The 288,358-nt window shown below is 34.9% G+C and overlaps 1 protein-coding gene, 2 long non-coding RNA genes and 1 pseudogene across 3 annotated transcripts; 2 read left to right on the top strand and 2 right to left on the bottom strand.

The window, feature by feature from the left end:
• Window positions 1-44,069: 44,069 nt before the first annotated feature.
• Window positions 44,070-44,811, top strand: LOC100922333 (annotated as a pseudogene).
• Window positions 44,812-93,256: 48,445 nt separating this feature from the next.
• On the bottom strand, window positions 93,257-104,578 carry LOC116419678. Its single transcript, XR_004229954.1, has 3 exons — window positions 104,298-104,578; window positions 99,285-99,330; window positions 93,257-96,247 (listed from the first exon to the last, which is right to left on the bottom strand). It is a non-coding gene; the product is annotated as an uncharacterized LOC116419678 (long non-coding RNA).
• Window positions 104,579-143,340: 38,762 nt separating this feature from the next.
• Window positions 143,341-268,307, top strand: FOXK1 (forkhead box K1). Its single transcript, XM_031941038.1, has 9 exons — window positions 143,341-144,026; window positions 233,591-233,776; window positions 252,047-252,203; window positions 253,001-253,147; window positions 254,355-254,548; window positions 256,070-256,236; window positions 256,414-256,695; window positions 257,924-258,148; window positions 258,434-268,307. The coding sequence occupies exons 1-9, from the start codon at window positions 143,422-143,424 to the stop codon at window positions 258,649-258,651; spliced, it is 2,181 nt and encodes a 726-aa protein (XP_031796898.1). The 5' UTR covers window positions 143,341-143,421; the 3' UTR covers window positions 258,652-268,307.
• LOC116419676 lies at window positions 150,540-155,081 on the bottom strand. The gene is made up of 2 exons (XR_004229953.1): window positions 154,884-155,081; window positions 150,540-150,752 (listed from the first exon to the last, which is right to left on the bottom strand). It is a non-coding gene; the product is annotated as an uncharacterized LOC116419676 (long non-coding RNA).
• Window positions 268,308-288,358: the final 20,051 nt, after the last annotated feature.

The raw sequence follows: 288,358 nt of genomic DNA, 5'->3' as shown, positions 1-288,358 counted from the left end.
AAATAGAATTAAGTGAAATGGAAGAATATTTACAAAAATATAAACTTCCCAGATTATCAGGAGAGGAAATAAAATATGTAAATAGGCCTATTTTAGAAAAAAGTAATTAAACAGACCATAAATGAGCTTCCTAAGAAAAAATCACAAGAACCAAATGGATTACAAGTCAATTTTTTTTTTTTTTTTTTTTTTTTTTTTGCTGAGGCAATTAGGGTTAAGTGACTTGCCCAGGGTCACACAGCTGGAAGTGTTATGTGTCTGAGACCAGATTTGAACTCAGGTCTTCCTGACTTCAGGGCTGGTGCTCTATCCACTGTGCCGCCTAGCTACCCCTTTGCAAGTCAATTTTATCAAATGTTTAAAAAAAATCAATTAATGCTGATATTAAGTAAATTATTTTGAATAAAAGGCAAAGAATGGATCCCACCAAATTCCTTTTAAGAAATAAATATGATACTGATATCTAAACCAGGAAGAGTAAAAATAGGGAAAGAAAATAATGGACCAGTTTCATTAATGAATATATAAGCAAAACTGCTAAATAAAATAGTAGCTTAAAAAATACAACAACACATTATAAATATTATACATTATGACCAAGTAGAATTTGTACCAGGAATGCAGGGATGGTTAAACTTAAGTAAAACTATTGACATAACTGATTATATCAATAACAAAAATTTTTAAATTATATGATTATATCAATAGATGCAGAAATAATAGAAAATAAAATTTGACACTCCTGTTTAAAAAAAAAAACTGAAAGTATAGTCATAAACTTTTTTAAAAAAGCATTTATTTAAACTATCAAAAAGCTTTATTTGTAGTAGAGATAAGCTAATCTTCTCAGTAAAGTCAAATGTGAAGTAAAGATGCTCACTGTAATTAACATTATTAAATATTATATTGAAAATCCTAGCAATAGCAATAAGAGAAGATAAAGAAATGGAAGGAATCAGAATAGGGAATAAAATAATAAAACTATCTCTTTTTTTTCAGATGACATGGTGATATACTTGAAAAATTCCAAAGATTCAATAAAAAAGTTAATTAAAAAAATTAATAATTATAGTAGAGTAGCAAGATATAAAGTAAATCCACATAAATCATCAACATTCCTACTTATCACAGACCAAATCCTGAAAGAAGAGAGAATAAATACCCCATTTAAAATAACACTAGCAAGTATAAAGTATCTGGGAGTACACTTGCCAAAAGAAACCTGGGAACTACATAAACAAAATTGTTTTTTAAAAAAAGTTTATACAAATAAAATCAGATTTAAATGATTAGAGAAATATTAATTGTTCATGGGTAGGTGGGGTCAATGTAATAAAATGACAGTTTTGCCTGAACTAATTTATATATTCAATGCTATCCCAATTAAATAAATATTTTTTTACTAATTTTTTTTAAAAAACCAATAATTTATCTAGAAGAACAAAAAGTCAAGAATATCAAAGAAATTAATGGGGGAAATGTAAAGATAGGAGGTTTTGCAACACAAGATCTTAAATCATATGGCAGTAATTATCAAAAGTATCTGGTATATGCAAAAAAATAGAAAATCAAATTACTGGAATGGAGTAGAAATGCAATTAACATCAACAAATAAATCTACTAACCTTGTATTTGATAAGGATAAAAACTTAACATTTGGGGATAAGAATTCATTACTTGGTAAAAATTGTTGGGAAAACTGGAAACCGTATGGCAGAAATTGAGCATAGACCAATATCTTATATCATTTACCAAGATAGAGTCAAAATGGATACATGCCCTGGACATAAAGACAGAGATTACTAGAAAATTTGAAGAACATGGAACATATTTATCAGACTTATGGATGTGAACAATTTATGAATAACCAAAGTGTTTGTTTATTCATAACAAGAACAAAATGAGCTATAAAATAGATAAGTTCAATTATAATAAATTAAAGGGGTTTTATAACAAATAAAACAAATATAACCAAGACCAAAAGGGAAGCAGAAAATTGATCAGATCAATAGGAATACAAATCATTCCCCAATCAATAAATGGTCAAAGAATATAAGAGGCAATTTTCTGATGAAGAAATTAAAACAATTTGGGGGCATCTGAAAAAAAAGTGTTCCAAATCATTATTGATTAGAGAAATGCTAATTAAACTATCCTTGAAATATTATTTTATACCTATCAAATTGGCTAAAATGATTGAAGGAGAAAGCAACAAATGTTGGAAAGGATATGGAGAAAATGGGCAAAATTCATTGTTGATGGAATTATGAACCAATCCAATCATTTTGAAATCCAACTTGGAATTATGCCCAAAGAATCATTAAATTATCTATACTTTTTGAACCAACAATATCTCTACTAGTCCTATTTCCAAAGATGATTAGGGGAAAAGGAGAAAAACCTATACATTCTAAAATGCTTCTAGCAATTTTCTTTATGGTGGAAAAGAACTGGAAATTATCAAGATGCCCGTCAACTAGGGAATGGTTAAAAAAGTTTTGGAATATTACTGTGCTATAAGAAATGATGAGCTCAATGATCTTAGAAAAACATGGACAGACTTGCACAAATATTCTGCAGTCATCTGGAGTGCCTTAATAAAGGTATTGGTACTTGAGTCTGGCATTAATCAATGAATGAGCAATTGCTGCAGTCAAACCGAGACCTGTTGAATATTTTAGTTGAAAAAAGCCAAGGTCTCCCACTGCATCCAGGGCCATCTTCAGTCATCCTGATCTATCTCTGACCACTGGATCTAGATGGCTCTGGAGAGGAAAATGAGGCTAGTGACCTTGCCCAGACCTCCCTCACTTAGATACAACTCACTTATATATCTTAGCATCACCCTGATGTCTTGGTCCTCTTTGAGAATGAAAGACAAACAACAATAACAAGAGCAAAATAAGCAGAACCAAAAGATGGTGGTATACAGTGACAGCAATATTTGTTCAAAGAATAATTGGGACTAACCATCCACTAACCAGAAAAAAAGAAACAAAGAAATTTACACAATAACTTTAATATACATCTAAAAGGAAGAGCAAGTTTCATGTAACAGACTTGCAATTTTATGTGCAGTCATCATTTTTATGTTATGTTGTGGAAATGCTTGTTTTATTCCACAAATTAAAAAAGAAAGAAAGAAAAAAAGATGTTTAACAAAAAAAAAAAAAAAAGAAAGAAAAGAAAAGAAAAGAAAAGAAAAGAAAGAAAGAAAGAAAGAAAAAACTTTTCTTTATCTGTCATTGAGAGAGATGAGTTCAAGGGGAGAAAGAAAATGAAAAATCACCCCCTTAGGGTATGCAGTCTGATAGGGTTTAAACCACATAGCTTTGTTCCTCCCCAGCTTCTTGCCTAACCTAATCATATAATCCCAGGCCTAGAGTCCAGTGTTGACAATCTCAAGGTGCTACTTCCTTTCCTCCACTTCCTCTCCTCCAGCTATCAAGTCTCTCCAGTTTCCACTTCTCATAACCCCTAAGACAGGAAAGGCTAGATTGTCAAAGTGGAGTCCTGCCAATCACAGGATCATAGCAAACTCCCCAAGAATCAAGGGAAGGAATATCAGGGAGATTTTTGCTAGGCCTGTTGATACTGTTCTTAAGACTCTTGAATCCTTTGGCAAAATCAAGTTAATCCTGTATTCACATGATTCACTACCACCTATCCCCCAAAATGGAGAGAGGAAAGTGATTACATGGAATTACACATAAACACATATATACATACATATATATATATATATATATACATACATACATGCACAGGGGTGTGCTGGTGAATATTTACCACCTCTTCAAAAGAAAATGTTCTCATGACATACTTTAAAGTTTAATTTACAATATTCACATTTTCTCCATTACTTCCTTAAATCTAAACAATCAACAAAACAAATCAAGATTGTTGAATTTATTTCCACTGTATAAATGCTGCATTGAAAATTTTAAAATCAGCTCTTTTGAACAAATTTAAGCTAGATCTAGCACAGCCATAGATATAGCGCTAGAAGGGATTCAGAGACTATTCCAAAATGCTGATTTTTCAATTAAGAAAACTGAATCCCAATTCAGTTAAATGACTTGTCCAAGATCAGTCAGGTAATAAGTATCAAAGGCAGAATCTGAATCCAAAGAAAGTGTTCTTTCCATTATTCTACATACTCTCCCATCATACATTAAGAGAAAGGCTCTGAAAACTTAAGATGGTCGCAAAAGATATTTAAGCATCCTTTGTCAGCACAAAGGATTCAAATAAATCTATTCACACACCTTTATCAGCTCTCACAAACTTTAGGGGACTGATGCCAACAGCCAAAATTATCCAAGAGGATAATGTAGTCAATTAAAAAGTCTTATTCTTTTGCATAAGAGATTAAAGTAGAATATAAATAGTAGTCGAAGGAAATTACATAAATAAATCTGACCATTTTGATTTGAAATCCTTGGCTTTATTGCAAAATTTTCAGTTTTGGCAGAAAGTCCTGTAGCTGAATTTACTTCAAAAGTTTCCAGACCATCAGATCCTATATCCCTCAGATCCTATTTCAAAGAAACTGCTGGTAGGGACTGAAAACTTGCATAGAACCTTTTGGTCTCTAAGGAAGAACAGCTCACTGGGGGATAAATCAACATGCATGGATGGTTTGAAGGCTCTCTTTGCATCTGTAGGTCAGAATAATCAGGTTGCTGGGTGAGTCACCACAGAAATTTGACTGTGCAATGGAAATATTTATTGAAATATTCACCCTCAAGTATTGCCATATTTTTAAAAATATGTCACATCAAAGTTCACAAAGCCCTAAAAGAAGCATTTTAAAATGAGACATTAGCAGTTGTAGTCTTAGTAGTACAGCAACAAGTGAAGAGTAGTTGTTATTGTAGTTGTAGTAATAGTAGTTTTAGTTGTTGTAGTAGTGGTGCTAATAGTAGTAGAAAAAGAAGAACAAATATAGAAAAGGAACAAGTGGTGATACTAATAGTTGTTGTTATGGTCATCATGGTAACAATAGTAAAAGAAGAAGAGGAAGAAAGAAGAGGAGGAAGAAGAACAAGAAGAAAGAAAGAAGAAATAGAAAGAAAAAAGTAATAGTTGTAGTGATGATGGTGGTGGTGGTGGTAGTAGTAGTAGAAGTATAGTAGAAGGAGAACGAGGAGGAGAATGAGGAGCATACAGTCTAATAGGAAAGACAACATGCCAACAAACGTGTACAGAGATTTTTATATACACTACAGGCATGAAATAATTAACATAGAGAAGTCATTAGAATTGAGAAGGTCTGAAAAAGGCTTCTTGAAAAGCATGAGATTTTAGTTGGGATCTAATAAAAGCCAGGGAAATCAGTAGGCAAAGCTGAGGAGGAAGAACATTTCAGGCATGGGGAAGTGCTGAGAAAATGCCCCAAAATGAAAAATGGAAGAGATACAATATCTTATTCCTGGAACATCCAAGAGTTCAGCATCAATGGATCAAATATATAGAGAGATTAAAGAATAAAGTGTAAGATTACTGAAAAGGTCAGTGAGAACTAAGTTATGAAACATTTTGAATAAGAAATGGAACATGTTATAGGGGAAAACTCCAGGAACAAAAGCTATTCCTATGACTATCTGTTCAGTCAATTCTCATCTTTGTGCTTGCCACTTTTCATCTATCTGATTATTTCTCTTTGGAAGAATTCTCAACCCACTCCAAGATGCCCTCAATTTCCAGGCTCTCCTAGGAGAGGATGAGCATCACCTTTTCACTGTTGAAAAGAGGAGTCAATGTTCACCAATTTGAGACAAGCTGAAAGAGGTCATTCTCAAGTGTTTTTATTCTCTTATCCTCAGTGGATCCAGGCAGTTCATGTATTTTCACAATAAATCCACCATGTCTGAACAGTTAAACAAAAAAAAAAAAAAAAGTAGTAGTAGTAGTAGTACTATTTTCTTAAAATATAAAGGAAATATAAGTAGTAGTATTTACTATCTTTATTCTTACATTATTTTACCCTAAGCCTAAAATTACCACTTCCTCAACTTGTCTATACCTGTTGACATCCTACCTGACCTTCCAAGGTCCAAATGAAATGCCATCTCCTCCAGGAAGCTTGCCATGATCTCTACTGATAAAAATAGCTGTCACTCACTTAATTGGTACAGCCGGAATAGTTCTGGTTTGAGAGTTAAGAAGACTAGAAAGAGCTCAAATCCTACCTGAAACATTTATTAACTGTGTAATCTTGCCATAGTAATCTATTCACTCCAAATCCCATTTTTCTTATCTGTAAAATAGGAATGATAATAACATCTGTCTAATAAGATTCTTATAAGGATCAAAGAACATACACATGTGCAAAGTGTTTTGTAAAACTTGAAGAATCACACAACCATTGTTATCATCATGTGATCTCAGTATATACAGTATATAATACAAAGAATTCTTGGTACTTCAATGTGCTCACTGAGTCATTTTACACATCTGTAATACTATTTGGGGTTTTCTTAGCAAGATACTGAAGTGGGAGCAGCTAGGTGGAGCAGTGGATAGAGTACCAGCCTTGAAGTCAGGAGGACTAGAGTTCAAATTTAGCCTCAGACACTTAACACTTCCTAGTTGTGTGACTCTGGGCAAGTTACTTAAACCCAATTGCCTCAGCATAAAAAAAAAAAAAAAAAAAAAAAAAAAAAAAAAAAAAAAAAAAAAAGCAAGATAACGAAGTGGTTTGTCATTTCCTTCTCCAGTTCATTTTTCAGATGAGGAAACTGAGGCAAACAGGGTAAAGTACTTGCTCAGGGTCTCACAGCTAATAAGGCTGGATTTTAACTCAGGTATTCCTGAAGTCTAATACTCTATCCACTGTGTCATCTATCTGCCTTCTGATAGTACTCATCATATTCCAATTTTGTATATAATTTTTATCTACACATATAACAAATCCCTGATAATCTTATTTATCTTCATACCTCCTTAAGACCTTTGAATATAGTTTGCTTCTCTTAAGGATTTGGACTGAACGTGGGAGAGAATATTCTCAGATAAGGAAACTTCTCTTCCCAACAAAGGTCAGCACTTTGTTTATAACTCATATTCTTAGCAAGTTGCTTAGAGCAACAAGATCACATAGTATGTATCATACCTACATCATCTTCTTTGTTTCAAGGCCAGTTTTCTACACACAGATCATAACACAGTCTCTATACATAACATGTATACATAAAGCAATTAATAAGCCTGTTTAAATGAATTACACCAATCAATAGGGAAAACAGGATTGCAATGAAGAGGTTATTAGATTTGGGATTCTGTGGACGTGAGTTTGAATAATAGCTTTGCCATGTCACTTACTATTCTGTACAAGTAGTTTAACATCTCTGAGACTAATTTTCCTCATCTGTAAAATGATGGAGTTGACCCTCATTTGAGTGACCTAACCTCAAAGGTCCTTCCTACCTCTAAAGTCATAATTCAATGATCCTCTGCACTTTGAGAATTCTCTGGGTTTCTTGGGCCAGCTGCAAGGGTAGTAGTCAGCAGCTGTTCAATCCAGCAAATTTAATTCAACAAAGTAATCCTACCTTAATGCAGATCCTCCCTTGCCCCTCCCCCTACAATTTTCCCTGAGTAAGCAGTTAAGTATTTAGAAACAAGTAGCAACCAGTCAAGTTAAAAGAAATTCTCATTTGTTCCTGAGTTAAAGTAACAACTTTAAATTTTCTTTCTTCCTGTTATTATGTCTTCTACTCACTCTTTCCCAGCTCTACTTCAGTGCCTTGCAAACCAGCAACCACTTGTCCAGTGTTTATTTTAAAATGTAAATTGACTGAGAACAATTTTCTCCTTTAAGAAAAACAGAAGTTCTAAAATAGTGAGGGATTGCAAAATTAGAAACATTCTCAATGATCAATTCTCAAATCAATCTTCAGAGAATCCTCTGAATCTATCCTAAGTAGTAAAACTACTTAATCCTGGGGTCCAAAGGAGCACACTAAAAACAGAAGTGTCCAGGATACAGAAGGCCCAGTGCACAGTGTCTGGTGAGAGAAATAATTATTTATCTCATTAATAATTAATTATTGAATTAGAACCAAGATTATTTTCATAAACCTGAAAGCGATTAAGGACATTGTTGATGGATGAGATTGTCCAAATCCCCTTGCATGCTTTTGGATCCTGAGTGAGAGACTCCACCCACTTAGAGAAGCTTCTGGCCTTTTGTGCTCTACTCAGGCTTGGGTAGTGGTAGATCCTTTGTCTACATCAAAGCTTTTTAAACTGTAGGTCACAACTTCATATGAAAGCTGTGAAATTAGGATTTATTATCAGTAAATGTTTAATTTACATATTTATTTTATACCTCTATACTCAGAATCCCATAAAAATTTCCTGGGGAAAAATTTCAGATATGGTAGAAGTTTAAGAAGTCTTGGTCTAACTTGTTCAAAGTTGGGAGCAAGAATTATCAAAGTCAAATCCTTCAGCCCCTAATTAGAATGTGCCCACTTCTCATTATAATATTCATTATTCCTAATGTTAACCAATCAGAGTTGATGTCACCCATTCTTCCAAGGGTTCCAAGTATTGAGTGGGTTGATGAAAGGCCTCTGTATTTCAGAGTCCCATTAACCCCCCTTTATTAGTCAGCTGATAGAAATGATTAACAAAATAATTACCCCAAAACTATGTCTCTCAAAAAAAAAAAAATGGCTTTGGGGTCTAAGTACTCTGTGATCTATACTAGCTGTGTAACTTGGGTAAATCACTTAACCTTAACTTAAGGAAGAAAAGAAGGAAGGAAGGAAAGAAGAAAGGGGCATTAGAAGAGAATGAAGAAGAAAGGGAAGGAGGAAAGAGAGAAAGAAAGAAGGAAAGAAGGAATGAAAGAAGAGAGGGAGGAAGGAAGGAAGGTCTTCAACTTCAAAGGCAGTGTCATTATATTAGGTAAACAGATTTTAATAACCTAGAAGTCAGACCAATTTTTCAAAGAATTCAGTTCTAATCTAACTTGTCAAATAATGAATCAGTTTGCTTTCTGGGAATTTGAAGTAATAGCTCATATACAATTTATGGAAAACAACAACAACAACAAAATCCTAAGTTAATATAAAAGAAGAAAGATAAATCTTATAAACATCCTGCCTGCTTTCCTAGCTTGCTACTATTATAATTTTACTAGTTTACAAGAAACTCATAATTTAAAGAAGGACAGAGCTACTAAGTGTCAAAGGGAATGTCTGAATACAGTTCTTCACAATTCCACATTTAGCATTCTCTACACTGGTGCATTATATAACTATTTTCAGTTACAAAATACATTTTATATTCATCATTTCATTTGGTCTTTTGCAATATTTTTATGTAAATGAACGCATATTATTATCCTTCATTTTGCAGATTAGGAATTCAAGGCTTATAGAAATTAAGCCATCATGATGCTAGCAAGCACTAGAGCAAGGAGGAGGTCTTTAACTCTAAGTCCAGGCTCTGTACACTAGATCACACTAAATCTTATTAAGAAACATCTGTGTTGGTTCCTCCCAGGCATCAATAACTGGAAACAAATATACATGTTATTAGGGCATCAGAATTCACTAGGGAATTCTCATCAATAGGCTAATCCTTCACAAAAGATCGATGATTCTGACCACAAACACACATACAAGCAGAATTTAGTGCAAAATATTCAGTCCTTAACATTTGCTAATGATGTCCCTCTCTCTATAAAAGAAGGTCCTACAGCAAATGTACAAATGTACATTGCAAATGTAGGGTATATGCAGCCTACAATACTTAACAATCCTGCCTGAATCAGATTCAGATATAATGGTAAATATTTATTAAAGTAAAAAGACAATAAAATATAGAAACATATTTTAAAACTAAGTCAATACAAACCCATGGGGATCTTTATGTATAAATTAGTGACCCTGAATCTATTTGAATTTAATGCCACTGGTATATGTAAATAAAGGGGAACAGGGTTGTAGTCTAGCCTTTGAAAGTGTGAGATATTAGGAGTGAGATTAAAAAGAAATTTGGGGAAACAACAGGTTTCTATTGAGAGAGTAAATATGACTTTTCCCCCCAGGAAGGGTAAAAGAGAAATCTAATTTACTCTGTAGTAAGCTAAAATAGTTCCAAAGAAAGGCACAAGTGTAGATCTAATCCCCAAATTCTTAAAGAACCTGGGTGAACATTCTATATCTATAATCAAAAGAAAAAATGTAAATGTTAAAAGTTGTGACAAATACACTAATATTTTTGTTCATCTCAATTTTAATAATTAGTTCCTAAGCAATAAAAGCAGCCTACAAATAAGATTTAGCACTAAACAACTAAGTTTAGGCTTCCAAGTCATCAAGGTACAGAGCCATAACAAGGAATTTTCTACTTGAGAAAAGTAGCACAAAATTGTTCAAAGGTAAGCAGCACAAAATATGCCCTCAAGTCATTGCTGGGGAGATTTTTTTTTGAAGTAGAAAGAGTTCGAGATAAGCAGAAGCTCTTTTGGAATGTGGTCACTGCAGGGAAGAGAGGAACACAGTGACTTCCTATTTTACCTAATTTTTCCTGCCAAAGAAGTGGTGAGTGCTATTGTTTCTATAGTGATCAAGGACTATTAATGCTGTCAATATTTCCTAAATATCAGCACCTTCGGGCAAAGTCTTGGTCACTCTAAACAAACAAATTTTAAAAAAAGGAAAGGAGGGGGAAGCACATAAAGGCATTTCAAAATCAGTCATTCAGATTAGAAAAGGGAAAGGACTAGAAAAGGAAGAGCAGCATTAGCAATAAACACTGAAAATAATAATAATTAATATTAAGCTTCAAGGTTTGCAAGATGTTCCTCACAACAACCTTATAAAGTGAGTGCCATTATTATCCGTTTTACAGATGAGAAAACTGAGACCCAGAAAGATTTAATAATTAGTCCAGTCACAGCACTTATAAGTGGTATATGTAATTCAGGATTAAGGCCCAGGTTTCCTGTCTCTTAAATTCAGTCCTACACCCTAAATTCTAATGCCACTATTCCCCATTGTCTACAAACACTACTACAGCCCAGATACTAAGGCTAAAGCATCTGGAAGAGAAATCACCAAAAAAAAAAAAAAAAAAAAAATCAATAAATTAGCTTCACTGGCTCAAAAAACAATGCTAATCATGACACAAGGCAAATTCAATTAGATAATAAGTGTTTGGAAGAAAATGAAGACAAGTATGATGTCTATAAACAAAAGTTTGACACTGTGTGACCCTACACAAGTCACTTAACCACTCAGTGCCTCCAGTGCCCCTTGGTTCTGAGAGCTTAAACTCCTGCAGTCAGTCCTTTGCCTTTTCTCCAAATGTCTCTTAATCTCCCTGGCTGAGGCTTTTAGCTTATATGCTCCACACTGAGTACAAACCAATCATTATATCATTAGGAAACCATTATTTGTTGTAGGATTAAATCAATGCTAAACTAGATTTTACCATCCTCTCCTCAATTCCACTTAGTACCTTGTTTCAAGTTCTGACCCATAACATCTCCTCGTAGGATTAAATCAATCATACTGAACCATGATAAATTAGATAACTATTGTCTCTATCAATTCCATTGACTTAATACCTCGTAAGAATCCTTTGTTTCAAGTTCAGAGTTCTGGCCCATAACAGGTAAGGAATGATGTGATCTATCCATAATGACAATCTTGCATTAATAATAAAAGAACATGAAAAAATCAATAGCAAAAGTCAATATTTTTAATATGTGGAAAATCTGAATAAGGAAATATAAGCAATGAGAAATAAAGTGCTGTATGATACGTATTCAGAAATAGCAGAAAATGTTACAAAACAAAATAAAAAGAAAATTCATCCAAAAAGAGATGTGGAACTTATACAAACTACAACAGCAAAATTAGAAGAGCTTGGAGAAATCATTTAAGAATTACTAAATTACCTGAAGATTTAAATAAAAATTCTAATCATTTTTAAAGGAAACTATTAAAGAAAACTAAATAGAAATACTGAGACCAAGGGGCAGCCTATAAATTGATACAATTCATCAAACACTTTTAAAAATAAATATTAAAATTGACTCATTTAGTATAATGTCATCAACTCCAAAACTTCATTTTAAAAAGAGAGGGTTTTATAATTAAGAAAAAAAAGTAACATACCAAAGCTTTTTAAGGATTAAGGCAGATAGAAAAAGTTAGAATGTTATTTATAAAAAATCAGAATTTACCCCATATAAACCAACAAGCACTTATTAAGCATCTATTATGTGACAGGCATTGTACTAAGTGCTAATGATACAAAAATGAAACATTCCTTTCCCCAAAGGAAACAAATTGTATACAAATACACAGACTATGTTACAAGGTAAGTTAGAGAGGGAATATTAACAGCAGAAAGTATCAGTAAATGCTGCATATAGAAGAATTTAAATTAAGAATGAACATCAGGTAAAATCCTTGCTAATTAAATTAACAGAAGAAAATTTTCAATAAAAATTATACAAGTAAAGCAACAATGGAAGTGGAGAGTTGACCTGAAATTTCCTCAAAGAGTTGAAGAAGGGAGGAAAGGGAGAAAGAAATAGAATGTTAGTCAAGATAAACAAAATTCCAGAATGGATTTATGAATCAATAATTCAAGAATTTATTTAACAATTACTATATGCCAAGCACTGTGCTAAACACTGTGGAAACAAAGACAGACAAAAAAAAAAAAAAAAGCCTGTCTTCAAGAAGGTTCCAATATAAAACAGAAAACAAAATGCAAATAAGTGTCCCATAGCAAGATCAATTTGGCAGGCACCTGTAAGTTACAAATGGAGCTAGAAAGAAATGGGAAGCAAATAAATGAATTAACAAATATATACTTATATTTGTTATATACAGACATCTATACTTAGTTTTTCAAAAGGAAAAAAAAAACAAGGAAGGATCAAGAAGAGATTTTTTTTGATGGTTTTAAGTCAGGAAAAATTGGTTTCAAATATTATTTAGTAGCTATGTAACTCTGGGCAAGTCACTTTTCTGATTCTCAGGCTCCTCATCTGTAAAGTAAAGCAGACTTGATGACTTTTAAATTCCTTCCAACTCTGATCCATGATATTATGATTGTAGATACTACAAATATTGAATAAACATGGCCAAAGGCAGAGAGTAAAAAATGAATCATCTTCAAAGAAATGATCTTTAGAGAAAGAGGGACAAATGAATCAAATTAGAAACCAGAGTCAGTGCCATAAGTATGTGTGGGAGTAGTATTTTGTAAAGAAAAGGATTATAAGAGGGACAGGCAAGGCCATCTGACTCTGCCCAAGGGAAGTCACAAAATGACCTTATGGTAGCTTTAACAGGATGATCCCATACCATTGACATACAGTCTGTAACTTTTCTTTCCTGTAACCCAGGGAGAGCTGTGACATGGCTTTGCCAGCAATTTAATGGGACCTTTCAGTACCCAAGTAAGTGAAAAGGGCTCTCTTTGGTCTTGCCTAAACTTGGTCTCAGGCATTATGATAAATAGTGTTTGTGAAGCTTCACTCCTGACTGAATTTGAGTCCCTGGCAGAACCAGCATATCAAGTTTCACAAGGTGAATATTTGGGTATATTTATAATAGTTAATATATGAATTATCTCCAGGGTTTTGAGTGGTTGTCATTATGTGTTTGTAAACAAGACTAGAATTGAGGGAAATAAGATAAAATTTACTTTTACTGATAAGAATGATACTAACAACATGACAGAGGGAAAAATGTAAAAATTAAAACATTGAACAAAGATGGATTGAATTGTATATACAAAGGAAGTAGGTTATTAAATGTATTAAAACACACACAATATAGCAGTAGGGTGCCTATGGGATATATATTTAATAAAAATACACTATTGAATTAAAATGAGAGGTTAGAAAGAAAAATTACAATGCATCAACTTCTTTCCAATAAATCAAAATTTTCATCAAAGTTGATTTTGAATTAGACACCTTTAAGAGAAGTGATCATGACAACTACATCATAACTAAGGAAATCATTAACAGTTTAAAAATATCAAACATACATCTACATAATGTTACATCAATTAAATTTTTAAGGGAAAAGTTAAATTTTTAATTCTAAAAAAGACATAGATAAAGGACTCTCATGGTGGGAAATTTAAACATTCCTCTTTCTATGGAATAGGTCAAAAAGAAAGATAAATAACAAAATTTACAGAATTGAAAAGGATGCTTTTAAAAATAGATTTGATAGATACACAGCTAGTTAGTATGTTTTAGAAGCATATCTCAGATCCAATTCTTCTCAACTCCAAAGCTTATATTCTCTCTATTACACTTGCACTGATACTTGGAAAAACAATGAAAGAGAAAATGAAAATCTGAATAAATAAAATAAAAGTCAATGTTTTCAGAATTAGAAAAAAAGACATAAATTTAACACAATCTAGGGAAAAAAATTATGAAGTTGAGTAACAATGATGGATTAGACATTTCTCTGATTTCCATAACATCTCATTTTTCCAAAATGGAAATTATGCACCAAAGATACAGCAACTTTAGCTGTATCCAAGACCTGAAGCTGTGTCCAAGACAAAATCTAAAAGAAACATATATATATATATATATATATATATATATATATAATCAGAAACTCATCACTGATCCTGAGTTCACTCAGCACCTATCCCCTAATTCCCACATTGCTGGCATCAAAATTGCACTAGCAGATCTAAGAACATGATACAAGTTTACATTAAAACCCACTCCTGTATCTTAATCCCACCTCCCTCTTTCCAGTGCCATAAAGATGGTAGGTCATTACTCTGGCTCCAGTACCTACATTAACCATGTTCCTTTGGATGCAAAAAGCTACTGTGGCTGTTGCCTAGAAGCAGCTGCTCTGAAAAGTTCTGAAGTGCTAGTGTCTGTGAAAATAGTCTCTGAACTGTCTATTTCAGGCCAGAGACCTGAGGAACAGAGGGAATAGGATGGGTCGTCAGAGTAGGACACTATCCAGGTAGTATACTATGTAGTACCCACCAATCCTGAAGAAAAAAGAATAGCACCCAGCTAGGAACCACTCAAATCATTTGAAGCAAACTTCTAGTCCAGAAACTCATGGATTGCTTGATGTGTTAGAATAAAACTGCCTGGAATTTCTGAACATAGAAAAAAACATTCCAGCTGAAAGAATTCACAATTTGCCTCCATTAAATAAATAAATAAAGCCTTCAAGCCTAGAAACTCAAAGACATATACTGGTTAAATTTAACAATTCAATTCAAAAACAAATTCTACTACGCCCAAAGGGTTACAAAACTGTGCATAATCTTTATCCAGCAGTGTCACTACTGAGTCTGAATTCCAAAGAGATCATAGAAGAAGGTAAAGAACACATTTGCAAAAAGGCTTATAACAGCCCTTTTTATGGTGACAAGGAACTGGAAATTGAGTGGGTACCCATCAATTGGGAAATGACTGAATAAGTTATAGTATATGATCCAATATGATATTATTGTTCTATAAGAAATGATGATCAGGCTGATTTCAGAAAATCCTGGAAAGACTTACATGAACTGATGCTGAGCAAAGTGAGCAGAACCAGGAAAATATTGCATACAATGATAGCAAGATTATGTGATCATCAACTATGTTAGATTTGGCTCTTCTTAGCAATATATTAATCCAAGTTAATTACAATAGACTTAGAATGCATGCAGAGCAAAGCATACTATTTTTACCTTTGTTGTTGATGTTTTTGTTGTTTGCTTTTTCTTTCTCAGTCTTTTTTCTGAATTTTCTTCCAAAGCACGACTAATATGAAAATATGTTTTAAATGATTATACATGTATAACCTATATAAGATTGCTTGTTGTCTTTGGGAAGGGGTGGGAGAGGGAGAAAGAAAAAAAACTGAAACTCAAAATCTTACATAGATAATAATTGAAAGCTATCTTTACATGTATTGGAAAAAATAAAATACTGTTGCATTCAAAAACAAAAATTCTCTATAAACTATCAAGAGAAAGACTTCCAAACACAAAGAAAAGGACATTTGAATAAGACTATTCTACAACTTTTACAAAAAGGAGAAGCAAATAGAACATGTTTGGAAGAGCAATAGAGCTTAGACTGTCCTATACTGCAAATCTTAGCTTAACCATACAAAATAAAAAAGTGGAGTTTCAATAATAAAGAAGGATTTGAAATATTTTTTAGAAAGAAAACTGGAAAAGAAAAAAATTTTCCTCCTGAATACCTAAATAAAAGAAATGTAAGAAGAGTAAATAAATGCCACAGATAAGAACAATAACAGCTACAGAGTGACAACAGAGAGATCAATAAGAGACTTCTTTCTAAATACATACAAAGAGACAGAGACCCAAGTAGAAATATGGTAGAGGTAACAGTGAAGAGGTATTCAGGACAATATGGACAGAATCTGGTGCTACTGATAGTATTAAGGGCCCTTCTCCACTCCACTCCCCAGAGTGATCCTGAGTATATCTCATTTGTGGGGATTGCTAACAAGATCAATATAGCCCAAGTCCCTCTGTTTGCTAACTCCTCTCATCTCAGATAAGATTAAAACTCAAATTCTGCATCACCTTTAGAAATAGGGGAAGCAGTCATGAGGATCCCATACAATCTTGCTCAAACATCTCCCAACCCAGCTTGGGGGAATGGGGATGGAGTGGGGATCAGGTTCCATAGTCAGCATTCCCTGAGCCCTGGTACCTGAAACTACCATCAAAGGGATATCCGGGCACCAGTCACTCCAGTCTTCAAAAGGTTCTGTGCAGGAACTGCCTGGAAAGAATTTGGGTACCCCTGGAAGTACCCAGCATAGGAGTGTAAGGTGAGAAAGCCAGTCAGCCTCTGCATTTGATAAGACCACCATTCTCTGTTTCAGTTGTGGATGTGTATTATCTATGTAATTTATGGCAAATTATTTTCTCTTTGCTTAGTTTTCTGATTTGTAAAGAGAAATAATAGTTTTTATGAAGATCACATGATTGTAGGTGCTTAGCAAAAAACATGTTATATGAATGTTAACTGCTTTATTGGATATAATGTCTTCATATTTGATAACTCAATGTGTTTTTTAGATGTGACCAACAGATAAATGATTTCTATATGTGTGTAAAGTAATTTGGAAATTTGTCTGAGATATGACAGTAAAATCAGTTTTAAAGGATCTCTAATTAAAGATCACTAAAGGAAAATGTAAATTGTAATCTATTTGCACTGAGAGTGTTAACAGAAGAGTTTGGGAACTTCAAAAACACAGAAAAGCATTTTGCTACTACTTTAAAAACTCTGGCTACCCAAACAACCTGCTTGTAAGTTATCTAAAGTCATTCTAGATGATGATAATTGATAATTCAGTTTATCTGGAACATTTCATCAGAATTTAGGGAATCTCATTGACTAAATTAAGTCAATTTAAAAATCTGTCCTATCTCAGTTTTAAGAATTGTTTTGTTTTCTCCCTAAAACAATAGGGAAATATTTAAGGGAATAGAAATTATAGCTAAAACTATTTGACTATTACATAGGAAAATTCTAAAATTATTAACTAAGTTACTTGGAGTTATTGTCATTATGTTAAGCCTTATCAGTATAGCTCCAATATGAGGTGTGCAATCCTTTTCCCCCTTCACAGAGTGGGAAGGAGGTATCAAACAGTACCACCCACAAAAACACTAAAATTATTTAGGGTGGGCAAAAGCAAGCTCAGCCCCTTCTCTGGAGTCTCTGTCAACTCCTCTTAATTTGTAAACTTGCAAGTTTTCTTGAAACCATCAGGGTAAGCAAGGTCATCAGCTCTGAGAAATGAGCCTGATTAGGATTTATATTTCCAAAAAAGGAATGTTTTTACTAAGAATCTATAAGCTTGCTTAATGATTGATCTTTTGCATTGAGAGGTTTAAACATATAAAACATGTTAAACAAAATCTCCTATGGGTTTAGTAACTGGTAAACTTTTAAAATAATGTATCTAGCGCTAAGCTGTGACTAATAGAATTTGCTATTAGAGATAAAAATCTCTTGGGACTGTAACTGATAATTTTTTAAGTTTTGAATTTGATTTGAAGGCAGACTTCCAGAGCCTGATCATTAAGTCAGTAACCCACCATTCAAGAGAAATGTCATAAGTTACTCAGAGGAATGTCTTCCCAGACATCTTATCTGGATAAAAGTTGGGAGGACAACCTTGACTTCTGCTTAAGGTGGAAACATTCTGACTCAGTTTCCCAATTCTGTTTCTTTGTTTTCCACCTAATTATTCCTGAGTCTGACTATGAGGTGGAATTGTTACTGCATGATCAGTTGTCAAACAGACCTAAGGATTATTTATCCTGTCATGTATGGACTCTCAGACTGATGCCTGAAGGACCTATTTTGATGCTATTATAATCATGTCCCTGCTTTTTTCTCTTATAGCAAATTTCTATAATTAGAGCAAATGGTGAGTAGAAGCCATGAGTCCAAGTATCCCAGGGGACAAAATGGTTTTCTACCTTAAATCTTAAAGATGCTTTCTTAGCATACCATTGTATAAAGATTCACAATTTCTTTTTGCCCTTGAAGGGGCAAATGCAGGGGAACATAACCCCCCACCAATGAACATGGACAGTCAAGTCCATAACATGGAGGTAGTTCGGGGCTTCCATGACAGCCCTCACATACTTGGACAGGCCCTGGCTATCCAGTATACAGATGATATCTTGATCTGCAGGTCCACTCAAGAGGCTTCTCTGGCTGCAGCTATACAAACTCCTAACTTCCACTATCCCTTTTGTGTTGCAGGGCTATGAAGTGTCTTTGTCTAAAGGCCCATCATTGACTATCAGTTTGTTAATCATTCCTTGAACCTTTGTGGGAAAAAAAGGCAGATTATTCTGTGATGACCTTCAATAGCACCTTGGAGGCTAAACCACTCCTCCCCTTCCTCCCCCCCCCCAAGAAAAATTCTCCTATTAAATATATAAGGGAAATTCTACAACTATTGCAAGCTGTCCACATACCTAGAGAGGTTTTTGTTATGTTTTGTAAACACCAGAAGGGAAATTCACATCAAGCCAAGGGGAACAGGCTTACAGATTTAGCTGCCTATGCTGCTGCCCATTTGCCCCTGACCATGAACTCTTAATTCCCCAGTTCCCTGACTCTTCTACCCCTTCATATAGTTCTTTTTGGAAGGAAGGGGACATGGCCATTCTCTTTCTGGGTAGTTTCAAACACCCTCAGGCCAGTTTCTAATCCCAGAGGCAAGTCAGTGGAAACTTCTTTTTGGCCTATATCAAGCTATCAGCTTGGGAAAAAATGTTCTCCAATCCCTTGTGAAACCTATCTTCACTGTTCACAAGCTAGAAGAAACAATTTAAATAGATCTGTCAGGTCTGCCCAGTTTGTGCCCAAGTAAATTGTAAAAGGGCTATAAACCCCACCCCTCTCTCCTGAAGCCTATCTGAAGGAAGGATACAATTTTGGGAAGGACTGGAAGATAGATTTTATACATATACCCCCTTTCAAGGGACTTCAAACTGCTTTTGGTTTTTGTTGACATCTTTATTAATTGGGTAAAAGCCTTCCCTTGCAAAACGGAGAAGGCTCAGGAGATACCAAAGTGTTTGCTAAAAGAAATCATATCTGGCTTTGGCCTGCCCAGCTCTTTGCCTAGCGACAATGTCACCAGCCTTCACTTCTCAAATAACTCAAAAAGTAGCTGAGGAATTTAAGATTATTTATCATCTCCACCCTGCCTGTGGTCTCAGTCTTCTGGGAAGGGGGAAAAAATGAATCACATCCTCAAGCAAGTCCTTACTAAACTGGGTCTGGAGACTCAAGAGAATTGGTGCAAACTCAAAATTGAGTTTCTAGAATTAAAAGTGCTACTCTTGGTACTTCTTCTCCCTCAGACATTTGTGAATATTCCTGTGAATTCATAGAGGAACTGAAACTACTGGAAACACTGGAAACATACTGGATAGAGAGGGGTGAAATTGCCTGTGTCCCTCTCTCCCTCACTCTAGTTTTCTTTATTTCTTGTTATTTTATTCTTTTTCCAGGTGTGATTTTAACAACACTCCAAGGATGTGATCTTTGCTCCTAGTATTTTCTCTTCATTTCTTTTGGTGTCACTCTGTGGGCCCCTACCAGTGGGGAGATAACTCTTTTGTCTTCAGTTAGGCTTCATGGACAGTGGGGGGGGGGCATTCAGGATTGTTGGGTGTGCCATCAGCATCCTCAAGGTAACCCACATACGCAACCTAATGCATTATTTGCAAAGCCCCATTCCCAAATGTCACCATCTCACCCTGGATGCCACCCCATTTATACTAGCTACCCACCCACCTCCTCCCCACTTCCTTCCCTCCTCCCCCCAACAGGGTAATAACTTTAAACTAACTATCCCATTTTCTTGCCAGAAAGGATAATTGTAGGATATCCATTCCAAAACTATTCTGATAAACTCACTCATAATGCTTCTACACCGCCTTCCTTGAAGTTTCTTCATAACTCCTGAGAACTAATATTTCTGTTGGTATATTTGTTTCCTCAGACTCCAAGCTATGAACTTCCAACTATTTTTTGTTCACCCTGAATACCCTTGGCTAATTGATTCTGACACTCAGCATCCCTCTGAATACTGCTGCCACCATATTGAAGTCATGTGCCTCCCCTCCTCAGTCTGGATCCCACTAGACAGGGACAGCTCTAAACCCTTTATCAGCATAAACCAGCTCCAGAAGATGAAATTTACATCTTTTTGTCCCAAATGAATTTGGGGTAGAACTGCTTAAGAGGGGAAATGATATAATATAGCTTCTAGGGGAGATAGCAATAATTTTAAGATCCCCTGACCGTAACGGGCTTCTATTCTAACATTGTCAGTGATTCTATTGATAAATGCTCCTAGGGATGAAGAGAGCTAATTAGTGAGAAGAAATAAAGATCTGACAGTCATTTATAACTAATCAAGGGAGCAACATAAGATCATTAAAAATAATATAAAAATAACAGTTCCTGACATTTAAATCATATTTTGTACTAAGATACTTTCACATAATTATTTTAGCTGTATAGCCTGGAAGATTGGAACTGCTATTATCTTTGCTTTATTGGAAAGCATAGGTTTTTGGGAAAAAATGTATTTTGAAAAGGGAGAAGGGAAGAATTTACTGCTCTCACTTACAGAAAAATGAATGCCAGGAAGATAATCATCAGAGTCCAAGTTCTAGCACCAAAGTTTGGAATACTGTTCATGATCATTCTCTCATCAGCTCCTTTACTTTCTCTCTGCTCTCCTCTCCTCTCTTCTATGCCTCGGATTGCTCCTAATCTGTTCCTTGTATTTTATCATATATGTTCTAGACCTTCTTTTATGACTCGTATCTTCAGTACTGAAGACTTTGTACCACAAGTGGAATTAAAAAGATAGCAAATACAGAATATTGTGATCATCAAAATCTTGATCTCTGAAATCTCAAAGTTTCTTTCTGTCCAAAAAAAAATCCCAATATATGGAGTTCCTTTGGAGTCAACTAAATTCAGGTAGGAGGGATAGGAATGGGGAGGTGGGGGTAGGAGAGCTAAGTAAAGACATTAATCCTAGCTGATCTTTAATATTTATTATAAAAAGTGGAGATACCTGTTTATAGTTAGTAGGTTTATTCCTTTGTAGGTCTTTAAGCATTCATGCTTCAAGTTACTATTAGAATTCACCTTTTTCTATTTGTACTGAGAATGTCAGCAAGTATATCATTAATTTTATCCATCAGTGTTTCTACTTCATTGACCATTATTTCATATTGAAAATATTAAATGTCCTTTTCAGAGAAGAGGAAATATGAGTGTGGATCATGGAGTAAACTGTCAGATTCAGTTGATATATTAGTTAGTTTTGCCAAATTGTTAATTCTCTCTTTTTTTTCTTATAAGAAATGGCTCACTGGAAAGGAGATGAAGAGGGATGTATTTGGAAATTAAAGTGATATAAAAACAATATATTAATAAAAACATAATGTTACTGATGCGGGAAAGATTCCAATCTTTGATTCCCAACCCCCCCCCTAGTTAATGTAAATTAAATTATGCTTTGACTCACAAATCCTGGTCCCTTTGAATTCCAATAGAAGATCCGGACCTGTCCCAGCCCCACCCGGATCTGAGTCAACTTTGGAGCTACACCCAAAAGCCCCTCAAGCTAAGTCTCCTATTACAAAAGGGCCACGCTGGGAACCCCTCTTTGCAGAGATTTCCAAACATGCCAGCCATGTGAGGACCCTCTGTCCCCTGGACCCTCTGTCCGGTGTCCTCCTTATCTCTACCTTCACCTATCTCCTACTTCTAAACTCAATAATAAACCTCTTTTATCAATCTAGCTCTTGGGCTAATAAATGCTTTTATTGGGGCCTCGCGCTGCTACTAGACCTCATATACCGCCATATCCTTGTGCCAAATCCAAGGGGATTGCAGGGGAACGCTGTTTGACTCCCTGTACTCCAAACCTGCCACTAGGCCTAACTAAACCCTGATTTCATTTAAATATCCCAAATCTAGACCTCAACACTACAATATTATTTTAAAATTATATTAAATGAGGACACCTATATGAACTGCTCTGTTTGACATTTAAAGCTCTCTGCTACTTAGTGCCATCCTAACTTTCCATTATGAAATTTTAAATATTCTTTGCAGTTTTCATTTTGGGGTCTCTTTCAGGAAATGATCAGTTAATTTTTTCAATGGTTATTTTATCCTCTGATTGTAGAACATCAATGTAGTTTTCCTTGATGATTTCCTGAAAGATGATATCTAGGCTCTTTTTTTTGTCATGATTTTCAGGAAGTCCAATAATTCTTAGATTGTCTCTCCTAGATCTATTTCTAGGTCAGTTGTTTTTCCCATGAGGTATTTAACATTTTCTTCTATTTTTTCATTTTTTTTTAAATTTTGTTTGACTGATTCTTGATGTCTCATTAAATCATTCACTTCCACTTGTTCAATTCTAATTTTTAGTGAATTGTTTTCTTCAGTTAGCTTTTTTTGTTCCTTTTGTATTTGGCCAATTGAATTTTTAAATGAGTCATTTTGTTCAATGGATTTTTTTTTCCATTTTACAAATTCTGTTTTTCAATGAGTTGTTTTCTTCTTCTATTTTGTCAGATCTATTTTGTGAGGAGTTATATGCTTTTTCCATTTCACCGAATCTTTTGTGATGGGGTAAATGGAACCAGCAAATAAATTATCACCCAGTGTTGATGTAGAAGCAAACTGACTGTGCTGATCTCCACTATCGTGTACTAGTAAGCAACTTTGTACCTCTATGGTATCACCAACTTTTAGCTTGCGTTTCTCTAGGTAATACTTCCTCCTCACAGGCCACTGTATTTCACTTCCAGTTATAGAGTAAGTATATCTGGATTTGACCCCTAAAAACTTGTTTTACTTTCTTAGATTCCCTCCTGTTTAGGGAGCACCCCCACCTACTTTTTGAAAGATTTCTTTAACAATGGAGTTAGGGATGAAACTTTTAATCAAATTATATTCTTTGAGACAGTCTTGATTACCACATCTTTACACAATTCTGGGACCTTCAGCCACACCTAACTCTTCCTTAATCCCTCCCAGACTGTTTCCCACCCCTCCCTGGTTCCTCCCTTTGCTCCTTAGATCCTGCAATCATCCCCCAGAGACTTCAGAGTCATGTCCCCCTAAACTAAATAAGTGCAGTCTCATTTGTATGAAACCATGTGCTATTCAAGTAATAAATAACAAAATCTCTATTATCTGTGAAGGTTGTTTCATGTCACAAACTAAATCTCTATTACACTATTTTTATAATATTCTTTTACAATTATGCTCTCCCAAATCTATTTAATATTTCTACTCTATATTACTATTCCTGGTACCTTTATTACCACTTCACTTGGATTCCTTCAAAACTCAGATCAAATAACACCTTCAACAGGAAATCCACCCTGATCTCTTTAGTTGCTAGTATCTTCCCATCTAATGTTAAACTGGATCTGCTTTATACATGTTTTATATATGCTTCTAGCTGTACATATCGTCACCATCATTGAAATATATGCTTTTGAAAGGCAGGAATTGTTTCGCTTTTGTCTTAGCTTTTAGCATAGTATCTGGCATATAGAGAGTGCTTATAAATTCTTCTAATTTAACTGGTACAGAGCAAAGTAAAGATATCTATGAAAATAGCCACTATTATAGCAATGATGCAAATGAAAGCAACACCAAATTGTAATAGGATGCTGCATTAATTATTACAATTAAATATGGGTCTCTGAAAACTTATAACAAAATTGTCCCTAGGATTCTCAATTAAAAAAAAAAAAGTGGAGTATTATATAGATGTGGAATATAATATATGTTATCAGCTGGGTCATAGAATTGGATGATTTTGCTTAGCATTTTTCTTTGTTATGTAATTCTGGAGAAACTGAGGCAAGATAGAGATTAGAGAGTTTTTAATATTTTATTTGAAAGGGAAAGAATGTGCTGGGACCATGCCAGGGCTGATGTCCAAAATATCCAGTAGCTAATGAGATCTCAATGACATATATAGGCAAGGGCGGAGCCAGAGCACTGAGAGTCAGAACAGACTATCAATCCGGTTCTGACAGGGTGGGGGGAGGCACCAGACATTCTGATAAATTGGGATCAAGAAGAACAATGACAGAATGGGGGTGGGGAGGAGGCACTGGACATTTTGATAAGTAGAGAGGGTCTGGGTCATGATGTGTAAGATTAAAGATCTTTCTACTTATCAAACATCCTGATGATTAAGAGGGAAAGGATTGGGGCAGAATAACTGAGGTAGGACAATTCAAGGAGACTGTGGGATAACAAGTATAAGTGAGAATTGATCAGCAAATAGGAAAGGAAGATGAAGGCATGATATAATATTAAAACAAAAGGCAACAGTAAAACTTTTTAAAGTCTACTGATGTATAATCTCTATATTCCTAAACTAGAAAAAGCCAACTTCACCTGAAGACTTAAAAAGGAAATAGTATTAGCTGTCCTTTATCTTCCCACTAGCTAGATTCTCTGTTTCTATCATCCTTTACTTCCGTCTACTTTCAATAAAAACTACCTCATATTTTCATTCCTCTTCAGGTTATCTATTGTCAAGGATGCCACAACATTTTATATAAATGTTATTAGAGCCATTCCCCATTAGATAAATGGTCAAAGGATATAAATAAGATCATCATATTGATCATCATATAAAAACCCAACTCTGCAATTCCATTTCACATGTATCAGACTGGTAAAAATGATTTTTGTTGGAAGGGATGATGGAAGGATAACCACTTGATGGTTCAATAATTCTAGAATACAATTTAGAATTATGCTCCTAAAAATCACTAAATAAATGATATTATTAAAACCACCAGATGTTTCTGTAAGGTAAAGATTGGCTATGCGAAATCTCTCTCTTTCACTTCATAGTTTATGACATATTTACCAAATCAATTGCTCCTTTGGTAATATCCAATAGCCTCCCAATTGTCATTTCTGAATTGTTATGCCATAGTTCTCTTTAACTGTTCTGACTTGGTTTCCCTGAACTAGTTTCCTTTGTCTCAGTTTCCTTAACTGTTCTGTCAAATCCCCTTAGTCATAAAAACCCACTCTGGTCCATTAAGATTGGGAACCGTTTACTCTAAGGTTATAAATTGCTAGCAAGATAAACAAGAAGAGCAGACCTCCTGTCCTCAAGAATTTACAATATCCCTCTAAAATATTCCAAGATACGACTTCCGGCCAAGATGGCTGCGAGGAGGCACACAGCTGTGTAAGATCTGCATTTTCTCTCAGAATCCATCTCATTACAAGCCTCTGAATTAATGCCTGACTGAAAAAAAAACCCACAATCAGTTACCAAGAGAAGACATCCTTGAGATTCACCAGGAAAGGTCTGTTTTTGCTCAAGGGTGAGACGGTTTTAGATCGGGCACAGGCTGAGGGCAGGCAGCGGCAGCGGGAGCTCGGCAGACAGCTCACAGCCGAGCAGACCAGAGGGGGTTGGGGTGTGATCTCAGCCGTCTCTGCGGGGAGAGCTTCACTACAGGATTGGATACTTTGCCCTGGCAGCAAGTCACTAGCCCAGCAGAGAAGCTAAAAACACCGGGGGTGAAGAATACAACCCCAAACAGCTGGAGTTCCTTGGGACCGGCCACCCTTCCCCCACAGCGTCTCAGCACGCTCTCAGAGTCTCAGAGCACAGGCGCAGCACAATCCTGCTAGTGCCTCACTGCTGCCCCCTCAGTCTGTAGAGGAAGCTCAGTAACACCACCCAGCCCCTCCCCCCAAAAAAGGCAGATTCCATTTGGGATTTTTTTCCTTTTTTTTCTTTGCTAGTTTGTCTCTGATTCTTCTCTGACAAAATGAGCAAAAAATTGAAAAGGACCTTAACGATTGACAGCTTTTATACAGACAGAGAACAGACTCTAAACCCTGAGGAGACTAAAAACAGATTATCCTCAGGTGAATCCCCACAGGAGGAGATCATCTGTTCCTCAGCACAGATGAATCTCATAGAAGAAATTAAAAAGGCTCTCACAAGAGAGCTAGAAGAAAAATGGGAAAAGGAGAGGGAGCCTTGGCAAGAGAGTCTGGAGAAGTGATCTCACTCATTTAAAGACAGAGTGGATAAAGAAATAAAATCCTTGAAAAACAGGATTAGTGAACTGGAAACAGAAAATAGCTCACTAAAGAATAAAATGGGAGAAATGGAAAAACATTCCATAGAACAAATTGGACAATTAGAAAAAGATATAAAAAAAGTGAGTGAAGAAAACACTTCACTGAAAATCAGAATAGAACAAATGGAATTGAATGACTCGAGGAGACAAGAAGAATCAGTCAAGCAAAACCAAAAAAACCAAACAATGGAGAAAAATGTGAAATACCTTCTGGGGAAAACAACAGACCTGGAAAACAGGTCTAGGAGAGACAATCTGAGAATTATTGGACTCCCAGAAAAATACGATGAAAAAAAGAGCCTGGACACTATTTTCCAGGAAATTATCAAAGAGAACTGCCCAGAAGTCATAGAAACAGAGGGTAAAATAGACATTGAAAGGATTCATCGATCACCCACTGAAAGGGATCCTAAAATCAAAACACCAAGAAATATAGTGGCCAAATGCCAGAACCCTCAAACAAAGGAAAAAATACTCCAAGTGGCTAGAAAAACCCAATTCAAATATAGAGGAGCCACAATAAGGATCACCCAAGATCTAGCAGCATCAACATTAAAAGATCGAAGGGCCTGGAATATAATATTCCAAAAAGCTAAGGAACTCGGTATGCAACCAAAAATAACTTACCCAGCCAGAATGAGCATCTTTTTCCAGGGAAGAAGATGGTCATTCAATGAAATAAGTGAATTTCACCTATTTTTGGTGAAAAAACCAGAACTTAATAAGAAGTTTGATCTACAAATATAGAACTCAAGAAAAACCTAAAAAGGTAAAAAGAAATCTTGGGAACTATATTTCTGCTGTAAAGATGTATAAAAAATACATGTATACCTTGTTCTAGAAATTACAGGTGGAAAGGACATTGTATCAGAAAAAGGGTAAAGTGGGGGTACTATATCTCACAAAGAGGCAAAGGAAACCTATTATATCTGAAAGAAAGAATGGACGGGGATGAATATAGTGGGTATTTTGCTGCCATAAGAATTGACTTTAAGAGAAAAAATTTTAGACATATTCAATGTATGGTGAAACTTCTCCCATCTCATTGAAAAGTGAGAAGGGAAAAGTGAAAAGGGAAGGAATAAGATAAGCAGAAGGGAATACGGAAACTGTGAGGGAAAGGAGTAAGGTAGGGGGAGGAACTCTAAGGTGGGGAGGAGGGATACTAAAAAGGGAGGGCTGTGAGAAGCAAGAGGTGCTCACAAGTTTAATACTAGGAAGGGAGGTAAGGGGAAAAGAAGGGAGAAAAGCATAAATAGGGGTTAACAAGATGGCAAGTCATATAGAATTGGTAATTTTAACCATAAATGTGAACGGGGTAAACTCCCCCATAAAGAGGAAGCGATGAGCAGAATGGATTAAATATTCCAAGATACCTCACTGACATCTTTATCTCTGGGTATTCAGACATCCTGTCTCTGGGCTTTTAGGATTTATGGTCTCCCCCCATCCTCTTGGTTCTTTGTTTCTAAAGAGTATTTAAGAAATTGGGTCACTCCCATTCATTGCTGGATTACAGCCCTAGAACCAACATGGTTTCCTTGATCCCAGTACATTTTTATCTCTATCTGACTGGATCATTTGAGACGAGAATCCTGTCCAGTCAGTTATACTCTCCAATTAATAAACTATTGAAAACTCTCTAATCTCTCTCCTGCCTCAGTTTCTCCGGCATTACAGAATCAAGTCTTTCCCTACTTCAATTCATTTTTTACATAGTCATCAAAGAGCTTTTTCTAAAGCACACACCTGTCTATGTCACTAACCCTTCCTCATCTGAAAAGCTCTAATGGTTTACTGTTAACTCTAGGAATAAAAATAAACTCATCCATATGGTATAAAAAACTTAATCTTATCTCTTTCCACCTTATTATATATTGCTTATTACCTTTTTCTTACACATTACACATTTCTCTGATTCACACACAGTACAATCCATCCATACTGACTTACCTATTGTTAGACTAAATCTCATTTTCTATAGTGGTACAATTGCATTGACTTTCCTGCCTCACTTACTTTAGAATCTCTGATTTCTTTCAAGATTTAGTTCAAGTGCCTCCTTCTGCATGAGACCTTTCTTGGTCGCATTCCCAGCCCTAGTCCCACATGACACCACCAGTTCTTTTTATATCTTCATTTTCAAGATTATCTTTTATCTTCTTTATGGGGCAATTCATTGGCACAATGGAGAGAGTGGCAAGTCCAGAGTCAGAAAGACTCTTCTGAGTTCAAATCAAACCTTAGACACTTACTACCTGGGCAAGTCACTTAACCTTGTTTGCCTCGGTTGACTCATCTATAAAATGAGATAGAAAAGGAAATGGCAAAGAAAATGCCAAGAAAACTGCAAATGGGGTCACAAAGAGTCAGACAGAACTGAAAAACAACAAATATGTTTGCATATACATATATACACATGTGAAATTTATCTGTAATCAGTGGATAAACATTTATTAAGCACCTACTATGTGCTAGGTATGATGCTAAGTATAGATTATGTGTTCTAAACTGGTATCAAAATTAAATACTGCTAGAATCAAATGTAAGCCCCTGTATTGGGTTTTTCAAGCCCTTTATAACCTAATCCCATCCTATCTTTCCAGACTCTATATACACTATCCCCTTCCTGAATTTTGAGATCAAGCCTAACTGACCTTCGTTGTCCCACATTTTATCTCCCATCTCTATGCTTTTGTATTATCTGTCCTCCAAGAACTCCTTTATCACCTCCACCTTGCAGAATTACAGCTCAACTAAACCATCAGACAGGCTTCAAGCCTCATTCAATGCAGGTGGCACAGTGATAGAGTGTTGAACCTCAAGAAAGGCTTGAATATTACCTCAAATATTTCCCAGCTGTATGATCCTGGGTAAATTATTTAAATTCTTTCTGCCTCCATTTCTTCATCTATGAAATGGGAATAAAAACAGCATCCAACTATTGTGAAAACAAAACAAGACAAAATTATAACATACTTTACAGACCTTAAAATATCAAATAAATACTAGCTATTATCATTGTTGTACATGAAACTTTTACTAACTATACACACACACACACACACACACACACACACACAATTAGTGCCCTTTCTTCCTCAAATATTGTATTTCTTTTAAATTTATTCTATATATAATACTATTCACTTATGTCTACTTCAGTAGACTGAAAGGCTCTTTGGAAACGTGGGCTTTTTTTTCATTTTTGTCTTTGTACACCCAATACCTAGCACATAGTAGGCACTTAATAAATGCTTGACTGATTGGTTATTGAGCACTTCCATCCTTGAAATCAACTTTACTAAAATTTATGATTGAACAGTGAAATAGTTTATTTCTTAACTTCCTCTTAGACATCTCTTTGCATTTTTGTGTGTGTTGTCAGTACTTAACACAGTGCAGGTTGATTGGTTGGTTCAGGGTGTGAGTGAATTATTATGATTTGGGGAATAAGGCAGAGTAGATGACAAATTTTCAGACTTTCCAGATTTTCCGCACAAACAGACAGAAAATCACCACAAAATGAACATACAGCAGCAAAAATAAAGGAGTAAAGCAGTTGCCCTCCTAAGACATCTTGAGAAGATTCAGGGAAGTCTCCTAGGGTGAGATTTCCAGAATAAAGTAGAGAAACCCCTCTTGCTGAACTACTGAATCAACAAACAGGAGACCCTGAGGGAAACAAACTAAGCCTTGAGAAATTTCACTTCATTCACAGCCTCAAGAAATTTTATCTCAGGAAGTCCTACTTCCCAGCCTTGAACTTTCTTTAACTTCATGGACTTTTTTCTTACAAATGTTCCTCTAGGAAGCAACAGAGGGCTGAGTGTTTCCAGAATCCAGGCTTAGTAGAGCTACTCAGACATGATCCCTGGCTATGGCTATGGACAAGGGTGAGTGAGCACAAATCTTGTGAGAGTAATATCTATACCGCAGAAAGCAAGAACATTTGGGGGATAACTTGACTAGGGGTTAGGGAAGGAAGAAAGTCCCTGAAGCTGAGCCCTCCCCCCTTCCCCCCCCAGCCCGCCCCAATAGATTTCAGAAAATAACAGTAAGGATGACCTGAGGCCCAGAGCAACATTACACACAATTTGGGATTAAAACTATTATTGTTATGCCACAGTTCTCTTTTATTGTCCTGACTCAGTTTCCCTAATTATCCTAACTCAGTTTCCCTAAATTGTTCTGCCTCAGTTTATAATTGTTCTGCTCAATCCTGCAAAACCACCCCTCCCTCTTAATCAGAATATTTGATAAGGATAAAAGATCTTATATTTTAAAATATCAGAATGCCTCTCCCCATCCCAAGCTATTAGAATATCAGATACTGTCTTATCAAGATGCATTTCCTCATATCCAGGGTGCCTTCTGCCATCTCCAATGGCTCACCCCACCTTGTCAGAGTCCTGTTCCCACTCTCAGCACCCTGACTCTGCCCCTGCCTCAGTCTACCTCCTGTGTCTGAGCCACGTGTATATATGTCATTGAGAATTCAGATTATTTGCTGGATTCTTGGAGATGATAGTCTCATTCAGCCCTGGGACCAAACCATGGATCCATTTGGCCCCGGAAAATCTTTCCCTTTCAAATAAATTATTAAATACGCTCTAATCTCTATCTTGCCTAAGTTTCTCTGGCATTGCATTATAATATTAAACTAATAAAAATAAAATAATACAAATTAAAACTAAAAATTAGTAAGTAAAGGAAAAAGAACGCAAACATTGATAGCTCCTTTGGTGTAAAAGAAGATAATAAAAGTTCTAAAACCATGTCATTAAATCAATAGATACAGAAAAAAGTTTTGATAAAGTTCAACACCCATTTTTATTTTAAAAATAAAAATAATTGAAAGTTTTGGAATTTAAATGGATTTTTCCTTAAATTGATAAAAAGCATTTATCTAAAACCATCAGTAAGCATTATTCGTAATGACAAACTAGGATGTCCATTGTTCTGATATTATTCAGTATTGTAATGGAAATCCTAGTAATACCAAAGAAAAGAAAAAGAAATAAAAGAATCAGAATAGAGAATGAAATAATAAAACTACAGTGATACGTCAGCATTCATCTGCTTTGAAATTTGTTGAATTCAATATTCAATATATTTTGAGGAGGAAAAAAAATGCTTCAACACTTGATGTTTGCTGAATATTCATTGCACTGGTTGTTATTTTAGTTAAGCAGTAAGGATGAGAGGTTGGCCAGGCATACTGCCCAGCCCCTGGCACTGCTGCTATTGCCCTCACCTGGACAGCTTCTTCTCAGCTAAGGTGGTAGGGCATAGGACTGTCAGGGTGGAGCCCATGATACTGAGATTATACACATCAGTGGTAGGCTGCAAGGCAGTTCCAGTAGTATGATGATATGGTGGCAGCATACAATTCCCAACTTCTAAATAGTAGTACTGAAAGGGAGACAGAATGGCTGTTGTACTCGTCAACGGAAAAGCAAAAGGAACAGGAGTACTAGTGGTAATTCAAGCAGCAGCAGCAGGAGCCCAGATAGAGGTGGCAGTGATGACAGTGGAGAACCCAGGATTCCTGGCCACCCCAACCCTCAGGCTGCAGATGGAGCTCTAGGCAACTGAGAAATTCATAGCTTTCACCTCCACATCCAGACTCCACCCCCAAGGAAGCTTGGCCATGGAAGAAGAATGTAAAAGTTAAGGTTCCTCCTAGAAAGAATGTTGAATAAAGAAGGAAGAAGCTGAGCTCAGCTGGATTGTTTCTCTACAATTGAAAGCCTCACTTGCCCTTTTGTGGAATTAAATAAGGAGGGATAGTTAGACTGAGGACTAGAGATGTTCTCCTTATGGGAAAAAGTTGTTCCTTACTCAAAATCTTTTCCACTCGTCTTGCCTTCTGAAACCAATAATAAAGAATACCAAGGTACTATTCTATCTCTTGTTACAGGTGATATGATGATACACTTGGAAAACCTAAAAGGCTCGATTAGAAAATTAGTTGAAACAATTTTAGCAAAGTAGCCATTTAAAGGAAATCCATATGGATCATCATCATTGCCATATGTCACAAACTAAATTCTGCAAGAAGAGATAGTAGAAATATAAATAAACACACCATTTAAAATAACTCTAGACAATATAAAGTCCTGGGAGTACATCTAACCAAACAAACCCAAAAATTATATTTTTAAAAATTATTTTTTAAAATTTATGTAAATATAATTAGGTTTAAATAATTGAAGAAATATTGCTTGTGGGTAGGCAATGCCCATATGATAAAAATAATAATTTTAGCTAAACTAATTTATATATTCAATGCTCCCCCAATTAAATTGCCTAAAATAATTTACTGAATTGGAAAAAAAATTTTTAAATTCATCTAAAAGAACAAAAAGTCTAGAATATCAAAAAGAAATAATGGAGGAAAGGTAAGAGGTTTAGCAGTACCAGAATTTATATTATAAAGCAGAAATTACCAAAGCTCTCAAGTACTGGCTAAGAAATTGAAAGCTAGCTCAATAGAGTAGACATACAATTTACAGCATAATAGCCTTATATTTGCAAAGTGCAAAGACTTAAAATTTGGGGATAAGAATTCATTATTTGATTGCAAAAATTATTGGGAAAACTGGAAAGTAGTATGGAAAGCAGACCAATATCTTATATCATTTACCATAATTAGGGCAAAATGGATACATGATTTAGACATAAAGAGAGGTTTTACAGGAAAATTAAAATAGGGAACATATTCCTTCTCAGACTTTGGATAGATGAACAATTTATAATGAATTATCAATAGATAATGTTAGATATAAAATGGATAATTTTGATTACATAAAATTTAAAGGTTTTGTGAAATAAAGCAAATGTAACCAAGATCATAAGAAAAACAGAAAATTGGCAAGGGTGGGAAAATTTTTATAGAAAGTTTATCAGAAAAAGGTCTCACATCTAAAATACATGAAAAACGTTGTCGAATCTATAAGAATATGAGTCATTACCCAAAGGGAAGTGGATATGAACATGGAATGGAATGGAGTAAATAAATCGAAACAATTTAGGGTCACGAAAAAATACTCTAAAGCATTATTGATTACAGAAATGCAAATTAAAACAATCTTGAGATATCATTTTATACTTCCCAGATTGGCTAAAATGATAAAAAGTAAAGGAGAAAAATGTTGAGGGGGATGTGGAAAAATTGGGACACTTATTTATTAATGTTGGTGGAACTGTGAACTGATTTTGGAGAGCAATCTGGAATTGTATTCAAAAAATTGTTAAACTACCTATATTGATCCAGCAATATCACTACTTGATCTATTTTTGAAGATAATTATGAAAAAAAGGGAAAGAAATTATATGTTTATTCTAAAATGTTTATATCAATTCTCTTTGTGTTGGCAAAGAACTAGAAATTGCAGGGATGCCCATCAACTGGGGAATGGCCAAACAAATTTTGGTATATGATTGTAGTGATATACTACTATGCTGTAAGAAATAATAAGCTTAATGATTTTAGAAAAATATGGAAAGACCTGCAAGAAATAATGAAGAGCAAAATGAGAACCATGAGAACACTGTATATACCGTAAGCAATATTATTCTAAGAATGACTTGGAATGGAGAGGTTATTTTGACTATTATAAATACTCAAATTAACTGTAAAGGTATAAGAAGAATAATGCTATCTGCCTCCAGAGAAAGAACTGGTAAATAGAAGTATATATAGAATAATTTTACATTTATGCGTGTATGTCTAATGGTAGTTATTTCTAGTGCAGGGTGTGGGCAGAAAGAAATTTACCTAACAATTTTGTTACATATTTGAAAGCAATAGCAAGTTGTGCACAACAGATTTGCAGTGTTATGCACAAATCATCTTTTTATTGTATTCTGTTATGAAAATAATAGTTTTTCTTATAAATTAAAAATATACATTTTTAATTTTTGAAAGAAATGTTATGAATCACTTCCATAGACTGAGAAGAGAGATTAGAGAATGAGAGAACAAAGAGAAAATAAACCAAGAAAGGTGAATGTATCTCCAGGAGGAAAGATAACTAGTTCTATTGAGTGCTTCAGAATATATTAAAACCCTATCATGATGTTTTAAAAAAAAAATGAAAAGGACAGTTTTAGAGAAACCTGGAGAGACTTCCATGAATTTATGTAGAGTGAAGTGAACAGATGGGGAGAATAATTCATTCAATAACATTATTGTAAAGACAAACAACTCTAATCAATGCAATGATGAATCAAGATTCCAAAGTACTCATAAAAAAGCATGCTATCACCTCCTGACAGACTTGCTGGAATTTGGGTGCAGAGTGAGAAAAATGGGGCATAGCTAATGTGAAAATTGGTTTTACTTGACTGTATATTTGTCATAAGAATTTTAACATGTAGGGTCAGGGAAGGAAAGAGAGAGAAAAAAATAATCTTAATTGGAAAAATAAAATTACATTTGAAAAGAGAAGTCACTGATATGCCATCTACTCTGGATCTAGCTGACACATATGTAGTTTTTGATATGTCATCTTTTCTTTTAGATTGTAATCTATTTGAACAGTGTTATGTTTACTTTTCTTTGTATCCCAAGGATTTGATACACAATAAACACTTAAATATATTTCTTTGACTATTTGATTGAACAAAGAAGTCAAAATAAATTTTCTGGATTATCAATAAATGAAATCCAATCTTCAGTTAATCAGGATGTCAAGAGGAGTAATCATACCTAAAAATAAGAAAACAATAACCAAGTAAAAATTAAAGAAAATATTCTTTAGGGGGAGGTAATTTACATGAATAGTGAAACCACAGAATCCCCTTTAGAAGCAATTCTCGAAAAAAAATATCTTCCTGGAAAATCAAATTGTCTGGCTTTTAAGCTTTGAGACTAAGGCAGGTTTGTATAAACTGCAAAGAAAAATAAAGGGAAAGTTTAAAAATACTGACTTATCTGCTCCTTTGACTTTGAAGAAAAGAACAGTTTGGAGAAAGATCTAGTATAAACTAAAATTGAAAATGGAACTATCACTCCAAGTATCAAATGCAGGCCAAGACAACTTTTCTCTTTGAAGGGAAAAGGAAAACATTTCAAAAGCTTGAGGTTCTGAAACAATTTGTCAACCAAATCCCAAAGCTGAAATGATCACTTTAAAGAGCCAAAAAGATCTGAAAAGAGATGAACAAAGGGATAAAGAATGGCCAGAGGAGAGAAGGAAAAGAAATAATACAGAGATGTTAAAGAGATGAGACGATATGAAAGTTAATAAAGAACAATGTTAATTAAATTGTGGTTAATAACCCCTAACATCCATGCAAAGATTTACAATTTGTAAAGTTTTTTATTGGGTATTTTTTTCCCTGTGAGGTAGAGCAGGGAAACTTCAGATCAACTTAATGAGTTCATCTAATTAGCCTGATAAGTTTATAGGGCAGAAATTTTTGTACAGAGGAATCTGAGGGATATTGTGCCATAGAGGTACATTCCATTTCCCATGGAATGTGGGCATGTACTCTAAAGCTCCCTGTTGATGGGACTCAAACAATTCCAGGACAGTGATATGATTAAGAAGAATCAATTCTTAAAGAAAGAACTGTTCCCTGCCTCATAGTCTATGGAGGCTAATAGATTTATTCTTTCCTGAACTTTGAAAAAATAGACCAGAACACAGCTAGGGATACCTGTGCCCATGTACAATTTATATACATACTCTTTCCCAGTAGTATCTTGTGACTTGTGACTAAAAATCATGGCATAGGTAGGAATATATGTGCATGTCATTTGAGATTCTTCATTAATCCCAATTTTTGTGTGGAGAGGAAATTTTGGATATCTTAGGGTAATCCTAGATTTTATCATTCTAAGCAAAGAATGGAGATTTCCTAAACAGAACTGGCTTTGGGAATTGGCTCAGGGGTTTGGAAAAATTTCCCAATTTCTAGGGTTCAAAAATTAAGTATTCTCAAGTTTGGACCTTCTAGATAGAGAAGTGAATTTCTTAAATCTGTGTGCTACTTAGAGAAAGAAAAACATTGTGTGCATAGTTTCTGCATAATTTCCTACTTGAAAAACAAAGCAAATGAATTATGTGAACAATAAAGAACCAATAAGAAAAAGATTGCTAAACCAAAGGGTGTTTTTACAAGTTCAAAGGAGATGATATGAGATGCTGTGAGAGAGATATGGGCTCCCTGGAATGTCAAAGGATTGTTCTACTAGCAATTCCCAAGTTCATTTCCCTTCTGGGGGAGTTTATACACTTAAATAAAAATGCTTTGTAAAATATATAGTATTACATATGTAAAAGATTTTGTGATTTCAAGCCTAGTTGAATGAAAGTATCTGATGCTAGAAGCGAAGAGGAAAATTGTGAGGAAATGCTACTATAGGAGGAAAGATAGGTTTGATTCTGAAGTATTATAATTGAGGTCTTAGGGAGACAACAAGATGGAGGTGGCCAGCAAGGAGGTAGAGATGAGAGCCAGGAAGTCAGAGATGAGAGCCAGGAAGTCAGAGATGAGAGCCAGGAAGTCAGAGATGAGAGCAAGAAGATAGAGATGAGAGCCAGGAGGGCTAGATATAGACTTGGAAGTCATTTTCACAGAGATAATAATTGAATCTACAAAAATAGATGAGATCATCAAGGGAAAGAATTTAAGGAGAGATGAATAAGGGACTATTCATTTAAAATTAGTGAATAGAACAAAGGAACAAATCAGCAAAGAAAACTGAGAAAGAGCTGTAAGAAAAAAAAAAAAGATCCAAGGTAAAGCAGACTCACTTAAGCCAAGGGGAAAGAAATTATCTAGAAAATGGTCAACAGTGCCAAAAATTTAAAAAAAATCAAAAAGAATCAGAACTGAGAAAAAAAGCAGCACATGTAGCAGTCAATGTCTCTAATACCACAATAAATAAGTGGACAAAGGAAATGAACCAACAATTCTCAAAAGAATAGCAAGCCACTGATAACCACATGAAAGAATGCTCCAAATAACTAATAATGAGACAGATGCAAGTGAAAATAACACTGAGCTTTCACCTCACAGCCAGAAAACAGGAAAATCTAACAAAAGGCTGGAATAGCCAATGTTGAAGTAGTTATAAAAAGATTGGCACACTAATGTATTGGTGTTTGTGAAGCTGTAAATTAGTTTGATAATTCTGGAAAACAATTAGGACTTATGCAAGTAAAGTGATAAATACCCATACCCTTTGACCCAGAAACTGCATTACTAACCCCCGAGGTGATCACTTATAAAATGAAACATCCTATATACACTGAAATGTGTATAGTCACACATTTGTAGTAGCAAAAGAATTGAAAACAAAGCAATACCTCTCTGTTGGACAATGATCAAAGTGTAGTTCAGGAATGTAACAGAATATTACTGAATAATAGACAACAAATAAGCAGAGATACATAGAAAGGTTTATAAGAATTATTTTGAAGTGAATTAAGCAGAATCAAGGGGAAAATATATGATATATATACATATATATCCTACGGGTGTGTGCATACATACAATGATTAAAACAATGTAACTGAACAGTCCAAAAAGATAATAAAAATTGGATATTATAAAATTACAAAGGTGGAACCAAAGAAGAGATACGAAAGGATATCTCTCCCCATTTCTTTCTGAATTGGGAGAGGTCCACAAATGTGGAATAGTGCATATGTTGTACGATTTTTTTTTTAGGTTTTGCTGATTTCTTTTTCTCTTCTTTCTCTTTTTCTCTTTTTTTCTTTTAAAAAAGACTCTGAGAGAACAAAGGAAAAACATGGTGAGAAATCTGAGCAATGTCAAAACAAAAAAAAAGTCAATAAAATATACTTTAAAATAAATGAAATTACCATTTTAAAAAAAAGTAGAAAACATCACTAGTGACTTTTAAAAGCATAGTTTCAGTAGGATGCTGGGGTTGGAAGTCAAATCATATGGGGCTATAATAGGTAATGAGAAAATGAAAACACCAGGTATAGTTTAAGTAAGAGTTTAGCAGTGAAAGAAACAAGAGATATAAGATAATAGCTTCAGAGAGTAACAGGAAAGGTCAAAAAGAAGTTGGGTTTGTTTCTTTGTTTTTTAAGATAGTGAAAATAATGAGCAGTCTTGTGGGTGGCTGGTGTCTTTAATTCCTGTAAAGGATCAGAATGACATCACTATGTTAGAGTCAAGTAACATCATATTGGATTGTGACTCATCAGACTAATAAGACTTCTCAATACTCTAGCACAGAATGGGCACAAATAGTCCATGGGAACATTTGAGGTAGATTCTCCAAATTTGCACATCTTGTGCTTCTTTTTAGCTAATGAGGCATCCTATGCCAGTGTCTCCCATGTCACAAAATCAATTCTAAAGTTGTTTAAGAGAGACTCTGAGATTCCCTTTGTATTACTTTTTCTGTCTATCATCTGGACACTTGCCCTGTGTGAGTTCTCCATAAAATAGTGTTTTAAAGAAGCACACATTTAGCATTGTGTGCCAGCCCAGCAGAGTTGAGTACTCTGCAATTGAGTCTGAATGCTTGGCAGTTTATTTTGAGAAAGAAGCTCAGTGTCTGATACCTCATCCTTCCAGGTGATCTTCAAAATCTTCCTAAGACAATTCAAATGGAAGCTATTCATTTTCTTGCTATGGTGCTAGTATACTATCCAGGTTTCACAGCCATACAACAATAAAGTCAGTACATGGCTCTGTAGCCCATCAGTTTGGAAGTCTAATACCTTTTCTTTCCTACACTTTCCTTTGGAGCCTCCCAGACACTGAGCTATCACTGGCAATGTGTGTGTCAACCTCATTATTGACATGTACATCCGTGGAAAATATATGGCCAAAATAGTGAACTAAGCAACAGCATTCAAAACTTCTTTATTTGCTATAATTTGCTATAATTAATGGTTTCACTATGGTGTCATACTGACTGGTGGAGCATCCGTGTTTTCTTGGTGGTTCATTGTTAGGCCAAAATTAGCACAAGCAGCAGAGAATCAATCCTTGCTCAGTTGCATCTCATCTTTAGGTATTGCATTGAGTGCACAATTATCTGCAAACAAAAAATCATGCACCAACACTCCCTCAACTTTAGTCTTGGCTTGTAGCTTTTTCAAATTGGGTAATTTATTATTAATATGGTAGTTGACCTTAAAGGTGTATTCAACCTCATTGAAGATATTTGATAACATGTCTAAAAACATCATGCTAAAAACCATCAAAGCAAGTACAGACCTTTGTTTCACTCCATTGATGACTGGGAAAGCACAAGAGCATCATCCGTTTTCTAAGAACCCAAGGAAACATGCCATCCTAAAATTGACATACAATACTGACAAACATCTCTGGGAAACCAAATTTTGATATAATTTCCATCAAAGGCTTGGTCCAATGAACAAACACTATGTACAAACCTCTGTTTGGTCCTGGCATTTCTCCTGGAGGTGTCAGGCAGCAAAAACCATATCAACTATTCCTCAGCCCTTTCTGAAACTACACTGGCTCTCAGGTAGATTACTATATTCCAGGTGAAAGACCAGCTAATTAAGGAGAATTCTGATAAGAATTTTGCCAGCAATAACTAAGAGAGAGACTCCCCTGTGATTAGCACAGGATAATCTATTTCCTTTGCCTTTATAGGGATGGACAATGAAGATGCCCTTAAATTCCTGAGAGATAACCAACTCTGGCCATATAATCTGGAAATTTTTAGTTAGCTTTGTATGAATAATGAGCAGCTAAAATAGAATCAGAACTAAGTACTTTGCCACAGAAGAGGAGCCTAATGGTATTCAAAACCTCTGCTTTAGTTGGAAATTTGTCTAGAGAGGGATTGACTTCAATCTGAGGTAAATGGTCAATGGTATCAGCATTGATTCGATGACAGTCTATTGGGAATACTATGGAAGTGTTCAACCCATCTGTCCAGGATCATGTCCTTATTACTAATCAATATGGTTTCATCAGCACTGAGTAGTTAAGATACACCATATGTCTTTGACCCATAAACAACCTTCTGGGCATCAAAAATAAAGGCAATAATTAAGTAGACAATAGAGAAGAATCAAAAAAAAAAAGGAAAAAAATAAAAAATGAAATGCATACAATTTATATCCTGAAGGATATAGAAAAGGATGGGATTAAAGACACAGAACCTTCAAAAGAAAAACCATCTTCTGAACATGGAACAAAAGGAGGAAATGGATGAAAATATAGATTTTCATCCATTTCATTTCATGAAAATGTAGTTTTGAGTCATGGAATAGGGGAGAAAAGAGAACTCAGTATGGATGACCTCAAATTTTCAGTAAATTAAAGGCAAGATCATCTGAAAGGGAAAGGGTTGGAGGTATAACTGGGTACTTGAAGACAGAAAATTTGGACCAAGTACTGTAGGGTATAAGATAGGAAATCAATTGAAATTAATGAAAGTACAGTGCAGTGGTGAAGATTCAGTTAAAGTTAAGTAGTATAGATTTGTAATATGTACTTCTTCCAGCAGGATAAGCAACTTGAGAACAAGGGTGCAAAAGGCTAATATATGAATGGCACAAGATTGAAAATTATCAAGGTGTAAAAAAAAGACAATCACTGTCTTTGGTAAAAAGTCTCTCTTTATCTTCCTGGCTGTTAGTGTTTTCCCCTTCAAAATAAGGCTGCCCAGTATTTGATTTGTACATTTCTTTTATATACCAGTATTATTATGTATGTGTTGTCTCTTTTGTTCAAATGTAAACTCCTTAAAGGCCAGAACTCTTTCACTTTTATCTTTATAGTCTAGATACTTAACTCAGTGATTAGCATATAACACACTTTTAATAAATGTTTACAACTAATTGAAACATCAGACTTGATGTGGAGAAAATTTTCCAAAATTGAAATGGGCTGCCTCAAAAAGTACTATGTTCAAGACCATGCCTAGGTGAAGGGGTAGGTCAATTATCCTAGACCCTCCACAGCTGTGAATCATAACAGTCAAAGAAGTTGCAAAGCAGCCTTTGACGCAGATGTTCCTTGTCAATTGGGAATGAAATAAATTAGGGGAGGAGGCGGGAGAGGAGAGAGGTTAGGAAACGCAACTGCCTCTCAGTCTCCTTGTATCATCATCATCATCATCATCATCATCATCATCATCATCATCATCATCATCATCATCATCATCATCATCATCATCATCATCATCATCATCATCATCATCATCATCATCATCAATCATCCTCTCACATGAAGAGATCCATTGTAGAGGTCTGAGTTAGACCTCCAGCAACCACTGGCAGGTGGCTCCCATATCACAACAGTACTGAATCTCCCTCTTACTAGAGATCTCCAGGTGGAAGATGGATGATTGTCAAATATATATATTGAAGATTCCTTTTAGATGTGTTTCTTTTTCAGATGAGATGACTGCTGAAGTCACTTTCAACTTTCAAATTATATAATAGTTCACATTTCCATCAGATATGTTTTGCAAAGCTCCTTATACATGTTATCTAATTTAATCTTCCTATCAATACTGTGAGGTAGATACTATTGTTATCTTCATTTTATAGAATTAGGAAACTAACAAATGTATTAAGTGACTTGTCCAGGGCCATACAGCTAATAAGTATTAGAGGCAGAATTTGGACCTAGGTCATCCTGCCTCCCAATATAACATTTTATCTACTACACCACACTCAGGACATTTAGAGTATGGTACAATGCTTTATTAATTAACCAAAGGATCAAGACTGTGAAGGGGATATAGAAAATGGACAGACTAGGACAATAGGGAAATATTGAAAAGCCCTTAATAAAAGTTAGGATGAAAAGGAAGTTTAGAAAGAATGGGGCAATGGGAGAGGAAGAACAACAGGAAGCCAATAAGAGAAATTTCAGAGGTCAAGATCTTGGAGGAAAAAAACTATTTTTGGTGATGACAAAATCTAAAATATGAGCATCCCTCTGTGAAGTCAAAATAAACTGGAAACAGAGATAATGAGAGGTTGAAGAAGTTAAAAAAAATGGGAGATCAGGGGTTTGAAAGGTCAATATTGTTACTATGGAAGTCATCAAAGAAGGCAGAGGTTGAGGAGACATGATGGAGTGATAGACTCAGTCAGGTACTGAACTTATTTAAGAGGGAAAGAAAAGGACCTAGAGATCAGTAAATGCCAGTAGTATGAATCTGCTGCTGTTAAATTAGATAAAGTGTTCTTCAGAAGACAAGTTTCTGAGTGATTGTGGCTAAGAGAAGACTTAGAAAATGTTTTGAGAGCAAGAAGTTTCTGACTCTTCAATCTGGCCCTTTGTGTTTTTGAAAGTAAGGTGAGGTAAGGGGATAAAACCAGAAATTCCCTGCTGTATCTTCTTTTCTCTGACCCAAAAAACAAGGGAGGAGGCTTTCCCTAAAAGAGAACAAGCTGTCCTGGCACCTGATTTGCCTGGGATGTCCTAATGCAACTTCCTGATCAACTAAAAGCATTCAAAGTCCCAAGTCCCTCAAACTTGAAAAATTTCTGAACCCACAGGAGTCACCTTAAACTGCTCTACTGACCATACACATTTTCACATGGAAATGAATGTAACTTTGACCAGAAAAGCCAAGAATCACTAAATCCTCATTGTCTATATTTTCTGTGTTAGGGGCAAAGACAATGTCCTTGTGTTAAATGTTCAATGGCTTTCAAATATCTCCTTTCATCCCTACATTAACCCTGAACTAAGATAGTCCTGGCAATAGATCTACCATCTGGAAGGCAGATCTGTTATGAGAGAAGGAAGCTTTAGAGACAGTGGCAAGGGATGGGATATCTTCGAGAAAAAGTCAAGTTTTAGAAAGCAACAAAAGATGGAGTAAAGAAAAAGATATAGAACAAATTAGAATTTGTGAGCAAGAAAAGGAATTCAGAAGGTACAATAGAATAAGAACTCAAAGGAGAATATGTACTAAATAGGGCAGACTGCTGAAGAGATATTAGAAAAAGGAATTATTTTTCTGTCTCATTTTGTTTTATTTTGGCTAGGCAATCCCAAAACATTAAATAACTCCAAAGCACTGGCTTGAATCCAGGTTGTTCCCTACTTTCTTCTGGCATTGATAATGTCTCAGTTACAAAGGGTAAAAGTTTTCCTTGTCATCCACATGTTTTTAAGACATTTGTTCTGGCCTTGATAAATATTCTCCTGAAGAAGAATAAAAGTCAAAAAGTTGTATTAGACTGGTGTCTCCAGTTGGTCAATATAAATCCTGAAGTTCTGGGACGTCAATGGCATCTTGAGATATAGGAATTTTCTAGTCATAGAACATGGGAAGCAACAAATAGGTGAAAATTTATGGGATAAACCATGTCATGGTTCTAATTAAAATGCTCTTGTGAACCATGCCACCGAATGAAGATATAAAATGACACCAAAAATAGTATGGCTATCACTTGGATTACCATGAGGAAAAGAGAAAGAAGGAAATCTAAGAGATTCATGAACATTCAAAGAAAGCAAAGAAAATGATTGATCTAAAATCCAAACTACCATAAACATAGAGAAGATTCAGATGAAAAGGATGATAAAGATGCATGAAAACAGAAATATAAATGATGAAAAAAACTTCCCAGGGAGCAATACCTGAATTTCTACTGGACAGAACAAGACAGTCCCAAGCCAAAATCTTTTTCAAAATGATTAAATGGAAACAAAAAAGAAAAACCTGGTAAATAGGAAGTTCCCAGGGAAAAATAGAAGTGTTAAAGGTTCTTCATCCATTGAAGAGAAAAAAGCTTGGAAGAGAATGGTTACTGAAGTCTGCTTTGTTGAGTATGACTTTACTCAAAAACATCTAAAATGTGAAAGATTTATTACGTCAATAGGTTTTGTTTTAAGAAGGCTCATTCTGAACTTAAAGCAACTTTTTATTTACCCATACTTGCTGTAAAAAAAGAATCCCTCATCCCCACAATATATAGATTTGGATGTTATTACCAAAGGGCCTGTCATCATAGTGAATCTAAGTGAGATGGGCTTGTGACACAAGGAGGCAAAGTTATCTGGGAAAAATATACACAGATTACCAAAAATCTAGAAAATTTTGGATGCATAAATGTTGTCTTAATTTGTTTGAGTGACTGATTGAATAAAATTCTACATCCTTAATAATGATTAAAAATTCTATAATGTCAAGAAAACCACAATAGTTACTATGTTAAACAGTCACAAAACAAAATAAAAGATCCAGTTCAACATGTTGATTGCTTTAATTTGAGATAAACTTGGAAAAGAGATGAGATCCTATTTTTGATGAGACTATTTTCCATTTTGGGGTGGTGACTTTTAAAAAGTTTGTAGATACTCTGAGGGAAAAAAAAGATGCTGATGTGAAAATATCTCTGAGGAGCTCATCTCCCTCATAATCCAACATTTATTAGGAGCCTATTTAAGAAAGTGTGCTATGCCCTGGGGTTATAAGGACAAAAAAAAAGTCGCTGCTCTTAAAATTTTTACATCATAGTGGGGGGAAAAAACACTGTATTTTAAGGTTTTCAAAGCATTTTATATGCATAATCTTATAAAAATAATATTTTATTTAGCATTTATGTAGATCTTTAAGGTTTGTAAAGATTTGTACATATGTTGCCTCATTTGACCTTGCAATAATTCTGCCACTGATTTGCCATCTTACAGATGGAAAAATGGAGGCAAATAATGGTGAAATGACTTGCCTAGATAGTTAGCACATGAAGAAGTATTTTAACTCAGGTATTTCTGACTCTTTTAGTCCCATACTGCAGCCACCTACTTGTACCACCTAACTGCCTCCCGGTTTTTACTCTTATTTGGTATTTATAATTATGTAATGTAGGCAGCTAGGTGGGGCAGAGGATAAAGCACTGGGTTTGAAATCAGGAAGATTCATCTTCATGAGTTAAAATCAAGATTCAAACACTTCCCAACTACATGACTCTGGGCAAGTCATTTAACCCTGTTTGCCGCCATTCCTCATCTATAAAGTAAGCTGGAGAAAAAAATGGCAATTCAACTCTAGTATCTTGTCCAGGAAAACCCCAAAATGGGGGTCACAGTCAGATGCAACTGAAAAATGACTGAATAAACTGAATAACAAGCAACAGTATTTATAATACACTGAAGAAAGATCTTTTTTTGGAGGGAGGGGGTGCTTATTTGAATCCCCTATGATTTCATTTGTGTAAAGTGATACCAGTTAAGGAAAAATTCCCTCTACTAATGGATTAACCACCATTCTACAACTGATATATTTTTTAAAAACACCCTGAGGAGCAGTATGTGTCAGAGGTAATACTGAAATCAAGGTTCATCCTGATACTGCTTTGTTTAGTAATGCTGAGAGTCTTCTACCCCCAGATTCATTCATTCACTTATTTATTTATTTAGATTTTTCAGACTAAACTAAAGTGGAGATTTTTGCTTCAATTGTTACCTAGCTTAATCACTGAATGGGTGCAGCCTCGGTCAAACTAAGTCCTGCTGAAGACTTTAGTTTACAAAGACCCAGGTCTGCCACTGCAACCAGGGCCATCTTCAGTATCCTGATCTATATCTGGCCACTGGACCCAAATGGCTCTGGAGGGGAAAGTGAGGCAGATTACAGCCCTCTCTCACTTAAATCCACTTATATGTCATGGCTTCCCCTCCCTGATGTTATGGTCCTCTTCAAGAGCAAAGGACAAACAGCTACTTCAAAGTATTAGTACCCCCATTTCACAAGTAAGTACAAGATAGAATGACAGTAATCCTTAACCATCTGATAAAGCAGTTGACAACAGAAAGTATCCAATAGAATGAACAACTGTCCCAAGGCCAATCGCTATAGTGATTGAGTTTGAGCTCGAGTGTGAAAAGTGAAATATATGATCAGCCTCAGGTAGAATCAACAGGACGTGTCATTGCAACTTTCTGATCCTTCTTCCATGCCCCAACCCCCCAAGCACAGTCCAGTCATGCATTACACAGATGTCCAGACATGGTGCATAAATTCCTAACTGCCTTTTCTAAAAAGTATGGCAATAAAAGCTATACAGAGGAAGGGAAGGGAAATATTGCTATATATGAAAGGGAAATGCTCAAATTGCTACAGCTAATTTACTGCCAGCTTCTCTAAGCCTTCACTTCCCTACCTCTTATATACGACATTACTCTAAGTCCAGATTTCTTACCTGTGGTATGTGAATTTGTTGGAGATTTTCTACATATGTACATATGTATTGATAATGTTTGTTGTGGTTGCAGTTCAGTCATGTCCAACTCTTCGTGACTCCATTTGAGTTTTCTTGAAGAAGTGGTTTGCCTTTCTCTAGCTCATTTTATAGATAAGGAACTGAAGAAAGCTAGATGAAGTGATTTGCCCAGGATTACACAGCTAGTAAGTGTCTGAGGTTGGATTTTAACTCAGGAAGATGGTTTTCCTAATTCCAGGCCTAGTACTCTCTATCCACTCTGCCACCTTGCTGTACTTGTTGATAAAACATAAATTCATAAATATAAGTTCATAAAATATAAATTGATAAAATATAGTTCAAAATAATCTGATCTTATAAAGAGTCTAAGAAGGGATGTGCTGGTAAATGTTTAACAACCAGCCCTCTGGAGGAAAAATGCACTCCCAATAAATTTTTTAATTTAATCAGAATTACTAATATTCTCTCCAACATTTTATTACATCTAGATAATCAACAAAATAATAAATCAAGCTCTGTTTTCTAGCATTTGACAATTTCTAAAGTGTAACTATTCACAATGAAAACTTAATGGTTTTCCCCAAATAATTATAAGCTGGCACCTCACATGCCATGAATTCTGGTGGTAACAATGTCATTTTACAAGAATAGATGAAGATGAGGAAATCATTATGCAGACAATGAGTGACTACTGGATTGTTGGGTGGAATTTACTCCATAGAAACAAGATGTTGTTTTGAATTTTACATTTATTCATATATACACACATGTAGAAATATGTGCCTATGTAAAGTATTCAAAATAACATTTTCCGTATGCATATATGCAATATGTTATATGTTCCATATATTGTTCCTATATATGCATATATATGTATAAAACTGGATCTGATTTTTTTATACATATGTAGAGACATTTACCATATGTATGAAGGCTCTAAAAATAATTTTAATTATGTCTGGGTTAAGGAAGATATCCACAACATAATTTTTTATGATCAATTAAAAAATAAATATAGCATCTCAACATATCAATGTCAGGTATTACCAAAGCAGTATTTAGCAGAAATTATTTCTCTAAATGACAAAGAGGAAAAGATGATCCATTAAATCTTGATTTAAAGAATTTTAAAAAGGAAAAAAGATATAAGCTAAAAGTAAGTCCAAAGGGAAAAATATTAAATGGTTAGATATTAAAAAATTAGGGAATACACAAGTGTGAAACATTTCATAAAATGTCATATTTTTTTCAAAGTACATTAATGATTGGTTTTGCTGATTTTTTTCCTCTACCTTTTTCTTTTTTTTTTTTTTAATTAGTTTTTATTATAAGGGATAGTTTTCCTGGAGGGAAGATAGAAATACCAGGGAAATAAATCTAGGCAACGTCAAAACAAAAGATATCAATAAAAGCCTGGTTTTAAAAAGAAACAAAAGAGAAAAACAAGAGAATTAAGCAATAAAACCTACCATTGCTTCTTTGAAAAATTTACAAAATAGATTAACCATTATTGGCTCAATTAACCGCAAAAAGAAAAAATACAAATTAATACAATTGAGAATGATTTGAGAGGTTAATATGGACTAAATGAGGCCCTAGGCACCACAAGGAGATTTTTTTAAGACAGTAGACACAAATGAAACAGGGCATTTTATTGGATTTTGAGTATTGTTCCTTTTCTTCAATAGTGAAGTTCCTGAGATTTTATAATATTTCTCAAACTTGCCATCATGACCCTTTTCTGTCCATATAAGAGGAGAGACAGACAGACAGACAGACAGAGAGACAGAGACAGAGAGAGAAATAGAGAGAAAGAGCCAGAAGCAGAAACAGAGAGGGAGAGAGACAGAGAGACAGAGACAGAGAGAGACAGAGAGAAAGAGAAAGAGACAGAGAGAGAGAGAAACAGAGGAAGGGAGGGAGGGGGGAGAGAGGGAGGAAGAAAAGGAAAGAGAGAGGAAGAGAGAGAAGAAAAGGGAGAGGGAGAAAAAAAGGAGAGGGAGAAAAAATGGAGAGGGAGAGAAAAAGAGAGAGGAAGAGGGAGAAGGAGAGGGAGAGAGAGAGGAGAAGGGAGAGGGAGAGAGAGGGATGATGGATGATAGATGATGGAAGATGGATGATGGATACATAGATACATTGACAAATAAAGTTTAAGATTATGAAAATTAAAATAAAGAATAAAGATAGCCATCAATGTAAGGAATACTTCAATCTATGGGAAGCATAAAATACTCTAATTCTTAGAAATTGGAGCATGCAGTGATAATTTTGAAAGATAAGGAAGTTCTACAGATGGTCCAAAAAGACAAAATAGATGCATATATATGGATGTGTGTATTATTGAAAGATTGCTCTGAATCTTTAGGCAAGTCACTATACCTAGTCTCAGAGTCCTTATCCATAATAGGGCTAATAATACTGATGTTATTTCGGGCTGATTTGGATCAAATTAGGTATGTAAATAAAAAGTCCTTTGGAAACAGATAAACTCTCATATAAACGAAGGATAATGCACTGTCTCAACCAAGAGGTTTCTTGGATCTTATTTTAATTCAGCTGAGTATTGACAATTATAGCTACATCTCTGGCACCTTCCATTCCTTCCTAGAATTCACCTACTCTGTATAACAAGAAATAACCTATCTGTCATTCTCTCTTCATCAAGGTCAGGCTTCCCAACCACTACATTTTATCACACTCAAGCAATCAGCCTACCTCCTAAGGTCCCAAAGTAGCCCCTGATCAGCAGCTGCTTTCTCAAAAGCAAAAGCTATACAAGGAACTTTCCTGGCCTCTCTTAATGTCAGCCACAAAATATCCTAATTACCTGGCACTCAAAGAGGGGGGAATAGAGCAGCATTTATTTAGAAAAATAGAGATGGGAAAGAAATCATTGGGTTAGCATATTTGAATGTTGCTATCATATCCTTCAAAATCTTTACTTTCTCTAACTAAGCATCTCTAGCTCCTCCACCTGATTCCTATATGGCATGGTCCCTAGGTCTATTAACTCAAATGTTCAAAATCAAAAATTCTAAATCCTCAAATCCAGAGGGTTTCTTGTACTCCAGAGAAAGCAGCTCTATAAAGAGCAACCATGGTAACAACTCCTTGAGAAAGATTAATTTAATTATGTTTTCAATAACTTCTGTTTTACAGCAGATGTCAGAACTAAGTTAGGAATCCCATCAGTCCTTTGTCAGTGTTCCACTTTAATTAATCCTTTACCCATCTACTTTGCTCTTTAGATCAATATCTTTATATTTTTAATTAATCTATTTCTTAATTAGTTTGGTTTTTAAAAATGTACATGCTACCTTTTTGTAAAGTCTCTAAGTGCAGAAATAAATACAAGTATCCAGTTAATAATATAGAGTTATCCATAGCAACCATCCTCTCTATGCTGCTATCTATCCAAGGAAATCATGGATGAAAAAATAGATTTTGATATATAATCCAATAAAATTTAACACAGTTAACTCATCTCAATTCAATTCAACAAGCAATGATACATGCATAGCAGTGGTATTAGTTACTGGAGAAGTCACAATATTTACATTATATATATTTCCCTTTACTCGTGGAGCTTTTATACTCTTGAAAGAACAAAAACAAATAAGCATGTACCATCAATGTGCTAAGCATTTTACAGGTATTATTCATTTGATTCTCACAATAACCATGCTGTTATTATTCTCATTTTACAATTGAGGAAACTAAGCAAACACGATCAAATGACCTGCCCAATATCACAGAACTAGTAAGTGTCTGAGGCCAGATTTAAAATCAAGCCCCTCTATTCACTATACTACCTAGCTTCCTAAGTAATGGACTAAAACATACACTGACAAATATAATACTAAATGATATATGATAAGTGGGTACAACTAATGAAAAGTGAAGTGCTATGTGAGAACCAATAAAGAAAATATAATTTATTAGCAATCTCAAGAACTAAAGAAGGTTTCATGGAGGAGGTAGCATCTGAACTGATTTTTAGAGGATAAGTAGAGATTTAATGAGTGAAGACAGGGAGGGAGGACCTTGCAGGCTAACAGAATAGAGTGCAACATATTTGGCCTGTATCAGATTACTTGCTGTTCTTGGAAGAGGAGAGAAAGAAAAGGGAGGGAAAGGAATTTGGAGCACAAGGTTTTACAGGGATGAATATGTCTGCATATATTTGGAGAAATAGAATACTACTGAAAAAAAGAGAAAGAATGGAGTACAATTAAGGCACTGAAGGTAAGAAAATATAGGATATGTTCATCAAGCAATCAGTAGTTTCATTTGGCTGAAGAATAGAGTATGGACACTAATGCATTGTTGGTGGAGTTGTGAAACGATCCAACCATTCTGGAGAGCAATCTGGAACTATGCCCAAAAAGCTATAAAATTGCATATCCTTTGACCCAGCTGTGCCATTACTGAGTCTGTATCCCATGGAAATCATAAAGGAGGGGAAAAGACCCACATGTGGAAAAATGTTTATAGCAACTGTTTTTGTGGTAGCAAAGAATTGGAAAAGAAGAAAATGTCCATCAATTGGGGAATGGCTGAACAAGTTGTGGTTCATGAAGGTAATGGAGTATTATTGTTCTATAAAAAATGATGAGCAAGCTGATTATAGAAAGGCCTGGAAAGATTTACATGAACTGATGCTGAGAGAAACAAGCAAAACCAGGAATATATTGTACACAATGACAGCAAGAATGTGCAATGATTAACTATGAAAGGCTTGGTTCTTCTCAGTAGTTCAGTGATCCAAAGGAATCCCAATAGATTTTGGGCAGAAAATGCCAACTGCAACCAGAGAAAGAACTAAGAAGACTGAATGTAAATCAACAAATGATATGCTCGCTTCTTTTTTCTGGGGTTTTTTTTATCTCTCCCATACTTTTTCCTGTTTGCTCTGATTTTTCCCTCCTAACAGAATTCATAAAATAACATGTATTAAAAATAAGTAAACTAAAAAAAAGAATAAGAGTATGAAGAGGGAAGAATGATTGGAACAATAAATTAGGGCCACATTATAGAAAATCTTGAATGCCTAACAATTTTATTCAGTTGACAATAGAAAACCAAAGAACTTTTTGAGCAGAGAAATCACATGGTCAGACAAAACCTTAGTAAATAGTCTCTGGCTTCAGTGTCCCAGAACAAAGTCAGCTACATCTTCCCTCAAGGTCTTAGGAGTATTCCAGAGGAATTAGAGGGTCTCTTCTGTAATACCATTCACTGCAGCCTCTATATCAGGCCATGTACACTAGCTATTGTGTCACCTAACTGCACTAGTTATTTTTAGTTATGATAAATCAATTCTTCCTAAAATATTGATGCAGAAGTGTGACTTTATTATCTCTTTGGATAAGATATTAACATTCTGACATAGACTTAAAGATATAATTCTTGGAACTAAAGGAATGGCTATTTAAGAATTTATGGTGGTAGGAGGCTAATAAGGAAGAGGGTTTAGTCAAAGAAATCTGGTATTTCCTCCAATTACATGACATAAACCTATTTGCTTCTTGCCCCAGAGATCCTGCTGCTGACTATATGCCTCAAAGAAAGCAAAGACAGAAAGAAAAGTTCCATGTACACAAAATGTTTACAGCAGCCCTTTTTGTAGCAAAGAGCTAAAAAACAAAGTAAATGCACATTGATTGGAGAATAGCTAAACAAATTATAGCACAAGAATGTAATGAAATATTGCTGTGTTTTATGAATTAATGAATATGAAGAATTCAAAGAAATATGGGAAGATGCAAAATAAAACTAGCAGAACAAAATGAGCAAAATATATTTGGAAGTATAGGTGATATTAAAAATATTCACTAAAAAAATTAAAAATAAATGTAAAATAAAATGTAAGCCTACCTAGCTATACAAAGGTTCATTCTTGCTATACAAAATATTTATCCCCAACCAACTCTATTGTAGCACTTACAGTTTATATTGCACAATCAATGAGTATTCAAGGATCTTACAATCTAATGGGGGGAGACAACAAGCAAATAAATATATTCAAAAAAGTTATCTATAAGATAAATAGAAAATAGTTAATAGAGAGAGCACTAAAATTAGTAGTAGTAAAGCCTGTAGAAAGTCTGTAGAAGATGGAATTTTAATTGAGACTTGAATGACGCAAGGAGGCAGAAATGAAGAGGGAGATAATTCTAGTTAGCAATTAGCTATTTTAGAAAGTTTTTTTTTTAATTTTCTCAATTAACAAGTATTTTTTCCTCCCTCTTGCATCCTCCCAAATGAAAAAATAAAATAAAAATCCATATAACAAATATGCATAATTAAACAAAGCAAATTCCCACATTGACCACATCTAAAAATGTCTCTTTCATTTTTCATCCTGAATCCATATCCCTCTTTTCAAGAGATGGGTAATATCAAATGTATCAATGCATCATTGGTATTTTGAAATCACAGAGTTGCATTCATCAGAGTTCTCAAGTCTTTCAAAGTCATCTTTGCAACTAAGTTATTATTATATAAATTGCCCCGCTTCTTTTCACATTGTTCTCTATTCTTAAAAATCTTCCCAGCTTTCTCTGAAAAACATCTTTTTAATCATTTCTTACAGTCTGATGGTATCCCATTATAGTCATATACCATAATGTGTTCAGCCATTCCCCAACTGATGGGCCCTTCCTTTGGTTCCCAATTCATTGTCACTACAAAAAAGAGCTGCTATAAATATTTTTGTACATATAGGACTTTTTCTCCTTTCTTTAAACTCTTTAGAACATAAGCCTAGTAATAGTCTAAGTCAAAGGATAATGACTTTGGGGACTTAGATCCAAATTTGCTTTTTGGAATGGTTATACTAATTCCCAACCCCACCAACAATGCAATCATATTGCCCCTACAATTTTTGTCTTCTTCATCAATCTGATGAGTGTGAGGTAAAATCCCAAAGCTGCTTTAATTTTCATTTCTCTAAGTATTAGTGAATTGAAGCATTTTTTCCCGTGGCTATTAATAGTTTGGATTTTTTCCTTTGAGAACTGCCTGTGTGTTCTTTGACCATTTAGTGACTGGGAATTAGCTTTTTAAATTATTATATAAAGATTTGTTTAGTCTCCCTATCTAGACTACAATCTCTCCTTCCCACAAACGAGTAAAAATTCCAGATAGGGATTTTTGTGAATCAGTATGGATCAAGAAAAGATTTTTTTATTAAAGCTTTTTATTTTCAAAACATATACATAATTAATTTTCAACATTCCACCTTTGCAAAACCTTGTGTTCCAAATTTTTTTCTCTTCATTCCTCCCTAACTCCTTCCCTAGATGGCAAGTAATCCAATATATATTAAACATGTACAATTCTTCTATATTTATTTCCACAATATTAATGCTGCACAAGAAAAATCAGATCAAAAAGGGAAAAAAATGAGAAAGAAAACAAAATACAAACAAGTTGTGGGGGAAAAAAGTGAAAATAATATGTTGTTATCCATACTCAGTTTCCACAGTCCTCTCTCTGGGTGTAGATGGCTCTCTTCATCACAAGACCATTGGAACTGGCCTGAATCATCTCGTTTCATAAGATCATAATTAATCATCATATAATCTTGCTGTTACTGTGTATAATGTTGCCCCTGTATTGTTTTTGGAAGGTCTGAGACGAAAACCCCTTTGTGGGTAGGTTTCCATTCATCCCTGGCTCTTAATAGCTCCCAGAGATAAGACAAAATGTCTCAACCTTCTTGCCAAAAGATTGGGGAGTTTTTTGGCCTCTTGTTTCCCCCAAGGGGTCTTGTACAAGACTAAACAAGGACAAAGATCCTATGAGCATTAATAATGAATTCCCATCCATTCCTCTTTGGGATATAAAGCCCCTGTCCCTTCTCAAGTAAGTTCAGTGATGAAAGGAAAAGTAAGAGAACATGCACTTATGCAGTAGTAATTATAGTAGTAATAATAGCAGCAGCACTGGAGATATAAAGAAAGAAAAAAATATACACTCACGAAACTTACAATCTAGGACCCACATGTGCAAAAAATGTTCATTGCAGCTCTTTTTGTAGTGGCAAAGAACTAGAAATTGAAGGGATGTCCATCAATTGGGGAATGACTGAATAAATTATGATATATGAATATAATTTCATAATTTCAGAAAAACCTGTTAAGACTTACATGAACTGATGCTGAGTGAAGTGAGCAGAACCAGGAGAACTTTGTACATAGTAACAAGATTATATAATGTTCAACAATAATGCATTTGGATTTTCTCAACACATGAGGTTATTCAAAGCAATTCCAATAGACTTGAAATGGAAAGAACAATCCACTTCAAGAGAGAACTATGGAGATTGAATGTTGATTGAAGCATAATATTTTCATCTTTTTGTTTGTGTGTTTGTTTATTTCTCATGGTTTTTGTCTCCCTTTTAGTTTGATTTTTCTTGTACAACATGACAAATACGTTTTAAAGGATTGTATCTATTTAACCTATATCAGATTGCTTGCTGTCTTTAGATGGGGGAAGTAAGGGAGGAGGAAGGGAGAAAAATCTAGAATACAAAGTTTTGCAAAAATGAATGTTGAAAACCATCTTTACATGTATTTGGAAAAATAAAATACTTTTGAAAAAGAAAAAAACTTAAAATCTAAGTATGAAGACAATGAGTAAATAACTAGGTACATTCAAGATAACATATAGAGTATATAGAAGAAAATCTCAGAGAAGGCGCTAGAATAGGAAAAGCCTCCTGAAGAAGGTAGAATTGGAGTTGATTTTTGAAGGAAGCCAGGAAAGTTTAGAGTCGGAAGTAAAGAAAAGGACATTCCAGACCAAAAAGTCAGTCAGTACAAAGACATCAAGATGAGAAAAGGAGTATTATCCAAGGAATGACAAGTAGACTAGTGTCAGAGGATTCTACGGTAGAAGGGAGTAAAAGTATAAGAAATGAAAAGTAGACAGAGATTAGTTTACCAAAATCTTTAATTGAGAAACTGATGAGTTTATATTTGATATTGGGTGTAATAGACATCCTCTACCTCTCTGTCTTTCTTCCCTATACTCTCTTTTGGGGGTTCCCTACAAGGACACACAATTCCCTCAGTGACTATAAGGACGCTTCATTCCTTTTCTCCTGAAGGAAGAGAGACTTGGTTCCCTAGAGGGACCAAGTGGATGTCTAGGCCCTCATCTAAGGAATCAAGTGTACATGTTTCTATGTTTAACCTCTGTTTTCTCTATTTAATCATTCTCCTTCCAGCTCTGTAGACTCTGGAGTTCATAAATAGCTCTTCTCAAAAACAAGACCAAGGGTATAGCTTAGATGTAAGTATTTACTAGCCATGGACTTCCATTAGTAAGTGAGATCTATGGTATTAATAGACCCACAAATAACCAAGGCAAATTCACATCTATGACAGCTTCATGTCTTGTCAGAGAATCTACTTGTGGTCAAAGAAGTATCCTTAATGCCAAACAATGGGGCTCATCAGCTAAATAATAAATAGGATAATGCCTCGGTATAATGTAGTAACTGCACTTAAATGAGTAAGATCTGGAAATGCCCATGGTACATTATTATAAGTCTACAGAACAGGTTATTTCATTATATTGTTAATCTCATTAATTCTATGCAAGTATTTATTTGAAGTCCATTTCAATGGCCTGTCTTTTCTAACCTTATCCTCAGGTTCTGGGGATACACTCAATTTAGCCCCTTTTATTTTGGATGAATTTTACTAGCAAAATTTCTCTAATTTTCAAGCATAGCACTAGAACCTTGATCTCCAAGTGCTTAATTGAAATTTTTGGTCCTGGCACTTGTTAAATGCCATCAACTTTAAGTGACAATGATGATAAAAAGAAGACCAGACTCTACATCGTAGTTTAACTTTTATAACCTCTCATTTAAGAGCTAACAAATCCATCTGTCTTATATGATCCTATGTTAGCTCAGGATACTGCATCAGATTGCTTCAATTTATTAAATGTTCTTGTTTCTAGATTTCAAAATGTTGCAATAATACAAAAGCCCAACACTCCATTCACATAACAAAGATTCATTGAAGGTCTATTGCATGTGGGGGCATAGCTATAGTGGGTCACATGGAATCTAAAGAAGGTAAGTTATTGTCCCTGCCATGAAAAAGCTTTCCTCTGCAGAGCTAATAGAACATCCACATAAAATAAAAATTCCAATCCAAGGCAAGATAAATGTCAGAGAAATGATATGGCTGGAAAATGGCATAATGCTGAATGTGCTTTTCATTGTTCCATGCTGCCTCAAGAAAAAGGGGCAGGAATGATTATTGCCTTAACATGTACAAAGGGATGAGTGTTAAGTGTTCCAGCTTACTTTTCTTTGCCAAATGTATTTCTAGGAAACACCTTTTATTTTTATTCAACAACTCCTACCAGCTTTAGCAAGTAATAACTTGATAAACCAAACAAAATTAACTCAGTAGACTTCTCTATCCCATTATATAAGGATAAGCTAGTAAGAGATTAAATTTATGCTCAAAAGAGGAATTAGGGGTAGGAGGTAGTTCTTGAAAGTTCCATGTTCGCTCACCAGGAAAAGAAATTAGTTTATTGTATAGTTGAAACAATACTAGATTTGAAGCCTCAGCATTTTGAATCTCCTATGCCACCCCTCAGTTTGGACAAATCATTTATCTTCCTTGAGCTTCAGTTTTTTCATTTGGAAATTGGGAATTATAACCACACTCCCTAGCTCAAAAGTTTTTGTTGGAAAAACTACTTTGTAAACTTAAGTTTTAGCAATGTAAGTTATTCTTATTATTATGCCTATGGTATCCTTATGGATAGAGGGGTTCCAAATGCCCTGCAGGAAAAGAGACAAGCATTATTTCTGTTTTAAAATATGCAAAACAAAAGCATAATTGGATTGAGTCCACCTTGAAAAGTCAAATGCCTTCTTGCACTGCTGGGCAAAGCCATTTTTGTTCCTATATGGTCAGAGTATACTGTCATCTTTCATATTATTTAAGCAGTTCCCACTTCCTGATCCTTTCTCTGGAGTTATGACATCATTTATGTTTCCAGAAGAAGTCAAGTCCAGTGTGATAACAAGAGCACTAGATTTGGAGATGGAAGACTTAGGTTTTATTTCCTATTATACCTTTTATTCTTCTTGTGATCTTGGGCAAATTATTTAACTCCTTTTTTGCCTCAGTTTCTTCATTCAACTAAAATAAGATGAGGATGAATAGGGCAGAGAGATCGTACTTGATCACAAAGGTGTTTCAGGTTTAGTCCTATGATCTTATTTTTCCTCTTCTTCCTTCTCCTTCTCCTCCTTCGACTCCTCCTTTATTATTATTATTATTATTATTATTTGTTCGCCTTCATCTTCCTCTCCTTTCTCTCTTTCTTTTTCTCTTTTTCTTCTTCCTCCTCCTCCTTCTTCTCCTTCTTTTTTTTTATTATTCTTTTTGTTTTTCTCCTCTTCTTTCTTTCTTCTTCTTCTGTCTTCTTTTTTTCCTTTCTTTTGTACAAATCTGTCACCTAATATATGTAAAACCAATAGTGAGGAAACTCTCTTCAGCAATACTAAGTGGCAATTTATAGTCATTGACTTTTCTGGAGCACTGATAAGTTAAGAAATTTGCCCAGATTCACATGGTTAATATATATCAGAGTCGGGACAGGAACCCAGGTCCAGCTGACTCCATTCATTATGCAAGGCTGCTATGTATAGAGCAATAGAAAGAACTATGAACTTAAAGTGATTAGAGTTGTAATCCTACCTCTGACACTTGACTGTTTGTGTGAACTCAGAAATCACTTAACCTCTTTCAGTTCAATTTCCTGATCTCCACAATGGGGGAGTTATCCCAAATGACCTCTAAGATAGCTTCCAGATCTAGAGTTATGATCCTATCTCTATTCCTCACCTATTAAAATGCAAATATTCCTGTAGGTACTACCTTACTTGAGTCATAATTAGCCATCAGCACCTTCTGCAAGATTAGTTTTCTCCTTGACAGATAGTAGAGAATAAAGTCCTTCAAGAATGGGGTATAGAACAGGTAAATTCTAATAAGAGGAGGGAAAGGGAAATGATCTGAAGATAAGGAAAGCATTCAGCAGCAGAAGTATGGGAAAACTTAAAGGACAGAGAAGAGAGAAAAGAGCCCCCAGAGATATGGAAGAAAGTGCAGGAATCAAACAAACCTCACTATTCCACAGCTTTGCCAGAATCAGAACCTCTTGCTAGGTCAGAACCTTTTGATGTGTCAATATTGCCTCCTTGTGGCCACTGAGGCCACATGATTCCAGACTTGTGCAGATTCTCATCTGTGTTGTTCTTGCCATATTCAGAGGCCACTGGCCATCCTGCTGACATCTGTCTGCTAGTACCCAGCACTATCAGGTCTGGAAGTTAGAGACAATAAGTGATTGAAGGGAAGTTCTTCACTAATTGTCTTCATCTGTGTTAAACGAGTCAGCATAAATAAATGATAGCCATCTAGGTAGCAGTGGAAAGAATGCTGGAATCAGGAAGACCTGACTTCAAATATGACTTCTGATACTTAACTAGCTATGTAATTCTTGGAAAATCACTACCATATTTGCCTCAGTTTCCTCATCTGCAAAATGGAGGAAAAAAATAACGAACCACTCCATAAAAGCACAGTATTTTTCACTGTTTTATTGTTGTTGTTGTTGTTTGTTTGTTTATTTTTTTTCTTTTTCTTATTTTTTTCACATTTGATCTGACTTTTCTTGCACAGCATAGCAAAAATAGAAATATGTTTAGAAGAATTGCACATGTTTATCCTACATAAGATTCTTTGCTATCTTGAGGAGGGGAGAGAAGGAAATAAAAGGAGAAAAATTTGGAACACAAGGTTTTACAAAAGTGAATGTTATAAACTATCTTTGCATGTATTTGGAAAAATAAAATTCCATTAAAAAAAAAAGTGGAGTCACAAAGAGTTGGACTGAACTAATTGATTAAACAGCAAAAAAATAAATGGAGGCGACATAGTTTTATGGAAAATCAATCAATAAGCATTTATTAAATAAATTCTTATTTCCAAATGCTCTTCAGGATTCTGGGGATATAAAATGAAGCAATCCCTCCTCTGTAGGAGCTTTCTTTAGCATAGGAATTAAGACATGGATTCTGGTTCTGCCCCTTCTACTAACTTACTATATGGCTGAATCATTTTGCACTCTTTACATCCCAAGTTCCTTCTTTCTAAACATCAAAGGTTTGGACTAGATGATCTTTGGTAACTTTTCAGCTCTGACACTCTAAATTCATAACAAATATCTTCAGGTCCCTCTCAGATCTATTACTCTTTTTAATATCCTAAGATCCCTTCAATTCTAATATGATTTGCATCAGAGCTCTACATCCCAGTTCCCTAAACTGGGGTATATAACTCTATATGGGGTCTTATAACTGTATGTGGAAGTCATGAAATTATCATTTACTATCAGTAAATATTTGATTTGTATGCCTATTTTATATACCTATATGTTCAAAGTCATATAAAAATTTGGGGGGCAAAAACAGGTTGTGAGTGGAAAAAGCTTAAACGCTTTTCTAGAATACGGTTGCCATCAAGACTAAAAATCTAAACTTCCTGTGTGATTTTGGGAGTTCCCTAAGGCTCTATTTTCTCATCTGCAAAATAAGAAGGGTTAGATGCAGTGGCTTCTGAGGTGCCCCTCAGCTCTCAGATCCCTTCAATTCTTACATGTTATAGCACTTTTTGTGGTAGCAAAGAATTGGAAAATGAGTAGATGCCCATCAATTGGGGAATAGCTGAACAAGTGGTATATGAAGATAATGGAATATTACTGTTCTATAAAAATGATGAACAAGCTGATTTTAGAAAGGCCTGGAAAGATTTACATGAACTGATGCTGAGCAAAACAAGCAGAACCAGGAATACATTGTATACAATAATAGCAAGAATGTTCGATGATCAACTATGAAAGACTTGGTTCTTCTCAGTGGTTCAGTGATCCAAGGCAATCTCAATAAACTTTGGATAGAAAATGCCATTTGCATCCAGAAAAAGAACTATGGAGATTGACTGTAAATCAACACATGCTATGTTCACTTCTTTAGTCTCTTTTTTTTATCTCTTCCAAGGTTTTTCCCTTTGAAAGCTTTAGGGAACCTGCTTGTGACCTTGCTACAAACCACAACCCCTAAATACTTACAAAGACAGTATAGACAACATGATAAGCATGAGTTAAATTTGCAATTACTCTATTCTCTTGCCACCTGCGAAAAGTCTGTACCTCTTTCTTCTAGATAACCCTTGAACTCACTAATTCCCATACAGCTGATCTAAAGGCAAAGTTATCTGTTGATTACAAGGTCCAACCCTTTCATCTGACACAAGAGGAATTGATGATGGATGAATTGATGTCCCTCAATGTAACAACTTCCTAACAAATCCACGACCCCAAATCCTAGGAGGCAGCATGGTACTGTGGAGATCTAGAATCAGAAATGCTTCAAACTCTGGCTTATCCACTTTGCACTTAGGTAATGTTGGGCAAATTATTCCAGCTCTTCAGGTCTCCTTTTCCTTATCTGTAAATCAGAGGATTGGGTTTGAAGATAAAACTAGCTAATGAGCTGGGCACAAGTATTTATTATGTGCTAGGCATTGGAGTACAGAGTACAAATAAGAAACCTCTACTTTCAAGGAGTTTACATTTTAATGGAGGAGATGACAAACACAAATCAGATATATTACAGCATAAATATAAATTTAATAAATGTCAATATATTCAAGGTGATATTAGTGCACAAAAGCACAAGTTTAGGAAATTAAGGAATTAAGGCAGGGAAGAATTTTATATCCTCATTTTTCCTGGTCAACCCGAGGGCCACCAAGGAAAAGGAGTTAATAGAACTTCTCTTTCCCTAAGTACAAGCTGACAGCTAGAATTAACTCTGGAATCTTAGGGATCCAGTTCTGAGATTTAACTTTTAAGAGTTCTTGTGGTAATGGGCAACTTTGTTATTTCAGCAAAGTCTGAATTTATTCACCTTCTGAGTAAGGTTCAGGGTCTTTCTGTTTATTGAAAGTTTAGTCTAAAATGCTAACTAAACACTACCCATGAGAAGTTGGATCAATCAAGAAGACTGGTTCTAGTGAAAACAGTTTTTCTGCCTTCCCTCTCAAGGCTAATTTTTTTTTTCTGTTTCATTCTTTTTTAGTTTTTCCTTCAGCATCCTTTCTGTTTTCGTCATATTGTATTCCACACTTTTTTCAAGCTAATTTTCTATTTTTTCCCTTTTCTCTGTTTGGTTCCTGCTCTCTGGAGCAAATGAAGTTTGTATTTGCACCTCTTACATAGCTCTGCCCTTATCTCCCTTCACAGGACTCCTCCCCCTTGAAGTGCTCAGGTACCTCTGCTGCTGACTGCTTCCCTCATAGTTAAGACTTTTCATCTCTCCTTCCCCCTATCAGAACTCAATATGGCAATATTAGCTCTAAAATCTTTGAAGGGAGAAACTGAGAGCATGCAACAATTAGATTTAATGAAGGATAAGTGAGAAGGCTTCCATGGGTCTAATCTCATTCAGGGGAAAAAAAAAAAAAAAGACTCATTTTCTAGAGATCGCAATCCTCCAAAATAAATAGGATATATTTATTATTGTTGTTCAGTGATTTTTCCGTCAGATCTGACTCTTTGAATCCCACTTGGATTTTTCTTACCAGATACTGAAGTAATTTGCCATTTCTTTCTCCAGTTCATCTTACAAATGAGAAAACAGAGGCAAATAAAGTAAAGTGACTTGCCCAGGGACACAACTAATAAGTATCTGAGTCTGAATTTGAATTGAAAATAAGTCTTCCTGACTCCAGATCCAGTGCTGTATCTGCTACAGTCTCTGATATATTCATACAGAATCAGATGGAGAATATCCTACATATATGATCATAGATCTAGAGCTAAAAAACACCTTGAAGATCACTTCATCAACCTTCTATTTTTATAGATAAGGAAACTGAGCCCCAAAATGTGACCTACAGGTATTAAGCAGAATTTGAATGCACTTACTCCTTGTTCTCAGGGATCATTAGCACCAGCCGGTGGCAGATTAGTATAAGTACAATAATTATTGGACTTGAGGCTAGAAAAGCAAAGTTCAAATTCTGACTCTGCCATTTGTTTGATAGTTATGGAAATTTAATCTTTCAACACTAAATAAAATAGAAAGAGGTAGAGGGGAAACAAACCTTAAAAAATCAGAAGATTATAGATTGAAAACTATAGGATACCTTAGAAATCACTTGGTCTAATTCACCCATTTTACAGATGAGAAAATCGAGAAGAAGAAACGAATCCACTTAGCCAAGGTTAGATAGCAAGTGGGGGGAATGGGTTTCAAATTCATGACTGACTTCTGAGTTTTTTCGGACTCATAACGCAAGTCTAAGGTTTTTTTAACTATCTACCCTCCACCCCAGCTCTGTAGCCAAAAAAAAAAAAAAAAAAATTAATGTACATTCCTGCCTTTTTGCTTTTATATTATTTATTCTCTGTGCCTAGAATGCTGCCATCACTTATTTCAATTTGATCTGTCCTTCAAGGACCTGATTTTTACCCATCAGCACATGGGTAACTAGGTAGTACAGTTCACAAAGTGCCAGGCTTGGACTCAGGAAGACCTGAATTCAAATATAGCCTCAGACACTTACTAGCTGTTTGACCCTGGGCAAAATAACTTCTCCCTGTTTGCCTGGAATTGGAGAAGAAAATTGCAAATCACTCCCATATCTTTGCCAAGAAAGCCCCAAATGGAGTCACAAAGAGTTTGAAATGACAGAACATCAATCAGCATCAGCCCAGAGTGAATTTTCTTTCCTTTGCCTATTCGAACATTTTTCTGTACTACCTCCACATAGTGCCTGATATTCTTAGATCCCTTTTTATGTTTGTGTTTTATGTTTGTGCTGTGATCAACATTTAACACAGTGTCTCACCTAGAGAAAGTGTTTAATAAATGCTTATTGACTTGACTTATGTTCTGTTTCTCTGAGAAGACCATTAAGTGTCTTGGGGTCAAGGATCTTGTCTTGTTCCTCTCTGTATCATCCTACTGCCAACCACAAAGCCTTGAAAGAGATGTTCTCTAGTGCTGTCCCTGATGACTCAACCCTATACCATGCTTTGGATATATAGCCTTGTGTCAGTTCCTCTAAGACATAGCATATTGTAGAAATGAACTTGGAATCAAAAGGTCATGGGCTTGAATGTCACCAAAGTTATTTTGGAGGTGTGTGATTCAGTGCAAGTCACTCAAACCTTTCTGAAACTCAGTTTCCTCATCTATAAAATAGAAATAATAATAATACCTACTCTCATTACTGTTACAAGGTCCAAACAAGATAACGTGTACAAAACTACTTCACAAACTTTAAATCATTAGGTATTTGATCTCTTATTATTGTAACTGCAAGGCAACTCTAGGAAATGCTATTATTGCCTGGCAAGAAACATGAGAAGCAGCAGATCAGTCACATAATACTCTGCCAATATTGCTCCTTGGCCTGGGTCCTGTTTGAATGAAAAATAAGTGGTATTAGCAGCCAGAGACTAGGGACACCAGCTGCCAAGCCTGTAGCATATAACCTCACCTATTATCAACAAATATAAATTCTCTTTTCAATGAACTGAGCTCCCTGAGAGGCCACAGCAACCCAAGGAAATCCAGGAGTATTCACTGTGGGGAAACTCAAAAGCAAAAATTTCTCAGCATTTTATAGCCTTCCTCACATCCTTGGGCTACAGGTGAGGAGAAAATGATCCATTCAGCCAGAGAAAAACCATCTGGGTCATGGGTTCCACTGGGCAGCCTTTTATAGTGGAAAGGTTTATTTTCTCCAGACTTCATAAAGACAGCACAAAGCACTTCAAATGTTTGTGTCTGTTGTTGTTGCTACTGATGCTGTTGCTGCTATTGTAATTTACTGGGGAGAAAGCCATCAAATTGAAATATAACTACAATGTGACCCAACCCATCAAAAGCACAATATGGATATAAAATAATAATAAAAATTCAACAAATATTGTATTCTACAAATTTCTTTATCCTCACAATGATACTCAGAGATAGGCAAATCAGGGATTATTATTTCCCCCTTTCCTTTTTACAGATGAGGACATTAAATCTTAGAACTTAAATGGTTTGCCCACCAACATTAATTTTGGTGCCCAAAAGAACAACAAAGAGCAAGTAGTTTTGTCTTTGTCAGCATAATCCTTTACAAATAGTAGACACTTAATAAAGGGTGAATGATTGCCTGAGTGAATTGACCAGAAGAGTGTTTTTAACTTAAGGAGGCAATCCAAGGGCCTTCAATACCAGAGGGTTTTCTATAGTAGCCCAAGAAAAGACACAGGAGCCAGAACATACTGTATGTGACTTGGAATTATAGGTCTGCTACTTGTGCCAGCTCACCAAGCTATGACATCAGGGTCTAAGGAGGTCCATGGGAGCAGGAAAGACATATAAGTTATTATAAAATTTTAGAACTGGAAGGGACCATAGAAATAATGAAGTCTAATTTGATGAGTGATACACAGAGAATTTAGGTAACTTGTTCAACTTCACCCAGTAATAAAGGATTCAAAGCCAGATTCTTTTATAACAAATCCAGAGTTCTTGCTACAATACCACATAATCAATATGTGTATGTGACTCAAGGTGTGATAGCTTTGCCTAAGTCCAAAGAAGGCAAAACAGATCCCACTCCTGGTAATACAAGCTCACAAGAGTAGAACAGGGACTTCCAACAGTCTCTAAAAGAACTAAAACTTTGGAGAGATTGGTCAACTCAGTCAGTTCTCTAGTACTCTCTGAAGTTTGCTGCCTAATTTTTAATGTAAGTTAGATCCAGAGACCAGTTTTTAAAACTGTTAAATCCAGGATAGCTCCCTGGAGGCCTCAGGATCAGCCAGAGTCAGGATAAGTAAAAGTCCTTGGTCTTTAGGGGGAGAATCAGGCAAACTGCCAGGAGTTTTGCTAAAGATCTCTTCTTGATTCTGGAGTCCAGAATCTCCACCTTTCTCCTCTTGATCCTGCTGCCAAGTGAAGTCTCGCCTCTCTCACCCCACCCTCTAATCCTTGCCTACGATTATCTTAACATCAAACATTGAGCCAGCACCAATGGTAAGAAGGGTCATTTTTCCAAACATATGCTAATAGAGTCATTGTCGAATAGGTAATTAAGACTTAAATGCTTGGTTGTCTGATTCAAGCATACCTTTTTGGAGTTTCTAGCCCTTTACATAAAACCATTTTACTTATGCCTTTAGATCCTTGCAGTCTGCATGTACTCTAATATTAAGCAGACCCAGCTTTCTTGCTTATGCTTACTGATTTTCTAATTTGGACTCTGCCTCTCTCTCTGGGTAAAAAATTGTCTTTCCTCCAACAATGGATTTGCCTAATTACCCATAGGGTCAACTCTGCCTCAGATAAGACATAATGGCAAAATTCATTAGATTTTATATAAAGTTACATTAAGCAGTTTTGTTTTATTTTAGTCTATATGAGTTAGAATTCATGCCTGACATTTACCACTCTCTACTATATCACTCATTATCAAATCCACTGTCCTATCCTTAGACTTACAAAATCTCAGAATTGGAAGGGACTCAGACACCATCTAGTTCTATACACATTGGTAAAAGAATCCCCTAAAAATCTAAGTGTGAATCCAGTCTCTTTCTGAAAACCTCAAGGAAAAGACAATCCATTATCATCTGATGAAGCTCATTCCACTTTTAGACAGATAATTGCTTTCCTTTCCTCTTTCATTTTAACTTAATTTTTTCCCAATTAACAACAATCTATTTTCTCTCCCTCCTGTCACCTCTACTGGAAAAAAAGAAAAAAACAAAACCCTTGTAACAAATATGCACAGTCAAGCAAAACAAATTCTCCTTTTAGCCATAAACAGCCCTAATCATTTAAGCTGAATGAAAGTGTCCAATCACAGGTCTATTCAGGGTAAATCATTTGCTAATAAAATATGCCATTGTAAATTTAAAGAAACTGAAAGGAGGTGCCTTTAACAATTTATTGGTAAAAGCAAAGTTCTCAATCAAACATGAGGCAGAAGAGATTATTTTTTAAATAAACAATTTCAATTCTGTATGATTTTTTTTAAGTTTTTTTTTTTTTTTTTTTTTTGCAAGAACAAAATCAATGCACCCAGAATAAGGAGAGAAACAATCGAGGGGAAAAAATCTTTTCAAATACAACTAATACCGAAGACTTATAAGAAATCAACACTATAAGACAAAGAGGCTTCTGTGAAGATCGTGTATTTTAAAATCAGTCCGGAGTTCAGGTTAGGGGAAAATCGTCAGTCTTTATTCTCAGTGAAGAAGGATGGGAGGTGGAAGAGAATCGGCGATAGCAATGTGTGCAGCTGAGTCAAGAAGCTAGCTAGACCCACAGCCACACGACCAGCAGCCAGGAGAATGGACTCCAGGCCCAATCTCTCCCAGCTTCTCTTCCTGTTCCTTTCTCTGCCTCCACCCACCAAAATCGTCATTTCCTGTACAACACATCAGGACTTGCACAGAGAGTGGGCAGGGACCATTCTTTATCCAATCATGTATATTAATAGAGTATAGTCCAATTACTATTTAGCCTCATGTACTTGGGACCTCAGTGCATCAACTCAAACTTCAGCCCATTACAGGCTTCACTCTTCAGTTGGCCAAAAAAATATGAATAGTTTCAAACTATCAATAAACATAAAAATGTTCTAAATCACAAAGTAACAGACGTGCAAATTAAAACAACTCTGAGTTTTCACTTTATACTTAAAAAACTGGCAAAGATGACATGAAATCCAAATAATCAATTTTGGAAGGATAACAAGAAGAAAAGCACACTAATACTTTGCCTTAGTTTTATTTCCTTTATTATGAATTTTAAAAACAACAAATATGAACAGTGTCATATCAGCAGAAAAACAAAAGAATTGTATATAGAATCATGAATCTCTGTTACATAGTTTATTTAAGTATATGCTAAATTTATTTTTGCTTTCTTTAGATGTATACCTTAGTGATACTTTACTAATGCTTTACTATCTGGTATTATAAAAATTGATGCTCTAAATATGTTGTTATATGGGTACTTGTGACTAAGTGTACTTAACTTAGCATATAGTTATACATAGTATTTCTAACACTGCCTTCTTGTCTGTGTTCTCTTCTAAACTTCCTTCTGTTCTCTTCTGAGTATTTTATTAACTTTTCATAAAATGGCTTTGTATCTTTTCTTTATAAAACTATAATTATCCTCTTCAAAAAATAAGTTATTCCTTGTTAAAAATAAGAATCAAAAAGAATAAATCTGCACATTGACTATATAAAAAATCTATGTCATTCTATATTTCCAGTCTATCACTCAAAATGTCGTTTTGTGTTTGGTAGGAAACACAAAATCATTCATTGTCAATATTCTAGAAAAGTGATTGATTATGACAATTAGCATAGTCCTTAAGGCACATACATTTTTTTTACTTTCCCCATGTTATAACTCATGTATACATTATTCTCCTGGCTCTGTTCACTTCACTCTGTACTCCTTAATACAAATCTTCCCAGGTTTCTCTGTATACATTCTTTTCATAGTTTCTAAGGGCACAATAGTGTTGCATTGTATTTCTATGTCATAGTTTGTTCAGTGATTCTCCAGTTGGTGGACAAAAAGAATTGCTAAAGATATATTTTTTTCTTCTTTCTTTAATCTCTTTGGGTTATATGCCTAACAGTGGTATGACTAAGGCAAGCAATAGGCAGTGACCTTCTAGATATGATTCCAAATTGCTTTCCAATATGGTTGAATCAATTCAAAACTCTACCAACAGTGCATTAGTGTACCTATCCTCTACTAGGTCCTCCAACATTTATCATTTTCTTTTTTGTTGTTGTTACCTTTACCAATCTATGGGAAGGAGGGAAGGAAGGAAGAAAGGAAGGAAGGAAGGAAGGAAGGAAGGAAGGAAGGAAGGAAGGAAGGAAGGAAGGAAGGAAGGAAGGAAGGAAGGGAGGGAGGGAGGGAGGGAGGGAGGGAAGGGAAGAAAGGAAGGAGGGAAGGGAGAAGTAGGGATGGTTATGGAGAAAAGGAGTTAGGAAGGGAGGGATGGAAGGAAAGAAGAAGGAAAGACAGAAAGGAGGAAAAAATTCTTGCTTTCAAGAGTTCACAATCTAATGGGGAAAACAATATGCAAACAGCTATAGACCAAAGGAATAGACCAAAAGAGGGGTTTTGATATCAGAGAATGGCTTCAGTATCAGATGTATCTAAAATTGCAAAGATTGCTTAAAATATCCAAACTTAATACTACAGGTTTGCAAAAGAGTTTTCCGTTAAGAAGGCAATCAAGGTGATTTTGACAAATCTTTTTTTCCTTTTTAAAAATTCTTTATTTGTTGGGCAGAAAACTAGAGGAGAATATATTCAGAAATGAAAGTGATAGAAAAGTAAAAGCTATCATTTTAGTTTAATTTTAAGAAAGAAACAAGAGATAATTAAGGGAAAAAGACACAGACTTACTAAATGTTCATCTGGGCAGGGTTTCTTAACTTGGATCCATGAGTTTTTTAATATTTTAATAACTGTATTTCAATAATATTGGTTTACTTTGTGAATTTTTTTTGTATTTTTTTTTTGTATTTAAAAATATTATGTGGTAAGTGGCATAAATATAGAATACTATACTTGGATCAGGAAAATCTGGGTTCAATCTGTAGTCACTTACTAGCTGTGTGACTATGGCCAAGTCATTTAACTTCTTTCAACTTCACTTTGTTCCTTTATAAAATGAGTTAACCTGTCTCCCAGGGTTGTTGTAAAAATCAAATGAGAAAGTATATGGAAAATACTTTGTATACTTTGAGGTACTATATAAATTCTAGCTAGCTATTATTATGAAAAGAGGTCCATAGACTTTATGCCAAAGGGATCCATGAGACAAAAAAAGATAAAAGCACCCTGATCCAGAACCTCATCAGATGTTTGCATCAAAAGGTCATAGAATTATAATAGAAAATTTTCTTGAAATATAGTTTCATAGATCTATGGTGATTTGATGTAATGTTCAACTTTACTTTGGGAATGTTTTTGTCCAAATAATAGTGAACGAGATGAGGTGAGATCTTTCAAGACAGTTGTGAAAATCGAGTAAGGCTTCATCTATTTCAAAGTTTAAGTAGGCCTGAAGGACTTTAAGCATCAAGTCAAGGGCATATTTAAATTCCCTCCCTGCTATCCCCTAAAGGCATACTTAAGTCCCCTTGTTATCCTCCTATGACATCAGTGTCTTTCTGTTTAGGTCAAATATGGGCAACTATGTACTTATTGGTCAAGTTCAATTTCTTGGGTAGTTCCCTCGTTTAGAATGTAAGATCCTCAGCCAATAAGGATGAGGGTCAGTGGTGGGAGGGGGTATTTGCATTAGGGATAAAAAGTGTTGACCCTGCCCCCTACGGTGCTTCCTCCCTTCGATTGTCTGCTGGATGGGAGGGTCGCCCATTCTAGCAAGAACGTATAATAAACTTTGCTTTGCTTCTAGATATCTCTCCAGCTTTTTTTTTTTATTAAATGCTGTCTGAACCACACAGAACTATGCTCAAAAAGTTATCAAACTGTGCATACCCTTTGATCCAGCAGTGTTTCTACTGGGTTTATACCCCAAAGAGATACTAAAGAAGGGAAAGGGACCTGTATGTGCCAAAATGTTTGTGGCAGCCCTGTTTGCAGTGGCTAGAAGCTGGAAAATGAATGGATGCCCATCAGTTGGAGAATGGTTGAGTAAATTGTGGTATGTGAATGTTATAGAATATTATTGTTCCGTAAGAAATGACCAGCAGGATGATTTCAGAAAGGCCTGGAGAGACTTACATGAACTGATGCTGAGTGAAATGAGCAGAACCAAGAGATTATTATATACCTCAACAACGACACTGTATGAGGATGTATTCTGATGGAAGTGGATTTCTTCGACAAAGAGAAGATCTAACAGTTTCAACTGATCAAGGATGGACAGAAGCAGCTACACCCAAAGAAAGAACACTGGGAATTGAATGTAAACTGCTTGCATTTTTGTTTTTCTTCCCAGGTTATTTATACCTTCTGAATCCAATTCTCCTTGTGCAACAAGAGAACTGTTCGGTTCTGCACACATATATTGTATCTAAGATCTACTCGTAACCTATTTAACCTGTATAAAACTGCTTGTCAGCTGGGGGAGGGGGTGGAGGGAGGGAAGGGAAAAATCGGAACAGAAGTGAGTGCAAAGGATAATATTGTAAAAAAATTACCCTGGCATGGGTTCTGTCAATAAAAAGTTATTTTAAAAAAGAAAAGAAAAGAAAAATTACCCATGCATATGGAAATATGTAAATAAAAAATTTAATTTAAAAATAATCTGTCACACACACACACACACACACACACCTGGAATGTGTTATCTTCTCTCATTAGAATGTAAGCTCCGTAAGGGCAAGGACTGCCTTTCTTCTACTTGTATTTGTATTCCCATTTCTTAGTACATAGTAAATTGTTGCTGTCACCCAACTGGATCACTGCCTTATCCTGGCATAGAGGCTTATGAGAAGGAAAGGATAAACCACTTCAATATCTTTGCCAAGAAAATTCCATGCTCAGTGCTGAGAGATGACATTGTTAGATGAGCCCCTCAGGTTGGGAGGTATCCACTACGGTTGAGATTGGGAAAGGACCCCAAAAGGTTGGGAGTCACAGACTGATGTCACAAGGTTCTCAAAAGAATTTGTCGACTTGAACCCAAATCAAGGGGCAAAGTTTATTGTATTTGTTATATCAACTAAAGCAAGCTAAGTTCCAAAAGGATTTAGCAAAGAACCAGGAGCAAGGAGACAAATTTATCCAGTTTTTTATGTCATTGATATGCTAATTTCATGGCCTAAAGGTAGAACTGAGGAGTGGTCTCAGGAATTTGGTTTTTCACTGACTTGCAGATCTAGGACTATCTTAAGACCAAAAGACTTTAGAATCTTTGACAGACATGGTCAGAATAATAACACTCTAAATTTAGAGAGTATTGGAATCATTAATATATCTTCCCTAAAGTCTTAGAGAAGAAATATTATATTCCTAAACCAGAAGACTTTTACAATCCTTGACAGACAGATTATTAAAACAGTAGCACTCTAAGGTCAGGGGGACCTCCCTAGAAGCTTTATTCCATCAATACCATACCCGGGAAGACAAGTAGCCCCAGTACTAATGAAGCAACTGAGCCAAAGCCAAAAAGAAGCTCAGTCATGGATGCATTTAGTGATAAAAGAAAATGATCTGTGTCATATAGGAACCTGGATCTATAATATAAAGCAAGTGGAATGTGGTCAAACAGGAGATGGAAAGATTAAAAATCAGTATCTTGGATGTCAGTGAACTTAAGTGGACAGGAATGAGTGAATTTAATTATATTATCACTACATATACTACTGGGGTAAGAATCCCTTAGAAGAAATGAAGTAGCCCTCAGTCAATAGAAGAATAAGAAATGCAAAGAACATTCAAATTATCAAACAATTGCACTCATTTCACATGTAGTTATGCTTCAGATCTGTAAGCTAGGCTTCAGCATTATATGAAACAAAAATTACTAGAAGAGCAGATTGATTTTCAAAGAGGCAGAGGAGCTAGAGACCAAATTGCCAACATTCATGGAATTATAAAGAAAGCAAAGGAGTTCCAGGGGGAAAAAAAAGTCTACTTCATTGATTTGAATAAAGCCTTTGTGGATCACAAATAGAGTGTCTGGCTAGGAAGATTCACCTCCATGAGTTCAAATCTGCTTTCAATCACTTCCTAGCTATAGGATCCTGGGCAAGTCACTTCACCTTGTTTGCCTCAGTTTCCCCATCTGTAAAGTGAGTTGGAGAAGGAAATGGCAAGCCATTCCAGTATCTCTGCCAAGACAATTCCAAGTACAGTCATGAAGATTTGGATACAACTAAAATGACAAAGCAACAAAGCTATATGCCAAGCAGCAGTACTATCCAGGCAGACTTTGACTTAAAGTTGTAGTTTAAAATCAATGTCAGTGAATGAATATAGCTATGCCATGATGCCCTGTTTTTTTTTTCAATCAAATTTGCAGCATTTGTTCCCCTAGATTATTTGTTGCTCTAAAGATGTTGTTTATAAACTTTAAAGTGCACTTTGATGATTGGCAAAGAACAAATGAGACCTAAGGATCTAGTTGTTTCCTGAAGTTCATTCATTAGAATAAGAATTCTTTGAGAATAGGAATTGTATAATTCTTTATATTTCTGTTCCTGACATCTAGCCTAGTACCTGGATCCTAATGGGTGTTTAATAAATGCTTGTTAGTTGATTAATTTGTTGTAGAGAATTAATCAGTTGTAGGGTATAGGGGAAAATGGTTTTGGAAACTGTGGTCTGATTTAGCCTAAGCTTTCTACTTATTTCACTATCTGACTCCCAATAAAGTCAGTATCTTGGAATGATTCCCAAGCCTTGAACTCAAAGAGGCTGCATCATCTTTTATAGGGATCCCTCTAGCACACTGTGAGTCTTTCTTGTATTAGATACTCATTTGTTCTGTACCTGAGCTGTCTCTCAATTTTAGCATATTAATTTCCATAATACTTCAAAGCTTCATTTCCCCAGCAGATTCCAAACTAACACCTAATGTTGAGCTTCTCACTTCCTTCCTTCCTTTCTTTCATTCTTTTTATTTTTTTTGTTCCCTCAATACCATAAAAGAAAAACACACTAATCTTCCAGAATTGGGAATGCTCCTGACAGCTGAAAGGAGTGATAGATGTGCTGGGCTATCAATTCATCAGACCATCTAGGGATGAGGTTGGCTACTGCCACTCAATCTTGTCACTTGAATCCTCCTGATGTATACAATCACACTAAGATCCTATAATAGAAAAGTACTACGTGTTTCTTTTGTCAAAGATAAATGCAAAGGTTCATCCATCCAGGCCTCATATGTAAGGAAATGGAGAAGGAATAGTTAATTAGACAGTTTCCTCAAGGTGAAGTTAGGAGTTATAGAGGAGGAGGATTGCAGGAGCTGGAATTCAAAAGCACAATACCCATTATTTCAGTACTGTTGGTGTATTGAGAAAATGCCTGAAACAAAAGTGAATTTTTTGGATGATATCAAAATCACAGTTCATTTTCATCATATCTTTAGGACTTCCTAATATCTTCTTTCATTTCCCATGTCCCTGAGTTCATCACTGACTGCATTTATTAGTCACAAAAATATTTATATATATATATATAATATATATGATATATATATTATATATATATATATATATCAGACTGGATTCTTAATCTTTTTTTATATCATGAATCCCTTTGGCAATCTGATGAGGCCTATAGTGACCTTCCCAGAGTACTTTTAATGGCAAAAAATAAAATATTATACATAGAATTGCAAAGGAAACCAAAGGTTTCCTTCCAAAAAAAATAGCGTATTTTTCTAATTCATGTTTATGAATTTCCTAAAATCTATGAATAGAGTCTTTCATGAAGCTTTGGTTTAAGAATCCTTTAAATGTGTGGGTGGGTAGTTAGGTGTGGATGTGTAACAAAAAGAAGACTTTCTATCTAGATAACAGATACAAATATATAAAATGGGAGGTTGGATATATATATGCATAAAATTATAGTATAGAGCAAAACATTATTGCCATATCAAAGGATATGAACAGACAATTTCAAATGATGAAATTATATGAAAAAATGCTCTAAATCACTATTGATTAGAGAAATGAAAACTAAAACAACTCTGAGGTACCAGCTCATATCTCTCAGATTGACTAAGATGACAGGAAAAGATAATGAGAAATGTTTGTAGGGGATGTGGGAAAACTGAGACACTAATGCATTGTTGGTGGAATTGTGAATTCATCCAACCATTCTAGAGAACAATTTAGAACTATGTCCAAAGGTCTATAAAACTATGCATATCCTTTGACCCAGCAGTGCCATTATTGGATCAATATCCCAAGGCAGTCATAAAGGAGAGAAAAGGACTCATATGTGCAAAAATGTTTGTAGCAACTCTTTTTGTAGTAGCAGAGAATTAGAAAATGAGTAGAAGTCCATCAATTGGGGAATGGCTGAATAAATTGTGGCATATGAAGATAATGAAATATTATTCTATAAAAAATGATGAACAAGCTGATTTTAGAAAGGCCTGCAAAGATTTAAAGAACTTATGCTGAGCAAAACAAACAGAACCAGGAATACATTGCACACAATAACAACAAGAATGTGAGATGATTAACTATGAAACAGTTGGTTTTTCCTAGTGGTTCAGTGTTCCAAAGCAATCCCAATAGACTTTGGACAGAAAATACCAATTACATCCAGAAAAAGAACTAAGGAAACTGAATGTAAATCTAATGCTATGTTCACTTCTTTTTTTTTTGTTTGTTTGTTTTTTTGTTTTTTAATCTCTCCCATGGTTTTTCCTTTTTTCTCTGATTTTTTTCTCTTCCAACATGATTCATAAAATAATGTGTATTAAAAAATAAATTTACTAGAAAAAAAAAGAAAATAATCATATGAAATAAAGATCAAAATAGTAATGCCTGGTGTACGAAGATTCACAGACCCCCTTAGAAGAACTTTATTGCCTCTTAGTATATTTGCTCCCTGCAGCTCCACCTCAGGTTTTTTGAATGATATCCTGAACATAGTAGGTATCTAATAAATGCTGAATTTTATAGATAAGGAAACTTTACAGATGAGGTACAGAAAGGCTTTTGTCAAGACCAAGACACTGGTTGATCCCTTCTAACTCTAAATTCTATGAACTTGTTTTTCAAAATCCTGTGTTTTTATTCCTTGATATTTTTAGTTTAAAAAAAGAAAGAAAGAAAGTATGATCTGCTCCTGGACCCAACTTCCCCAAGAACTCCTTAACAAATGATAAGGAAAGGCATTTATGCCTTTGGTTAATTATACATGGGATTCATGTGCAAATAAATGAAAAATTATAATATTGCAGTACTATCTTCCAAATATTTATATAGTGTTAATTCCCAAAGCATGTTTTAAAATAGCTAACTAATCTTCACAATTTTCTATTGAAAAGAATTTCGTCTGCGGGGAAGAAGGTAAAAAGAAGAGTTTCTTTTTTAAAAAAAAATCAAGAGTAAATTACTTTTTTAAAAAATATACAGTCTCCCCCAAGCAGTGGACATTTGCAATTTCAAGCTGAAATTCTCCTTACTTCTATCATATTCCCAAAATTTCTAACCTAAAATAGTAATTATGAACATAAATATATTTTTCCTGCTTCATTTGTCACTTTCTATTCCTCAATTTCCTTTTCACTCCCTCCCTATGGAATTGCCCCTCAATTTAGTCTTCTTTGATAATTCTTTTATTTTTGTTCTAAAATATACACTCACTGCATTCATATAATGCCTTAATTCTCAATGCACTGATCATCATTTTTAGAACAGTACTGTATTAATAATCTCTTCCATTTCAGCAGAGCCTTTTTGTCTGAGAAACACAAGATCCTTTATAGACATTTTCTATTCCCACTGAGGTACTCTGGAAAGGAATAAGGACGTATGCCATTTAAAGCCTCTCACAATCTGGCTCCAATCTCCCTTTCCAGGCTTATTCAGCATTACTTCCTTCCATACACTGTGCCGACCTGCTTACTATTCCTCACACGTGATGCTCTATCTCTCTCCTCCATCCCTTTGCCTTGGCTGTCCCTCTGACTGAAATGCATTTCCTCCTCACTTCCAATTCCTTGGCTTTATTGTGCCTAAAACCTTTTCTGATTCTTCTCCTAGTAGCTAATCTTCTTGCATCTCCCCCCAAAAAAACTTTGAATTTATCTTTGTATACTTTTTTTTAATATTATACATATATATATATTACTTATTTGTACACTACCATTGTAGTATACAGTGGAGAGGAACCCTCCTGTAATCAAAACCACTGAATTCAGAATCACAAAACTTGAAAGTTGGTGGACACTTTAATGGCCATAAATTCTCACATGCCCACAAAAGGAATCTCCATATAACAAATTAATGGGTGATAATACATCCTTTTCATTAAAACCTCCAAGGAAAAGGAGGGAATCCACCTCCTTTTAAGTTCTACTTTTTTAAAGCTCCAGTTCTACTTTTGGACAACTCCAATAATCAGGTTGATTTTTTTTTTCTGATATCAAACTAAAATTGTTCTTTCTGCAATTTCTACCTATTGTTCCTGGCAGCTAAATGGCGCTATAATGTACAGTGTGCTGGGCCTAGAGTCAGACTCGTCTCCCTGAGTTCAAATCTGTCCTCAGACACATACAAGTTGTATGACCCTGAGCAAGTCCTTAATCCTATTTGCCTCAGTTTCCTCATCTGTAAAAATGAGTTGAAGAAGGAATGACAAACCACTCCAATATCTTTACCAAAAAAACCCCAAAAGGGATCACAAAGAGTCAGACACAACTGAACAACTTGTTCCTAGCTCTGACTTGTGGAATCAAATAGAACAAATTTAATCTTCTTTCTATGGAACAATTCTTCCCATATTTGAATATAGATATTTTGCCCTGTCTTGAATCCTGTCCTCTTTCCTCCAGACTAAATATAGCTGATCATCAAATGGCTTGGGTTCAAGGCCTTTCAACATTTTATTTACCCTTCATTGGATATTCTTAAATTTGTCATTATCCTTTCCCAGAATAGAACACAATATACTAAATGAGATATGACAAGGGCAGAGTACTATGGGCTTAGTACCACTTCCCTATTCATAGAAGCTATTCTTCTCAATATTGCCCAAAATCATTTTATCTTTTTGGCTGCCACCCCACAGAGCTGACTCATATTGGTTTACTTTTTTGCAGACCATCTGCTATCTAATCATCTTATACTTGTGGGCTTGATTTTTTTGTACCCAACTATGAAACTTTACATTTATCCCTAATAGAGTAATCAAATCTCTTTCTCAGATATTTACTATTTGACTTGGACAAGTGTCTTAATAAGAACCTCAATTTTCTCATATTCAAAATAAGGACATTGGACCATGTTGTTTCTCCCCCTCAAAAAAAAAAAAAAATGTTAAGTTTCCTGAGGTTAACAAGTGCATCATTTTTGTCTCTGTACCCCCATTGTCTATTAAGTGACTGGTACTTAACAATTGCTTGATAATGTTTGTTGAATGATTCATTACTACACATAGTCATATTAAGGCACAAGATCATTGATTACCTGACTTGCTCACAGTCCCAAATTAACACAGGGAAATTTTTGAGTTTCTAGTCTAGGCTAGAATTGGGATCGATATCCTAAACCATGTGTGCCAAAGATGATTTTTCACTGGACTGTTTGCTATATCCAGCCCCCTCTTTGTGGCACTCCTTATCCCCTCCCACTCTGTTTTTGAGAATTATTACAATTTGATGGGAGATAGACCCAATCTCCCTGACACATGTATTTCTCAAGTCACTCTTCAAGAAGTTAATCTCCATAACAATTCTGGTACTGTAACAATGACTAAGTGCCTGTGAGCCCTTTCCACCTGATTTAAGATTCAGCTAAGGCTCCTAGAAAGAGTTACCATGCATTGCTAATGCTCTAGACTGCCAGTCTTTCCTTGCACTTATCTTTAAAAATATCCCATTATTTATTATTACTCCCAAAGGTCTGTCCATCTTCAAGTGTTGTCCAATACCCACATTGTGACATGTTGCTGCTCAGACACGTACTGAAATTTATCACCTTTACAATCATCTTAATTTTGCTCTTCAGAGGAAATTTTCCAAATTTCAGAGACAGTTACTCTCATATAATGCAAACATGTTCCTTTCATAGGCTAAGAAATGTTTTCATTCCTTCTAATAAATTAAAAATATATATTTTAAAATGGATTTGATTAGAAAGAAAAAATACCAGGTAGTTAATCTTTTAATCTTTTCTCCAGATCATATCAGTTCCAGAATTTAAACTCGGATGTTATTCTTTGCCCTTTTTTTTCCTGAGACAGTTGGAGTTAAGTGACTTGCCCAAGGTCACACAACTAGGAAGTGTTAAGTGTCTGAGGCCAAATTTGAACTGAGATCCTTCTGACTTCAGGGTGAATCCTTCCTTTTCCTATTTCTTGCTTTCCACATCACTCAATTAAGTGTCTTACATTTTTCAAAACATTTTCATGAACTGAGTGGATGCCCATCAGTTGGAGAATGGCTGAGTGAGTTATGATATGTGGGTTATGGTATGTGGGTATTATAGAATATTATTGTCCTGCAAGAAATGATCAACAAGATGATTTCAGAGAGGCCTGGAGAGACTTACATGAATTGATGCGCAGTGAAATGAGCAGAACCAGATCAGTATACACGACAACAGCAATATTATATGATGATCATTTCTAATGAACATGGCTCTCGTCAGCAATGAGATATTCAGGACAGTTCTAATGGTCTTTTGATGAAGAAAGTTATCTTCCCCCAGAGAGAGGATTGTGAGAACTGAATATAGACCACAACATAGTATTTTCACTCTTTTTGTTGTTGTTTGCTTGCATTTTGTTTTCTTTTTCTACCTAACCATCCCATTGTTAGAATTCTACTTTAACATTCCAGAGAATTCGCAATTTTAAAGATCTGGATACTCTGTCCAAAACATAGATGCTTTCTCATCTTGTGCAAATTTTTGTTCTCCCCATCAATCCTCCATAAAACAACTGTCCATCATACATGTCTTCCTCTGATTTATTTTTAATATTTTTATTAGCCTTCCTCTAGATTGTTTTAATGTTCCATGAATAAAAGAATCAAAGAAAGGAGAGAATCCATATGTACAAAAATATTTATAGGAAGACTTTTTATTGAAAAAGAATTAAAAAATAAGGGAGTACCCATCACTTAGGGAATAGCTAAATAAATTATAATATATAAATATATTCAGTATATAATATATATTATCCAATAATATGTTAATAAATATATTAATATAGTAATAATTATATATAATAATAATAACATGCTATTAGAAATTATGAAGAAGGGGGCAGTTGCAGAGACCTGAAACACTTATATAAACTAATGCAGCATGAGATAAGCAGAACCAATAAAAAGAGTTATGCAATAACAATATTGTAAAGACAAACAACTTTGAAAGACTGAAAAACTTGGATCAATTCAATGACAAATCATGATTCCAGGGTCCAGTTATGGGACATGGTACCCTACTCCAGAAAAAGAGATGATATTCATGGTGTAGAATAAGACATACATTTTCTGACATGGACATTTATTTTGTTTTGCTATACATATTTATACAAAGGTTTTTTTTTTCTTTTTTTCCTTTCTTAGTGCAAATGTGGAAAAGGGAGATGGAAAGGGAAGAAAACATGAATAACGGAAAATTGAACAAAATAGAGAAGAGCCTAAGCCCATATTATATAAGAACCAGCTGAAGGAACAAATAGCTATTTTAAACTACTGAAGGGCGGTCACATGGAAGAGAGATTAGATTTGTTCTATTTGATCCCAGAGGACAGAACCAAGAGAAGTTGCAAGGAGTTAAATCTAGACCTGATTTGATATGAATAGGATATGAACAGATGATGAAATTGAAACTATTTCTACTCATATGAAAAGGTGTTCTAAATCATTATTGATCAGAGAAATGTAAATTAAGGCAATTCTGAGACACCACCACACCTGTCAAATTAGCTAAGATGACAGGAAAAGATAATGACGAATATTGGAGGGGATGTGGGAAAACTGGGACACTGATGCATTGTTGGTGGAGTTGTGAATACATCCAGCCATTCTGGAGAGCAATCTGGAATTATACTCAAAAAGTTATCAAACTGTGCATACCCTTTGATCCAGCAGTGTTACTACTGGGCTTATACCCCAAAGAGATATTAAAGAAGGGAAAGGGACCTATATGTGCAAAAATGTTTGTGGCTGCCCTTTTCATAATGGCTAGAAACTGGAAACTGAATGGATGTCCCTCAGTTGGAGAATGGCTGAGTAAATTATAGTATATGAATGTTATGGAATATTATCGTTGTAAGAAATGACCAGCAGGATGAATAGAGAGAGGCTTGGAGAGACTTACATGAACTGATGCTGAGTGAAATGAGCAGAATCAGGAAATCATTATGTACTTCAACAACAATACTATATGAGCACTTTAACATATTTAACATGTATTGGTCTACCTGCCATCGAGGGGAGGGGGTGGGGGGAAGGAGGGGAAAAATTGGAACAAAAGGTTTTGTAGTTGAAAATGCTGAAAAATTACCCATGCATATATCTTGTAAATAAAAAGCTATAATAATAAAAAATAACAATACTATATGAGGATCAGTTCTGATGGAAGTGGCTACCTTTGGTAATGAGAGGATCCAAATCAGTTCCAACTGATCAGTGATGAACAGAACCAGCAAAACACCCAGCCAGCAAAAGAACACTGGGAAATGAATGTGGACCACAACATAGCATTTGTTATGTTGTTCTTTCTGTTCTTTGCTTTCATTTTTGTTTTTTCTTCCCAGGTTATTCTTACCTTCTTTCTAAATCCTACTTTTCTTGTGCAACAAGATAACTGTATAAATATGCATACATATATTGTATTTAACATATACTTTAACATGTTTAACATGTATGGGACTGCCTGCCATCTAGGGGAGAGAGTGGGGAAGGGGGAGGAGGGAAAAAGTTGGAACAGAAGTATTTGCAAGGGTCAATACTGAAAAATTACCCAGGCATATGGTTTGTCAATAAAAAGCTATAATTAAAAAAAAAAAAAGGAAAGAAAAAGAAAATAGGAAGACCTGAGTTCAAATCTTACCTTAAACCTTACTAACTACATGACATTGGATGAGTTATTTGACCTCTGTTTGCCTTAATTAATTCACCTCCCAGGATTGTTGTAAGAATAAAATAAGATAACATCTGTAAAGTGCTTAACAAAGGGCCCAGCACATTGTAGGTATTTCCTTTCCCCTTCTAACTCTAATAAATAGCACAATATATACTTTGAATAAAAGCACATTTTTAAATAAGACAAAATATTTTATTAATATGATAAAGGATCTAGAAGGAAACACAAAGCAAATGCATAATGGTAATAACAAGGTTTGAAAAGTGCTATACATATATTATCTCACTGATACAACAAACCTATAAGAAGGTGCTATTATTGCACTCATCTTACAAATAAAAAAACTGAGGTAGACAGAAGTAAAGAAACTTGCAGAGTCACATAGCTAACAAGTATATTTAAGACTGGATATGAACTCAAGTCTCCCTAATTCTAATTCCAGTGCTCTTAATTATTATACCACATCTAGCTATTTTCATTTTTAATTTTATATTGTCATATGTTAAATTATATATCCTATTGTCTCACAGTAAATTATTAATTTTTTCTAAAACAAAACATTAGTTTAAATTTAGGATTTTATTAATACATTTATTTCATATTTATTCACTGGTATTTGTTATAAATGCTAAGCAGTTTTTTTTGTTTTGTTTTGTTTTTTAGCTGAGGCAACTGGGGTTAAATGACTTGCCCTGGGTCATACAGTTAGGAAGTGTTAAGTGTCTGAGAACAAGCAGTTTATAATACTGAAAAAAAAAAAAAAAAAAAGAAAAGCAGAATTTTTATTCCATTTTTATTGCAAAGGATATTCATTTGTTGGCTTAGTGTGGGATTTACACCTTAATTTCAAGTGTTAGTATATGAAAGTGTTGACTGATACTAGGATCTTGTCTTCAAATGGGAAAGTCATGAAGTAGGGGGTTTTTTTGTTGTTTTTCAATTGTTTCAGTCATGTTCAACTCTTTGTGACCCCATTTAGGATTTTTTTGATGGAGATACTGACATCATTTCCTTCTTCAATTCATTTTATAGATGAAGAAATTGAGGCAAACAGGGTTGAATGACTTGCCCAGGGTCACACAGCTAATAAGTGTTTGAGGCCAGATTTGAACCCTGAAAGATGAGTTTTCTTAACTCCAGCACTATGAACACTATGGCACCACCTAGCTATCCTAAAGTGGAATTCTAGATAGATAGATGGATAGACAGACAGATAGATAGATAGATAGATAGATAGATATCACATAAATTTATAATCACGGGCTTAATTAGGATCACTTAATTAGTAGAGGTCATCCAGCCCAAGGAATTCTTATGCAAGTTTAAATACATTTTAATTTTACCAAGAGTCACCAGTGACTTTAATTAAGGTAGAGTACCAAACTTTAACAATATAAATCTAAAGAATATCCTAATTCATGAATTTCTAATTATGTTCTGCACCTACTATTAGTTGAAGCCTGGTCTTTTCTTCTGACATCTACCATAACAGTGAAAAAGAACATTGAAAAATGGTTGATCTTGTGTTTTTAGTCATATTGACAAGTGAAACTAAACCATTTCTACAGTTTATCCAATATACACTGCAAAAATCAGTCATTAAAAGAGCAAAAAAAAAATTTAATTGACAGAAAATGGCACATGTGACCTTTGTCACAAGAAATAGAGCGTGTCAAAAATGCCATAGCTCCCTATATTTCACTCCAGTTTTGGTACATTGAGAAAAAGGAGTGGATTTCATCAGTGTTGGCAAAAGTAATTTTCTTTCAAGATATAATGGAAAGAACATTGAACCTTAGAGTCAAATTTTGAGTTAAAATTTTGATTCTGACATGTACAAGCTATATGACCCCAGGTAAGTCAGTCAACTTCTGTGAGTCTGTTTCCTCATCTATGAAGTGAGGATAATAATAAAATGAGTTAGTATTGTTATTATTAATGACATGAAATATAGAATGTTATCCCAACAAAAAAAAAAATCTCTCAGGATCATATTCCAGTAGACCAGTCTTTCATTGATAAAATTTATTTCTTTAAAATGCTTGAGATTCATGTTAAGATAAATCAAGAACTGGGGGGGGGGGGGGGGGGGAATACAGATTAGGAAAAAGCCAGTCAAAAATATGACTTGTGGCCAATAAAGGTATATTTATTTCTTGACACTTAGGGGAATAATTTGGGATTCTGGTACCCAGGATCAACTCTTTTACAGGGGTGGGATCCCTCAATGATAAACTAAACAACTATCAGGAGAAGGCAGAAGATGGGCCCCAAGAGCAAGGAAGGATCATCATGGTGCCTAGTCATTAACAATGAAAAACTTGTAAAAAAAAAAATTACACAATGCATTTTAAAATTTAATATATGTTATTTAACATGTTTTCCATTTCTTAAGTCTCATCAATCAACAAAATAATAAATCAAGTCCTGGCTTGCAACATCTGCTGATTTGTTAATAAAAATTAACTGAAAATTTAACAATGAACATGCATCAGTATGGTGGATGTTCTTACCAACCTATCTATGCAACTATCTCGTATAATTCTTACCCATGTTCTTCCATAAATTCACCAGAGGAGCTTCATTCAACAGTCTGGAGATCTCTCTCTAGGTCTTCTGACATTCTGAAAATAGCAGTGGAGCTCACAAGCTATCCTCCAGTTATCTCACACACTTCCCACATAACTGGCCTATATTCCTTTTCTGATAAACATTTCTTTGACAATCTTTTATATTAAATTCTCCTTTGAAGTTCCTAGTTTGTTAGATGTTGTAGCCTGTTCCCACCCACCACAAGCTTTTCTGTTGCCCTCTGTGTGACATTTATTTTTAATTCTTCAGAGATTGTATTTCAACAGACTGAGTGAAGAAATGACGACCTGAAGTAAGGTGATGGCAGTGGGAATTGAAAAGAAAAACCAGAATCAATGAAAATTTCTAAGAAAGAAGAAATAGGGCTTAGCAACTGATCAAGTTTATGGGTTAACAAAGTGAAAGTGTGTATGGGGGAGGGGGAGGTGTCTATTAGCCTAAATTAGTTAATATATGTAAAAAGAAAGAGGGAGAGCTGGGTTCAGTTTAGGTCAATCCAGTGAAAACTACCCAGAGAATAAGGGATCTTTTCTTTTTAAGACTGTAACTTTGGCACCAAAACATGATGATGGACTAAAAAGAACCTTAAAATTTTCAGGCCCAACTTTTCCATTTACTTAGACAAATAATCTCATTTCTTGAGTTTCAAATCCCTCAACTGTAAAATGAAAAGAGAACAAGAAAAATCTCTAAGGTCCCCTTGAGTGATAACAATTGGCTATTCAATCTAATTTCCTTTGTCCTAACTTGTGTCCTTCCTCCTTGGTGAGTTATTCTAGTCCTATTTTCCATTTAGAATGCCAAATCTACTTTGCTACTTATAGGGGGGAAGAAATTTATGGATACAAATTTTTAGATCTTTCTCCAAAATTAGAATTCCCTGTCTTTTTAGAATTATTCAGATATTCAAAAGAGATTAGAGTGATTTAGTCATCTACACAGGGAAAAACAAGTGGATGAAGAATGATAATTGCATAGATTATGATATGCAGTTGGATGAAAACCAGTGCTACAGATGGACAACTAGCTGAATAGGAAGAAGAGAAAAGACTTAATCATATTTGGGAAATTAGGCAATATTTTCAATGATGCCAAACTGTTCCTGGCTTATCAGGAGTTGCAGCCTATTCCCCATTACAAAAGCTCATCTTTTCAACACCAATATTCTTCGAATGATGCTATATGGCTCCAAATAATCAAACAATAATAACAGCTACTTTTTCTACAACACGTTCAAATTTATAAAGAGTTTATATGTTGTCTCATTTGATTTCCACAACCATCCTGGAAGGTAGGTGCTATTATTGTCCCCATTTTACAGCTGGAAAAATTGAGACAGACAAAGTTGAGAATTTATCCAAGATTACACAGAGTTAAGTATCCTGATTGAGGATGCATATGATTGCCAAAAATTCAGAAAATGAGGTGGATTAGCCATGTGGGAAAAATCAAAGGTAACAGCTCAAGAGCCTGAGTGTTCCACTAATATTCAATCATAAGCCACTGAAAGTCTCAGAAGTTCTGCAGGCTGATTTCAGAAAAGCTTGGATTTACATGAACACTTACTGAATAAAGTGAGCAAAAGCAAGAGAACATTGTACCCAGTAACCACAAGATTATGTTACGATCGATTATGATGGACTTGGCTTTTTTCAACAATGAGGTGATTCAGGCCAATTTCAATTGACTTGGAATGGAAAAAGCCATCCACACCTAGAGAGAGAACTATGGAGACTGAATGTGGATCAAAGAATAGTATTTTCACCTTATTGTTGCTGTTGTTATTTGTTTGTTTGCTGGGGTTTTCTTTTTCCCTTTCTCATGCTTTTGATCTTATTTTTCTTGCACAGCATGACGAATATGGAAATATGTTTTGAAGAATTGTATGTTCAACTGACTGGATTGCTTGAGGAGGGAGAAGAAAGGGAGAAACTTTTGGAATACAAGGTTTTGCAAAGATGAATGCTAAAAATTATCTATGTTTTGAAAATAAAGAGCTTTAATTTTTTTCCCTCTCCTGAGGCAATTGGGGTTAAGTGACTTGTTAAATGTCTAAAGCCAGATTTGAACTCAAGTTCTCCTGACTTCAGGGCTGGTGCTCTATCCACTATACCACCTAGCTGCCCCTAAAAAGCTTTAATTTTAAAAACAACAACAAATCTACTACACATCTGCTGCCTCTGCTTACCAAAGTGATCTAGGAGAATAGAGTTGCTATTTTAGTTGGTTTCATTTCCATACTAAAATGTTTTGTGTATTTGTATAGCTGCAAATTGCTTTCTACAGGGGACCCAGAGACATCCTGTTCTCTCTTGTATGAGGCTTGGTTAGCCCTTTCCAAGGCTGCTCCTTCACCTTTGGTGTCCACCTGTCACCTAACTCCCACTCGTGGCTCCAAGCTGGTAAAACTGGCTTAGTAAATTGTTGAGGGTAACCAAAGAATCTTCAATCCATAAGTGAGTTAGGAGGGTATCTACCCCAGCATGATTGGAGAATGAGAATAATTTGTTCCAAAGTTCCATGAAGCAGGTAAAGCAGACTCTGTGGAGTGCTTAGAGCTTGGACAGACATCGAAGACACCAAGGTCCTCCACGCCATCCTGGGCTATTGCCAGTCATGCTGACTTTTATATTACCCCTGGACTCTGATGATTATGGAAGATAATGAGGCTGACAACTTTGCTGCCTTACTTAAACCCAATTCATGAGCAAGTCAAGATACCACTCCATGATATCATTGATCTCTTAGAAAATAAAGGAGGAACAACAGCTATGTTCCTGGCACTGTACTAAGTACTTTACAAATATTATAAAATTTGATCTACACAACTCTGTAGTAGTTGTCATTATCCTCATTTTATAGCTGAGGAAACTGAGACAAATAGTGGCTAAGTGACTTTGATTTCTTGACCTTTCTAACCTTCCATTGTCTCACCTGTAAAATGAGGGATTTGGACTAGTTGTCCTTGAGAATCTCTGCTTACTCTCAAAAAGTTTGGGGTCACAGAATGAAGGGGAAGTCAGACCACAGGAGACTGTAGTAGTGCTTTTCTCCTGATGGCTCTGAGACCTCCAACAAATACATGTTCCTCATGGAGCATATAAGAGGGGAAAAAATGAGTGGAGAGAAACAATATGGACAAGCTTGACAAAGGAAAACAGGCATGTTATGTGAGTAAAACATTAATTATTACATGGCTATCACTACAAGCATCCAGCCTTAAAATTTTAACCTGCATTTTTTCTTAGAGGATGGCTGATTTCATTTTAGCAGTGGCTGCATGAGTTATAAATATTTTCATATGGAAAACAGTTCAATTCAATTCAACTTCACAAGTATTTATTAAGTCCCACCTATGTGTCTAGCACTATTCTACATCCTGGGGATACAAACAAAAATTCCTGTCCTCAAGGAATTATATTCTATTAGAAAAGATAAATAGGATCAGCTAGGTAGCTCAGTGGATAGAGCACCACCCCAGAATCTGAAAGACCTGAATTCAAATTCAGATTCAGGCACTTACTAGCTATGAGACCCCAAGCAAGTCACTTAACCCCATTGCCTCCCCCCACCCAAGAATTTTTTTTTAATAAAAAGAAAAGAAATAGCTAACATATATATAGTACTTTTAAGATTTACAACACACTTGCCATGCATTATCTCATTTAATCTTCACAACAAATCTATAAAATAGGTGTTCTTATCCTCTTCCCATTCCCTAATAGAAGACTGTAGTTTTCTGTAGTACTAATATATATATATATATATATATATATATATATATTTTTTTTTTTTTAAATGGGTCTCATCCAGAAGAATCCTCCCTCCACTGGTGCCAAAGGCAAATCATCCATGCTTCCTCAACCTATGCAATTCTTGTCCATATGCTCCCATAAATCCTCCACAAAAAGGAATGTTGTTAGGCTCTTGTCTTTTCCTGAAACTGAATATGTTAAAAGCTATCAGCAGATCATTCTACAATTTATCACCATGCTAGAGGCTGACAGGTGAGATTTGTGGTTTCAGCAAGATGGGACAACCGCTTCTACTATAAATTCAATAGTGAGGATGCTCAACAAGTTCTTTGGGAAACTTACAAGAAGCAAAAACATTCTCACATAACAGTCTGGAGTTTTGCTGTCATTTGACTGTTTCCTGTCAAGGCATCTCAGAGAAAGAATAGTATCCAACATCTAAGAGATTTGGAAACACTGAAACAAAACACAGTCTGGATTGCTAGAGCAATTCTTGCTCTCATTAAGTCTTTTGACAAACAAGGGCAAATGTTTTGTAACAAGTTTACAAGGAGGTAGTCATCCCCAATATTTGTTATTCAGAATTGTCATTGTGTTTCCTGGATATACAATGCGTTCCTAATGCATAGAGTTGATTTCTAAGAACTTGTTTATAATTCAGTTCAGACTAGCATGCATTTATTAAGAACCTTAAGGATGCCACACTGTGTACTTTGTACTGGGGGATCCTTCAAGAGTTGATATTCTACTGGGAAAATGTGGGAAGATTGGTAGGTAAGAAAATACAAAATGATTTGAGGAGAAAATATAAAGAATTGGGGGTAAGGAGGAGCAGTCAAGAAAGATTTCCTATAGAAGAAAACACCTGAGTTCAAGGACACAAGTGGAGGAGTTAATCTTGGCAAACACCATTAAAAGATTATGGAATAATGTGGAAGGGTTTAGGGTGTTGAATAGGGGAAAAGTAGGAGCTCATAGCCTTTATTTTCTGAGTAATTTCTTAGCACAGTACCATGCAGAGGCAAGATCTCTGATCATAGGAAAAGGAAAAGTGACAGTGTATGACATCTCAAGGAGAGAAATGCTTTGGAACAGCCACACAGGAGAATGTGACCAAGGAAAGAATAAAATGATAGCCCTAGCCCATGAAGATCCATTAAGATAAGATAAATTTTAATGAACCCATTTAGCACTATTGCACGACTTTTTCTAGTAGCATTTATCAGCAAAGGAACAGAAACAAAAGAAATGAACCCAAAGGGGATTTGACAAAATGTCTCTATTGAATATAACAGATTTAATAATATTTACCTAGTTGAACCAGACATTCATAGGGTCAAGACTATAAAGGAAAGAGGGGCCAGCAAAAGATAAACTGGGAAGACAAAAATGGGAGCAGAAGTCAGAAGTTACAGTGAGGATAAAGAACAGACTTAGGAAGAATGAGGCAGAAGGGATGGAAGAATAAGGGACTCTGATAAAAGAAATAAATTTTAGAACTCCATATGATGGAGGTCTTAGCATCATGTTTTCTAAGTGTTGAACAGAACAAATTTTCCTCTAGAAAACTTGTTATAAATGGTGGCTTCATTCATAAGTCAATACAAAAGAAAAGTTTATTTAACCCATAATATAATCAATTATGGCACTGATACTTTGGTGAATTTAAGAACTCTTTTCATACAGTTGCCTGTGTCAGTGAATCAAATGACTGACTTATTTAGAAATTTTTCCTGGCAATATCTCCTCTAGTCTGCCAAATCTCATGCAGCACTTTGTTTTATAACTCTTTAATGTACTTAGTATGCAATATTGTGTTTTTTAATTCACATATCCCAGAAATTGACAAATGCTACCAAAAAATCAGAAATTGAGAGCTAGAAAGAACCCTAGAAATCATTGAGTCTACTTCATTTTATAGATAAAATAACTGAAAATTGGAAACTTTAATTCACCTTCCCAAAATCACAAAGTAAGCTTCAGAATTGAGATATGAACACGATCTTCCTGAATACAATCAATACTAGATTATAATTCTCTCTCTCTCTCTCTCTCTCTCTCTCTCTCTCTCTCTCTCTCTCTCTCTCCTATCCCCTAAAAGATTGTAAATTCCTAATGAGAAAAAAAAATTTTTAATTAAATCCATGTGTTTTCTAGGTTTTTTATTTTCTAATTACCCAGTATGGTACTCAGCCAATGTTAAACACTCAATAAATATGCATTATATTACACATATGATTGAAATAGAGCAGGTTTAGAAAACAGGATAGCTGGGTTCTTGTCTCAACTCTGACATACAATAGCTTAAAGGCCCTTCCAACTCTTTGTTGTCCTTGTTTAGTCATATCCAACTCCCAATTTGGTTGGGTTTGGGGTTTTTTTAATGTGTGTTTTTTTAAGATACTTGAATGGTTTGTCATTTCTTTCTTCAGCTCATTTTACAAATGAGGAAAGTGAGGGAAATAGGGCTAAGTGATTCACCCAAGGTCATACAGCAAGTAAATGTCTGAAGCTGGAGCTGAACTTAGAAGAAAAGTCTCTGATTTAAGGCCTGCCATTTTATCCACTGCAAACTCTTAAGTCTCTTCACTCTGGCCTGAGTTCTAGATTTCAAGAGGAGTGAGAGAAGAGTAGAGAAGGGTAGAAAAGGGAGATAGCATTAGCATGATGGAAACCACACTAGCTTCAAAGTACAAGGACTTACTTTCATATCCCACTTCTGACACTTAACAGTTCCTGTGTGACTGAGCAAGTTATATTATTTCTCTGAACTTCAATTTCTTCATCTCTGAAATGAGGGGTTTGGACTTAACTGCTCTTGATCTAGATCTGACTCAGTGAAAGAGAGTTTCTTCCCAGTTCAATAAATATAATCTAGAGACACAGTTTTGAAAAAATCTAAGTTTATCTTTGATCTTTTCCCTTTTCCCTCTCTTCCATCCTCCTTTCTTCCAGTATCTAAATTAAAATAATCCCCAAAATCACCAAAATAAGAATTTACAAAGAGTCTAACATTTCTTTCTCTAAAGAACCATCCTTTCTAACCTTAGAGATGGATCTAATGATTTTTACAGCATTAAATTTGTATAATTACACCCATATTTAATAGGTAAATTAATTAAATAATGAGATAGCTATATGAGGGACAATAACAGTTTCTGGCTAGACTCAGCTACATCTTGACAACTGGATATCCTAATCCTTCCTTTTCTCCCTAAGTCACATATTACTGCAATTTTCATCCTACAGTGCCATCTACAGTACAATGAAAAATGGAACATGATAATTAAAGGTCTTCAAAATGAAGAGAAATACAAAATTACCCTAATAACTATTTTTGACCTGGGAAAGGTCAAAGTACCTTTTAAATATTTATTAATTATTATTCTACCTTTCCTTTAAATGGTTAAATAAACCTAGGAAGTTAAAGGACAATTCAGTTCAACAAACAATCATTAGTCATCCATTATAACAAAGCTCAAAAGCTTGGAATCAGGAAGATTCATCTTCCTAAGAGCAAATTCAGCCTCAGACACTTAGTAGCTTGGTGACCTTGGATAAGTCACCTAATTCTATTTGCCTCAATTTCATCATCTGTAAAAATAACTGGAAAAGGAAGTGGCAAACCACTCCAGTATCTTTGCCAAGAAAATCTCAATGGGGTGATGTCCAGTCACTCATGGCTGAAACTGAACAACAGCAACAAAATCCCCATGAATGATAGAATGGTAGAGTTGGCCTCATTGTAAATAGGATTAAGTCCAGCCAGTGATACATATTGGCTGTTAGACCATGGGCAGGTTAATTAATCTCCCAGTGTCCTAGGCAACTGTCTAAGTCTATAAATTGCAAAACAAAGTGCCAATTGGAATTGGTAGAATGAGTCTCCTCATAGAGTATTCCCTATGACAGTGAAATCATAGGTTCAGATGGTTTTCTTTTTTTTTCCTCCTTTCCTTTCTTCCTTTCTCTTTCTTCCTATCTTTCTTTTTCTTTTTCTCATACATAAAACATGATGGTAGAGACTAAGGAAATGAATATACTTTTCAAAAGCTTAGTTCCTGCCTCAATGAATTTATAATTTAGTAAATCTGATAGAATTGGAACAAGATATGAATTTCCAACTCTTCTTTTTTTAGACCATAGAGGGCTAAAAGAACCAAAAAAAAAAAAATCTACAGATGTCCTTAACCTGGGGTCCATAAACTTTTTTGAAAGTTTAATAACTGCATTTCAATGTAATCTGTTTCCTTTGTAATCTTATTGTTTTATTTTAAAACATTATGTTGAGAAAGGGTCCATAGACTACACTGGACTGCTGAAGGATTCAAAAAAGCCTATCAACTAGACTGAACTAGCTTCTAAATTGTGGATGGCTACAGCCAAATAGAACAGGCTAGAAACAGAAGAGTTAGGAATCAAACAGAAATTTAATTTCAAAGTGAGGAAAACAGCTTGCAAGCAAGGACACATTCCAGGCTTGTCTTCATGGTGGGGGGAGGTTGAGACTGTGGGAAGATTATACTAATGGCTATACAGTGAGTTGTAGCCCTCACAGAGCTACACAAGGGGTAACAGCAACAACGAGATGAGTTTGATTCTTAGCAGGGGTTCATGACTGGAACTTGGTTTCTTGTCTGGTGCTTGTCCGAGCCCAGAGGACACCTGCTGCTGGTCAAAGCAATACAATAATTATGTGAGATTTTGCCAGAGGATGAGATCATTTTCAGAGCGAATACAAGATTGTTGCTATGCTGAGCTCATGCCTCAGCCCGCAAGGCAGAGTACACTCTGGAAGAAAAAAAATAAGGGCAAGAGAGAGGGGACACGCAGAAGAATGGAGACAAGACAAAACCATCTGATCAAGCCTCATTTTAATGGGTGCAATAGTACAGATATATATATATAGCTGTAGGAAAGGAGGCAGGATTGTGCAAACACAGTACAGGGTGGGGGTCCTAGACAAAGGGTTGGCATCCCGCCCAAGGATGAGCTGCTCACTATGATGTGATTAGGGGATGCCTAGATATCTGCCTATTCAAAGTTAGGGCAGTGCTTGGTCATGTAGGATGTGATTAGGAGATTCCTCCATGATGTGATTAGGAGATTTCTATTCAAGGTTAGGGCAGTCTTTTGGAATGTGGCCTTATGTGGCCATAGATTAATGCCGGCTCCCCACAAGCTCAGGAGACGGTTTGCAAGCTGGACCTCAGCTCTGGAAAACAGGGGTATCTCCTAATAGCTTGGCATTTTCCCCTTTTGGCCAAAGGGAGGGAGTCTGAAAGAATCCCTATCCTTCTGGTCAATAAAAGAGAGGCATGGATAAGCCAAACCAGGATGAGCATTTTCATCTCAGGCAGTCAATTCTTTAAGATGACCTACTGGGAAAGTATGGCCCAGGTATCATTGCTAGCCACTATTTGCTTACAAGCAGAAAAGAAAAGAATGCAAAAGGAGAAAATGCTAACACGTTTGGATTATGGCCTTGATGGCTGGGCACATAACAAAAAGAAAAGGGAAAGAAAAAAACAAGGATAATATGCTCAACTCTCATCCAAAATCTTGGAACAGCTGTTTCATCTGGATATCAGTTGCTTCTGGGTCCATATTAGATAAACCGTGAAGTCCCTGAAGGGTTCTGCCATTCACTCAGAAGCAGGGACTTTCTTCAGATAAACCCAGGCGTATACACTCACAAGTTTAACAGCTGTGGGAGTAGTCAGAAGGACTTGATAGGGACCCTCAGACAACATATGAGTTGCTTGAGATGTTCAATTGTGAGAAAACTTCTTACCTCAATCTTTGGATCTGAGATAACCCAGCTTCCCAGCCATACAGAGTTATTGTCGTTTCAAACAGCACAAAAAGTTTTTCTCACAATTCCCACAACTGTATAATTACATTAAGCCAAGTACAAATCAAACTACTTAGAGGGATCACAAAGGACTAGTTCTGTAAAAGGAGATTTACATTCACCAAGGTAACCAAGAAAATTTAAATATAAACATATTAAAATAAAAGACGAAAGAATACAATAGGTATCACCAATATTAACTGATATAAAGTCTTCTTGTATTCTAGTAACCCATTCTCAATATCTATTTAGTTATTATATTTCAGTCCCAAATGCCTCATATAGTTTTCTGGACCCTGGATCTTTTCTTGGACAATAGGTTTTATTCTCAAAGAAGCTCTACAAAGATTCCTAGATTATTCTGAAACTTCAGAGAATTTCAGTTCAGTTCAGTTGCATTTGTTTTTTTTTTTATCCTTCCCTAAATCCTGTACCTGATATAAGAATCTCTTGAAAATTTATGAAGATCCAACTGCAAAATGAACACTTCTGCCCTTTATCAGACAGATGTCTTAAAAACAGAAAAATAATTTCACTTTCTTTATCATCAATTATGTGTATCTTCCTTAATCCTTAATTTAAAAATTCCTTAGCAATTTTGAGAACTGATTACTAAGACATATTCAAAGCCTAAATTTCCATGATAAATAAATTTAGAGATCAATCATATATGCTAAGTATATAGCTGTTAGAGAAAATAGTCTAATCGTGTTGCTTTCTCAAAATTTACTATTCCATTTATTTAGAAAAACCTTTTACATCTTTGTCTTATTCTTATGTAATCATTTTACTCTCAGGAAGATATAATTCGACCACAAACACAGGTTATATAATATGCAATATATAATGTATAGTAATAAAAAATATAATAGATTTAGTATTGTATTTACAAAACTTCTTGATTACAAAAATTTGCCATAAAAGGAAAAAAAGAAAAAAATGTGATTTCTTATAACACAGGGGGAACCTCCCTTAATTGTGTTTGATTCTGGACATTAGTCATGACAGTCAATCATGAATCACAGAGTATTAAAAACAAAGTTCAGCATTGACCAGTTGGGAATTTTTCTTTTCAGAAAGGAAACAGTACAATAGTTAGGAGGATCATCTCTAGGCCATACCAAGGTTGTCCCCAAAACTTTTCCCAGGCATAGATATCCACCTTTAGCAGTTAGTCTGTAGAAATGCCATTTTCTAATATTGGCTTCATGACAATTCAGACAACTATCCCAATAATCAAAGCTGTAAAATAATAATAAATTACAGGCCAGGAATTTTTATCTTAAATAGCAAAATTTCACTAATCACAATTAAGGTTTAAATATCTTTCCTGATATTTTCCTAACAGTTAACATTTTGTTACTCTTTTACTTATAAATTAAAACTAAACATATTCTGGAGCTTCAGACACACAACAAATAACCTGATAACTGACTCATCATAGATATGTCAAAGATACATCATTGAATACTCTATACATTTTCATAATAGCCAATAATTTCAAATGAAAATTTGCTATCATATATTATTTGGTTTATAACAAAATATACCTCATTAAATATTTAAGTTTTCAAATACCTATATGATAAAATCACATCCTTTTAAAAGCCCAATTCATGTATAACAGCATCCCGATTAACTCATCTTGCCTAATAGCATTTCTGTTACAATGGTATCTCAAATTCTACAGTATAAGAGAAATTAGAAATACAATAATAAAACAAATAATAAACTAACATTAATTGGATTTCCTAGTTATCACATATAAAAATCACCGATCTTTGACATTTTAAAATTACTTTAGAATTATCAACTATGGAACAATCACATTCAATTAAGGAATTAATAAAATAGTGCTTAGCATAATGCAGTCATTTATTAAGCACTCTATAATAATTTTATCATTTTGATCTTCACAACAACCACGGGAGGTGGTTAACATTATTATTTTTCTCTTTACAGATCAGGAAACTGAGGCAAACAGAGATAAGATAATTTGCCTAATAAATTTCTGCAACCACAATTTCAACTGGAATGGAATTCATGCTTTCTTACATTTTTCCAGCTGTTTTTTCCAGCTCCTTTATTTCAGTACCTGTAACTGAGATGATAGGAATTAATGGAATAAGAGGGAAAATGTCTTTGATCAAAAAAGAATTAACCAGATTTGGTTATAAAGTGCAAACCTTTTATGTAATTTTTTCCTTTCTTCATTGTCTTCCTTCATTGCCCTAGAACAATAAGGCTATTAATAGTGCCATTTACTTTTAAAACTTTTAGAATTTAGTGCTTCTTTTTCCTTAAAACAAATTCTATAGAGTGGTACCCCAAAAGTTATTAAGATATTTCAGAAGGGAGTGAGTTCCAGGAATTACAGGAGTAATCTGAGGAGTTCTCCCCTGCAATCTTAAAAGAATTAATCTTCAAACTCCTTAATTTGCTAAAATGTTCTTATTAGTTCCACAAATTAATTCACAAATTCATTATCTGGCTTTATTTCTATACTTCGGATACAGCCAAAGTTGAAATAAATGTCTTGTGGGTTTTTTCTTTTTCTCTTTTTTTATAATTTAATTTCCCACAGAAAGTCTACACTGGGAGTTAATCCCTCTTACAGGGACAATTACTTCAAGCATGAAACTTTATTAATCTTTCCCAATGTCCTAAATTCTTTGGATATAACCCTTAGACATTTTTCTAGCTGGCTGCATTTTAAATCTTTCAAGGTAATAGAATCTACCTCACAACACAAATATAACAGACATTTAACATTTTACAAAGACACAGACATAGACAAAGGAACAAGACAGATGCAAACAGACACAAACAGGTTTTTTAACAAAGTGCACAATCACAGTCCATAAAGAAGCACATGGTTTCCAAGGAATGCAATTTCATCTTTAGAAAGTAGTGCAGTTCAAAAAACAACATAGGTACACAGAGGAACAAGTGGCATGAAGTTACAATTTACAGAGGTGTGCAATAAAAATTTTTAAAAAGCAGCAGAGGCACATAGAAAGGCCAGTTAACAGAAGTGCAATTTAAGAAGGATATCCTAATATAGAGTGATCCAAGATAAAGTGGATCACCAGAAAGCCCTTGGAGTTTTCCTCACAAAGAATGGTGAACTCAACAAAGATTAGAGCTTAGTGGATTGCAGCAGAGACTGGGGCAGAGAATTCATCTGATGAGGGGAAATTGAAGATAAATTTCCATTGCTACCTAGTCTATTCCCACTGGTACAGGATAGTTCAATTGCCCCGTTCTGTGTCCAATCCCATTTCTGAAACCAATGTCAACTGGACCAAACTAGCCTCAAAGTTGTGGATGGCCAGAGTCAAAAAGAAGGTCAGGAATCAAAAAGAAGTTTAATTTGAAAGTGAGGAAAATAGCTTGCAAACAAGGACATATATGCCAAAGCCTCCCCCCTCACAGGGAAACTACAGAAATAGTATGGGGAGATCTCAATACTTATACCAATGGCTATGCAGTAAACTGTAACTGTGACAGAGAGAGATAACAGTAATATTGAGACAACTTTGATTCATAGCCTTGTGAGTGGAACTTAGTTTCTTGTCCAGAGCTTTCCAACTTAAAAGAACACCTGGTGGTGGTCAAAGCAAAACAAAAGTTTCTATTCAAAGTTTCTAGTGATCTCTTAAACATCAAATCTGATGGATTTTTCTCATTTTTTTTATCTTCGTTGACCTCTCTGCTGAATCATACACTGATGAGCACCTTCTCTTGGATGTGGCTTTATGTTACTCTCTTCTAGTTTTCTTACATGTCTTTCCATCTTTTTCAGGGTCCTTTGCTTGCTCTTCATCCTTATTACATGCTTAAACAAGAGTTCTCCAAAGTTCTATTCTTCTCTCTCTGTCTCTCTCTCTCTCTCTGTCTCTCCCCCCCCCACCCCAAGGAATATAATTATTATTTCTATTCAGATGTCTCACAAATCTATAAATCTACCCCCAATCTTTCCTTTAGACTTCACTCCTCATTATTAACTACCTGTTGGATACTGAATAGGATGTTCTAAAGCAGCAAGGTATAATGAAAAAGCACTAGACTTGGAGTCAGAAAGATCTGAGTTCAAAACTCATCTCAGAAGCTTACTTACTATGTGATCCTGGGCAAATCACTTAACTTCTAGTAAAAGTTACTACTTAGGTACTCATCTAGGAGGTGGTAGTTGATGACCTCTCTCAGGTCCTTTATACCCCCAAATCTATGATCCTACAACAGTTGCAGACTCTGGGACTCCATCTCCCAATCCTCATTTCACTTGCCACAGCCAGTCAGGTCCCTAGAGTTCATCTACATTTCTCCCTTGGAGATGTAGGGGTAACCCTGAGGGGTTGGGGTCTTCCTGTGCTATCACCTTGAGACCCTGGTCTTCTCTTCCAAAATTATTACCAGTGATTAATGTCCCAATCATTTGTCAGTGACAATCAGTATCTCCCCATTACCAATTATCAGTTATTATTTCCTTAAAACATCAAGAAACAATATCAATAAACTGTTGTTGTTGTTGCTATTAAGTTATTTCAATTGTGTCCAAGTCTCCATTTGGAGACTTTCTTGACAATGGTACTAAAGTAGTTTGACATTTATTTCCTCAGCTTATTTTATAGATGAGGAAACTGAAGCAAACAGGGGTAAGTGTCACTTGCCCAAGATCACACAGCTAGCAAGTGTGTGATGCCAGATTTGAACTCAGGAGGTCATTTACTGAAAAGATATAGTAAGAACAGAAATACCAAAAAAACAAAAAACAAAAAACAAAAACCACTACACCCTTTTCACCCATCATGTCCAAACGGGAACACACTCTCCCTTTTATCTCTTGGTCCATGAAGAAAGTGACTCAGACTTTAAGTAGATGTTACAAATATTGCTCCCACCAAGTTCACTTGACTTCCTTGCTTATAGGACACGGAATCTCAGCTGCTGAAAAAAATCACTTCTGTTCTGGGTCCCACATAGGGCCAACATGTTATTCCTCTGGACTATACTGGCTCCTTCATCTGGCTCAGGCCTTATGGCTATGGTGGTTATTACCACGGACTTCCATTATTGTATTTTTAGATGCTATTCAAATATTTCAGAGCTCACAAGGTCACTCTATCTTCAATACCCCTTCACCTGGGATCAGGAAAGAATAAGCACAACAGGAACAGAAGAACAGCAAGACTGTGCATTCACATAGAGAACCAGATGGGGAAAGAAGGCAGTCTCAGCAGCATCTGCCACTCATGCTAGTGCTACCTCTTTTCATGAATATCCACAGCATTTCTTCCTTTTCACTTGATAACTGTAAGAAAAAGAGAAACTGAGTTCTTCCTCTTATATTCACAGTCAATTCTGGCTCAGAAGCCAATTAAAAGACTTCTTCACCAATCAATCAATGAACAATCACAGAATATTTTTGTGCATTCTGAATTGGGGACAAGGCCCCTCCACTTCTGTGTCATCACACATTTCCAGAAGCAAACTACACAGTTATCCACAAAGGATGGCACTAAGCAAAACATATTATACATGTTCAAAGAACTGGGTCCCTATTGGCCGTTCCTCCTTTGTAATCCTATGGGAGACCTGCATAGATATATATACATATACAGAGAGAGAGATTTGGGAGTCATCTGCTTGAGTTTATAATTGAACACATGGGATCTGATGAGATGATAGAGAGAGAAAGAGAAAGAGAGAGAAAGAGAGTAGAAAAGAGACTAGAAGGGGAAAAGAAAGAAAAGAAAAGAGGGCAGTAGCAACCTCTGGAGTAAAATAATAATTTTAAGTGATGCAGCATGGATTGTGATATAGCAAAGGAGACAGAGAAAATAGGAAGAGAAACTGAAGAGAGAGAACATTAGGAGTAACAGTGAGAAAAGTCCCTAACAGAACAAAAAGAATGACTGAGAATTATTATAGTAATGAAAATTAAAAGAATACTAAAAGGAGGGGCAGCTAGGTGGCGCAGTGGCTAAAACCAGCCCTGAAGTCAGGTGGACCTGAGTTCAAATGTGATCTCACTTAATACTTCCTGGCTGTGTGACCTTGGTCAAGTCATTTAAGCCCAATTGCCTCAGCCAAAAAAAAAAAAGGTCACAAATTATTAGGGGCAGCTAGTTGGGAAGTCAGGAGGATCTGAGTTCAAATCCAGCCTCAGACACTTAACACTTCCTATCTGTGTGACCCTGGGCAAGTCACTTAATTCCAATTGCCTGAGGTGGGGGGGGAGGGGGAATACTAATACTAAAAGGAAACTGAATTCTGAGTAATTAAAATAACCAGTCTTGATCCTAAAGAATAGAAACATAACTCTCTTCAGTAGAGATAGGAGACTTCTATTGCCTTCTATGAGACTTGATTACTATTTTCAAGTAAGACAATATTTATAAAAAGTGTTAGCTCCCAGTCTGGTACATAGTAGGCACTATATAATTGCTTACTCCTTTCCTTTCCATATATTACTCTTTAAAAATCTATTTTTCTTTTTTACAAGAACGGGTTCAGTTCTTGCTGGGGAGAAGAAACTGGGGGAAAAAAGGAGGAGTTATATACAAAACAAAGAATTTGTTATACAAAAACAAAGAATATCACTTTTTTATGCTTTCCAGAACAAGGTCTCATACAGCACTGTGCCTAGTTTCTTAACCTTCAAAAAATACTTTTACCATGCCCAGAATTCTACATGTCTTGGAGACAGAAGTGGAAAATGTCTTCAAAAATATTGGTACAGGAACCTTCTGAATTTCTAAATAGTACAGTAAACTTACAAAAGGAACAATGATAGCATCTAGCTCATAAATTTAAAAAGGACTTGGGGAAAGGTTCTGCTTGCAGCTTGAGCCATCATTGCCACTGAAAATCTAACTGACAGGAATGTTAGCTAATCTAGGAGTGCTGGCCAGCAAACCTTGTTTTGAAATTTGGTTGCCATTGGTGCCATAAGTCACACCTATTGCTGGACGTTTTACACCTGGTACCTTTACTACTCAGATACAGGCAGCCTTCCAAGAGCCTCACCTTTTGGTGGTTACTGACTCACAAATGATAAATTGCTATGTATTTGAGCCAAAGTTGGTGAAAAGTGCTTTATGTCATAATGTGAAAGGAATGAGATTATAAATACATATTAAGCATTCTAATTACGCAAATATCCATATGTGTGGCAAAAATTGGAGAACATTACTGTTGTTTGAAGTAAATAGAGAAATTTCAATTTACAATTCATGCTGCCAATTTTTGTGGGATTTTTTTTTTTTTTTTAATAAAAGGGGCCTTTAAAATACAGAAATCTGTACTTTTTCATGGTGAATAATTATAAATGGCTGCATGGATCTTCTCCAAACTTAAAAATGGAAGAAAGAAAAAATCAGAAGAAGAGCTTTGGAATTTTCAGAGAAATTATAGGTTTTCTAGGGGAATTGTTAGGTTTTTTTTAATAGATCAATTAAAATGTCTTTTCTTAATATTAATTGTGGTGTCAGGAGTGACTACAATGCTTTAATTATTATTGTTTCAGCTTATCTGTAACTCCACAGAAAATTGTCTTGAATTGTTAAGACTAACATATTCTAATTATACACTGGATCAATCCTTGTCTTCTGTGATCTTTGCTAATATACTCAAAACAGCAAGCTTCAGCAGACATTACAATGCAACAGGAGTGACTTTTGAGAGCTGTCTGAGATCTTCTACCAGAAGTCAGGACCAGTGGGACAGACAAGGCTGAATTCATCTGGCGTCTTTTTCTGTTTCAAAATTTTTGTAGTATGATCCAAGAATCCTTTAGTCACATATTTTCCCAATTACTTCTTTTGTATCCAGGAAATGAGAAAAGGTTGGTAGTGTAGTGGATCAACTTTTATCAAGAAGCCTGAGTTCAAATACTGTCTCTAGCAGTTATTAGATGTGTGGTTTTTGGTTACTTAACTTCTGCCTGGGTTTCCTCACCTGGAAGGAAACAAGCATTTTTATTAAGTACCCACTATGTGCCAGGAATTGTACTAAGCACTTTAGTTAGTCATTCAAAAAATATTAAGTGTCTGCTATATGCCAGGCACTCTGCTAAGCACTGGGGAAATACAACAAAGAAGGGAAAAGACACTTTGTTCCTAAATTCCTCACAATCTAATGGGGGAGACTAGCAAAAAAGGAAAAAAGCATAAACAAATTATCTGCAGGATAAATAGGAAATGGCAGAGGGAAGGCACAAGAGGAATTAAGAAAGGCCTGCTATAAAAAAAGGGATTTTACATGGGCCTTAAAAGAAGTTAAAGAAGCCAGTAGGTAGAAATGAAAAGAGCAAAGAAAATGCCAGGAGCAGAGAGATGGAGTGTCTTGTTTGTAAAACAGCAAGACCAAGATGTAGAAAGACTGCGCTGGAGAAAAGAGGGATAGGGAAGGAATGAAGAGTATTTTGAAAACCCCACAGATCCTGAAGGCAATTGAGTGGGGAGAGGGGGGAAGGGGATGAAATGATGAGACCTATGCTTTAGGAAAATCACTTTAATGGTTGAAGAAGGATTGGAGTGGGATTGGAGGGTCACTTGGGGCAGGCAGAGGCACCAACAAACTACTGCAATAACCCAGGATTAGAGTGATGATAAGAAGAAAGGACTTATTGGAGAGATGTGGCAAAAGGGAAATCGACAGGCCTTGACAGTAGATTGGCTATGGGAGGTGAGAGATAATTAGGAATTAAGGATGACCCCTACATTACAATCCTGAAGGACTGGAAGAAAAGCGTTGCCCTCTATAGTAATGGAGATAGAAGGAGATTGTGGATACTATTATTATTCCCATTTTACAGCAGAGGAAACTGAGGCAAAAGTAAAATGACATCCAGAATCACACAGTTAATAATATATGTCTGAAGTCACATTCTAATTCAGATTTTCTTGACTCTAAATCCTGAATTTAACATACTGGATCATTTAAAATAGGAATAGTAACAGCACCAACCTCCAAAGATTGTTGTAAAGATCAAGTGAGAGATTTGTAATGCTTTTTGCAAACCTTAAAGCTATATAAATGCTATTTATCAGCAACAGCAGCCATGGGGGAGTAGCTGACCAAAAGCACTTTAGGTTCAGTCAAAAGACTTAGTGGAGAGAGGAGGGGAAATGTAAAGTGAATTGCTCTGCTGCTAAACATTTCTCTTCCTTCTCTACTCCAGCAAAATTGGACTTCTTGTTCCTTTCCCGTCACAGCCCAGCTCCCACCTCCCTACCTTTGCCCGCCCTGTCCTGTCTCCACCCACCTCCCCCCTCCCCGCCCCCCAAGTCTTAACTGCACTCCCTCCCCACTCCAGCTCTTGGAATCCCAAGCTTCTTCCAAAGCCCAACTCAAACATCGCCTATTATGCAAGACATTTCCTTCTCGTGCACACCCCTTCTCCCCTCCCCACCAACGTAAACCACCCCCAAATGTGCTTTTATTTTGCAATGGTTTGCATACACTTCTTTTGTGCAACTTAGATTATGCATAATAGACATTAAAATTCCACAAGGGATATGACCGATTCATTACTTGTCTTCTTGTCCCCAGGAAATGGCATTTTGCAGATGTTTCAATAAATGCTTTTTTTTTAATGTTTTAATATGTTTTTGTTAATTTGCTAGTGTTTAAAATGTTTTAATAAATGACTTTGAAATAGACAAGTTTTCTTTGTTAACGTAGGGGGTAAATGATCTTCAAGGCCCCTTCCAATTCTAACAGTCTGCTATTTTGTGTAATGGAGGAGCAGCATTTATTTGAACAAGGGAACAAAACCCTCTCTTCCACCTTGAGTCTAACCGCTTCCTAGTTTGCAGCGGGAAAGACTGCAAACTCATTTGATTTGGGTGAAGGGGACCTTTGCTCTCACCCCGGAACGGGCGTTTTCCTAACCAGCCCAGCCCTCCTGGAGCTTTCCTTCGGAGGCTTTCCCAGCATCCGCCCCGTTTCCCTTGCAACTAGTCTCCGCCTGTGCGGAGCGCCAGGCCTAACACTAGAGGAGGCTGGAGAGCGCCGAAGACACGCCCCACTCTCCTGGGAGCTCAACCTCAGCGCGCGCTCCCCCAGCTCGGATGGGCGGGGAGGTGGGGGCTAGGAAGAGAGTCATACGCATGCGCGCCTGGAGGCTCCAGATCCCGCCCGGAGAATCCACCTTTCCGGGGTTTTGCCCGCGCCATCTTCTCTGTTTATAAACACAAGGCGCAGCTAGAAAAGCGGCGACCTTAAAGGTGTAGTGGGTCGGAGGTCGCCCGAAAGGAGAAGCGTCCTCCTCACCCTTTACTGGTACCTCCTTCCAGCCCCGGGTGGGCCGACCCCGGGCGTGACTGAACTTGCTACTCTCTGTCTCCCGCTCGCCTTGCCGCAGCACCCGGCAGGCCCCTGCGCCACCTCCCGGGGCCGGGTCTGCACCAACGCCACGTGGTTCGCACGTGGTCCGGATTCCTAGAACTGCTTCCCCCACGGCCCACTCCCTCGCTCTGTGGTGCCACAACAGCGCCCCCTAGGCGCCTTCCGGAGCAAGTGATGAAGGAAGATGTGCTGCCTTTGGTGACTTGCAGGGGGAAGAGAAAGAAGCCTGAATTACAAACCAGTCATAGGAGATTGCAGAATATCCAAGCGCAAGGGGGACCTGGGAGTCAGCCATCCAAACCCTTACCCCCACCACCCTCTCAGCCCCCTCACAAATTTTCCTGGCACAGCCTCCACACCTACCCGAACGTCTCTCTCTCTCTCTCTCAGTTCGGAAGCATCTCGGGCTTTTCTTGGACTGCTTTAAATTCTAGAAAGTTCTTTATCACAATGCGTGAAAATGTGCACGGTTTCATTTCTGTCTATTAGTCCTCGGGGCGAAGGATGAGCCTCAACCAAAGTTGTTTTAAATTTCATTAACATGTTTTGTTTTTACAAACTGTTCAAGACTACTACCACCATGAGAACAGGAACAAAAGACAATTAAGTAAAACTAGCCAGTGGTCTCATCCGAAAGTGCACTGCTTCTCACACCTCTCTGTTTCTAAAGTTTTTCTTAATTAACAGAAACCTATTTTCTTTCTCCTACTCCATTAAAAATGAAAGAAAAGCTGTAACAAATATAAAAGGTCAAGTAAAACAAATTCCCTCATTGTACAATATATAACATACACGTGTATATATACTTATATGTATAGATGTACATGTGTGTCCATCTCTAGACATGGATAGAAATATATACTCATATACATGAAAATTATGTGTATATATATATGCATATATATATGCATATGTAAATATATACATCTATATAGATTTATAACATGTATGTATATATGTGTGTATATCTAGATCTACCATAGATCTACCATAGATCTACCCATCTACATAGATATACCTGTACGTGTATAAGTATAGATAGTTGTATATTTTTTGCCGTTATTGAGTTGTTTCAGTAATGTCCAACTCTTTGTGGCCCTCCCTCCCCTTTGGGGATATTCTTTGCAAAGATACTGAAGTGGTTTGCCATTTTCTTCTCTATTTAGTGTGTGTGGGTGTGTGTATGTAGTATGTAGTATGTTTTGTGACTGTTATTAAGTCTTTTTTTTATTCATTCCTGATTCTCTGTAACTCCATCTGGGATTTTCTTGGCAGGGACACTGGAGCTGTCTGCCATTTTCTTCTCTATTATGTGTGTGTATGTATGTATGTAAGTACTACGTATGTATTTTTGTTGTTGTTAAGTCATTTTTTCAGTCATGTCTGATTATCTGTAACTGCATCTGGGATTTTCTTGGTAGAGACACTGGAGTGGTCTGCCATTTCCTTCTCTATTATATGTGTGTGTGTGTGTGTGTGTGTGTGTGTACTATAATATATGTTTGTTGTTGTTAAGTCATTTTTTTCAGTCATGTCTGATTCTCTGTAACTCCATCTGGGATTTTCTTGACAGATACTGAAATAATTTGTCATTTCCTTCACCAACTCATTTTATAGATAAGGAAACTGAGGCAAATGGGATTAAGTGATTTGCCCAGGGTCACATAGCTAGTAAGTATCTGAGAGCAGATTTGAATTCAGGAAGATAAATCTGTCTTCATTGTGCCATCTAGCTGCCTGTGTGTATGTGTGTATATATATATATATATATATATATATATATATATATATATATATATATAAAACCTGTGAACAAATATAGATAGCATAAATATAGCTATATACACATCTATAGAGAAATATCCATACACACGTATGTATACTTAGTGTATATGCGTATAGACATGTATAAATATATGTACCTATATATAAATCTATAGAGATACACATATATATGTATATATGAATATATAAATATATGTAACTATAGTTATACATATATCATTCCATATTTGCGATCCATCCCCTCTGTCAGGAGGATGGATTCGATCTTTTACTATTGGTCCTCTGCTTTCATGGGATTATCATTGCACTGATCACAGTTCTTAGCTTTCAAAGTAGTTTGTCTTTACAATATTGCTTTTATTGCACACGTTGTTCTCCTTGTTCTGCTCCTTTCACTTTTCATTAACTTGTGCCTTCAAAATGATTCATTTTTATGATATTAATGTTATAGAGTAAAATGTTCAGGTTTTCACTTTACTCAGTATTAGTTCATATATCTTTCTATATCTCTTTAAAATCATCTTTTTTTCACAGCAAAATAGTATTGTATTATATTCATATACCCCAATTTATTCATCTTTTTCTCAATTAATGAGCATCCCTTTGGTTTCCATTGTTTTGCTACCATAAAAGAGTTATTATACATATTTTTGTTCATCTTGAGCCTTTTCCTGTTTCTTTGATTTCTTTTGGGTATATCTATGTCAAAAGGCATGCATTATTTATTAACCTTTCATACTTAATTTGAAATTGCTTCCCAGGCCAACTATGCATCAATGAGTCTGTTTTTCAATAGCTTCTCCAATATTTGTCATTTTCCTTTCCTGTCATCCTTGCTAATCTGATTACATATAAAGTAAAATCTCAGAACTGCTTTAATTTGCATTTTTCTGTTTATTAGTGACTTAGAACATTTTCGGAGGTGAGGGATTAGCTATAGGTAGTCACGTTTAAGAACTGTTTATATTACTAGACCACTTATCAATTGAGAAACAGCTCTTATTCTTATACATGTGAATCATTTCTTTATATGTTTTGTAAATGAGACCTTTTATCAGAGAAACTTGCTAAAGAGATTTTCCCCCCCTTCCCAGCTAATTGTTTCTCTTTTAATCTTAGCTTTGTTGGATTTGTTTCTGCAAAAACAACTTAATTTTATGTAATCAAAATTATCCATTCAATTTATTAATCAAAAATATCCATTATATATATCTATCCTTTAGTAATGAACTTTTCTTCTATAAATATAAAAGGTGATTTTTTCAATGTTCCTCTAATCTGTTTATGATGTGATTTTTTATATCTAAATCACATATTCATTTGGAACTTATCTTGGTATAAATGTGAGGTCTTGATCTAAATCTAATTTCCCATGATTTCCAGAAGTTTGAGGTTTGGGGGTTTTTTTTCCCCTTTTTTTTTTTAATCAAATTATGAGTTTTTATCTCAGAGCTGAGTTCTTTTTATTTATCAAGTATTAGGATACTAGATACTTTTTCTTCTACATGTTGTATACCTAAGCTGTTCCACTGATCAATACGGACTCAACCTCTTTTGTGTCATGGGCCCCTAAAGCCTTTGGATTTTTTAATATGTTTTTAAATGCATTATTACAAAATACATATGGGCAGCTAAGTGACATGGAGAATCAAGTTTAGAGCTTCAAATCAGGAGGATTCATCTTCCTGAGTTCAAATCTGACCTCAGACACTTACTAGCTGTATGACCTTGGGCAAATCACTTCACCCTGTTTGTCTCTTTCTTCATCTGTAAAATGAGTTGGAAAAGGAAATAAAACTACTCCACTATCTTTGTCAAGAAAACTACAAATGAGGTCACAGAGTCAGACTCAACTAATTAAACAACTGCAAAAATATGTTGTTTGTCCTTCTTCCTGAACAAGACTGTGACTTCAGGAAGTTGATGCCATGACATTCAAGTGAATTGGATCTAAGTGAGGGAGGGCTGTGCAAAATTACCTGCCTCGTTTTCTCTTCCAGTAGCAAGATATAGATCAGGACTACTGGAGATGGCCCAGAAAGCAGTGCGAGACTTTGGCCTTTTTAAACTAAGGTCTTTAACAGAGATAATCTGGGAGGGGAAGACCCTCAGGGTTTCTGGTGAAAACAGAAACAATTGCTATTTACTTTCACTCTGAGCCAATTAGGGCCCAAACAAAGATCAAGTGGGGCTTGGCCTAAAACCTTTTTCAGGCCAACCAATGAAAGTCAGAGTGTTTTGGGTTTAGGGTCCTGTGTTTAAGAAAGAAATCTAACCAGTAAATCCCAAGATTTCAGTCATCAAAATTTACATTCCTTTACACCCCAGGGTCAGGGTGTGATACCTAGGGAAAGAAGAAAAGCAAAGCAAAGTTCTATTTTCAGTTACATCTCCAATGGGGTAGTTCTTACTACTACAAAAATATAAAATATATATAAATATGATGTGATATAAAATGATAATATGTAATTAAATAAATAGGATATGTTTTATCCTATCCTGACCATAATATAAAATAGAATTGTAAAGAAAACCTATTGAAATATTGTAATAGTTATAAATATATTATTTAAAAATTAAAAATAAAACAAAGTTCACAGATTCCAGGTTAAGAACCCCTGTTCTGAAACCTGTTTTTACTTCTAACTTCCTTTGTACAAGGAGGGAAAACAAAAGGACTTGTGCTCTCCCTTCAAAAAGCATAAACCTGCATTGGCCCAGGCATAAAACACTGAAATAGTGCAATGGAAGATCAGTGGGAACAGAAGACTCAGGTTCAAATCTTGATATTACCATTTAATCTGTTGGAAGATAGGGAAGAACATTAGGTCAGTCTACACATTAGCCCCTCAACACAGGATCAAACAATCTCTTACATAACCCCTCTAAATTTCTCTTCCTTCAACCTATCCTCATATAGCATGGCCTCTTCTCTCATCCTGGTCTCCTTCTTCTAGGTTAATTTCAATTTAGCAATTTCTTTCTTCAAATATGATGTCCAGAACTGAACACAATGTCCCAGGTGTGGGACAAGGAAGAGTAGAGTGGAATTATTACCTCCCATACTCTAGACTTTAAGCTTCCATAAAGACTAATATCTCATTGGTTATCTTGGCAGTCTTGCTCCCCTGTTAACTTATATTGAATTTGTGATCCACTAAACCTTCCTTCCTCCCCTTGTATCTTTTTCCAGTGAATTGTTTTCTAGTCATACTTTCTCTATACTAAGTTTGTGCAGCTGATTTTTTTTGGCCCAATTGTAGAAATGTACATGAACTCCTATTAAATTTCATTCTAAAATGTGACACTTCCCAGTTCCTAACATGCTCATTTTCCTAGCCTTTGCCTCTTGGAACCCCTAAAGGTTTCCCCCCCAAAAAAAAAAAATGAAAGAGCAAGAGAAACAAGAAAGAGAGAAGAAGGGAGGGAGGGATTGAGGGAGGGAAGGAGGAAGGGAGGGAAGGAGGGAGAAAGGAAAAGAGGGAGGGAGGGAGGAAAGGAAAAGAAAAGAGGGAAAAAACAGTCCCTGCCCTCAAGAAGCTAAAAGTCTAAAGGACAGAAAACACACAAGCCACTATGCACACAAAGGCTATGTGAATATGACATAAATGGGAGGTAATCTCAAAGGAAAGGAATTAGTTTGCAGAAGGTGGAATTTGAAGTGAATCTTGAAAGAAACCAGGAAAAACAAGAGGTAGAGAAGAGAAGGGAGTTGGGAAGAAGAGTGAGAGAGGAAATAAGCATTTATATTATACCTAACTATATGTCAAGTCTGATTAAATAATTTTACAAATGTTAATTCTTTTTATCCTCACAACAAACTTTTGAAGTAAAAGCTATTATTATCCCTTTTTTATAGTTGAGGAAGCTCAGGCACACAGTTGTGTCTTCCCCAGAGTTATATAGTTTATTGTTTTTAAATTGTTTCAGTATTATCTGATTCTTTGTACTTCATTTAGGATTTTCTTGGCAAAGATACTGGAGTAGTTTGCCATTTCCTTCTCCAGTTAAGTGTATAAGGACAGATTTAAACTCAGTTTTTCCTAATTCTACCCTTAGCACTCTATCTGTTGTACCACCTAGTTGTCTCTGAGGAAGGGACCTTATATGTTATCTGGTCCAAAGCTTCTTTTTTTTTAGCTGAAGTATCCTGCCAAAGACAACACAGCTGGTAAGTTGCTGAAACAAGATTTGAACTTACATTCTCTGTCTCCAAATTCAGTGTTCTTTCTATGATACCAGATATTTACAAGTAAACTAGCGCAGAATTGTTAAGCATGCAGAACACTGGCAAATTGGGAAATATTTAACAAAATAAATAAAAATACAATAAACCATAGATAATGTTAGTATGTGATTTTCTAAGTAGATATGTGGCCCTTAGAGATCCCTATATAAAGTTTGCTGGCCCCTATTTCTATTTGAGTTTGACACCACTGATCTGGTCCAAGTCCCTCATTTTATTGTTAAGGATAGTGAGATCCAGAGCATAACTGAAAGATTCGTAGCTCACTAATACCAGAACTAATTTTTGTATTTGTTTGTTTAGTCATTTCAGTCATATCTGATTCTTTGTGACCCCATTAGCAAAGATACTGGAATGGTGTGTCATTTTCTTTTCCAGCTCATTTTATAGATGAGAAAACTGAGGCAAACAGGATTAAGTGATTTATCTAGGGTCACACAGCTAAGATGTATCTGAGACTAGATTTGAACTCACAAAAATGAATCTTCCTGAATCCAGGCCAATAGTAGAAGAAAGAGAGGGGGTACAAGAGGGAGGGAGAGAGAAATAAAGAGATGGAGAGACAGACAGACAGACAGAGACAGAGAAATATACATTTTCCCCCAATTCAGTCCAGTGCCCTTTCCAAACAGCATATTATCTCCCCAGCTCTGCTCATGTATGGCATATAATAGTTGGGTTTGTGCTCTTATGCCAGATGGTTCCATAGTTATGTAAACTGGAGTTTGTTCTAAGGCTCCCACTCCTGAAGCACTAGAAAATAGAGCTAACAGGAAACCCTGTGGATCTGTAGCTGTGGTAACGCAGACAGAGATGGCATTTCCACATCAAACCATCCTACACACCACTGTCAGATTAATCTTTTTAAAGTATCTTTTATCATGTTACCCAAGATCAAGGGTCTCTTGGGCTCCCATGACTTTCAGGATAAAATCCAAATTCCTTAGCCTGGAATCTAAGCCCCTCCACAAACTGATCCAATTCAATAAAACCTTATTAACTGCCTTCTCTATGTAGGGCACTGATAGACAAAACAGATAAAAACACAGAGGAGAGATCATGCTTTCAAGAAGAAAGCATGGCTAAGAGAACAGGAATAGTATTTAATTTGTAGGGTATAGAATGGGCAAAGGGAAACCACAAGAATGAGTAAGCAATGTTTTTGGGGAGGAAGTTTAGTAAATGAATGAATGAAAAAGCATTTATTAAGTGCTTACTATGTGTTGAGCATTGCAATTACAAAGAGAAAGACAGTCATAGGTTCTCTTTTTCAATGATCTCAAAAGGGGGAAGATGAGGTTTCGACCATAAGTGAGATGGAAAAGTTCCATTGAACTTCTCATGCGGTGGAAAAGCAGATAGCAATGAATCTTTTAAAATGTCATTTTTACTGACAAAACCATAACACATTTCTGATATTGAGTCATTTGATGATACAAAAACTTTGTGAGCAAAAATTTCTTTTCTGGGTCTTCAGTATTTTTGGTTGCTGAGAAAGCAGGAGCTGCAGCATCTGTAGAAGCATTTGTCTGGTTATATCTCCATTTGTTTCCCAGGATAATAGATGCTGGAGCTTGCCTACTAGAAGGCCAGTGGTCTGAAAAGTTGCTGTCACTCAGTAAATTTACCTGCTTGATGATAACAATTTACTTAAAACAAATAGTACCACACACACACAAAAAAAGTACCAAAACAATGGTACCCTGTTATGGATCAAATGCAATCCAAATTTCCTTGTCTTTTACCAACCAAGTTCCCTGCCCCCATCTTCTCTCTTATTTGCCAATGTGGACCAACCAGCCCAAAGCCTTAGAGCTGAAAGTAACCTCAAAAATCATTTAATCCAATCTGGTCATAACAGAAATGGAAAGAAGGAAATGTAATGCACATGTCTAAGGTTACATGATATGTTAATGGCAGAGCCAGGACTCCAACCTATGTTTCCTGAGCCCCATTTCAAAGATCATTCCCCCTGCTCCATATTGTCTTCTCTAGAGACTGAATCTGGGGTGCAGTCCCACCTCTGATATTTATTACCTTATGACTTTGGAGTCCAGTCCCACCTCTGATATTTATTACCTTATGACTTTGGAGTCCAGTCCCACCTCTGATATTTATTACCTTATGACCTTGGGCAAATGATTCTATGACCCTCTGATATCATCTGTTCATTTCTGCTCCTTACTTTCACAAATACTATAGCATTAATCATTTATTCTGGCAACAGAAGTCTTCTACCCCCTTTGAATATTTAAATCCCAACTTACTTACCCCACAATGCCTCTAAAACAAGTTTTCTTTTTTCCTTTTGTTTTTACATCACAGTCTTTTCCAGATATGATACTGTTCCTCCCCTTCTTCCCCCAAATGAACTCTTTCTTTTAACAATGGAAAACAGTAAAGCACTATCCAAATAATACAGTGACATTCTCTAACAGTATATTTGACATGGGACAACTAAGTGGTTCAGTGGTAGGAAGACAGGAAGATCTGAGTTCAAACCTTTTTTGCTGTGTGACCCTGGGCAAATCACTTAACTCTATTTGTCTCAGTTTCCTCATTTGTATAACAAACTGAAGAAGAAAATGGCAAACCAGTGCAGTATCTTTGTTAAGAAAACCCCAAATGGGTCTTGAAGATTTGGGATACAAAAAAACAACAACAAATATTTGATATTAATTTCATTCAAACATACATTCATACTTATAGTTTTCTGCCTTCATCACTCAAGACCTTTATAAACAACTGCATTTAATCATTCATTCTCCTTATTCTGCATTCTCTCAGCACTTCTGTACTTAGCTTGTATTATATTAATGATCAACACTCTTTCTACTACCCTTCTCCTACATAAAGCCTTCCTAGCATACTGCCTATTGGATGGGGTTTTCCCATCATTTAAATTTATGGCACTTTGTGGTCTTTGCTGCACTTACCTAACTCTAATTTCTATCTGTCTGTGCTGTGTTAGACTCTTGATATAGTGGATAGAAAGCCAATATTAAAATTAGGAATACCTGTGTAGCAGGTCTCCCTTTGACACATCCTGGATGCATGATCCTATGCAAGTCATTTAACCTAAGCATCCCAGACAACTCTCTAAAACACTAAATTGCAGAGAAACACTAATCTGCATCAGGATGGAGAGCTTCCTTCTTTCGGATTTCCCTATATTAATAAAATTACAGATTACTTCTCTATTTCTATCCCTTGCAATTAACAACAGTTAGATAGTGCTTTAATGTCTACAAAATACAAAAATATAACAATCCTAGTAAGTAAATCAGTCCTGACCATAATTTATATTCTTTCAGACTTGGCTGGGGCACCAAGAGATTAAATGATTAATATATTCCAAGCTTTCCAAGATTTAAGGTCTACTACATCAGATTTCTTTTAGTATCATTCAGAAGTAAATGACTTTTGAACCTACAAAGGATGATCCCTTCCTACCAGAAGCAGAATTTTCAGAAGTTCCACACACACACACCCCTCCCCCCATACCTCCACCCCCATTTAATTTTATCTTAAGCATTACAGGAATAATCCTCTGGTTTCCTAATTCAACTTCATGGCATATAAATGCTGCCAAAGTTAAACATCAAATAAATGTGGGAACTGTATTATAGAGAAAGAACTCCATAGACTTGTTTTGAAAGCACAGTGGAGGTAGCTTCCAGGGCCTGAACATGCTGACTGTCCCTTTCATTAGTACTTCAACTCCACTGTCTTGTCACCTCTACTGTGGCTTGCAAACTTTGCCCTCGTCTCCAGGCAGCAATAGAGTGCCTGCTGAGTCTACCCAGAAGCTAATGAAAGTCTAGCAGAGAGTAGAGTGTATCTGTTCACCTCAATATATTATTCTACTTGTCTTCCTTCTGAAATCTGTTAGCTGTACTGCCTTTGGAAATACAACAGATTAAGCCTTTCACCCCAAAGTTGAAAAATCACCAGCTTTGTCCCTCTCACCTTTGCTCGCATTTGCAGACACCATGGAGAGTTGTACAAAAGAATGAAAAGGCCTCTATGAATGAACCTCAGCACAATAGCACAGCCATGTCATAGTTTTCTAATGCACACTCCAGTGGGCGTGATTGCCTGAGAGTGGACCCACTTGTACTCTCAAGAAAAAAGAGAAACATAATAAGCATGTCGTCAATTTGCAGAAGTGAACTAACTGATAAAGAAATCATTAGACAGTTGCTAGTTGCTAGTGTGATATGACATGCATATGAAATATGCAACCTTAGCCAATCAATATATAGTAACTTGAATGCAGATTGTGGATATAAAAAGAATATTTAAAATGTAAATTTGTAAATAGAAAGAGAGAAATACAAATCCTATTTCTGACATGATCTAGCTATGTTATCCTGGACAAGTCCCATGAATGAATAAAGGAATGAAAGCATTTATAAAGTACTTACTATGTATCAAGTACTAGACAAGACTAGATAGTTGGATAGATGATAGATAATAAATGAATGAAAAAGTTTTTATTAAGTGGGATACTATGTACCAGAGACTGTGCTAAACTCTGAGAATACAAATACAAGCATACTTCTTAGTGCCTGTGTGAAGGCCTATTCTAGCCCTGGACATTGCCTGCTGCCCCATCTCATAAAGGTAAGCCATCATAATATATGAAACATTGAACTAAAGCCCCTGAGTAAACATTAGTTAAGAATAGCTAGGTGGCTCAACAGATTAAAGCACTGCACCTTTAGTGAAGAAGACTCATTTTCCTGAGTTCAAATCTGGCCTCACACACTTACTAGCGGTATGATCCTGGGCAAGGCACTTATCCCTACTTGCTTCAGTTTCCCCATCCATAAAATGAACTGGAGAATAAAATGATAAACCACTTCAGTATCTTTATTGGGTGTGTGTGTGTGTGTGTGTGTGTGTACTCCAGATGGGGTCACAAAGAGTCAGACATGACTGAAAAACAGGTAAATGTAACTTGCTAATGGTACCTATAGAATCTTTAGAATCTAGAGACTACCACCTGGTAATTGAATTAAATTAGATATTCATATTATGAACAAACTTCAGAATTAATCTCTTCTTTGTATGAAGTTGTGACCATTTCTACAGGCAATACTCTCTATAAAGATAGTACCAAAGATAACATTAGGATTATTCAAATTTTACCCCATTCCCTTTCTCCTTTCTTTGCCTCTTCAGCAACTATAATGCTCAAAAATAATAAAGCATAGCTCTAAGAATGGAAATAATGAATATTATTTTGCTATCTAACCAGTTACCATCATAGTTCCCCGCCAAAATACATATATATATATATATATATATATATATATATATATATATATATATAAGATTACCCTAACATATGTCAGAATTAGGGCTTTTCCTATTTAAAAAGGGGAAAGTTGGCAAATCACTTTAGAAGGAGACACTTATCCAATATCTATACAGACCTGAAAGGTCATAACATCTTTCCTATTTCTAGCACTCCTAAGTCCTATCTCAATTGTATAGAATACCCTTTAATAAATCTTTCTTGCATTTGAAAGTCTTATATGTGGGTTTTCTCCTTCCCCTTAAGTGTAAACACTGATTTACTTCATAATCACTCATTTGGAAAGTCCTGTGCCATAATTTTCAGGAACTAAAATGGACAGGAGAATCTGATTGAATCTCATTTTTTAAATACTTGTAGAACTCCCAGAAATAAGATTCATTCAAAGTGCAGCAGTTAAGTGGCCTGATTTAGCACACCAGGCAACTAAGATTTTAATGTAGAGATAAGTTACAGGATTTGTATAAGATAGGGAATTTCCATACCCCAATCCAATTAAGAAAGGAGGAGGGGAGGAAAAAAAGGGAAAGAGAGAGAGGGAGGAAGGGGGGAGGAAGGGAAGAAGAGAAAAGAAGAGAGACAGAAGGAAAATGCAAAATAGAACCATAGATTCTCAAAGGACATAAATGAGGACTGAATTTTTGCATACTTGTGTTCTGTTTAACTTTGAAGTCAAAGGAAGGGAGTACTACTGTTTCACTGAAATCTTTGATTCGATCTCTATTAATCACTCAAGGGGTTGGTATGTTTTGTTTTGTTTTGTTGATTCAGAGGCAAAAAAAAATACTAATACAAAGACTGCAAAAAAAAAAAAAGAATAACTGTTAAAGAGTTTGTCTTCAACTCCCACTCCCCCATTCCTGCCAAAAAAAAAAAAAAATCCTAGCAAAACATCTTTGTAATTTAGACTCATCCAAACAGGTAATAATAACCATCTGAACAGAAGTATTAAAGAATTGAAGTCTAAGTTGACCAAATATATATATACTATATAAAAGATTATAACAATACCTCTGTTTTGTTTTAAAGCAAATTAAATGAGAGGGTGAGTTTCTTTCACTGAAACCATGTCTTCCTTGTTTTCTTGAGCAATCTTTACTGGAAAATGATTTTGCAAAGTAAAGTTCACCCTGATCCTTTGCATCTTTAATTCTGGATGCAATTTTTTTTCACATTTGCCAATGGCTAATTCTACATTATACATTTATTTATAAACATAAAGTTCTGTTGCCTAAAAAAAAAAAAATTTGAACAAAAGCAGCATGTAATCATTTCCTCCAGACAAGTCCAATATCATCAAAGGGACAAACACTGTTATCTTTATGCATTTGTTTTCAATGTTTTGTTGCAGAGATGAATGATTGTCCTTCTTGAATGCTGTAGAATATCACAGTTTCAGGAATTGCAATCATGGATTTCTCTGTTTTTAAACAAAAATGTATTACTTTTCACCTCTAGAAAAATAAAAAAAATATTTTCCTTTCAGGAGAGATTTTAATCTAGACCAATGGCATAGGGATTATTCTAGAGAAATACATTCTAGAGAATGAATGAGTATGTAGCCATGAGGGAAAGAGGCACTGTCCTCCACAGAACTGGGTAAGTAATACCATGTGAAATATAGCATTAATAAGAGATTGATTAGAGGATTTGAAATCTAAGACAGCTATCATACCAATGGAAAAAAAGAATACATTTGGGAAGGGTCAAATAACAGTGAAAGTTTGTAACTGAATCCATGGATTCTGACCTAATTGCAAAATGATACTTTTTTAGTTACAGTAAAGTAGAACACAAGTACTGGTGTTACAGTGAAACTTTATTAGTTTGGCTCATACTAATTTGGAATTATGGACAGCTAGGTGACATAATAATAGCCCAGCTTGGAGTTAAGAAGACTTGGACTCAAAAGCTTGAGCAAGTCACTTAACTGTCTCAGTTTCCTTATCTGTAAAATGAGCTGGGAAAAAAAAATAGCAAATCACTCCAGTATCTTTGCCAAGAAAATCCCAAATGGGATCATAAAGAGTGAAATATGATTAAGTCAGTTGTACAACAGGAAACATTTGAAAATGGAAATTCATGGTATAAGTTAAGTATAGCATCTATATTTCTTAATGAGTACGTTTTTAAAATAATTTCTTCTTTTCTCCTTCTCTAACATACATGCATATTTAAGGAGTAATTAAAATTTTTTTGATGTGTCATTTTTTTAATTTTCAGTTTTGTTATTCTTTTTTCTGGTTATACATGAACATTAATTTTTTAATTCACATTTCTTTATGAATCATTTTGGGAGAGAAAAATCAGAACAAAAGGGAAAAGCCATAATTGGAAAAAAAAAACAGAAGAAAAAGAAAAAAAATAGCCATGGCATGTGATGATAACATTCATTCTCCACAGTTCTCTCTTGGCATGTAGATAGCATTTTCTATCCAAAATTTATTGGGATTGCCTTGGATCACTAAACTCTGAGAATAATCAAGTCTTTCAGAGTTGAACATCACACAACCTTGCTATTATGGTATACACTGTATTCCTGGTTCTACTTATTTTTCTCAGCATCAGCTCATGTAAATCTTTCCAGGCCTTTCTAAAGTGAGCTTATTTATCATTTTTAATAGAACAATAATATTCCATTACTTTCATATACCTTTTCATGTATACTTATTCAATCATTTCCAAGTTGATGGACATCTACTTAATGAGTGATGTATAAAATAACTTCTTCAATGAATTTTCAGAGTTGTAGTCATATATAAAGTCAAAAGACCTATGTTCAAATTCTGACTCTACCAATTAATGGCTGTGTTACCCTAAACAAGTCACTTAATCAGAGGCCCAGTTTAACATTCCTGACTTTTTTTTCAGTACTCTTCTGTAATTACTTTCTTACCCTGGAGAAAACTTATCTCTAAGGCCTTGTCTCCTAAGTGCTGACTTCCTTTGGGATTGCTATTTCAGAAGAAAAGCCAATGCCAATTCATCTCACTCACACTTTGACTCGCTCTCCAAGTTGCATCTCCTCTCCTCTCTTCCCAGCTACTCTTCTTGGATTTACTTCCCCAGCTAGGACCTGAGATCTTTGAAGGTGGTTCACACCAATCTTTCAGAATAATAATCAATCTTTCAGAAACTGTAAGATACAAAAAGAAAACTTCAGTGTTTACCCATTGGTTTCCAGGAAAGTACCTAAATACTTTTTGCCCATTTTTTTCAGAACAAATTATTAAGATTAATTTTATTTAAACAAAATTATCCATTTTTAATCTCCTGTGATCCTATCCTTTGTTTGAACATGATCTTTTCTCTGATTTATTTATATAAAAGTCACATATGCATTTGGAACTTATCTTGGTATAAATGTGAAGTCTTGATCTAAATCTAACTCCTCCCATTATTTATTTTTATCAAAATTCCTGAAAATAATGGGATAATGGATAATGGATAATTTTATTTAAATAAAATTAAATTGTTTTTATATAAACAAATCCAATAAAGCTAAGATTAAAAGGAGAACAATTAACTGGGTGGGGGGCATCTCTTTAGCATATTCCTCTGTTATAGGTCTCATTTACAAAATATATAAAGAAATGATTCAGATGTATAAGAATAAGAGTCATTCCTCAACTGAAAAATGGCCTAAGGATATCAATGCAGTTCATCAGGGAAGAAAACTACCTGTCTGTTTATAGCTATATGACTCCCCCAAAAGTGTTCCGAATTACTAGTAAACAGAGAAAATAAAATTAGAACAATTCTGAGATTCTACCTCATACTAATCAGCTTGTAAGCCATTCAGCTTTGTATGTGTTGAGGCCAGATTTGAACTCATGAAGATGAGCTTGACTTCAAGCTCAGAATTCTATCAACTTTAATTGCCCTATGCTCAAAATGAGTGAACAAATAAAAGAGTTGATTTACTGATTGATTAAGTTGTAGTTCTGGCTCTACTTCTTTCTACTGTGTGACTTCAGACAAGTCATTTAAACCTTTCTTCACTTCAGTCTCTTCATCAGTAAAATAAAGAATTTCTACAAAATACTCTCTAAGGATTCTTCCTTTGAGAAGAAATTTTAGATTCTATTACCTGATAACACATAAGGTAAGATAATAAAACCTAACATTTTACCCCAGTAGACTAATGGTTTTTTTTTTTTTTTAAGAAGAAAGAAAACAACCCAGGGAAACAAATTTTAAAATTGGATTACTTAACATAGTCCTTCCATCAGTTGTCATTCATGAGAAAATTCATTGAATTAAATTGAATTAATTCATGCTGTGTGTCTTTCTGGAATATCTGGCATAGATTAATGTTCAATGAATGTAATAGAACAGTAGCAAATACTACACACACACACAGACACACACACGCATGCATGAACACATGCTCCAGAAGACGTTGGACCTTTGCCATTTTTTTTTTTTTTATCGTTAGTTTAAAAAGTATCTTTATATCTGATCATAATGAATATAAGACACTTCCTGGGACTTAATCAGCAGGCTCCATAAGAGGCTCAAGTTGGTTATTAATCCACAGGAAGTACTCATCAAATCAATTGCTGGTGTTAAAATAATTCTACTAATGATCTGAAAGGTCAGGGTTTTGCTTTATGGTGGGAAACTCCAATCCCTGAATTTGTTCTCCCTATAAAAATTCAGAGTTCTGATGTGGAAATGTATCACCAAGATAGATGATAGATCAACTAGCTCAGAAGAATCTAAACCTTTTGTTCAAACTTAAACTTGAAGTGAGAGAAGCTGCATATGTAGATTTATACTAAACATATATATTTTTTCAGATGAACTTTTGATCTTACTTTCAAAACTGTAAAGAAGCAAATCTCTTTTTTTTCTTTTTTTTTTTAAATTATAATTTTTTATTGACAGAACATATACAAGGGTAATTTTTTTTTACATTATCCCTTACACTCATTTCTATTCTGATTTTTCCCTTCCTTCCCTCCACTCCCTCACCTAGATGGCAGGCAGTCTCATACATGTTAAATATGTCACAGTATTAGTTCATGTAAGTCTTTCCAAGCCTCTCTGTATTCATCCTGCTGGTCATTTCTTACAGAACAATAATATTCCATAACATTCAGATACCCCAGTTTACCCAGCCATTCTCCAATTGATGGGCATCCACTCAGTTTCCAGTTTCTAGCCACTACAAAAAGGGCTGCCACAAACATTTTGGCACATACAGATCCCTTTCCCTTCTATACTATCTCTTTGGGATATAGGCCCAATAGGAATTGGGTGGATAGCTGGATCAAAGGGTATGCACAGTTTGATAACTTTTGGGGCATAATTCCAGAATAGTTGGATTCGTTCACAACTCCACCAACAATGCATCAGTGTCCCGGTTTTCTTTGCATCCCCTCCAACATTCAGCATTATTTTTTCCTGTCATCTTAGCCAATCTGACAGGTGTGTAGTGGTATCTCAGAGTTGTCTTAATTTGCATTTCTCTGATCAATAGTGATTTAGAGAACCTCATATGATTAGAAATGGTTTTAATTTCTTCATCTGAAAATTGTCTGTTCATATCCTTTGACCATTTATCAATTGGAAAATGGCTTAATTTCTTATACATTAGAGTCAATTTTCTATATATTTTGGAAATGAGGTCTTTATCAGAACCTTTGACTGTAAAAATGTTTTCCCAGCTTGTTGCTTCCCTTCTAATCTTGTTTGCATTAGTTTTGTTTGTACAAATGCTTTTTAATTTGACATAATTAAAATTTTCTATTTTATGATCAATAATGATCTCTGGTTCTTCTTTGGTCACAAATTCCTTCCTCCTCCACATGTCTGAGAGATAAACTATCCTATGTTCCTCTATTTATTTATAATCTGGAAGAAGCAAATTTCTAATATATTTTCCTGCCAGATCATTTCTTCTGCTTCTTTACCTGAACTTCCTGATTATGATATATTTGTTCATTTTAATTCTTTTCGCTTCTTACTAGCTTCCTGGTTGCTTGATGACATTTTTTTTTTTAAATGGGAACTTTAAAAATTTAACAATATGTAAAAAATATGCGTGTATTTTTGTGTATGTGTATATATATATATGTATACATATATTACTAATACTGCATTGGGGAACAATATAGGGTAAAACAATTTCAGCTCAAGGGTTGGAAACTCTTTTATTTGTTCACTCATTTTGAGCATAGGGCAATTAAAGTTGATAGAATTCTGAGCTTGGAGTCAAGCTCATCTTCATGAGTTCAATGTACAATAATACATTGTTAACACATATATTACTGTGTGAGAGAAGGCACCCTTAACTTAGAGTCTAGATCTCATCAATAAAGACAATACCATTATTAAGAATCACAGTCCTTTTTCTCTACCTTCATATCCAGTCATAGAATAGAGAAGATAAAAAGATTTATTACATGTCCGGGCCAGTAGATTTCCTTTTCTTCCTTATACACAACAAAAATTGTGTATAATTCTAAATATATTGTTTAACCCAAGACTATTTAGATTCAGTAACTTGCAGTCAGTGTTTATTATTGAATATTACTCATCTTTATTTTCCCATATATGTCAATTATTGATTTATCTAATTGTTTAATATGGTTCTTTGTGGCATAGGTTGCCATATGGGCCATTTCATATAACATCTTAGTAACAAATAACTAGACAGAATACTCAGATGGACAGGGAAAACTGATCCATCCTTGGTTTAGGACAGAACTGACAGAAAAAATTAAATTCTAATTCATTGTGGGAGCAGCTATTAGAAACGTGACCTTCACTCTTGCCCTCTCTTCACCAAATTTCCTTTCCCTGTTTCCTGATTGACTATGCTGGCAGCCAGGGATTATCTTGGCAGGGGCTGGGGGCTGGGAAGAGGTTGATTGGTTTCTAATATCCTTTTAGCTTTTGAGAGCTCTGCCTCTACAGAGGAAATTTGGATGTAAGTGGGAGTACAGATTTTCAACTCTTTACTGCTGAGAGGCAACATGCCATTAGAAAAAGTGAACAAATAAAACTTAGGAGCACATAGTAAATACCTAAAAAATATTTGCTGCTTGATTGATTGATTTAGATTTTAAACCTAACTCTGTCTTTGGCTACCAGTGTAACTATGGACAATTCTCTGCCTCTCTGGGTCTATGTTATTCTATAAAATTAGGAGATTTAATTCAATGATCGCTGAAATCCTTTTTCAAATCAGTTTCCTAGTTTCCTATAATCTATGGCCTACAGTCCCTCAAGGACCCTGGGCTCACCACAACCAATTTTTATATTGGGATCTTGATCCTAAAAGATTAGTTTCTTTCTTTGGTTCACTGCCCTCACCTGGAAGTAAAAAACCTGGAATAGTTCTAAATAAAGCTTAGTTAGAGCTTTGCTTAAATGTGGATAAACTCCCACCCAAGTAGCGCAATGTATAACATTGGCACTGAATTTGGGACAATTTTTTTTCACACACATAGCCCCAAATGTGTAAGATGCAAAGGATTCCCAAGAGCTCCTGAACACAGAAACAAAAAGCACTCATATCAGCTCTCTAGAGAAGGGAATTCATCTTGGGTTGCTGTCACATCAATCTCTGACATTACTATGAGTCCCTTAGCCCCTAATTACACTCTATAGTCTTCATAAGATTGAAGATTAAGAGTACTAGTCTATGGTATAGACTTCTTCCAGAATATAAATATACTTGGCTGTTGGGCACTCAAAACTTTTTTCAATTGGACTTGCATTGCCCCAGTAACTCACTTGTTTTATTTCCCAACTAGAATCATTTAGTTTTTTAATTGTATTCAACTCTTCATCACCCTATTAGGAGTTTTCTTGGCAAAGATACTTGAGTGGTTTGCCACTTCCTTCTCCAACTTGTTTTACAAATGAGAAAACTGAGGCAAGCAGGGTGAAATATCTTGCCCAGAGTCAGACAGTTTATAAATATCTGAGACCATATTTGAACTCAGGACCTGACTCCAGATCCCAAACTCCATCCCTTGCACCACTTAGCAGAAACTCTCAAGATGATCCTTCTCCAAGGAATATCCTGCATCAGGAAACCTCTTTTAAAATTTAGTACCTAAACTTTTTGATAAATGAGGAATTGAAGGTAATATAGATAGAGGGCAGGGGAGGAGAAAGAAAAAGAAGAGTGGAGAAGAGAAAGACAAAACAAGAGGAAAAAGAAAAGGAGGAAAAGAAGAGCACAAAAGAGGAGAAGACAAAATGGAAGGAGAGGAGAAAAAAAGAATGTGCTTTTTTAGGCCTCCATAAAGTAGCCCATAGTCCTATAATCTTATCATTTTAATTGGTGAACTACTAAAATTGATTTGGGTGGTTTTTCAGATACCCATTCCCCACTCATTTTTGACTCTATTTTTTGTTTCATTCAGCTCTTGGGCACCCAGAAACTCTTATTTAATATTATATTCCAACAGATCTGTGATATCATCTATTTGTTTGTGTGTTTTTTGAGAGTCGGTTGGGGTTAATTGACTTGACCAGTCACACAGTTAAGAATTATTAAGTGTCTGAGACCGGATTTGAACTTAGGTCCTTTTGACTCCAGAACTGTATTTTAACCCCCCATGTAGCTGTTCCAATCTCACCTACTTGTATACCTCCTCCAGTAACACAGATTGCTATTCTTCTGTGCCTGCCCAATATTCACGACTTTTATGTCATTTATCTAGTTGTTTACTTATATGCACTCTTGAAAGCAGGAACTGTTTTGTCTTTTTTTTTTTTTTTTCTATTCCCAATCCTTAGCATAATGCCTATAATATACTTTTACTTACTGATAGATATGTTGGTGGGGATTTTGTCCATGTCTTCTCAAAATCTGCCACTGTAATTCCTCTCATTTTCTTAATGTTGCTTGGATATCTATTGAGCACAGGGGTTGTCTATCCAGTTATCCCTCATTCTTACTGCATAGCATCATAACATCATAGAGCTGGAGCTAGAATAAATCTCAGAGACTGTACAATCCAACCCATACATTTTACAGATGAGGAAACTGAAGCCCTGGGATGTTAAGTGATGACCTACTCCTCTTTTTCCTAGATGGGTATTTTTCTGATGGAATCCTTTCCACCACTTGTCTGGTATAATTAATTCCTCACTTGTAATGTGTTCTAGCCCACTCTCACTCACCATAATCTCTCCATCACCCTTTTGAGTAATCCTCAACTTTGATTTATGATTCCAGTAATATTTAATGAGTATACATCATATGCAAGGCACTGTATTAGGTGTCTTGGTGGAATGCAAAGGTCCCACCTGACTTCCTGGAAGATGCAGTTAAGTAATAGAGATGATACATACATAGATGAGTAAGTACAATGTACCAGGAAGGCAGTGAATAAGTATCTAGTCAATTGTATAGACATTTAGTGCAAGAGGAATACCATGCAAAAAGGACTGTGATATTAAAGATAAAGGAAATAACTGTGGAATACTGCAAATAATGTCAGAATTGTTTGACATAATGGATAGTTTTATGGAACTTTTCCTTTTCCTTTGTTCTTCTTTTTTTAAAAAAAGTTTCATATTATTAAGGATGGCTCTTTGGTTGTTGGGTTTTTTTTTTCTTTTTGAAAATTTTCTTCACTTTTATACTAATTAGGCTTTTTATTTTCAAAATATATGCAAAGATAATTTTCAATATTCACCTTGTGTTCCAAAGTTTTCTCCCTTTTTCTTCCCCTCTTTCCTTCCCTAGATAGCAAGTAATCCAATATAGTTTAAACATGTGCAATTTTTCTAAACATATTTCCACATTTATATTGCACAAGAAAAATCAGATTAAAAGGGGAAAATGAGAAAGAAAACAAACAAAAAAAGGTGAAAATACTATATTGTGATACATGTTCGGTCCTCCTAGTATTCTCTCTGGATACAAGAATGACTCTTTGGAGGAGGCAGGGAGAGAATTATAGCAGGAAATTGAGATGATATTTAAGATGATATATTAGATATAAAACAAATTATGTCAATAAAACCTTTTTTTTAAAGCAAAGGGAAACTGAATTAGGAAAGAAACTGCAATTTGTACAATTTGTTGGATTTAACCTATCACTAAAGCACACACTATCTTTTGTGAGAGAAGGTTCCATTTGTCAGGTATCTCCTCTAGGGAAGTAAAGCTTCATCTTTAATTTTGTGTGTGTGTGTGTGTGTGTGTGTGTGTGTGTGTGTATGGGATTTTTGATTTTTGATCTTTTTTTGTTTTATTTTGTTTCTAACTAATGGTACTTACTAGATTCTCCTACAGTTTCTTTTTTTTTTTTTTTAATAACTTTTTATTGACAGAACCCATGCCAGAGTAATTTTTTACAACATTATCCCTTGCACTCACTTCTGTTCTGATTCCTCCTACAGTTTTGCAGAACATCAAACTCTAAAAAATTTGGCACTGCTGTGGAGTGTGCACATCCAGTGTGTCCATATGGTTATGGTCGTAACATGTCTACAGTGCCAGGAATATGTATTTACTTATTAGACTAAGCACTAAACAGTGCTGTTGGGGGTTCGACTTTTCATGCAACAAAGACATTTGCTTGTGGATATTTATTTCTCTAGAATAATGGCAATAGAATTTGATAGATTTTTTAACAAGACTTAATGTAGCAATTGCTTCTTATTAAAACAATCCTTTTGCCCATCAATTGGGGAATAACTGAACAATCTGTAGTAGATGAAGGTAATAGAATATTATTGTTCTATAAAAAACGATGAACAAACTGATTATAGAAAGGTCTGGAACAATTTACATGGACTGATGCTGAGCAAAACAAGGAGAACCAGGAATACAATGTATACAATAACAGCAAAAATGTGTAGTGATCAACTATGAAAGGCTTGGTTCTTCTCAGTGGTTCAGTGATCCAAAGCAATCCCAAGACTTTGGATAGAAAATGCCAATCTAAGCAGACTGAATGTAAATCAACACATGCTATGTTCACTTCTTTTTTCTGTATTTTTTTCCTCTCCCATGTTTTTTCCTTTTTGCTTTGATTTTTCTCTCTCAACATTATTCATAAAGCGACATGTTTTAAAAATAAACTCACTACAAAAAAATCCCTTGTTTTAAAAAAGTGCCTTCTAAATGGCAAGTTAAGATTATTTCAACTCAAAGCAACAAATATTTATAAAGTATGCTGTGCTAGATCCTGGGCAATTAAAAAATCCCTTATTAATCAGTTGAGGAATATCTTTTATTTTTTATTTTTATTTTTTTTAAGCTCTTTATTTTCAAAACAGATACATAGATAGTTTTCAACATTCACCCTTGCAAAACCTTGTGTTCCAAATTTTTTCTCCCTCCCTTTCCCCTACCTTCTTCCCTAAGCAGCAAGTAATCTAATATATGTTAAACACTTGCAATTCTTCTAAACATATTTCCACAAATATGCTGTACAAGAAAAATCAGATCAAAAAGAAAAAAATTAGAAAGAAAAAAAATGCAAGCAAACAACAACAAAAAGTAAAAATGCTATGTTGTGACCCACAGTTCTGTCTCTGGAACTGGCCTGAATCACTTTGTGTTAAAAAGAGCCACATTCATCAGAATTGCATGATGTTTCTCTTTAACCTGATAATGAACTATCCCAAATTGACCAAAATGGGTTTCTTTAATTTCCTGTTCTGGAGGATGAGACTAGGTATTATGGATTTAAATTCTTCAATTATGTCCTTGTAATTAAAGTCAAATCTTGAACACAAACGAGTATTATCAGGACCTTTTACATATTTGGGTTTTGTGTAGTTGAGGAATATCTTAATAAGTTATGATATATGAGTGTAATGGAATATTATTGTTCTATAAGAAACTATCAACAGGATGATTTCAAAGAGGCCTGGAGAGACTTACATGAACTGATGCTAAGTGAAGTGTGTAGAACCAAGAGAACATTGTACACAGCAACAAGAATCTGATGATCAGCTGTGATGGACTTAGATCTTTTCAGTAATGATGTGATTCAGACCAATCCCAATAGACTTGTGATCGAGACAGCCATCTGCATCCAGAGAGAGGAAGGTAGGGACTGAATGTGGATCACAATATAATATTTTCATTTGTTGTTGTTTACTTGCTTTTTTTCACTCTTCCTTGTTTTTTTTCCTTTTTGATACAATTTTTCTTGTACATCAGATAAATGTGGAAATATGTTTAGAATAATTTACATGATTAAATTATATTGGATTGTTTGCTTTCTAGGGGAGAGGGGTGGAGAAAAGGGAGAGATAAAAATTTGGAAAATAAAATTTTGCAAAATTATCTTTGAGCCAAAGCGGTAATAAGGATAAATTTTATATCTTTAAAGGCTTACTTGAATAAAATAGAGAAAGAGAAGATCAATGAATTGGGCTTGCAACTTAAAAAGCTAGAAAAAGAGCAAATTAAAAACCCCCAATCAAATACTAAACTTGAAATTCTAAAATTAAAAGGAGAAAATAATAAAATTGAAAGTAAAAAAACTATTGAATTAATAAATAAAACTAAGAGTTGGTTTTATGAAAAAAAATAGCTTTGGTAAATCTGATTAGAAAAAGGAAAGAGGAAAACCAAATTGTTAGTTTTTAAAATGAAAAGGGAGAACTTTCCACCAATGAAGAAGAAATTAGAGCAATAATTAGGAGTTACTTTGCTCAACTTTATGCCAATGAATTTGACAACTTAAGTGAAATGGAGGAATACCTACAAAAATATAGGCTGCCCAATTTAACAGAGGAAGTAAATTGCTTAAATAGTCCCATTTCAGAAAAAGAAATAGAACAAGCTATTAATCAACTCCCTAAGAAAAAATCCCCAGGACCAAATAGATTTACATGTGAATTCTATCAAACATTTAAAGAACAATTAACTCCAATGTTATATAAACTATTTGAAAAAATAAGGAATGAAGGAGTCCTACCAAATTCCTTTTATGACACAGACATGGTACTGATACCTAAACCAGGTAGGTTGAAAACAGAGAAAGAAAATTATAGACCAATCTCCTTAGTGAATATTGATGCTAAAATCTTAAATAAAATATTATCAAAAAGATTACAGAAAATCATTCCTAGGATAATACACTATGACCAAGTAGGATTTATACCAGGAATGCAGGGCTGGTTCAATATTAGGAAAACTATGAGCATAATTGACTATAACAATAACCAAATTAACAAAAACCATGTGATCATCTCAATAGATCATTATTGATCACAAAATAGAAAATTTTAATTATATCAAATTTAAAAGCTTTAGTACAAATAAAACTAATGCAGACAAGATTAGAAGGGAAACAATAAACTGGGAAAACTTTTTATGGTCAAAGTTTCTGATAAAGGTCTCATTCCCAAAATATATAGAGAATTGATTCTAATTTATAAGAAAGCAAGCCATTCTCCAATTGATAAATGGTCAAAAGATATGAACAGACAATTTTCAGATGAAGAAGTTGAAACTATTTCTAGCCATAAGAAAAGATGCTCCAAGTCATTATTAATCAGAGAAATGCAAATTAAGACAACTCTGAGATACCACTACACCCCTCTCAAATTGGCTAAGATGATAATGACGAATGTTGGAGGGAATATGGGAAAACTGGGACACTAGTACATTGTTGGTAGAACTGTGAATGGATCCAACCATTCTGGAGAACAATTTGGAACTATGCTCAAAAAGTTATCAAACTGTGCATACCCTTTGATCCATACCCTCTTTGTAGTGACCAGAAACTAGAAATTGAATGGATGCCCCTCAATTGGAGAATGGCTGAATAAATTGTGGTATATGAATGTTTTGGAATATTATTGTTCTGTAAGAAATGACCAGCAGGATGCTTTCAGAAAGACCTGGAGAGACTTATATGAACTGATGCTAAAGTGAAATGAGCAGGACCAGGAGATCATTATATATTTCAACAACAATACAATATGATAATCAATTCTGATGGATGTGGCCCTCTTCAACAATGAGATGAACCAAATCAGTTTCAATTGTTCAATAATGAATAGAACCCAGCGAAAGAACTCTGGGAAATGAGTATGAACCATTACAATAGCATTCCCAATCCCTCTGTTTTTGTCTGCTTACATTTTTTATTTCCTTCTCAGTTTAATTTTACATTATTTCAAAGTCCGATTCTTCTTGTGCAGCAAAATAATTGTATGGACATGTATACATATATTGTATTTAACATATACTTTAATGTATTTACCATGTATTGGTCTACCTGCCATCTTGGGGAGGGGGTGGGGGGAAAGGGAAAAGTTGGAACAGAAGGTTTTGCTAGGGTCAATGCTGAAAAATTATTATTTTTTAAACTTAATTATTTTTTAATATCCAAAAGGACAGTCAATATTAACACAATGCAGTAAGAGTAGGTAAGTTTCTTTTTCTTTCTTTTTTTTTTATTATAGCTTTTTATTTACAAGTTATATGCATGGGTAATTTTTAAATAATAGCTTTTTATTTTCAAAATAAATGCAAAGTTAGTTTTCAACATTCACCTTTGCAAAGCCTTGTATTCCAAATTTTTTTCTCTCCTTTCCTTCAACTCCCTCTTCTAGACAGTAAGTAATCCAATAGAGGTTAAGCATATGCACTTCTTCTCAGCATATTTCCACATTTATCATGCTGCACCAGAAAAATCAGAACAAAAAGGAAAAAAAATTTGAGAAAGAAAAAAAAACAGTTGAAAAGACTATGTTGTAATCCACATTCAGTTCCCACAGTCCTCTCTCTGTGTACTAATGGCTCTCTCCATCACAAGTCTATTCAGACTGGCCTGAATCACCTTATTGTTGAAGAGAGCCATGTCCATTAGAACTGATCATTGTATAGTTTTCTTGTTGCTGTGTATAATGAATGATCTTTTGGTTCTACTCATCTCACTTAGCTTCAGTTCATGTAAGTCTCTCCAGGCCTTTCTGAAATCATCCTGCTGGTCATTTCTTACAGAACAATAACATTCCATAACATTCATATACCATAACTTATTCAGCCGTTCTCCAATTGATGGGCATCCACTCAATTTCCAGTTCCTTGTACAGAAAGGACTGCCACAAACATTTTTGCACATGTGGGTCCTTTTTCCTTTTTTATGATCTCTTTGGGACACAGGCCTAGTAGAGATACTGCTGGGTCAAAGGGTATGCCCAGTTTAATATCTGCTACCTCTTTAAGACCATAATACTAAAGTAATTCTCTAAAAACTATAAATTATAAATCACACATTGATCTATATTATCAAAGGGCATTTCCTCACTGGGAGTTCTTTATACCAATGAAATTATAAATTCTTTTTTTCCCATCAGCACTTTCTCTGCAACTTGTTTTTATCTTTTTATTTCTAGCATCTAACCCCAGTGCCTTGTATACAGTTGGCACTTAATAAATGCTTGTTGAAGAAGGGATGACTAATTGAAATGGGGTGATTTCCTGTGTACTATAGATATGAGATCACACACAGATGAGGATGCCATGAGAGCATTGATCCAGATCTACATCTACATGTATCATGTCTAATAGAGCTCATGTTTACACAGAAAGGCACCAAAGCTAATGTCCATTTCCATGGAAAATGCTTGAGTTCATCCCTGATGCAAAGAAATATATAAATATAACTTGGAGTAATATGTAGAAACAAACCTTTCCTGTATAAGGCCATCATTTTCAAATTTTCATTTTCTTTATTGAAACACAGTTTGGATTTCTTTTACTTTAAAATCAGTATTTCTGTCCCTATTTTTCTATGTAACCAGTTCTTTCAAGTTAAGTTCAAGAATAAGGATTCATAGGCCTCATAATCCTGGATAGGGACCTTATGGAAAATGCAGTTCAACCTTTTCATTTTGGTAATACATAATAATATAACATAATATGACACATTGCATATAATATAATGGTATAATATAATAATATAAAATTACTTATCTAAGATCACAAAGCTCACATCAGCACTAGAACTCAGTTCTTTAGTCTTTCCATTGCATTGCAAAGTAGCTGAATTACTTATTGATAATGAGTTTGGTTCTGGTATATACTTATTCAATATAATCATCTATTAAGCTCTTTCTATGTATAACATATAGTGTGGGGGGCCCACAAGATAAAAAATGACACCTCCCCTGCTTTAAGCTGGGGTGGAGCTAATACGTGTGTATATATATATATATATATATATATTTACTAAGCATTTATTATATGACCAGGCAGTGTGTGTGTGCTAAGCTTTGGTGTTAAAAATACAAGCATAAAAGAAGACAATTCCTATCTGAAACATAAAAAGAATAAAAAGAGGTGGTGAATATTGATGAAAATTCAGAAGAATAGGAAGTAGAAAGGAGAGCCAGAGAGTAATGATTGGTCTGGGCATTTTTCTTAAAATGGAGATTCTGAGAGGAAACTGGTGTAGAGTATATTTTGAAGGTGAGTAGCTGCTGTGGTCTAATGGAAGAAATAAGAAGTAGGATTGGAGGTGCAACTAGATGGCTCAATGGATAGAGCACCAGTCCTGAAGTCAGGAGGTCCTGAGTTCAAGTCTGATCTCAGATACTTAACACTTCCTAGTTGTGTGACCCTGGGCAAGTCGCTTAACCCTAATTGCCTCATCAAAAACAAAACAAAACAAACAAACAAAAAAAAAAAAACCCTCAGGATTGGATTACTGACGAGAATGAAAATAAATGAGATGGCAGATGTAAAAACTCTTTGGGCAGTATAACATGCTCTTTGCTCAGTCATTTCAGTCCTCTCCCACTCTTTGTGAGCCTACTTAGGTGTTTTGTTGCCAAAGATACTGGAATGGTTTTTGCCATTTCCTTCTTCAGGTCATTTTTACAGATGAGGAAACTGAGGCAAACACGATTAAGTAACTTGCTCAAGATCACATAGTTAGTAAATGTCTGAGGCTGAATTTGAACTCAAGCCCTACAACATTTGGTAGAATCAGTTAGTTTCAGTATCAGAGACCCTGAGTTCATATCTCAGATTTGCCACTTGTAAGCAAGATTGTGAAAACTCAGGGAAAGTCCCTTAATTACTTCAGTCCTCAGTTTATTCATCTGTAACATGGGGTCCCTGGGTTAATAGATATTGTTTGGGATTCTTTCTAGCTCCATATATGCTTTTTGAGGGAAAAGTTTATCTTATTTTTGTGTTTGTACTTCCAGGACCTAGCATAGAGTTTGACACATAGTAGGCATTTAGTGAATGTTTGTTGATTGATAATTGGATTCTATTGCAAATTTTCCAATCTTTCTACATGCCAGTATTTCTTTGTATGAGGCTTGGATTTCGTCTAATTTAGTTTTTCATTTGATGCAACAATTGATGCTAAATATGTGTGATTAAGAGAAAAAATGTTAAAACTGGGCACTAGAGCATCAATATCCTAGGACAGAAACCAAACAATGAAAACAAATGTCTTTTCCCCTTGTCAGAATTAAATTAAACAAGATCAGATCTAAATACTTTCTTTTATGAGAAATGGCCCTTCCATAGGCAACATTTGGGGAAAAGAGGATGATCCAGGATGAGTTGATTAAATCTTGTTTCCATGACAGAGAAGCAAGCCAATTTGAATTGAATTGGACTTGTGCTTAGAAACCCCCAATCGGCAGGGTTGCTTTTCCTCTTAAAAGGGGCTTGGCAGACTTCAATATTGCTGTCAGTGGCCTCTTCTGCATTCATGAAATTGCCTGCATTACTTTCCTTAGCTCAGATGGTTTCTTCTCCCTTCAACCTACAAGGGGGAAAAGGGCTGCAAGAGCATGGTAATGAAATTCTCCCATCTTTTTAACTCTGCTACTTCTGACACCCTTTCTTTGATATAACCTGATAGGTCTCAAAAGAACTCCAAGCTTCCCCCTTCCCCTGCCCAATAATATGCTAAACACAACAAATTTGGTTCTTAAAGGGAAATCAGCTTTTAAGAGGATAGATTAAAGATCTTTATTTGACAAGGAAGAGAATGGATTTTACAGATGAGGAAGCCAAAGTTTAGAAAGATTAATTGACTTACCAAAGGCCATATACAACTAATTTAGGCAACATTAATAAATGGTCGGGAGAAGACAGGTTTGGGACTTGAACTTTAGTTTCCTGCCTTCTTATAAATAAGATTATAATATTATGTATATGCATTATTACACATATTATATATAACACTACAAGATTTTTTAAAAGACAAAAAACTTGTAATTTAATCTGATGGAGGTAGAATCCTCCTTATATAATGGAGGATTCACTTATATAATGGAGGAAGATCAGGGAATAATAATAATAAATGGCATTTGTATATTGCTTGGGCACCTGGGTAGCACAGTGAATGGAATTCCTGAAGTCATGAGGACCTGTCCTCCTCCATTTGTATGTGGCTTACCAGTAACTGGCTATGTGACCCCAGGCAAGTCACCTGAGCATGTTTGCCTCATTTGGAGCTGGAAAATGAACTGGAGCAGAAAATGGCAAACCTCTCAAGTATCTTTGCCAAGAAAACCCCAAATAGGGCCAGAAGAAGTTGGATGTGATTAAAAAGCAATTAAACAACAACAAAAAGGATATCAAAACTTTGACCTATTAGGACAACATGAAAAAAACTCTATCTCTAAGCACTGATGCTATGACCTGGAGTGATGCATCTTCTAATAATGACAGATGGTAATGTGAGGACCTGCATCATATTTTAAAACTTTGAACTTAAGATCATTTTGTTGAAATGTAGTATAGTATGAATACCATATAGCCAGATTATCTTATTTATTTGGTTGTATAACAGCCAAGAAAAAGTCAGAACAAATACTTATTAATTACTTAATATGTGCCAAGCACTGTGTCAGAGATACAAAGAAAGGCAAAAATATGGTCACTGTTATTATAGAGCTCATATCCTAATGAGGGAGAAAACATGCAAATAATGTTTTGCACATACATACATACATATACTGTATAAATGGGTGGTAATCTCAGAGGAAAAGCACTGGAGAGTTAGGGACCAGAAAACTGAATAGTGGAAGCAAGTCTGTTTGATTTGTCATGTTGGACAGCATTTGTACATTAAGATTTGAGAATGAATGAATGCATTCAGAACTGGATGTAGGTTCCTGAGAATTCCTTTAAGTATGCTCTGGGTAGCCTCACAACCATGTATAAAGTTGGCAAGGGGAAGTAGATAGGGGGAATAAGGGTTACTATTTTTCCACCATTTATTTTCTTTGCCAGGAGTGGTGGGAATGAAAATCTCTTGGCAACACAATGACCATGATAATGTGAATGAAAAGTAACCCTAAAAGGAAGCCAAACTCTGAGGAATCATAGTCGTGGAGAATAAAACATAGCACCCTTCTTTTGGCAAAAAACTGAAGACGAAGGAGCAGAATGCTGCACACAGTCAGACAAAGTTGCTGCATGAATTGTCTCTGAAGAACAGTTTATTTTTTGTTGTTGTTGTTAAAAGGTAGGATCCAGTGGGAAATGAGGGAAAAGGGAAGGCTATGTACAAGGATGTTGTGATATAAAAACAAGAAAAAGAAGGAGAATTAGGAAAGGAGAGAACAAAAGAGCATTTCCTTATGCCAGGCTGGGACCCAGGCCTATAGTCCTTGAAACTGGGGAGGATGAGGTTGGTGGATAACTTGGAGACTAAACAGTAGGACTAAGCCAATTGGATGTCCACAAGTCTAAGGAAGCGCTCGGAGAAGAAGCAAAAAACTGCCTAAGGTTGCATATGGAGTGGGCCAAAGTTTCCATGCCCAGACAGAGTGTCAGGACTTTAAACTTCCAGTCTGAGACAAGGACACCAGAAAGAAATAAACAAAATCTGGTACATACACACACACAAAAATCTCTTGGTGAAGGAATTTAGCTGAAATACTTATCCCTTATGTATACATATATTGGATTTAACATATACTTTAACATATTTAACATGTAATGGTCTACTTGCCATTTGGGGGAGGAGGTGGGGGGAAGGAGGGGAAAAATTGGAACAAAAGGTTTTGCAATTGTCAATGCTGAAAAATTACCCCTGCATATATCTTGTAAATAAAAAGCTATTAAAAAAAGAAATATTTATCTCTATCTTCTTCTTGCTGTATTTTGTTTAGGTATTTTGAGTCTCAAGATCTGAATGGGACTTCATTTCAAGTGGTCATCTCCAGTCTCATGATGTGTAGATGTATGTCCTACAGAATCCTATCTGAAAGGCCTAATATACTTGAAAAAGGAAGAGATTTAACTTAACAGGAAGAACTTTACTTCCATTATATTATAAAAGTTATTACTGCTTCTATTATTCATCCATCTTATTTCTTTTCTTCTGCCAGATCAGTGCTGGGCTTATTAAGAATTTTTCCATTGTTGGATCTGGTGGTTTGACTCCTGGATAAGTATGTCAAGCATCAGTACCCAGCCTGCAGCATTTATACCTTTCTTTAACTTTGAAACTCAGAGTATTATATCAAAGCTACATATCAACTGTGTTTTGATTTCCACAGATTTTCTGTGATCTAAGAGCTAGACATATTTTTCCTGAATTATGGCTTAAGAAATATATAGAACTGTAGTATGACATCCTTGTATATGAGAATTGGCCATATAGAAGAAACACTAATCCTATCTCAAGAAGTTTGAACGAATGGTGTGTGTTTGTCTCAATGTTTCTTGTTGCCATCACAGATTATATTTTACACACACACACATACACACACACACACACACACACACACTGGAAGAGGACTAGACTTGAACTAGAAGAGCGAGGTCCAAATGCTAATTCTAAAGTTGCAATTAAGGTAGAGAGCAACTGAGACTTTGACATGTTTGAGATTGTGTTTCCTCCTAACAGCCTTCCACTAACCTTTGGGGGATTACATAACAACCCCCATTTCCTTGTCTAGCCCTAGGATTCCAGGGCACAACTCGCTGGGTTTCTTTCTTTCCTTGCCTCCTCCTGAGGGCTCATAGGAAACACACATAATAGATCAAGAGCTGGAAGAGGTCCTACAGACCAACTAATCTAAAACGCACCCTTTATTGATGAAAAAACTGAAGTTGAGATTATATAATTTGGCCAATATCACACAGATAGTAAATAACCAGGATTCAATCCCAGATTCCCTGAGAGCAAATCCAGTCTTCTTTTTGCTGAGGGTAAGGTCCAGTTAGTTATGGGGTAAGGATAGGGATCAGATTTTCTAAGGAATGAGTTCCCCTCTCTTCCAAAATTTCTGAATTTGTGGTTAGATTGTCTTCTTACAGCCGCCTTCCAATGTCCTCCATCACCAACTATATTTCCTTTGGGTGCAAGAATTCCAGGTTAGTCTCTTCTAATTATTATACGATCACTTTAAGTCCTTGGGCCTAAGTTTCCTCATCTGTAAAATGTAGGTAACAATAATACCAGTTCCACCATCTTCAGAGTCATGAGGAATGAAAGAGATATAAAACCTGAGAGTGCTCTACAAATGAAAACTATCATTACTATTATTCCTACATTTTCTCGACGGATAGGAAATAAGAGATATACAGAAACACTATAAGGATCAGGAATAGAATTTACTAGGAATAAAAAAGGACTAGTAATCACTGATCTCATATAAAGTCAATCTTAAAGATTCAATCAAGAGAGAAAAATACATTATATGTCAGCTATATTACTGTTTTAGTGCATATTTACTTACAAGTAAATTCATATACATATAGATGTATCTGAGTATATGGGAGTACATATGCATGTATTATGTATATAGATATATGTAACATATGTGGGTGTGTATATACACAAAGTCAGTTTCAGACACTTAATAGTTGTGTGACCCTGAGTAAGACTGTTAAGCCTTATTTGCCTCAGTTCTTCATCTATAAAGTGGGGACACACCAGAGAAGGAAATGACACATGATTCCAATATCTTTACTCAAAAACATCATGGATTTTGTTCATGGGATAATGTAACATTAGAAACGACAAATGGCGGGAGGAGGAGAGAAAGGTAAGCAGGAAAAGGTATTCAGAGGAAAGGAAGAAGATTATGTATCTAGAGCTTGAAGGGCCTTCAGGGGCCAAGTAGTTCAGTCTCCTCATTTTACAGGTGAGGAAACTCAGGTCTGGGGATATTTAATTAAGTGGATGATCAATGCAGCTGGTGGTACAGGAGATAGGGCACTGGACCTGCCTGATTTCAGATCCATCCTTCAATATTTATTGTGTAATCCTGGACAAATTCCTTAAATTCTGTCTCAGTTTCCTCATCTGTAAAATGGGGATAATGATAGCACTTATATCTCAGGATTGGGAGTATCAAATAATATTGGTAAAGCACTTTGTAAACCTTAGAGTGCTTGTAAATGCTAGACATTATTATTTAGTATAAAAGGGGAGTCAGTTTTATAAATAAATCAAATCAACCCATTCCATTTAACCCTGATTCTTCAATCAGGTGAAAACACTTATCTATTGAATTAATACATCATAAAAGTCCTTGATTAACTGGAGTAATGTTTTACAGGAGATGTGTTCAGATTGGTTCAGAAAACTTGGTCATACCCTATGGGCAATCTATTTTAAAACTGATCCAGTTCAGTCTCATGGGCCTAGCAGGAGAAAGGAGAGGGTTACCTCTTTTAAAAATTTTAATAATATTTTATTTTCCCAAATACATGCAAAGATAATTTTCAACATTCACCTTTGTAAAATCTTGTGTTCTAAATTTTTCTCCCTCTCCTCCCCCCTCTCCATGTTAACAAGCAATCTGATATAGGTTAAATAAGTGCAATTCTTCTGAACATATTTCCATATTTGTCATCCCGCACAAGAAAAATCAGATCAAAAAGGGGAAAAACCACAAGAAAGAAAATCAAACAAGCAAGTAAACAATAACAATTTAAAAGGTGAAAAATACTATGCTTTGATCCATATTCAGTCTCCTTAGTTCTCTCTCTGGATTTGGATGGCACTTTCCAACACAAGTCTATTGGAATTGCCTTGAATCATCTCATTCTTGAAAAGAGTCAAGTCCATCAAGGTTGATCATTCCATAATTTCTGAGGGAATATTCTCACTACACCCCTGAGAAGAAATTGATTTCCAGGGCAAGGAGAGAAAAAGTATAGCTCTGGGCCTCAGTTTCCATTTCCTCCTCTGGAGAACAGATTTTGTAAATTTCAAAGGGCTAGGGGATTTTGGACTTCCCATCTTACCATTAACATCTTAGTAGCATCCTCTGAGGGTTGTGTGGAGCCAAGAACAGATTAGAAAAGGTGAAAAAAGCAGACTCAAGGCTCTATAAAAACTCTAGCAGAAATGCACCATCATACCTAAGGATAGTTTATTGAGAACTCCAAAAAAAGCACTCTTTTGATTATTTGTACTTTCTAAGCTTGAGCCCTGTACTCTGTAGGTACTTTGTTACAGTCTTGGGTGAGGAGGAGAAAGATGCTTTGTACCAATTGTACTATCATATATCCTTTCCTTAAAAACTCATTATATCTGGTTGACTAATTGATATCAATGTATAATTATGGAAGAAACTAGGGGCTTGTGAGCCATAGCATTAAAAAACCAACTCAGTTAACAAACAAATATTAAGCATTTACTATGTGCCAGGCACTGGGGATATAAAAAGAGGCAAAAGGCAATTCTTGCCCTCACAAGCTAAGCAAACAAATATGTACAAATAATCTATATACAAGATAAATGTGAAATAGTAGAGGAAAGGTGCTAGAATTAAGAGGGGTTGGAGCAGGCTTCCAGTAGATGGAATTTTTACCTGACACTTAAAGGAAGCCAGTAGGTAAAGATGAGGATAGAGAGCATTCTTGACCTAGAGGATAGCCAGAGAAAATGTCCAGAGCTCAGCGATGGAGTATGTTTGTGAAATATCAAGACCAGAGTCACTATATTGAATTAAATTGAATTGAAAGTGGAGAGTAAGGTAGATAATTGGAAAGGTTATGAAGGTTTTTTTGAACGCTAAACAGATCCTGAAGGTAACAGGAAGCTATTGAAGTTTACTGAGTATAAGTGGGTAGATGGGGGTCAGAGTAATACTTGAGGCAAATTACTTTGATGGCTGAATGGAGGATGCGTTGGTTGGAGAAGGAAGCCTGATCCACCTGCAGGTTATACATCATTGTTTATTAATTGACAATTCCCAACATCTCAGGACTAACTCTGGAGATTGTAGTAGTAACTATACTCTGGGCATCCATCCTGCCAGTGCCAAGGAGATCCGAACAATAAGTTCAAAGCTCACATATCCAAGTGTATACAGGAAGTAAGGATCAGAAATAGGATTTGAAACCAGGTTCTCTAACTAGAATTAGTGTTCTTTTTATACTACCACTGCCAATGGGGTAAGAGGGCAGAAGGACTGAGCTGTTGAAAACATGCTTATTGTCACACTGGTAAGTACAATTCTTTTGATTTAGTTTGGTTGATGGGACAAGGCAAAGGCAAAGAGTCCATGCTAAGGTTCTCCACATCCTTGCTCTCTCTCCATAGCCTGCATCTAACACAACTATGAATAACAGCTTTCAAATTTAGTATAGATTCTCTTCCTGGGGGCCTGGAGGCTGTCACTACTAACCCCTGCTGTCAGCTCCACTGGCTCATCAAACTCAAAGCCCAGGTATTGGAATGCCAACTGGTCACCACTGCATCATTCTTCCTTTTGAGTGGTACTTATTTTCATTTTCCTCCCTGTGACTGTGTCTTCTGAGTCAGCTTTAACATGCTGTCCAGACCTGGGAGGGCGAGAATGGATTTCAGTTTCCTACAATTTGGTTCCTTAATAGCTTGGCACAGTCTCTTCCTTGTCCTTCTGTTCACACTGTCAATATATACAACTTACTGTTCAAGAAAAAAACAAAAACAAAAACAGCAAGCAATTAAATGGGTATCCATAACTGTAAGGTCATAAGGATTCTGGCTCATGACCTCTTTTTATCATTACTAAACCTAGTTTCTTATACCCTGAGAGAATTTTTGTCTAGCTTTCTGTCAATGATATAATCAAGCATGTTTAAACTTCAGCTCTTCAGCCAGCTCTGGGATACATGAGCATACACATAGCCCTCCTGTTACAAAACAGATGTCACTAAGAAAATAAAAAGTCATGGTTCTAGAGCAAAAGGTCACTTTAAAAAAGGAGTCTTCAAAAAGAGTAAAGCCCTTCTGAAATGGTATATCTGGGGATAGGAGAACAGTTGTTTGACTCTCCATTGACCCCCAAATCCTTTCCTTTCAGGATTGTTGTGGGGGCAGGAAAAAGAAGGAGGAAGAAGGGAGGAGAGCAAAGCCCATGTAGGGTAGTATTGTTAAGTCTGAAGGATTATATAGCTTCCTAGAGGTGGAGGCCCATTGGAGAAAACTCAAGAATGAGCCCATAACAGTGCCTGTCAATTTAATATTAATATTATTTTGATTTTTTTTTAATCATCAGTAGTTTCATGGGGTCTGGGAATTCTTTCATATATATATATATACACATTTTTATTTAGCTATCTAGACATAAAACACATTCTGACATTTCTAGGAAAACTTTATTCCAGGGAAAGATTTATTAAAAGCTTGTGACATGAACATAGTCCCTATGAATTCAGTTTAAATAATAGACCATAAGTTCCACATAAAAATCCTTTCCTCTCCCCCCCTTTAAGTTTTCTACCCTATTCAGGGATTCATAAATGGGATAGGCTCTGGTTCAGGCTGGGCATTAAAGCAAATTGAGTACTGGTTCTGCAGTCAAGAAGATCCATATTTGTGAGTTCAAATATGGCCTCAGATACTAACTAGTTGTATGATTCTGAGCAAGTCACTTCATCCTGTTTGCTGTAGTATATGTAGTAGAGTTATAAACCACTGTAGTAGCTTTGCTAAAAAAAAAAAAAAAAACAAAACCCCACAACTGAGTAAATGCCAGTTGGAGAATGCCTGAATAAACTATAGTATATGAATGTTATAGAATATTATTGTTCCATAAGAAACAATCAGCAGGATTATTTCACAGAGACCTGGAGAGACTTACATGAACTGATGCTAAATGAAATGAACAGAACCAGGAGATCATTGTACATGGCAATCAAATCTGATGGATGTGGTTCTTTTCAAAAATGAGATGATTCAGGCCAGTTCCAATGGTCTTGTGAAAAGGAGAGCCAACTGCCCCCAGAGAGAGAACTGTGGGGACTGAGTGTGAATCACAAGATAGTATTTTTACTCTTTTTAATTGACATTTGCTTGCATTTTGTTTTCTTTCTCTTTTTCTTCCCCTTTTTGATCTGATTTTTCTTGTGAAGTATAATTGTGGAAATATGTACAAAAGAAATGAACAGTTAACATATATTAGATTACTTGCCATCTAGGGGGAGGAGGAGGGAGTGGGGAGAAGGGATGAAAAAATTTGGAACACAAAATTTTACAAAGATTAATGTTGAAAATTATCTATGTATACGTTTTGAAAATAAAAAGTTAAAAAAAAAAAAAAAAAAAGAAAATCCCCACAAGTCGCAGATATTAGTTGGGAAAAGCCTGGCAATGAGACCAACTATTTGCTCAGGGTTCAAATTCCTGATCTTCTAACTTTGTAAAACCAAAAGGGCAAGTAATTTAACTTCCACTGTATTGTGCATATAGGTTACCTAAAATTTCTTTTTTAAAAATCTCATGTTAGTCATTCGGATGTGGATTAGATGGATTCAGAATTAAGATGGTTGGCTGGGCAGAATCGGATTGTTTTGGTTCACCGTCAACATGGTAAAGAGGTCATCAATGAAATGCCCCAGGGAGCTATCTGTGTTTAGTTATACGCCTGTGAAAATCATTTGACCTTTGTCTACCTCAGTTTTCTCTCCTAAAAAATAGGGATAACATAGCCATTCACTCCCAGGGGAGTTGGGAGGAAGATAATAACAATATTGGCAAAGGCTTCTGTTTGATCCCGGCACGCCAAAGTCAGCTACGACTGCAACGACAACACAGGCGCAGGACGCCACATGTTTCAGTGTTCGGCTGAGAGACGGGGCTGGGTTGGGCTGTAGAGAACAAGTGCTCTCGGTAGTCCCTATTCTTTTCCCTTCCCGGGGGTTGTTGGAACTGGTTTGGAGACTCCCCCTGTGACTTTCAGTTAATGTGGTTTACAGATCGCAGCCAGGACGGAGAGGAGGCCGAGCCCACAAAGCACGGGGGGCCGCAGGGCTGCCGAGAGGCCGGCCTGCTTGTGGGTGTCACACAGGGTGCCTCGTGGCACGCGGACTCCTCTCCTCCGCAGCCCAGCCCAGCGCAGCCCAGCCCAGCATGGCTGTCCCGCGTGGGCTACTGCGATCGGGAAAGGGCTGCTTACGACTGCACGCCGAGGCCGGACGGTCCGCATCTCCGCCCTCCAGTCCCCAAGGCCGCACCCCAAGCTCCACAGGCAACCCCAGCCCAGGGTACCGCGGCTCGCCTAACTAGATGGGCCCAGAAAGGTTAGGAGAGGCGAGGCGGGGCGGAGCTTAGGCCACCGAGGCTGTGCGGCTGGGCTCGGCGTGGCTCCGTTCCGTGAGCCAGCGCGATCCGCTCCGGGTTTCTACGCTTGCCTCCTCCCCCACCCGGCCCGGCCCGGCCTTTCCTCTCTGTGTCTCTCTCTTTCCCTCCCTCCCTTCACTGCCTACCCCTCCCCCTCCCCTCCACCCGAGCCGCCGCCTGGGGCCGATCCGCGCAGCTCCGAACATGGCTGAAGTCGGGGAGGACACGGGCGCCCGGGCCCTGCTGGCACTGCGCTCGGCGCCCTGCAGCCCGGTGCTGTGCGCCGCGGCCGCTGCGGCCGCCGCTTTCCCCGCGGCGCCGGCGCCCTCGCTGCCGCCTCAGCCCCAGCCGCCTCCGCCGCCGCCGCCACCGCCGCCGCCGCCGGCGTCCGCCGCTCCCCGGCGGCGCCCCAACAGCCGGCGCCCCACGCTGCCGCTGCCGCTGCCGCCGCCGCCGCCGCCCGCGGGCCTGGGGGGAGCCCCGGCCGGCCCGGCCGCCGGGGGAGCGGCGGCGGCGGCGGCGGCGGCGGCGGCGGCCTCGGTGCGGCAGAGCCCCGGGCCGGCCCTGGCCCGGCTGGAGGGCCGCGAGTTCGAGTTCCTCATGCGGCAGCCCGCCGTCACCATCGGCCGCAACTCGTCGCAGGGCTCCGTAGACCTCAATATGGGTCACTCGAGCTTCATCTCCCGCCGCCACCTGCAGCTCAGCTTCCAGGAGCCGCACTTCTACCTGCGCTGCCTCGGCAAGAACGGCGTCTTCGTGGACGGGGCCTTCCAGCGAAGGGGCGCCCCGGCCTTGCAGCTCCCCAAGCAGTGAGTAGGAACCGGCGCCCGGGGCGGCGCGGGAGGGGCCCGGGGACTGCCCCCCTCCCCTACGCCAGGCTGGGCGGGCGGGGGCTCCCACGCCCCAGCATCCATGGGACCCCCAATACACACACACACATACACACGTTTGGGGGCGGGGAGGCCCAGGAGCAGCGGGGTAGGGGTTGAGCCCGGCGTGGGGTGTGAAACGTGGCTGTTGACCTTCCTCTTCCTCCTTCCTCCCTCATATACACACACATACACACACAGAGACATGCAGCGTACACACACACACAGTTTTCCCTCCACGCGGAGGCTGCTTTGGGCAGATGAAACATCACCTCTCTTGGTTGGGAAGGTAATGTCAGTGTGGAAGGTGGGGGTGGAAGGCTGGGTAATGTCAGTCTCAGCCCCAGGGGGCCTGGAGGGAAATATGTCATGGTTTTTCCAGGAAAAGAGAGCTGTCTATTGGATCCTGAGAGTAGCTGGTAGGGAAGGGTGCAGCTTCTTTCTGGAAAGATTGAGAGAGAGTTCCATTCCCAGGGGAGGGTGTTAACCTGCCTAGGAGGCTGAATTCTTAGGAGGTGGAAGAGAACGTCCCTGAAGACGCTGTTAGCTGTGGGGGATAGTTATGGGTAAGGGAGTGTTGTGCTACCTGTTGGGTAGGGACCTAAGGCCAAGTGAGAGCTTTGGCTTCAGGGAGGGAGAGAGGGAGGCAAGTCCGAGAAACTGGAGCAGGGATATTGTTTTCACATCCTTGGGGAGGAAGGGGAGGTTAGTGGCAGCTAGCATAGGAAGTGCTTGCTGTAACTCAATTTATGTACCTTTAAAATGGCTATAATAAAAATAATACCGGCCTCCATACCGCAAAGGGATATTAGTTTTAATTAAATAGTAGTTACAAAGTGTTCATGAAAAGCCTCATAGAGCAACAACAGTTATTAACCCTTCTGTCAGGAAGGAGGAAATAGCTAGGCTGATAGGCCAAGGCATGTAAGAAATCTTTCATTTCAAATTCTGCCCCATCTCTGCCTGGCAAAGAGAGTCGGTGATTAATTTTTCAGGCGCATACCAGTTAGTGTATTTCTTGTGTTCTTTGGATACCCCCAACCCCCTTTGCTTTCTGCAGTAAGTTACCTTTTGTTATCTATAGTTAAGTGTTCAGTTACTTACTACAACTCTAGAAGCATGGCCCAAGCTTTCTTGACAGCCTAAAATATTTTTAATGTAATAACTTAAAACATTCCACTTTTCCCCCGCTGGATTTTTTCTTGTTTTAAAGAGTTGTCTTTTAACTATCTAATCTTTCTTTGTTGTTGTTGTTGTTGTTGTTGTTGTTGTTGTTGTTGTTGTTGTTGTTGTTGTTGTTGTTGTTGTTGTTTTGTTGTTGTTGTAATTCCTTTGGCTCAGGGTTTTTCTGTTCTCTTAGCCCTAAGGCTTTCTAGTTTGTTTATGTAAACTTGATTTCTAATTTTTTAGGCTATTGATTTTCAAGTGTCTAGAAAGAGCTGCTACTGTCACCTCTACTTATGACTATTAAGAGAACATGCTTTTGTTTTCCTTAGGGTTTAGGGAAGGAACAATGTCACAAAATTGAGAAATCTTGAAAAATAAAATAGCTTTACTACATGCTTTATTTTTCTATATTATCTTTTTAGATAAACCCCTACTGCAGGCTATGAAGCTTCTTCATGACATAATTTGCTTTTAGTTTTTTTGTGAATTGCCCCTTCCAACAGTTGTTCATCTTCCCTTACATTTCTATTTGAGATCTGTTTCTGTTAAGACAACTTTGTAATTTGTGTTTTTTAAGTGCTTTCATCAACAGTCTTGTTTTTTCAGCGTTTCTTACCTTAGTCATGAAACAAATAGACTTCTGCCTGCAGGTGGCTTACATATTTATTGAAGCATTTTAAAGTTTGTGGACATTTTACATAGTATTATCTGAACTGTTTGAGGTAAGCACCATAGAATGTTAGACATTTTAGAGATGAAGAAATTGAGACTTGGAGAGTTCAAATGACAAGTTTATAGTGATACATTTAGGAACTGACAGCACAGCAAGTGTTGGAGGCAGAATTTGAACACAGGTCTTCCTGATTTCAGGTCTAATATTTCTAAAACATGCCTCCTCTCTGTACTGAATCTTAAGTGAAACGTTAAGGTAAAATTCTCATATATTGTTTCTGTAACTCAAAAGAAAAGAGTTATACTTGTGCTTCCTTTCATCACTCACTTCATGATCCAAATTTGTGATTTTTAAAAGTCTTTAGGTGTGTGGTGCTTTGTAAATGTATATAACCTCCAAAGACTTGTATTTTTATTTGATATCTCCTAAAGAAATATGGTTACTTTTGATGGATTAAGCATTAGATCATTTCCTTATTTGCTATTGCAATTGTAAACTTTAGTCCAATGTGCCAGTCTGCTTCCAGTTTTTTTCAGCAATGGTTCTGAGCAATATTCTTGGTGTCAGTAAAGTAAAATTGATAACAGAGAACAAACATATGAGGGAAAAGGGTACTCATTTCTTCTGGTACCAACAGATGTTGTTTTGCTGGTGTAGTATGGAAGATAGTGGAGCTATTTATTTAGCAACTGAGTTTTATATCTTTTCATTTTAAAAATTTGGACCTCAGAAATGTTATTCAAAATAAAGTATTGTAATCTTTACTGAAAATCCATACTGAAATGGCCTTTTTTTTTTTTTCAGGACAGCAAAGTTTTAATTTTCAATTTTCTTCAGGAAGAAAAGGAAAATTTAGCAGATTTTTTTAAAGGCAGTAATCTGAGTTTTCAGGTTTCAGAGTTATTATTTCTGTGTTTTTTCAGTATATATATTCCCTCATTTGCTGATGAATGATGAACAGTTCTGTCAGCAGTGCTTGGACTCCTGAGTTCCATTACAGCAAATTATCCAGATTCTTTTGTCTTATTGAATATTGTTTGCAATACATGGGGCACCATTGCCTGGAGCTTGGAAATCTTTTCTTTTCATTGTCATAGTAACTGCAATAATTGGATTTGACCACTATTCAGAACTTACCAAATATGTACAATCTCTAGTAGATCACTAAAGATAGGAGTGTAATAATAGACTGGGTAAGCTAGTATTGACTTGTTTAATGTTTTTTTAGTGTTGCCATAGTGTTATTTGATCAGTTCTCTAGGATTCCATTTGGCTCTACAGATATAGGTGAGATATTAACCATTTATATTGGAGAAAAAGTGACTGCTTCAGTCTGGTTTCCTGAAATGGACTCACTAGCAAGTGCTGTTATGTGCTTTATTTTTAATCACTCATGTATCTGGGGAAAAAAAAAAAAAAAAACAGAGATTGTACTAAGTGGCTTCCAGGGCCTTCTACTAGCTCTGTGTTCTGATAGATTTATATGATCTGATATGTTTATATTTTGATATATTTTTCGTTTCTGTTCATGTTAGATTTCTTATATGAAAGAGGCAAAAGATATACAACTTGGAACTTAACTTTTACTTTTGTACACAATCATACTGATGCTTGTGAACCTATTATTTTATCCTATGCTGTGCAAATGATTTTATTTAATTACTCACCAGAAAGACACATGAATGGCAAATTCTGTGGATTTCAGTTTGTAGAAAGAATCATACTGTATCAAAGTATTTATGTGTAAATGACAGAATACAGTTTAACAATTTAAAGGAACATTGAGGTATTGATTATTTCTTTAGATTATAACGAATCACTTGGAGATGAGCAAATAAATAACCATTAACTAATCATCAGATTGAATGAATTTGAAGTTTTCTGGAAAATGTTTAAAATCCCAAAGCTGACTTCTCATGTGTTTTTGTTTTCACCATTCTGGCAGATATATATATATATATATATATATATATATATATATATCTGTCCAAGTACTAGCATGATATAGGCAAGTAATACAAAGATTCAAAGAAGGGGAAAGCATGGTTGACTTCCTGGAGGGGAAGGATTTGGAGAATTTAGATTGGTGAAGAGAATGGAACTTACACAGGAGGAGGATCATTAGCAAGCTAAGGTCAGATTGGATCAAAGGGTCAGTAGATTTTGTGCAAGATGAGGTTGAATCTGAGCTGGAATGCCTTTGTGAATCAGTCAGACTGAGAAACTGGGATTTCATACATAAGCAATAGGGGAACATGATAGCATATTGGGAGATATGAAAACAGCATTAAATCTTGCAGTATTTATTATTACATATTGAAATGGGTATCAGATTAGAAGCAGGGGTAATAATTTAGTGACTATTATAATAATCTACTTGTGCATGATATTGCAAATAGAAATTTTTCCAGGGATGAATTTTAGAGGTTTTTTGGTAGGGATGAATTGATCAAACTTTGTGTCTTTAAGGATGTCCAGGACAAAGGTGATGGGCTGCAAATTCTAAGATTCAATGTTATTATAATTATTATTGCTAACGATAATATAATAGCTAACATTTATATAGTGCATTAGGTTTGTGAATCACTTTTAGGCTTGCAGAGTGAATAGAGAGGAAGCTCATCAGCCTAGAATCAAAGTCTTTGAGAGTATTGGGGAAATGACTTTGAAATTAGTAGATGACAGCCATAAGGATGGGAGAGGGTGGTATAAACAGTGACTCTGCTGTGTATCACCTTTGTGACCTTTGGAAAAAACAACTTTACCTTTCTTTCTACACAATAATTTGTTCAACTTTAAAGGAGAGGGGTTGGACTAGGTGACCTCTTAAGGTGCTTCCAGCTCCAAATCCACAATTGTGTGGCACTGTGAATCAAATTATTTAAATTTCAAGAACCAGGAGAGAATGTTATTGATGGTGATTGGAAATTTAGGAAGAGGAACCAGTTTGTCAGAGCCAGGTTGTCTGAGAGAGAGATGAGTATTTTGTTTTCAGCATGTAGCTACAAATAAAAACCTTAATTGTAGAGCTTCCTTGAAATATCAAGTCTTCATTCTGGTAAGTTTAGTTGCTGTTTGAAAGACTTTATTTTTTCTTCCTGTATGCTGGAAGCTAAACCTGAAATGATGTTAAAAAAATTTTTTTTTTTAAAAACTTTCAGCAGCAGCAACTTTTTTTTTTTTTTAAGTTTTTTTGGAAAGTATGGCAAATTAAGGTATTACAGTAAAAATAATGCTAAAAATTTATAGCATTTTCTGTTACCTACTTCATCTCAAGTTTTTGGGCTTTCCAAACAACCATGAAAATTTAAAATATTTTCCATCTTCTGTATAAGGTGCGGTGCGTGTCATTGATCATGTGCTATTTTCTTCAGAGTGAATAGTTGAAAGCCTTTTTCCTATTGGGAAAGGGATAAATAGAATTTGTAGGTGCTAAGTACATGATGTGGGCTACTAATGTCATATTTAATATTTTTTAATGATCTTAGATAAATTGTGTCAACACAAGATTTTAAATTTGATTTGAAGATAAAGTAATTAGTTGCAGAGTTTGAGTGTTAGGAAACTTGTCATATTAATGATAACTGAGATGATCAAATGTTTAACTTCCGTAATCTAAATTTAAAATAGTTCATATTAAAGTGAGGTTATACCAAATAATTTTACTTTTAATTCCTTGAAAATAGTCTTATAATAAAATTTGTGAGATTTTGGAAGCTAGTTCTCATTACTCCTATAAATTTATTTTTTTTCTACAGTAAGCTCATTCTTGAGTTCATAGTTGTAATATACAAGGTACAATGTTGGTTGATAAAATATAATAGAAAAAAGGTTATGTAAATTTATTTCACAGATATGTAGCAGGATATGAAGATCCTTATTTTTAATAATTATTGAATAATGTTCAAGGAAAATTACATCTTTTGCATTTTATACTGTAATGTTGATAAGATGAACCTATTTAAAATTATCTTTTTAGCCTCAATTGACTGATTTCTAAAATATAAAGAGTACTTTTATCTTTTCCTTGGTAATTGTGTAGATTAGTCTATTAAATGTTATGCTGATAATGTTCTAGATATTCTTGCTAATAAATAGAGAATATTTGTAAACGTGTTGTCCAACATTTACAAAAAATAAAACAAGCTAACCAATAAAAGTTCAGAAGGAAGATGGGTATTTTATAATCTGGATGAGGTGTAAGAAACTTTTGGTTTTTTGAAGTGTCACTTAAAACAGTTTCATCACTCAGTGACTGAGGATGCGTCCTCATCTCCAAGTTATGATATTCCAGAGACCCTGGATGTTCCCTCTTAACAATTTCCATGATGTGGGCTAATTATTGCTTGCATTTCTGAGAAATGATTTTGCATTATATTTATTCTTGAAACTTAGTTGTCTCTGTTGCCAAAGTTGGAGAAGTAGTTTTTGTAGTGTTTTGAGATTGCTAGATAGGAAGATCTGTGGGAGTCGGTGTTATTATGTAGCTCCAAGTTTACTGTCTACACATGGAATGACTTAAGCTGATATTTTGACCAAAAGAAAAAATTAACTGAGATAGACAATTTCTTTGGAAAGGAGGAATAAATATGGCATTTTAATTTTTTATTGCATTTTTGTGGTTTTCATGTTGAATAAAATTTTCAGAGAGAAGGCAGCATGACATGATCAAAAGAGTTGGCCTAGGGTCAGGAAGAACTGGGTTCATTATATTAACTGCGAACCTGAAATGCTTTTACTCTTCATCATCCTCTTTGGAGTTGTCTTGGCCAGGTGCTGGAGTTGTTTGTTGTTTTCTTTTCCAGCTCATTTTATAGATGAGGAACCTGAGGCAAACAGGATGAATGAAGTAAGTGACTTTCCCAGTAAGTGTCTGAAGTCAGATTTGATAATATCAGGTTATCTTGACTCTGGGAAGTGGGGGGGATTCATTCTATGCACTGTGGCACCTGTTCTTGTTTACTCTTATTGTCCCGGATAAACTTTTCAAGACTAGCATTCCCTGCCCCTTGCCTCAAAAAAATCAGAAGAAAAAATATTTTCCCCTCTTTAATGTTATATGTATATGTACTAAATATTGTTTTCCTTGTTCAATCTTCCAGAGGAAAAAAGCATCATGATATGGTGATGTTTTTACTTTTAAATTGTCGTGGAACAGCTTATTTTTGGAGAACTAAATAATAAGCAAGTTTAATCTCTTGTTATGAAATTAGCCTGATTAGCATATTGTGATATGATTTGGTAAAATTTAGTAAGTAGCTTTAAAAAAACAAATTATTTTATAGTCAATTCTTGACTACAAAAGTATTATTCACTAACTACCCATGTGAGGTGGTAGATCATTGCTTTTCCAGCATGTTTTGAAGGCTTTTTCTCCTAACCATTCTAGTTTGCTGTCTCATTAGTACGACTGATGTTCCCATTGGAGTTCAATGTAGAAAGAGAGGATTTATGTCCATAGAGTGGGAGACAACATGGTATAATGGAAAAAGTGTTGGCTTGGAAGTCAGATGCTTTAGACTCCAGTTGTGGCTAACCCAAAAGGTCACATTATCTTTTTGAGCCTATTTTTGCATTTATAAAATAAAGGAGTTGGAGTAATATGAATTCTGATATTCCTTCTGGCTCTAACATTCTGGCTACTATAATTGAAGATATGCCTTAAGATAGTAAGTGTAGGTTTTTTAATTGAAGTCTACTTTTCCTTAATCACAGATTTACTAAAAATCTTGTCTTCCTTAAATTTCTTGAGTATCCTTACCAAGGACATTGATTGTTGTGCAGTTAATATTTCCCATTTTAGATTGTTACATTACTTTCCAGTACAAATCAACTTTGTGAGTTTGGGGGATTTGAGCCAGTTTTTATTATAGCCTAATTATCTCTAAAAAGCCAACACCTGAGAATTGGAGGGCCACAAAACCACTAGATTGTGGCCATTCTTCCTTAAAGAATTCTCTTTTTCTGAAGCCAGAGAAAAGAAATGAGTGAATCAGAAATAAGAATACAAAAGAGAGGAGAGAAATAATAGGACTAGTGGATTAGGAAAAGTTAAAGAAACAGACCCCTATGTGTCCTATATGTCTATAATGATAGGACATGTGGGATGGATTGTATAGTCACTGAATAATCCGGAAGGTGTAAAAATAATTCTGGATCTGGAGTAAGAGATCCTGTTAGTACTGAAGTGACCTTAAGCCAGTCATTTAAGCTCTTGCATTTCATTGTCCTCCTTGATAATGATGAGAGGAGGGTGGGTTTGGATTATAACGACAGTGTGTACCATGCTTTGTAATGAGCATTTTACAATGACTTTTTCATTGATCTTCACTACCACCCTGGAAGAGAAGTGCTATTATTATCCCCATTAGATAGATGAGGAAGCTATGGCAGATAGGTTAAGTGACTTGTCCAGGGTCACACAGCCAATAGGTTTTGGAGACCATATTTGAACTCAATCCACTCTCTATCCACTCTATCCACTGGGCCATTTAAGTCTTCTGATTCAAATTTATGATGCCAGCAACTACTGCTTTCATACCTAGAAAGATAGATACTTTGCTTGCCACCTTAAACTCAAGATGTCTGTTTCATCTTCCATTATGAAAAAAGTTTCCTTTCAGTATTGCCAGTACATCCTTACCCAAGTTCCTTAAGCTTTCAGCCAGAGATCACATTTATCCTCTCATAAAATTAATTTAAAACTTTTCAAGAAACATTTAAATTCTATTCAAGATCTTGTATTCTGATAATAGATTCCTTAGAATAAAGTTTAGAATTGAAGCAGCTATTTCAAACCGTTGCTAGTGAATACCCAGAATTCCTTACTATAATTTCACAGTTATAGACAAGATAACTAGCTCTGGCTAAAAAAAGGGAAGGGTGAGGGAAGAACTGTTTTTACTCCTATTTAAAGTGAGACAGTACCCCTTGATTGTACTGATTGGTCTGCAAAGCAACAAAAAACAGGATGTCTATCCTTTTCTTTCCACTTATCTTCCCTCCCCCCCTTCCTAAAAAAAGTAGTAGCTTGCATTGCCAGCAGATTGAAAACAAAACTGAGGCTTTCCCATTATTGTTGATAAACAGTTTGTGTTTGAGAGAGTGAAGATTGTATTCTGGCTCATGAGGATAAGTAGCCTGAAGTGCTCTGACTTCAAGCCCAACTCAGAGGTTGAAGACTGACTTTGCAGAAGACTTGAATACAAGCTAGAATTCAGGGCAATTAGATAAAATAAGTTAAGGATTAGAGAAAAATACAGCATTTTATCTTACTTGGCAGTTTTTAGACACTGATACACGTTCCTTAGTAATTAAAGAAATGAAAATCAAAAGAATTTCAAAGATCATGCCAATAAAACTAGTAAAAATGAAGATTGTGAAGCTTATTCTTAGGGTTGTGGAGAAACAGGTACAGTTAACACACATTTCCAAGGGAACTGAAAATTTGTTCAGTCTTTCTGGTGAGTAATCTGTCAACATACAATAAATATTTTTACATGCAAAGCTGATAGAAAGGACCACTTAGAAGATGGCTTCACAAGTGAATCTGAAAGTGGCATGTTGTTTACATCCCAGCTGGGGCAAATGAAACTATAGCTAGAGGTAATCTTGGTCTAGTTGAATAATTATTGTGAGATCACTTGGTCTTAAAGGATGAGATCCTTCATCTCTGCTCTATTTTCCCAACCATCTTACAATTGTAAACTCCTTGAAAGTATGGGCGGTTTACAGTATCTCATTTTGTCTAGTATAGTACTGTGCACATATACAGATATACCCACAAATATATGTTCTTAGGATTTTAGAGCCAAAAAGGTCATTAGAGATCATCCAGTCCAAATATGTAATTTGATAATTGAATTACTGTCTAGAGTAGTGTTCATAGTTAAATTTCAGGAATTTATCAGGTCCATCCAGGTTAGCTGGGGACTTGTTTCTCTGAAACAGAGAGGAAGCAGGAGCAGGAAGACTTCTGGTCCAGAACTTAACAAGTGATTATATTGGTACATGAAACTGCATATGAGGAATATTATTAAGAAACAAGCAAGACAATAAATGCACACATGATTACTATCTAAAAACAAAACTATGTACACTAACAAAGCTAGAAAAATGAAAATAATGTTAGATTTACTTTCACTAAAGTTCTTCTTTGATGCCTCATTGTATTGTGGGATTGATCCTTTGCTTTGGTAGGGTATGTTAGTAGAGCATTTACTCTTACTGATTTTAACAAGCTGACAGCGCTTCAGATTGTGGGTCTGCTGATGACTGTTATCTGAGGCCAGCCTAGATAAGCTTATGATTGTCTCAGCATCTGTGTCTACAGTCTGAATCTTAAATGTATGTATAGTCTCTCATAATAAAAAATCTTTTATTAAGTTAACAAACATGTACCTGTAATATGTAATGTGTTGTGCTAGAAAAGATACAAAGATATTTGATGTTTTACTGCTCTTAAGAAATTTAATGTTATAGTAGAAGAAATATGAGAAGTACACAAATAGGTTAAGCGCATAAGATTATCATAAAGTGCTATGAGATCAGACAAAAGATTTTTGCTTTCAGTTTGGGGGGGCGGGGATAGAGTATAAATTAGGGAAAACTTTTTAGAGACGGTGACATTTGATCTAGGCTTGAGGAATCAGTAAGATTTGAATAAGCAACACTATTTCAACAGAAGGCACCCAGAAAGAGATAGGGCTATGTTTCATATAATAAGTATGCTCTCTTCCCCCTTTCCCCCCCTCCCGCCCCCACCATATGGTAAACTCCTTGAAGTTATGAGCTATATTTTTACTCTGCCTCATTTTATCTAGTACATATTGTGCACACATGGTCATACAGATGAATACACAAATAATAGTCTTAGAATTTTAGAGCTAAAAGGGACTTTAGAAGTTATTTAGTCCAAACTTCCTCAGATAACTGAGACTTGGAGTAAGTAGAATTACTTCCTAAAAGTCAAACTGCCTTGTTTCCTTTTGTGTGGATATTCTTATGCAGATATCTTCATCTTCATGCTGGATTTCTCTCCTCCATTCTTTTCTGTATCTCCTTTAGCATTTCATCATAGTTAAGTATCTCCCTCTGCTTTGACAGTGAACATTTCTGTTGAGTATATCCCAATCTGATGTATTGACTTTCTTATGTATTCCTTTCTGCTCCTTAAATCCACAGCATAGTGGATAGCTTCATGACCACAATGTCTATCTCTGTGATGTCATAAAAGTACACTAGATCTGGAATCAGAAGAGCTGGGTTCAAACTCTTCATCTAGGGATAGACTCCTAGATTTAACACTTGGCTGCGTGATCTTTGTCTAGTCACTTAATATTTCTAATCTTAAATAATTTTATCTATAAAATGGGGATAATACTTGTATTATATGTCAAATTGAATGTGGCTTAATGATTACTTGCCTGGTTTCTGCTTGCCAGTATGAGGGCATGCAGATCTCATAATGTCATGGAGGGGAAAAAAACCCCAGAGTTTGGCCTAGGACCTTTTGAGGCTAATCCTAGAATTAACTTGAATCCCTTGACACCCCCACCTTTCACAAATAATTCAGTTTTATTTTATTTTCAGTTCTGAATTCTTCCCTTACCTATTGAGAAGGCAAGAAAAACAAAATCCTTACAATCATATTTAGTCAGGCTAAAACATTCTCTATTGGCCATGTCCCCTCAGAAAAAAAAATCTGTACTGTTCATCACCTTTTTTTTTTTGGTGGTAGTTAATATGTTTCATCATGAATTCTTTGGAATACATACATACAATATGAATTGTTCTCTTAATTTCACTTCACATCATTTTTGAGCAAGCCTTCCCAGATTTTTCTGGAACCACTCCCTTTATAATTTCTTACTCACAATATTACATCACATTCAATGGCTGAACATAATTTGTTCAGCCATTTCCCAATTAATGGACATCCCTTCAGTATCCAATTCTTTGCCATCACAAAAAGAACTAATAGAAATATTTCTTTACAGATATGGGTTGTTTCCCCTTTTAAAACATTTTTTTGGAATGTAGACTTACTAGCAGCAGTATCCCTGGGGCAAAAATGATACACAATATAATAGAATTTTGAGTGTCATTTCAAATTGCTTTTTAGAAAGATCTTGACCTGTCATAGTTCCATGAACAATGCATTTAAAATACCTGTTTTCCCACAGCCTCTCCAGCATTTGTCATTTTCCTTTATGTCAACTTTGCCAGTCTGATGAGCTTGAGGGTGATACCTCAGAATTGGCATTTCTGTAATTACTAGTTATTTAGAATATTTTAAAATACGGCTATTGATAACTTGTATTTTTTCCTCTAAAAATTGCATGTTTATATCCTTTGACCATTTATCAATTGGTGAATGGCTTTTATTCTTATGAATTTGACTTAGTTCCCTGTATAGCTTAGAAGTGAATCCTTTTATCATAGAAACTTACTACAAAGATTTTTTTTTCATGTTTGTAAATGTAACTTCTTGTTGAATTTTTAAAAAAATGTATGTAATCTAGATTATTTTTCTTACTGTGAAATTATTTTTTTTGTCATTCTTTCTTCTATTCATAATAAGAATAGGCAATTCCTCCCATGATCCACTAATTTGGTTATGATTTTACCCTTTATGTCTTATTAATCATGGGCTCATTTGAGTTTCTGATGGTATATATAAAGTGTAAGGTATTGATCTATATACTAGGTCCTACCATTCCACTTTCCTATTTTTGCAACAGTTTTTGTTAGAGTTCTTGTCCTAGCAGCTAGAATCTTTGGATTTATCAAACACAATGTTTCAGTGCTCATTTATTCCATTATATTTTGTATCTAATCCTTTCTACTGATCAACTTCTCTTTTTCTAACCCACTACCAATCTGTGTGTATGTGTGTGTGTGCGTGTGTGTGTGTGTATTTTTTATTTTTATTTTTTCACAATTACTGCTTTGTACTATAGTTTGAGATCTGGTACTTCTAAGGCTTCCCATCCCATTTTTTTTTTCATCATTCCTTTGATATTCTTGATCAAACTTTGTTCCTTCAGGTGAATTTTGTTATTATTTTTTCTAGCTCTATAAAATAACACTTTAGTAATTTGATTGGTAGGACACTGAAAAAGTAAATTCATTTGGGTAATATTGGCTAAGGATACCCAAGGGCAATTAATATTTTTTCTGTTATTTGGATTTGTTTTTTTTTTTCCCTGAGGCAGTTGGATGAGTGACTTGCCCAGGGTCACACAGCTAGGAAATATTTAGTGTCTGAGGCCAGATTTAAACTCAAGTCCTACTGACTTCAGGGCTGGTGCTCTCTCTATCTATTGCGCCACCTAGCTGCTCCCATTATCTTTATTTTTTGAAGTGTTTTATAAATATGTTCATATAATTGTATATGAACTTATGTATATTACTGCAAGTAAACTTCTAAGTATTTTATGTTGTTTGTTTTACATTATTTTAAATGGAATTTATTTCAAGAAGAAGATTTTGTTGGAAAATTAATATACAAAAATTTTTAAAACATTTTTTCTGGTTATACATGTACATTAATTGTTAAAATACATATTTTTTTTATAAATCATGTTGGGAGGCAGCTTTTGGGATAAGAATTCACTATTTGGCAAAAACTACTGGGAAAATTGGAAATTAGTATGGCAGAAACTAAGCATTGAACCACCCTTAACACCATACACCAAGATAAGGCCAAAATGGGTTCATGATGTAGACATAAAGAATGAGATTATAAATAAATTTTATTTATAGGATACATAGGATAGTTTACCTCTCAGATCTGTGGAGGAAGAAAGAAGTTGTGACCAAAGAAGAACTACAGATCATTATTGATCACAAAATATAAAAAATTTGATTATATTAGGTTTGTACAAACAAAACTAATGCAGACAAGATTAGAAGGGAAGCAATAAAGCGGAAAAACATTTTAAAAGTCAAAGGTTCTGATAAAGGCCTAATTTCCAAAATATATAGAGAATTGACTCAAATTTATAAGAAATCAAACCATTTTCCAGTTGATAAATGGTCAAAGGATATGAACAGACAATTTTCAGATGAAGAAATTGAAAGTATTTGTAGTCACATGAAAAGATGCTCCAAATCACTATTAATCAGAGAAATGCAATTTGAGAGACAACTCTGAGATACCACTACACACTTGTCAGATTAGTGAAGATGAAAGGAAAAAATAATGATGAATATTGGAGGGGATGTGGAAAAACTGGGAACTGATGCATTGTTGGTGCAATTGTGAACGGATACAGCCATTCTGAAGAACAATTTGGAACTATGCTCAAAAAGTTATCAAACTGTGCATACTCTTTGATCCAGCACTGTTACTACTGGGCTTATATCCAAAAGAGATATTAAAGAAGGGAAAGAGACTTGTATGTGCAAGAATGTTTATGGCAGTCCTCTTTGTAGTGGCCAGAAATTGGAGACTGAGTGGATGCCCATCAATTGGAGAATGACTGAATAAATTGTGATATATGAATGTTATGGAATATTATCATTCTATAAGAAATGACCAGCAGGATGGTTTCAGAGAGACCTGGAGAGACTTACATGAAATGATGCTGAGTGAAATGAGCAGAACCAGGAGATCATTGTACATGGCAACAAGAAGACTATACAAGATGACCAATTCTGATGGATGTGGCTCTCTTCAACAATGAGATGATTCAAACTAGTTCCACTGTTCAGCGATGAAGAGAGTCAGCTATACCCAAAGAGAGGCCTGTGGGAACTGAGTGTAGACCACAACATAGCATTTCCATTCTTTCTGTTATTGTTTGTTTGCATTTTTGTTTTCCCTTCTCAGGTTTTTTTTTTTTATTTTTTTTCTTTAATAGCCTTTTATTTACAGGATATATGCATGGGTAACTTTACAGCATTAACAATTGCCAAACCTCTTGTTCCAATTTTTCACCTCTTACCCCCCCACCCCTCCCCTAGATGGCAGGATGACCAGTAGATATTAAATACATTAAAATATAAATTAGATACACAATAAGTATACATGACCAAAACGTTATTTTGCTGTACAAAAAGAATCAGACTCTGAAATATTGTACAATTAGCTTGTGAAGGAAATCAAAAATGCAGGTGGGCATAAATATAGGGATTGGGAATTCAATATAATGGTTTTTAGTCATCTCCCAGAGTTCTTTTTCTGGGCATAGCTGGTTCAGTTCATTACTGCTCCATTGGAAATGATTTGGATGATCTCGTTGCTGAGGATGGCCTGGTCCATCAGAACTGGTCATCATATAGTATTGTTGTTGAAGTATATAATGATCTCCTGGTCCTGCTCATTTCACTCAGCATCAGTTTGTGTAAGTCTCTCCAGGCTTTTCTGAAATCATTCAGATTTTTTTAAAACCTTTTTTCTAAATCCGATTTTTCTTGTGCAGCAAGATAACTGTATAAATATGTATGCATATATTGTATTTAACATATACTTTAACAGTATTGGACTATCTGCCATTTAGGGGAGGGGGTGGGGGGAAAGAGGGGAAAAGTTTGAACAGAAAGTTTTGCAAGGGTCAATGCTGAAAAATCACCCATGCCTATGTTGTGTAAATAAAAATCTATAATAATAATAATTAAAAAATCATGTTAGGAAAGAAAAAAACAAGAAAAAGGGGGGAAAATGTGAACATAGCATGTGTTGATTTACTTTCAGTCACTAATAATTCTCTCTCTGGATGCAGATGGCATTTTCATATATAGAAATTAATCATTTATTTTATATTTTATATCCTGTGATGGTACTAAAGTTAATTGTTTTAAATAGTTTTTTAGTTAATTCTCTAAGTAAACCATCACAAAGTTTCTCTAAGGAAATCATGATATTTATTAAAAAATAAGTGGTATTTCTTTGCTTATTATTATTCCTTGATTTTCTTTTCTAAATGGTATGGCTAGCAATAAGTACAACTACAGTACAATAACATTATTTTACTACAATAATTGTGGTACAATATTGAATGTTACGTCATAATAAGCATTCCATCTTCATTCCTGGTTTTATTGGAGAGACTTCTAATTTGTCCTCATTACCAAAAATGCCAGCTCTTGGTTTTTTATTACTATGTTTTCGTGTGTGTGTGTGTGTGTGTGTGTGTGTGTGTGTGTTGTTTTTTAAATAGAAATGGGTGCTATATTTTGTCTAAAACATTTTTTTGCGTGACTATGGAAATAATAAAATTCTTTTTGTATTAATGTAGCCAGTTATGCTATGCTTATAGTTTTCCTAATATTGAACCATCCCTTAATTCCTTGTACAGATTCAGTCTGGTCATAGTGTATGATTTTTGTGATATATTATCATATGTGATATGTCTTCTTTCTAATATTGTATTTAAAATTTTTTGCGTCAATATTCATGAAAGAAATTGACCTTTAGTTTTCTTTCTCTATTTTGACTTTTCCTGCTTTAAGACCATATTTGTTTCATAGAAAGAATATGATAGGACCCTTCTTGTTTTTTCAAACAGTTTGTGTAATATTGGAATTAGTTGTTTGAATCGTTGGTAGAATTTGCTGGTAAATCCATCTTATCCTGGGTTTTTTTCTTGGGAGTTTTTTTATGGCTTGCTCAATTTCTTTTTCTAATACAGCTTTATTTAAATGCTTCGTTTCTATTCTGTTAATCTGACAGTTTATGTTTTTGTAAATATTCATTTTATTTAGTTGTAATTTATTGACATATAATTGGGAAATAGCTCCAAATAATTGCTTTTATTTCTTTTTTTATTAGTTGTGAAATCACCTTTATTTTTGATCCTGGCAATTTGAATATTAAAAAAAATTAAAATAGCTAATGGTTTTTCTAAAATCAAATTTCTAATTGATTGATTTGTTCATTTACTTTTATAAAGCTTCTTTTTCCTCCTTTGTATGGGCAAATTTCTACTCTGTTCTAATCTTTTTCATCAGAAATGCTTGGAAATCTGTACTATCTGTACTATCCTTCAAGAATGACTGGTCCACTATCTCTGACCCTTGCAAGTGGACTCAAATAATGAGTAACTTCTTAGTTATAGGAGGGAAGGAGGGGAATTTTGGTAGTTCTTCAATCACTCAGCTTCCAAAAAATCATATTGCTCCCCCATACCTCAACTATATAATTAATCATGTGGTTCTCAATCCATGATATCACTAATGCTATAGAGTTGTTTTTTTTTCTCATCTACTCTTTGATGTTCTTTGTCCTTTGCCTATAAAAAGGAAGTTTCATCTTCATTTCTGGGACTTTGATTAAACTGAGGCAGGCTTTGGCCCATCTCTTGGCAGGTAGTGCTCCTATTAATAAAATGTTATCTTGCTTAGAGAAAATGGGCCTCACTCTACCTTTGTTGAATTTCACATGGAACAATTACTTTTAGTAGCGGCTGCTAAATAATGCATGATCCTGACTGTGGCTCTGTGGTACTTGAATTCTTTGTTTCTAGAGGTTTGCAGTATTTTTTCCATGACCCAAAAGTTCTAAATTTTGGCTTTAATTTTCCTGTGAATTTTCATTTCAGAGTTTTTCTCAGGATGTAACCAGTGGATCCTTTCAAATTTTACTTTACCCTCTGGTTTTAGGATACCTGAATCTTTTTTTTTTTTATGACTTCTTAAAATATGATGTCTAGCCTCTTTTTTTAATGGCTTTGATACTTGTGATTTAAAGTAAATTGTTCTATTTTCTTTTTTTTTTTTTTATTATAGCTTTTTTATTTACAAGTTATATGCATGGGTAATTTTACAACATTGACAATTTTGTTCCAATTTTTCCCCTCCTTTCCCCCATCCCCTCCCCCTGATGGCAAGTTGACCAATACATGTTAAGTATGTTAAAGTATAAATTAAATTATTGTTCTATTTTCCAGGTCAGTTGTTTTTCATATAAGATAAAGTCATTCACATTCATTTGGGTAATTCTCATTTTCAAATTCTTTTCTTCAGTAACTTCTTGTACGTCTTTTTTTTTCAATTAATTCAGTCCAATTCAGTCCAATTTTCTTATGCTCATGTCTTTTTCTCTGGATCTTGCTGCTGCTTCCATTTTTTTTTCTCCCAACTGCTTTTGTTTGATTTTTAAAATAATATTATTTTAGCTTTTGCTTTAATTTCTAGAAATTCTATAATTTGGTTCTAAGCTGAATTTTCTGAAATTATGCCTGTAGATTTTCTCAAGTCATTCTTTTCTATGATGTTCGTATCTTGAGTTTCCCTGTTACTATAATAATTTTGTGATTATGTTCTTTGTTTTTCCAGTCTACTTCTTGATTTTAAACTTCACATTGGTGTGAGGCTCTTCGTATTTCTGAAGCAGATGGATTGCTTGAGCTTCTGTCCTCTTACATCTTTCTGCTGCTTTCATATTTAGCTCATAGTGGAAGCCTGAAAGCTTTCAGTGCTCCTCAGAATTGTATGATGTAGATTGAAAGTCTGTTTTCTGCCATCCTGGTTTGAATTAGTTCCTGTCCTTGTTTGAGGTTTCAACAGACTCTTGCTAGACTCAGCCACTATTAGATTGCTGAGAGTTTTTATAGATTGATGGAACTGTTCATTTCCCTTTCATCTAGGAGCCCTGCCCTGATTATTTTATTTAAGTACTTTTATAAAGTCCATATCTGACTTACTAGTAGCTTTGCTCCTGGGATTAGAGCCATAGAGCTATAATTTGCATTTAGAACTTGTTCTTTGGTCTGTATATAGCCAGGGCCCTAGCTCAGGACCACTCCTCCCAGCCCTGATACTGTGACCCTAAACTGGGTGGCAAATGACAACAATTCCTGTATTAAGTGTTTGTTTAGGAATTCTCTTGGATCTCTTTCTGTTCTGATACTTTTTTCCCTGGTCACCTGTCTCAGCTTCCTTTTTAATCCCTGGTTGTTGACCTCATAATGGGGTGTCCCCCTTTTCCATCCTCTCCCCTTCTCCAATGTCAGCAGACCTTTCTTAAAAATGTTCTGTACTAGAAAAATGACTTGTAGCTTCTTGGTTTTCCCAATCAGAAATCAGTCTGATGTAATTTCTAACTCTTTGTCAAGGAGGCATGCTAGTCTGTCTAGGCTAAAAGTCTTCCTTTCATTAATTTATTTTGACTGCTTCTGAACCTATCATTCTTTTAGGGTTTCAGTATACCACACACTTTTTATACAGGTTGGAGGTTCACTAGTTTTGTACTTTGCATATATCCTTATATTTTCTCAATATATCGATCAATTAAGCTGATTTTTTTTGTTTTATTTCTTTTTAAAAATACTATTTGTTATATGGGATGCACTCTATTAGGGACAAGAGGAGGAATACTGGGGGTGGGCAACTGTGGAAATATAAAAAAGACATCAATAAAAACTTGTTAAATATTTTTCTTTAAGGAAAAGGTATATGAGGGGACAGAATGGACAGGTGACACAGTGTCTGAGACCACCAAGGGTTTGGTAAAGTAAGAAAATTTGAGTGAGAAGAAATTTTGTTCATTTGTGGATGTAAGAGAGAATACAGGCAAGGCTTTTTGGAGGAGTGACACCTGAAATAGGTCTTGATGTTTGGGAAAAAATAATTTTTTTTAAGTATTTATTTTTGTAAAATAAATTCTCTCTTCTACTTACTGCCCTTTTCCTAAATGAACAATGAAAAAAAAAATCTTCGTAATAAATATATATGATCCAGCAAAACAAATTACCAAGTTGATCGTGTCCAAAAATGTATATCTCATTCTTCAGTCCTATGGATTTGTATTTTATTATTGCATTGATCAGAATTCTAAAGTCTTAAAGTTGTTTTGGAATAAAAGAATTTTAATAGAGGAGGAAAAACCACTTTTTCCCCTTGCTGAGTTCTCTGATAAAGTTAATTCTAGTATATCTTGAGTGCCTTAACCAACCACTTAAAGTTTTCTGAAGAATTAATGAAGAATGGAAGCAATAAGGCTGTTTATCCTTATGTTTTATGAACTCTGCAAATGAATGACTTTATTGATATATATATATGTTGAAATCCAACATGAATATCTATTGGTTCCTGAAACTAGATACTTGGAACTGCTGATTAAGAGGAATTTAAAGGCATATAGAATCATAAAATTTAGGGCTGGAAGGGAACTTAGTGGATATCTAATCCAACTCTAATCCAACTTATGTACCAAGGGGGTTAAGAATCTTTTTTCTTCAAGGTCAAGATCGTAGAGCAGGAATTCAAATTCAGGGCTTTTGACTCCAAAATGTTCCTAGTGCTTTACCATGTTGTAAAATTGATTAATTCTTAAATTATCTTTCTAGGTCTTAACTTATCCTTTCAGTAATCTCTTTCTCTATGTGTTATTATCTTTAAGTAGGAATTGGCCTGTTATGGTGCTTGCATATTACTGCAGTGCTACAAAGATAAACTAAGAGATTAATCAATCAATTAGTAAGCATTTACTAAGAATTTATCTGGACCATATTCTATTCTAGGCACTATGCTAAGCAGTGGAGATAAAAAGGCAAAAACAGTCCCTATCCTCTCAATTAAATGGAGGGACTTTGTAGCAGTAGTATATAAACTAAGTAATTTAAGTGTTTTGTCAGTTGAAAATGAATCTTTTTTTGTTTGTTAAGTATACATTGCTTAATCATTTTGGGAGAGAAAAATCAGCAAAAGAGAAAAACCATGGGATCGATTAAAACAAAAACAAAAAAAGAAGTGAACATAGCATGTGTTGATTTCAGTCTCCTTAGTTCTTTTTCTGGATGCAGAAATTTTCTATCCAAAATATATTGGAATTGCCTTGCATCATAGAATTGCTGAGAACCAAGTCTTTCATAGTTGATCATTGCACAATCTTGATATTACTATGTACAATGCATTCCTGGTTCTGCTTGTTTTGTGCAGCATCAGTTTATGTAAATCTTTCTAGGGCTTTCTAAAATCAGTTTGTTCTTCATTTTTAATAGAACAATAATATTCCATTACCTTCATATACCACAACTTGTTCAGCCATTCCCCAATTGATGGACTTTTACACATTTTCTAATTCTTTGCTATCAAAAAATTGCTACATTTTTGCACATATGTGTCCTTTTCCCTCTTTTATGATTTTGTGGGATACAGACCCAGTAATGGCATTGCTGGGTCAAAGGGTATGCACAGTTTTATACCCTTTTGGGTATAGTTCCAAATTGCTCTCCAGAATGTCTCGATCCGTTCATAATTCCACCAATAATGTAGTAGTGTCCTAGTTTTCCCACATCCCCTCCAACAGTCATTATTTTTCCCTTAGCCAGTCTGAGAGGTGTGAGATGGTGCCCCTCCTTTCAGCATTTCTCTCATCAGTAGTGATTTAGAGCATTTTAATGAATCTCCTTTCAAATGTATAGTAAGGATCTAGCTCTAAAAAAAATTTGATCTGATCATTTGAGGAATGGCTGAGTAAGTTTTGGTATATGAATGTAATGGAATATTATTGTTCTATTAAAAATGAGTAGACTTATTTCAGAAAAGTCAGGTAAGACTTACATGTACTGATGCTGAGTGAAACAAACAGAACCAAGAGAATATTATAAACAGTAACAACAAGATTATGATCATTTGTGATGTGCTCGGTTCTTCTCAACAATGCTGTGATTCAAGATCAATAAATTTGGGAAGGAACATGCCCGCAGAGAGAACTATGAAGACTGAATATGGATTTGAAGCATAGTATTTTCACCATTTTGGGGGATTGGTGCTTAGTTTTTTTTGTTTGTTTGTTTTTTGTTTTTTTTTTTTTCTTTTTCATAATTTTTTCCCTTTTGATTTGAGTCTTCTGGTACAATATGACAAATATGGAAATATGGAAAGAATTGCACATATTTTAACCTATATCAGATTATTTGCTGTAGAGAAGTAGGGAAGAAAATTTGGAACACAATTACAAAAATAAATGATGAAAACTATCTTATGTGGATATGGAAAAAAAAATTGAAAAATAAAAAATGATTTAGTTTGATTACTCAGTATGTCTGTGTTCTATAGCCTTTGATTGTATTTTAGTGAGAAAAATTAATTTTGTAATTTAATTAAAGCCATGTAGCTTTTTTTATTGAAAAAGGAATTGAAGAAGCTTTCTTTAAAGTTATCTGCAGGATATGATTTGATTTTAGTTTTACTTATGTTTACAATCTTCCAGAAAAAATAGCATTAAAATTTTTAATAGAATATGGAATCATCTATTCTTGGCTTGGATATTTTTTGAGAGTCCTAAAGCTTTTCAGACATATCACACACTATCATAAAATAGTTCTTAATGATTTATATGCCATCCTCTAAGGTAACTTTCCATGAAGAACCTACAACTTAATGTCATATATATCTTTTATTTTAATATGTCTCATCATGTGGTGGTATGGTAGAATAAAGCAGATGGAGAAACGTCTTTGAATAATTGCTGGAAGACTTTGAGAATTTCTGTGATCCTGTTTTGGGATTACTAATTCTGGTAAATTTTTAATGGATTGCTATCCTTCCTAATTATTTGAATGATCATTCATTGCTTCATTGCTTCTTATGCTAGTTTAAATAATATGGCATTCTTGATCCATATTGAAAGGATTCTTAATAGATATTTTTGAATGAAGCAATAGACATGTTGTCTGTTATAATATTGTGTAATGAGATTTATGAAAATTGATTTCTGAGTGCCATATATTTAATTGTTTTTATAACAGATCATTATAACAATCTGTCATTACCTTCATTAAAGTTTGGCACTGTTAAGAATTTATAAGCATGAGAATGGCTATTCTTCATGGCATCTTTGTGATATAGCCCAGATAAGGCAACTGAGAATAAAGGTTAAGATGACTAGGCCAAAGCCATAAAGTGAGACTATGGTATTTTGCTACCAGATAGATCTATATGTTTAAAGACCGACAATTTCTTTGGTATTTGGACTCTGACCATTCACATTTAACTTTATATGATTCCTAGTTTTAAGAGTTTTTTTTTTTAAATGTTAAGCTTTGAGCCAACTTTTACATTCTTTCACTCTTTTCAAGAGGCTTTTTAATTCTTTACTTTGTTCCATCAAAGTGGTATCATCTGCACATTTGAGGTTGTTAATATTTCTCTTGACAACCTTAATTCCATCTTCTGATTCATCCAACCTGGCATATTACATGATGTACATGCAAGTTAAATATAAGTTAAATAAATAAAGTGACAGTATACAGTCTTGTCATAATACTTTTCCAGTTGGTTTAAGTTCTAACTTGTTTCTTGGCCTACATATAGGTTCCTCAAAAAAAACATAAAATAATCTGGTACTCCCATCTCTGTGATTCGCAGATCAAAAGCTTTAGTATAGTCAGTGAAACAGGAATAAATATTTTTTCTGGAACTCCCTTGATTTCTCTAATATTGGCATTTTGGTCCCTTGTTCCTTTGCCTCTTTGAAACCAGAGCCTGCTCTTCTGGCAGTTCTCAGTTCATATATTGCTGAAGCCTACTTTGTAGAATCTTAAGTGTAACCTTTCTAGCTTGTGAAATGAGCATAATTGTTGAATAATTTGAAGATTTTGTGGTGTTCTTCTTTAGAATTGAGACATAGAATTTGGGAGTTTTTGTCATCTTATGTTGAAGTGCTCCTAAATAGTATTAAGACTAGAATGAAAATAACTGTACTTTATTGCCAATATTTGTTGCAGACGATTTTTAAAAATTGGAACGGAAAGATTGTGCAAATTAAATTAACATATACTTTGATATTCAATGATTTCAAAGCAAAGGTGGGAATAGGTAAGGATGGCAAAAATTTTGTTAAAATATATGGTTTTGAAATAAGAAAAAGGAGTCAAAGACTTATACACTACATAAAAGCCTCTTAGCTAGATATTTTGAATACTTTCCTTCACAAATGGAAGGCAGAAGAAATAAGCAATCTGAATTCAGAGCTCTAATATATGTGGTTTTGTAGCAGCCCATCTTTCTACCTGCCAACATTTAAGAGGTCTTCCATTTTTTTCCAATCCAATGGCCATCATTGCATTTTCCAAATTTGCTTGTATATTAAGTGTAGCACTTTTAACAGCATCACTTTTTAGGGTTTTAAATAAATGCTTATTGTTACCAGTGCTTCCTAACTTCCACTTGACTTAATTCTCCAGGATGTCTAGCTCTAGAAGTTATGGGTGATAAGATCCTTCCTGTATAGTTCTTTTGGGTACTTTTGCTACCTCTTCTTAATCTCTTCTGCTTCTGTTAAATCTCTATCATTTTTGTCTTTTATCATGCTCATGAGCAATTGTTCCACTATGCCCAAAGGGTTATCAAACTCTGTATACTCTTTGACCTAGCAGTGTTTCCACTGGGCTTATATCCCAATGAGATCTTAAAGGAGGGAAAGGGACCCACATGTGCAAAAGTGTTTCTGGCAGCCCTCTTGTAGTGGCCAGAAACTGGAAACTGAGTGGATGCCCATTAATTGGAGAATGGCTGAATAAGTTGTGGTATATGAATGTTATGGAATATTATTGTTCTATAAGAAATAACCAGCAGGATGATTTCAGAGAGACCTGGAGAAACTTACAGGAAATGATGCTAAGTGAAGTGAATAGAACCAGGAAATCATTGTATATGGCAATAACAAGATTATATAATGATCAGATGGATGTGGTTCTTTTCAACAATGAGATGATTCAGGCCACTTCCAATGATCTTGTGATGAAGAAAGCCAGCTGAACCCAGAGAGACGCCTGTGGGAACTGAATATGGACCACAACATAGTATTGTCATCTTTTTTGCTGTTTGCTTGTTCATTTTTTTCCTTTTTGATCTGATTTTTCTTATGCAGCATGATAATTGTGGAAATATGTATGGAAGAGCTGCACATGTTTTGTTTTGTTTTGTTTTTATAGATTTTCATTTATAAAACATGTGCATGGTAGTTTTTCAACATTACCCTTGCAAAACCTTCTGTTGCAAATTTTTCCCTCCTTTCCCCCCCCACCCCCTCTCCTAGATGGCAGGTAGTCCAATACATGTTAAATCCAATATATGTATACATATCTATACAGTTATCTTGCTGCACAAGAAAAATCGGATCTAGAAAGAAAAAAACCTGAGAAGGAAAACAAAAATGCAAAAGCAAACAACAGAAAGAGTTAAGTGCTGTGTTGTGGTCCACACTCTGTTGCCATGGTTCGCTCTCTTCATTGCTGAACAATTGGAACTGGTCTGAATTGAATGAAAAGTATATAATGATCTCCTGGTTCTTCTCATTTCACTCACCATCAGTTCATGTAAGTCTCTCCAGGCCTCTCTGAAATCATCCTGTTGGTCGTTTCTTACAGAACAATAATATTCCATAACATTCATATACCACAATTTACCCAGCCATTCTCCAGTTGATGGGCATCCATTCATTTTCCAGCTTCTAGTCACTACAAACAGGACTGCTACAAACATTTTTGCACATGTGGGTCCCTTTCCTTAAGATCTTTTTGGGATATAAGCCCAGTAGTAACACTGCTGGGTCAAAGGGTAGAGCTACACATGTTTAACATATATTGGATTACTTGCTGTCTAGGAGAGGAGTTTGGAGAAGGGAGGGAGAAAAATTTGGAACATAAGGTTTTGTAAGAATGAATGTTGAAAACTATCTTTGCATTTATTTTGAAAATACAAAGATATTATTTTTTAAAAGTTTAAAAAACAAAACAAAGCTTTTGGAACAGGAAGACCAAATGATAAGTAATTCCGATAAAACCCAAGAGAAGAGATGAAAACATGCCTCTTTACTTTCTTTAAAGAATTAGGGAGAAATTTTGTCATTTGGGTTTGCTTAAAATTTTTGTTAATTATATGGGAGGGTTCATTTATGGGTTGAAAGCAAAAATGACTAAGATTAAAAACCACCATCACAACAAGCCAACCAAAACAAAAGGCATCAGTAAAATTTCATTTAAAACAAAACAAATCATATTGCTTTTTTGTATGATTTTAATCCATGTTCTGTGATCCTCCATAGATATGCAAAGTACTGAGGACCCTTCTCTGTATGTCTTTTTATGTTTTGTGTAGACAGTACAGCCCTCGCTATTTGAACAGGACACCTACTTTTCTCATTATAATTTATATTTATGCTCACAAATTATTTTGCAGTTCTTTATATTGGTAGGTAGGCTTTATTCTAGAGTGTGTTATGTCCACTAATTTGGAAATTTTAGTATGAAATCAACTTTCTAAGTTAGTGACAGGAATTTGGACATGCTTCCTCCCTTCTTCTGCCCCAATTCTGGACTTTGAATTTTCAGTTTTGCTTTCCAGATTCCTTTAGGTAAGAGGGATATTTCTGACAATACTAAATATGCATGCTTAATATGGCTCTAAAGTTATACCACACTTAATTGGTTTTCTTTTAAGTGGAAATTTTGTAGATTTTTAGAAATTAATATATTATTTCTAATGATACTGGATAGCTCACAGTAAATAATGTGCCAAATTGCTATTCCTACCATAATAGAAGACCTCTTAAATGTTGGCAGGTAGAAAGATGGGCTGCTACAAAACCACATATATTAGAGCTCTGAATTCAGATTGCTTATTTCTTCTGCCTTCCATTTGTGAAGGAAAGTATTCAAAATATCTAGCTAAGAGGCTTTTATGTAGTGTATAGGTCTTTGACTCCTTTTTCTTATTTCAAAACCATATATTTTAACAAAATTTTTGCCATCCTTACCTATTCCCACCTTTGCTTTGAAATCATTGAATATCAAAGTATATGTTAATTTAATTTGGACAATCTTTCCGTTCCAATTTTTAAAAATCGTCTGCAACAAATATTGGCAATAAAGTACAGTTATTTTCATTCTAGTCTTAATACTATTTAGGAGCACTTCAACATAAGATGACAAAAACTCCCAAAATGGTATTTCTTGTTGCCTTCAAACACCTGATAAAACTAAATGCATCTAATCTATTCCTTTATTTATACCTTTGGAGAAGAATCTGTTAAGCTCCTTTTCTCTTTAGTTAATCACTTCTGTCTTTTGGTTTCCTTTTGGTGAATTGAAATTATTCAGCTCAATCGTAACACTTCGAATAGTAGTTGCTAAGTTAAAGACTATAGATGATAAATCTGTGTGCTCAGCACTTTCAGCTCCCTTTTCCACCACTCTGCCACCTGCATTACTGAAGTGCAGAGGCTGTACTGAACTGAGAGATATTTTACGTTTTTCTGTTTCATGAGAAACCATGGTTGAATTCATCATCAAGGTTTCTTTCTCTCTCTCTCTCTCTCTCTCTCTCTCTCTCTCTCTCTCTCTCTCTCTCTCTTTCTGTTTAAAGCTTTTTATTTTCAAAATATATTCAAAGATAATTTTTCAACATTTACCCTTGCATAGCCTTGTGTTTCAGATTTTCCCCTCCTGTCCCCCACTGCCTCCCCTAGATGGCAAGCAATCCAATATATGTTAAAATACACGTTAAGTCCAATATATAAAAACATATTTATACAGTTCTCTTGCTGCACAAGGAAAATCAGATCAAAAAGGAAAGAAAATGAGTAAGAAAACAAAATGCAAGTGAACAACAACAAAAAGAGTGAGAATGTTATGTTGTGATGCACATTCAGTTCCCACAGTCCATCTTTCTGGGTTCGATGGCTTTCTTCATCACAAGATTATTGGAACTGGTCTGAGTCATCTTGTTGGAAAGAGTTATATTCATTAGAATTGACCATCCTATAATGTTGCTGTGTACAGTGATCTCCTGATTCTGTTCATTTCACTTGGCATCATTTCATGTAAGTCTCTCCAAACCTCTGAAATCATCCTGCTGGTCATTCCTTACAGAACAATATTATTCCATAACATTCATATGCCACAATTTATTCAGCCCATTCTCCAATTGATGGGCATCCATTCAGTTTCCAGTTTCTGGCCACTACAAAAAGGGCTGCCACAAATATTTTTGCACATACAGGTCCCTTTCCCTCCTTTAAGATCTCTTTGGGGGATAAGCCTAGTAGAGACACTGTTGGATCAAAGGATATGCACAGTTTGATAACTTTTTAAGCATAGTTCCAAATTGCTCTTCAGAATGGCTGGATTCGTTCACAACTCCACCAACAGTGCATCAGTGTTCCAGTTTTCCCAAGTCCCCGCCAACATTCATCATTATTTTTTCCTGTCATCTTCAGTAATCTGAGAGTTGTGTAATGGTATCTCAAGAATTGTCTTAATTAGCATTTCTCTGATCAATAGTGATTTAGAGCACCCTTTCATATGATTAGAAATAGTTTTAATTTCATCATATGAAAATTGTTCATATCTTTTGACCATTTATGAATTGGAGAATGGTTTGAGTTCTTATAAATTTGAGTCAATTCTATATATTTTAGAAATGAGGCCTTTATCAGAACACTTAACTGTAAAAATGTTTTCCCATTTTATTGCTTCCCTTCTAATCTTGTCTGCATTAGTTTTGTTTGTACAGAAACTTTTAAAGTTAAAATAATCAAAATTATCTATTTTGTGATCAATAATGATCTCCAGTTCTTCTTTGATCACAAATTTCTTTCTCCTCCACAGATCTGAGAGGTGAACATAGGATACTATGTTCTTCTCATTTGTTTTTAATATCATTCTTTATATCTAGATCATGAACCCAGTTTGACCTAATCTTGGTGTATAGTGTTAAATGTGGATAAACGATTAGTTTCTGCCATACTAATTTTCATTTTCCCAGCAGTTTTTGTCAAATAGTGAATTCATATCCCAAAAGCTGGGGTCTTTGGGTTTGTCAAAAACTAGATTGCTAGAGTTATTGACTATTTTGTTCTGTGATCCTAACCTATTCTACTAATCAACTAGTCTATTTCTTATCTAATACTAAATGATTTTGATGACTTCTGCTTTATAATATAGTTTTAGGTCTGGCATAATTAGGCCACCTTCATTGGCTTTTTTTTTTTTTTTTTTTCTCCCATTAATTCCCTTGAAATTCTTGACCTGTTCTTTCAGATGAACTTTGTTATTATTTTTTCTAGGTCATTAAAATAGTTTCTTGCATCACCAAGGTTTCACACTATTAATAATTGAATTTCTTCATATTTAACTAGATTGGTTTTCCCCAAAAAAGGGGGGGCATGGTCTGTTGTTGGGACCTGTCTGCTTTTGCTCTGATGATGGCCATGCCACAATGCAGCATCAGAATAGATGTTGGTATATGTTTTGAACATCACCATAAGAATAAAGATAAAAATTAATGCATACCTAGAACGAGGAATAAATGAGAAAAGATTTGGTGTGCAGTTAAAATAATGCCAACTTGGGTAAGCACTAGACTTGTAGTCAGGAAAAGTTGTTTGAATCCTATCTCAGATACCTCCTACTTGTGTGATTCTAAACCTATCACTTAACTTTAGTTTCTGCATCTATTATATAGGGATAATCGTAGTGTTTTTCTACAAATGAGATAATGTTAAGTGCTTTGTGCTATATAAATGTTAGCTATTTAAAACGAATAGTTGTTGATGATCAGAAATGGAATAAGAATGGAATGAAGTACATTGATGCCCCTAATTTCATACCCACATTTAACTGATTGAAATTATTTGTCACAATAAGACCAAAAGATATGAAATGCCTTATTCATTAAACGCTAGGTAAGCAGAGAATCTTGACAGAGAGGAGAACTGCATCAGAATATGCATTTATTTATAAAATTTTATGAAGAAAGGTGGTAGATAAAAAAATGGGAAGGCTGTTGAAATATAATGTTGGAAGGTAAAACCAGTTTAAAGAAAATTTGGGCAAGAGATCATAGGAGGCAAAATTTTCCCAATAGCATTTAAAAGTGAAATCACAAGGAGGAAAACAAACAGAAGAATGAAAAAAAAATCTGCTAATTTTTTTTAATAGCACTCTTTTCTCCACCAAGAACAACAGAGCCACCATATTTGAACTCTAATATCACATCCCCTGATGTTCTTATAGAAGAGTTAGAAATGGCACCGAGGAGAACAAAGATAGGAAGAGCTGGACTACACCAAATAAACACAGAAGTCTGTTGGAAGTGACACAGTTGAGAGAATGTTGAGGGACTCATTCTTAAGGTTTCTGAAGAAAGAAGACTTAATAAAGTGTGTGGGGTGGGGGTGGGGAAATCTAAGACCCTGTGATTAAGAATTGATGAGAGAATATTATTAATTACTGAACATACTTTTTCTGTCTGTATAAAAATTTAAAGAAAATTATCAGACATGCTTTGAGGATATCCTTGATAGAGTTACTAGAAAGGAATAGTGTTTCAACAACCAATAGTTTATCGTATTTGCTTAAAAGATGTAGAGGAGACAGGATCTTACTGTTTGTTGTTTGTTGGTTATCAAAAAGACATTTTATTCACAACAAAATATTAAAATGGAATATTACTTTAAAGGATCCCCTAAGAAGTTATTTCCTATATACATATCTAAATTATACAAGATTTCTTGAAAGAGATAACCTTGTTTGTCTAAACTAGTTATTGTTAGGTGAAAACAGAAAAAATGGAAGATAGGTTTTTCAAGGGTGTTAACTGTCATGGAGGAGTTCCAGTCTAAGGTCCAAATCAAAGAGGAATTCTACATAGATTGTGAGCTCCTCTAAATCAGAGGTTAGGAACATCCGGCTGTGGCCTGTATAAGACTTGCCAAATTGTTTCCTTAAGGCAACTGCAGGTTGAAAGTTAAGCACAACCTCCCTCCACTAGTTGAGTTCTTTAAGTTGATAATTTTGTATTGCCCACAAATGTTATAAATATCCATACGGCCCTTGGCAGAAAAAAGGTTCCCCACCCCTGCTCTCAGTGTTTCTGTTTTGGGATGATACTGTACTCATTGCATCATGTCCTGAAATATTGCAGATCTTCCAAGAAGGATGAATGGGTGAATGGAAAAACATTTAAATCCTTATTACGTGCCAAGAAGTATACTCATGATCTGGTTCAGCACATAAAGGAACTTTCAGCTACAAGGCAGATGGAAGGATCTGGTGGTCCTTAGAGTACATTCGTAAGGAAGAGGCTTAGGTCCATACATCATGTTTTAACAGGAAATACCCTGCAAGTCTAGAAAGTATATTGGCATGGTAGATAGTAAGATCTGGTTTTTGTTCTTATCAAAGACTTTGTAGTTGGTGATTCTGTATTAAACTAGGAGGCATCTGGGGTACCTTCCAGTTCTAATTTGATGATCCTATAAGGTTTGACAGTTAACAAAAAGCTATTTGATTTACTTAGCTATAGGAAAGGTAACATATTCAACAAGGAAACTTAACTAGGACACCATGTTGATTCAGTTGAAGGTGACTATCCTACCTCTCTTGCCCCCAGTGCTGTACTGGTCAAGTTTTAAGGAGCAGCCAGACCTCCTCATGGGTTTGGGGTTTTTGTTTGTTTGTTTGTTAGGACCCGAAAGATGGTGAACTATGCCTGGGCAGGGCGAAGCCAGAGGAAACTCTGGTGGAGGTCCGTAGCGGTCCTGACGTGCAAATCGGTCGTCCGACCTGGGTATAGGGGCGAAAGACTAATCGAACCATCTAGTAGCTGATTCCCTCCAAAATTTCCCTCAGGATAGCAAATAGTTGGTGTTCTCACAGAGGTCGAGTGGGTGGGTCTGTTTTTCCCCATCCTTCTGCAGATGCCCTTCCTCCTGGGTGGGTGGGAGCGGACAGGGCACCCCTGACGCCCACAGGCACGAAATTTTATCTGGTCAAGCGAATTATTAGAGGTTTTGAGGCCAAAATGATCTCAACCTATTCCCAAACTTTCCTTTTTTCTTTTCTTTTTCTTTTGCTGAAGCAATTGGGATTAAATGATTTGCCTCAGGGTCACACAGCTAGGGAGTGTTAAATGTCTGAGGTCAAGATTTGAACTCCTGTCCTTCTGATTTAAGGGCTGGTGCTCTATCCACTTGCTACCCAGATGCTCCCCTATTCTGAAACTTTCAATGGGTAATTTGTTTTGTTTTTTGAGACTCCCAAGAACCTAGAAGCTATGTCTACTGCCTAAATTTTAATCCCCTGAGCCAATTAAATCATTGTTACTAGACAACACTGACCTGGAGAATTCCAGAAGTCCAATGTTAACACTGGAGAAAGAAAAACTAAACCAGAGAAGAAAACAAAAACGAAGCAAAACCAGTAATGAAATGACCCTCTATAGGAGTATTCAGTTATGAGAGAATGAAGATGAGAAATGGGTGAGGTGGAATTTTTGTAATTCAACAGTGGTTCTTCCACTGTTAAAAAAAAAAAAAAATAGCCAGGAAGATCACATCTACAGCAAAGATAATGGCACTTAGGGCATATTTGACAGTTGTTAAGAAATCCCTGCTTAAGGGGTAGCCATCCTTATCTCAGATCAAGCAAAATTAAAAATTGATCTAATTAAAAGAGATAAGGAAGGTAACTACATCCTGCTAAAGGGTAGCATAAACAACGAAGCAATATCAATATTAAACATATATGCCCCAAGTGGTATGGCACTCAACTTCCTAAAGGAGAAGTTAAGAGAGTTGCAAGAAGAAATAGACAACAAAACTGTAATAGTAGGAGATCTCAACCTTGCACTCTCAGAATTAGACAAATCAAACCACAAAACAAATAAGAAAGAAATTAAAGAAGTAAATAGAATATTAGAAAAATTAGGTATGTTGGATCTTTGGAGAAAATTGAATGGAGATAGAAGGGAATATACTTTCTTCTCAGCAGTTCATGGAACCTATTCAAAAATTGACCATATATTAGGACATAAAGACCTCAAAATTAAATGCAAGAAAGCAGAAATAGTAAATGCTTTCTTTTCAGATCATGATGCAATAAAAACTACATTCAACAAAAAGTTAGGGGGAAATAGACCAAAAAGTAATTGGAAACTAAACAATCTCATCTTAAAAAATGATTGGGTGAAGCAGCAAATTATAGATACAATTAATAATTTCACTCAAGATAATGACAATGATGAGACATCATACCAAAATTTTGTGGGATGCAGCCAAAGCGGTAATAAGAGGGAATTTTATATCCTTAGAGGCTTACTTGAATAAAACAGAGAAAGAAAAGATTAATGAATTGGGCTTGCAACTAAAAAAAGAAATCCCTGCTTATGCAGCCTTTTCCAGTGTCAGGAATTATCTGATCCACTAACCAGTACTTTTTTCTCTGTCCTACAGTGGAATGTATATCAAGTCTCTGCCCATTAGAGGTTTCTTTTAGACTCCTCTTATTCTATAGGGGGCTGGATAGATAGTTCATCTTCCTAGTTGCCATAATGCAAATCATTTCCCAACAATGCCATCTTTCGAAACCATTACTGGGAGAGAGTTGTCCAGAGTGTGTAGGAGCAAGAAGCAGGACCTTGGGGCAGCTAGGTGATGCAGTGGATAGAGCACTGGCTGTGAAGTCGGGAGGGCCCGAGTTCAAATCTGTTCTCAGACATTTAACACTTCCTAGCTGTGTAACCCTGGGCAAGTCACTTAACCCCAATTGCCTCAGTAAAAAAAAAAAAGAAGAAGAAGAAGAATCTTTTGGGATAGAGTGAGGGGAAAAAAGAAAAGAGCTGTACTGGGTCCACCTTTGTTGTAGTCTTTGTCAGTGACCACCCTGTTGTGTTCCATGTCTCAGTGCATTATGCTTCTGTGATGGCCCATGTTGTTATCACATTGCACTGACATTGCTGCTGGGACCAAACACTAGAGCATTTCCATTGCTAGAGCATGGAACGCCCTAGATCAAACATTTATTGATGATGTCATAATTTCACCACCCTCACATTCAGTTAGGAGATCCTAGAAAGCATCACAACTCATTAAGAAGCTGGGTCCTAGAGGACCTCTTAGGGGCACTGCCAATTTTCTGTTAAAGAAAAAACTACCCTATCCTGCCTGGCATAGTGCCTTAAGGTATTGCTTCCACTACAGTGTTCATCCAGATATTGTGAATAGCCATATTCAAGAAGATAGAACTATCTTAGAAGGGCCCAGCTTTTGACCATTGGAAAAGGGGAGAATAAGCCTGAGGGTTGCAGTCCAGGAGGGCCTTTTGGTTCTTTCTCAGTTGAAGGTTCACACCCACTGTTAGAAGAGGAAAGAGGTTATTGCCAGGAAGATTGTGGGAAAGGGATCTTCAGAATGTTTGTACCATTGTACTCTCCTCCTCTATGGGAGAGGAGTGGTAGGTGGGCTTCAGTGAAAAAAGGAAGGAGAGGAAAAAGACAGTCCAGCCTCTTCCTGTTGAGTTTTATAACTATTTACAAGTCACTATCAACTTACCCTCCCTACCTAGGGAAAAACAATTGATGGAGAGTGCCTGTTTACCAAATTGTGGTATGCGTTTACACTTACTAATAGAACTTTTCTTTGGCTATTTTGGACTGAATGCAAATGAATATGTTGGGTCCAGAATTGAACAAAGGAGTAAGAATTGTTTAATTTGGGATATTACAGGCTTCTTTTAATAACTCCAAATCTTTTTTTTAAATAAGCATTTATTAAGCACCTGTTATTTACCAGGCTTTGTGCTAAGCACTTTACAGATATCTTATTTTATTTTCACAACCACCATGGGAGGGTAGGCACTTTTATTATCCCCATTTTGCAATTGAGAAAACTGAGGCAAACAGGTTGTCACTTGGCTTATATCTGAGGCCAGTTTCCTGACTCCAAGTCCAGAAATTTTATCTTATGTGCCACCTAAAGAGATTGTTAGTTTAAATAACGTCTTTTAAGTGTTTTGGTCTGATTGTGAAACATGGAACGTTACAAATTCTGAAGAATTGAAAATCATTATCATCCTGAAGAAAATGAAAAAATGAATGTGACTGGAATTTCAGTAGGAGAGGCTGAGTAAAGAATATCATCAGGGAAATATATGAGTGAAAAAGAAGATAAATTGGTCACGTTGTGACAGCAGTGGCTGGACAGCCTGTGGGCAATTCATATCTTCACATTATCTATGAAATGAAAGAAAAAGTCCCCAAGGCATTTGGTAAAACCCTTGAGGCAAACTTAGGGGAGGATATGAACTCTGCTTCTCAATGACTTAGTTGCAGTCTTCATTGTTGGAGAGAGTTCACAGATCTGTTTGAGTTTGTTTTTTAGCTTTCCCATTGGATCCCCCCAGCCAGATTCTTTTCTGGTATGGAATCAGTCATTCTTCCTTCCTGTCTCATGACAGGGGGTGGATGCCTGTGATATATAAAGGAATTTCCTTGAGAAGCTATGGAATTTAAAGGGGTGGCAGCACTGGAAGAGTGGTAGCATTGACTGTTTTGAGGTAACAATAACAGATCATATTTATATATTATTTTAAGATTTGTTTATAAACTACTTCCTGATAATTCTTGTCAGTTGAAATGCAACTATTTGTTAATCTTCACTGGGGGAATATTAAGGAAATTGAGGCTCATAGAAGATTATGTTTTGACCAAACATGGTTTGTCATGGCTGACAAACTTGTATATGGCATCTATTGTTTTTTAAGCATCAGTAACAATAATAGCATTTATATTGCACCAGGCACTGAGCTAAGTGCTTTACAAATATTATCTCATTTCATCCTCATAAGAGTTAAGGACACTTATTATCCCCCTTCTTTTTTTAAAGTTGAGGAGAATGAGGCAAACAGACTTTAAGTGATTTGGTCAGCACCACACAGCTAGTTGAGTGTCTGAGGATTTGAACTAAAGATGTCTTGACTCCAGGCCTAGCTCTCTTATCCAGTGGGCCATTTAGCTGCCTCCTACAGTGGACATCGATAATACCATTTCTGTATTTAAAAGATTTATGCATTCTTGGGAATGGAGGATTACATCTTGGGAGTATGTTTTTTCCCCCTTATGGAAAATATCTTCAATGGAACCTATATGATTTGATTTTCTGAAATTACTTCGTAATATCAGGATCAAAGCTACTCTCTCAGGTGACATACTCATAATTCTGATTCACAGTTTGAAATTTATGTAAAAACAGTTTTTATTTTTTGACATTCTTCTCTTTCTCCTAGCAATGTCACCATAGCTTTAACTTAATTTTTTTGAACTTTCAGTTTCCTACTAAAATTGGGGTAATAATCGAGTTGTGAGTCTTCACTGAGTTGCTCAGAGAACAATAAAGGTAAAAGCGATTTTAAAGCCAACTGATATAATCTTCCTATTTTCCAGAGGAGGAAACTGAGGCTCAGGGAGATTAAATCACTTGCCTAAGGTTTCATAGGCAGTAATACTAAGAGGACTAATGCACTTCTCAAAGGTACCTAGGTGATCCTTTTTCTTTCCTCTCTGAAAAAGGAAAAATTGTAACTAGTTGGAGATATTGGTGATAGTAACTTCATTGTAGTCATTTTGAATCTTTTTCCTCTAAAAAATGGGGGGGGGGGGGGAGATGGTGAAAAATATACCGATTGGACTTTTAGGCCTTTTCTTTCTTTTTTCTGGTTATTAATAGGGACAAAGCATCCACAAACTTTAAATTAGAAAATGAACATATTATTTCCTAGAAACATCTTTCTCATCTTACTAATTTTTAAAGCCTATTTTATAGCCTGTTTTCTCTATTCTGCCTTATTTGCTAATTGCCTTATTACAATTTGGCCTTTAATTTATTCACCTAATTAGAGTTTATTTGTACTAGCATTGGAGATAATGCCTCAAGTTCACAACTTACTATGTAATTCCTTTTCTTTGTTCACCCATTTTAAGTTTCATCCATGGGGCACTTCATAGTTCTAGTTTTCTGGAATTTTATGATTAGGTCTATATAGTCCTTAATGGTGTCATAAGCTTTGTTAGAGCTCTTCCATTCCTTCCTCTCCTTTGACACTTTTTTCCAGCTTGAAGAGTTTTTTTCAAGATTTTTCAGATTGTGCTATATATGAAAGACTTGTCATCCACTTTTGTTGTTGTTTTTAAATTATTCAGTATAGTTAAGAATTAATGCAGAGAGAAAAAAAAAAGGAAGAAAAAAGAATTAATCAGTTTTCACTTTAAAGCATTTAGAAATTTATGATATCTTGTTCATTCCTTCATTTTCTCTCAGTTGAATCATTGTAATAAGCTCCTAATTAGTTTCCCTGCATCCTGTCTTTCCCTTTTCTAATCCATCCTTTGTGCAGCTGCAGCATTGATATTGTTTTAAAAGTCTGTAATGCTCACCTGTTTAAGGTGCTTCAAGTGACTTTCTGTTGCTTCTGATAAAATACAAATTCTTTTGTTTGGTATGTGGAGTGCTTTCCAGTTTTGCTCTTCTCTAAACCTCTATCCTATCTCTCCAGACTTATTTCACATTACTCTTTCACTTCACATTTCAGGTGCAACATTCTTTTCCCCACTTCTGTCTTTGTACAGGCTCTCTCCCATCTTTGGAATGCTTTCCCAATAGATTTTTTTTATTTCTTGAAACTCTTCATTCTATATCAACTGAGTTCAAATACCACCTCTTTTAAGAGACTTTACTTTTCCCTTATGACCTCCAGTAGAGTGTAAGTTTGAGGGCAGGGACCATAATACTTTTGCATTTTTATCCTCAATACTTAGCACAGTGACTGGAATATAATAAATGCTTCTTGATTTATTGAAAAAAAAAATGACTTTCCTATTAGGAATTCAGTTCCTGGACAGTTCATTTCTCTAAAATGTAGTTGAGAACTAGGAAATAACAAAAAAGGGCCTTTGAACAAAATAATATTTGACATTCCGTGTACTGAAAGTTACCTCTGGGACTTGGGGCCAGTTTGTTCTTACTTTATACACAGTTGCAACAGGCTGAAGTATGTGTTTTTTAAGCCTACAGCAGATTAATACAACAAGTGAGAAGTAAAGAGAGCAGCTGCAACAGGAAGCTACCCTAATAGTAATAAGAAATGACAGCTGACTGCAAAGGAGATGCCAAAAAAACCTATATAAAGCAGAAACAAGAACTCAGAAAAGCACCGTGGCCTGGGACCATTAATATGGGAGGAAATAGCTTTACATGCCTCATTAGGCCCTGAGAGTGTCACTGTATTAACAACATAATTTTCCTAATAATAACTGTCAAGAAATTTGTGTTCAGTTTTTTTCTGTTTAGAAGCAGAGAAAGATGTGACACATTTTAAGATTTTCATCCAAAACCATTAACATGAAAAAAAGATTTAGGTATTTCAATATAATCTCAGTTTCGCAGAAAACTTGATTATCCATAATGGTTTTGGTTACTCATAGTTTTTTCTATTTTATATTCATGTATATTGGAAAGATGAGTTTTTGCTATCATTGTGAGCTTGCATTTATTAAAAACAAACAAACAAAAATCCTCCCCTATTTCTTGAAAGCACTTCAGACTACTTTGCTATTCTTTTTAAACTCTGGGCCCATTTCGTCTATCTGACTAACTATAAGGTCTCTCAGGTGCCTCTTGTTGCAATCTGGGCAGCAAGCATTCTTTATCTAGTTATTCTATTCTGTGTGGATGGACAGAACATACTCTTTTGAGTGATTATAGATTTTTTTTTAAAGCTTTTTATTTTCAAAACATATGCCCAGATAATTTTTCAACATTGACCCTTGCATAGCCTTGTTTCAGATTTTCCCTTCCTTCCTATCACTTCCTCTCCTAGATGGCAAGTAATCCAATATATGTTAAACATGTTAAAATATATGTAAACATTTGTACAATTCTCATGTTGCACAAGAAAAATCAGATCAAAAAAGAAAGAAAATGAGTAAGAAAACAAAATGCAAGTGAACAATAACAAAAAGTGAAAATGCTATATTGTGGCCTGCATTCAGTTCCCACTATCCTCTCTCTGAGTGTAAATGGCTCTCTTCATGACAAGGTCATTGGAATTGGCCTGAATCATCTCACTGTTGAAGAGAGCCATGCCCATCAGAATTGATCATCGTATAATCTTATTGTTGTCATGTATAATGATCTCCTGATTCTATTCATTAGCATCAGTTAATATAAGTTTCTCCAGGGCTTTGTGAAATCATCCTGCTGGTCATTTTTTACAGAACAATAATATTCCATAACATTCATATACCACAATTTATTCAGACATTCTCCAATTGATGGGCATCCATTCAATTTCCAGTTTCTTGCCACTACAAAAAGGGCTGCCACAAACATTTTTGCACATGTGGGTCCTTTTCCCTTCTATAATATCTCTTTGGGATATAAGCCCAGTAGTAACACCCATTTCACCCAAGCACATAAGGCAGACATTAGCCTCTTCTTCAGGGGGCAGGGTCATATCTACCTGAGTATCCAACTGGTAGAAATCCTGAGTAGAAGTCCTGGCACTCAGGACAGCAAGTGGCGGGATGGGTGAGGCAAGACGAACAAATACTATGCCCACATCCATACGGGACTGGCATAGGGTCTCTACCCAAGCACATAATGCAGACATTAGCCTCTTCTTCAGGGGGGCAGGGCCCCTACCTGAGTATCCAACTGGTAGAAATCCTGAGTCAAAGGATATGCACAGTTTGAAACTTTTTGAACATGGTTCCAAATCACTCTCCAGAATGGTTGGATCTGTTCACAACTCCACCAACAATGTATCAGCCTCCCACTTTTCCTTTATCCCCTCCAACATTGGTCATTATCTTTTCCTGTCATCTTAGCCAATTTGACAGGTGTGTAGTGGTATCTCAGAGTTGTTTTAATTTGCCTTTCTCTGATCAATAGTGATTTAAAGCATCTTCTCATATGATTAGAAATAGTTTTAATTATAGATTTCTTCTAGGCAGCCCTGCAGTATGCTGAGAGCTTGGTGCAGTTAGCACAGTTGTCATGGGTAAACAAGAAAATCTGTAGGAATTCCGTATCCACAGATAGTCCTTCTTGGACTTCGATTCTGTGCTGGATCATCTTTGTAGTGCAGCATGCATTTTGTTTTATACCTTGACTGATGTTTATTTTTAGAGAGTCATTCTACTACTGTTACTATCATATTTAGTCATAGTATACAACTACCTCAAAAGAGCTGAAAATGGGTGTTGCACAAAGAACAGTGGTATGGTGAATGGTGGGTGTGAGCTTATAAATCAACAATCAACTGAGAAGAACAAAAATAAAAGACATCATTACATGCTCAGATGAAAAGATGAGCTGATTACATCTCAAGAATTAGGAGGATGATAGGTAGATAGCTAGAATGTTCCATTGGTACTGTCCCTATGTCAGGAGAAAACAAAGAAGGTCTTCTTTCTGCTGGGGGGACTCCTTATGGGAGATGTGGACTAGAGTTACACAAAGTGGGCAGGTATGGATTGGCTGTGATGACACAGTGGTATCACAGATCTGATGAGTATTGGGTATGTCTATGTGCATGTTACATATTGTACGTATATATGTGTGTGTCATATGTTTTAGTTGAATAGTGGACATTTCGATTCTTGATCTAGAGACTTATTTGAAAGATATGTTTCATCAGCAAGTATGAAGAAATATATGGTATTGTGAAAAGAGCATTGGACTTGAAATTAGGATACCGATGTTCAGATTCTTACTCTCTCATTTACTAGTTGTCTATCTGTGAGCGTCACTATAACCTTTAAATCTCAGTTTCCTCATCTGCAAAATGGGCATGATAGTGAGCCTATGCTCAGAAAGTTAGAACTCAATATGACTCCATAGGTCCATGATATAGGAGAAGTTTGATTATACTTACCTCCTTTACCAAAAGCTTCTGTGGCTTCTTAATGCCTCTTTGATTCCATTTCCCTCATTTTAGAGCTCAGGCTTAGATTTTGTTATTTGCACAAGATTAAACAAATAATAAGTAGCAGAGCCTGAATTTGAATCTGGGTTCTCTAAATCCAGGTTCACCACTCCTTCCAGTTTGTATTGCCTACTTCACAGTATTGTGAGGAAAGAATTTTATAAATCTTAAAGTGCTATTTAAATGTGAGCTGCTATTGTTTTCAATTATCTAAAAATTTAAAATAACAGTACTATTCAGCATTACTTCACTGGACATTTTAAAACCCAAAATTACTATATAGTTCAGTGTGGAACAACTATTTTTACTTTAAATAATATTAATATATGACATGTGTAATATATAATCTGTTATTAATATAAAATAGAAAATAATATTAATTAATAAATATTCATTTTTTCCTTTTCCCCTGTCTTTCATCTCCCCCACCCCTACCCTTCACCCTCATCCCAGACAAAAAATAAAACAAACAAAACCCTCTGTTACCGCATAGCCAAGCAAAGCTAATTAATTCACCACATTGGCCATGGACAAAATTGTGTGTTTCATTCTGCATTTTGAGTCTATCACTTCTTTGTCAGGAGGTGAGTAAATGTGTTATTGGCACTTTGGAATCATGGTCAGTCATTGCATTGATCAGCATTTTTAAGTCTTTCAAAATTTTTCCACTCCTTTGTAGTGCTATTGTTTAAATTATTCTGGCATTATTCATTTTCTCCTTTGCTTCAGAACAGATCTCAGTTTTCTCTGAAACTGTCCATTTCATCATTTCTTATGGTGTAATAATATTCGATTACATTCATATATCATTTGTTTAGCTATTTCCTAAGAGGCTCCCCCTTAATTTCTAGGTTTTTTTGTTTTTACACAAAGAATTAGGAATAGTTTTATACATATGAGGCTTTTTCTTTGTTCTTTTGGGAATATAGGCCAGTAGTAGTAGTACTGTTGGGTCATGCACAATTTAATGATTTTATATATAATAATTATTTTATGTTATGATCTAGACCAATTCACACATCTACCAATATTACACTAGTGTGCCTATTTTCCTTCAATCTGATTTTTTTTTTTTTTGCAATCTGATGAGCTGCTTTGCTGATCTGTATCCTTTTTTTTCTCCTTATAGTTGTTGATAGCTTATATATAAATATAAATATATAAATTGAATAGTCTATTTAGATTCATTGATTGTTTATCTCTTGGGGAATGATTTTCATTGTCATAAATTGAATTATCTCTTGGTATCTTGGATATAAGATTTTTATCAGCAAAAAATTGCTGTAAAGGTTGTCTCCTCCTTCCCCCACTTTCTATTTACTTTCTGATTTTTAAGTGCAACATTAGTTTAACCTGTGTAAATACTTTTCACTTTTATAATTAAAATGGTCAATTTTATCTTCTGTGAATCTTATTATCTGTTGGTTGGTCATAAGCTCTCCCCTTATCCAAACATCTAACAGGCAATTCCTTCCATTGTCTTTTGATTTTATGTCTTTTATGTGTCTGTTTGAAGCTTATCTTGGCATATGGTTTCAAACGTTGATCTGAATACTTTTATTTCTTTTGGACTGCTTTTTGGCTTTCATGGAAGTTTATGAAAAAGTGTGTTTTTATCCCATTGGCTGGGAATCTTTGGGTATATCTACCTCTGTTTCTCTTCTTTATTTTTTGTATCTAATCTATCCCATTGATTATCTTCTCTGTTTTTGGAATCAGTATCAAATTATTTTCATTATTGTTGATTTGTAGTCCAGTTTTAGTTTCGATTCCCCTTGAGATAATTGGCTCTCTCCTCTTCCCTCATGAATTTTGCTGTTTTTTCTATCTCTACAAATATTGCTTTGGTAGTTTGGTATGTAACTAAATAAGTAAATTAATATAGATAGTAGTATTTTTTATTATATTGTTTTGACCTATCCATGAGTAATAAATATATTTCCAGTTATCTACATATATCTTTATTTTTGTAAAAAATGTTTTGTAGTTTCATTCATTCATTCCTGGGTGTAAACTTGATTACCAAATAGTGCTGTTTTTTATTGACTTTGTTTTGCTTTTGTTGGTAATAACAAGAATGCTTATAGTTTATGTGGATTTATTTCATATTTAACCATTTGCTAAAGATATTAGTTGTTTTAATTGTTTAGTTAACTCTTTAGGGTTCAGCATGGACCCTATCTTCTGCAAAAAGTGTTGTTTCCTTTTTGCCTATGTTTATTCCTTCAATTTTTTTGGTCTTTTTTTTTTTTTTTTTTTTTTTTTAGAACTCTTATTAAATAATAGTAATAAGAAATATCCCTGTTAGCCATTATATTGTTGGAAAGTTATCTTAACTTTTCTCCTTTAAATATAATGTTTGCTTCTAGTTTTTGATGGACACTACTTACCATGTTGGGGATAGGTCAGTAGCTCAGTGGAGAGAACACTGGAACTTGGAATCCAGAAGACTCATAGTCTTCCTGAGCTCAAATCTGGCCTCAAACACGTACTAACTGTGTGATTTTGATTAAATCACTGAAGCAATTTCTCTTCAAATGAACGGGAGAAGGAAATAACAAAACTACTCTGACTTTGCCAAGAAAGTCTTCAAATGGGGAAAAGGATTTTGGGAATATGGGAGACAGGAAATACCAGGCTCTCCAAAATTCTCACACAAACAGGATAAAATATCACCTAAAAATGAATTTTGAGCAGTAAAAGTTATTAAAAGTTGGGAGTAAAGCAATTATCTTCCTGAGACAACTTGAGAGAATCTTTGGAAAGATTTGATCTTCGGGGGCAGAGGTTTGTCCTGAATGAAGTGCAGGGTGAACTTAGCTGAATCAGCAAACAAAAAGCCTTGGGGGCAGCTGAATGAGGGCGCTGCTTCAGGAACTTTCACCTCACAGACTGTGTGGGGTTGGAAGAGAGTGAAGGGTCCTTCCTTGTCTGGATAAATCGGGCCCAGTTGTGCTGGCCAGATGCAGGTCCTGGCCTACCACTTTGTGCTGAGAAGGGGAGCCCACAATCAGCTGTGTGGTAGAAGTGGGGCAGGTTGCCGAGCCTCTGATTTCAGTTCTGTGCCCAAGGGGAGAGCTGAAGTTTATAGCTACTAGAGTTGGGTTGCCAGACAATGTATAGAATCCAACAGTACCAGAATCTTGGTGAGGCATCACCACCCTCCCAGATTCCCCCCTCCCCCCATTAGAACTTGACTATAATAAAAAGGTGCTCAAAAATAATTAAGCAACGGAAAAAGAAAGTAAATGGCTACTATGAGAATAGAGAACATTTGAGTTAATACTCGGAAGATAGTGGAATTTAAAAGGCCCCTCCTACTTCAAAAAAAATCTCAAATTGTCATAAGCCCAAAAAGAATTCTTGAAAGAGCTTAAACAGGGCTTCAAATAAGAGTGGTTGAGGAAAAATTAGGAAAAAGAAGTAAAAGAAATTCAAGAAAATTAAGAAAAGAAAGTCAATCAACTGGAAAAAAGAAATTAAAAAACTTTAAAAAATAACTCTTTAAATACTAGTATTGGGCAAGAGAGTGTTAATGGCCTTATAAGACAGCAAGAAATAATAAAACATAATTAAAAGAATGAAAAAAATAGAAGAGAATGTGAAACATCTCATTAGAAAAATAACTGATCTGGAGAGAATAGATCTAAGAGGCAGTATAAGAATTATTGGACTACCTGAAAGTTATGATAAGAAAGAGTCTAGATGCAGTATTTATAAGAAAGCCTTAAAGAAAATTGCCTTGAGTTTCCAAAATGAGAAGGTAAAAGAGAAATAGAAAAAAAAAAATTATCAGTCACTACCTAAAAGAGATTCCAAGATGAAAACTCACAAGAACGTCATAGCCAGATTTCAAAGCTCCCAGGTAAAGGAGAAAATACTATAAGGAACAAGGGGGGAAAAAATCCCATTTTAAATACTGTGGAGCAGGGCATCTAGATGGCACAGTGGAAGAGTATCTGCATTCAAATCTGGCCTCAGGTACTTAATTAGCTCTGTAACCCTGAACAAGTCACTTAAATCCAATGTTCCCTCCACTCCAAAAAATATTGTGGAGATGCAATCAGGTATCTCTAGTAGCTTATATATTCACAGACTAAAAGGCTTAGAACATTATTTTTCAAAGTACAAAGGGGCTGGGTTTGCAACAAAGAATGATTTACCAAGCAATTGAATATAAATGGATATTTAATGAATTGAAAGATTTTTAGGTGTTTGTGACAAAAAGACCAGAACTCATCCAGAACTCATTAAAAATTTGACATGTAAGATCCAGGAGAACCATAACGTAAATACTAAAAAAAAGGCTTGATAAGGTTAAACTGTTTACTTATATGGAAAAATATTAACTATATTCTTAAGAATATTATCATTACTTTGGGTAATGGGTACTTTGAAAGAGCATTTAGGTACTTTGAAAGCTTGGTGTTGGGTTCAGTATGATGGGAGAATCTAACAAATTGGATAGAGGTAAATTATCTCATTCAAATGATACGTTTAATGGAAGAACTGTTGCTGAGGAATCAGAGGTCAGGAAGATTGGTAGCATTGGAACTTTATTCTCATTGGAACCGGGTTAAACTAACTTACATCTAGAAGACTAAAAATTTTCTAAATTTATAAAGAAATAGAATGGGGAAATAAGAGAGAGATTTTTTTGAGGGTGGGTATATTAAGGAGTATTAAGGGTAAAAGGAGAGGATTGGGGGGCTTCTTTAAAAGTACTCATTAGTGGTTAGAGATAAATCAGATTGTGAGGAGGGATAGGGTAAAAAGGAGTTAAGGAGACTGATGAGAAAAATGGAGATTGAAAATATACAGCTAGTGATTATAAAAAATGTAAATGGGATGAAGTCACCCATAAAACAGAAACAGACAGCAGAATGGATCAAAAACCAAGAATCCTTTAATGTTTATAGGAAGCACATGAAAGCCCTACTTAGTTAAAATAGAGGGCTGGAATTGAATTTATTATGCGTCAGCATAAAAGTAGGGATAGTAGTCTTGATCTCAGACAAAAATGAAGCTGAAATAAGTTTAATTAAGAGATAAAGAGGGAAACTATATTAGGTTAAAAGGTACCATATAAAATAAAGCAATAGCAAAGCTAAACTTATATGCACCAAATGCTTTAGCATCTAAACTTTTAAAGTAATAATTAAATTAATTATAGGAAGAAATAGATAGTAATACTTTTAACTATGGGATTCTAGCCTTCTCTCCAAATTAGATAAATCTTATGAAATGAGAAAGAAGGAGATGATTAAAATCTTAATATGATAATATGATAGATGTGTGGAGAAAATTGAATGGGATTAGAAAGGAATATACCTTTTTCTCAGCAGTACATGGTATCTTTACAAAAACTGGCCATATATTAGGGCATAAAAAAATTTATAGTTAAATTCAAAAAAGCATAACTTTCAAATGCATCCTTCAGATCACAGTGCAATAAAAATTATATTTAGTAAGGAACCATGGAAACATAAATTAAAAACTAATTGGAGGTTAAACAACCTAATTTTAAAGAATGAATAGGTTAAAGAGCCAATCACAGAAACAGTATTCCATTAAAGAAAATGAAAATAATGAAACAGCATAGCAAAACTTGTAGAATATCAGCAAAAGCAATGATCAAAGGAAAGCCTACCTTTCTAAATACTTCCATCAATACAGTAGAGAAAGAATAAACTAATAAACTTAATATGCAATTTAAAAAATTAGTAAAAAAAAACAAAACCTCAATTAAACAGCTAATTAGAAATCTTCAAAATTAAAGATGAGGTTAATATAATTAGAGTGTAAGAAATCCACTAAATTAATAAATATAGCTAAGAGTTGGTTTTTTGAAAGAAAATAAAATAGACAATTGGTTAATATGATTTTAGAAAGAGAAGAAAACTAAATTACTAGTAATAAAAATGAAAATGGTAAATATACCGCAAATGAAGATAAAATCAGAGCAATTATAAGAAGTTAATTTGTTCAATTTTATGTCAATAAATAAAACAATTTAAGTAAAATTGAGGAATATTTACAAAAATATAAATTACCTAGATTGACAGAAGTAGAAATAGATTACCTAATAAACCTATTTTAGAAAAAGAAATTGAACAGGTTATAAATGAATTTCCTATGAAAAAGCCATAGAACCAGATGAATTCATAAGTGAATTCTACCAAACATTTAAAGATCAACTAATTCCAATAAATTATGTGGAATACTAGTCAAAGAACAAGTCCTGTCAAGCATGAAATATAGTATCTATGTCTAAACCAGAAAAAGCAAAACGGGCAAAGAAAATTATAGACTAATTTCATTAATGAATATGGATGTAAAAATCCTACAACAATACAAAACAAAATTCCAGCTAGGAGACTATACAGTATGGTACAAAGATTATATATTATGACCAAGTGGGATTTATGATACATATGCAGGGATGGTTAACATGAGGAAACTATTAATATACCTGATTATGTCAGTAACAAAAGTAACCTCCTAAAATCATGATTATACCAATACAGAAAAGATTTTTATAAAATATAACATTCATTCCTACTAAAAAACACTTGACATCATCGATATAAAGGGATGCTTTTCCTCAAAATGATAAGAAGCTACTTAAAATCACCAATTTAAGCCTTATTTTTAATGGGAATAAGCTAGAAGCTTTCCCAATAAATTCAGGAGTGAAATAAGGATGCCCATTATCATCAATATCATTCAGTATTGTATTAGAAATGCTAGCAACAACAATAGCAATAAGAAGAATAAGAAATTGAAGGATTCAGAATGGGCAATGAAATATCTCTTTTTGCAGGAAATATGGTAATGTACTTGAAAAATCCTAATGATTCAACTAGAAAATTATTGGAAACAATAATTTTAGCAGTGTAGTAGGATATAAAATAAATCTACATAAAACATCAGAATTTCTGTATATCACCAACAAAAACCAAGAGAAGAAATAATTGTAGGCAGTATAAAATATCTGGGAATATATCTACCAAAACAAAGATAGGAACTATATTAAAATAATTATATTTATAACTATAAAACATCTTTTATACAAATACAGTTAGAGTTAAATAATTGGAGGAATCAGTAGATGCAGAAAAAGTATTTGATAAAATCCAACACCCATTCATTCCTATTAAAAACATTAGAGAGTATAGAAATAAATGAACTTTTCCTTAAAATGATCAGTAGCATCTATTTAAAACCATCAGTAAGTGTCATATGTAATGGGGACAAATTAGAACCATTCCCAATAAGATCAGGGGTGAAACAAGATTGCCCACTATCACCATTACTATTCAATATTGTACTAGGAATGTTAGCTCTGGGAATAAGACAAGAAAAGGAGATTAAAGGAATTAGTGTAGGTAACGAGGAAACCAAATTATCACTCTTTACAGATGATGATAGAAAACCCTAGAGAATCAACTAAAAGACTATTAGAAACAATTCACAACTTTAACAAAGTTGCAGGATACAAAATAAATCCATATAAATCATCAGCATTTTTATATATTACCAATAAAGTCCAGCAGCAAGAGATACAAAAAGAAATTTCCATTCAAAATAACTGTCAATAGTATAAAATATTTGGGAATCTATCTGCCAAAGGAAAGTCAGGAACTATATGAACGCAACTACAAAACACTTTCCACACAAATAAAGTCAAATCTAAACAGTTGAGAAAATATCAAATGAGCATGGGTAGGCCGAGCAAATAATATAAAAATGACAATACTACCTAAATTAATCTACTTATTTAGTGCCATACCAGTCAAACTTCCAAGAAATTATTTTATAGACCTAGAAAAAATAACAAAGTTCATGAAGAAGAACAAAAGGTCAAGAATTTCAAGGGAATTAATGAAAAAAAAAATGATACTGAAGGTAGCCTAATTATGCCAAATCTAAAACTATATTATAAAGCAGCAGTCATCAAAATCATTTGCTACTGGCTAAGTAATAGTTGATCAGTGGCTTACAGGACAAAATAGTCAATAACTATAGCAATCTAGTGTTTGACAAGACCAAAGACCTTTTGGGATAAGAATATTTGACAAAAACTGCTGGGAAAATTGCAAACTAATATGGAAGAAATTAGGGCTCGACCCACACCTAACACCACATACCAAGATAAGATCTAAATGGGTTCATAATTTAGACATAGTGATATTATAAGAAAATTAGAAGAACAAAGGATAGTCTATGTCTCAGATCTGTGGAGAAGGAAGGAATTTGAAGAACTAGAACTCCAAAGAACTAGAACTCATAATTGAACACCAAGTAGATAATTTTGATTATATTAAGTTAAAAAATGTTTATACAAACAAAATTAATGCAGACAAGATCAGAAAGGAAACAATAAATTGGGAAGTCATTTTTACATGTAAGGGTTCTGATAAAGACCTCATTTCTAAAATATAGAGAATTGATTCAAATTTATAAAAATTCAAGCTATTCTCCAATTGATAAATGATAAAAGGATATGAACAATTTTCAGATGAAGAAATTAAAACGATTACTACTCATATGAGAAGGTGCTCTAAATCATTATTGATCAGAGAAATGCACATTAAGATAACTCTGAGATACCACCACATACCACTACATACTTGTCAGATTGGCTAAGATGACAGGAAAAGGTAATGATGCATGTTGGAGGGGATGTGGGAAAACTGGAACACTAATACATTGTTGGTGGAATAGTAAATGGATCCAGGCATTCTGAAGAGCAATTTGGAACTATGCTCAAAAACTTAGCAAACTGTGCATATCCTTTGATCCAGCAGTGTTTCTACTGGGATTATATCCCAAAGAGATTTTTAGGGAAAGGGACCCACCCACATGTGTAAAAATGTTTGTGGCAGCCCTCTTTGTAGTGGCAAGAAACTGGAAACTGAGTGGATGCCCATTAGTTGGAGAATGGCTGAATAAATTAAGGTATATGAGTGTTATGGAATATTATTGTTCTGTAAGAAAACGACCAGCAGAATTATTTCAGAGAGGCCTGGAGAGACCTACATGAACTGCTGCTAAGTGAAATGAGCAGAACCTGGAGATCATTGTACACGGCAGCAATGAGGCTATACAATGATCAATTCTGATGGATATGGCTCTTTTCAACAATGAAATGGTTCAAACCAATTCCACTTGTGCAGTGATGAAGAGAATCGGCTACACCCAGAAAGAGGACTGTGGTTCAGAACACAACACTCTCACTCTTTTCTGTTGTTGTTCAATTGCACTTTGTTTTCTTATTCATTTACTTTGGGTTTTTTTTTTTTTTTTGATCTGTTTTTTCTTGTGCAGCAAGAGAATTGTATAAATATTTCTATACATATTGGATTTAACATATATTTTGACATGCTTAACATATATTGGATTGCTTGCCATCTGGGGAGAGGGTGGGGGAAAGGAGGAGAAAAACTGAAACAGAAGGCTATGCAAGGGTCAATGTCAAATTATCTGTGCTATGTTTTGAAAATAAAAAGCTTTAAAAATTAAAAAAACAAACAAATAAATGGAGAAATGTTGTTCATAGAAACGCAGAGACAATATAATAAAAAAACAATTTTAGCCAATGTATTTATTCAATGTTATGTCAATTAAATTACCGAATACAAATGTGTTTAGTAGGAAAAATAACAATTCATTTGGAAAAACAAAAGATCAAGAATATCAAAGCAATTAATGTAAAAAATGTTAGCTATTTTAAGCTATGTAATAAGGCAATAATTATCAAACCACATCTGTTATAGGCTAAGAAATACAAAAATAGATCAGCAGAATAAAGTGGATATACAATACACAATAGTAAATAATTATAGTAACCTTGTGTTTTGACAGATTTAAGCTTTTGAGATAAGAAAAATTATTGGGGAAAATGGAAAGCAGTTTCATAGAAATTGGTCATAGACCAGTATCTTATATCGTTTACCAAGGTAAGGTCAAAATGGATACAGAGGATGATAAAAGAAAATTAGAAAAACATGTAATACATTACCTATCAGATTTATTTGTAGGAGGACAATTTATAAATAAATAAGAGCATTAAAACAGATATTTTCAATTACATTAAATTTAAAAGGTTTTGTATAAATAAAACTAGTGTAACCAGGATTAGAAGAAAAATAAGATTGGGGGAAAGTTTTTATAGACAATTTCTGAGGTAAAGATCTCATATTTCAAATATATAAAGGACTTTGCCTAATTTATAAGAATGAGTCATTTTTTTGTTGATAAATAGCTAAAGGATTTGAAGAGGGAGTGATTTGATAAATCAAACTATATATAGTCCTGAAAAAATATTCTAAATCATTGATTAGAGAAATATAGTGAAAACTTTATGATACCATCTCATACCTATCATTTTTTCTAAAATGATTGAAGGGGAAAACAAAAATGTTGAAGGGAATATGAAAAAATGAATGAATCTGTTTTGGAGAGCAATAAGGAGTTATGTCCAAATAGTTATAAATTTGTATATATCCTTTAATCCAGAAACACCAATATAGATCTGTTTCCCAAGGTCATTAAGGATAAAGGAATAGAACTTGTGTGTTCCAAAATATTTATAGCAGCCCTCTTTTTGATGGCAAAGAACAGGAAATTGAGGGAATGCCAGTCAGTTGGGAAATGACTGAATAAGTTGTGGCATATGATTGTGCTACTGTGCTATGATAAATGATGAGCTTGTTGATTTTATTTATTGTTTTTTCCAAATACAGGCAAATATAGTTTACAACATTAGCCTTCATTCACCTTTGCAAAACCTTGTATTCCAAATTTTTCTTCTTCTCCTACCCCCTCTTCCGTTCCCAAGAGAGCAAGCAATCTGATATAGGTTAAACATGCAATTCTTCTAAATATATTTCCATATTCATTATGCTGTACCAAAAAGGGGGGAAAAAAAAAACAAGAAAACAAGCAAACCACAAGCAATAACAACAAAAGGTGAAAATACTATGCTTTGTTCCACATTTAATTTCTATAATTCTGTCTTTGGATCTGAATGGCACTTTCCATCACAAATCTATTGGAATTGCCTTAAATCACTTCATTGTTGAAAAGAGCCTAGTCCATTACAGTTGATCATAATACAATCTTGTTACTGTGTTCCATGATTTCCTGGTTATACTCATTTCACTCGGCATCATTCATGTAAATCTCCAGGCTTTTCTGAAATCAGCCTGCTCATTATTTCATGTAGAACTACAATTTTCCATTATATCCATGTGTCATAACTTATTCAGCCATTCCCCAACTGATGGGCATCTACTCAATTCCAGTTCTTTGTTACTAAAAAAAGGGCTGCTACAAACATTTTTGCACATATGGGTCCTTTTCTCTTTTTTATGATTTTTTTTTATTCTTTTTATTAAAGCTTTTTATTTTCAAAACATATACATAGATAATCTTCAACATTCACTCTTGCAAAACCCTATGTTCAAAAATTTCTTTCCTTCCCCTAGACAGCAAGTAATGTAGTATGTTAAATATGTACAATTCTATACATATTTCCACATTTATCATGTTGCAAAAAGGAAAAATAAATGAGAAAAAACAAAATGCAAGCAAATCACAATTTTAAAAAAGTGAAAATGCTATGTTGTGGTCTACATTCAGTCCCCATAGTCCTCTCACTGGATGTTTCTCTCCATCACAAGTCTATTGGGACTTGCCTAAATCACCCCGTTGTTGAAGAGTTTAAATCTGTTACAGTTGATCATTACATGATCTTGTTGTTATGTATAATGTTCTCCTGATTCTGCTCATTTCACTTGGCATCAGTTTATGTAAGTCTCTCCAGGCCTCTCTGAAATCATCTTGCTGATTGTTTCTTATACAACAATAGTATTCCATAGTGTTCATATGCCATAAATTATTCAGCCATTCTCTAATTGATGGGCATCCACTCAGTTTACAGTTTCTTGCCACAACAAAAAGGGCTGCCACAAATATTTTTTCACATGTAGGTTCCTTTCCCTCCTTCAAGATCTTTCTGGGATGCAGGCCTAGTAGAAGCACTGCTGGATCAAAGGGTATGCACAATTTAATAGTCTTTTGGACATAGTTCCAAATAAGCTTAATGATTTTAGAAAAACATCAAAAAACTTACATGAAAAAATGAAGAGTGAAATGAGCAGAACCAAAAGGATGTTGTAAATAACAATATTGTTCTAAGAATAACTCTGAATGGCAAAGTCATTTTGAGTATTATAAATACTCATATCAACTACAAAGTTCCTATGAAGGAAGATGTTATTCACATCCAGACAAAGAATTGATGAATAGCACTATAAAGTAGTATGGGTTTGCATGATCTCTCTTTCTCTCTCTCTCTTTCTCTCTCTCTTTCTCTCTCTCTCTCTCTCTCTCTCTCTCTCTCTCTCTCACACACACACACACACACACACCCCTTTTAATGGTAACTTCTAGGGTAGGGAAGGAGAGAGAAAAAATTAATTAAAAGTACACAGCAGAGAACAAAAGAAAAGGAAACACAGAAAAGCAGAGTAGCTTTGGAAATTATGTGTAATATTAATTATTTTTTCAAAAATCAAACTCTGAAATGGAATTTCATAGTTTTATATTGAATCTTCTTTTATGTTGCTTGCTCTATGAACATGGAAGTAGATTTTTTGGAAGTTTTTTTGGTGTCTTTGTATTTATGTTCAAAGTGAATAAAAATGTTAAAATGAACGAAAGAAAACCCCAAGATAGTGTCACAGTCAAATACAACTCAAACGACAGAACAACAACAAAAAACATACCACTCTGACTTGTTGGGGAAAATATGAAAGTTCTTCCATTGGACTTAATGTCACTAAAGAGCCAATCATCACATTTATTTAACTATTTATTTGTTATAGTTATAAAATATTTATGAATAGAATTTCATCACTCCAGGTAAATTAACCTAACTACAATTTTCTGACTTAGTGATGTGACTACATTCATATATATACCTTATGCATCTCCCATCCTATTGCTTTTGTTCTTGCTCTTCCCCCCATGCTCATCCCCCTGACATGGAAAGCCCTCCTCAACTCAGCTTTCTGGGCTTCCTAATTTAATAAATAATTCAAGTGTCAAAGTATCAGTGATGGTAAGCAATATAGCATTCCCTGTCTAGGCAACTATACAGTAAGTAAGTGGGTGGAACCTTCGAATTTCAGACCAGTAATGCTGCCTTTTCTTACCATTTTGCAGTAGTTTTGTTTTTTGTTTTTGCAAAATATTTTGATATCACAGAGATTAATGCTATATACATGCTAATGGAAAGGCAAGAATCATTTAGACTTTGAGGACATTTGTGGATGGACATGTTTGGAAGGAGAAAGCTTGAAAAGAAATTGATTATAGCTCCGTCTTTCAGAGAAAATTCTATAGTGATGAATAGACCATTAGGGATAAATTGATGGAATAGAGAGTGTAATTTACATAACAATTAAACTAGTTTAGTGTATCTAGCAACAATGCTAAAACCATGTTTCTCCCAGGGAGATTATTCAGTGTTATTAATCTGTTTTATGACCTAGTTTCCCCAAATGGATAATTTCTCTTCCAGGGTTTTAAAACCTATTTAGGGAGCTGTCTCCATTAATAAGGGGATAGTTTCAAAAACAGTCTCTGAAAATTACTTTGTTACAGATTAAAGAAAACTCTTTAGCCTGCACATTAAGTGCAGTTCTTCATACTTTTCTTTGTATAATCTTAGTCTTATTTTCCAATTTCTCATGTATTACAATTTATACATGGATGGATACAGTTAAGAGATTTCTCATCAATAATCACAGGAACATTCTTTGTTTTCTAGTTTAATTAAATAGGTTGTGAGAATGAAAAATTTCCTGTTCTTGTGTTTTGGGAAATGTGCTAACATTTAAGGGTCCAGGATCTAAAGCCAAACAAACATTTGTTAATGTTCTGGATAATCCCATATACATTTAGTTTGGTTTTACAGCATATGTCATCAAAATATGCATATATATGTTTATGTGTAGATATATATGGATATATTGCTATATGAACATTATCTCCTTAGCCATAGTATCCCTACTTTGCAGATTATAGGATTTAGTTTATCTATTAAATTTATTCTCATTATGGAAGGAGAACATTTTACTTTTTATCTACTAATTTCTTTCTTTCATTTGAGGAATTAAAATAAATTGGTACATTTTGAAGATGACCCCCTTGTTTGTCAAAGTTGACAGATCTGATAGATTTCAAAGTCTTAATCATCTTTTTACTATATTTAAAATCTTACTTGACTTTGTATCCTCCAAAGTGATTTTGTAAGCTTAGTATGGCATGTTGTATGCACAGGAGCAAGTGAATAGTTGAAAAAATTATGTTAGCAGAGAATAAAAACAGCAATTTACATAAGGCGATATTAAATTATAAACATTCTTTGGACTGAGCAAAAGTAGTAATGATAATTCTGTACATTAAAGATGGATTTTGGGAGAGCAAAGTGTAGCTATCCTCAATGGCAATTTTAAAAATCTGTATTTTTAAACTTATTGTGTTCATTAATGCTTATATCATGGATAATTTCTGCAGATGGACACTAAGCTAAACTTGAACTAAGGAGGCAGCAGTTGTACTATATTATATTTGGAAAATTGGAAGATGCTTATGATGATCTTAGTCTGATCATAGCTGCAAAAAACCTTTGTTTTTGAGAGTGATGCTTTCTTGGATATTCTGTGTGTCTTTGAATTATTAATCCCTGTTATCTCTGAAGTCATAATTTCAAATGATCCAAAGAGCATAGGCATAAGCAAGCTGCTTCAAATTGTAAACTATCTTTATAAGGAACATCATAGCATAGTATATAGAGTCCCAGACTTGGGGTCAGAAGAATTTGGGTATATGACCTACTTTCTGACATTTATTAGCTTTGTGATCATGGAATGAGTAATTTAACCTCTATGAGCTTGGAGCAACTCTTTAAGGCCAGGATTTCTTAACCTTTTTTGTGTCATAGATCTCTTAAGAATCCCATGAAGCCTATGGATCCCTTTTCAGAACACTGTTTTTAATATAAAAAATAAAATGCAGAGGATAACAAAGGAAATCAATTGTATTGAAATACAATTATCAAAATACTTTATAAAATAAGATCCCCCAGGTTAAAGAATCCCTTTATAGACTGGTCACATTGTTCTGTTTTGGGAAGAAATTCAGTTATCTAAAAAAAAAAAATCACTGATCATGATTAATTACATGAGAAAAGTGATGGAAGAGAATCATTCAAGACTTCTAACCTTGATAGAACTTCTTGGTAGGACTTAGCATAAAATCATAAAGGAAATCTTAGAGGACATAGGTCATCTCCTAATTTTACAAATGAGGAAATTGAGAATAAAGAAATTAAGCAGGGGGGCAGCTAAATGGGGCAGTGAATACAGCACCAGCCCTAAAGTCAGGAGGACCTGAATTTAAATCTGGTCTCAGACACTTAACACTTCCTGGTTGTATGACCCTAGGCAAGTCACTTAATCCCAATTGCCTCGGCGAAAAGGGAAAAAGAAAGAAATTAAGTAGCTTATCTAAGATCATGAAGATCATAACTATGAGCAAGATCAGCTTTATGGAGGCACAGGGACTCTGTGTGTGTGTGTGTGTGTGTGTGTGTGTGTGTGTGTGTGTGTGTGAGAAAGGGTTTCCCTCTATCACTAGGATTTAGGATAGTGCTTGACACATTAAATACTTGATAAATACTTAGATTGGTTGATGGAACATGGACAACATGATTTATTAGTATGTAGATGGATTTTCATCTACATGCATGGAGAAAGTACTCAAACTAATGGAGATCTAGTGGCTTTTTGCGGGGGGGGGGGTGGCGGGAAACTGGTATGTTAAAAATGGTGGGTTTCATAGAATAGATATTGGCAACTATTCAGAAATGTCAAATCAGTGATCTTTTTTATTCTGGGCTTAAGAACTAAGAAGTGGTGAAATGATTGTGAAGGAAGAGTTGTTTTTGTTGTTTTGTTTTGTTTTTTTTTAAGGTAGGATTTGCACCAGGACTAGTATACATACAGTAGTTTAAATGTCTTTTTTTTTTTTTTTTTTTGAAAGTTTGAGGATCTCTGCTCTACCAGTGTGGTTATTAATCAGTCTGTTATTGAAGGCAATACCGCAGAATCAATGCTGACTTTTGGCGATTAGTTCTTAGCAATGCGTGATCTGAAATTGATTAATATAGCAATATGGTTTTAGTAGAATTTAATTTTGACAAAATTGTGGGATAATGAATTGTTATTTACTTATAACCAAATTCTTTTATAATCTGACATATGAACAGCCAGTGAAATTCTCCAATGTCATTTCTTAGGACGGTTAGCATGTTGTGGTTTTTCTTGCTTTTAGCTCTGCCATTTGAATTATGTCTCTGATTCTTAATGGAAAAAATTAGCCTTTTTCGGTGTATAGCAAAACAAAAATCTTTTTTGGTTTAAGTTGTGTTTAGTTTGTACCAGTCTTTTATTGCTATTTTCTTCAATTCTGATACATATATAAACTTAGGGGGAAATTTTTTTTAACTGAGTTTAAAATTTAAGTTGGTCCTGTCATTTCTGATTCTGTTGGCTTAATTGTTTAAATTTGTAAAATAAATTTGGTTATACTCAGTGCTCCAAAAGAATGAACTTTTACCATTTACATATCATCCTTGTTGAATTTACATTTGTATATTCAAGGGCAGTATAAGTGAATTCTGTTGATGGTTAATGTAGATTATTTTATGTTCACAATAACACAATATACGATCGATTGGAAAAATTATTACTATCATTTATATTCATCTGCCAATTGATCAAGCTTCTGAAATGAGTGCAGCTTATGTGCCTTCAGGGATGGAAAAATAAGAGAGGATAAGTTAGAGAAAGGAATAAATGTTCATTTACTTGTGGTAAGCATCTTACAAATATCATCTTGTTTGATTGTCACAATAATCCTGTAAGATATGTATTGATATTTTCCCCACTTTATAGTTGATTTCCATGAGTTACAGAGCTACAAATTATTTGAGACTGAATTTGAACTCATTCTTACTAACTCCAGGCCCAGCGCTTTATCTATTGAGCTTCCAAAATACATTGTTGTCCTTAATGGTAAAAATACTGTTTTTGATTGAACTGAACTCACTGACTTCCATAGTACTCATATTGCCACTGTTTTAGACTATAGAAGAGCACATGAACAAACTGTAAGTGAACTTACAATTTCATAACTCCAGTATTTATATAAAAATTGCTAAAGGTTTATTGGAAAATAACTTCTGGTTGAATAGTTCTCCTTTTGTTATAAACCTTTTAGTTATTGCTTTACTACATCATCACTGCTTCTTGCTATTCTCTGAATCCTTCCTTAGTTCCACACAGAGTTAAGACCATATGTTATCAATCAATAAATATTTCTTTAGCAGCAACTGTGTACGGTGTACTTTGAGACTTGATATGATAAAGCATAAAATAGGATTCATGTTCTTGAGGAATTTGGAACTTATTGAAGAGACAAGGCAATAAAATTTAAGGAATATAACAGTTTTAAGGCATTTGGGAAATGTCCTAACAAAATTTGCTAAGAGTTCAGAGAAGGAAAAAGTCAATCAGCTTCTGATAAAATGGATTGAAAAGTTTTCATGAAAATTCACTGATTAAAAAAAAAAAGACAGTAAAATTTTGCTTTTATTTATTTATTCAGAGATGGGTTGAGTGACTTTAAATGTTCAGCTAAGTTCTTTCTTCTTGTTAACCTTGTACAATACCTGGAGTGTATAGTTCTGCATTTGAAGTAATTTTCTATAGTATTTTATTTCTTCCTTTATAAATATGCAGTTTAACCAAAATTTAAATGGTTATGTGATTGCTTTATATATATATATTTTTGACTGCCAGTGATTTTTAAAAATAATCCATATCAGATTTCTGCATTACTCAAAATAAAATAATTGACTATTCTGTATTTTTGTTTTGACCAGTAACTTTAGTTGTGGACTATAATAATAATTTCTTAATTATTAAAAAGCTCCAAGTGAAAGAGACTTCAAGGAATAAAACCTGCATTAAAAATTTTTTTTCTTATAGCTTTTTATTTACAAGATAGATGCATGAGTAAATTTTCAGCATTGACAATTGAAAAACCTTTTATTCCAATTTTTCCCCTCCTTCCTCCCACCCCCTCCCCCAGATGGCAAGTAGACCAATACATGTTAAATATGTTAAAGTGTATGTTAAATACAATATATGTATACATGTCCATACAGTTATTTTGCTGCAAAAGAAGAATGGGACTTTGAAATAGTGTACTATTAACCTGTGAAGGAAATCAAAAATGCAAGTGGACAAAACAGAGGGATTGAAAATAATATGTATGGTTCACATTCATTACCCAAAGTTCTTTTCACTGGGTGTAGCTGGTTCTGTTCATTATTGAACAAATGGAACTTTATTTGATTCATCTATTGTTGAAGAGAGCCATGTCCATCCGAATTGATCATCATATAGTATTGTTGTTGAAGTATATAATGATCTTCTGGTCCTGTTCATTTCACTCAGCATCAGTTCATGTAAGTCTCTCCAGGCCTTTTTGAAATCATCCTGTTGGTCATTTCTTAAAGAACAATAATATTCCATAATATTCATATACCAAAATTTACCCAGACATCCACTCAGTTTCTGGCCACTACAAAGAGGGTTGCCACAAACATTCTTACACAAACAGGTCCCTTTCCCTTCATAAAAATCTCTTTGGGATATAAGCCTAGTAGCAACACTGCTGGATCAAACGGTATGCACAGTTTGATAACTTTGAGCATAGAATCAAATCGCTCTCCAGAATGGTTGGGTGTATTTACAATTCCACCAACAATGTATCCATGTCCCAGTTTTCCCTCATCCCCTCCAACATTCAGCAAATTATCTTTTCCTGTCATCCTAGCCAATCTGAGAGGTGTGTGGTGAAAACCTGCATTTTTGAAAAGAAATTATGTTTTCTTAAAAGTCAGTATTTATAATCGACAAAACAGCATTCTATATTGCTGTTATTGGTTCTTTGTTTTTTAAGAGGTCTAGTGACCTCTCACTAGCAGGAAATCTTGACTTGAGAGTGAATTGAATTTAAGTGTAGCAGAATTGTGCAATCATCAGCGTCACTTTCTCCTCCAGAGGCAACCTAAGTATAAGTGTGAAGATATGTCAAGATGACTAGTGATGACCTTTATGAACCCTTTATTACAATAATTTTGAAAATAATAATGTCTGTATGTATTGGATTGTTCATCTACTACCTGGCTTCCCCCTTTGTGGTTACCCTTTTCCCTTGCTAATCTGTTACTTGGACAAGCTTGTAGCAAGTGACATTTATTCTTGTTTATATTTCTGAGTGCATTCAAATTAATTTATGATTAAACATTGCTCAAATAGGCTGGGTAAGATTTATTGACATAAAGGAAGATTGGTATGGATGGTGTGCTGGAGGGTCATTTCGCTGCTCTGTTTATTTCCAATTGACAAGAGATGGCATTTATTTTTAAATTGTGCTCATGTTTCTGTGACTGCTAGAAATCTTGAAACAGAATTTCATTGGAAAAATATGACAGGAAAGGGGACTAATAACTGACAGTCAATCCCATGTCCTGGTATCTTTCAATTGAAAAATTTTTATGTCCAATACTCATCTGACTAGACACATTCTAGCTATTTGACAAGATGGTGATTTTTTAAAAAATCTATTTTTTATCCTGATAGCTAAATGTAAACATTGGGGTGAGGAGATAATCAGAAAAGCATGTCTGAAAGTGAAGCTTTTAAATCCCCACCTTAAGTGTGTAAGTGAAGGGACCATGAGACTAATATGGCACTGATTTCTTTTTTTTTTTTTTTAATTATTATTATTTTAGTAACTTTTTATTGACAGAATCCATGCCAGGGTAATTTTTTTTTTTACAACATTATCCCTTGCACTCACTTCTGTTCCGATTTTTCCCTCCCACCTTCCACCCCCTCCCCTAGATGGCAAGCATTCCTATATATGTTGAATATGTCCTAGTATATCCTAGATACAATGTATGTGTGCAGATCCAAACAGTTTTCTTGTTGCACAGGGAGAATTGGATTCAGAAGGTAGAAATAACCCGGGAAGAAAAACAAAAATGCAAACAGTTTACATTCATTTCTCAGTGTTCTTTCTTTGGGTGTAGCTGCTTCTGTCCATCCTTGATCAATTGAAATTGAGTTAGGTCTCTTTGTCAAAGAAATCCACTTCCATCAGATTACATCTTCATACAGTATCATTGTTGACATATATAATGATCTCTTGGTTCTGCTCATTTCACTTAGCATCAGTTCATGTAATTCTCTCCAAGCTTCTCTGTATTCATCTTGCTGGTCGTTTCTTACAGAACAATAATATTCCATAACATTCATATACCACAATTTACCCAACCATTCTCCAATTGATGGGCATCCGCTCAGTTTCCAGCTTCTAGCCACTACAAGGAGGGCTGCCACAAACATTTTGACACATACTGGTCCCTTTCCCTTCTTTAGCATCTCCTTGGGGTATAAGCCCAGTAGAAACACTGCTGGATCAAAGGGTATGCACAGTTTGATAACTTTTTGGGCATAATTCCAGATTGCTCTCCAGAATGGTTGGATTCGTTCACAGCTCCACCAACAATGTATCAGTGTCCCAGTTTTCCCACATCCCCTCCAACACTCATCATTATTTTTTCCTGTCATCTTAGCCAATCTAACAGGTGTGTAGTGGTATCTCAGAGTTGTCTTAATTTGCATTTCTCTGATTAATAATGATTTGGAACACTCTTTCATATGAGTGGTAATGATTTCAATTTCATCATCTGAAAATTGTCTGTTCATATCCTTTGACCATTTTATCAATTGGAGAATGGCTTGGTTTCTTATAAATTAGAGTCAGCTTTCTATATATTTTGGAAATGAGGCCTTTATCAGAACCTTTAACTGTGAAGATGTTTTCCCAGTTTGTTGCTTCCCTTCTAATCTTGTTTACATTAGTTTTGTTTGTACAGAAGCTTTTTAATTTGATGTAATCAAAATTTTCTATTTTGTGATCAATAATGGTCTCTAGTTCGTCTTTAGTCACAAATTTCTTCCTCTTCCACAAGTCTGAGAGATAAACTATCCTATGTTCCTCCAATTTGTTTATAATCTCGTTCTTTATGTCTAAATCATGGACCCATTTTGATCTTACTTGGTATACGGTGTTAAGTGTGGGTCCATGGGCACTGATTTCTTTTACAAGACATTTATATTATTGGTGTTGTAGCATTAAACCTGAGCTCTTCTCTACCGTCTTTATATCCTATTAGTAGAGGTCTCATGACTTTAACCTCAAAGAAAACAAAACAGAAAGTCCAGTGGGAAAATTACTATTTATCAAAAACTGTCATCTGGATATAGCATAATCAAAATTTGAATGAATGAAACATTCATTTGAATGAATGTTTTGAACAAATAGGATATTTCAAAACTCCCTGAAATTATGGAATATAATATTTGTTATTATTACAATTGTTCTATTTGTTTCTTAAGATTACTTCTGTCCAGAAATAATTGCTACATTTAAATGCTAAATTGCAATTAAGTCTGGAATGACCAACCAAAGTATATTAGTGAAGAAAACATTCAGGTAAATAAGCATATGTGAATTATATATATGTTAAATACAAAGTAAATGTTTTGTGGGGAGGGCACTAATAAGTAAAAATAACATTTACATAGCACTTTCTGTGTGCCACAAACTGGGTTAAGCACTTCACAAATATCTCATTTGACCCTTAAGACAACTCTGGGATGTACCTATTATCATTTTTCCCATTTTACAATTGAAGAAATTGAGGCAAGGTAAAGTGACTTGCTTAGGGTGACTAGTAAGTGACTATAGTGGTAAGTGATCACAAAATGTTAAGTGATCTTATTTGGTAAGTATCTGAGGCTGATGTGAACTCCATCGATTCTTTTATTTCTCTAAAAAGAACTTGAGAACCCCTATATCCATTTGACTACAACTTCTTTCTTTTAATTCTATAAAAAGAATGCCAAGTAACTGAAGTATATTCTAAATTACTCCATAAAAATGATAACTATGTAAAACTTTATAGTAATACATATATTGAATAAAATAACATTACTATATCATGACCTAGACAAAGTTAAGAAGAAGTCACATAATTTTATTAAGATCCTCTTCCATTTGTTATAATCAGAATGAAAAGTACCACTCTGGGGATGTCTACTGGTACCACTATTAAAACTCTAATTCATACTTCAAAAAAAAAACAGCTTCTGTAGCTATTTCTAAATCAGTGCATAAATCAGTGGTTCTCAAACTTTTAGAGGCATGAGGTAACTAGGCTATTTAGTGCTCTGCTAAAGGCCCTTCTACAGGTAGTATTTAGTATTTAGTATTTATATTTTAGTATTTATTTATCTCTCAAAGCCTTAAACCCCTGGAACTAGATGATTACAAGACAAAACATTCAATCTCAATGTAAAGCAAGAGTCCAGTTTCATAAGCAGAAAAACAATACAGTTGATTTGGAGCAATTCTGTGTAGATTTTTCACAAATTAAACTACCAGCTTGATGGAATTAGTTTTGTTGCATGCCAAAGACAACAAAGAAACATTTTTTTGAGCCATTTGTTCATCTCATTGCAGATTGTCTTCTCAGGCATCCATTTCCTTTTATATTTCCACTTTATAAAGTGATCTTCATGAACAACATCCGTTTGAATAGGTTATTTACTATTTAGAGGAATCCCTATGGTATGAATCCTTTTGTAAGCAAAATTCTTTGGTAATATAAACAGCCTCCTAGTGTATGTTTCACAAATTGCTATTTTTATGCATTAGAATTTTATCTTTGTAATAATGCCTCAGACTGCATGATATTGCTTTCAGGGGAGACCTATCTTCTAGGTCTTGAGCTTCAGCTTTTCTCTAGTTTAATAGTTTTCATATTGAAGTTGTGCAATGTTCAGTATTCTAATTGGTGGAGAATCGAGATTATGTGCTTATTGTCTAATTTTGCCTCTAGGGATCTTGACATACAAAATGTATTTGATTTTTACTTAGTACATATGGTCCTGAAGAACACCCCCTGTGGTAAATCCACCCATTTGAGAATTCAGGGAACTTAGATTAGTGACTGTTGTGCTCAGAATGATTGCTGTAAAAGAGCCTAGTTGGATAGTAAAGAGAACTGGATTTGGAATCAGAAATTTAATCCTGGGTTTTTTCACATGTTCATTGCTTGTGTAACCTTAAGCAAGTCACTTTTAGTCTCTGTAAAAGAATGGGGTAGAGTAAATAGATGAGTTGAAGTCCCCTCTCAGTTTAAATGTATTATCCTAAGGTTGTCCAGTGGATGATTTATGGAAGATCAAATCTCACTAAAAAGAAAAAAACCTATAAAAAAGCTGTGACCACCAGTTTCTGAAACTGGAATTTGTACTTTTGTTTCTTTTTTGGCAATTGCAGACCTAATAAACTGTAATAAAATAGAAAATATATAATTTAAAGGTGGATGATTAAGAGATTACTTCAATCTGAGGGCAGTGAGGTGAACAGATGGTTAAATAATTTCCAAAGGAATGAAAAGAAATACCTGTTGACCTTGGGCCTCAGTTTTTCTTGGTCCCATTTTTCTCACTCATTATTATTGGCTGAGGCAATTGGGGTTAAGTGACTTGCCCAGGGTCACACAGCTAGGAAGTGTCAAGTGTCTGAGGCTAGATTTGAACTCGGGTCCTCCTGTTTTCAGGGCTGGTGCTCTATCCACTGCACCAACCTGCTGCCCCTATTATTTCTAAAGGACCTTTTTAGCTCTAAGTTTTATGAGCCTGTGTACCATCCAGATTATTTTTCTTTTAAATTTTTTTCCAGATAATTTTTCAATGGGAAATATGGCATATTGGTTTGGAATGTTAATTTTATTGTTCAGAGAGAAATGCAATTTTGGGAAACATTCCATTTTTGATTATTCCTATTTTAATGGAAAACAACAGAGGTATGGGTGATTGAGAAATTATGTTGGATGTAGGAATGTAGTTAGGGACTTCCTCTCTGTCCTTCAGATATACTCTTAGACATCCTGGCTATACGGAGAGGAATGTGGGGTAGAAGATAGGACTGGGATTGTTCACTCCCCGACCATCCAGAGTTGACTGACTATAGTAGCCCATTAAGTCTTCGTATTTGTTTTACATTGATGCAGTCAGTTGGAGAATGGTTGGATGGGTGGGGGTGGGAGGGTTGTGTTGTTTGTTTGGGTTAATGAATAACTAGTTTAAATTGATCCCTTAAAAAAAAAAAAAACACCAAATCCTTTCCTTGTGGAAACTGTTTTTTTTGTTTTTGTTTTTGTTTGTAGCTAGTGTTCAGAATTAATTTAGAGATCCTCTGCCATGATCCTGTAAACTACAAAAATGATTTGCCAAAATCTCATTTTGTTCTACAGTACGTTGGCAATATTTTATTGGATAAATAAGATCTTTGTTTTTCTGTGAATATTTTTCTTTTAGAATTTGGTCAGTGGGGTCTAAAACACCCAGTAGGTAGAATTAGCTGCTGTGTGAGTGAGCCATGCTGACTTTTATTTAGTGTTTTAGTTAGGGAATGAATACAGAAAGATAATGTAGATAATTTAAAAGTTCTCTGACTTTGTCATTTTAAAATATTCTTGATTTTTGTAGTTTTCATTAAGCTTCTTTTAATTAAAAAGAAAAAAGGGGAAAATCTTCAACATTGTAGTTAAATAAGCAGTCACTTTTTTCCATGACCAATATGTGGTGGTCTCATTCTTGTCAGAAACAGTTTGGTTATTTTTATGTGCTTGTTTTTAAAAATTGGCAAAATACTTCGTTGGTTGGAATTTGCCAAATGGAGGGTATTTAATTTAACTTTATAATGCTTGAATTTTTTGTATGTGTTGGAGCCTACCTAATTTGCATCCCTTTCTCAAGGATCATCATTGAATAACCTTGCAGGGTTGGATGCATGCTAAAAAGCACTTGTACTATAGCTTGTAAGGTCTGTACATCCCAGCTGGATCTCCAGAAACCTACTTATACTCTTTGCAAGCATGATTTTCTTGTTGCTATGGTAGGATTACCATGGGTACAGGATAAATGGAGAGTGCTTGTAGGAATCCAGGATGCATTTTCTTTTATGGTCTTTAGTGGAGATGTGGATTCTGAATAATCATTGTTAATTCAAAAAAACAATTTAAATGACCTTATATCTTTTTCTTATTATTTCAAGGGCTTTTCCCATTTCTGGTTATCAAGTTATTAGACTGTTGATGAACTGGAGTAGTTTGGAAAAGAGAGATGTGACATTGTGAATGATTCTTACTCTTGGAAGGATTTGAAATATAATCTACTATAGAATCCTGATTTCCAAGGAGAAAAATCTGCTTTCTCTGAAGTCAAGCAACTGAATTTTTTTTTTCTTTCTAAAATGTTAGAGGAGAGGTGTTTTTGTTTTTTTTGTTTTTTGTTTTTCCCCCAGTATCGTGCAATTATAAGAAATTGACATTTTGGGACACAAACTCTGGTATCCTCGATTAAAAAATTAAAAAAATCCTTTGCAAGTATAGTAGTCAGATGCTTCTTTTTTTGAGACAGAATTGGGATTTAGTATCCTTTTGCTTGTCAGGAGTCGCCAACATGGAGAGCCAAATCTATTAGTTGATCTCTAAGCATGAATAAACAGTGAATAAAACAGATTACACTTTCTTCTCATAGCTGTTAGTACTGAAACTAGTTTATCTTTTTTCGTGATATTCATTTTTTGTTGTTTTCATAGGATCTGAAACGATAATATGTTGTGTATAATCAAGTTTGTCACTTTATTTTTGCCTACTTAAGAATGATTATATGAACGATGTGAGAAGGAAGCATCGTACAATGAAAATAATACATGGATTTGTAGTTTGGAGAATCCAAATTTTGGCCTCGCCTTTTGTACCTGTTTGATTTTGGGCTAGTCACTTCTCTCTGGGTCTCAGCTTCCCCACCTGTCAGATGAGGAGAGTAGACCTCTTAGCTTCCTTTTTTTCCTTTCTAGAGCTATGATCCTATGTAATGTAGTTGCCCTAAGTTAACAATCTTGCTTTTAAAAGTAGCTTATAGTGTTTTTTTCAATCATGACTATGGCTTACACTTTTGAATTTTAAAATTTATGATTGAATATAGTGAGGGAAGGAAGTATACTTAACTAAATTATACATAGAACACATTAGCAACTTAAATGAAGAGACATTTGTGATCACATTCAACAATCCATAGAATTGGAGTTAGAAAGCATCTTGAAGGCTGAAGGCCATCTATTCCAATCTGAACCTATCTTATAACATTCACAAGCATTCTTCCAGCCTTTGCCAGAAGGATCTCCCTTCCCTTTGCCCCATACTCCCCTATCCCTGTCTTTCTTCAGTCCTGCACTCTCAGCAACTTCTATCCATTGCTCCATGGTTCTGCTTCTGTGGGGCTAAGTAGAATGTCTGATCTTCCAAATGCGAATTCTTATTTCATTATATGAAGTCAGTCACCACTTTGTTTTCCCTTCTCAAGGCAAAGCACTACCCCAGTTCTTTCAATTGATTTTAATTTCTGAACCTCTTAAATCCCAATTGCCCTCAGAATGTTCTCTAGTTTGTTAGTTTTTTTCATCCACAAGTGCACATAATTTTCTAAATATGGTATGACTGGGTTAAATTATCACCATTGAAACACTACCTTCTTTAATACAGCTTCACATTGCATTTTGATTTTTTATCATCTTCATTTTCCAATATATTCTTCTTATTTATCCATTGAACTACTCCCTGTAACAAAGATTTAAAAAGAGTAGTGAAAAGAAATTTGGTAAAGTCAGCCAACACATTAACCTGGTTAGTCTGACAATGATTTTATTTAATATTCAATACCTGGAATCCCTCCCTTCTGCAAAAATGGAAAAGAGGAGTTTTTTTCTGATTTTCTCTGGGGCCAAGTTTGGTCATTATTTGGAGTGCTTTGTTTTGTTTTGTATTTGGTGCTGTTTTGTTTTTATCTTTGTGTTTGGGTTTTTGCTTATGCCGTGTGGTTTGCATTTTTAGAGTCACTGTCCAATTTCAACATCCATTCATTAAATAGCTTAACATTGTATTTTAACAAATATTTACTAAGGTGTGGGGTGTATTAAGATAGATGTCTGCCAAGGAAACATAGAGGCAGTTGGACAACTCAGAGGATATAGTGGAGTCAGAAGACTTGAGTTCAAACCCACCTCAAACATTAGCCGAGTGATCTTGGTCAAGTCACTTTACCCTCTTTGCTTCAATGTCTTCATTTGTAAAATGATATGCAGAAGGAAATGGCAAATTATTCCAATGCCTTTGCCGAGAAAACCCCAATGATGTCATGAACAGTCAGAAATGACTAATTGACTAAACAACAAAACGAGTGTAGCAGGCTATTTTAGCTAAATATAGAAGAGTGTGGCATAAAGGGGGCAGAAGGACAGAATCTGCAAAGTCATTAGCTTAGTTGTTCCCAGTGGGAAACTATTTTTTAATGATGAACATCGACACCTGCTGTGCAACCTATTATTTTAGAGAAGAGGTCATTAATCTTTTTTGTGTCATGGACTTTTTTGATAGTCTTTTTAGTGAAAGTTTATTAATCCTTTTTCAGCATAATTTTGTTATCTGTATTTGTAATGAAAGGAAATAGACGTTACTTGGGGGAGTATAAATTTTTTCCCATCCAACTTCACAGAGCCCTTGAAATCGGCCAAGGATTCTATGGACTTGCAAGGTTAAAAACCCCTGTTTTAGAGATTTAGTCTGGAAATTGAGAGATCAGATGACTTGTCATGGGCCCATAGAAATGGTATGTGTCAGAGGTAGGACTAAATCTAAATTCAAAATCTGCCTGCCTCTGAGGTCAGCTCTTGTCATTATAACATGCTGCTTTTAAGTAGAACCCCTTGTTAAACTATTGTTTTACCTGTTGAACAGTCAACTCTTTGTTACACAGGGACTGATTTATTTATATTGTGGATTATTGGTGCTTCATTTGCTTCTTATTTCTCCGATTTCCTTTTGTTTGATTGGCAATTAAGCACCTGTACTATGGCAAGAAAGATTTTCAATCTGCTGGAGTAAAGATTTGTTTGAGATGGAATTTGGAACTGTTACCTAAAATTAGGTTGAGTTTATTGATGAATTTTTTTCCTCTCAAATTTAATGAAAATATTTAGCAAAATGTATTATCTATAAGTCTCCATTTCCTAAAACCATTATTAAAGATCTGCATTTAATATTTACTGTCATATATATAAATTGCAACATACGTAAAAAATAGTCCTTGCTCTCTACCTAAAATCAGTTTTCAAAGTTGTCATAACACATTTGGTGGCTACTTTACATGAGTGCTAGTCATTTTAACAATGGCATTTTAGAATAAGCTTCATTTTAAAAAGGTGGGGGGTTTTTTGGTTTTCATTTTCCTTCTACTCTATTTCCCCCTCTTGGGGGACCCCCCCCCATTTGAGAGATTTGGAATGTCGAATGTCTCTATGAGAGAAAACATGCATATTTGGGAGAGGCAGAAAATTCTCGGTTATCTTTTCTTTAGAAGGTTTTTCCATATAATTGGGTTAGAATGAGAGAAAGGTGACTTGACAGATGGGATGCACTATTCTGTTCAATTATGTGAGATAATTTTCAAGGTGGTATGATATCTAAGGTGAGAGAAAAGGATTTTCATCATATGAGAAACCCAGTTTTATTATTTTTCGAATCAGCTAGTAAATATTTGTTAAGCACCTACTGTGTTCTAGGTATTGTGCTAAGGACAAGATTTGTGAAGAAATGCAAATGACCCAGAGTCCCTGTTTTCAAGGAGACACTATACAAACAGCTACATACAGACAAACTGTTTACAGGATAAATTTGAAATAATTAATAGAAGGAAAGCACTAACCTTATTTTCACTTAATTATTTTTGTGAGGCAGTTGGGGTTAAGTGAGTTGCCCAGGGTTACACAGCTACTAAGTATCTGAGGTCAGATTTTAACTTGAGCCCACTTGACTCTACAGTTGGTGCTCTATCCACTGTGCCATCTAGCTGGGTCCAAAGGCACTAGCATAATGGAAATCAGGACCAAGCTCTTTGTGTTGAACACTTGAATTTTAACATGTCTGAAGAAAGTAGGTGTAGGTGAGGAGGGAGACCATTTCAGGTATCGGATACAGTCAGTGAAGAGTTGGGAGTTGGGAGATGCAGTGATCAGTGTCACTAGATTCTGGAGTTTATGGAGTGAGGTAAGTTTTAAGTGCTGGAAAAGTTGGAAGAAGCAGGATCATGATGGACTTTGAGCATCAAATATGAATTTTCATATTAAATCCTGAAGATTATAAGAGCCACTAGAGTTTCATTGAGTGATCAGACCTGCGATTTAAGAAGGATCGTTTGGCAATTGAATGGAAGATGACCTGGAAGTGAGGAGGAATTTATGGAAAAGAGATCAATTAACAAACTATTTGCAATAATTTAAGCACAAAGTAATGTGGACTTCACCCAGGTGGTGACAAATGTCACAGGAGAGATATATGGCAGATGTGAGAGTTGTTGCAATATGATCTTGACAGGTCTTGGCAACAGATTAGATGTGAAGTGAGAGAGTAAGGAATTGAAGATAACATCTAAGTTGCAAGTCTGGATGACTGGGAAGGTGGTGGTGGTCCTAACAGTAATAAAACAGTTATGTAGAAGAGGGTTTGGGACTGGGAGGGAAAGGAGGGAATTAGTTTAATTTAGGATATGTTGAGTTTAAGATATCTGTGAGACATCATTTCAAGCTGCCTAATAAGACAGTTGGAGATGTGAGCCTGATAGTCAGTAGAGAGATTAGTACCAGAAAAGAAAATTGAGAATTACTAGCATAGAGATGATAATTAAATCCAATTGAATGCAATCCCTGCTTAGAAGAAATTTGATCTTGTACATAAGGCATTTGAAAACTTGCATCATTTTAGGACTTACTTGGTGATGTTATGTTGGAACTAGTTAGCCTCATTTTAAATAGTATTTAAGGGTTTAATTTAGGAAACTAAATTTGGTGTCACAATTTTTATGTTAAACCTTGCTGGAAAAATAGGGCCTTTGCCTTTTGAAGGAAGCCATTTAGTGTAATAGAAAGATAAATTGTACATTTAAAAACAGAATGATAAATTGTACCTTTTGTTCCCAAAGCCAGTTGATTAAAAAAAAAAAAAACTTTCTAATGTACATAAGGAGAGTATCCACTGGTAAAATAAATATACCATTAAAGTAAGAAAATTAATCAAAATCTACTTAGTCATGTCTTTATTAAAAAACAAAACAAAACAAATTTAATGATTTAAGCAGAAATGCTGCATGGACATTTTACCAAGATCCTTATTCAAGACATCCCAGAATCTATTTCCACTTTTGACTCTGTGACTGTAAGTAGGCTCTCTGTAGGCTTTTCAGTTAATTATCTATAAAATAGGAATAAGGTATGGTGGTTCAAAAATTTTAATATATAGTCTACCTGCCTACTTTACCCAATTTGGGATTGCAAACAAAATTTAATTCATTAGGATTAATAGGAATGGTGTTTTTTTTTGTTTTTTTTTAAAGATGCCATTGAGGGAGTGATTTAAGTAAATTGTGTTTTTATACCATGACCAAAATAAACACCTGTTAATATTATAAACATTAATTATGTAATGTAATAATGAGAACATTGAACTGCTGTGAGCCAGGAGATGTAGGTTCTTGACTTGATTATAGTTCACTGGTATTTGCAAATCAATCTTTCTGAGATTCAGTTTCCTTGTCTATAAAAGTGCAGATCATTGGACTTGAACTAGAAAATCTGAAAATCTTACAAGGCTTTTGTCAGATCTAATATTCTATAGTTCTATGACTCAGCTTGTGGAATATCTGAGGATCATTCCTGATCTTGATGCAAACTTAGACCCACTAAGTTTTGTCTTCAAGATAACGTATATAAAGCCCTATAAACTCCACTGAATAAAAGTAATATTATAAGCAAAATTATTTATGCATTTTAAAATCATCCTACAATTTTAATTGGCTTTCACTTTTAACCCACAGACTATATTTGGGTGCCTTTTGCTAGTGTATTATCTCCGAGTAAACATGATAATACTTAATTGTTTGAGGATATGAGAGTAGAAGCAGCACAAAATCCTGACAGGAGGGCACACACCCATGCCTGTTGGCACTAGTGGTTAGTAAAGTTTAGTTACTTTTTCATTCTTTGTATGTAGAGACATCTCTCTGCTTGTTTCCTTTTTCTCCATAGAGTTTTAGTTCCTCAATAGGATGGTCTCACAACAAAAGTTTGTTTCTTAAAGTGATTTCTGGTAGATTCAAAAGCCACATGTGTGCTTGTTGCATTTGATACCTTTTTAACTGAAGAACAGTTGCAGTTTGTTAAAACATCTAGGGCTCCTGTTTTTGTTTTTCCTAAGTAGATGGAACTTTAATAGTTGGAAAAGTTTTTTGTTTGGTGGTATTGGGTTGGTTTTTTTTTTTTTTGGTTTTTTTTTGTTTTTGTTTTTTGTTTTTTTTTTTAAAGCAGCACAGCCCTTCCCATTTTTACCACAATGGAGGTTTGGTTTCATATGTTAAATGACATTCTTTCAAGTTTCTTTCTACCTCTAGAGATAATGAGATCAAATTGGATTGCTTTTAACTTTGTTTTTAAATAGAAATGGATCTTTCTTAGCTTGAGCAGGTCTATTTATAAAAGCAAAGAATGATCAATATTCAGAATGGAGACTTCCAAAATTTGTAGGTTTAGAGCTTAATTTGGGGGCTTGTTCAGTGAAAGAAACAGGACACGTTTCATGTATTTGTTGAATATTTGTGTCTATGACATATAGATGATATTTTATTTTATAAATTCTTTAATTCTTCTTTTTGTCAGTTAGTAAAAATGTAATCTTCCTCCATTGAGGGGAAAAAATTAAACAAAACTTCCATGTAACAAATATACATAATCAAGCAAAACAGATTCCTGTATTTGCCATGTATACACACACAACACTTTTTACCCTGATTCCATCTATCTTTTTGTCAGAAGGCACATAAAACTCACCTCCTTGTCACTCTGTAATCATGATTGATTTTTGAATTGATTACAGTTATTTGCTTTTGCAGTATTGTTATTATGTATACTATTCTGGTTCTGTTCACTTCACCCTATATAAGTTCATTGACATTGAATTGAGTCACCAAATGATCACCATTGAGATCTTTATTGAAAGGTGAATTGTAACCCATGTGAATGACTGTTATGTCAAATATAATTTTGAGCATATGTAATATAACTAACTGCAAGAGTGATAACTCAAATAGATGTCGTCTTCCCAGATTTCTCTGAAACTGTGTATATCATTTCTTACTTCACAATAGCAGTATTTCACTATATTAAATATTATAATTAAGCTATTCCCTAATTTATGTTCTTCCCATTAATTTCTAGTTCTTTTTCATCACAAAAGAACTTTATTATTTATTGTCCTTTTCTTCATTTGAACTTTTAAACATGACTTAGGAAGAACAAGAATGTTACAAAGCAGTTATTTCGGCAAGTTCATAAAACTTACATTGGTCACATTTGACTTTCTAGAGTTTATTAAATATATTCTTAGAGTTTGGTATACTCTACCTTCCCCCCCTTCCCTACAACACCCAGATAACTGCTTTGTGCTTACAATTTTTCAAATCTTTCCTTTTGTGTTCATCTGATTTTTTTTTTTTTAATTTAATAGCCTTTTATTTACAGGATATATGCATGGGTAACTGTACAGCATTAACAATTGCCAAACCTCTTGGTCCAATTTTTCACCTCTTACCCCCCCCACCCCCTCCCCCAGATGGCAGGATGACCAGTAGATGTTAAATACATTAAAATATAAATTCATCTGATTTTTTTTTAATGGCAAAAAAAAAAAGTAGTAGTCTGATAGAATTCATTGTTATGCATCATACATAGTATCAGAGGCCATCATTTTTGGGTAGTAGTCTTTGCAAGATTTTATTCAATCAAAATATTTATCAAAATCAAACTCTTTAACTAGAGTGGCCAGTTAAGTATATTATTTTGATGAAATTCCTATTTAAGTAGAAAGGTCTTTCTCCTTCCTCTCCAAAAAACATTTTAAAATTTTATCAACTCTATTTCCTTCTTTAATCAACTAAATATAAATAAATTTTATTTATATTTGATAATTCTAGAACCTCTTTCAAACTTGTTCATAACACTGATTTTAACTATATAGTACTATGAATATAAAAAGCTGAATGCATACTGATAATTAAATTTAGCTAGCTATTATTTTGAGGGGGAAGAGAGAAGAGGATATGCCTTTTGGCCAAAAATTGAGTTTGGTAAACAAAACAAAATTATAATAATTTGGTTGACATTGAATTGGGTAAATATCATTGAGATCTTTATTTAAAGGTGAATTGTAACCCATGTGAATGACTGTTATGTCAACTAATTCTTGGTATTGGTATAAGTAATTTAACTGCAAGAGTGATATCTCAAATAGAAAGCTCTCAAGTAAAAAACAGAAATATTTGTTTTATAATGCATATATATATATAAAACATACATTTGTATATGCATACAAATATTGATACTATTGCTTTACTGGTTAAATTTCTGAGTTTTGCAAAGGATTTCACTATATAGATTATCCTCCTCCCAGAAATAGGTATTTGAGATAATGTACACCTACAAATTCATTTAAGTAAAGATTCTTGGAGTATATTGTGTGGGTTATCTTATAAGGTAAAACAGTGCCAAGCTAGCAGCACCCTTTTCACCTTCTCAACTTCTTGTCATAGCTGAGGGCTGAGTTGATTTTGAAGGGGCCTCTTCAGATATAAAACCACAAAGACCAAATCTATGACATACTCTTTTGTTGTTCCTAAATCCTCAATAAAACTTTCCTTTGCACGAAAAAACATATATATATATATATATATATATATATATATATATATATGTAAGCAAAGCCATGTTAACCATGTGTGAAATGTATGCCTCATTCTGTACCGTTAGTCCCTCATTTTTCTTCTAAGAGACATTGTTAGTTCACCAAGATCATGTTTAATCATTATGTTAGAGTGCTAGTGTTTTAACATAGTTTTCCTACTGTGTAAATTGTTTTCCCAATTCTACTTTGTTATATCTATTCATACAGAGCCTAACACATTTCCTAGATTCATCATATTCATAATTTTTATAAAGATATAAATATAATAGTTTTCTCAGTTTCCAGTCAGTGAACATTTAATTTTATGCTAGCTTTTTGCTACCACTAAAAATGCTGCTTTAAATATTTTTGTATTTATATAATTTTTTTAATAAATGGGACCTTTCCTTCTGTTCTTAACCTAGGAGTATTTGCCTAGCAGTGATATTTCTAAGTCAAGAATAATGTACAATTTCATAACCTCAAATAATTTTAAATTATTTGAACTAATAATTGATTTCTCTACCAGTTGTGTGCCAGTTTAACTTTATACTGGCCAGAATATACTGTTGTTGAACTCTTTTTTCTGGTCTAAGAGTCATGAGATGAATCCTCAGAATTATTTTAACTTGCATTTCTCTTATTGTTATTGATTTGGTAAATCCTTTCATTAGTTTGTTAATAGTTTGTATTTCTTTTTTTTTTTTTTTTTTTTTTTCTCATTATTGAATTTATCCTTTATTTTTTTTTTTTTTTTTTACCAGTAGATGTTAAATATATTAAAATATAACTTAGATACATAATAAGTATACATGACCAAAACATTATTTTGCTGTACAAAAAGAATCAGACTCTGAATTATTGTACAATTAGCTTGTGAAGGAAATCAAAAATGCAGGTGTGCATAAATATAGGGATTGGGAATTCAATGTAATGGTTTTTAGTCATCCCCCAGAGTTCTTTTTCTGGGTATTGCTGGTTCAGTTCATTACTGCTCCATTAGAAATGATTTGGTTGATCTTGTTGCTGAGGATGGCCTGATCCATCAGAACTGGTCATCATCTAGTATTGTTGTTGAAGTATATAATGATCTCCTGGTCCCTGCTCATTTCACTCAGCATCAGTTAGTGTAAGATCTCTCAGGCCTTTCTGAAATCATCCTGTTGGTCATTTCTTACAGAACAGTAATATTCCATAATTTTCATATACCACAATTTATTCAGCCATTCTCAACTGAGTGGACATCCATTCAGTTTCAGTTTCTAGCCACTACAAAAGGGCTGCCACAAACATTCGTGCACATACAGGTCCCTTTCCCTTCTTTATAATCTCTTTGGGATATAATCCCAGTAGTAACACTGCTGGATCAAAGGGTATCACAGTTTGATAACTTTTTGAGCATAGTTCCAAACTACTCTCAAAATGGTTGGATTAGTTCACAACTCCACCAACAATGAATCAATGTCCCAGTTTTTCCCATCCCCTCAACAATCATCATTATTTTTTCCTGTCATTTTAGCCAATCTGACAGGTGTGTGAGTGTATCTTAGAGTTGTCTTAATTTGCATTTCTCTGATTAATAATGACTTGGAGCATCTTTTCATATGACTAGAAATAGTTTCAATTTCTTCATCTGAGGAATTGTCTGTTCATATCCTTTGACCATTTTCAATTGGAGAATGAAGCGATTTTTTATAAATTAGAGTTAATTCTCTATATATTTTGGAAATGAGGCCTTTATCAGAACCTTTGACTGTAAAAATATTTTCCCAGTTTATTGCTTCCCTTCTAATCTTGTCTGCATTAGATTTGTTTTGTACAAAAACTTTTCAGTTTGGTATAATCAAAATTTTCTATTTTGTGGTCAGTAATGATCTCTAGTTCTGTTTTGGTCATAAAGACCTTCCCCTTCCACAGGGTCTGAGATGTAAACTATCCTATGTTCCTCTAATTTATTAATGATTTCATTCTTTATGCCTAGGTCATGAACCCATTTTGACCTTATCTTGGTGTCTGCGTTAAGTATGGATCAATGCCTAGTTTCTGCCATATTAGTTTCCAATTTTCCCAGCAATTTTTATCAAACAGTAAGTTCTTATCCCAAAAGCTGGGATCTTTGGGTTTATCAAAGACTAGGTTGCTATTTTGTTGACTGTTTATCCCTTGACCTACTCTATTCCACTGATCAACTAATCTATTCCTTAGCCAATACCAAATAGTTTTGGTAACTGCTCTCATAATATAATTTTAGATCTGTGTACAGCTAAGCCACCATCATTTGATTTTTTTCATTAATTCCCTTGAAATTCTTGACCTTTTGTTTTTCCATATGAGACTTTGTTGTTATTTTTCTAGGTCATTAAAATAGTTTTTTGGGGAGTTTGATTGGTATAGCGTAAATAAATAGATTAGTTTAGGTAATATTGTCATCTTTATTATATTTGCTAGCCCTATCCAAAGAGCATTTAATATTTTCAATTGGTTAGATCAGACTTAATTTGTGTGAAAAGTGGTCTGTAATTTTGCTCATAAAAGTTTCTGATTTTCCCTTGGCAGATAGATTCCTAAATATTTTATATTATCAGTAGTTACTTTAAATGGAATTTCTCTTTGTAACTCTGACTGTTGGATTTTTTTAGTGATATATAAGAATGCTGATGACTTATGTAGGTTTATTTTATAACCAGCAACTTTGCTAAAGTTGTGGATTATTTCTAATAACTTTTTAGCAGAATCTCTAGGGTTCTCTAAGTATACCATCATTCATCGGCAAAGATGATAATTTGGCTTCCTCATTGCCTATTCTTATTCCTTTAATCTCTTTCTCCGCTCTTATTGCTATAGCTAGCGTTTCTAATACAATATTAATAATGTACTTGGTGATAGTGGGCAACTTGTTTCACTCAGATCTTATTAGGAATGGTTGCAGTTTGTCTCCATTACATATGATGCTTACTGATGGTTTTAAATAGATGCTGCTATTATTTTAAGGAAAAGTCCATTTTATTCCTATACTCTCAAGTGTTTTTAATAGGAATGGATGTTGGATTTTTATCAAATGCTTTTTTCTGCATCTATTGAGATGATCATATGGTTTTGTTAATTTGGTTATTAACATGGCCAATTATATTGATAGTTTTCCTAATATTGAACCAGCCCTGCATTCCTGGTATAAATCCTACTTGATCATAGTGTATTATCTTGGAGATGATTTTCTGTAGTCTTTTTGCTAATATCTTATTTAAGATTTTAGCATCAATATCATTAGGGAGATTGGTCTTGATTTTCTTTCTCTGTTTTCAGCCTACCTGGTTTAGGTATCAGTACCATGTCTGTGTCATAGAAGGAATTTGGTAGGACTCCTTCATTCCCTATTTTATCAAATAATTTATATAGCATTGGGGCCAATTGTTCTTTAAATGTTTGGTAAAATTCACATTAAATCCATCTGGTCCTGGGGATTTTTCTTAGGGAGTTGTTTAATTGCCTGTTCTATTTCTTTTTCTGAAATGGGACTATTCAAACCAATTTACTTCCTCCTCTGTTAGTCTGGGAAGTCTATATTTTTTGGAGGTAGTCATCCATTTTCACTAGGTTATCAAATTTATTGGCATAAAGTTGAGCAAAATAACTCTTATTATTTCTCTAATTTCCTCTTCCTTGGTGGAAAGTTCTCCCTTTTCATTTTAAGACTACTAATTTCATTTTCCTCCCTCCTTTTTCTAATCAGATTTACCAAAGGCTTATCTATTTTATTGGCTTTTTCATAGAACCAACTCTTAGTTTTATTAATTAGTTCAATAGATTTTTTACTTTCAATATTTTTAATTTCTCCTTTTAATTTTAAATTTCCAATTTAGTATTTGATTGGGGGTTTTAATTTGGTCTTTTTTAGTTTTTTAGTTGCAAGCCCAATTCATTATTCTTTTCTTTCTCTGTTTTATTCAAGTAAGCCTCTAAGGATATAAAAATTCCCTCTTATTACCGCTTTGGCTGCATCCCACAAATTTTGGTATGATGTCTCATCATTGTCATTATCTTGAGTGAAATTATTAATTGTATCTATAATTTGCTGCTTCACCCAATCATTCTTTAAGATGAGATTGTTTAGTTTCAATTACTTTTGGTCTATTTCCCCTAATTTTTTGTTGAATGTAGTTTTTATTGCATCATGATCTGAAAAGAAAGCATTTACTATTTCTGCTTTCTTGCATTTAATTTTAGAGGTCTTTATGTCCTAATATATGGTCAATTTTGAATAGGTTCCATGAACTGCTGAGAAGAAAGTATATTCCCTTCTATCTCCATTCAATTTTCTCAAAGATCCAACATACCTAATTTTTCTAATATTCTGTTTACTTCTTTAATTTCTTTCTTATTTGTTTTGTGGTTTGGTTGTCTAATTCTGAGAGTGCAAGGGTTGAGGATCTCCTACTATTACAGTTTTGTTGTCTATTTCTTCTTTAACTCTCTTAACTTCTCCTTTAGGAAGCTGAGTGCCATACCACTTGGTGCATATATGTTTTAATATTGATATTGCTTCGTTGTTTATGCTACCCTTTAGCAGGATGTAGTTTCCTTCCTTATCTCTTTTAATTAGATCAATTTTTACTTTTTGCTTGATCTGAGATAAGGATGGCTACCCCTGCTTTTTTGACTTCACCTGAAGCATAATAGATTTTGCTCCAGCCTTTTACCTTTACTCTATATGTATCTCCCTGCTTTAAATGTGTTTCTTGTAAACAACATATTGTAGGGTTCTGACTTTTGATCCAGTCTGCTATCTGCCTCCCTCTTTCTGGGGAGTTCATCCCATTCACATTACGGTTAGAATTACTAAATCTGTATTTCCTGCCATCCTAATAACCCCAGATTGTGCTTTACTTATTCTTGCCTCCCCACCCTCTTTCCCCTTTTAAACTTATGACCCCTCTTGTATCCAGATGCTTATCCTCTTTATAATCCCTCCCTCCCCTTTGAGGTCTTTCCCCTTGCCTTCCTTATTACTCTTTTCTTCCCTTTTCCTCTCCCCGTTTTTAATGGTGAGAGAATTTTCTCTAAAACAAATGTCAATTATTTTTCCTTTGAGGCCAACTCTGATGAGAGTAAGATTCACACAATGTTCCTCCCCTCTCTAGAATTCCCTCAGATATGATAAGTTTCCTTAGCCTCTTTGTGGGATGTGGTTTCCCTCTTTTTATCCCTCCTTCCCACCTTATTCTGCCATCATCCCTTTTCCATATCTACTTCCCTTTTTTATGTTATATCAGTACTATCAAATTTTACATGTATTTTTTGTATATCCACAACAGAAATACAATTCTCAAGGTTATTTTTACCTTTTTCTGCATCTCTTGAGTTCTATTCTTGGAGATCAAATTTTTTGTTTAGTTCTGGTTTTCTTCAGAAACAAATGGATTCATTTGTTTCATTAAATGTCCATCTTCTTCCCTGGAAGAAAATGCTCAGCTTAGCTGGGTAGTTTATTCTTGGCTGCATCCCAAGTTCTTGTGCCTTTGAGATATCATATTCAGGCCCTTCTTTCCTTTAATGTAGAGGCAGCCAGATCCTGGGTGATCCTTATTGTGGCACCTCAGGTATTTAAATGGTTTTTTTGGCTGCTTGTAAAATTTTTTCCTTTATCTGATAGTTCTGAAATTTTGCCACAATATTCCTAATGTGTTTTTATTTTAGGGTTTCTTTCAGAAGGTGTTAGATGTAATTCTTTCAATGCCTATTTTACCTTCTGATTCTATTACATCTGGGCAGTTCTCTTTGATGATTTCTTGTAAAAATAGTATCTAGGCTCTTATTTTCATCATAGTTTTGGAAGTCAATAATCCTCAGATTATCTCTCCTAGATCTATTTTCCAAGTCTGTCATTTTAGAAGTAGATAATTCATGGTTTTTCCAGTTTGTCATTTTTTTGGTTTTGCTTGACTGATTCTTGCTGTCTCAATGCATCATTAGTTTCAATTTGTTCAGTTCTAATTTTTAAAAAGAATTATTTTCTTCATTAGCTTTTTTTACTTCTTTCTGTATATGTCAATTGAGTTTTGAATGTATTGTTTTGGTCTGTGGAGATTTTTCCATTTCACTAATTTTTTTTTTAGTGATTATTTTCTTTTCAATTCACGATCCTACTTTCTTCGTGTTCTTTGTCTTTTCAATTCACGGATCCTACTTTCTAGTGAATTCTTTATTTTCAATTCACAATTCTTACTTTCCTGTGATTTTTTTATTTTCTAATTCACCAATTTGCACTTCCTGGAGAATTTTTAACTTTTCAATTAAGATTTCAGGAAGTTGTTGCTCTCTTAGTAAGGCTTTCTTTCCTTTCCCCATTTATCTTCTAACTCTCTTTTTAGGACTTTTAATGGTCTCTTCTGAGAGCATTATGTAAAGGAGGACAGTCTGATGCATTTTTTGCTGTTTGAGGTCTCTTCAGGTTTGCTGACCTGCTCTTTTTCTGCATAGAAGCTGTCGATTGTTCTTTTCATCTTTTTATTCATGTTTTAAAGCCTTTAGGGTAGGTCTCCTAGGCAAGGGGTTACCAGCTTCCTCTGTACAGCAGGGAAAGATTTAAAAGCGATTTCCGGCTCCGAGGGTATGGGAGTGCTCGAGTGAGGTTTTCCCTTCCCCCAACAGGAAGTGGATTCAGCACTGGCTGAGCTATCAAATGGCTTAGTAGGGCTGAGTGGATTATCGATTGCCCCTAGGCTAGAGACTAAGTGGTGAAAGTGTCACTGCCCCCAGGCGGAGCCTCTTGTGGGACTGTGAGTATGAGCTGGCGCAGACCGCAACCGCCCGGAACTCTGCCCCAGTGTCTCTGCCCAATGCAAATCGGCCCTGGAAAAGCTCTATGGCCCCAAGCCGAGCTCCCCACTGTGCAGATTGGAGGCTAACCCGGGCTGTGTCCTCCTGCCATGCAGGATCACAACTACCCCAAGGAAAAGCCCGTACTGCGGGTTGGGGCTGCGAGCTTGTGATGAGATCTATGCTTTCACTTTCGGTTTGAGGCTCTCCTCGGAACCTAATTTCTCTCCCCGTCTGCGCCGACTCCCCCCTGGCCCCGTAACCAACCTTTTTGGCGAGACTGCAGATTTTCTTGACGGTGAGTTGTTCTACTTCTTATCTTTCCAATTGTAGCAGTCAAGACTATTTTTGAGGCTCGATATAATATTGGTAACGAGGGTAAGAGAAGAGCTTAGAAAGTCGCGTGTGTCTTCTCCGCCATCTTGGCTCCGCCCCCCAATAGTTTGTATTTCTTTTGAAAACTATTAACATTGTTTTAATTGTTGGGGCAAATTTTAGAGGTGGCAGTGACTGATTATCTTTTTATGTAGTAGTACCTTCCTGCTGTGGTACAGTATCTTTTTTTCCAATCCTTTCTGTATAGTATTTTCAAAAATCATAACATTCCATCAGGATAATTTTTATTATAAGTTTTAAAATGATTTATTGTTTTTACCTGCATTTCTTACTGAAATAAATTTCTAAACATTGATTTAATAAATGTGATATTGAAGAATAATCTGATTGTTACAGATATAAAACATTTTTCCTTATAATTTGTACCCAAAAGGAGAAAAATTTGGAATTCTTCCCTTTGATAAAACTTAGTAGTAGTATATTATCTGAAGCAGCATATATTGAAAATCATCACAATATCAATAAAAGGAACTGTTTTTGGTTTGGGTTTTTTTGTTTGTTTTTGTTTTTGTTTTTTTTATTCACAAAACATATATATGAGTAAATTTTCAACACTGACCCTTGCAAAACTTTCTATTCCAGCTTTTTTCCTCCTTCCTCCCACCCCCTCCCCAATACATGTTAAATATGTTAAAATATATGCTAAATCCAATATATGTTAAATCCAATATATGTATACATATTTATAGGTATCTTGCCACACGAGAAAAATCAGATCAAGAAGAAAAAAAAACACCTGAGAAAGAAAACAAAATGCAAGCAAATTTCAACAGAAAGTGTAAAAATGCTATGTTGTGTTCCACACTCTGTTCCCACAAGCCTCTCTCTGGGTGTATATGACTTTCTTCATCACTGAACAGTTGGAACTGGTTTGAATCATCTCATTGTTGAAGAGACCAACATCCAAGAGAATTGATCATCATATAGTCTTCTTGTTGCTGTGTATAATGATCTGGTTCTGTTCATTTCACTTAGCAACAGTTCATATAAATCTCTCCAGGCCTTTCTGAAATCATCCTGCTGGTTGTTTCTTACAGAACAATAATATTCCATAGCATTCATATACCATAATTTATTCATCCACTCTTCAATTGGTAGGCACCCACTCAATTTCTAGTTTCTTGCCACTACGAAAAGGGCTGCCACAAACATTTTTGCACATATGGGTCCCTTTCCCTCCTTTTAAGATTTCTTTGGTATACAAGCCCAGTAGAAACACTGCTGGGTCAAAGGGTATGCTCAGTTTGATAACTTTTTGAGCATAGTTCCAAATTGCTTTCCAGAATGGTTGAATCTATTCACAGTTAAAAGGAATTGTTTTAAATTGGAACATCTTCTATAATAATATATACTGATAAAGCAAGTACCTTTCTCAGAGAAGCTAAAATTGTTTTCCAATGTTTTTATCTAAAAACTCTTTAGAAGAGGGAAGAACACAGTAAAGAAAAAAGATACTTCGTGGGCATTCAGTGAGAAGGTTTGAAACTGAAATTAGATTCTTACTAAATATTTGTGCACACACACTCTTAAATACAATTCTGCAAGCATGATAATTAAGAACAGTGTTTCATCCTTGACAATGAAGATCAGAAGAAGCTGGAGGAAATACAGTAATATTTTCAAATTTAAATGAATTATTGGCTTTTAAAAAAATTTTGGCTCCAGCAAATTGGCTTGCCACACTTTTTTTACAAACTGTTGTCTTTATTTCAGCAATTATTTGCTACTATAAAGGAGGAGAAGATGATGTATGAAATGAAAACAAAATGACAATATTATGTCATGAATTTAGTGGGAAAATCACTTTAGTTAACCTGCTTCCCATCATTTTTGGTGTCAAACAATATATATCTATCTATATACATAGATGTGTATATACTTAAAATAGACATTTGATTTGAAGATCATTCAACTCCATTTCAGTTTCTCATGTACATTTCCCTACAGAATACAGAGTAATTGATGTTGCTTAGCACTTAATATTTCCTATTTGCATATTATAAAATTTGCTTTACCAGTGCAAATAAGTTTTATGTGAGCTTTGCAGTATGCCAGTTTTTGAGGAGCCTAATCAAATAATCACTGAGATTTGTAATGCCTAAACATCATATCTTGCAATTCTGGTAATTCCACAAATGTGCAACCCAAAGTAAATTCTGATCTGAAAGAATCTGATAGCTAAACTCATCATTACAATTAGGTCTTTTATAATTATCTTATTGTTCAAATGGTAGACTCTAGCCTGCTCAACTTCTACTTTTCTTGCCTCTAACAAGCAAGAATTATTTACTTTGACTATTCACTTATAAGCTTCTTGAAGACATTGTTGGTAGACTATTATTTGTTTTAGTATCCTTAGCATGGTTGTGCATAGAAAGTATTTAAACTGGTTGGTAAATTGTTTATCCTATAATAGGATAATTGTTTTATGATATAAGTTCTAGGAGATTGAGGCTATCTTTGGAAACAATATAATGTGTATGGAAAACCATTGTGATTTTTCTTATCTGAAAATTTTTTTTGAAGCTAGAAGAAAAAAATGGGTCAGAAGCAAGTTTATGTAGAAATATTGGTAGCAGCAAAGGAGTATGAGAACAGTGATAGGGTTAATGAAGTTTGCTAAAACAGAAAGAAAAGTTCATAGGGCATTAGAGTTCAATATTTTGTTTATGAAAGTTAGTCTATGGATGGATGGCATAGTTATCAATAAGATTTAAATGATCTAAAAGAATTCTACTTTGGGAATCCAAAAATCTGGGTTAGAATCCCTGTTCTGCCATATTTGCCTTTTAGGTTACTTGGTAGCTCTTTGTCCTGAATGAATTGGATTTAACTTCTGATGTCCCTTTGAAATCCACATTTTTGATCCTATGATTGACCTGTATTACATAAGGGAAATTTCTTCCTGCTTTCAGTGACTCTCTGCTTTTGCATCCCTTAAACAATAGTGTTTTTTGTTTGTTTGTTTGTTTCTCGTCACACTCTCTGTGAATCACAGGACATAATTTTAGAATGCATCACAATTACAAGTAATTCAAACAGCAGTGGAAAGACTTGGTGGATATGTGAAGGCTGCAGCTTATTACAATAGGCAACTTAAAAAGAGGTGTCATAAAAGACATTTATGAAGAATAATATGGCCAGAATAAGAGACAGAACTAGTAGGTATGGATTATGTAAGACATGATACGATAGTGTAATGCTACTCAACATCAACCAATCAATAAACAATTATTAAGTTGCAGATAAAAGAACTAAAGGCAGAGTTTTAGTGCAAAGGGTTCAGCTGCATATGATGAGGTTGCAAACTGGACCAGGGGAAGGAGTAGACACACTAAATCACAGCTTTTCATTTTATTTTAAATTTAGGACATGATATATAGGTAGTAAACTTTTGGAATCATTGTTCAAAATTTAATCTTTGAAAAGCCAGGAAGTTTCAAAGCAGTGTTTCTATACTTTTCTAGTTCCTACATTCACCACACTATGGCCTCTGAATTTTTCAATGGAATCTTTTAGAAAATTGTTTTTCCTACTATATCAGCTCTTAGCCTTAGCATACATATATTTTTTTTCTCCAGATGCTAAGGTCCTGTGGAATCACTATTTGTGTGTAATAAGTTTCTCAAACCAGATAAATCTACTTTGTATCTACTGTGTGTGTATCTTGTATAAACATTTATGTTCTTATCTCTCTAATTAAGATGTATAGTTTTGAAACCAGGGACAGTTTTTCTTTGTATCTAATTAAATTAAATCCCATTAAATTAAACAGCTAGTTTTTATAATTTTTCAGTGTCTTAACATTTTCTTAGTCTTATTCTCAGGAATTCTAGATTAATTTCCTGTTTGACAGGTAAAGAAATGGAGGTCCAATGTATTCTAGTCCCCTGAGCCCACATAGCTTGTGAAATGGCAATTGAGACCAGAACCTAAGGTTCCTGGCTTCTAATCCAGTACCTTTTCCACTGTGATGCTGCCTATACTACCACTAGTAATATACATGCTGAAAGATAGGTGGTTTTTAAAATGTTCTTTCTATGGCTGATTTATAAATTCTTCACTTTATACTTTGAGAAGGGATAGTTTTGATTCATTATTTAAATTTAAGGGGGCAATGGAAAACACTGCTGCCTTGAATCTTCACAGCCTTAAATTTTAAATGTTTTGCATTGCATTATACCCTTGTTTTATTGTTATTATTGTATTCTTATATTCATACCTTTAACTCATTTGCAGTGTATTCCCTTTTTCCATCTTGCATTGCCTCAATAGCAAAAGTTGTAGTTGTTAACAGTATACTTCAATAATTCAATAATACTTTCACATCTGTAACCACCTTCTTTGTTCATTTTTTAGAAATTGTTTTAAAATTTAGAATAAATTCTTGTAGATCCATTTTAGATTAAACTTTTTCATGTAGGTTTGTCAGTATCCTTTCATTTTGGGATTTTGTATGTAAAAGTTCCTTTGGAAATCATTTTCCCAAGTCTGTTTTTTCTTTGAGTGCTTTATAAAACCCAGAACCTATGGTGCCTTCTTGACATTCTAATTTCAGACTTTACGTAAATGAAAATTGCTTGTGGTCCCTGGCCCACCACATGAAAGTTTCCTAATTGCATGTGTTTTGTATTGCCCTGAAGGAGGGAAAGTTTAGAGCTTTAGAAAAGTTCTAGCTTCTGACTCATCTTCACCCTTTCTTTGACTATCTAGAATCTTTTCTCCTGTTTGCATATAGGGACTGGCAAAATATAGAAAATCATTGGGTTTGGGTAACAATTGCTTTTTCTCTTCATTAGACAGCTCCAAAAGTGGCACACACTGTTTTGGGAGGTTCTATATCACTGAAGGCTCTTGTAGGAGAGTTTAGATGACCATTTATCCTGTATACTGTAGAGCAGATTCCTCTTGAGATGAAGATTAGATATTATCTGAAACTCTAAATGTTAACTCTCAAAAACACAAATTCTCTAGTTTTATCTCTCTGCACTCTAAAATTCTGACCCAAATTTAAGGAACTAGATGGAATTTTAAGCTGTTTACCTTTCTGAAACAAAAATGACATTTTTTTTGTATTAATATTTTATAAGATTTGAGTTCCAAATTATATCTTTCCTCCTCATCTCCCCTTCCTGAGCCTATAAACAATCAGATATAGGTTATTCATGTACAGTTATGTAAAACGTTTCCATATTAGTCATTTTGTGCAGTAAGACGTGAATAAAAGAAAAGAAAGAAAGAAGTGAAAAATTGCTTGCTTTAGTCTGTATTCAAACACTATCAGTTCTCTAGAGGACGATAAATAGTATGCTTCATCATTAATTCTATGGGGTTATCTTAGATCATAGTATTGCTGAGAATAAGCTAAATTATTCATGTTTTCATTAAATAGTATTGCTGTTTCTGTGATCTCCTGGTTCTGTTCATTTCACTATGTTCATGTAAGTCTTTTCAGGTTTATCTGAAATCATCTTGTCATTTCTTTATAACACAGTAATATTCCATTACAAGCATATACTACAGCTTATTTAGCTACTCCCCAATTGATGGGCATCCCTTTGATTTCTAGTTCTTAATCGCCAACAAAAGAGATGTTATCAATATTTTTTGTACAAATAGGTCTTTTTTTTTCCTCTTTTTTTTTGGGGGGGGGGGCAGGGGGATATTCTTTGGGATATAGACCTAGCGATGTATTGCTGTATCAAAGGGGAATGCAGTTTAATGAGTCTTTGGACAACATTTCAACTTGCACTCCAGAATGGTTGGACCAATAAACAATTCTGTTTCCCGGTTTTTTCACATCTTTTCCTACAATCAATATTTTCCTTTTTTTTCATATTAGCTAATCTGATAGATGTGCCTTCTTGGCATGGAGAGTGGTCTTTGCAAAAACAGAGATAAAACTGTCTTGTGTGAGGAACAAGGCTTTTTTGGCTGAAAATGTAGAATGCCTGCAAAATAATTAGTCCTGGTGAGTAGATTTGACTAGATTGTGAAGGATATTAAATTAGGTATTGCTGGTGCCAAGCTTAGCACATTCAAGATGAAATAAGTAGCCTAGTAACTTGAAGTCATACTTGAGGCAGGTAATACAATGGAAAAACTCTACAATATTCAGTCACCTGGCATGCATCATTCAGAATGCCTTTCTGTAGTTAAGTGTATTAAATATCTGTCAATTTCAAAGCAAATTGATTATATTTTCTATACACATCTACTGAAATGACCTGTCACTTTTCTGTGGACAACTTGATAGTTAAATACTATGTCCTTCCCCTCTTAAATACAAATAGTAACAATTAGGCCTTATAGGGTATTACTAGCTTAAGGGTGTTTAATACTTTTAGAAAACAATAACATTTACTTGGCCAATACTGTAATGTTCATGGGAACATATAAGTAACTTTTTAATGACACTGTAGGATTATATAGCCTTGTTTTATACCACTCTTAACAAGGTAATTTATAATTATTTTATGATTCAGAACTTGAGGTTTAAGCTCAAGGTCATAAAGGAAGTTAGAAATAGAATAGTAATTGAACTCTGTATTCATATCTATCTAATCACTCACTACAAACAAGACTCTGTGTTTGTAGGCTATATTTGTTTTGTTATTTTTTAAAAATATATGCTGTAAATGCTTTGAATGATTTTATGTACTGTTTTTGCCTTTCTGACCTCATTATTATTCCTCATTAATGAACCTTAACTCTCCAACTAAAATGCATGAATATTTTAGGAAGGATTCCAATTGAAAGCAGCTTTTAATTCTGAAACTCTTCTTAAAATTGTCATATATATTTATATATATTTTTATGCATGTGAGAGTTGAGTATATGTGTTCTCTGTTGTCTGTCTGTGTGTGTGTCTCTCTCTCACACACACACACACACACATACAGGTTGAAGTGAACTTAACCATAATTCATAATTCTTTATCTTTTTAAAGTGAAAGAGTAGTTTAATTTTTTATAGCCAAAAAATTCCAGTGGCACTGTATTTTAACAATTGCAAATTTTCTTCTAATCCTTAACAGCTCATCTACCACCCCAACTCCCAATCTTTGACTTATTAAATTTTACTTATCCTAGAGTGGCAGCATATTGTAGTGAATAGAGAAATAGAGATGGCCTCAGAATCTAAGACTTGGGCAAGTTACTTACCCTCTCAGGCCTCCTCTAGTATGGTACTATTCCTGATATTTTTATTTTAATAGCATTCTGTTATGTACTACCATTTATTCAGTCAATACCAAAGTTAAAAATTTAGGATAACTTAATTTGTATGTAATGTACATGAAATCACTCTAATTTGGTTTACAATTGCTTTCAGTTAGGGTTTCATTTTGAAGCAGAGATAAATATTTTTGAATTTAGAAACTATTTGGGGAGAATCAAACTCATCTCAGATGCCTAGTTATAATTTTAAAATATACTTGATGAAAATATAGAAAAGATCCTTTACTTTTTGTTTACTTGAACCACCATGCAAACATTATTTCATTAGAGTTATTCAGAGGAATCACAAATTTCCTCAATAGGTACTTTCTCCATATTTGAATTCTTTAATCAGCCCTTATGTGACACGACTAATATATTTATCACCTCCTTTCTTTTTTCTATTGCAGATGTACCTTTCGATTTCCTAGTACGGTTATAAAGATACAGTTCACATCTCTGTACCATAAAGAAGAAGCTCCACCATCTCCCCTTCGACCTCTTTACCCTCAAATCTCCCCTCTGAAGATCCACATTCCGGAGCCGGATCTCCGGACCCTAGTCAGTCCCATTCCTTCTCCTACTGGCACTATCAGGTAAGAAGTAGATTCCACAGGTACTACTCTTTGGGTTAACCAAAATCATTAATTAGTTGTTATTATATATTATATTATTATAAAAATATTATGTTATATAATATTAATCATGTATTGATTTATTAATATTTAGCATAACAACAAGTACTAAGAGGCAACGTGACATAATGAATAGAAAATTGGCTTTGGAATTATTAGAAAGACCATAATATATATGCATATATGTATACATACATTCTCACCACTGACCCTGGGCAAGTCAGTTATCCCATCAGTGCTTCAAACAACTTTCTAAGACTGTAAGTTGCAGATTAATTGCCAGTCTGCATTGATAGAGGAGTTTCCTCCTTACCTCCCTCTCCCTCCATCTTCCTCCCTCCCTTTCTCTTCCTTCCTCCCTCCTTCTCTCTTTCTCTCCCCTCTCTCTCCCCCCCTTTTCTCTCTCTCCCTCCCTCCCCCCCCCCCTCTCTCTCCCCACAGTCATATATAAAATAAGATGTGGTGTCCAGATATTTGGTCTAGAGTAAAAGTTGCATGCAAACTAAATTTTTCTGTAGCTAGATATTTAAAGGAAATCCATATTATATATGTTTGTAAAGTGAGGTACTGTTCTATTTGTTTTGCTAAATTAACATTCTTAACAAATTCTCTTAGATGAAAAATACAACTTATAGTCTTCTCTGTCTTCCTGCCATTTTCTATGACCACCATGTTCATATGGATCATCGTTTCTACTCCTATTTCCTTTACTTTTGCATATTCTCTGATTTCAGTTTTCATTGTGCTTCAGCTACCACTGGCATGGTCACAGCTTCAATCTTGCCATCAGTCAGAACTATTCTCCTTCTAAGATCTTAAATTTTGTGATCCCATTATTGGATTTTCAGTCTGCTTTCCTTTCACTACTCCTGTACTCTCATTCATCTTGAAGCAGCACCTTATACTTAACAGTTCTGGTTCTTCTCTTTTCCACCATCCAGTAACCCCAATTCTGAAGTCATTTTCCTTTATGTGTTTTTGATTAGTTGGTAAGCAGCTTCCCTGCTGTTCTTTCTTTTACTCTTGAAGAATCCTTCTGACATACTTATCCTTCTTTCTTTGCTCATCTCCAATCCCAGACAACCATTACCATGCCATCTTCATTTATACTCGTTCTTAAGCAGTGACAATAGCTAAAAGAGCCACAAAATTCTTACTTGGTTGACTACAAATTTACATTATTTAACTTAAGTTGAATTTTTACTACTGGACAACAGTCCTTGTATTCACCTCTTATGGATTTCTTATCAAATTTATCATATTCTAAGCCTCTATTTTCCTCAGACAGCCAACCTCATTTCTTTTCTCTCTCTTATCAGATAACCCTCTTTACCTTACTGAAAAGATTGAGCCTTTCTGACCCGAGTTCTCTCAGTTCTACATATCAAAAATTTTCAGTAGCCATACCCATACATTCTTTACTTTTGTCAGTCTCCAGATGGGGCTTCCTTCCTTCTTGACATGTTTGTCTCCTCAATCTGAACCTTTAAATTTCCCCTTCTCATTTCTGACCACCTTATGCCAACAGTCATTCTCCTTCTCTCACCTTGAGTCTCTTCCTCTCTTCTGCCTCCTTCCTCCCAACATTGTTAGGTCTCCACTGTTCCAACAAACCTTCAACTGTGTTCACCTTCCCAGCCACTCAAACTGTCAACAAATCTCTTTCCTCTTGTTCTGAGCAGTGGAGGGGGGTGGGGGGTGGGAGGGGGGAAGTAGTCTATACTTACTACGTGTTTTTTTCACTATCCACTCCTTTAACTCATTACCATTTGGTTTCCTTCTTCACCACCTGACTAAATGTGTTTTCTCCTAGATTACTAATTACTCCCTTAAGTCCACTGAAGATTTTTTCTATCTTCAGTGTCCTTAGCCTGTCTGCAAGCTTTTGACATTGTAGACAAGGTTTCTTCATTCATTCATTCTCTAACAGTGTTTTCTTGGCTCTCTGACTAATCACCTGATCATTTCTTTTTGTCTCTTTCTCTGGATATTTCTCTTCCTTTTCATTCTCTCTTCTCCCCATGTGTAGTTTCTTCAAGGTTTCATTCTTTTTTGTTTATATAGTTTTCCTTGTCCATTTCACCCATTTCTGTGGTTTCAATTAACACCTCCAAGGAGACATCTCTCATAACTTTATCTCTGATCTTTTTTTCCTGAGCTTCAGTCATGTGTTTCCAACTTCTGTAAACAACTCTTTCTTGTGGATCTGTTCTCATCTTCTTCATAAAATGATTAAAACTGAAGTTCCCAATTTTCTCTCAAAATCTATTCTTTCTTAAAATTTTCCCTGTTTCTATTGATGTTCTTTCAATCACCCAGGCTCAAGAATCTGAGCCATCTTAGATTCTTATTTAATTCATTTTCCAAATCCAATTACTTGTGAAGTTCTGTTGCATCTATTTCTGCTATATTTCTTATATCTACCCCTCTGTCTCCTCTTACTACCAGTACCTTATCTCTCACTTTTACGTCTCACTTGGACAATTATAATAAACTAGTTAAGTCTTCCTGCCTCTGGTCTCTATTTCAATCTCTCTGTCTTATCATTTGTTAATATATAGATCTGATTATGTCCTTCCTCTTTTCAAAAATCTACATTGATTCCCTGCTGCTTAATGTATAAAATACAAACTTTCCTTGCTGTTATCCTTGATATTCCAGCCAAATTGTATTCACCATTTTCTGATCTTATCTAAATCTCCCATGCTTCTCTGCCTTTACATATGAACTTCCTTATATCTAAAACAATATTTTATATTATGTAAAATATATTATATTACAATATATAAAAAAAAAATATATATATATATATATATCATATAAGACCTATACTCTTTTCATGCCACTACTATAGACTTAACTTGTTGAAGTCCTTTCATTCCTTCAAAATCTATTCTTTCATGCCCATGAAGCATTCCTCAAACCTTCTAGCTGTAAGCAGTCTCTTTGACTATATTAGACCCATTCTGTTTGCGGTTCCTCTATGTACTTAAAGTATATAGTACAAATGCAGAGAAAAACAGTCTGTATTTGTCTTACCTTTCCTGGATTGTTAGTATTTGTCTTGCCACTTCATTAGATTTTAAGCTCCTTTTCTTATCTCTACATATAGTAATTATTAATAATCATTGGTTGAATTAATAATTCATTGGTTGAATAGAAAGGGATGTTAATTTAATTGAAAAGGTTTGTTCCCCCACATTGTTTGAAAAACTGTTTTAACTGAAGTGGAAAGCCATTCCAGAAATCTTTAATATAGTATAAATTAACAAACTGATGAAAAAACAAATTAAGGAGCCAAAATAAATCCTTACTTTTGATGTGACACCTATATAGTCTTGATTTTGTGGGATATAGTCAGTTAGAAGTCAAACTGTATTTCTGTAACCTTGCATAGCAAATAGATTGATTGGTTTATGTCAATCAGATTGACTGAAATGCCAGAAGAATTCAGTATTAATTTCAGACAAGAAGTTTGTACAGCACACAGTAAATTAAGAGGGCCTAGTGGAATAACCTTGAATAGAATAAGAATGGGATTTATATCTATTAATTGTAAGGATTGCAAAGTGTTCTCCCTAGTAGATTCCCTAAACAGATTCTGGAAAATGTTTGCACATGGCAAATTCTACTTTATATTTCAAGTCATTTTTCATAAATCAGTTCTATAGATCCTCCCAGCAATTCTGGCTCAGCAATGGGTAATGTAATTACAACAGCATAGAAGTAATCCTTAGAAACTTCCTTTTTCTTTTTCATACCTTGAAACCAACCTTCCTAGATCCTGACTTCCCATCTAATTCAAAGAGAGAAAAATATAAATTAGTTTACCATTACAGGAAAAACCATTGTGCTTCAAAAATATTTCATGCCCTAGACAGTAACTCACCTATTTCAGTACTTGATATTAGAAAATTCTTAAACAGATTAATATTTTAACAGATTTATCTTCAGTTGGTTAAATGTCTTGAACTTTAAAACCATTGATTAATATTTTCAAAAAGATGTGACAATACTTTTAATCATGAATCATTTTGGTGTGCATTTGGGGGAACATTTTTAAAAATTGTTACATGAAACTGTAGTTAACATTCAAATATTTAAATGTCTGCTCTGAATTAGTGAACTAGGAATTTTGGTAACTATACTTTTATTACTTTACATTTATCTAAAAATCACCTTTTCATAATACCAAAAATTATTAGATTATTTGTCCTTGTATAGCCAAGGCTACAGTATTTAGCTTCCGGATCCACTCTTGCTGTGATTGAGCTAGACATTTGAGCCTTTAACCTCTTAGTTATTTAGGCATCTCTATTTCAAAGACTAAATTGCAGAGAAGGTGCTGACCCACATTTGCACTGGGGATTTGCTACATTTAAGTCACAGATCCAGTCTTTGTCTCCTGTCTTCATGAATACATGTGTGTAATTAACAATTAAGCATCTTAATGATCGTAAGTTGATTACTTGTTGAGGAATATTGAAAATAAGGTGTATGCATTGTTTTGGATACTGGAAGTTCTTTCCATTTAAGAGATTCTGAGAATTGGATTATTTTATAATGTGTCAATGCATAGTAGGAATTTTGCCAGGGTTAGTTTAAGAATTTAAGAAGTAGTGATTCAGCAGTTCAATCTAATAAATTGTTATTGAACAGTTATTATATACAAGAAACTGACTTAGATTAGGGATACAAGGATGAAATAAGACAGACCCTAATCTTGGAATCAAGATCACTGTTAAAAAACTGTGGCAGCTAGGTGGCGCAGTGATTAGAGCACCAGCCCTGCTGTCAGGAGGATCTGAGTTCAAATGTGGCCTCAGACACTTAACAGCTCTTAGTTGTATGACCCTGGACAAGTCACTTAACCCCAATTTCATCAGCCAAAAAAAAAATTACTGAAATTAGATTAAGATATTTTTGGTAGCTTTGTGCCCTTGGATAATAAATCACCTGTGAGCCTGTTTTTTTCACTTGTAAAATGGGTATTAAATTTACACTATCTCACAACGTTTTGAGGAAATTATTTTGTAGATTTTAAAATACATGAGTTGTTATTAGAAGTAGTAAGTAGTAGTAGTAACCTTGAGAAGTCAAGAAAAAAATTTTAATGATTTAAACCAATCATATTGCATCCTTTGAGATAAAGGAAAGTTCTTGGATTTAGTTTATGGGTCTTTTTTTAAACCGGTTATGTTTGCTATTGGTGATCTCTTTTTTTCTTTGAGATGAACAAAAATGTGTTTCTCAGTGGCATTCCAGTTAACACAGCAGTTAAGATAGCCATATAAAAACTGTTTAAAATCTTAGCACTTTGGCGTCAAAAATGTTTTTAAATGAAGCATAGGGGGAAAAAGTTCTCTAAAACAATTCAGTTCACCTTCAGTTACTATTTTAGGAAGAGATGGGCCGGAATGGTGCAGATGTGGTCTGAGCACGGGTCAAGCACCAAAGTTGGTGGCTATTTATAATCTCGTTTAGAGGAAGAGATGAGGGGAATGGAAAAGGGTCATTCAAAAGCTTTGCTAATTTCCATTCAGTCCTTATTGCCCAAACTCCCCAGGACCCCAGCCGTCCGTGTGGACTTCTAGAAAGGATTTGGTGAGGAATTGGGAAACCTACGCTGGAGTTCTCGCGTTAGGCCTTGGATGCAATTACAAAGATTTCTGTTTACATCCGTTTGTCTTAGCACAGCGGAATTCAATCGACTCTTTGAAATCCCCACAACCTCTCGGGGTTTGGCTGCAAAGCTTTTCTTTTGGCGAGTCTGTAGCCGCCATGTTTACCAACATTAACTCCCCGCCCTCCTTTTCCTCTCCCGCTCTGGCCCTTCCGGGCCTCTCCCTCCGGACCCCCTGCGGATCCCCCCAGACACCGCCACCACAGCAAAGGAGGAGAACAGAAGCAGTTGATCAGCATTGCTCTGCTCTGAGCAGCTACAAGCTAGGAAGTGCTATGCTGGCCTTCGTTATAGAACGTCTCCGTCTCTCCGAGAAGACCCAGAGGCCGCGGCCCGGACCCGCATCCCGGCCTGGCGGCGCTTTGTTCCCTATCGGCGGGGCCTCTTCGGCCCAGCCTCCGTTCTTGGCTTTCCCGGGGGTCCGATCCTCCTCCCCCCCAGTGTTTGTTTTCCTAATTTGGTGTATGTTTGCCTTGCTCCTCTCTGATTGGCCAGTGGGAAATTGTGGCGGTGCGAAGATCTTTGTATGGGTTAGTTTCCTTTTTGGAGCCGGTTTCCTCTGACTCCTCCTTCCTTCTCACCCCTCCCTTTCCTTGTCCAAACTTTAGAGACAGGCTGTTACCTGCTGGAAACTCAGTAACCAAGGTACGCTTCAGAATAAACTGTTCCAGCCCTTCCCTCCTGACCCTCCCCTATCCTTGTGTTTGTAGTTTGCTTACCTAGACGTTTACCTGGCACACTCCTGCATTCTTCTCCCCCAATCCTTCCCTTTGCCCCTGACCCTTAGTAAGCGCCCTGCCTAGTGAGTGAATGAACTTTTAAACAAAATAAACTTCTGCCGAAGTACTACTTTACAAATCTGTTTCTCCATTTTTAAAGAGGGGTGAATTTTGTGTATGTCAGAAGGTAAATTGGTTAATCATTTCCAGGATTTTACCAAGTTAGCTTATTTTTCTGAGTTAGGATTTCAGAAAACTCAGTCCTGTAGTTACAATGCACTAAATGACCTTTTTAAAGAGGTCTTAAACACTATACACAAAGAAGACCAGGGTTTTAGAATTGTGTAACTCTACAGAAATTTCTCGGTGATTCCATTATGGAAGAAAACCAGGTTTGGAAAATGTGATTGCTAACATTAAATCGTGTACAAGGACGTCATTTACTTCCAATTCTGAACATGAATATTGCAAATAAGTTATTTGAGGCACAGTCACACCAAACTTTTAGAGATACACTCATCTGCCTTTGCAGGTTCAATCTTTTATTACTTTCAAACACTGACAATCTTCATAATTAAATCTTTTGCCTTTGAATAAAAGTTGTTGGGCTCAGAATCTACACTAAAAATGCCTTTTCGTTAATTTTTATAACCTCTTGAGTCCTTCAAGGCTGTCTTGTTTTTAAATGACTTAATATATTCTTTTCCTACATCCTGAGAGAGTATTTAGGTTCAGAGATCATTATTCATCTCTTCTCCCTTTCATTTTCTACCTCCCTCAAAAAAATTTGCTCAGTTTCAGAACTGATCTCCCAAATCTGTAGACCATCTATCTAGTCCTAACTATCCTCTCTCCCTATCTCAAGGATTCTTGAAAACAAAAGACAACTGCACTACAGAAATATTTGGGACCCTCTCCCTGATATGAATATAAAATAAATTAGTATGATATAAATTAGTATTCCACTTTTGTTTCATTTTCTCCAGAAATTTCTTTTGCCATAAATCTTAAAAGAAAATTATTAATTATAATATGAAAGATATTTCATTTAATCTTTTGGTTTAGAAAATTAAAATATTCTTAGTTTTTTATTGAAAGTATCATGACAATTACTATTTTCTAGACCTTAAAAGGAATGACATTAGTCTTGGATGATAATTGCTGTTAAATGTTGTTAATGTTAGTAAACTAGTCTTAAAGTTTGCTCTTTGGAGTTTTTAGCTTATATCTTTTAAAGTAGGATTTCTCCATCAGTAGGTCTGTTGTATTGCAACAGGCATGTGACAGCACGATGGCACATTACTGTGGGATAGGGATCTTTAAGATTTTGCAATCAGAAAACTAAAGAAGCTAGGGTATAAAGTTGAAGATTTGAAGAAGGATGTAGACATCTGCATATCTGTGTGTGTATGTGTATGTATGTGTGTATATATATATATACACACACACTCTCTCATCTTTGTATCTATCTATTACGTGGACATTAGTTAGTAGTACCCTGCTGCTTCTGAGAAAAACTAGAACACATTGGGGCAAGTATACTAATCTTTTTTTTTCTTTTTTCTTTTTCTTTTTTTGGCTGAGGCATTTGGGTTTGTGACTCGCCCAGGATCATATAGCTAGGAGGTATTAAGTGTCTGAGGCTAGATTTGAACTCGGGTCCTCCTGACTTCAGGGCTGGTGCTCTATCCATTAAACCACTTAGCTGCCCCTTCCTAATAATTTCTTTACCAATTAAAAAAAAAAAGTGCTAGCAAGTCCTTCAAAAAAAAAATTTATTATTTTTCTGTGTAAAATTAGATCTTCCATTTTTGTCAGGGTTGTACCAGTATTTTTTTGAGTGAGAAATCATTCCAACTTGCCAGTAGTTTGATTCAGTGTTTTCCTTTGAAATTTTGAAAGACTGTTCAAAATGTAATAAGATTTAAATCCCACTGAAAAAAACCATCATAGCACATTCAATTTTTTGGATTCTGATTATATGACTCTGCACTTAAAATCCTGAATGGCAATATAAAGTATTGTTCCAAATAATTGTTTAAGAGGTAGAGGAAGGAGGAACATGGAGATGAATGGTGCTGATTTTATTTGTTCTTTTTCTTTTATCTGCACACTAATCAAGGAATGATTAATAACCATATATAAAACGGAGATGGAAAGTACCATTAACATACAGATTTATTGGTATAGTGGTACCAAATTCAAATAGATATTATCCTTGTAGATTACACATTGACTTAGAAAAACACAAATTAACATTATCCATGTTTTGTAATTTTTTTTCTTAATTACAGTTTAATATCTAAACTGCACTAAGGGAGTGTTTTAGGCAGCATTGCATATTTGACATTGCTGCATCTGGAACAAGTCATCTTAGATTAGGAGTTCTTAATCTTGAGTCCATGAACTTGTACTTTTTCTTAATATTTTGATGATTGCATTCCAACATAATTGGTTGCCTTTGTAATCATAAGTATATTTTGTGCATTTAAAAACATTATTCTGGGAAGATTCATTGGCTTCACCAGAATGCCAAAGGAGTCTAGCATATAAAAAGGTTATATAAAGCCTTCTAGACTAAATCAAAGAACCATGTAGATATGATATTACTAGTTTCAGCCAGGCATTGGAAAACATTTGATTGTCTTTTGAAATCCTTTAGAAGAAGATGGAAGGATATCAGCTAAATGATAGCATATTTAAGTAGATTTGGAACTCAGGGAGACAGTGATCCCAAAGAATAGATTATTGATTCTGCTTTGACTTACATACAGTTATCTAGAGGAATCATTGCCCTCTCTTCCACATTCTTATCAATGATTTTTATACATACTTAGCATGCTATACAAGTTTGCAGCTGAGGGGAAAATAGAAGTATGACAGCTAACTCATTAGATGAATTGGGATTGAAAAGAGCTTGACAGAAATGAATAATAACTACTTCTAGCAAGGTAAAATTTAATAAGGAAGTAATATGATGGAAAGAATCCTGGATTTGGAATCAAAGAACCCCGGCTCTGGTTCTTCTAGTTATTTTACATGACTTTGAATAAGTCATTTACTCATCTCTGAATTTGTTTCCCTCTTCTATAAAAGGAAAAGATTGGACTGGTAACCCCTAAGATCTCTTAAAGTTCTCTTATACTATATTATAGTATTAATACTTAATACTATAACTAAAAAGATTAATATGAGCCAGCAATAAAAGATGGCAGCCAAAAAAAGTCAATACCCCAACTAGGTTAGGTGCATCAGAGCCCAGAATGATGAAGTAATTTTATAAGCCCCATATTTTAGGTGGGTATTAATGAGCTAGAGGATTAGGATGAATAAAAAGTTTTGAAACTTAATGTGTGTGTGTGTGTGTGTGTGTGTTTTGAAAGTACTAGAGATATTTAGCCTAGAGTAAGGAAGACTTCTTGGGGCATATGATGGCTGTTTTAAAGTTTTTAATTGGCTGTCATATGGAAGAGAATTTAGATTTGTTTTATTTATGCCAGAGGGCAGATCTAGGAGCAGAACATGACAATTACAAAAATATCGATTTAAGTTTAATATAAAGAAAAATTAATTATCCCAGAATGGGATGGGCCATGCCTAGGAGATAATGGATGGGTTTATCTCCCCCCTGTAAAAATTCTCTTACAGCCATGACATTACCTCCTGGATGTCCTAGTCCTCTTCAGGAAAGGACAGGCTGCAATGTCTGCGAGTAGTAGGAAATATCCACTGGGGACCCAGCTAGAACTGGTCAGTTGGGCAATGCAATTCTTTCCATTTGTTGTCTCTTTTATTCCCTTCCTCTGTCCATATAGGGTATCATACTCTTACCTGGGGGTGCTTTGCCCAAAGAAATGTAAATTTTGATCACTGAAACCTAACAAGATATATTGGAGTTTATAGGCTAGGACCAAATCTCTGTAGATAGTCAAATGGTACAGTGTGTGTGTGTGTGTGTGTGTGTGTGTGTGTGTATATACACACACATATATATACACACACACACACACACACACACACATATATATATGTAAATATATAGGAACTATATTGGGATAGGGAAAGTGTAATAAGTTTATCTTTTTTCTTTTAAATCTAACCAGTAAATCACACAGAAAATTAAATAGATTTTCCTACCTTTTTAGGTTGAAGACTGCTTAGAAGCTAAAGTTTTAGTCATGCCCCCAGATATAGTCAGTCACCCCATCCTGTGGTTAGTGTTCCTACAAAAAGTTTGAATTAACAACTGCAGATTTTGGAGAACTGGTAGGACACTGTGTTCCTGGTAAGAGCCATTGGAGCAAGGATTCAAAGAATAGCTAATCCAAAATCCTGTTTTAGTGACCTATGCCTCTTAGAGAAACATAGGGGAATTTGAGAAAAGAGAGCTTTAATTAAGGAAACAAAAGATCAAAAGAACTATAGGTATAATTACTGTATATAACTGTCTTTAGTAGGCTTTTTTTTTCTTTCATTATAAATAAAGTTGAGAAAATACTTTTTAATATTGTTTTTCAGGCAGTCTTGCAGTTTACATTCTCAGTTCCCATTCTATCCCAAATATACTGTCTTTATAAAGAGATGGAATCCAGAACTATGAGTTTTGCCTATATCTATAGACATATGCATAATTTTTTTTTTTTTTAAACAAGAGAACCGACATAAGGTAGCATTATTAGAAGAAGCTGATTATTTCAGACTAGTAGTATTTAGAGGCAACTTCAGTTTGGACTCCCAATGTTTGTTCATTAAAGAGGTGTACTTTGACCCAGTGGTCTCTCTCTGCTCATTTGAAGTCTTTTGTATTCTTTTCTGTATCTAGAGTTAAAATATTAGTCAGATAGGCGGCTAATGTCAAATAGCTTTAAGTTGAGAAGGGTAAAGAGAGAGGGTTAGTAACTATTTTTATGATCTTGGACAAGTCACTTCAGTTTTCTCATAAAATAAGGGGTTGAACTTCATAATTTTTAAGATTTCTTTTATGTATTTGAATTATTACAAATGAAAACCCTTGTCTTGATTAGCTGGTTAAAGTTAATTTTTTTCCTGCCCATAGCAACTCGGATTCAGACTCATAAAGTCTGAAACCTTGAGTTTTTTAAAGTTCAAAAGTTATTAAGTTCTTTATCACAATTGAGACATAGAAATTATATATATTTGCCAAATTTTAAGTTCTTATCAGTAATCATAAGCATTGAGGGAATGATGTTGACATTTTTGGCATAATTCTTTGTAATCAAAACACTAGGTGTGGGCTCAGTGAGAGCCACACAAAATGCTGACTAGCAGAGATTTGAGTTTTAAACTCTTAATATTATAGTCAAATTTAATATCACCACAATTATGTAACTTGTGACGGTTAGTTTAATAATATTACAAATTAATATATCAATATTAATAACCAGTTGATAATCATAACAGGAGGAAATTATGTTGGATGTGTCTTCGGTAGGATTATAGATATTTGCTTTATGGTATTTAATGTGACATCTCTGGCATAATATGAGCAGAGAATACTTAGTTGATATGCTTTCATCTTACTTTGTAAACCTTGTTTCTTAGGCAACAAGTATATTTTGGTAGCTTTTAAAATATAATTTGTTTCCTTTCTATCTAGAAAATTAGAATTGGTCACTGGTACTATACCCTGTTCAGTCTGTTGAATTTTTGTGACTATGATGCTAAATTTTCATTCTGATCAAACTAATGGTCCCCAAAGCAACATACCTGAGGATACAGAGTTAAGTAGTAAAGGGCATAGAATATGGTTTCCCCAGTTCCAACCTGGATTCCTGTCTTACATTTCTCTCCCTTCGGGGTGTATGTGTATACACAAACACATACATATATATGTGTGTCCATAACATACACATATCTGCATATTCCTGTATGTTTATGTGCATGTATGTGTATTTATATTTTAATTCCTAACCTTCAGTAAATTTTTAAACTGTAGTAGAAAAAAATTCTACTTCAGACTTCTCAGTCAGCTTCTCAGAACTACTGCCTGTGGTTCCTCTTTGTTTTCCCAAAGAAAAAAATCATTCCAATTTTATAATTAGGACAGCATCCTCTGCCTGGAAATATTTGGATGACTTTTTTAGACCAACAAGGATTTATTACACTCAGATTTGTTTTGAAGATATATGGTGAATTGAAAAAAAAAATTGTCCCCCTTTTAGGTGGTTTAATATAAGGATTAGCTAATTAAATCTGGTTGTTGTTTATAGTTCTCTTGTCTTTAGTGAACTATCTAGAGTATAACCGAATGGAGAGTACTAAGACACTAGCCTTTGAAGACCAAAAAGCTTGTGGGAGTAAATTGACATTTCTCTCTGAACTTAATCATTACTGGAAAAACTCAAAATTCCAATAAGCCAATAACTGCAATGTTACATTATATTTTAGCTTTAAACTACAGTATAGTCAGATTTTATTCCCAAATGAATTTGTCAACACAAATCATACTTACTAGTTTAATATTAGAGAATATTGTAAGAGAATGCTGTTTCCTCTTTTCTTTTTCCCCAAGTCATATTTTGCTGAGCTTTTATTTCTATTTGAAATCATACTATAGGGGGCTATGAGCTTTCTTTGGATTTTGCCTTCCTGTGTTTAAATATAAATCCACCATAATTGTTTATGAAATAATTTTCTTTAAAGAGGCATTATGGGCCCTATTGCCTTTTTTTTTTTTTTTTTTTTTTTTTTTTTAGTATCCTCATGCTTTCTTCTCCTTAGATTTTCTGAGGTGAGCTTCTATTTACTGCCTGATTCCCATCCCATTTGGCCTAGGATTTCCCAAATTGTGTTGAAGGCCTCAGTTGTATTGCTGTCTAGAAGTAGGGAAAATAAGGTGTTAGCTCTGTGATTGCTGGAGAATTAGGGACACCATTAGTAATGAATACATTATAAGGCTATTAGAATATACTATGCAAAACCTCCCCCAAAAGCATTTTTGTTCCATAGATAAAATTCTTTTATACTCTTAATTTGAAACCACATTTGTTGATGTTCCTGTGTACAAAATGGAAGCATTTAAAAAACAAGTCAACTTAAAGCAATTGGTTGGAATACACTAATACATAGATAATATTCAGCTCTAAAGTTGAACTCATCTCATTAATACATTAGTTGCCATCCCTTTTTACCTCTAATTCTCAACCAATGTTTTTTTCCTTACAAATCATTTAGTGTTTTACTCCATCAGCAATATGTTCCTTTTCTTTTGTTTTTGTGTACCCTGTATATGAAGAATGTTATTTTTAGAATATTTTATAGTCAAGATAAATGTCAAAATCCAAACACACTAAGTCAAAAATTGGTGTCTCATCCCAATTATAAAAAATAAACGAATGATTAGAATAAAACATTAAATATTCATAGAGCAATTACTTGGGGTTGGACATAATTTTCTGCAAGAATTTATATTATAGAGGAAACAAAACAAAAGAGCATGTAAACAAAACCGATGCTTTCTGTAAGTTCATAGTGTTGTTTTTAACCTGCTTGTTTTATTTTTTAAAAGAATGGGATAGGTAGCAGTTCTTAGAATTGAAGCAATATAAGAAATTCATATTACATATTAGTTTTTTCCTAACTAATAAATAAATGATGCAGCAGAAGGAACATTGAATCCTAGGTTCTAGTTTTCTAGTTCTGGCTTTGTCACTGACTAATTCTGTGACACTAACAAGTCACTTTTCTTCTCTAGATTTTAGTTGTTATTGTTGTTGTTGGGTTTGTTTGTCTGTTTTTCTGTAAATGAGGAATGGGGATTAAATGGTGCAAAGAAAGGGGTAAATCCTTTGTTTCTAGTCTTTTTGATCTTTTACCCTATCAATAAAAAAAAATTAATCATAAGCCTCAAAGATGTATATTCATTTATTTATAAATAATTATATTATAACTTGAAAAACGCTTAAACATTGAAATAGGTAAAATAAACAATATTTTGAAACTTTAAATTTTATTTATTGATGGTACAAAAACTGTTTTGATTTTGAAAATCTAATGGTGATTGAAATATATTTTCAACATTTTCCAAATCCCTATGTATTTCTGGGGGAAATAGGGCAGATTTTAATTGCATAATAGCATTTAATCAGTCATTTTGATCAATATAGCTATATGAAGGTAAATTTCCCTAAAGATAACCTTTTTTGTTGAAAGATTCAATACAACAAATATGGGGTTGTGACTTTCAGTGAACATATAAGTTTTTCAGTATTTTTCTGTGGATATATAGATATTTACTATACATAATACAAAAACAACAAACAAAAGTGAATTATCTCACTTCAACTCTGCAGAAAGTTTTTTCAACATAAAACTATTATTCCTCTTTCTTTATATGCTTCCATTAAATGGAAATTGTATTTGGATATTTACCAGTATTTTTGTGTGATTGTGGGGAACAGCCCCCCCCAAAAAAAAAAAAAAAAAAGACAACCCAAATTGGGTTTGATTGCACTGCTGAATACAGAAAGGATGTAATTTATTACAAGACATTAAACGTTAAGTTGAGATAAGGTTATGAAAAGCTTTAAATGACAAACAGGAGTTTTATTTGATCCTGTAAGTAATAGGAACTTGCACTGGAGTTTCTTAAGTTGGGATTTGGGTATGGATTGGTCAGACTTGGAATTTAAGAAAATCACTTTGGCAACTATGTGATGGATATATTGGAGTGGGAAAAGACTTGAAGAAAACTATAAAAGAGGAAGCTTTTGCCATCGTCCAGGTAAGAGATTACATAGACTTAATCTTCCAGGGGTGATGAGTGGAGAGAAGATATGGATACAAAGGATATTTCAAAGTTAGAAACAATAAATACAATTTCACAACTTATTTGGTATGTGAAGAGAGAGAGAATTAGGAGGGGAGTATAATACCTAGTTTTTTGACCATACATCATTGGAAAGATGGTCCTACACTGACAAACAGGAAAGCCCATAAGAATGGTGGGTTTTTCAGTATGTGCCAAAATGTTTGTAGTGGCTAGAAGATGGGAACTGAGTGGATGCCCATCAATTGGAGAATGGTTGGGTAAATTGTGGTATATGAATGTTATGGAATATTATTGTTCTGTAAGAAATGACCAGCAGGATGAATACAGAGAGGATTGGAGAGAATTACATGAACTGATGCTAAGTGAAATGAGCAGAACCAAGAGATCATTATATACGTCAGCAACAATACTGTATGAAGATGTAATCTGATGGAAGTGGATTTCTTTGACAAAGAGACCTAATTCAGTTTCAATTGATCAACGATGGACAGAAGCAGCTACACCCAAAGAAAAAACACTGGGAAATGAATGTAAACTGTTTGCATTTTTGTTTTTCTTCCCGGGTTATTTTTACCTTCTGAATCCAATTCTCCCTGTGCAACAAGAGAACTGTTTGGATCTGCACACATACATTGTATCTAGGATATACTAGGACATATTCAACATATAATAGACTGCTTGCCATCTAGGGGAGGGTGGGAGGGAAAAATTGGAACAGAAGTGAGTGCAAGGGATAATTTGTAAAAAAAAAAAATTACCCTGGCATGGATTCTGTCAATAAAAAGTTACTATAATAAAAAAAAAAATATATATATATATATATATATATATATATATATATATATATATATAAAAAAAAAAGAATGGTGGGTTTTTAATGGAAAGATATAACATTTATGATGTAATTTGCATCCTATCCATACCTGCAAATCCTGAACAACTCATTGTGCCTCACCACAAAATGAAAAAGAGGGTGTAAGGGAAGGAAAGCTCTTCTTTGCTGTCACTGCCCTTGGTATCAGAGGCCAGTGCTTGTGGCTGCTATGAAATGGAGACAAGGAGGAGCAGGGTGTATGGGGGGATGAGCCCATGATTGGCCAGTTGTAAGGAAGAGTGGGAGGAAACCCTTCATAGCTGCCTTGGGATTGGTTGATCCAATACTTAGTAGGACTGAGTCTTTCAGCTTCTAGCATCCTATGAATCTAATAATCCTGTTGGATTCTGAGGAGGGAAGAAGAAAATGTGAGGAGTAAAATGTTTTTCAAGTATGTTGAAATATGGGAGCTCCTGAATTGTTAGGGTCCTCAGAGGAAAGCTAGCTAAAGCATGGTTGCACTGACTTCTTCTGGAGTAGCTTTGTCTTTATAGAGTCAGGTGTATTACTGCCACAAGCCAGTTCTGCTGATCTACTTGAATCCAGTTGTGTGTGCAGTGTTTCTGGTTGGTGTAAACAAATGTTTGGTTCCTTAGTGTTTGTCATTTTACGAGCATTAGGCTTTTTAGCTTTCCCATTCTTCTAGTGCCATCTTGTGGATTATTACAAGGAAATACCTTCCACAGCAAAAATATTAATACAAGTCTTTCATCTATCAACTTTTTTTTCTAATGTTATTATATTGCCGTATTAAGGGACCCATTTCATAACAACTCAAGTTCATATGGCAAGCTCAATATGAGCCAGTATGCTGATATGTATTAATTAAATTATAGTGCTTAGTAAAAGAGGGTGGTGATTTTGCATTATGTGAAACAACTCACTAACCTCTTTACACATTTTGATTTAGCAATCCCGCTAATATACTTCAGTCATGAAGATCAAGGACTGAAAAGCCCCATATATATAAGAATATTAGCAGAAGCATTTTTTTTTTTAATATTTCTACGTTAGTCATGTTGTGAAAGAAGAGTGAAAACAAAAGAAAAAAATCACAAAGAAAAAGCCAAAAAAAGGTGAAAATAGTATGCGTCCAAGCAGAAGCATTTTTTGAGATACAAAACATCATAATAATGTCAGATATAGTTATTTTGTCAGTAAGTTTGGCTTAAATATTTTTCCTTTTTAGAAAGCAGATAGATTATTGATGGGAGAGAGGAACATCATTTGAGGACATTACTGATGTAAAATTCTAAGGCAAATTCAAATAAGACTTTAAAAGAGGGTAGTTACTGATAACAGTATACTCCACACTGGATTGTTATATTGAATAGGATCATGGTGATAAAAACTATGTCATTTAGGTTTAGCCTTGAAAAGAGCAAACACAGGAGGGAAGGGAGTTTTTCATAACAGGTGTTTTTCATAACAGGTGTTTTCAATTATTTGAAAGTTTGTCTAGTAGAAGGATTAGATTTATTCTATATGACTTGAAGAGGGCAGGACCAGTGGGTAGAAGTTATTGGGAAACAAATGTTTTTTTCAATATAAGGAAGAATTTTTATGCAATTAGATCTATCAGAAAATGGATTAGACTGCCATGCAAGGCAGTGATTTTGCATCACAGAAGTCTGGCCATGTGTTGACGCTGTAGAAGGAATTTTGTGCTTAAATAATTTCCAAGGGCCCTGGAATTCTGTGTTTTTTTCCTAAGAATGAAAGCATGTAGCCAGCATCTTCCTTACTTCAAGTTCTTTCAGCCAAAACCAACAAGGAAAACAAGTGATCAGATGCTTATATGTAAAATTACAATGTAAAAATATGAGTTTTGGGATCTATTCCTGTATGTTCTTGTATAGAGTTTCCACCATTACATGGCAATATCAGTCTTTCAGATAATGAAACTCCTTTTGAGGGGCTGGGAAGGGAGATAGTTGCTGGAAATGTTATCAACTCATCCATCTATACATTGTAATTTCCTTGTACTTTAACTTAAATAGCATTAAAAAGGGGCTTTTAAGTTTAATGAAAATTTAGAATAAATCTTCCTTCTGCTATCAATTTTATTTATTATCCCTTATTTATTATTCAGAAATCACTTCTAAAAACCTATTTTTTTTTTTAATGGCAGCACAAATTATGTGGTATCTTTTTCTTTCTCCAGTGTTCCCAACTCCTGCCCAGCCAGTCCTCGTGGTGCTGGATCCTCAGGCTATCGCTTCGTTCAGAATGTCACCTCGGACCTGCAGCTGGCTGCAGAATTTGCAGCAAAGGCAGCATCAGAGCAACAGGCAGACACATCTGGAGGGGACAGCCCGAAGGTTTGTTGAGATATAGAAATTTCCTGCGAATGTTCTCACAACATACCATGTTAAATAACCTGGTTTTGGTTTACAATTGGCATTGCATTCATAGCAAATGCAGAATTATATACTTGCCAGGTAATGTCCTTTGACATCAGGTATCCATGAATGATATTTGGTTTGAGGAGTTTGTAACCTGGGGTCATCTGTTTTGCTTTTTAAAGTATTTTGAGAATTTTATTTAGATATAAGTGGTTTTCTTTGTATTTTTACATATTTTATTTAAAAACAGTATTCTGAAAAGGCTCATAGACTTCAAGATGGTCAAAGGAATCCATGATAATAAAAAAAGGTTAATAGCCCCTTAATGCTCTTTGCTGACAGCTGTTTCATACAGTCTATATTAGGAATTTTTTTTAGCAGAATTGCATTCCATATGCATGTAAAAATCATCATATCCTAATTTGTCTTTATGAACTTCACTTTCTTATGTTATATAATGCAGTTTTATTTCTTTCTGGGGAGGATGTGAAGAAAGAAGTTCAAAAACATGCTTCTGGTAACTTCTACTCTTCACCCTAAAACAGGAATGATCATTCTTATTTTCATAAAAGCATGTGAGTGTGAAGCCAATTTGAAAGAAATGGAGATAAAGTTAAACTACAGATACTTTTCCAGTTTTCTGTTATCTCAGGAGTTATTTGGAACCTAATTTAAGAAGTTTAGATAATCTCAACTTTTTCTGTGGGTGATATGTAAATGTTTGATTTATATATTGCTCTCTCTCAGATCCCTATTGTGTTCTCTCTTCTCAGGATGAATCAAAACCACCATATTCTTATGCTCAGCTAATAGTTCAGGCTATATCCTCAGCCCAAGACAGACAGTTAACACTAAGTGGGATTTATGCCCATATCACCAAGCATTACCCTTACTACAGGACTGCTGACAAGGGCTGGCAGGTAAGTTTAAAATTTGTTATTTTTCTGAAGTTCTTCAGAAAATTCACAATGAAGGTCAGAAGGGAAGAACTATAATCAGAAAGCCAGCTCTTTTGTGGGCTCATAAAAAGCATTTCCTAAAGTGTGAAAAACATTTTGCCATGACGTCTAGTTTGATCTTAATTTTGTCTAATTACTTTATAGATCCTTGTCCTTTCAAGTGTCTAAAAATTGTAGTTGTGGTTATTGATAATTCATACTTTATAGATGTGCTTTATAGTTCTGAACATTTATTTCATTTTCTCAATTTCCTTAAATTCAATAAATGTGAATAATTGAACAATTGTGTTTTAGGTACCTACATAGTAGAAGGCCAATATGCTAAGTACTGTCGAAATCTAATAATGAATTTGAATTAATTTTTCCCTGGTCAGGTCTCTGGCCTCAGAGGGAAGTAACATATTCATAAATGATTCTAATATAAACTTTGTTTTAAAAGTACCATGAGTGAAATATATATAAAGTGCTGCGGTATCAAAAAATTACTAAATAGATTCAAAGAATGACTTAAGGAAATGACATATGTCATGTGTGTGTGTGTGTGTGTGTCCGTCCGTCCCATCAAACCTGCAAGTAGGTGCTTACAGTTATTATTAATATGGAAATTGAGGATTAGTGACATTAAGTGACTTCATGCTTCCGTAAATATGTAAAGCAGGATTTGGATTCAACTTTCCTAACTTCAGATCTTGGCCTCTTTTCATTAGATGAAAACACTGTGACCCATCAAGTTGAAATGATTTAGTCAAGATCTCCCAGGATTCCAATTAGACTGGAATATCAGATTATAAAGGGGATTAATGAGAGAGAAAGCTGGAAAAATAAATTGGGGCTACACAGGCAGCCACTAATCATAGCTCTGCCACTGATTTACTTGCTTTTGGGCCATAGATGGTCATTACAGCATTTAGTTCTTTTTTTGTTGTATTGTCATAGAGTAGAAAAATAATGGTTTTCTTTGCAAGTTTTTTCCCCTGCTTTACCCCAAACATATCAGTCATCAACTTCATATTTTTTTCATGGTCATTTTTTATATGTAATTGTGTTCAGATTATTTTCCATATTTGTTATTCTCCATTTACAGCAATTTTGCTGTAATTTCTTGGTGTCATTTGAGCTGTTTCTGGGTTAGTCAATATGTGGTGGATCTGCTTTTCTCTCTTTGCAGAATTCTATTCGACATAACCTCTCCTTGAACCGATATTTTATTAAAGTCCCACGTTCTCAGGAGGAACCTGGAAAGGGCTCCTTTTGGAGAATTGATCCAGCATCAGAAGCCAAACTAGTAGAACAGGCATTCCGAAAACGGAGACAGAGAGGAGTTTCCTGTTTTCGAACCCCTTTTGGACCCTTATCATCAAGGTAAATATCACTTTCTTCTACCTTTTGAATTTTTTGTTGGGAAGCTATTAGGAAAAGAAATTTCTTAAATAGAGAAGAGAGCTAGCTATATTTTACTCCCCAAAGCAACCATATATTTTAAGAATATGATTCAGCAACTGATGAATTTCTGTGACATTTAAAAGGTAAGTTGATCACTACTTGGACATGATGATTTTTTTATAATAGTTTTTTATTTTCAAAATACATGCAAAAGTAGTTTTCAGCATTCATCCTTGCAAAACCTGGTATTCCAAATTTTACTCCCTTCCTCCCCTAGCCAAATCCAGTATAGGTTAAATATGTACAATTCTTTTTTGGTTTTTTTGGGGTTTTTTTGTACTACTAAATACATTTCCATATTTATTGTACTGCACAAGAAAAATCAGATCAAAAAGGGGAAAAATGAAAAGAAAAAAAAACCAAGTAAACAGCGACAAAAAAAATGGTGAAAATTCTATGTTACAATCTTCATTCAGTCTCTTTGGTGCTGATGGTTCTCTACATCATGAGTCTGTTGGAATTGACCTGAATCACCTCATTATTGAAAAGAGCCATGTCCATTAGAGCTGTTCATAAACAATCTACCTTTGTTGTTATGTACAGTGTTTTCTTGATTCTACTCACTTCACTCAGCATCAGTTCATGCAAGTGTCTCCAGGCCTCTCTGTAATCATCGTGCTGATCATTTCTTACAGAACAATAATATTCCATAACATTCATATACCACAACTTTCACCCATCCCCTAACTGTTGGGCATCTATTCAGTTTCTAGTTCCTACAAAAAAGGCTGCTACAAACATTTTTGCACATGTGGGTCCGGGTCCCTTTCCCTTCTTTATGATCTCTTTGGGATATAAGCCCAGTAGTAACACTGCTGGATCAAAGGGTATGAATAGTTTGATAACTTTTTGAGCTTAGTTCCAACTCGCTCTCCAGAGCAATGAGTATGCTGAGTATGGGGGGTTTTTTAAAGCCTTGGTTAATGAAGATGAATAAACTTTTCATTTGTTCCATTTGTTATATATGAAAAACAAGTTTTGCTTTTTCAACTATGAATTTTTGCACATTAAAAATTTATATATATGAAAGAGGCCAGCTTAAAGTGTGATTCTTAACTGCAGAATGCTAAGGCATGTTCATGAAAGGTCTAGCTGATCTCAGTCAGGGAATAAATGCTCTTGAATAGTAGCTTTTATCTACAAAGCCACAAACAAGGCCCTCTCTTCTCATTTAATGGAGCTTTAACATTGATTTTATGTTATCATTTGGGAAGCTGTCACTGCCAAGAATGGTTTATATTGGAAATATTTTAGGAGGCAGGAGCAACACAAAAATGTTTTGGGGGTGGAATGTAGGATTTAGATGTTGGGGTTTTGTGTTCAGTTTTTGTTTTTTTTCCCCCATTTCTTGCCACCTTTATAGTTAAGCCCTTTGATCTTTTAATTGACATAATATGGTGCTTCTCTCTCTCTCTCTCTCTCTCTCTTTTTTTTTTAAAGGAGTGCTCCGGCTTCACCTACTCATCCAGGGCTAATGTCCCCGCATTCTAGTGGCCTACAGACTCCAGAGTGCCTGTCTCGGGAGGGTTCACCCATTCCACATGACCATGATTTTGGGTCAAAGTTAGCCTCTGTTCCAGAGTATCGATATTCACAAAGTGCACCTGGTAAGAATTCTTTTTTTTTTTTTTTTTTTTTTTTTTGGAAGATAAGTATTATGTTTTGTGCATAAGTTTGTTTTTTAAATTCAATATTCTTGAACCAAAACTGATGTCAAGAAAATTTTTTGAAATACCATGTACTTTATAGATTTTATTATCTTTCTCACTTTTTGTATTCTTTAGGTTCTCCTGTTAGTGCTCAGCCAGTGATAATGGCTGTTCCTCCTCGACCATCTAATCTTGTGGCCAAACCAGTTGCTTACATGCCAGCTTCAATAGTAACTTCACAGCAGCCTTCTGGTCATGCAATTCATGTTGTGCAGCAAGCTCCCACTGTTACAATGGTCAGAGTTGTGACCACATCTGCTAATTCAGCTAATGGATACATACTTACTAGTCAGGGCACAGCAGGAAATAGCCACGAAACAGCAGGCACAGTTTTGGACTTGGGCGGTGAACCAAGAGGTAATCTATCTGTTTGGTAATTTCATTAGATCTTGGTGTAGACAATTTTGGCCTTTGTAAAATATAAATTCAATTAGAAATTGGTTTCTGAAACGTCAAAGAACACAACTAAAGGAAGCATGGATGGATTGTGGTAGAAGTATAATTACAGATAAGATGATTTTTTTAAAAGCCATTCTGCAACCGCTGAACTATTGTATTTATATTAATTACACTTTTTTGTTACAAATTCTACTCTTCATTTAATAGATCACAAGACAGAGGTTTCTTTGAATACTTGGTAGTTTTAGTTTTCCTTCATAATTATGTTTGCTAAATATATGGATCTTTTCTACAACTGAAATATAATTTTTTTTTAAACATAAAAAGAATCAGCCTATGGAAATAAGTTAGTAGTTGTAGCAATAGCACCTCTAGTTAGACTGTAGATGTAATTAAGAACGAATATTTCATTTCCAAACTAGAAATTTAGTCTTTGATGGGCTTAATGGAATGTCTTATAAAATTTAAGTCATTGTAAAAAATTGACTCAGTTCTTTTAAATGAAATAATATTTCTTAGTTCTTATCTTTCAGTCACTTTATTTTATCTCTTTACGGTATTTTTTTGTGGTCCTACCTATAGGAGAATTGCATTTTTCTGAGTGACAGCATTTGTGATACTTCAGGAAAATAAAAACGGTGATAATTATTTTTTTTAAATCAAATTATGAATATTTGAAATTTGAGTGATAATATCAGTAAAGGAAACCTCATGGTTTAATTTTGACATTTGTGTGGAGAAGGTAGTACTGTTTAGATAAAAATAATCAGACATCTATTTGATGTTTTTTAAAAAGTGAAGTAAATTTAACTTGTGTACAATATGGGAAATAATTCATTTAGTTTTTGGGGGGAAATAAGGGATTCTTGAACCATTCATTTAGTGAACAACATGGCCTCCTGCAAGTGAACTTGAAGTTTGAAAAAAAAAATCTGCTGAAAAAGGATACTAAATCTTTTCCCATTTTCAGTCAACATTCCTTAAACAAATAGTATATTAAGCAATTTAGTGCCTTGAAATTTTGTCCACAAGCAGTGATGTTACCTAAGTCTATAGGATCCATGTTCCTGAATTTGAATTACATTATTCCTTTTTTGTCAGTTCCAATACTCTAGTGTCAAATAAAAATTAAGAAAATTTCCTTTGCTAGTTTGTCTGTAATATAATGTTCTTTAAATTTTCGTAGCATTGGAAGATAAGCCTACAATTGCATTCGCGACAATTCCAACAGCCAGTCGAGTCATCCAGACAGTTGCTAGTCAGATGGCTCAGGGAGTTCCAGGACAAACAGTTACAATACTTCAGCCAGCAACACCAGTGACCATTGGGCAACACCAGCTCCCAGTTAGGGCAGTGACACAAAATGGAAAGCATGCTGTTCCTACCAACAGCATCTCTGGCACTTCTTATGGTAAGATTTTTGTAGTCTCTATTCAATTTCGTCCTCTACTTTATTCCCTAGATTCTTCTCACTTTTCCTACTGTGTGATCTTTGCTTTGTTAAATGCAAAATGTGGAATATTTCTTTCAGTAAAGCTGTCATAAATGTCCTTGAGTTGAATATATCATAGATTTTTCCATTATAATTTTAGATTAGTGGTAAGCTTCTTTTAGCAAATAGGTGATTGACCTTTGTTCAGAAGAATTGTGTCAGCCTTAATTTTACATATTAAATTTATGTCTCTTCCATTCCCAGCCCTTACAAATCCACTGCAACTTCTTGCAGCCCAGGCTAGCTCCTCCACTCCTGTGGTGGTTACACGGGTGTGTGAAGTGGGCCCTGAAGACTCAGCAACCTCCTCAGGGGAGCCAGATGTCAAAAGACCTCGGTTGGAGGAACCCAGTGGAACTGTTGTGGCACAGGCAGGGGTTATCACATCTACAACCCCACAAGGGCAAGGAACCGGTGAATGAAGTACCTGGGAAAGGAGCTGGAATGTAGGTGGAGCAGAAGGCCCATCAAGAGAAATGGTAGAACAGAAGTGTAACTGCCTAAACAGCCACTTATCTTAACGTGAGATAGGAAAGAAAGCTCCACAGCTCATCAGATCTTGAGGTGCCAAACAGATTGGAAAAAGCTTGGGAAAAGCTTCCATCTACCTGTACCTGGAATTCAGTTCAGCCTTTACTTTTGTTTTTCTCTTCCATACCTTTTAGTTAAAAAACAACAACAAAAAAAAACAACAAAACAAAAAACCCACATAAACAAATACAGACAACTGATTGTATGACTGCTGGGAATTTTTTTTTTCCCAGCACCTCCTGTTTTTCCCCGGCTTCAAGATTGGGGAAGAGATTGCAGTTCAGTATCTCAAGGAATGTATCACAAATATCTGCTCCACAAGAAGAAGGTTCCTTATTTCTCCAATGCCTTAATGCTGCCTCTCAGAGTTTGACATTGATGTTCTTAAGGAAGCAGCCTTGACCATCACAAGAAGTCTGACACAGGTTATCATAGTGACAGCATTAAAGTAGTATGGTACCCAACAAACAATCCTTTTAAAGAAAAATAATTGTATTTAGAATGAATTCTTATTTATGTGTAGGAGGTTGAGAAGAGGCTGTTGGGGTGGGGACCAGGGGGTAGAACAACAGAAATTGACCAATTTGTTATTTCATAAATGTCTTTTTTCATAGAAAGGCAAAAGAGAAGGTATTGATATTAGTATTATTTTTAACTGGTTTGGTTTTGACACCACAATGTTTCTTGCTTTTTGTTCAGACTTGTACCATCTGTTTTTAAGCTAAGCCTATATGCATCTTGGACAAAAGTTGAGGGAATGTCTCGCCCCCTTTTTTGTTTTTGTTTTTAATTTTACATGCATGATGCATGCATTAATCACACCATGGAGTTAATCCACAGCTATAACTGTTAATGTCATGTTAGGGGAAATTTTGATAGCTTCTTGTATTAGAACATGTATTTGCCTCAGAACTGATCCAAGTCCTTTGGTTGGAAGATTGGTGAAAAGCTGATGAACTACATTATAACAATATATACAGATTTTAGTATTTGGAGTGAATGTTAATCAGAACTGAGTCTCTGTGCTGTCTTCACTGCATTAGTAGTAATGTTCCATTATAGCTAGATGTTCATAGACAGAACTATGTGGCTCACTTGATGTGAAAGAAAATGGAGCAGAGATTTCTCAGATGTTTCACAAAAAATTGAATTGTTCTCCCCATGACCTAATGTAAGACTTGATATTCTCAGCATAGCTGGATGCAGTTTTATAATCTTAATCTTTTTTATTTAAATTTTACCCATTTCCAATTTTGTTTCACAACTTATCATTGCAGTTCAAAAATATTTCCTTTATCTAAAAGACCAAAATCTTTGGGGTCAATTCAAGGTAATGGAAACTACCTTCCCAAATAATGAGGTTGCTTAATGGTATTCATCTTCTCCCAGGATTAAATCACCCTGCCTGAATTTGCTTTGTGGCTAAAAAGAAAGAAGGAAAGAAAAGTGTTTTCTAAAGATGGGAAGCAAACAAAGTGCTTCAGTATAATAAATTTATCTTCCTTTGGAAAATGTCTTCTAAACTTGTACAGTTGGCAGTTTCAGCCATATCAGGAATGTTGAAAAGAGGTAGAAACATATGGAATGTTATCATCTGTTCAGATTTTATCGATCTGTTTTCCTGAGCAGTGTGCATGAGAGATGAAGGAATGCTTCTGTTAGAAAAGTATCTTAATTTGCTAAATATTTTGATGCTGTTTCTCCTAATAGTTATCATGAGGAGAAAAAAATGCTGTACACAAAACTGAAGTATCAGGAAATGTTTTTTCTTTTTCTTTTTGGAGGGAAATGGTGGAGGGAAACAAAAACCACCTTTCCCTTCCTCCAACCAATTTATTGTCTTAAGATTTGGGTCATCTCTATAAGCCCTGTTAGAAAAACTGCAATAGTGTTCAAAACTTCCCCATAAAATATGAGACAAAGACAAGAAAATTTCATAGGAATTAGGAACTAACCTGTAATTTTCTTCTTTAAAACAAAAGAATTAACTTTTTAAAAAATATATTTAAAACAATGGGCATTAAGTCCACTTTAGAGACTAACAATTTGCAGTCAGAACCCATTGAAATTTAATTCAGAGATTTAAGAGGAAGATGATCTGTTAAGAGAGACACTAAGGAAAAATAGCTCTGCCACAAATGCCCTTTACACTGTTGTGTGTTCTCTTCGGTCAGGATCAGAGGGAACTGGCTCCTCTTAAAAAAAAAAAATTACTGAGCCCTTTATGAAATGCTCAGTTTTGCCCAATAAAGGAAAAAAAAATGTATATGTGACTAAATTTTAAAAAGGTACCACAGCCACAAAAATTTTATTGACATCCATGCAATATTAAATATGAAAAAAGTTTCAGAGCAGTGGAAATGAGATAACCAGCAATGTTGTTCTCAGAGATACTTTCCCCACCTTTAATGATGATAAATTATGCTCTATTCCACACTTCCATTTTCTTAAATTTGTGTGTGTGTGTGTGTGTGTGTGTGTGTGTGTGTGTGAGAGAGAGAGAGAGAGAGAGAGACAGAGAAATATTAGACTGGTGACAAAGAGAATGAAAAAAGGATGAGTGGTGAATTAATTGCTATCAGGCAGGTTTCATTCTGCACTAACAACTTCAGTTACTAATAAAGCCAGGGCCTTGTTCAGGTTAGTGGATCTGTAATTAGTGAATTTTTAGGGCCACCAATTGCTTTTTTAATCATCTGTAATTGGTGTTTGTTCGTTCTAAGTATTTCTTATATATAGCCTAGGAGATGAAAAGGGCTTAAGGTGGTGGGAGCTATATTTGATCTTCAGTTAGCATGGCTATCACAGATTTTTCTCCTTTCCAAGTTGAGATTTTCTTCAGAGAACACTCATGTTGAGAGGTTAGAAGAAAATGGTAGCTTATGTATTATTTTTAACTGTTTTTGTTTCTGTCTTTTGCTTCATATGAACTTATTGCTCCCATAGTTTATTTTATCTGCTTTATCTGTACAAATTTAGTCTTAGTAATGGTTGGTCCACAACTAGAAGGGAAAAAGATGGTGAGAAGGGTAAGAGAAAAACAGATTTTCAATGAAAGGAATTTCCCCTTGAGATTTTTAGCACCTTAAGCTTCTGTAAGAATTGCATGGTGAAGGAAATAAAAAGGAAAGAGGTCAGGAGAAAAGTGTTTGGCATTGGGGAAATCATTACCTGTACAAAATCTTTTTTATTTTATGATAACTTTAGAAAGGTTTAGATTATAGGCAGGAAACAACTGCCTTATATCTTCTAAGCCAGTATTTGTGGCAAAGATATCGGGCAGAAATGCCAAAGTGGGATGTGTGGTGGCTTTAGAAATTCCTGGAAGGAACCTTTTATCATTTGGGATTGAGGCAGGGAAAAAATAGTGTATATCTAAATGTGTTTAATAAGTGCTGCTCCAATTCTGGAATTCATCTGATCTTTGTCTTTTTTTCATTCGGGTACATGTGTACACATTTGCCTCTTGCCCTTTATGGCTCCCCTTCTTTGCTTCCAATCTGAAAAGAAAGCAGGAAATTTACATATAAAGAACTTTTAATTTTTAAGAATCCAGGAAAACATACTTAAATAAAGTGTGTACACACACACACACACACACACACACACCCCTCTCTCCTTCCTCCAAAAAGAATTCTACCAGTTAGCTTAAATGTATTCATTCTCCTCTTTATTTTCCTTAAATGTATTTTGTGGTGATGTTGGAATATTTAAGAACAGTTCTTCACAATTGACAAGCCCTTAGAACAGTTGGTAGACAATTTTTAACTGTGTGTTGGTATTTGGATATCAATTTGTAGAAACTTATCACCTATCTTCTTTTATTATTAAAGGCATCACAACCAAAGGTTATGCTTCAGTAATCAATATGTGATTAATGTTAAGCACCAAAGGTCAGTAATTTTATGTTATTATTTATTGAATCTACACATGATAGAGCATTATACTAAGCACTGTGGGGAGATACAGAAGAAATATAAATTCTTAACCTCAAGGAGTTTACTAATCTAATGTTTTGTCCCATGAGTTTACCTCTTTCTATCAGAACAATATCCATCTATTGTATCAGAACAAAAAACATTCTTTTTTTTTCCCCCACTCAGTGATTTTTTTTAAACTATTAGAACATTTTGCCCAAATCTCAATTCTTTTTCCTCTAAGCAGAATATAAAATATAATTTAAATGACTGTTGGGAACTCAGATGCATCATTCTCTTATTTTATCTGAGTTCTTTAAATAAACATGTATGTATATATATATTTAAATTTTACACACACTCACATACACACATATTCCCTCATTTGGTTTGGGGAAAAAAAAAATATCTCCCCCGTCCTCCAAATTGGGAGAACTGCCTTAGTTTAAAAAAACAAAATCATTGAAATTTACCAAAATAGTGTTCCAAACACACTTTTTCTTCTTATAAGTGTTTGTTTCTCTGTCATATCCATTACAATAGTAACTAGTACTTTCAAATTTGTCTACTGTTTAGTGGTAGCTTTACCCCTTGGATGAATTGCATTTTAAGGTGATCTAAATCCATTTCTCAGAGAAGAGATTGGAAGCATTTCCAACTAATAGATGGGAATAAAGAAAATGTAGAATGAATAGTGACTTCTACTTCTGGAATAATGTCCTGTCAATTTTCCTGAGGGCAGGTGGTTTTGTGATTGATTTTAAGTGCTTACTGAGCCTTTTTTCTATCATTTACCACCCACCCTTTTCTTTCTCCCCTCCTCCAATAAATAAAACAGCAAAAGAAAAATTTTAGAAGTGAAAGGAATATCACAATCATTATGCTTGCATGCTTATACTATTCAAAATAAGTGACGTTGTTGTTTAGACTACTATATGGGTGTACAAGCATTTTGCATGACAACTTTGTTAAGTCGTAAGGCCACGAGACATATTCCATTAATTGTCATTGGAGTATTTTTTGGGCAGAGTGGAATGGGATTTCATCTGACTTTTGTTATTTCTTCAAAATAATTAAAAGACTACCATGAAGTTGACATTTCAGAGTGTGGTGTGTGGGATCAACTGGTTTTAGTAGAAACTTAGTTTTCCTTACATCCTTTTTATTCAGCATAAGTTGTGGTAATTTGGAGAGTTCTGATAAGAGCCTTTTTGTTTTGTATTTTCTAAAATGTTATAAGTATTTTTACTTTGTAGTCATATTAATTGAAACCCACAGCAGGTTTCATATCATTACCTTTCATACAAATTTTGGCTAAATGTGGAAAAGCATTAGAAGAGTCTTCTTTCTATTAGTTATTAAACAAGCAGAATTTGAACCAAAAAAGCATCTTGTTTGCCTCTCTTCCTCTGAGAGAATATCTACTTTAGGAAAATTCTGTACCCTCTGGATATTTTTTAAAAAATATTTTAAAACAACCATTGTGCATATGTCTGTTTCTTGTACCTCTCTGCTAAAGAGAGCATTATTAATGACTGGCCAAAATGATTGTAAAACACTTTGCAAATATAAAGGCTATATGAATGATAAATGGTGTCATCATCATTGTCTTGGGTTATACCTCAATGATACATAAATAGAAATTAAAGCCCTAGTTTATTTAATCCACAATTTAGTGTTTTTTCTTATGAGAATTTTTAGCTATAACCTTATTGTGAATAGTCTTTAGTATCACCTAGGAACAATGCTATTTAATAAGCATTTTAGTTTTCTTGCTGCTACAGAGACCAAATTGTTATATACATTGGACACGAGTGCTTCAGAGATTCATTTAATCTTGAGATAAAGGTTAAATAAACTTCCAGAGGAAGTGTCTTGACTTAATCAGAATCACTTTGTTTTTCTACTTCCCACTATTTCTGAATTTTGCCCTTATATTTATGACACTCATTAAGAGTTCTTTCCCCATAACTTTTTTTCAGTATCAGGTTTTTGTTTTTGTTTTTTAATGCTCAGGATATGGTTCTGTTCATCCTTACTGTTCATTGTATCTCTTCTCAGTTTGATACGACAACTTTCTAGATTTTATCTTCAGATAAAATGAAACATTACTACATTTAGTGGTCAGTAAATAACTTAGAAATGTTGCATTACAAGAATTCTCCATTGTGGTGTATAATTTCATGCAGGGAGACAATGCCTATGCTCCCTGAGTGTACCTCACATCCCAGGCTCCTGCTTCAGTTTGGGGGAGTTTGGTCAGGATATCGCTTTCTTTGGATCAACATCCATTAAGTAACTCCTCTCATGTATCTATTTGACTTCACTGAAGCAGCTGTTGGGTCTTCTCTGCTTGTTTCATGGCACATTACATCTGCCTCAAGGATCCTATTTAGCACAGTACAGTTATAGCAAAATTTCCATCCCAATTACTTGGAAGAATGGTGTTCATTACCTAACCATTAAGGTTCCCTCTTACCTGCACACTGAAATAGCCATTTCACTGGGCATGTTGGGAAAGCAATTCCTTAAGCTAAAGAGAAAATTTGAGGTATAATTTTGATTTAATTTTTTAAAGGCATTAATTTATTTAGGATGTGGTGTTGGAAGTCTCAGATTGAAGAAAGGAGATTTTTTTTTTTAATAACTTTATTTAAAATCTTGCTGCTGGGAAAGATATAAGGATCTTCTAACGTCCCTTTCCTAACCTAACCCCCTTTATTCAGAAACAAGCCATGAATTCATTAAAAGAACAGAAAATAAATTCCCTCACATTTATGTTCTAGATTCTCTTTTTAAACACATTGATAAACATACATGTGTATGTATACACACATACACATATACATATATGCAAATATATGTATATAAAATATGATGTATATGTTTGTATTAGTATACCCTTTGCATGTAAATGGTACTTTACATTTCTTTTATACAAATAGATATGAAAACCAGGCACTAATCCTAGGAGAATGTAATATATAGAGTATATATAGTTTAGGGAATGGAGAATTGAGCTGATATTGTCCTTAAGACTTTTGTGTCCAGTAACTTTATCCTTTCTCTTATCTAATAGGACTATATTGTTTGTCCCTTTGTATCTCCTTGACCCAATAGAGATCCCCTTGTTTCCCTTTATTCCATATAATCCTGGATATATAAGCTATGTTTCTAATGGGAGAGATTTTATAACCATCCTTCAAATTCATATCTCCTATAAAGTGACATGGAGAGAAAAAAGAGAATGCACTTTTGGAATAGCTGAGTCCTAGGGTCCCTTTAGATTATTTTTTTATACCATATCACTGAAATTCATAATTGTTGAAATAGTCTTTCCTGGTTCCTTCTGATGATGACAAATGAAAAGTACATTCAAAAGTTAAGAAAGGATAGCAGGGTTAATTAATATTGAAAAACTAGGTGTTTGTGCATCTGAATTTACATGCAAACTATAAACAGGATGTTATAGTTCTACTCAGAAAATATGACTTGGCAGTTATAAGAGCAACTACTCCAAGTGATATTTCTATTTCCTTTTCTTTCCTGGAGAGACTGAAATCTATCCCTGAAGTTTAATTTGTCTGTGATGTTTTCCCCTAAAGCTAATCATTTAAAATGTTTTGTGTAATTAGCATTTTTATTGCATTTCTGACCCTTTGAGTATAAATTTCATTTTATGATGTTTGGAGAAGTTTTAACTAACTTGGCATACTCATAAGAGTGAGGAACTTTTCCAGTAGGGATAGAAAGACTTTCAAGCATTTTCGTTGTATTTCTTCCAGAAACCCAATTAAAATCTTTTCCTAGGATTTAGTTAGTTTTGGGCATTTCCACATATCTTTCTCATCCCTTTAAACAATGGCCATACCAATTTTTTCTCCAGCACTTTAGGAAAAAAATTTTCAGTTTAAAGCCACTTCCTTGATTTTATGGGAGAAGTGCCATTTTCAAAAATGATTAGTTTTTCTATTCTCTTGTTACAGACAAGCTTACAAGCTTTTAGTAGCTTTAGGATAAATCAAACTGAGTTGTCCCATTCTACTTTACTGAGAAGTCAACCAGTTACTTCTTGATGTCTTACCTTGTAGCATATTAGCCATATTCAGATGATGACACAGGAGTTCTGAAAATGAATTCATAAAAAATCAGGACTATTGTAATGTTTCTGAAATGTAAAATGGTAATTACCATACAAAGATGACCTTTATTTTTAAACTAATAGGTGGAAAAGTTTTGGTTTGGTTTTGCTTTTTTAAAGAAGCTAAAACATTTCTGAATTCTGGAATGCTTCTTTACTCTGGCAGCATAGGCATTTTCAAATGTGTTTTAGTAAGATATATAGCTATATGTGTATCAGCTACATTCAGAAGATGAGAGTTCATTGTGTTAAGTGTTTGATGTTCTTATATGCAAAGAGGCTTCTGACACACGGGTCTGTCCATGGTGCACTTTGGCAGTGAGTTTCCATTTGTTGTGATGGGGTATATTGAACCAGCCATACTCTCTCAATCATTAGCCTTTATGACGTATGGCACAAAGTGTGAGCCTACTGAAGTTATTGAAGTCAGTGGCTGGCTATTAAGTAAAGTTGTTCTTTTTTCTACCGGAACATATGACCTTAGATTCAGTAGCATTATTCTCTAACCAGTAAAATTACTTGGTTTAGATATTAAGCATCTTAAATACATTTGGAAGAACTTTTTAAATTAAAAAACTTTTTTTGTTTTTCAAGAAAGGCAGTTTTCTCAAATTTTCTCTCCTTTTATGTGCATTATTTTCTTTATCACAAAAGACTAGATGAAAGAAAAAAAAATTGTAGATTTCAGAATATCTTTATGGGCTTGGCTAAATTCAAGAAAACAGAATCTCAAATATCCCTTAATGACTAAAGAGATGCTACATATAGAGTCTCTTCCTCTGCCTGAGTGTTTGGCACTTAATTTAAGGGAATGGATAAGATAAAGCCAGCTTTTATTTGTTTGTTTTTTTCTTATCCAAACATGTAAAGATACTTTTGAGTGTGAGAATGTGTGCATATGTGTGTGTGTTTTTTGTTGTTGTTGTTTTTTTTACAGTGGCTGTTTAAAGTGTTTTTCACAACTTGTTTGATAATCAGTGCTTTAAAAAGCAGGTGGTGTCTCTGTAAAGTGGGAGCTTGGGTCTATGGCATTGGATGTAAATTTTAGGTCATATTGTAATGTCTCACTATCTGTGGGGGGAAAAACAAACTGGTCTGTTTATATGAATTGTGGGAAACTAAGAAAGATGTAAAAACCAGCTAACAGGGTGGTGAGGAAAAAGGACTATCATAAAGATGGAAAAACCAGCATCTAAGGTTAGACCTGTGTTTTCATTTCAAATGGGATACAGTATTTTTTTTTTTTATAAGGAGCCATACTTTTTTTTAAAGTAATTTGAGATCTGAATGTGATTTCTAATTGTATCAGACGTTAATGTTTTAAAGCTATAACAAAGTTTAAAATTTCTACTTTTTTTTTTTTTTCATTTATTTTAACTGTTCTGTTATCTGTTATCTAAAATTGATGTATGTGGTTGGGAGAAGTTTTGCTTCTCCTCTTAGCATTTGTTTCTATAACCAGAAATAAAATTATATATTAAAGAGATGACACCCCAAAAAAACAACGTGTAGTCCTTTTAAATAGTATATAGAAGGAAATCTTGGTTCCAACACTTTCTGGCTCATAGCAGTTTGTTCTAATTATTTTGAGTTAGAGTTGCTTATATTGATGTTCTTGAAGGTTAAAGGACAATGAATGATAAAAATCTATTCTCTTTTACTTTTCCTTTGGAACCTCTTATTAGAGTCAGTTTGGCAGAGGAGACATTCCACATGTACTCAATCACTGTATATTTTTTGGGCAAACAGTGCCACTTTGGCCTATATATTTATCATATTTGCTTTTTGGGTCATTTAATACAAATTTGACGTTACATGGAATCATGCATCTTTTTCATGGGTTACTCACTTGCTTTGTGAAATGCCTAAAACTAATTATTCAAAACTTCAAAATTATTGACATATAATTCAGTTATCATTGACATATCTCTCATCCCTCTTCTCCACCACACTCTTCCTCCTTTTTTACCCTCTTCCTTCACCATTCTCATTTTACACTTTTCCAGAATAATACCTAATTTCACTTAATTTTTTGGGATACACATCTTTATTCTCAGTACAATTACATAGATTATGTAAATGATAGATTGATTGACACATCTGAAGTCACACCTGGTACAGAAGATGATGTGATAAGTAAAAGATTCCTTGCAGTTCTTTCTTCCTCCTTTCCCCCCAGATTTAAGGAAAATGTTCTTACCATAATCAGTTGGAAAATAAGTATCTGAGATAGATTTTTACTATCTTCTATTTTACTTCTAAACAGAGTCAAGTGGAAACAAACCCACTAATACATTCCTAATTCTGTTCATTTTATGTATTCCCTAAATTGGGTTTGCTTATTTTAGTGACTGTATTGTACATGCTCTCTGTGGTGCCCTAAAACAGTAAGTGTTCAAGTAGTATTTAAATTATTGCAGTATATTCCTTTATTCAGCTGAAATTTAAACCTTTAGTTAAAAGTTATATTTTTGTTTTATCCTTGCCTTGAATTTTTTTATAAAGATGTATGTATGTCAGTCAGTCTTTTGTTTCGGTATCAAAGCTTTCTGGTATTCATGGCTCTGAATCAATATCTCTTTTTTTTTTTTTTTTTTTAATTTAATAGCCTTTAATTTACAGGATATATACATGGGTAACTTTACAGCATTAACAATTGCCAAACCTCGTTCCAATTTTTCACCTCTTACCCCCCCACCCCCTCCCCTAAATGTCAGGATGACCAGTAGATGTTAAAATATATTAAAATATAACTTAGATACACAATAAGTATACATGACCAAAACATTATTTTGCTGTACAAAAAGAATCAGACTCTGAATTATTGTACAATTAGCTTGTGAAGGAAATCAAAGATGCAGGTGTGCATAAATATAGGGATTGGGAATTCAATGTAATGGTTTTTAGTCATCTCCCAGTTCTTTTTCTGGGTATAGCTAGTTCAGTTCATTACTGCTCCATTAGAAATGATTTGGTTGATCTCGTTGCTGAGGATGGCCTGATCCATCAGGACTGGTCATCATCTGGTATTGTTGTTGAAGTATATAATGATCTCCTGGTCCTGCTCATTTCACTTAGCATCAGTTCGTGTAAGTCTCTCCAGGCCTTTCTGAAATCATCCTGTTGGTCATTTCTTACAGAACAGTAATATTCCATAATTTTCATATACCACAATTTATCTGAATCAATATCTCGTTCTGCTAAGTACATTTCATTTTGTTTACCTTTTTTCAAATTTACCATATCTAAACTTTTAATTACATGTATAAGTTGAATTTTTTTTCCTTACTATTTCCTGTGTAAGATTTGTGTTTTGAACCCTGATGTGAGATTAGGAAATTTTTCAATAACAAGAAAGTGTAAACATAATAACTTACTGCCCCTATATACCTCCTGTGAATTAATTTGACTAATTGACTATTTAGGTTTACAAAGAGGCAAAAGAGCAAAATCAATAAATTCAGTCTCTGGAGTTAGGCTTCAAGATTGCATTAGGAGCCTTTGGAACCTTTTATTTATTCCTCAAGAACTCATTTCACAGCTGCTGGATCCTTGAGTTGAACATTAAAACTAAAAATGTAAAACTTATTGGAGAAAAAGAAATTCGATTCCTTAACAAGAAAATAGAATCCCATGACTGTGATCCATTCTCTCATGAGCTTAACTTAAAAACTGTCAGCTATATGTACCAAGAGCGAGTCTGATACATTGGTAGAAAGTTGAACTGAGTTTAAGACCTGGGTTCAAGTCTCACCTCTCAACACATACTGGCTGTGTGACTAGGCAATTCACTTAACTAATCTCAAGACAACCCCATAAGACTAAAAGTTGCAGAACACTTGTCTCTCTTTCTTGATAAAGGAAATTTTTTCACCAGGAATTTCTGCAATAGTGAAATCACATGTCTCAACTAAGATTCATAGACAAGATAAAACATGCCACAGGTAAGAAACGTGATGCTAAATGTAAAACATCACTGATGGGATTGTAATTGGAAATATGCAATAGTATCTGTTATCCGACCTACTGTAATAAAGCCTCATAAATGGCTGAAGTCTTAGTTTGTTATCTATAGTAGTCAATTTCCCACATGAAAGCATGTCTCAACCTAATAGATTTGTTGCTTAACCTGATAGAAACTATTGGTATTATGAAACTTTAAAAATATTTGTATTTGTTGTTTTAGGTGCTTTAAGTTGGCAGTAAAACATTCTCATGTTTCTCTTTGCCAATTCTAATTTTAAATCACAAAATTTCCTTTTTGTAAATTATTAAAGGACATGATTTAATTGATATGACTCCTAATCAATCAAGATAAAAGATTGAAACCCCTCCATGTTTTTAAAACAAATGATCTTTAAACGTTGCGATAGCCAAAAAATACATCTCCCTGTGGACGATCTTGTAATAAGCCTCTCTGATGTTTTTAGATGGATTCTTAAACAAATATAGTGCTGGGTCCATTCTAGGTCCTTGTACTTACCGTACTTTTCATTCTTTAATTGTTTTTGAGAAGCTAATGTCACTCTTTTGCCATAATAAAGTATCAAAGTATAAGTATTTAGTGTTAAAGGTAGAAAAAATAATAATACTAAGTACTTCTAAAATGATGAGCCATCTCTCAGTTTAACATTCTGATAATCAGTTTGTTGAGTATAGGTATGAGCAGATAAGAGAATATGGCAATGTTTGGATCTAGAGAAGCCTAGGTCCCTCATAAACACACAGAAAAGCCTTTTAAAAGCACCAGAGAGTTTTTACAATTTCTGGTGCCAAGATGGAGAGTGAAGAAGTTATCCTCTGAAGCTCTTGAAAATTTCCCTCCAAACAACCAGAAAACTGCCTCAGAATTGATCTAGGAGCAGGGATACAGTTTAGTAGTACAGGAGGAAAGGTTTGTCTTAATGAGGTAGGAAGGGAGCAAGGTCCAATAGCAGTAATGGCAAACCTCATAGCAGGGGGCCTTCAGTAAGACTTCAAACCTGGGGCAGTTCACCAGCCAGGCCCTGCTCTCCTGCAAACCAGTAGCCTTCCAGGGAAGTAAACAGTCTATGCAGCATAGCAAGGTTGTACCCCAGGAATCCTACCCTTAGCAAAAGCCACCAGCCATTTCTTGACCCCACAGCTGACCTGTAACAACAAGGCCTTGCTCCTGGGCCTACTAGCAGAGAAACCCTATTTGTGTAGTAACCCAGCAGCAAGGCACCCTTGGAACAGGCCAGCAGTTTAAACCCCATACCTAAGGAAGGCCAACAGGGAGGTCCCAGCCACAATACAAGCCAGAAGGGAAGCCTACCTCCAGAGAAAGCAAGCAGATAAACCTTGAAGCCCAGTGAAAGCCAGCAGTAAGACACAAAGCCCCAGCATAAAAAACTTAGAACAGTGTGGGACCAGAGACCAACTCTCAAATAAAAAATCATCCAAAAAAGGGCAGGAAAAAGTGAACAAAACACAAAGAGCTTAACTATAGAAAGTTACTATGATGATAGAGGGAGGATTAAGATAGAAACTTTAGAAGAGTACAATAGTGTCAACATGACTACATGTGAAGCCTCAAAGAAAAATGCAATTTGGTCTCAGGCCAAAAAAAAATAATTTCCTGGAAGAGTTTAAAAAGTGTTTTAAAAAACAATTAGAAAAGTAGAAGAAAAATTGGGGAAAAAAATAGGAGTAATACAAGAGAATAATGAAAATGCATTACCCATGATGATTAATAAAAATAAAAAGGGAAGAATACACCTGGATAACATTTTTTGAGAAATTATCAAAGAAAACTACTTGGATATATTGGAACCAGAGGACAAAATACAAAAGGAAAGAATCCACTTCTCCCCGCCTGGAAGAAATCCCCAAATGAAAACTCCGAGGAACATAATAGCCAAATTCCAGAGTTCACAAGTCAAGAAGAAAATATTGGAAGCAACCAAAAAGAAACAATTTAAATATCTTGGAACTACAGTCAGGATTACACAGGATTTGGCAACTTCCCCATTAATTAATTCCAAAATCAGAAGTTTTGATATATTGAAAGGCAAAAGAGATAGGATGTTTAATGAAATATTGTACTTTCAAGCATTTCTAATTAAAAGATTAGAGCTGAATAAAAAATTTGAACTCCAAATACAAGACTCAAGGAAACCATAAAAATATAAAAAAAAGAAAAAAGAAAAACACAACCAAAAAAAGATAAAGAAAACAAGAAATTCATTAAGGTTGAGCTTCTGTATTCCTATATGGCAAAATCATATTTATAACTCTTAATAACTTTCTTACAATTTGAAGGAATATATATAGACAGAAGATGTGGATGTAAGGTGACTTTGATGGGATGATAGTAAAAAAAAAAAGTCAAAATATAGGTGAGAAAAAAAATTTCGGTGGAAGAAGATTGAACGGTGGATAAATTATCCAACATAAAAGAGGCATGAAAGTGCTATTAATAAAGGGAAAGAAGATGGAGTGAATTCACCACTAAGGAAGAAGATATTGAGACAATTGTTAGAAACTATTTCATCCAATTATATGCCAATAAATCTGACAATCTAAATGAAAAGGATAAATATCTGTAAACAGAAGATTAACAGAAGAAATAAAATACTTAAATAACCCAGTCTTAGAAAAAGAAATTAAACAAGCCATCAATGAACTCAGAAAGAAAAAATCCTTAGGACCAGATTGATTTACAAGGGAATAATACCAAACAGTTAAAAAGAACAATTAAATCCCAATGCTATATAAACTACTTGTGAAAACAGACTAAGAAAGAGTTCTACCAATTCCTTTTATGACACAAATATGGTGGTGCTGATAGCCAAACCAGAAAGCGTTAAAACAGAGAAAGAAAACTATAGACTAATATTAAGTAAAATGCTAGCATTTGCAATTTCTGCAATATCATAGGGATCATAAATTATGATTTGGGTGGGATTCATAGAATGAATGATGAGCTAGATCCAGTATTAGGAAAATTATCAGCATAGTGGACCATATCAATAATAAAAATCAACAGAAATCATGATTATCTCAATAAATGTAGAAAAGGCCTTTGACAAAATATAGCAACTATCCCTATTTAAAAAAAAAAACACAGAAAGAGTATAGGAATAAATAGAGCTTATCTTAAAATAGTAATGTTTTTCTAAAACTATCAGCAAGCATTGTTGGTAATAAGAATAAAGAAGAAATTTTTCCAGTACAATCAGGCATGCAGCAAGGATGCCCATTATCAGTTTTATGATTTAACATTATACTAGAAATGTTAATTTAGCAATAAGAAAAAAACTAAAGGAATTAGAATAGATAGTGAGGAAACAAAACGATCACTCTTTGCAGATGATATGATGTTAAACTTAGAAAATCCTAGAGAATCAGCTAAAAACCACTTGAAATTATTAACAACTTTAGCAAAGTGGCAGGATACAAAGTAAAACCACATAAATCACCAGCATTTCTACATATTCCAACAACTCCAGCAGCAAGAGACAGAAATTTCTTTTAAAATAACTATAGACAATATAAAATATTGGGAGGGAGTCTATCTGCCAAAACATTTAGAAAATTTATGAACACAAGTATAAAACACTTTTGACACAGATCTAAACAATTAGAAAAATGTCAATTGCTCATGGAGAGGTTGAGCCAATATAATAAAAAGACAATCTTACCTAATTTTAACTTATTCTGTGCTATGCTATCAGACTGACAAAAATTAGCTAGATGTGGAAAAACAAAAGCTTAAGGATATCAAGGGAATCATTGCAGGAAAAAAAAAATGAAAGAAGGTAGTCTAGCCATACCATATCTCAAACTTATAATGCAGTAATTACAGAAACAGTCTGGTACTGACAAATAAGAGTGGTGGATCAGTGAAATAGATAAAAGTGCAAATTACATTATAGCAAATAATTATAGTAATCTTGCATATGATAAACCCCAAAATCCAGGCTTTTGGAACAAGAACTCATTATTTGACACAAATAGCTGGGAAAATAGGGAAGCATTATGGCAAAAACTAGGTATAGACCAACATCTCATACCATATACCAAGATAAGGTCAAAATTAAAAGAGTGAATATTACAAGAGCATGGAATACTTGGGAAGAATTTAGGACTAAAGAAAAGGTGGAAAACATTACAAAATGTAATTTTGATTGAAAAGGTTTTACACAAAACAAAAACATTGTAATCAAAATTATAAGGAAAGAGAATTTTTGCAACAAGTATTTCTAAGGGCTTCATTTTTCAAATAGAGGACTGAAGTCAAATTTATAAAGATACAAGTCATTCCTCAATTGATAAATGGTCAAATGGTATGAACAGGCATTTTCAGATGAAATCAAACTAATCTATAGTTTTATGAAAAAAAAATGCTCTAAATCACTATTGAGAAATCCAAACATCTCACACTATCAGATTAATATGACCAAAAAAAAAAAAAAAAAAGATTTTGGAGAGAATATCAGAAAACTGAGATACTAATGTGTTGGTTTTGGAGTTGTGAATTGATTCAGTCATTCTGGAAAGCAGTTTGGAAGTATGCTCAAAGGGTTATAAAATTGCACACTCTTTGACGTTGCAATACCACTGCTAGTTCTTTATCCCAAAGATCTCCCCCACCCCCCCCAAATGAAAAAGAACCTATTTATACAAAAATATTTATAGTAGCTCTTTTTGTGCTGGGTAAGAATTGGAAATCAAAGGAATGCCCATTGACTAAAATAAGTTGGGGGGGGGGGAGTATATGATTGATTTTAATGGAAAATTATTATACTGTAAGAGATAGCAAGCAGGATGATTTCAGAAAAAACTTGGAAAAATTTACATGGCATAGTGAAAATGAACAGAACCAGAATGTTATGTACAGTAACAACAGCATTGCTCTGTGAAGAATTGTGAATGATTTAACTATTCTCAACAATAACAATGATCCAAGACAATCCCCAAAGAACTACTGATAAAGCATTTTATCCACTGCCAGAGAAAGAGTTGATATTGACTGAATATAAATTGAAGTATGTTATTATTCACTTTTCTTATTTTGCAAAATTATTAATTCGGGAAATGTTTTACATAATTACACATATATAACCTATATCTGTTTACTCACTATCTTGGATGGTGGAGGGAAGGAAGAGAAGGAGAGAGAGTATTTGGAACTCAAATAAGTAAAAATATTAAACAAAACAAAATGGGGAAAGGGGAAAACACCAGAGGGAACAATGATACAATATAGAGAATCATTTATAAATTCCTTCCAATGTGGGACTGCATATATGTGCGCACACACAAAGCTCTATGCAGAGGAAATCAGTAGGAGGTAAAAGCATGATAAACTCCTCAGTCCCATAGGAGGACACATGACCTGAGTAGCACTAAAGCATGATGATTCTAGAACTTTAGGGGATGGGATGAAAGGAGCAATCAGCAGACCATGTCCAAACCTAGTACTCCAGCAGACTGTACCTGAATTAGTCAAGCATTTGTTTTAAATTTTAATTAAATATTTTGTTTTTACTAAGATCCACTTTAGCTTCCTCTGCTCCCCATCACTCTTTTTTGAAAAAGCAAAAAGCAAGGACAAAAATACTCTATTACTAAACAAAACAAACTTCTGTATTGGCTTTGTCCCATCAAAATTATCTTAATCTTCATTACTAAATCATTACCGCTTTACAAATGAGTAGTGAGCAAGCAATTAAGTACCTGTTGTGTGATAGACACTGTGCTAGGCACTAAGGATCACCCCAAAAAGACAAAAACATAGTTGCTATTTTCAGGCAACTCAGTCTTAACCATGGAAAGAGACAAATCAGATGATTTCTAAAAAAGGTAGAGTTATGTACCCAGGACCAAATAGGACCTGTCCAAGAGAATATAGGAAGAAGATTTGGACTCTAGTGCAAAACCTCAACCTATATTTTGAACATTATAAGGAAATTCCTTGAAATGAGAGATGTCAAAAAGAATAATTCCACATATCCAGATATAGAACTTCAGAGTAAAAGCATGTCCTGGTCACAAGAATATCAGTACAGTAGCATCTAGGGGAAAAAAATGAAATAAGATAACAAAATGTTAAAGAAAATGCCAGGTAGAAAAGAATGGCAAGAAAAATTTATACTTTGGATGATAGTAATTTTTGTCTGGGAATTAAACTCCTAATTTTAACTTATAATGGATCAAACAGAAAAATGTTTCCCTAAGATATTAAGAAACATGAAAGCAAAATCAAAAGACTGAAACAAAAAAATCAAAGAATTTGTAAGGTATATACTATAAAAAATAAATACTTGAAAAAACAGATGAGGGAAAAGCAATTTTAGAATCATCTATCTGAAAACCATAAGGGATGGAAAAAAAGGCCTGGATAACATATCCAAGAAATCATAAATCAAAGTTGCCCAGATTTATTAAAACCAAATGGCAAGAGGCAGCTAGTGGCATGGTGGATAGAGCACTAGCCCTGAATTCAGGAGGACCCGAGTTCAAATATGGTCTCAGACACCACTTCCTAGCTGTGCGACCCTGGACAAGTCACTTAACCCCAATTGCCTCAGCCAAAAAAAAAAAAAAAAAAAAAAGGCAAAATAAAAATATAAGGAAACCACATGTCACTTGCTGGGAAAAACAAAACAAATCACTCCAAAATGTTATAGTTAAAACCTAGAACTTTTAAAGTCAAAGGAAAAAATGTATAGCAAAAAGGAAAAGTTCAAGTACTGAGGAAACCGGTAAGGATCACATAAAAACTTAAGCTATATATGAGAAGAGAGCTTAGAATACAGTGTATTATACTACATTCTTCCAAAAAGAAGGTAAAGCCTTAAATCCAAAAATAATCTATTGGGTTAAACTCATGTATAATTGTACAAGAGAAAAGAAGAGGACTTCAAAGCATTCCTGATGAAAAAGAGAATTGAACAGATACTTTTGAAATGCAAATGCAGGGGTTGAGAAATAGAAAAAACTAAATATATTTGATTTTTGGAAAGGACTGTGATTATAAACTCTCTACATGCTAATAAGGGGAAAAAAGATCAGGTGTCCTCTCATAACCCTAATGTCTTCAAAGATTATGGTGAAAGTCAGTGTTTTAATATGTCTTAGAAGACAGGAATAAGAAGGAAAAGAAAGTGTGGAATGAGGAGGAATGGGCAAGAATTCCCTTATAATGGGAGGAATGTGTGAAATGAAAAGTATACAAACATGGGGGAAGGCACTGAGTTTTAAGATCACCCTTCCTTCCCAAACCCTGCCCTCCCCCTGCCGCCCCTCCCCCCCAAAGAAACTCACTCGGCTGAATTGAACAAAGGTTCAGTAAACTCCAAGTGTGATGTAGAAATATGTTAACATTAAACTCAAAAGGGGTGTTGAGAGAAGACAAAGTAGGTTAGATAGGTTAGGAATGATCATAAGAAAAATAGCAGAGACTGAAGCAGGAAGCCAAGATTAAAAGGAAAGAAAATAAAAAACGTATAAACAGGAACAGGTCAAAGGGGAAGAGAAGAGAAGCAATGGATTAGTATTGGTCAAACTTTTTCCTATCTCTTTTGTAAAAGGGTGCAAAGACAAAATAATAACAAAAAGGATAAAAGGAAATATTTATAATTAGGAGTGTGTATTTTATATATATATATATAATATTTATATGTAAAAGGAAACATTTATAATTGGGAATGTAAATGGCATTAACTCACCAATAATATTGAAGAAGATAGAATGGATTAGAAAGCAGAATCCAGGGATATGTTTTTTATAAATGGTATACTTGAAACCTAAAGATTCATCTAGGCTTATAATGAAGGTTTGGAGCAGAATCTAATAAATATGCTTTAGATTAGATCATAATAAGGGGTAGCAATCATGATTCCAGACAAAGCTGCAAGAAAAACATACATAATGAAAAGAAAATGAAACTACATTAAATGAATTTACAATTAATGTATATTAATAATACCATAGTGTCTAAATATTGAAAGGTAATAATTGGAGTGAGAAATAGATACTAATATTATAATGGAGAATTTCAATGCACTCCTTTCAGATCTAGACAAATACAGACAAATAAACAAGAATGAAATTAAGGGCTGAATAGAACTTTAGAAAAATTAGAGATGATTGATCTCTGTTGTTTATTGAATAGAAACAGAATGCAATTTATATACTTTTCACACACATACTATTTTACAGAAATTACCCATGTATTAAGAGCACAAAACCCCCACAAATACAGAAAAGTAGAAATATGAAAATGTTTTACTGGTAACACTGCATTAAAAATTGAGAACTAAATAATCCTAAAAAGTGGTAGATTAAAAAATGAGAAAATTTAATTGAAAGAAATAAAAGTAATGAAACAGTTTGCCAAAATTTATGGAATGCAGCTAAAAATAGTCTTTAAGGGAAAACATTTCCTCCTCTAAAGGCTTTTATCAACAAAAAGCCAGATCAATGAATTAGCCATGCAACCAAAAAACCCAACCCTATAAAAGTAACAAAATTTTAAACCCCAATTAAACACTAAATTAAAATTCTGAAAATCTAAGGAGATTACTGAAAGCAAAACAACTATTAATAAAATCAGGGTGTGTGTGTGTGTGTGTGTGTGTGTGTAAGTAGTTATAGCAATATAAGGAACATATTAATGAACATATGACTTTATATATATAATCACTGTAGTCAAGTTGGTGAAACATGAGATGTACAAAGTTAACCACCCCAAAGTGTTCATAGGAACTATTTATGTATGACCTGTGGCAGAGCATTCCAAGCTCATATTGGTCTGATCGACTACAGCAGGATGCTAACTTCACTAACTTTCTTGGTTTATTGTCCTTATCTATGTCCTATACATGAGATTGATTTGTTTGCTATTTTAACATATTGTAGATTCTGTAATTACAGGTCAGACTCGAGGTGGGAGAGGGTAGATAGTAATGAAGTAATACAACAAGGAAAATTACATCTTTATTAGTTATTTTGGGGAAAGTTTAATTTAATTTTATCTTTTGAATGTCTTCAACAATTCCTCCATTCTCTTTATTTCCATTCTTTTTCCCTTATGAATTGGAGAAATCTAAAAGTATGAGAGATGGTAGCATCCTGATCCTCATTGAAGATCTTAAAGCAGATGCTTGTCAGGAATGTTATAGTGAAGATTTTTTGTGTGTGTAGCTAATGAGATCCTTTCCATTTCTCAAATTCTTTGATTCTACCATAATTCCTTTTACGTCTTCATATTGTCCTCTTCTAATTTTTCTAGTAATTTTAGTTCCTAATCTCTGGGATTAATGGAGTAGCTTTGCATGAAAAACCATTCATGTTTCTTTTTTGTCTTTCACTTTATGACTGGAAGCAAAAACACTGCAACTTCATAACTCTAATATTTGTGATTAAATTATTGATAAATGTCTTTTCTTTTTTCTTCATTATATGATATATGTTTAGGACTTGCATCTCTAGCAGCTTATAGAAATCAATAACAGTAGCGAACACTTTTGGTGAGCACTCATTTCTCTGTTGAATGCCTTGCTTCATGATGGTAATTACAGATTGTCAAAGAGAGTTTCTTGTAGTTGACATCTATCAAGGAACCCTGAACAAATGCATGGATCTTAATAATGCATAGATTCTTGGCTAGGTCTGATTCAGTCCAATGATTTAGATTTGAGATTAGAATGTAATGAAATACTTATGGACCATAAAATATAATTAAAATGACTTTATAACAAAAGTAAAAACTGATATAATTGCTAAGGTATTGAGATAAAGCAGTTACTCCTTCCAACTTTGCATACATTCAGTCTAGCTAAACTAGTTATGAAAGGCATTCCCAGTAGGCTGGGCCTTTATGCTTTAGGGGGGAAACCACCAAATAGGATCCCTGACCTCTTAAAGAATGAGCCCAGTTTACATAAAACAGGTGCTACTCCTACCACATCCCGCCTGTTGGTGACACTACTAAAATAATTTTAAAACAACTCTGACCTCATATGACCATACTAGAGGAGGAGTTTGTACAAAGAATAGGATAAAACTAGTATAAAAAGTTCTTTAAAACCAGTGATTTTGTACTAAGGGTATGTTGTCAGGAGCATTTTAGAATATAACCAGAAATAGCACCAAGATTATAAGCACAGTGAATGCCAGAAACAATTTCTGGCCATTTCTCATCATAGGTTTAAGTCATCTGTTCAATGATACCAAAGAGTTCATAAGCCTCTTGCAGGAAATCTATCCTGAGACCCAAGTCGATAATAGGATTTACATCATACTCTTTTTTCCTCAGCCTATTAAAAAGCTATTTCTCTCGGATAGCTTCACTAGAGGAAAGGATGCTAAATACTGGCCCCTTTTTAAGACTGTGCTGAGAGATCTTCTCTTATGAAGGTTGGATCTTTGAAGACACTCTCTCATCTTCATCAAGAGACCCAAGATTACCACCAGTTTAGCTAAAGGATCATCTTTTAGATCAGGGATTGTGAAACCACGGACTTTTGATCCACTGCCTGGGTTTGTATAGTCAGAGGCTGAGTGGTTTTTACATTTTTAAATAAGATTTTATTGTATTTTAAAATATAAAAACAATTTTTTCACTTAGGTTATGTAAGAACAGATGTAATTTGCTGATTTCTTTTTTCATGATTTTTTTTAAAGGCCCTTTCAGCTATTCCTACTGTAAAAAGCAAAGTATAACCCAGTAATTGTCTTTTTCCCTTTTAAGGAAGGGATTTTTCCATACTATCATTGACCTTCCAGTTAAAGGAGGGCTGATTCATGTCTCTGGGTTTTCCAATCAGGCATATCAAGAATTGATCTTTCTGATACGAACATTTTGATTGGCACAAGAAGCCTCCTTGTTTAGTTCAGGAGATCATATAGCTCCATGACAATTGAAACATAGTTCATGGTCCCTTTATTGGATAAGAGACCCAAACTTTAATCTCTGACATTCTTGTAGAAACATAGACCTAATTATTATGTTCAGTAGAAGACATAAGATGGGAACTAATATATCCTACAAACAACTATGAGAATCACTGGAAAAATTCTTCAATGAGACTCAATCCCAAAGTAGAGAGCCTTTAAATATGTAGTTCTTTTTTCTTAATCCTAAAACACCTTACTAGACCATAGTTACAGAACTGGCATCAGTATAAATCAAAATCTTGTCTGTCCTGGCCCTGATTGGGTGAGGATGACAGACTGGACAACTGGAGATGGTGCAGCACAGGTCTGGGACTAGACTTGCCAGCAAAGTCACAGCCTGTTCATGGAGGTCACTGACATCCAGGCGACCCAGAGAAGCATATATCCTGAATGTACCATTTCCTTTTAACAATTAAAAGTGTCCTGTGTCTATCCATCTTGTTAGAAGGACCATCTTGCATTGCCCACTTCATAGTGGGCAACTGAATAAAAGGTGAGAATATTATCCCATGTCATCCTTTCTCTCAAAAGTAGGGCCCATTCAACTGTTTTTCAAAAGTGATCTAGGCAATGGCTGGTTCATGGAACTTGCAGTTCCAGAAGTCTGTTGGTTATTTAATCTAGTCATTGTTTGATTCCAGTTTCCTGGTTCTTATAGACAGACTCCTCTAAAATATAGGTCCTATAGAATCACAAGAGGCCAAGGGAAAATACTGCTGAATACTGCTTTAGGTCTTGCCAGGCAATTTGGGGCCCCACTTCAGTGAATCAGCAAACTTGCAAGTGACTCATTAAGGGCTATCAAAATATCAGATAGGGAATATGGGTTCTCCAGAATATGAAAAATCCAATAATTTCTGAGTTTCTTTTTTAGACTATGAGGGAAACAAATGACAGTTGCTTATTATGAACTAAATCAAATTACCTATGTTCTCCCTTTCCATTGTATTCCTCCAAACCTAGCTAAGGAGTCTAAGTACAGTATTTCTAGATTTGATATCCTCCCTAATTTCATATGAACCACCATCCAATATTTAACTTCTGACTGTAACATGGCTTTACCAGTTATTGATACAGTAGCAATCATTAGGAAGTGGGGCCTCTGCCTATCAAACTATGGCAACATGTAGGAGAATTTAGTAACCCTGAAATAAAAAACAGTGAAGATACTAAACTCCTTGTCAATAAAAGCAAATTGCTGATGTTTATGTAAAAATTAAAATTTGATGTATTATCAAATCAATAACCCTTTGTCACTTAACTTGGAATCTGAGTTCCCTATAGCAATCAACATAATTCTATTCAGTTACTGATCATCTATCATTAGTCATTTGGTACCATGTACTTTCTTCACTGGCCACATAGGGTTGTTATAAGAGAAATCTATATAGTTAAGTACTCTAGCCTACAACTTCATTATTAGAAAGGAATGTCTTTTATTCTACCCTCTCCAGCCCCACCCAATCCAATACTGTTCTTTATTAACTATAGATATATGATTATATATAAATATATAGAGATATATAGCTATATAGTTCACACAATTCCTAGGGCTTCCATTTAGCCTTAACTACAATAATGCACAACCACTGTTACAGATACTCCCAAGAACTCATAATATCCATGTCCACAGAATAGTCCTCTCATTAATCACCATAAATGAGACCTAAATGGGATCATGTACTGACTTCTTCGAGTAAGGGTGCTCCATCCTTTCTTGTTCCTTAAGTAAACTTGGGGCACCTTTGTGGACTATTGAGAATCCCTTGTTATGATAACCATCTGGCTGCCAGAATCTAGTAGCCCTTGATACATGTAGCATTTCTCTTCCCTTACCAAGCCAAAGTGGTTTGGACATATCCCTATTTATTTTGACTAGGCCAAGCCATGTGTGAACCTTATCTCTAACCCAGAAATACTCTTCCCAACAGTGCCTCAGATCTTCAGAGAAAGACTTGATGGCTTAGAAGGATCAGATGGAATGGAGAAACAATCTCATGAGGTAAAGGCTTTGAGAAAGTTCTAAACTGGGGGGCAAAAGGACCCTTGTTGATCTATTTCTGAAATTCCCAGGACAATTTTTATAATATCCCCATTAACTGGCAAACAATTCTTGTTCTCCCTGTGTTTCAAAAGCCACTTCCAGAACTTTCAGCATCCTTTGCCCATCTAATATGACAGTAGGTTAGTGCCTGTTATCATTTCCAGACCATCCCTTTGTGCGAATGTTTTGTTTGCTCAGACAATTGCTGAAGTTGCCTTAATCTTTAACTAGAAGTTTACCATTTTACTTGCCCAGGACTATCTGGTAATCTGATGTGGTAAAGGACCATATATAACTAATGCCTGATACTATTCAGGTAGACCTCTACCCAAAATATAATATCTAATTGCACCAACCTAAGCAGAGGGAAGGAGGAGAGAGGGTTGACTATGGGAAGAGGGCACAAAGACTACTAAATCTACCCCTCTTAAAAATTTCACTCTCTCCCTCACTGACCCTCAGCCACAAAGGAATTCATTATTATAGGACCAAATTTACAGAGCCTAAATAGACAACAGGTAAATTCTTATCAGGGGCCTAAAGCCAGTTCAGTAAACTGTAAGAGCAAATTTTCAATTAAGTTTTCCTAGTCCATGGAATTGCAATTACATCAGCTTTCTCTTTAAACTTCTGCAACCTCCCCAGTTCTTTGGTTAGGATAAGTGTTAAGTTGGCCCCAGGTTCTCTTCTAGTGGGACCTATTTATAATGTGCATACTCTTTTCAGCTTATTCCCCTCTTTTTTATCCTTGATCTCACTAAGCTTTTACACATTCTCTAATATTCTCTAAGTCAAAGATCTTGCTTCCCTTCTACAGTCAGTTCTATCGTTTTTTATTAGATTCATATGCAGCTCCCTTTGCCTTCAACAAGGTACTCCTTAACGATCAAAGACTCATTTAACTCTATCTGACCTGACACATGTGCAAGGACAATTTATTTTCTTTACCATTAGTGATCCAACTTCTCCAAAAATACCCAGAGCCAAGAAATACTTAATTTTGTGATATTTTCCTCTTTCCTAGTCTTAACTTCTTAAGTGTTTTTTTTTCACTGATCTTGGGGATAGCAGGAAATCCCGGTTTAACCATATATAGGAATCTCCATAAACCTTTAACAATGCTAAACTCACAAATACAAGAGAATTTTATTACCCAAAGTTTCTCTTCATCTTCCCTACCATCCTTTCTCCTCTTCCGTGAATTTAATCACAACATTATTACAAATATCATTTAACAATTGTGCCAGATTATTCTGTTTCAAGATTAATTTATTTAGATCCAGTATAAATAATTCAAGCTCAGGATTAGAATCAGAGTTCAGTGAGATGATTATGAATAAAAAAAAATATAATCAAAAATGACTTTACTCAATAGATAATACAAAGAGTATACATCTAAAAATAAGATAATTTAAATAAAGCAGCTAGCCTCTCCCATTATTTTATTTACTACATTAAATTGGCTTTGCCAAGTCCGAAAGTTGTTCCCAATGCATAGTAGAGATTCCAATAAAACTTCAGATGCCAACTTCTCATAGGCTGGGGCTTTTTTTTTTTTTTTTTTTGACCTTAAGTATGTAAGACAGCTCAATGGCCTTCCACCATGGCATGAGAAACTTCATGGTTGGAGGAGAGGTTTTAATGCTGCATGAGGTATTGCACACCTCATATTATACTGATTTTTCAGTAATCTTCCAGGAATAATTTTTTTTTAACCTTTATTTCCCAGAACAATAGAATGTTAACTAAAAACCTCATGGGTGAAAAATGCTTATTGTCCAGATCGACAGGGTGGATCAATCCATTAAGCTAGCATGTCAATATATATGTCTGCACTAGCCATTACAAATGGGCCCAGAATTGAAGGAAGAAAGCAGACTGAGTTGTATTTGTAAGATTGTATAATTTTTAAAAAAATAATTCCATAGTGCTCTCTGGCACAAAATCCTCATTTCCATACAAATGAACTTCCATTAATGAATACTGGATAATTTTGGAACTTAAAAACACCAAACTTTCCAAGGAATTGATTAGATTAACAATTCTTACAAGAATAAGTAACTTTTTTTGGCCTTTATATTTACAATACTTAACACAGTGCTTCATACACATTTATTGACTGACTGAAAATCCCAACTGAAATAGAGCAATGAAGAAAATAATGGTAAGCAGCATGCTAACAGTTATAATCTATGTTTAAGAAGTTATGTTAGGGATAATAAGGAAATTAACAATTAGAAATGAAAAGACAATCATGTAGCAAGAATGAAGGATGAACAGCCAGCCAGTCAGTCAGAGTATTCTACTGGTACTCTTGAAACATAAAAATATCTAGGGAAAGCCTTCAAGCAGTTTGGGCATATCTTCTGTGGAGAATCAATGGGAGAACATATGTGTTTAAAAAATCATATATGATTTTTTTTTTTTATTTAATAGCCTTTTATTTACAGGTTATATGCATGGGTAACTTTACAGCATTAACAATTGCCAAACCTCTTGTTCCAATTTTTCACCTCTTACCCCCATCCCCTCCCCCAGATGGCAGGATGACCAGTAGATGTTAAATATATTAAAATATAAATTAGATACACAAGAAGTATACATGACCAAACCATTATTTTGCTGTACAAAAAGAATCAGACTCTGACATATTGTACAATTAGCTTGTGAAGGAAATCCAAAATGCAGGTGGGCAAAAATATAGGGATTGGGAATTCAATGTAATGGTTTTTAGTCATCTCCCAGAGTTCTTTCACTGGGCATAGCTGGTTCAGTTCATTACTGCTCCATTGGAAATGATTTGGTTGATCTCCTTGCTGAGGATGGCCAGGTCCATCAGAACTGGTCATCATATAGTATTGTTGTTGAAGTATATAATGATCTCCTGGTCCTGCTCATTTCACTCAGCATCAGTTCGTGTAAGTCTCTCCAGGCCTTTCTGAAATCATCCTGTTGGTCATTTCTTACAGAACAATAATATTCCATAACATTCATATACCACAATTTATTTAGCCATTCTCCAATTGATGGACATCCACTCAGTTTCCAGTTTCTAGCCACTACACAGAGGGCTGCCACAAATATTCGTGCACATACAGGTCCCTTTCCCTTCTTCAATATCTCTTTGGGATATAAGCCCAGTAGTAGTAACACTGCTGGATCAAAGGGTATGCACAGTTTGATAACTTTTTGCGCATAGTTCCAAATTGCTCTCCAGAATGGCTGGATGTATTCACAGTTCCACCAACAATGTATTAGTGTCCCTGTTTCCCACATCCCCTCCAACATTCCTCATTATCTTTTCCTGTCATTCTAGGCAATCTGATATGTGTGTAGTAGTATCTCAGAGTTGTCTTAATTTGCATTTCTTTGATTAATAATAACTTGGATCATCTTTTCATATGGTTAGAAATAGTTTCAATTTCCTCATCTGAGAATTGTCTGTTTATATCCTTTGACCATTTATCAATTGGAGAATGGCTTGAAAAAATCATATATGATTAAAGAACATGAAGAAAAGTAAAATCAATTCAGATAGGTGGGAGGTAGATTGTGATGAAAAAGAGTGGTGAGTGACTAGCATGTTCTTTGGGAGAACATGGACAAGAACTATACTGGGTTAGTGGACATGAAGAAAAGTAAAATCAGTTCAGAAAGATGGGTGGGAGGTAGATTAGGATGAGTTTGATGGGCAACCACAAACTTTTCCACAGATAAGTTGTGGCCCTTCCCTCATTTCCAATCACTGTTTCTCTAAAAGTTTACCATCAGAAAAAACAAGGAAGTGACTTTTGGACATAATGGTTTCCGTTAACAGGTCTAAAATAACTTGTTAGGGCAATATCATTATTTATGCCACAAAGGCTTTTTTTTTTTTTTTTTTTTTTTTTTTAAAGAAATCAATACAATGGAGTGATGTCTCAGAATATTAGAAAAGTTGATTATCTCTAGATGGAGAAAATTGCTAAAGCTCTTGAGAGTAATTACAAACAGCACCGATGAACCAGAAAATCATTTTTCATGCTTCTATCATTTTAGTCTGACACAGAAGTATTTGTTTGCAAGAATCCCGACTTCTCAAAATATCTATTACTAACCTAAGTTGGGAAACATATTTAGAGGCTGAAGCATCTTTCTAATTTGTCTCTGAATTTGTCAATAAGCATTTATTAAGCACCTATGTACTAGGGACACATTGCTTAGTGAATACAAAGAAAGGCAAAAAACCACCTTACTTAAGTTGCTCACAGTAGTTGGGAAAACAAGATGCAAACAATAGTATACTATTGGAGAATTCTTTTGACCTCTTAAGGCAGATAAATCATTTGGGGCCTGGTTACTATGGGTCAAAGATAGAAGGCCAAACTGAAAGTAAAGAAATTAGCATGCTAAAGAATCTGTTCTTGCTGCAAACAAACTCAAGATTCTTGGGGTACATATTGGTTTTTATAACCTTTTGAGGCCAATTGGAGTATACTGTCAGTCAGCAGCTTCTTGCAGCAATTTATTAGGATGGAAAAGGTATCACAGAAGTAGAAGTGTTAGAAAAAGAAGGGTATTATTAGTTT

This window comes from Sarcophilus harrisii, chromosome 1 (assembly GCF_902635505.1).
Source record: "Sarcophilus harrisii chromosome 1, mSarHar1.11, whole genome shotgun sequence".
Lineage (NCBI taxonomy): Eukaryota > Metazoa > Chordata > Mammalia > Dasyuromorphia > Dasyuridae > Sarcophilus > Sarcophilus harrisii.
Note: the sequence above shows the minus strand (reverse complement) of the source record. Positions and strands in the feature narration are given on the sequence as shown.

What these genes read in the sequence shown, in the direction of transcription:
- FOXK1 (XM_031941038.1), top strand. Translation starts at nt 143,422, where the DNA reads ATGGCTGAAGTCGGGGAGGACACGGGCGCCCGGGCCCTGCTGGCACTG. An exon ending in CTTGGGCGGTGAACCAAGAG is followed by an intron (nt 256,696 to 257,923) that starts GTAATCTATCTG and finishes AAATTTTCGTAG; the next exon opens with CATTGGAAGATAAGCCTACA. An exon ending in CATCTCTGGCACTTCTTATG is followed by an intron (nt 258,149 to 258,433) that starts GTAAGATTTTTG and finishes TTCCATTCCCAG; the next exon opens with CCCTTACAAATCCACTGCAA.